At 35.9% G+C, this 267,811-nt stretch overlaps 11 protein-coding genes and 1 long non-coding RNA gene across 18 annotated transcripts in view; 8 read left to right on the top strand and 4 right to left on the bottom strand.

Annotated features, from left to right (window-relative positions):
- The window catches only part of lmo4a (LIM domain only 4a), a 12,928-nt gene extending 4,275 nt beyond the window's left edge, over positions 1-8,653 (top strand). For both annotated transcript variants that reach the window (XM_058057123.2, XM_058057124.2), the window contains exons 2-5: positions 324-570; positions 3,166-3,262; positions 5,425-5,583; positions 8,024-8,653. In XM_058057123.2, coding sequence (XP_057913106.2) covers positions 329-570; positions 3,166-3,262; positions 5,425-5,583; positions 8,024-8,032 — 507 coding nt within the window. In that variant the 5' untranslated portion in view covers positions 324-328 and the 3' untranslated portion in view covers positions 8,033-8,653. The remainder of the gene's footprint in view (positions 1-323; positions 571-3,165; positions 3,263-5,424; positions 5,584-8,023) is intronic.
- Positions 8,654-26,243: 17,590 nt separating this feature from the next.
- Positions 26,244-34,479, bottom strand: nsmce1 (NSE1 component of SMC5/6 complex). Of its 5 annotated transcripts, none has more exons than XM_058057170.2 (8): positions 34,392-34,479; positions 32,320-32,447; positions 32,122-32,243; positions 31,968-32,045; positions 31,757-31,900; positions 29,185-29,301; positions 28,941-29,067; positions 26,244-27,779 (listed from the first exon to the last, which is right to left on the bottom strand). In XM_058057170.2, the coding sequence occupies exons 2-8, from the start codon at positions 32,435-32,437 to the stop codon at positions 27,718-27,720; spliced, it is 768 nt and encodes a 255-aa protein (XP_057913153.2). In that variant the 5' UTR covers positions 32,438-32,447; positions 34,392-34,479; the 3' UTR covers positions 26,244-27,717. The 5 variants fall into 5 exon arrangements, with proteins under 5 accessions (XP_057913153.2, XP_078655266.1, XP_057913152.2 ...); XM_078799140.1 differs by having other exon boundaries at positions 26,244-28,855; positions 34,378-34,459; XM_058057169.2 differs by having other exon boundaries at positions 34,378-34,459.
- Positions 34,480-35,219: 740 nt separating this feature from the next.
- Positions 35,220-68,196, top strand: dennd1a (DENN/MADD domain containing 1A). Its single transcript, XM_078799016.1, has 22 exons — positions 35,220-35,386; positions 37,044-37,108; positions 40,152-40,195; positions 41,234-41,283; positions 43,696-43,815; positions 43,949-44,018; positions 45,396-45,476; positions 45,589-45,642; positions 47,872-47,982; positions 50,124-50,224; positions 50,358-50,403; positions 51,284-51,385; positions 53,317-53,442; positions 55,337-55,438; positions 57,701-57,788; positions 59,011-59,051; positions 60,062-60,133; positions 60,212-60,268; positions 60,351-60,455; positions 61,462-61,526; positions 62,864-63,092; positions 65,193-68,196. Exons 1-22 carry the CDS (start codon positions 35,370-35,372, stop codon positions 66,075-66,077), a joined length of 2,631 nt encoding a protein of 876 aa, XP_078655142.1. The 5' UTR covers positions 35,220-35,369; the 3' UTR covers positions 66,078-68,196.
- Positions 68,197-72,863: 4,667 nt separating this feature from the next.
- On the bottom strand, positions 72,864-99,860 carry crb2a (crumbs cell polarity complex component 2a). Its single transcript, XM_058056472.2, has 13 exons — positions 99,744-99,860; positions 89,555-90,214; positions 86,866-87,061; positions 86,541-86,680; positions 85,694-85,864; positions 85,485-85,598; positions 82,586-83,518; positions 80,394-80,956; positions 78,702-78,867; positions 77,617-78,487; positions 75,797-75,913; positions 75,499-75,625; positions 72,864-74,500 (listed from the first exon to the last, which is right to left on the bottom strand). The coding sequence occupies exons 1-13, from the start codon at positions 99,808-99,810 to the stop codon at positions 74,279-74,281; spliced, it is 4,347 nt and encodes a 1,448-aa protein (XP_057912455.2). The 5' UTR covers positions 99,811-99,860; the 3' UTR covers positions 72,864-74,278.
- Positions 85,320-87,183, top strand: LOC131106926 (uncharacterized). The gene is made up of 3 exons (XR_013630405.1): positions 85,320-85,358; positions 86,887-86,959; positions 87,055-87,183. It is a non-coding gene; the product is annotated as an uncharacterized LOC131106926 (long non-coding RNA).
- Positions 99,861-102,894: 3,034 nt separating the features above from the next.
- fbxw2 (F-box and WD repeat domain containing 2) lies at positions 102,895-120,311 on the bottom strand. Its single transcript, XM_058056473.2, has 8 exons — positions 119,942-120,311; positions 117,412-117,704; positions 116,696-116,918; positions 114,756-114,950; positions 110,476-110,609; positions 107,995-108,081; positions 106,566-106,735; positions 102,895-103,587 (listed from the first exon to the last, which is right to left on the bottom strand). Exons 2-8 carry the CDS (start codon positions 117,676-117,678, stop codon positions 103,290-103,292), a joined length of 1,374 nt encoding a protein of 457 aa, XP_057912456.1. The 5' UTR covers positions 117,679-117,704; positions 119,942-120,311; the 3' UTR covers positions 102,895-103,289.
- Positions 120,312-122,548: 2,237 nt separating this feature from the next.
- Positions 122,549-134,269, top strand: LOC131106925 (SWI/SNF-related matrix-associated actin-dependent regulator of chromatin subfamily B member 1-like). Its single transcript, XM_058056474.2, has 9 exons — positions 122,549-122,778; positions 124,337-124,448; positions 124,551-124,659; positions 127,031-127,168; positions 128,479-128,606; positions 128,679-128,845; positions 130,522-130,712; positions 132,232-132,363; positions 132,538-134,269. The coding sequence occupies exons 1-9, from the start codon at positions 122,689-122,691 to the stop codon at positions 132,575-132,577; spliced, it is 1,107 nt and encodes a 368-aa protein (XP_057912457.1). The 5' UTR covers positions 122,549-122,688; the 3' UTR covers positions 132,578-134,269.
- A 1,670-nt stretch (positions 134,270-135,939) lies between these two features.
- Positions 135,940-159,062, top strand: sptlc1 (serine palmitoyltransferase, long chain base subunit 1). The gene is made up of 15 exons (XM_058057624.2): positions 135,940-136,110; positions 137,172-137,279; positions 138,860-138,954; positions 140,798-140,891; positions 140,999-141,071; positions 143,173-143,305; positions 143,509-143,638; positions 146,006-146,095; positions 147,550-147,657; positions 150,929-151,024; positions 152,636-152,732; positions 152,844-152,898; positions 156,870-156,987; positions 157,091-157,164; positions 158,817-159,062. The coding sequence occupies exons 1-15, from the start codon at positions 136,057-136,059 to the stop codon at positions 158,908-158,910; spliced, it is 1,419 nt and encodes a 472-aa protein (XP_057913607.2). The 5' UTR covers positions 135,940-136,056; the 3' UTR covers positions 158,911-159,062.
- A 2,389-nt stretch (positions 159,063-161,451) lies between these two features.
- ror2 (receptor tyrosine kinase-like orphan receptor 2) lies at positions 161,452-213,340 on the top strand. The gene is made up of 9 exons (XM_078798994.1): positions 161,452-161,674; positions 200,378-200,449; positions 203,000-203,287; positions 204,038-204,068; positions 206,517-206,638; positions 207,565-207,879; positions 209,014-209,268; positions 210,691-210,896; positions 211,888-213,340. Exons 1-9 carry the CDS (start codon positions 161,593-161,595, stop codon positions 213,325-213,327), a joined length of 2,811 nt encoding a protein of 936 aa, XP_078655120.1. The 5' UTR covers positions 161,452-161,592; the 3' UTR covers positions 213,328-213,340.
- A 5,204-nt stretch (positions 213,341-218,544) lies between these two features.
- nfil3 (nuclear factor, interleukin 3 regulated) lies at positions 218,545-226,351 on the top strand. Of its 2 annotated transcripts, XM_058056611.2 has the most exons (3): positions 218,545-218,592; positions 218,920-218,955; positions 222,622-226,351. In XM_058056611.2, exon 3 carries the CDS (start codon positions 222,718-222,720, stop codon positions 223,867-223,869), a length of 1,152 nt encoding a protein of 383 aa, XP_057912594.2. In that variant the 5' UTR covers positions 218,545-218,592; positions 218,920-218,955; positions 222,622-222,717; the 3' UTR covers positions 223,870-226,351. The 2 variants fall into 2 exon arrangements, with proteins under 2 accessions (XP_057912594.2, XP_057912595.2); XM_058056612.2 differs by lacking the exon at positions 218,920-218,955.
- Positions 226,352-231,593: 5,242 nt separating this feature from the next.
- On the top strand, positions 231,594-248,199 carry auh (AU RNA binding protein/enoyl-CoA hydratase). The gene is made up of 10 exons (XM_058056613.2): positions 231,594-231,873; positions 232,021-232,088; positions 233,059-233,146; positions 238,271-238,357; positions 240,838-240,930; positions 242,162-242,218; positions 244,247-244,434; positions 245,768-245,818; positions 247,417-247,464; positions 247,588-248,199. The coding sequence occupies exons 1-10, from the start codon at positions 231,642-231,644 to the stop codon at positions 247,663-247,665; spliced, it is 990 nt and encodes a 329-aa protein (XP_057912596.2). The 5' UTR covers positions 231,594-231,641; the 3' UTR covers positions 247,666-248,199.
- Positions 248,200-262,397: 14,198 nt separating this feature from the next.
- plppr3a (phospholipid phosphatase related 3a) overlaps positions 262,398-267,811 on the bottom strand; it is a 16,051-nt gene continuing 10,637 nt past the window's right edge. The window contains exons 7-9 of the mRNA XM_058057637.2: positions 267,029-267,202; positions 265,230-266,054; positions 262,398-265,167 (exon numbers count right to left, since the gene is read on the bottom strand). Of these exons, the coding sequence (XP_057913620.2) occupies positions 264,388-265,167; positions 265,230-266,054; positions 267,029-267,202 (1,779 nt within the window). The 3' untranslated portion in view covers positions 262,398-264,387. The remainder of the gene's footprint in view (positions 265,168-265,229; positions 266,055-267,028; positions 267,203-267,811) is intronic.

Below are 267,811 nucleotides of genomic sequence, written 5' to 3'. Positions count from 1 at the left end.
TATCTATCTATCTATCTCGTATCTATCTATCTATCTATCTATCTATCTATCTATCTATCTATCTATCAAATAATATCCTATAATAATAATAATAATGATACTAGAAGTGTTTTGGAGAGGCGCTGACCTGATGTAGTCGTTCTTGCAGAGGATCATGCCGTGCATGAAGTCGTACAGGAAGGAGACTCGTCTCTTGGCAGTCCGACTATAAGGGACATCATTATTGCACTTTTATTTGTTTTAAAAATACGGCAAAACTCTTAATGCAGAGATAAAATCCATAAAAGTAATACCATCTTGTCTCCCCTCCTGTCTCGCTTTAGTTGTGATGGTGAACAGCAGGGTGGAGGCGCCCACAGTGGCCGTGATGGGCAGCGGAGGGTCCACAGCGGGAAGGTCGTGCGCAGGATGTGGAGGTCGAATCGTGGAGCGTTTCCTCCTCTTCTCCATGGAGAGGTACTGGCACACGCGCTGCCTCAAGTGCTCCTGCTGCCACGCCCAGCTGGGCCAATACAGCAGCACCTGCTACAGCAAAGGTGGCATGATCCTCTGCAAGAACGACTACATCAGGTCAGCGCCTCTCCGAAACACTTCTAGTATCATTATTATTATTATTGTTATAGGATATTATTTGACACTCTGTATTATATGATAGATAGATAGATAGATACTAGATATATAGTAGATACTAGATCAGGGGTGGGCAAACTTTTTGACTCGCGGGCCGCATTGATATGTCCACCTGGTATTATTGTATCTGTAAAATTGTCATGCAAACTGCTATTATTATTTATTATTTTATATTTATATTTAAATATTTTTAAAATAATAAAATATTATAATAATTACAATAAAATTAAAATAATAATTATTATATTATTATTATGTAAAATATACAAATATAACAACAATATTATATATAATTAATATAATAATTAGCATTAGTATAATAATTATAATAATCATAATAGTTCTAATAATTATTATAATAATCTAATCTATTATGTGCTTGTGTCCCTTTTTTCAGGAGCACTTTGTAAACAACAGACCATGTCAAAAAAGGAAATTGATAAAACCATCAAAAGGTTGGCTCAGGCCATGATGCCAGGTTGTATGTTGAGTTTAAATGAAATACTTTGGAAAGATTGGGCGGGCCGTATTCAAACACTTGGTGGGCCGGATGTGTCCCCGGGCCGTAGTTTGCCCACCCCTCTACTAGATATATAGATACTAGATATATAGATACTAGATATATAGATAATAGATATATAGATAATAGATATATAGATAATAGATATATAGATACTAGATATATAGATACTAGATATATAGATACTAGATACATAGATACTAGATAGATAGATACTAGATAGATAGATAGATACTAGATAGATAGATAGATAGATAGATACTAGATACGAGATACATAGATAGATACTAGATAGATAGATAGCTACTAGATAGATAGATAGATAGATAGATACGAGATACATAGATAGATACTAGATAGATAGATAGATACTAGATACGAGATACAAGATACATAGATAGATACTAGATACATAGATAGATAGATAGATACTAGATACATAGATAGATAGATAGATACTAGATAGATAGATAGATAGATAGATAGATACTAGATAGATAGATAGATACTAGATACGAGATACATAGATAGATACTAGATACATAGATAGATAGATAGATACTAGATAGATAGATACTAGATAGATAGATAGATAGATACTAGATAGATAGATAGATAGATACTAGATACGAGATACATAGATAGATACTAGATAGATAGATAGATAGATAGATAGATAGATAGATAGATACTAGATAGATAGATAGATACTAGATAGATAGATAGATAGATATTCGATACATAGATAGATACTAGATACATTGATAGATAGATAGATAGATATATACTATATACGAGATACATAGATACTAGATTCGAGATACATAGATAGATCGATAGATAGATCTTCACTCGCTAAATGTACTGCAAAAAAGGTCAGTAAGGATAATTCATAATGCCGCCTACAGAGAACATACTAACTCCTTATTTCTAAAATCACAAATACTTCAACTTGCTGATATAGTTCATCTTCAAACAGCTAAAATAATGCATAAGGCTAAAAATAACCAATTAGCTAAAAATGTCATCCAATACTTCTCTACAAGAGAGGAGAAATATGATCTCAGGGAAGAAGTACATTTGAAACACTTCTATGCTAGGACTACGTTATGCTAGCCATAGCATTTCAGTATGTGGAATCAAACTATGGAATGGATTGAGTAAGGAAATCAAACAATGCACAACGATGAGCCAATTCAAGAAACAATACAAGCAGTTGATGTTTGCTAAATACAAGGATGAAGAGTCTTGAACCAGTCATGATGTGCTATATATATCACTATATTGACACTTACTATGGTACCCATTATGGCATTGGATGCTCATATCACCTCCTACTTTGGTACAGGACAAAAAATAAAAATATTTAAATTAAATTAAATTAAATTAAATTAAATTAAATTAAATTAAATTAAATTAAATTAAATTAAATTAAATTAAATTAAATTAAATTAAATTAAATTAAATTAAATTAAATTAAATTAAAAATAAGAATTAATAAAAAAAATTAAACTGTATTATGGAAAGCAGGAAGTGAACAAATGTAACAGTTACTGATTGTAAAAGTACCAGATGGAGGGGTAGGATTTAATAAGCTTTGCTTCTTCCTACTCCTTTTGGACATGTGGAACTGGGAACTGATTATGGGATGCACTCAATTGTAATCTGATGCATGTTCAAATGAAATAAAACCATTACCATTACCATGAATGAACACGTGGAATTGTGTACTTGACAAAAAAAGTGTGAAACAACTCTAAATATGTATTATATCTTATATTTTTTGATGGCACTGCATTGGTGTTCTCTCCATGAGCTTCATGAGGTGAAGTTAAGAACCTGAAATGGTTTTCACTTCTGAGGTGTGCCTTGTCAGGGTTAATTTGTGGAATTTCTAGCCTTATTGATGGGGTTGGGACCGTGGGGTTGTGTTGTAAGCGTCCAACATTTTGGCCTCTTTTTATGCTGTGGGTTTGCAGTACAGTGGTTGTCATGTGTGTACTGTATCCCTGCAGGCTGTTTGGGCACAGTGGAGCGTGCTGCGCATGTGAACAATCTATCCCTGCTAGTGAAATGGTGATGCGGGTCCAAGGAAACGTCTACCACCTGAAGGTGAGCGTTATGATACATCTGCACATCTCAGAATAAGATAAGATAAGATAAGATATGCCTTTATTCGTCCCTCCGTGCGGAAATTTGCATTGCACAGCAGCAAGAGTACAGAATCAGTTAAGCCAGGGGTGGGCAAACTTTTTGACTCGTGGGCCGCATTGATATGACAAAATTTACGGGGGGGGGCAGACTATATATTTTACACGTAACAGTCCACCTGGTATTATTGTATCTGTAAAATTGTCATGCAATCTGCTTTTATTGTTTATTATTTTATATTTATATTTAAATATTTTTAAAATATTATAATAATTACAATAAAATTAAAATAATAATTATTATATTATTATTATGTAAAATATGCAAATACAACAATAATATTATATATAATTAATATAATAATTAGCATTAATATAATAATTATAATAATATAATGATTATAATAATCTAATAATAATAATAATTATTATTATTATGTGCTTGTGTCCCTTTTTTCAGGAGCACTTTGTAAACAACAGACCATGTCAAAAAACGAAATTGATAAAACCATCAAAAGGTTGGCTCAGGCCATGATGCCAGGTTGTATGTTGAGTTTAAATGAAATACTTTGGAAATATTGGGCGGGCCGTATTCAAACACTTGGCGGGCCGGATGTGGCCCCCGGGCCGTAGTTTGCCCACCGCTGAGTTAAGCAGTACAAAATACACAATATAACACAATATTAACAAAAGATATAATACAAATAATACAAATATTAACAAATTAACAGTTGTATATTGTATATTTTAGTTATATACAGTCTATACCAGGGGTCTCAAACACGCGGCCCGCGGGCCAAATGTGACCCGCAGGACACTAGTTTGAGGCCCGCGCCTTGATATGAAAGTTTAATGCTAGTGCGGCCCGCGCAAGTTTGATATGGATGCTGTATGGTATCATGTACCCAGAAAAAATTATTACGTTTGATTAATGTTCATGTTAAAGGTTAAATAACTGTTAATAGTTATCCTCCCTATCAGTGTGGAAGTGGTAAGTTTTTGGCTATTTAAGTTGAAAGGAAAAAGATGCTTGGAAGAGGCATCGCATTACAACATACTATCATCACCAGTCTTAGAGCAGGGGTCTCAAACACCAAATGTGGCCCGCAGGACACTAGTTTGAGGCCCCCGCCTTGATATGAAAGTTTAATGCTAGTGCGGCCCGCGCAAGTTTGATATGGATGCTGTATGGTATCATGTACCCAGAAAAAATTATTACGTTTGATTAATGTTCATGTTAAAGGTTAAATAACTGTTAATAGTTATCCTCCCTATCTGTGTGGAAGTGGTAAGTTTTTGGCTATTTAAGTTGAAAGGAAATAACTTGAAGGCTACCGTTTAGGTCGCTAGCTCTCTAGTTTGCAAGTTAGCATGTGTCTCAAGACCCTGCAGTTGCGCAATATGTTGTAAATAAAAAGAGTATAAATGTGACTATAGTCGTGTTTTGTCATGTCTACAGGGCTCTAATAATGCTTTGTTCATTTTAATCTGAAAAAAAAATAATTTGTCTACCCACTAACTATATGTGGTTTCTTAAGTTTTTATTATTATTATTATTATTATTATATTTATTTATTATTTTTGATTGATTGATTTTCTTTATTCTTGATTTGTTTATTTATTTTTCATCTTATTTTGTGAAGAAAAATAAAAAGTAAGATATTTGAGAACAGTGGAATGTTTTATCAGAGCTTTTATTGTAGAAAATTGGAACCAAAGCGAAGTTTAAAAAAAAAAAATTGTTTTTAATAAATGCGTTTTTTTTGTTTTTTTTTTTTGAAAAACTGATGCGGCCTAGTCTCACCCAGATCCTAGCTCCAGTGACCCCCAAGTAAATTGAGTTTGAGACCCCTGGTCTATACACTATGAGATCTTGCTAGCGAGTTAATGAGGCATTATAGAAGTACTTCACATAGAACTTAATATATTGTATTTTGAGTCTTAATATTGCACATGGAGGTTGATCGGATATTACACAGTGAATGGAGTCTGGAGTAACTATACTGAGTATAAAAACAAAGTATTGCACAGATGTACATAGTGGTGTAGAAGTAGTAAGTATAAATGTAGTAGAGTTTAATAAATATGTGCAAAAATGTCTTAAAAAGTATTTTTATGCATTAGTGTTTTATCTGTGCAACGTGTCGGAACCGCCTGGTCCCCGGTGATCGCTTTCACTACGTCAACGGAACTATCTTCTGTGAGCACGATCGGCCAGGAGATGGGCTCCTCAGTGGACATTCGACTCAACTCCAGACCAACAGTTTGATGTCCGACCAAAAGGTAAATGGCATTCAAAAGCAAACACACACGCATATTTGGTCCTCGCCTGTTTGGGGTACTACACATGCACGAAAACTAGCAATTAGCATACGCATGCGCATCATGACCCAAAAAAAATGTCATACTTTGGTGCTCCCGAACATGCGCCATATTCACTCTTTGCTGGATTTGCCCTTGCAACCTGCCACCATTTTCACACATTGACATGGAATCTGACTTGTCATAACGGGACAAACAACACACAGGAAGCTAGCTGTTTTGGATACAACCCAAGATAAATAAAACTGTATTTGTATGACCAAGTGGAAGAGTGAGGTTACAGGGGGAAGAGATACACAAGGTGGAGAATGTGAAGTACTTGGTGTCAACCATGTTGCTTGGCCTAGAGACAGTGGAACTGAGGAAAACACAGGGAGCAGAGATACGGATGCTGAGGTTCTCATTGGGAGTGACCAGGATGGATAGGATCAGGAACAAGTACATCAGACGGACATTACATGTTAGAGACCTTGGAGATAAAGTCCTTTAGGCCAGACTGAGATGGTTGGGACATGTCCAATTTACCTGGGGGCTAGGAGTCTGGGCAAGGGTGGGCTTCAGGTTTTCCAAAAAATAAATAAATAAAATCAATCAATCAGTAATAAATAAATATAATAATAATAATAAAAACTTAAGAAACCACATATAGTTGGTGGGTAGACAATTTTTTTTTTTTTAGCTTAAAATGAACAAAGCATTATTAGAGCCCTGTAGACATGACAAAACACGACTATAGTCACATTTATACTCTTTTTATTTACAACATATTGCGCAACTGCAGGGTCTTGAGACGCATGCTAACTTGCAAACTAGAGAGCTAGCCACCTAAACGGTAGCCTTCAAGTTATTTCCTTTCAACTTAGATAGCCAAAAACTTACCACTTCCACACGGATAGGGAGGATAACTATTAACAGTTATTTAACCTTTAACATGAACATTAATCAAACGTAATAATTTTTTCTGGGTACATGATACCATACAGCATCCATATCAAACTTGCGCGGGCCGCACTAACATTAAACTTTCATATCAAGGCGGGGGCCTCAAACTAGTGTCCTGCGGGCTACATTTGGCCCACGGGCCGCATGTTTGAGACCCCTGGTTTAGAGCAAAGAGGAGGTTTATGGATGTAGTGAAGTGAGGACATGCAATCCTCGTGAGGATAAGCGGTAGAAAATGAATGAATATTATCTACAGTATTATATATACTATTATAAACAAATACTATGGGGAATATAATGTAATTTTAGTGGCACAGAGTTTAATTTTTTAACTCTATAGCTGGGATAGGCTCCAGCTAGCAACCCTCATGAGGATAAGCAGTAGAAAATGAATGAATATTATCTACAGTATTATATATACTATTATAAACAAATACTATGGGGGAATATAATGTAATTTTAGTGGCACAGAGTTAACATTTTTTCAAACTCTATAGCTGGGATAGGCTCCAGCATGCTAGCAACCCTCGTGAGGATAAGCGGTAGAAAATGAATGAATATTATCTACAGTATTATATATACTATTATAAACAAATACTATGGGGAATATAATGTAATTGTAGTGGCACAGAGTTGAATTTTTTTTAACTCTATAGCTGGGATAGGCTCCAGCATGCTTGCAACCCTCGTGAGGATAAGCCGTAGAAAATTTGTACTATTATAAACAAATACTATGGGGAATATCGTGTAATTTTAGTGGCACAGAGTAAATTTTTTTTAAACTCTATAGCTGGGATAGGCTCCAGCATGCTCGCGATCCTCGTGAGGATAAGCGGTACAGAAAATGGGTAGATGGTTCAAATGGTTACATTAAACAGTAGTGGCTGTGATTGTTTGTTGCATTTAAATGTGCCCCACTCTGAAAAACGGTGAGGTTTTGATGACGTGTGTGCGCCTGTCAGCCAATTTAGCACTGCGCCGGGTGCCCTTCGCCTGCCCCAAGAATAGACCGGGTTGCAGCTAGCATGCTGTTTTGTCATAAAACGTTCACTGTGCCAATCTGAAAATGCGGACACCTCCCCGTTGGTGCGCCGCCACGTCCAACTCGGCGCTGCATAGTCTACCATGTTGCCAAATTGGTTGAGCACAGTAGTGTACTGGAACAAATTATCCCCGGAACAGGGTGCGCCACACATTGCCATCCTGCGCCACCTTGAGGTGCGCCACGAAAATAACAGTAACAGTAAAATCTTCAATTAAAGTAACATTAATGATTAGAGTGAACACAAACTGAGGCAAAATTACGGCGTAAATATTCTACGTTAACTGAAAACATGCTAACCTGGGCGGATGCTAACTGAGGGTCCAGTATATATTTAACAGTATAGGTACAGTATGAACTATATGATTCATCATGTCAAGTAAATAAATCCGCATCTCCATGTCCATTTATTTCCAGGTTTGCTGAAGAAGAGGATGAAGAAACAAATGTGTGCCTTCTCGTCTGAGAGAGCTCATCGCTTCATTCAGGACGTTTGGACAACATGGCCGCCCGCCATCGGGAAACAGAAAAAACGTAACACGTCATTGCAGGGATTGCATTGGAATTGGAAATGAACTGTTTCCAAAATGGTGGCAATGCGAGGAGCATTTGTTGGTTTGAAGAAAAACCAAAGTGGTTTGTTATGGAACCATTCAAGCCGTATTTGGAATTGCATCATCCATTCAAGTCCACCGCTTATATCCATAATAGAACATTTCAACTGTAAAAACACAACATTTGTTCTGATGCTGGCAGCTGGAATGTCCGTGTATCCAATATGCGGCGTGATAGGCGTGTCCAAATATTTCCCACCGAGGGCTACGTCCTGAAATACGAAAGGATGCACTTTGATGTTTAGTAAGAGCTAAGCTAAGCTAAGCTAAGACGCTTTTCAGAAGTCATTATTTATTTTATTCAGTTATTTAATACTTATTTGGTATTTATTATTGTTCTATTTTCTTATTTTTGTTTTCTCTCCTCTCTTGCCTTGTTTTGTTTATTTTATTTTTAAGTGTTTAGGTTTATTATGACATTTTGACATATGAATTTCCCTCAATAAAGTCTATATCTATATATAATATCTATCCATGTATCTTTCAAGGAAAAGCTCAGTTTTGTGATTAAAAAAAAAATTCTTTATGTAATATTATAACTTTATTTCTTTACTATTACAAGTTTTCTCCAACCTAAAATAAAAATTTTGTTTTTTTTCCTACAATATTATGATGATAAAAATGCATGTTTTCATTAATATTTCAACTGTATGCTAAAATGACATTTTTCCTCACAATGCTATAACTGTAAATATAAAAAGAAATAATAATAATAATAAATAATATAAATAAATAATAATAATAATAAATAATATAAATATAAATATAAATATAAATATAAATATAAATATAAATATAAATATAAATATAAATATAAATATAAATATAAATATAAATATAAATAATACAAATAAATAATAATGATGAATTAATTATTAATTAAAAATATAAATAATAAATAATAAATAATAAATAATAAATAATATAGCTTTGGGACTCCAGCAAACCACAGTGAGAGCCATTATCAACAAATGGTGAAACCAAGGAACAGTACTGAAACTTCCCAGGAATGACTGGCCAACCAAAATGACCGCATGTGACTGTCACAGACTCAACCAGGAGGTCACAAAAGACCCCACAACAACATCCAAAGGCCTCACTTGCCTCAGTTAAAGTCAGTGTTCTTGACTCCGCCGTAAGAAAGAAAGACACTGGGCAAAAACGGCCCGCATAGCAGAGATCCAAGACCAAATCCACTGCTGAACAAACAGAACATTAAGACTGGTCTCAATTTGACCGGAAAAAATCTTAATGATCCCCAAGACCTTTTGGAAAATACTTTTATGAAACCTTTTGGAATGGATTAATGATGCTAACCAAGGTTCTACCATACCGTACCGTACCATACCGTACCGTACGACCGATACCGAAATCCACGCAATTAGCATGTTAGCATTTCAGCTAATTTACTCATGTCTACAGGCAAATACACACATGGCATATGTAGGGAGGTTATAGGACAACCTTGGCAATTTCTAAACTTGAGGCCCTCTTGCTAGGTGCTAGCATGATGACTGTTAGCATGTTAGCATTTAAGCTAATTTACTCATGTCTACAGGCAAATACACACATGGCATGATGTAGGGAGGTTATAGGACAACCTTGGCACTTTCTAAACTTGAGGCTCTCTTGCTAGGTGCTAGCATGGTAGCTGTTAGCATGTTAGCATTTAAGCTAATTTACTCATGTCTAAAGGCAAATACACACATGGCATGATGCAGGGAGGTTATAGGACAACCTTGGCACTTTCTAAACTTGAGGCTCTCTTGCTAGGTGCTAGCATGATGACTGTTAGCATGTTAGCATTTAAGCTAATTTACTCATGTCTAAAGGCAAATACACACATGGCATGATGTAGGGAGGTTATAGGACAACCTTGGCACTTTCTAAACTTGAGGCTCTCTTACTAGGTGCTAGCATGATGACTGTTAGCATGTTAGCATTTAAGCTAATTTACTCATGTCTAAAGGCAAATACACACATGGCATGATGCAGGGAGGTTATAGGACAACCTTGGCAGTTTCTAAACTTGAGGGCCTCTTGCTAGCTGCTAGCATGGTAGCTGTTAGCATGTTAGCATTTAAGCTAATTTACTCATGTCTAAAGGCAAATACACACATGGCATGATGCAGGGAGGTTATAGGACAACCTTGGCACTTTCTAAACTTGAGGCTCTCTTGCTAGGTGCTAGCATGATGACTGTTAGCATGTTAGCATTTAAGCTAATTTACTCATGTCTAAAGGCAAATACACACATGGCATGATGCAGGGAGGTTATAGGACAACCTTGGCAGTTTCTAAACTTGAGGGCCTCTTGCTAGCTGCTAGCATGGTAGCTGTTAGCATGTTAGCATTTAAGCTAATTTACTCATGTCTACAGGCAAATACACACATGGCATGATGTAGGGATGTTATAGGACAACCTTGGCAATTTCTAAACTTGAGGCCCTCTAGCTAGGTGCTAGCATGGTAGCCATTAGCATGTTAGCATTTAAGCTAATTTACTCATGTCTAAAGGCAAATACACACATGGCATGATGTAGGGAGGTTATAGGACAACCTTGGCAGTTTCTAAACTTGAGGCTCTCTTGCTAGGTGCTAGCATGGTAGGCGTTAGCATGTTAGCATTTTAGCTAATTTACTCATGTCTAAAGGCAAATACACACATGGCATAATGTAGGGAGGTTATAGGACAACCTTGGCAATTTCTAAACTTGAGGCCCTCTTGCTAGGTGCTAGCATGATGACTGTTAGCATGTTAGCATTTAAGCTAATTTACTCATGTCTAAAGGCAAATACACACATGGCATGATGCAGGGAGGTTATAGGACAACCTTGGCAGTTTCTAAACTTGAGGCTCTCTTGCTAGGTGCTAGCATGGTAGCTGTTAGCATGTTAGCATTTAAGCTAATTTACTCATGTCTACAGGCAAATACACACATGGCATGATGTAGGGATGTTACAGGACAACCTTGGCACTTTCTAAAGTTGAGGTTCTCTTGCTAGGTGCTAGCATTACAACTGTTAGCATGCTCACATTTTAGCTAATTTACTCATGTCTAAAGGCAAATACACACATGGCATGATGTAGGGAGGTTATAGGACAACCTTGGCACTTTCTAAACTTGAGGCCCTCTTGCTAGGTGCTAGCATGGTAGCTGTTAGCATGTTAGCATTTAAGCTAATTTACTCATGTCTAAAGGCAAATACACACATGGCATGATGCATGGAGGTTATAGGACAACCTTGGCACTTTCTAAATTTGAGACTCTCTTGCTAGGTGCTAGCATGATGACCGTTAGCATGTTAGCATTTAAGCTAATTTACTCATGTCTACAGGCAAATACACACATGGCATGATGTAGGGATGTTACAGGACAACCTTGGCAATTTCTAACCTTGAGGCCCTCTTGCTAGGTGCTAGCATGGTAGCCATTAGCATGTTAGCATTTAAGCTAATTTACTCATGTCTAAAGGCAAATACACACATGGCATGATGTAGGGAGGTTGTTGGACAACCTTGGCACTTTCTAAACTTGAGGCTGTCTTGCTAGGTGCTAGCATGATGACTGTTAGCATGTTAGCATTTAAGCTAAATTACTCATGTCTAAAGGCAAACAGACACATGGCATGATGTGGGGACACTATGGTAAAAGTACCTTTTCGGTACTTCGGCGTTCTTGCTAGGTGCTAGCACGGTAGCCGTTGGCACACCGGGCCCGGGGTTCACAGCACAGGTGGCAAGTCTATCAAAATTTCCGTGGGAATTTTCTAGTTGTAGAATGAAATCACGGAATTCGATGCACGATGTGTTGAGGGACGACCGTATTTCATTGATGTGTTTGAGTGGCAGGTCAAATGAAAAGCTTTGATGGACCTGATGTGGCCTGCTTGCCAACTATTGAGGACCACTAGCAGAGCCCATTGTCCTACCCCCCTCCTCAGTTTTCCATTGGTTTGACTTCCAGTTCTATGGTTATCAACGTGTGTAGTAGCATTACAAAAGGTGGAATAAAGCCAAAGAAAAAGCACTGACATCAAAGGCAAGCAGTGATCGTCACCAATCATAAAGATCTGCGATCAGTAATCATATTCAATGTTGGAATTTATTGCATTTCCAGACATTAAGTATGGAATTGAAAAAATTATGTATGAAAACACGAGCCAGTTATGCGGTCATGTGACTCAGGATCACATGACTGTATGAATATGATACGTGGTCGATATTTCACCCAATCAGAGTACTCGGAATAATGAAAGCGATCATCTTAATTAGCTTGATTACGTGGATTTGACGACACATCGCCGCCATATGGCGCAACAAAACCAAAAGAGAGGGGAACTAATTAAAAGTACAATAATGAGGATTTTAATTACCTGCTTCCCCGAGACAACAGCAAATAGGGATGCGGAGTTGTAATTAAAAAGCCCCGTTGTGCTGGAAACACCCCCCCCTGCCCCCCCCTCCGTTTTAATAACGACTCCATCCATCTCATTAAATCTGTAAATGAATTAGTACAACTGAGTGTTTTTGGAACTTTTTGGAACGGAACCTTTGGTTCGGTACAAAGGCGTGTTTTCCCACACGGTACATATTAAGTGAGAGACAGGAAGTGTGCGTGTCATAAACTACGGGTGTCCAAAATGCAGCCTGGGGGCCATGTGCGGCCCACCGCACATTCGAGATGTATATTTTAACTAACAAAAAGGTAAATCAGGAATTTTAGAAGAATGAAGTGTAAATATAAAGAGTAAAAAGTTGGAATCTAAAGTAAAATGTTGGAATTTTATGAGAATAATGACGTAATATTATATTATGTTGTCTGAGTAGCATAATGTTGAAATATTAAAAAGATTTATTTAGTATATACTATAGTATATACCATATAATATATAAATAGGGTCAGGGTTATAATATATATATATAAAATATATAATATATATACATATATAATATTATATATATTTAATATTATAATATAAATTATTATTATAAAATTAAAAACAAATATTATTTTCCTTTATATGTATTATATATAAATACTATATATATAATATAATATATATTATATTATATGTGTATATATAAATTTATATATAAATATATATTATATTATAATATATTATAATGTAATATAATATAATATTAGATTTTATTTTATACATATAATATAATATATATTATGTTATATGTGTATACATATTTATATATATTATATATAAATATTATAATATAATATTTTATTATATATATATATATAAAGATTTCTTTAGTATATACACTATTGTATATACTATATAAATATATGAATATTATATTTTAATATTATATATTTATTTATATTTATATATATGATATATAAAATATATAAATATTATAATATATGTTATTATTATTATTATATATGATGGCCGAGGGTGGAATTGAACTCGGGTCTCCTGGCTGTGAGGTCTGCATGCTAACCACTAGTCCGCAGCTCTGCAATTATAGTAATATATATATAATTATTATTATTATATATATTATTATTATTATTATATATAATACATATATATACATATATATATATATATATATATATATATATATATATATATAACAATATATACAATATATGTATATTTAATATGACATCCTCGTCAATCTCTCAATAGCCACGTTTACATGAGGAGTTTTTCCTCTTTCCGAATGGAATCTTTCAGAATAACTTTTCCGAAATGGGGAAAGGAATATTCCGAATGCTGCTTCCCAACTGCCAATAAACAACAGAAGAAGAAGAACACAGTCTGACAACTTTCCGTTTGAGCGGGTACAAGATACCTCAATCGGATTGGGGAAAGGAATATTCCACACCTGGGAATCCTGGGAATCCTGGGAATGTTCATTTATTGGGATTGGCACTTTTCTTTGGGAATGAGGTGTATACAAAGGTTACATTCTTTTCCGTTTGAGCAAATAAACCGAATGAAATTGGAATATTTGGGTCCATGTATACGTGGCTTACGTCAGGGCAGATTATGCTTTTCCCAGCATGCTTTGCTGTAAGTTAAACAATAACTTTTGACTGTATTATACCTCTTTAAGATGTTATTTCGTACAGACAGTGTAATGGTAATGGTCATTTTTTGTTTGGCTGTACTTTTTAGAATGTGCTGTGACCCAATAAAGAAAAGAGTTGCAGGCAGCTGGCCCGCGAGCTGTATTTTGGACACCCCTACATTTCTCATTTATTGCCGTAATTATTCCAGACCTGAAAGGTGATAAGCGATTTCATGCGAAATAGAATTCCTTATTTATAAATGGAATATCTTTTAGGGTTGGAGCATAGAAATCTGTGATATTATTAGAGCCCTCTAGACATGAAATAACACCCCCATAGTCACCCTTAAACTCCTATGACCCATTTTTGTAGACATAATAAAGGAGGGGTGTCCAAATCTGATACTGTATATGATATGAAGTTGTATATATTTCATGACATAACTGCATATCAGCTTTGTGATATAGGTGAAAAAAAGCATATTACTAGTATGACCTTTGCTTATTTGCGCTTGGATTTTTTTTTCACTTTCCAAATATTTCAACTTTTTCTAGTATATTTTCTTTTTGTAATTCTGATTTCATTCCCATAATATTCATAATTCCCATAATACTAGAATGTTTCCCCCAACCTAATTCTTGGTAATGGTAATGGTTTTATTTCATTTGAACATGCATCAGATTACAATTGAGTGCATCCCATAATCAGTTCCCAGTTCCACATGTCCAAAAGGAGTAGGAAGAAGCAAAGCTTATTAAATCCTACCCCTCCATCTGGTACTTTTACAATGAGTAGCTGTTACATTTGTTCACTTCCTGCTTTCCTGAAATGTAATTAAATTTAATTAAATTTAATTAAGAAAGAAATTTATTTTTCTTCACCCTTTCAATGTCCACACCATCTATTTGTATTTGCTGGTGCGTGTCCTTTCTATTTTCCAAAAATTTTTTTTATTAAAAACAGAAAAATGAATAAACTTTGCTTTGGTTCTGATTTTCTACAATAAAAGCTCTGATAAAACATTCCACTGTTCTCAAATATCTTAATTTTTATTTTTCTTCACAAAATAAGATGAAAAATAAATAAACAAATCAAGAATAAAGAAAATCAATCAATCAGTAATAACTAAATATAATATTAATAATAATAAAAACTTAAGAAACCACATATAGTTGGTGGGTAGACAAATGATTTTTTTCAGATTAAAATGAACAAAGCATTATTAGAGCCCTGTAGACATGACAAAACACGACTATAGTCACATTTATACTCTTTTTATTTACAACATATTGCGCAACTGCAGGGTCTTGAGACACATGCTAACTCGCAAACTAGAGAGCTAGCGACCTAAACGGTAGCCTTCAAGTTATTTCCTTTCAACTTAAATAGCCAAAAAATTACCACTTCCACACAGATAGGGAGGATAACTATTAACAGTTATTTAACCTTTAACATGAACATTAATAAAATGTAATAATTTTTTCTGGGTACATGATACCATACAGCATCCATATCAAACTTGCGCGGGCCGCACTAACATTAAACTTTCATATCAAGGCAGGGGGCCTCAAAGTAGTGTCCTGCGGGCCGCGTGTTTGAGACCCCTGTTTTAGACGGTCAAACAAATTTCAAGTTTGTTACCAAACAGCATGATTTTAGTTTTATTTAGGTTCAAGGACAATAGTTAAAGTACAGTAAATTATTTGGACGTTTGGTTTGAATCTGGCTTAAAATATTTATTTCTAATCAAAATGTCAGAGGTCACAAGGTTGTTTATACCGGAGGAATCGCTTACTTATTTTCACTTTTAAGATTAATCCTTGTTGTGTGTACACAACACCCTAAAAAACACAGAATGGACTTCAACTGGTATTTTGACACACTTTTTTTTTGTAACGTTGGAAGAAAATCCAAATTCTGTAAAGAGAGTGTTTCAAATAAAATCAATGTTTGCCTATTTTTCTTGCCCCACGTGAACCGGGATTGGCTCCAGCTCCGATTCACGGCCAGAAACAGGTGCAGTATGGAGACAAGAAGTGAATATGACTCCCGATTTCACACCCTGCTGATCATCATCATGAAAACAGCAACGCTCTTCCTGCACTGCTCATCTGGTCAAGCATCTGCTTGCTCCTGCAATGCTTCAATAGCTTGCTGCGGCATGCCATGACAATGACGTTAAGTTCAATCAAACTGTATTACCATACTCCCACTCATAATGAAGGCTTTATCCTTCTCAAATGGGAAATTTGCCTCTTTGAGATCCAAAAATTGGTCCCACACAAGCTTGATGATGGGGGTTGGTGCAACGTTAAAGCAGGAGGACGGAGACCTTCATGCAGGAAGGAACAACAACTTCATGTGTGAAAGGAGAACTTTACTTTTTTTGAAATTTTGCCCATCATTCCCAACCCATTCCCAAAAGCGCTTCTCTGTGTAGCATTATAGAGTGTGCATACCAAAAGTTTTTTAAACACTGGTAGTCCCGCAAAACACATTAAACATTACCGATGCTAAAATGCTAAAGCTACTTACCATTGAGAGATGTCTTGAAGTAACCGATTTGCCTGAGAAGCCTCGAACTGTCCAGTCTCTACTTCGGATCGGATTCGGGATCCAACACATGAATGTGAGTTTGAATGGTTGTTTGTCTATACGTGCTCTGTGATTGGCTGGCCACCAGTCCAGGGTGTACCCCGCCTCTCGCCAGAAGACAGCTGGGATAGGCTCCAGCATACTCCCGCAATTTTTGTGAGGATAAGCGGCATAGAAAATGGATATATGGATCTTTTTACAACATTCATAAAAGCAACATAAAATGGCATCCGTGGCCCACAATGCATTGTGCGATCACATGCAAGTATCGCAAGATGCCGGCATAAATAAACCGGACGGTATTTTGGAAGCTAAACAAAGCAAAAATTTGGGTTGTTATTCAAAAAAACACTAACTGGGGTGGACTTTAACCAAGGTACAACTGTACTATGGGGACACGTTTAACTCAACACATTTGATGAAAATCTCAAGTATTATTCAGATCATTAGAGTAAAGTTCGAGTCGTTTCCACTTTTCCGACCAATAAACGTCGTTAGAATGTTGTATTTTTGTGTTAAACGATGCCAGAGTTTCAGATCATTTGGAAGTGAGCCCTGAAAAAAGTTTGGGATGGCTCAAAACGCTCAATTTCAGAGGGCATTGCCAAACTGTTCCTTTGTGATGTCACAGAGCGACGGACTTCCTTATATGGGCGTGGCTGTAAGCCAGATAAGCACTCTGCTTCTGTGTTTACTTGCTAGCAAAGGCTTGTAAGGGAACAGCACATTTGTTTACAATTCGTAAAGACGCAACCATCAGTCACAAGTGGTTGGAGTTCCTGATTCCTTACCAGCAAAAAAAATACATTTTAAGTTGTCAACGATCAAGTATCGCAAGATTTTGTTTTGGTCGAGTGATCCCAGATGCCGGCGTAAATAAACCGGACGATATTTTGAAAGCTAAACAAAGCAAAAATTTGGGTTGTTATTCAAAAAAACACTAACTGGGGTGGACTTTAACCAAGGTACAACTGTACTATGGGGACACGTTTAACTCAACACATTTGATGAAAATCTCAAGTATTATTCAGATCTTGACTTCAGAGTAAAGTCCGAGTCGCTTCCACTTTTCCGACCAATAAACGTCGTTAGAATGTTGTATTTTTGTGTTAAACGATGCCAGAGTTTCAGATCATTTGGAAGTGAGCCCTGAAAAAAGTTTGGGATGGCTCAAAACGCTCCATTTCAGAGGGCGTTGCCAAACTGTTCCTTTGTGATGTCACAAAGCATTACAGAGTCTGTGTAGCATTACAGAGTGTGCATACATCGAGAGGGGCTCTACCAAATGTTTTTTAAACACCGGTAGTCCCGCAAAACACATTCGACATTACCGATGCTAAAATGCTAAAGCTACTTACCATTGAGAGATGTCTTGAAGTAACCTCTTTGCCTGAGAAGCCTCAAACTGTCCAGTCTCTACTTCGGATCGGATTCTGGATCCAACACATATGTTAATAACGGACATTTTAAAAGGATAAGCGGCATAAACTGGAAGTCCTTTTTCGGCACTCTGGAGTGTGAACAACCATGGCGGAGTGGGCGTGCCTGGAAATCCCAAAAAATACAGCTGGAATAGGTGCAGATTCTGGAAGAACTAGAAAGCTTTCTGTGCTGGTTATAGTATGTGCACTTTAACAAGGTAAGGATGCTAACTAGGACGTTGTGTCCAATCCTTATGTGAAACATGAACACATATTTCTTTCATATTTCATATTCATATTTCTTTTCTGTGCATTCTAACACAAGAACACAAGATTACAAAATGGCACCAGCTGGGGCCGACCATGGCGTCAGATCGTTGCCAAAATCAGCACTCATAAATGCCACTCTCCTCACACTCACTCTCTGAATAATCTCCGACTGCCGGTGCCTTCGACATCCTCCGGGATCTGGGACTCCGGAACTCACCCCCAATCCTCCCCCCTCTTTGGTCACTATAAACGCCGACTGTCTCCAGGTCAGTACCAAAGTACCAATCCGAGGCAGATTAGGGCAGGTCATCAAAATTTGGTAGAAAATTTAGATCAAGCTGTCAGAGGAAAAAGAGGAATTTATTTAATTTTTATTAAATAATTATTTAATTTAAATATTTTCAAAATATTCAAATATTATTTAATTTATTATTTTTAATTTAATTAATTTTTTTTAATTATTATTTAATAATTACATTTATTTAATTTTTAACTTGGGTAATTATGATGGCTCCCTGACTTCCTATGAAGGAGAAAAGAGGTCCTATTCTGCCTGGAGACAGTCTGCATTTCAAGCGACCAATCAGAAAGAACGGTAAATGAGAAGAGTGCCAAAACTCAGAAATGGCGAGTTCGCCCAAGACTCAGAAGATGCCAGAGAGCGGTTTTCATTATTGTGGTTTTTATGCACACGGCTATTGGCGCTGGTTTGATTCGATTGTAAAGTGAGCTCTCTGATTCGCCGAAAGCTTGTCACTCAACATACACGCAGGTTGCCGTGGCAACTCCGAACTGACAACACAAAAGCGTTCCCTGAGAGCACTGTAACACCACAGTATGTAATAATATAATACATTTTCTCATCATCAAAGCATATATGTGCAATTAGTACCGAAAATGCCTACATGTTGGCAGGTCTGCAAACGTTGAAGTTCATCCTCCTGTGTTTCCCTTTTGTGGCTTCATTCTCTGTTCCATTGGGGAACATGTTAAAGGCTAGATTGCTAGATTTCCAAATGGTGGCCACAAAAGCCACCATTGCAAGCAAGGAAAGGCCAGTTGTCCTGTTGGCAAACCCGGCAGGCCCCCAGGAGGGGACGCTTTTCTGGCTTGGCTGATAGAAATCTGACTGACATTTCCAGTTTCTTTTTAGCTGAAAAAGTCCATCAGTGGCATTACGTGGGAGTATTTGGAAAGGTCCGGTCACATTCCTCTTCTTGATATGCAAGACAAACTCTTTGGGGAACTTTTGGTTTTGGGGATCATGGTAATGGTAATGGTTTGATTTCATTGCAATTGAGTGCATCCCATAATCAGTTCCCAGTTCCACATGTCCAAAAGGAGTAGTAAGAAGCAAAGCTTATTAAATCCTACCCCTCCATCTGGTACTTTTACAATCAGTAACTGTTACATTTGTTCACCTCCTGCTTTCCATAATACAGTTATTTTCAGTGAATTAAATTAAATTAAATTAAATTAAATTAAATTAAATTAAATTAAATTAAATTAAATTAAATTAAATTAAATTAAATTAAATTAAATTAAATTAAATTAAATTAAATTAAATTAAATTAAATTAAATTAAATTAAATTAAATTAAATTAAATTAAATTAAATTCCACCCTTGGCCATCTCTGTGTGGAGTTTGCATGTTCTCCCCGTGCATGCGTGGGTTTTCTCCAGGTACTCTTCCACATTCCAAAAACATGCTAGGTTAATTAGCGACTCCAGATTTAATTTAATTTAATTTAATTTAATTTAATTTAATTTAATTTAATTTAATTTAATTTAATTTAATTTAATTTAATTTAATTTAATTTAATTTAATTTAATTTAATTTAATTTAATTTAATTTAATTTATTTTATTTTATTTTATTTTATTTTAATTTAATTTAATTTAATTTAATTTAACTTAACTTAACTTAACTTAACTTAACTTAACTTAACTTAACTTAACTTAATTTAATTTAATTTAATTTAATTTAATTTAATTTAATTTAATTTAATTTAATTTAATTTAATTTAATTTAATTTCATTTCATTTAATTTCATTTAATTTCATTTAATTTCATTTCATTTAATTTAATTTAATGGGTCCACATTAAAAGCCACTCACTCACACCCATGGGATTATTTAATTGGGACACAGTGAAAATTAAAAAAAAATTAAATTAAATTAAACTAAATTTAATCTTAATTTTTTAACTTAATTTTATTTAATTTTATTTAATTTAATTTACCGTACCGAAGTAGGAGGTGATATGACCATCCAATGACATAATGGGTACCATAGTAAGTGTCAAGTTGAAGTATTTGTGATTTTAGAAATAAGGAGTTAGTATGTTCTCTGTAGGCGGCATTATGAATTATCCTTACTGGCCTTTTTTGCAGTACATTTAGCGAGTGAAGATTGCTTTTGTAGTTATTAGCCCATATTTCCACACAATAAGTAAGATATGGTAGAACCAGAGAGCAATAAATGAAATACTGCATTTATTTCAATCAATCACAGATGAATGTACAAGCTTGATTGAATTAATTTTTATTATAGACTGAATGAATGCCACAGTTTTAATTTTAGTGGGCAGATTCTTCTCTAAATAATACCTTGCACGTCGTCTAATAGAGAGCGGAAAGCGCCCCGTGACTCCGACAGCTCCTGTGTGTGCGCCATTTGATGGATGAACCCCACCGCAAACGGGTTTTTTGTGCAAGTCAGTGGGAGTTAAAGCGCCTTGTGCATGTTAATACCAAAGAAAACATTAGCAGGAGTGATCCCACTGCTAGCTCCCTCTTGGATGATTTCATCAGTCATCTCTCTGAGGCTCGGCATGACTCCAGCCCACTGAGGAGAGGAAATGGAAGACGACGACGATGTAGTCACGCTGCTATGGGATTTCACAATTCCTGCGGTGACTGTCATTTACGTCTTTGACTTTGTGAAACAAAAAACTAGATGAATCCATAATCCACTCATTCAAAAGATGGTAAATGTGGGGTACTAACCGCTTATGTACAATACATGGCAGTAAAACTATGATCCAAATATTTGTGTTAATAGTAGCATCAGCATCAGAGAGATATTAGCATGTTGAGATTGATATTTCTACTATCTCCTATCTTTCATTTCACAAATCTCAATGGTTTTTCTTGTTTTGTTTAGTTTGCTGATATTGTCACTGAGTGTGTCCCGATAAAATAAGCACATGGACGTGAGTGGCTTTTAATGTGGACCCATTAATCCAACAATGAAATGAAATGAAATGAAATGAAATGAAATGAAATTTTTACAATAATTTTTACAAATTAAATTAAATTAAATTAATTTTTTTAAATTCATAGTAAAATTTATTATATTAAATTAAATTTTGTTTAATTTTTAAAATTCATTGTAAAATTTATTATTTAATTTAATTTAATTTAATTTAATAAATTTTACAATAATTTTTACAAATTAAATTAAATTAAATTAATTTTTAAAAATTCATTGTAAAATGTATTATATTAAATTAAATTAAATTAAAATTTTAAAATTCATTGTAAAATTTATTATTTAATTTATTATTATTTATTAAATTAAATTAAATTAAATTAAATTAAATTAAATTAAATTAAATTAAATTAAATTAAATTAAAAAATACTTAAACTGTATTATGGAAATTAAATTAAATAATAAATTTTACAATGAATTTTTAAAATTTAATTTAATTTAATTTGTAAAAATTATTGTAAAATGTATTAATTTAATGTAAATTAAATTAAATTAAATTAAATTAAATTAAATTAAATTAAATTAAATTAAATTAAATTAGTAGGAAGTGAACAAATGTAACAGTTACTGATTGTAAAAGTACCAATTGGAGGGGTAGGATTCAATAAGCTTTGCTTCTTCCTACTCCTTTTGGACATGTGGAACTGGGAACTGATTATGGGATGTACTCAATTGTAATCTGATGCATGTTCAAATGAAATAAAACCATTACCTATACTTTTCTGACCTATAAATGTAGTTAGAATGTTTTATTCTCGTGTTAAACCATGTCAAGGTTTCAGATAATGAGGTTTGCGCATTTGGAAGTGAGCCCTGAAAGAAGTTTGGGATGGCTCAAAACGCTAGGTTTCCTAAGGCGTGGCAAAACCGTTCCTTTGTGATGTCACAGGGGGACAGACTTCCTTATATAGAAACTCTTTGCCCTCCCCCAATGCCTCAAAAGAGAAAACCACATTTGTGTACAATTCCTAAAGACGCCACCATCAGGTACAAGTGGTTGGAGTTCCTGATTCCCTACCAGCAAATAAATGCATTTTAATCTGTCAACGGTATTTCACACTGGACTGTTTTGTGAACATGGGCCAGTAGGCAGCTGGACTAGCCCAAAAACTTGCTGAAGCCCTACGCCTTTCCAACGTTAATTGGTCGTGTGGAAGAGTTAGAAGGACAGTAACATTTTATCGGTGTCTTAACTGTGTTTATTTTGTGTAAGTCACAGAGAAAAAACGCTTGTCTGTGTAGCATTATAGCATTGCTAAAGGGCTGCTAATAGCTCTACCTGACTTCACTGGTAGTCCCGCAAAACATATTACACGTTACAGATGTCGCTAAAATGCTAAAGCTCCTCATCATTGAGAGACGTCGGACTGTACAATCTCCATATTGGATCGTATTCGAGATCCAACACATATGACTGTATGTTAAACACGGACATTTAAAAAAGATAAATGGCCCGTTTTAAGTTGGCGGCACAAACCGGAAGTCTTTCTATGCACTCAGAGTACCTTAGTAGGCGTGCATGGAGGTGAGCCGTGGTTGGAATACATTAAGACAGACCGTTTTGCCCGGAACCACAAAATCCAAAGAAATACAGCTGAATAGGTGCAGATTCTGGAAGACCTAGAACGCTTTTTGTGCTGGTTATTGTGTGTGACTGCTCTGTAGGAGTCCACAAAAAATAAAATTTTCTTGGCCTTTCCTGCAAGTGGGGCCTTGATAAGGAAAATATTTATTAATATTAAGATAATATTAAGTGCTTTTCTAGTTCATATTAGGGAAGCTGCTGATTCTAATACCGAACTGAAATTGGCCAATACTGATCATATGGATAAAATATACATTTTTCAATTATTCATTCATTAATCTTCTACCGCTTGTCCTCACAAGGGTTGCGGGCTTGCTGGGGCCTATCCCAGCTGTCTTCGGGCAAATTGCGGGGTACACCCTGGACTGGTGGCCAACCAATCACAGGGCACAAAGGTCCATTTATTCCTTTCAGTCATCATTTATACGCATTTGGTTCTAAAACAATTAAGGCAAAACAGAACAAAAAAAATTTTTATGTGAACATTTTTTTGACTTTTTCATTAGCAAAAACAACAACAGACTTCCACGTCCTGTTTTCAAGTATTAGCAAGCTGCTAATACAGCTGCAAACAGGCTGCTTACAAGGATATTTTTGATGACATTTTTGGTGTACATTTTTCAGTTAGTACAAAAGTACAAAATCTTGTTGTGATATTGATACATAATGTATTTTCATCATAAATATCCTCGTTAGCAGCCTGTTAGCTTGCTAATACTCTGTTAGCATACAAACAAAAGCTACATTTTGGTGTACATTTCCCAGTGAAAGTACAAAATCTTGTTGTGATATTGATACATAATGTATTTTCATTATAAATATCCTTGTTAGCTTGCTAATACTCTGTTAGCATACAAACAAAAGCTACATTTTGGTGTACATTTTCCAGTGAAAGTACAAAATCTTGTTGTGATATTGATACATAATGTATTTTCATTATAAATATCCTTGTTAGCAGCCTGTTAGCTTGCTAATACTCCGTTAATATACAAACAAAAGCTACATTTTTGTGTACATTTTCCAGTGAAAGTACAAAATCTTGTCGTGATATTGATACATAATGTATTTTTATTATAAATATCCTTGTTAGCTTGCTAATACTCCGTTAGCATACAAACAAAAGCTACATTTCGGTGTACATTTTCCAGTGAAAGTACAAAATCTTGTCGTGATATTGATAAATATCCTTGTTAGCAGCCATTTAGCTTGCTAATACACCGTTAGCATACAAACAAAAGCTACATTTTGGTGTACATTTTCCAGTGAAAGTACAAAATCTTGTCGTGATATTGATAAATATCCTTGTTAGCAGCCATTTAGCTTGCTAATACACTGTTAGCATACAGACAAAAGCTACATTTTGGTGTACATTTTCCAGTGAAAGTACAAAATCTTGTCGCGATATTGATAAATATCCTTGTCAGCAGCCTGTTAGATTGCTAATACTCCGTTAGCATACAAACAAAAGCTACATTTTGGTGTACATTTTCTAGTGAAAGTACAAAATCTTGTCGTGATATTGATACATAATGTATTTTCATGATAAATATCCTTGTTAGCTTGCTAATACTCTGTTAGCATACAAACAAAAGCTACATTTTGGTGTACATTTTCCAGTGAAAGTACAAAATCTTGTCGTGATATTGATAAATATCCTTGTTAGCAGCCATTTAGCTTGCTAATACACCGTTAGCATACAGACAAAAGCTACATTTTGGTGTACATTTTCCAGTGAAAGTACAAAATCTTGTCGTGATATTGATGAATATCCTTGTTAGCAGCCTGTTAGCTTGCTAATACTCCATTAGCATACAAACAAAAGCTACATTTTGGTGTACATTTTCCAGTGAAAGTATAAAAGCTTGTCGTGATATTGATAAATATCCTTGTTAGCAGCCTGTTAGCTTGCTAATACTCTGTTAGCATACAAACAAAAGCTACATTTTGGTGTAAATTTTCAACGCTATGCTAACAGAGTATGCTAACAGAAGTTCCACAGTATTAACACAATGCTTAACAGGTTTCATGAAATGCTAATGGTGCTAATGCTTCTGGTGTTTTTGGATGAACTAGAAGCTGTCATAATCTCGCCGCATCTAAAAAGTGCCTCAGGAGCGAAACGGAGGACTCGAGTGCTCCTCATGACTTAATGTGGCCCCCCACTGTGTTCATTTCAGAGCAAGCCAAGCTCATCTTCTCCCCACTGGGCGGCTAATGCAATTACACCCTGGCATGTGCAGGGGGCTCCCTGCTCAACCCACTGCCACGCTTGCTGTGTGTGTGAGTGCCTGCGGTGTGAAGGAGGAGGTAGAAACAGAGACTGGTAGGTCTCACGGTCACGATACGGTTAATCAATCATCGCGCCGACTTAATGACACCGTGCTGGTTCCCTAATGTCTTCTGGCGGAGGCGGCCTGCTGCTGGCACAGATCTCACGCCGGCACACATATGGTCGTCTCCGATTGAGTGACAGGGCGGCTTTCATTTGAGCTGCCCCACACGCCGGATGCCATCAGCCGCGTAGGAGCGCCGCTGGCTGGCACCGAGAGGACCGGCGGAGGAGGGAGACGAGCAATAGAGAAGAATGACGGGAGTGATGGAGCGAGGAAAAGAGTGATATTTTTCACCTGACTGGCTCGGCCTGCACAGCTCCCAAAAGTCCAAAACAAAGTAACGGGAAGAGAGTTACAGTACACAAGGTTGCCATGCTGACGGATCTGACAGTAATGGAGGGAAATTCATGCAAAGGTTGAACTTGAGGAACATCTGGTGCAGGGGTGTCCTAACTTTCTCTACCAGGGGCCACATACGCAAAAGTAAAATGCTCAGAAGTTAAATGGTAATGGTTTTATTTCATTTGAACATGCATCAGATTACAATTGAATGCATCCCATAATCACTTCACAGTTCCACATGTCCAAAAGGAGTAGGAAGAATTTATTTATCAAAATTTAAATTAAGTAAATATAAAATATATATAAAATATATATAATAAGTATATATAAAATATAAAATAAATATAAATATTTTAAATTATTTTAAAATAAAATAAAAAAACGCTTATTAAATCCTACCCCTCCATCTGGTACTTTTACAATCAGTAACTGTTACATTTGTTCACTTCCTGCTTTCCATAATACAGTTTAAGGTTTTTATTTTTTATTTTTTGTCCCGTACCGAAGTACGAGGTGATATGCCCGTTTTTTTTAAATAATGTACCTCGTACCGAAGTACAATTACAATTGAGTGCATCCCATAATCAGTTCATAGTTCCACGTGTCCAAAAGGAGTAGGAAGAAGTTATTTATAAAAAAAATTCAATTAAATAAATATTAAATATATATAAAATATAATATATAAAATATATTATATATAAAAAATATAAAATACAAAATATGAAGTAAATATAAATATGATTTTAAATTTTATTTTTAAATTTTAAACGCTTATTAAATCCTACCCCTCCATCTGGTACTTTTACAATCAGTAACTGTTACATTTGTTCACTTCCATAATACAGCTTTTTAAGTTTTTTTAATAATGTACCTCGTACTGAAGTACAATTACAATGGAGTGCATCCCATAATCAGTTCCACATGTCCAAAAGGAGTAGGAAGAAGTTATTTATTTTTAAGTTTTTTTAATTAAATAAATATAAAATATATATAAAATATAATATCTAAAATATATTATATATAATACATATATATAAAATATAAATACATTATTTTAAAATGTATTTAAAAATTTTAAACGCTTACAATCAGTAACTGTTACATTTGTTCACTTCCTGCTTTCCATAATGTACCTGGTACCGAAGTAGGAGGTGATATGAGCATCCAATGCCATAATGTGTACCATAGTAAGTGTCAATATAGTGATATATATAGCACATCATGACTGGTTCAAGACTCTTCATCCTTGTATTTAGCAAACATCAACTGCTTGTATTGTTTCTTGAATTGGCTCATCGTTGTGCATTGTTTGAGGTCCTTACTCAATCCATTCTATAGTTTGATTCCACATACTGAAACTCAATGCAAAGTGCCGAAAAGGAGCATAATCGGTCCCCTTTTTTAAAACTGCTGGTTTGTTACGCTACTGTGCGCAATGCTTCATGGGTAATGAAGTGTGAAGCAAGTCAAGTACTTCTTGTTGTGTGGCCCGCTAGTAAAATGTAGGAGTGCAAATGTTCTTTATTTACAAATACGTTGCATTCAGTTCAAAGTTCTTAGAAAAATGAAAATGTTGAATGAACGCCTTCTTTTGAACTCGCTCAAGCGCAACACAGCCACAAAATAAATGCTGCTCTTTAATACACTTGATAAGGCAGCATTTCAAGAAATGCTGCAAACGTCAGACAGTAGGAATTGCCTGTGAGAAAATACATACAAACATAAATTCCACAACTTTACAGAGTGAAAGATGACATATTCAAGAAAATGTTGCACTATTATTATTATTATTATATGTATTATTGCATATCATTATTATTTATTTGGTCTCAAAAAATTTAAATTTTTTTCAAAACGTACCTGCATTTTTTTGTGACATGGTTTGTTTGTTTGTTTTTCATTGGATTTTTCTCAAAATTAATATTAGAATCTCATCTCATGGACCCAAGTTCACCCTATTATTTGACCACAAGCTAGACCAGCGGTCTGAAACATGCGGCCCGCGGGCCAAATGTGGCCCGCAGGACACTAGTTTGAGGCCCCCGCCTTGATATGAAAGTTTAATGTTTGATATGGATGCTGTATGGTATCATGTACCCAGAAAAAATTATTACGTTTAATTAATGTTCATGTTAAAGGTTAAATAACTGTTAATAGTTATCCTCCCTATCCGTGTGGAAGTGGTAAGTTTTTGGCTATTTAAGTTGAAAGGAAATAACTTGAAGGCTACCGTTTAGGTCGCTAGCTCTCTAGTTTGCGAGTTAGCATGTGTCTCAAGACCCTGCAGTTGCGCAATATGTTGTAAATAAAAAGAGTATAAATGTGACTATAGTCGTGTTTTGTCATGTCTACAGGGCTCTAATAATGCTTTGTTCATTTTAATCTGAAAAAAATCATTTGTCTACCCACCAACTATATGTGGTTTCTTAAGTTTTTATTATTATTATATTTATTTATTTATTACTGATTGATTGATTTTCTTTATTCTTGATTTGTTTATTTATTTTTTATCTTATTTTGTGTAGAAAAAAAGTAAGATATTTGAGAACAGTGGAATGTTTTATCAAAGCTTTTTTTGTACAAAATCGGAACCAAAGCAAAGTTTATTCATTTTTCTGTTTTTAATAAATGCGTTTTTTTGTTTTTTTTTTTGAAAACCTGATGCGGCCCAGCCTCGCCCAGACCCTAGCTCCAGTGACCCCCAAGTAAAATGAATTTGAGACCCCTGATCTAGACGTCTTCATTCGCTGAACGAAGATCGATGTCCCTCAATTTCTGTAATCGACAAACCAATGAGCTTGGTTTTAATGCAACAAAATCATGTGCTATGTAGTTTAAGCCCGAATCAATGGACACTCACCAGGTATCGAATGCGGCCAAAAATCCTCACACGCAGGGCACCTTGGATCTGTTGCTCCTCTGAAGAATCTGGCCACACATGGGTTGTGTATTTTGATCCCACACATTGGATTCTCACAGATTTGACTCTAAGAATGAGATCCAACGTTGTTGTTAACGTGTACTATGTATGACTAATTCCAAATGACTTGCTGATATGATATAATTATTTTTAATTACAACACCCAAACATTGGAGAGGTTCACCTGGAAGGCGACGTTGCGACAGATCCGACACTCTTTGACCTGATCCTGATACATGGTGCGAATGTATGACTCCATTTCAATGATACACCTGGTGGACAAGCAGTACTCCCCCTGTTTCTAAGGACAACAATCACAATAAACACGTTTATCTGATCTAATGGTTCATCATATTAAACATACTGGTGAGCAACAGTCAAGAATTTTTAAATATAGACAATATAGACAAACAACCATTCACACTCACATTCATACCTATGGACAATTTGGAGTCACTAATTATGTTTTATACATAATTATGTTTTTGGAATGTGGGAGGAAACCGGAGTACCCGAAGAAAACCCGCGCATGCACGGGGAGAACATGCAAACTCCACACAGAGATGGCCGAGGGTGGAATTGAACTCGGGTCCAGAGTGGGCCTAACCATACCAAGGCAGGGTCACAGAGTGGAGACAAACTACAGTAGGGCAGGGTTCCAGAGTGGAGACAAGCCATGCTAGGGTAGGGTTCCAGAGTGGGCCTAACTATATCAAGGTAAGGTTCTAGAGTGGAGACTAACTACACTAGGTCAGGGTTCCAGAGTGGAGACAAACCATGCTAGGGTAGGGTTCCAGAGTGGGCCTAACCATACCAAGACAGGGTTCCAGAGTGGAGACTAACTACACTAGGGCAGGGTTCCAGAGTGGAGCCAAACCATGCTTGGGTAGTGTTCCAGAGTGGGCCTAACCATACCAAGGTAAGGTTCCAGAGTGGACACTAACTACACTAGGGCAGGGTTCCAGAGTGGAGACTAACTACACTAGGGCAGGGTTCCAGAGTGGACACTAACTACACTAGGGCAGGGTTCCAGAGTGGAGACTAACTACACTAGGGCAAGGGTTCCAGAGTGGAGACAAGCCAAGCTAGGGCAGGGTTCCAGTGTGGGCCTAACTACACTAGGGCTGGGTTCCAGAGTGGACACAAACCATACTATGGTAGGGTTCCAGAGTGGGCCTAACCATACCAAGACAGGGTTCCAGAGTGGAGACTAACTACACTAGGGCAGGGTTCCAGAGTGGAGCCAAACCATGCTTGGGTAGGGTTCCAGAGTGGGCCTAACCATACCAAGGTAAGGTTCCAGAGTGGACACTAACTACACTAGGGCAGGGTTCCAGAGTGGAGACTAACTACACTAAAGCAGGGTTCCAGAGTGGAGACTAACTACACTAAAACAGGGTTCCAGAGTGGAGACTAACTACACTAGGGCAAGGGTTCCAGAGTGGAGACAAGCCAAGCTAGGGCAGGGTTCCAGTGTGGGCCTAACTACACTAGGGCTGGGTTCCAGAGTGGACACAAACCATACTATGGTAGGGTTCCAGAGTGGGCCTAACCATACCAAGACAGGGTTCCAGAGTGGAGACTAACTACACTAGGGCAGGGTTCCAGAGTGGAGACAAACCATGCTTGGGTAGGGTTCCAGAGTGGGCCTAACCATACCAAGGTAAGGTTCCAGAGTGGACACTAACTACACTAGGGCAGGGTTCCAGAGTGGAGACTAACTACACTAAAGCAGGGTTCCAGAGTGGAGACTAACTACACTAAAGCAGGGTTCCAGAGTGGAGACTAACTACACTAGGGCAAGGGTTCCAGAGTGGAGACAAGCCAAGCTAGGGCAGGGTTCCAGTGTGGGCCTAACTATACTAGGGCTGGGTTCCAGAGTGGACACAAACCATACTATGGTAGGGTTCCAGAGTGGGCCTAACCATACCAAGGCAGGGTTCCAGAGTGGAGACTAACTACACTAGGGCAGGGTTCCAGAGTGGAGACAAGCCAAGCTAGGGCAGGGTTCCAGAGTGGAGACTAACTACACTCGGGCAGGGTTCCAGAGTGGACACAAGCCATGCTAGGGTATGGTTCCAGAGTGGGCCTAACCATACCAAGACAGGGTTCCAGAGTGGAGACTAACTAGACGAGAGCAGGGTTCCAGAGTGGAGACCAACTACACTCGGGCAGGGTTCCAGAGTGGAGACTAACTATACTAGGGCAGGGTTCCAGAGTGGACACAAACCATGCTAGGGTATGGTTCCAGGGTGGGCCTAACCATACCAAGACAGACAAACCATGCTGGGGTAGGGTTCCAGAGTGGGCCTAACCATACCAAGATAAGGTTCCAGAGTGGAGACTAACTACATTAGGGCAGGGTTCCAGAGTGGAGACTAACTATACCAGGGTATGGTTCCATAGTGGAGACTAACTACACTAGGGCAGGGTTCCAGAGTGAAGACTAACTATACTAAGGCGGGGTTCCAGAGTGGACACAAGCCATGCTAGGGTATGGTTCCAGAGTGGGCCTAACTATACCAAGTCAGGGTTCCAGAGTGGAGACTAACTAGACTAGGGCAGGGTTCCAGAGTGGAGACTAACCACACTAGGTCAGGGTTCCAGAGTGGAGACTGACTACACTAGGGCTGGGTTCCAGAGTGGACACAAACCATGCTAGGGCAGGGTTCCAGAGTGGGCCTAACCATACCAAGACAGGTTTCCAGAGTGAAGACTAACTAGACTAGGGCAGGGTCCCACAGACCAATTTTTACCTCACTGAGCCAACCGTCATGCACCAGTCGATTCAACAGTTGTTCCGTGTCTTTCTTCTTTGTTTTTTTGTTCAGTGTGAGGGCACAGTTCAGAATTTTGGTGGAGGAGGCCGTTCCAGAGTCAGCGTCCACAATCAGGTCCATCTTAAGAGGAACAGTGTACAGTTACGACACTTTAGGTAAGATGGACAACACATTCGATTGAACGCACAATTTTCCTGAAGAGCTCCAGCTCATGTTCGGCGTAGTCAGACGTCATTCTGGTGATGCTCGTCTCTGTCATGTTAACCTGGACAGGATCAACACCGACATTTTTATGTCGTCCTTCCTGTTCAACATTTATGAATGAATGCTCGAACCCTAACCAAAGCATAGTGCTGCACCCCGCGGTCTTCACACCTCCCCTTTCTGATCTGCATGAACAACGGCTGCAGATTAGAGTTGATGGTGTCAATATAGTCATCTAGTTGGTCAGGGCGGTGATGTGCTGCAAATAAACAAGAACAGCAGTCACTAGTCTCAACTGTGTCGGTTGTATAGCAACAATTGATGCAGTGACTCACTATGATGTACTCTGCAGCAATGCTGATGGAGTTTCTTTGCAGCTCGCTCGTCAACAATACCACTTCTCATTAACGTCTGCAGGAATCGTCTGTGACTGTCATCCATCTGTCGTGCCATGGCTCTGGAACTTCTAGAAACCGGGGAAGAATATCGGCATTGATTAATACATTTCCTCTAATAGCAATTTATGGTAATGATTTTATTTCATTTGAACATGCATCAGATTACAATTGAGTGCATCCCATAATCAGTTCCCAGTTCCACATGTCCAAAAGGAGTAGGAAGAAGCAAAGCTTATTAAATCCTACCCCTCCATCTGGTACTTTTACAATCAGTAACTGTTACATTTGTTCACTTCCTGCTTTCGATAATACAGTTTAAGGTTTTTTTTTAGTTTTTTTTTTTAGTTTTTGTCCCGTACCAAAGTACGAGGTGATATGACCATACAATGACATAATGGGTACCATAGTAACTGTCAATATAGTCATATATATAGCATAAGACTTTACAAAACACCATAGAATCATACAATATATATATTAGTACACACATATATTAGTTACCACCAGTCATAAAACAATGAAAACAAACAGCTGGTTCCCTTCTTGCCATCCATCCACAAATACCAGTCATTAGCCAGTCATCACCACACCATGAGTGATGCCCCCTGCAACATCTCCACATAGCCATCTGCCGTTTGACGCCCCTGCACAACCTGAAGCTCCATTGTTCCTCTAAAGGAAAAAGCAGCCCAGATCATGATGGCGCCCCCTCCATCAACATCTCAGGCGGGATCTCCTTGTCATGCCAGTAGTTGGTAATGGTAATGGTTTTATTTCATTTGAACATGCATCAGATTACAATTGAGTGCATCCCATAATCAGTTCCCAGTTCCACATGTCCAAAAGGAGTAGGAAGAAGCAAAGCTTATTAAATCCTACCCCTCCATCTGGTACTTTTACAATCAGTAACTGTTACATTTGTTCACTTCCTGCTTTCCATAATACAGTTTAAGTATGTTTTTATTAATAATGTACCTCGTACCGAAGTAGGAGGTGATATGAGCATCCAATTACATAATGTGTACCATAGTAAGTGTCAATATAGTGATATATATACACCCACAGTATGGGTCCGTTGAAAACTTTCAGAAGCAATGGTAAATACACGTTTTTCAATCTTTCCGGGGTGAATTATGTACCAGCAACCTAGCACTGCATTGGTTTGTACTTCTCTCCCTCACTCTTTTTCTTTCCAAAAATCAATTCATGAATGACCTCTGTTAGCATAAATATGTTCTAAATAAACCAAAATAACATAAGATTTATAATTATTTATCTCACAACAGGCACAATAACAACATAAGTCATCATAATAAACACCCAGCCAAAGTTCAACGCTAAATCCCGGACGTCACTTCCTGTCCATACGGCCGGAAGACATTTGTTGAAACACACACCACAACGATAGTTATTAATGTCTTGAATTGCTTGTTTTTTGTGATTAGATCTACTATATTTGGTAATATAATTGTAAACGTGTTACTATAGAAGGCTCTAATATCGGTAAAAATCATATTTACAAAGTCATAAACAGGTTTTCTTTACTAAACCGGAATAAATGAGGCGTTACTGTACCTTTGTCAAGTGATTCCACAAATAGACTATAAATATGTTTTTCTTTATCTTTGTTGTTTACAAAATGCTGAAGCCGTGTGAATACATAAAAGTGAGCTTTGATGATTTTATGTCTGTGTGAGTAAATAACCTAAAGTTATTTGAGCGTCCTTCTTTCATGTTAAGCGTACACAACTTCAGTAGTCAACTAAAATAAGCGTAGTCATTCATTACATTGCATTGCATTATTCTTAGACCGCGAACCGGTGCCTGGACTCAAAAAAAAAGAATGGGGGGGCATTGGTTTAGAACGCAGCAGCATTAACCAGATCGAGGTAACACGCTCCCAAATGTCGGATTCCAAAATACGTATTCCCGTGAGTTATACTACAGGACATAATTTTATAAATAGCCCACAACTTTATAAAAAAAATCATTTACCAGCTTCAACACACCTCGACTTGGGCGCTTCCGTCTTCTTCTTCGTCCTCGGAGCCAGCTACCGTTTCAATTGCGCCACCTGCTGCTCTGGAAGCTCACATATACAATTAACTGAGGACTGCTGTACTGATTCGTCACAAAATGTCAACACTGCCGCTTCGTGGGCACAATGGAGTACAGCATGTGATTCACTTTCTGTAATAAAGTATTTTCCACCTGACTGGTCACCAGGCATATGTACTGTAGACATATTTAAAAATGAAAATAAGATTCTCGTTTTATTGAGTCAGATCAAATCTTGTCGATTTGTCAACTCTGGTCATGTGACTGAGAAGGCGCGGTGACGTCATCGTTTTCAGGAAGCTGGCATTTTTTGATTTTCCCATTCTGAAAGTTTTGAAAAAATACCCTTTCAGGACACACATAATTATCTTTCATGAGAGGTTGAAACAATAAAATGCATTTTTTTCCCTGAAAACGTTAGTCTTCAACATTACTGACACATCCTGACCAGTGTAGAATACTATATATCATTCACAGCGTCTTTGAATGCCTTTTTTGTATGTTTGTCACACTTAAATGTTTCAGATCATCAAATTTAAATATTAGTCAATGACGACAAAACTGAACACAAAATTAAACTTTTTATTATTAAGGGAGAAAAAAGCCAAACCGAATCACTTCTATCTGCATTCGAAGAAACCATACATCATTATTGAAATTAAAGCAAATAATAAAATGTCACGCGACCCTCGCGTGCCCCTTACTAAGAAATGTGGGAGTTGTAGTTTATTTCAGGAAACGCTTGTGTATTGTACTCCTACCTGCAGTAGTGGCAGTACTACAACCCCCATAATGCCATGGGGGCTAGCTGTGTTTAGTGTAGAAACGTTGGTAATTTGTACATGTCTATGACATGTTGGAAATAAAAAAGCCACTCTTGACACCTCTCTAATCTTTCTACTGCGAGACAAAGTGTTAAGGAGATCAAGATGGAATCGAGAATCAAGTAAGAACAACTTGATACTTTCCGCTCTGCTGTCTTTAGCATGTGTGCTACCGTTAGCTCGTTCAAAGTGACAAAATAGCCACATTCCGTACACTTCCTGACTTGTTGACACACTCAAATGTGGAGACCACCTTCAATAATGGTGGAAAAACAACAACATCGTCAACAAGATTAGCTATTTTACTTCGTTTCAGGATCTTCGGTGCAGGAAGGATGCTGATGGATACATCAACATTTACCTTCTCACCAGATATATCGTATATAGATATGATGTCATATAATACCATATTTACAAAAACACAACTGTCATGTATATTTCATGTGTGGCACATAAATATAATAGTATTTAATATTAAATACATATTTAAACACGGTACCCATACATACGTATGTCATGGTTTGAAAAATATTAATCTATATATATTTATTATTAAATTATTTATATTGTCATGTAAATAATTTTTTAAAAACACCATGAATTTATGAATGGTGTAAATAAATAAAAAAAAACAACTGTAATATATATTCATGCATATACACGTGTTATATATGTCACATAAAACACAACTTTAACATCTAGCTAATGTTGTGTGTGGAGTTTGTATGAGTTTAGTGCTTGTTGATGTAGCCTGGCGTTTTAGGATGATGGCCGACTTCATGCAAGTTGTGTGTGAAATAGGGACGACAGCCACGACTGCAAGACGCACTCGGATAGCTAGCTCACTCAGCGGTAGTAAAAAAAACACATTTCCACACACATAAAAATTTCGGCCTTCAAAATAAACGCACGCAATAAACCCATATTGTCTAATTTTGGTAATAAAATAAGGGTGTCAAAAAATAAATAAGTGACGGCATGCAGCCCACCATCACAGCTTCAAAACATCTGAGGGGAAATCCTGCAGTCTATGCCAATATGTTTGTCTTTAATATCGTGCTTAAAAGTAATATCGATAATAACTCATTTAATACCAAAGACGTATCTATACATTATTATAAACCCAAACTCCCAATCCCAATGACGTATTTATACATTTTGTTGTTTGAGAGGCAAAAAGATTGCACACTACTTTTCGAGCATTTGAATAAGAAAAACACATGACAGCAAGGAGGAAGTGCAAGAACGTGGACGACTGCAGCCCGCAGAAGGTTACGCAATGTCGGGAAATGCACACATAGTTCAGTTCCAAATGTGAAAATTGTAAAAAATTTAATGGCTGAAAGGATTGTCTTTTGAGTTACTGTAATAATATTGATATATTGCCCAGCAATATACTTATACTTTTCATACACAAACACAATATACTGTACTTTACACTGGTCAGTGTGTTGCCTGGAGCTTATTGTCTTTACTGGTCTTTAGACATAGACTTTCTTTATTGTCATTGCACAATATCACAGCAGTGAAATAGCCAATGAAATGTCGTTGCCTGGCTCCCGTTTAATAATAAATAATAATAACAATGTGGAGAATAAATAGAGGACATCAAATATGAACAACAATGTGCAGCGTAAACAGTAATTTGTACAAATAATTTAGAATAAATAATAATTTACTTTACTTCACTTTGTAGCGCACAGCTAAGCTAGCTTGTGGCTAGACGCGCTTAGCTCGTTAGCTTCCGTGTGAAGCTGAATTTATTTCTTCTTTTTCTAGCGAGAGGCCAGAATCTGCTTTTGAAGTTTACATGGAGGTAGTCCATCCAGGCACTCCCAGCTCGGGTAAGTTTCATAACTCATCATTACACTTTGATACTGGCTTTAACAGTGTCCTACCGTTGCTATTTCAAAGGATAAACTTGGGTTGGTAATGTGTAATAAAGCAAATTTCAAAACTTGTGCTTCAAATAACTGTAGAAATCCTCCCCCTGAGGACTAAGTGGGTTTCGATTAGAGGATAAGGGAATCTTAAAGAACCAAATTATAGAATAAGAACCAGGTTTATTCCTGACAACGATACCTAATACAGACGCCCGGGATTATCTGCAGTCCCTGTATGCCTACAAGTAAGTGGGTCTTATTAGACACAGACATAGACTTTCTTTATTGTCATTGCACAATAACACAGCAGTGAAATTGCCAACGAAATGTCGTTGCCTGGCTCCCGTGTAATAATAAATAATAAATAGATTACATCAAATATGAACGACAATGTACAGCGTAAAGAGTAATTTGTACAAATAATTTCTCTAATTTTTGTTATAAATTTTTGTTATAAATTTTTGTTATAAATAACAATAATTTAAAGTTTTGGTTGTGCATGTGGGCAGGTAGAGGGGCTTATTTGGCATTGAGCAGTCTGAAGGTGTTTGCTAAATGTTGCTAGCTAAAGATAAAAGCAAGTCTTACAAATACAAAGGATACTTATACACGCACCCTCACAAAAAAAAGAGGACTAACTGGCAGTAAAGGTGGAAACATGGAGTACACATATGACAGCTTGCTTTGCAACAAAGGAAAAGTAGAATGCTCAAGATGCCTTGATGCCCCAGCGAAGGGGGCGAGGAGAAACAAACAAAAGGATAAACACCATGGAAGCGGTTCAAGCAAGGGCATTGGCGAAAGCTGATTGGTCCAGGACTCCAGCCTCAGGACTCCAGCCTCAAGTGTATAAAAGGCCGGGCAGGGAAAGGAAGGGTGCTTTTTTGCAGCTGCGCTGTAATAAGACCTGCTTACTTGTAGGCATACAGGGACTGCAGATGAGCCTGGACGTCTGTATTAGGTATTGTGGTCAAAGACTCCAGCCTCAGGACTCCAGCCTCGAGTGTATAAAAGGCCGGGCAGGGAAAGGAAGGGTGCTTTTTTGCAGCTGCGCTGTAATAAGACATGCTTACTTGTAGGCATACAGGGACTGCAGATGAGCCTGGACGTCTGTATTAGGTATTGTGGTCAAGGACTCCAGCCTCAGGACTCCAGCCTCGAGTGTATAAAAGGCCGGGCAGGGAAAGGAAGGGTGCTTTTTTGCAGCTGCGCTGTAATAAGACCTGCTTACTTGTAGGCATACAGGGACTGCATATAAGCCTCGACGTCTGTATTAGGTATTGTTGTCAGGAATAAACAATCTGTTTCTCATTCTATAATTTGGTTCTTTAAGATTCCCTTATCCTCTATTCGAAACCCACTTAGAGTCCTCAGGGGGAGGATTTCTACAATACGGACAGAAGCCGTGAGGCACATACAACTACTAGTAAAACAGCATGAACGTTCGCACGCAAGCAGTAGCGAGGAAGTTATCTATAAGTACGACACACTTACGACACCCTGACTACCCTACGTACTCGACAGCATGCTGACATTTGTGAGTTGATATCGTAAATGGGGGACTTACTGTAACTGACTAATGGTTCCGGTTGCCATTGTTTTAGCTGCTAAGTTATGCTGTAATGATACTAACAAGGACATTTTGGTTCAAAGATATATTACTATTGTATTATTCACTAGTAATTATTATTGTTTTGTTATAGGACAACTGTGGCACTTTCTAAACTTGAGGCTCTCTTGCTAGGTGATAGCAAGATGACTGTTAGCATTTTAGCATTTAAGCTAATTTACTAATGTCTTAAGGCAAATACACACATGGTATGATGTGGGGGCAGTATAAGACTGCCCCAAAGTTTTTGGGACCTGAGGCGACCTTGCGAGGTGCTATCATGGTAGCCGTTAGCATGTTAGCATTTAAGCTAATTTACTCATGTCTAAAGGCAAATACACACATGGCATGATGCAGGGAGGTTATAGGACAACCTTGGCACTTTCTAAACTTGAGGCTCTCTTGCTAGGTGCTAGCATGGTAGGCGTTAGCATTTTAGCTAATTTACTCATGTCTAAAGGCAAATACACACATGACATGATGCAGGGAGGTTATAGGACAACCTTGGCACTTTCTAAACTTGAGGCTCTCTTGCTAGGTGCTAGCATGGTAGGCGTTAGCATGTTAGCATTTTAGCTAATTTACTCATGTCTAAAGGCAAATACACACATGACATGATGCAGGGAGGTTATAGGACAACCTTGGCACTTTCTAAACTTGAGGCTCTCTTGCTAGGTGCTAGCATGGTAGGCGTTAGCATGTTAGCATTTAAGCTAATATACTTATGTCTAAAGGCAAATACACACATGGCATGATGTAGGGAGGTTATAGGACAACCTTGGCACTTTCTAAGCTTGAGGCTCTCTTGCTGGATGCTAGCATGGTAGCCGTTAGTATGTTAGCATTTTAGCTAATTTACTCATGTCTAAAGGCAAATACACACATGACATGATGCAGGGAGGTTATAGGACAACCTTGGCACTTTCTAAACTTGAGGCTCTCTTGCTAGGTTCTAGCATGGTAGGCGTTAGCATGTTAGCATTTAAGCTAATATACTTATGTCTCAAGGCAAATACACACATGGCATGATGTAGGGATGTTATAGGACAACTTTGGTTCGTTCTAAACTTGAGGCCCTCTTGCTAGGTGCTAGCATGATGACTGTGAGCATGTTAGCATTTTAGCTAATTTACTCATGTCTAAAGGCAAATACACACATGGCATGATGTAGGGAGGTTATGCGACAACCTTGGCACTTTCTAAACTTGAGGCTCTCTTGCTAGGTGCTAGCATGATGACTGTTAGCATGTTAGCATTTTAGCTAATTTACTCATGTCTAAAGGCAAATACAGGCAAAGGCATTGTATAACATATACAACAAATAAATGATGTGTGTTCATGGAGTGGTGCGTGTTGAAATGGATAACAATCATGTAATTTGTGCTTTTCTAACAGCGCCTGATATCCGAAGGAAATTCCCAGAAGACTTCAACGACGGGGTTTGAGACAAATTCTTTTTTTCTTTGCATTTCGTTACATTATTCCGTAATTTGGATTGACAATGCTAGATTGACAAGAATGTTTTATTTGGTGCCGCTGAATTCCTACTCAGTTATTTGCTTCAAATTTAAGCATGCAGTGGATCCCTGCACATTCGTTATTCAGCATTCATGATCCCGTGAATTTTTGGATATTTCTCTGAAAAAAAAATTCCAGATAAAACATATCTCCCAAGTTGTTACTTTATGAATATGTGATAATACAAAAAGTACAGCATACATGTGACACAAAGGGACGCGGGGGGTGCTGGAGCCTATCCCAGCTGTCTTCGGGTGAGAGGCGGGATACACCCTGGACTGGTGGCCAACCAATCACAGGGCACATATAGACAAACAACCATTCACACTCACATTCATACCTATGGACAATTTGGAGTCGCTAATTAACCTAGCATGTTTTGGAATGTGGGAGGAAACCGGAGTACCCGGAGAAAACCCACACATGCACGGGGAGAACATGCAAACTCCACACAGAGATGGCCGAGGGTGGAATTGAACCCTGGTCTCCTAGCTGTGCGGAGAGCTGCGAGCTGTGCTAACCACTCGACTACCGTGCAGCCCTATGCTTCACTAATGTGAACTCTTTCTATTTTTTCCTGACACCAGTATTCACCCTTGGGAGTTAATCCTTGCTGAAAAGTTATAGTTAACAAATAACTTGGTCCTCGTGTTATATTATTTATTATTGCTGTTAGTATCTTTTAATAACGATGCATATGACATTATTCCAGGGCGGCACGGCAGTCGAGCGGTTAGCACGCAAACCTCACAGCTAGGAGACCAGGGTTCAATTCCACCCTCGGTTTACATGTTCTCCACACAGAGTTTACTGGCCACCAGTCCAGGGTGTACCCCGCCTCTCGTCCCAAGACAGCTGGGATAGGCTCCAGCACCCCCGCGACCCTCGTGAGGAAAAAGCAGTAGAAAATGAATGAATGAATGAGACATTATTCCCAATGAATTTCATCTGTTCCACAGGAAACCATCCAGACTGTGCCAAAGTTCTGCTTTCCGTTCTCCTTGGATAGGTACGCTATCACAAACAAAATATGAAACATGTGTCTGTCTTTCTTGCCTACCATCCCACCCGTCAACCCACCATCAGCAAGAAAAGCATTAGTAAGACTCGGATTAAGATCCTGCAGTACCTGTAAGGTCCCATTGCCCAAGAAGATACGTGTACAGACTAAGGATCGACCGATATATCGGGCCAATACTTGCGTTTTTTTCCTTGTATCAGTATCGGCCGATACGCACGTGGGATTGCCGATATATTTTCCGCCGCATGATTTACAGTCAGGCATCCGCCGGGGCAGCTTTGTGTTGAGCGGAAGAGAAACGTTTTATATATCGTACTAAATTGTGTCAGTGTGATGTGTTTGTTTGTGTGGAGGCGGGGGGTGCGCGTCACGCTGCGGAGTAGCCGTCATCACATCGATGCTAGATAAATTTAAACTACGCCAGAAATGTTTTGCACATGGTTGAATATTTCTTTTAAAGTTTAAATGCCGTTTAAATGTGTGTTTAAGAAGCTGAATCCTACTGTGTTCAGTGTTTACATTTCAATAAATATTTGTTTAAACATGAGACCAGGAATATTTGTTATCATGGTCATTTTTTCATGTAAATTGAGCGAGCAAAAGCAGTATCGGCTACAAATATCGGCCCAAGCAAAATCGACCATCGGCTAAGGGTGATGGAAAAAAATCGGCATCGGCCCCCAAAAAAACATATCGGTCGATCTCTAGTACAGACCCGTCTGAACGGTTGTCATTGGGAGTATTTGAACCATGGTCGGAAGCTTTTTGCATGCTTTTAGACACAAATAAATACTACTATACTACTGACAAGTATGGAGGTAGAAACACTCCACACATATTTGTTATATATATTATATATATATATATATATATATATATATATATATATATATATATATATATATATATATATATATATATATATATATATATATATATAATATGTAAAATATATTTATATATAATAAATATATATAAAATATTAAATATAAAATAAATATAAATATTATTTTAAATTATTTAAAAATTTATTTTAAATATTTAAACGCTTATTAAATCCTACCCCTCCATCTGGTACTTTTACAATCAGTAACTGTTACATTTGTTCACTTCCTGCTTTCCATAATACAGTTTAAGGTTTTGGGTTTTTTTTTTTTTTTGTCCGGTACCGAAGTACGAGGTGATATGACCGTTTTTTTTTTTAATAATGTACCTCGTACAATTACAATTGAATACATCCCATAATCAGTTCACAGTTCCACATGTCCAAAAGGAGTAGGAAGAAGTTATTTATTACATTTTTTAAAATTATATAAATATATATATATAATATAATATGTAAAATATATTTATATATAATAAATATATATTAAATATTAAATATAAAATAAATTATTATTATTTTAAATTATTTTAAAATTTATTTTAAAATTTTAAATGCTTATTAAATCCTACCCCTCCATCTGGTACTTTTACAATCATTTGTTCACTTCCTGCTTTCCTAATTTTATTTTTACTTTTATTTTGATTTATTTTTAATTTTTTTGTCCCGTACCGAAGTAGGAGGTGATATGAGCATCCAATGCCATAATGGGTACCATACTAAGTGTCAATATAGTGATATATATAGCACATCAAGACTGGTTCAAGACTCTTCATCCTTGTATTTAGCAAACATCAACTGCTTGTATTGTTTCTTGAATTGGCTCATCGTTGTGCATTGTTTGATTTCCTTACTCAATCCATTCCATAGTTACAAAGTGTCATGTCACAGTGTCACATGGAAAACATCTCAGGCGGCATCTCCTTATACAGTAACGTTGGAAGCCATCAGGACCGTCGAGGTTACTTTTATTTTATTTATATTTTTATTTTATTTTTCTCATCCCCAACATGGTCGGAAAGAAACCAAAGTACGGGGTAATATGGAGCATATTAAATAAAAAATATATTCATAATATTTCCTGGTTGCATTGTAAATTTGTGTTGCTTTTAAAGATAATGTAACACGTCAATGTGTATCTTATATCTCATGATAAGGGGGAGTTGTCGCTGTGGTACCCAGCATGCCTTGCGGGCACTTTGTAACTAATAGTTATGTGTTGAGGTTGAGTTTGAGGACTTGATGGAAAATATCCTTGTGCCAATAGATTGTAATTACATGAGGTGTGGGAACTTTATCTCAGCCATGGGATTTGTTGACGCTATTTACATTTTGGGAAACAGTACCTTTGAATCAGTGGGTGTTTTCGGCCTTTCGACACTAGATACCCTTATCATAGGCGGCAAGCTACAAGGTGATCAAGCCTGAAACAAATAAAATGTCATATGGGAAACGTTGGAAGATCATTTTTGAAAAAAAAACATTGTCTCTGCTCTAAAATATGTTTCTATCTGCAGTGTCACGGTCAATCAGATGGACCAAAATTTCACATTTGTGTTGACTGACATCAACAGTAAACACAGATTTGGATTTTGTCGCCTCTCCTCAAGCGCACACACCTGCTATTGCGTCCTGAGGTGAGTTTTTCCCATCAATTTCCCATCAATCCTCATCTAATTGTACTGCAAACACAGCAAGTCGGAATGTTTTTGGAAGTCTGGGAAAGGTTGCTCTCATGTTACAGAATGTACTTCTCTTTTTATTCCTCAGCTACCTGCCTTGGTTTGATGTATTTTATAAACTGCTAAGTATCATCGCAGACTACACTGTAAATGGCCAGGTAAGAACAATACACTATTTTCATTTTGTGTTATTATTGGTTGAAAAAATGTATTCACAATGGGTGTGTGACAGATGTCAATGTCAGTGATCAACTCCCCTTTTAGTAACTCATTAATTCATTTTCTACCGCTTAACCTCACAAGGGTGGCAGGGGCGCTGGAGCCTATCCCAGCTGTCTTCGGGCGAGAGGTGGGGTACACCCTGGACTGGTGGCCAGCCAATCACAGGGCACATATAGACAAACAACCATTCACACTCACATTCATACCTATGGACAATTTGGAGTCGCTAATTAACCTAGCACAGGGGTCTCAAACACGCGGCATTTGGCCCGCAGGACACTACTTTGAGGCCCTAGTGCGGCCCGCGCAAGTTTGATATGGATGCTGTATGGTATCATGTACCCAGAAAAAATTATTACGTTTGATTAATGTTCATGTTAAAGGTTAAATAACTGTTAATAGTTATCCTCCCTATCCGTGTGGAAGTGGTAAGTTTTTGGCTATTTAAGTTGAAAGGAAATAACTCGAAGGCTACCGTTTAGGTCGCTAGCTTGCTAGTTTGCGAGTTAGCATGTGTCTCAAGACCCTGCAGTTGCGCAATATGTTGTAAATAAAAAGAGTATAAATGTGACTATAGTCGTGTTTTGTCATGTCTACAGGGCTCTAATAATGCTTTGTTCATTTTAATCTGAAAATAATCATTTGTCTACCCACCAACTATATGTGGTTTCTTAAGTTTTTATTATTATTATATTTATTTATTACTGATTGATTGATTTTCTTTATTCTTGATTTGTTTATTTATTTTTCATCTTATTTTGTGTAGAAAAATAAAAATTAAGATATTTGAGAACAGTGGAATGTTTTATCAGAGCTTTTATTGTAGAAAATCAGAACCAAAGCACTGAAAAAGTTTGTATATTTTTCTGTTTTTAATAAATGCGTTTTTTTTTTTTTTGAAAACCTGATGCGGCCCAGCCTTGCCCAGAACCTAGCTCCAGTGGCCCCCAGGTAAATTGAGTTTGAGACCCCTGACCTAGCATGTTTTTGGAATGTGGGAGGAAACCGGAGTACCCGGAGAAAACCCACGCATGCATGGGGAGAACATGCAAACTAGGTTAATTAGCGACTCCAAATTGTCCATAGGTATGAATGTGAGTGTGAATGGTTGTTTGTCTATATGTGCCCTGTGATTGGCTGGCGACCAGTCCAGGGTGTACCCCGCCTCTCTCCCGAAGACAGCTGGGATAGGCTCCAGCACCCCCGCGACCCTTGTGAAAATAAGCGGTAGAAAATGAATGAATGAATGAATGAGTATTTATTATGGGATATTTATTACATTTCTTTGAATGTGAATGTTGTTATTGCTTTAGGATAGTCATTTCCAAGAGTTACTGGTGTCCCTGCATAAGCTTCCCATTCCTGATCCGGGTGTCCCTGTTCATCTTGCTATGGTGAGTCACGCAGCACATTAACCTGATTAACCTGCACAAGTTGACATGTTAAATACACGTTAATGTATGTGAAATAAGTACAAGTATTCTTTGTCTTTTCTTTGGATTCCAGCATTTCTACTTCACTGTACCCGACGTAAAAGAACTCCCCAGGATACCAGAAAACGTGAGTGTTCTCATTTTCATCATTTTAAGGATGACAACATGTTTTTGATATCATGCCATTCACATTTTTAACGTATCTTTTATACATTTTAAGAAATTTTAGTTTTTGTGTTACGACCCCAACCTTCCATAAGTGGGTCAAAAATGACCCGGTCAGGTTGTTTTCTTGAAATATCTTTGTAATGAAAAAAATTTATGATTTCATATTCCAGGTATTTCTAAAAAAAAACATGTTTTTGATATCATGCCGTTCACATTTTTAACTTATCTTTTATACATTTTAAGACATTTTAGTTTTTGTGTTACTACCCCAACCTTCCATAAGTGGGTCAAAAATGACCCGGTCAGGTTGTTTTCTTGAAATATCTTAATGAAAATTTTTTATTATTTCATATTCCAGGTATTCCTCAAAAAACATTTTTGATATCATGCCATTCACATTTTTAACTTATCTTTTATACATTTTAAGACATTTTTGTTTTTGTGTTACTCCAACCTTCCATAAGTGAGTCAAAAATGACCCGGTCAGGTTGTTTTCTTGAAATATCTTCATAATGAAAAATATTTATCATTTCATATTCCAGGTATTCCTCAAAAAACATATTTTTGATATCATGCCATTCACATTTTTAACTTATCTTTATGCAACACACAATGGATCCTCACATTTTCTATTGTTGTACTTGGGGTCATTTTCTTTTTTAAAGATGTAAAAAAGTGAAAAATGAAGATGTTTCTAACATGAAATGATTCTTGTGTGGTCCTAAATATAATACTAAATATCATACAAGTGATTATTCCTAACTAAAATGGCAAAATTGTCATAAAAAGGCATTGATTCTAGTATGGGTGATTTTTGAGCCACTTATGGAAGAGTGTAGGGTCCAGTCACTCGTGCATCTAAGGGTTAAACCAGATCAGAATTTGGACATTGTTGTCCTCAAAGGACTGTTACTTCTTCTAAAAATGCAAATAAACTGCTGACTCGGGGCCCAATGGAACTGCTGTTGTACGTGTGCCATGCATTTTAATCAGGTCTCTCCAATGTAGAGGTCAGACTGAACGCCTCACTAAATAAATAAACATTTTCTCTGGATTTTGTCTTTGGGGTGAACCTGCTTTTGTCTGAAGGAAAAAGCATAACATACCAATGCATTTATCTGAAATGCACCAGTATGTGATGTTTGGAGAAAATCCTGTTCAGTTTCTCTGACGGACAAACATGAAGAGTCCATTTGCCTAGATTTAACCTTTGCTGATATTACCAGAGTAGTTTTATGTATCTGACAGCAGGACTGACAGCAGGAGATGTGGTTTTTGTTCAGTATGTAACTGTCAAATGCATGCATAGCACAGGGTGTCCAAACTGCGGCCCAGGTCCGTTTTTATTGGACGCTATTTTCCAAAAATGTAAATTCATTCATTCATACACCCTGGACTGGTCGCCAGCCAATCACAGGGCACATATAGACAAACAACCATTCACACTCACATTCATACCTATGGACAATTTGGAGTCGCTAATTAACCTAGCATGTTTTTTTGGAATGTGGGAGTAAACCGGAGTACCTGGAGAAAACCCACGTATGCACGGGGAGAACATGCAAACTCCACACAGAGATGGCCGAGGGTGGAATTGAACCCTGGTCTCCTAGCTGTGAGGTCTGTGTGCTAACCACTTGACCGCCGTGCCGCCCTCCCATAATTTTCGAAGTATAATGTTGTAACAGAAAAATATCATTTTAGTTACATAATGTTGAAATATTAGAGTAGTTAGCGTAGGCCACACAGCAAGGAGACCTGAGTTTGATTCCACTCTCGGCCATCTCTGTGTGGAGTTTGCATGTTCTCCACGTGCATGCGTGGGTTTTCTCCGGGTACTCCGGTTTCCTCCCACATTCCAAAAACATGCTAGGTTAATTAGCGACTCCAAATTGTCCATAGGTATGAATGTGAGTGTGAATGGTTGTTTGTCTATATATACCCTGTGATTGGCTGGCCACTGTTTTAGAGTGTCAAAATAACATTTTTATGGGCATGTAAATTGGGATCTACTCTAGTCATAATGTCATAATGTGTGTATATTTTACCTGAATATGAATTGTATGTTTTGACTTTTTCCATTCATACAAGTAGAAATGAAAGACCTGATTGTGTTTAACAGCTTGTGTCTCAAGAGGAGGGTTAACAACTAACTCATGTTTTTTTTTTGTTTGTTTGTCTCTTGCAGAGGAATCTTACAGAGTACTCTGTAGCAGTAGATGTCAATAACATGCTCCATCTCTACGCTAGTATGCTTCATGAACGTCGAATCCTCATCTGTTGTAGCACACTAAGCACTGTAAGTAGTCCACTTCATTGAAGCTTTTCAAATGACGATCTTTCATGTCAATTGTATTTCTTGATTATGGTTTCTTTTTAATGCACATCCTTTACATCAAACCTTCTGTACCATTGGTTTCGCTTTTGCAGATTGTTCAATAACTGATTGCACTGGTTATACTCAGCCGTACTACATCCTGGTGATTTCATTATTGGCTGTTGTGGTTTAATATTGCCCCACTCTGATGGTAGCGATTCCAATTATTCAACTCCAAGTGCATCTTTCTGCTCATGAAAGATTCCAGAATGACTTGAACTTTGTCATATTTGATGGAATTTGAAGACAGCAGCTGCAGCACCAAAGCAATGAGTGAACTGGGCTGAAATGATTCGGGACACTGCCCGAGGCTGATGCCTAACTTGGCCTCATGATTGCTGTACGTTCTGATTTCTTTATATGCAGTGAAGCAGCTTCTTATTTGCAGCCTTCTCACCCCCCACAAACCAGAGGCTGATCAACCCATTCGTTTACTTCACTCACGGTGCAACCAAAGTAACACATGGAACACACACTGTAACTGTACTACACAGACTATGCAGGTATTGAGATTATAAATAAATATATTTTTTAAAAAAGTTTATTGTGGTCAATTGGTATATCATCACAAACTATTTATATTTGTTTATGTCCTGAAAATGCTTCATTTAGGCAAAAAATATGCAAATGTTATATTATGCCATATTCAACATTGCAGCAACAATGATTCATTAATATATTTTTGTGTCAAGTGGCACGGAATTACATGCAATACTATTTTATACAAACTCGTAACACACAAAGTGTGCTGGGAACCTTGTGGGTTATACATGAGTATACAAATATCATTGTTTTGCCAGCATAGTCCATGTGGTGCTGCTTCAGTGTGTGTTCCACATACTGTATGGTACCTGTTGTTATTTCTGGTTGCACCGTGAGTGAGTGAGTGAGTGTTATTTCTGGTTGCACAGTGAGTGAGTGAGTAAGTGAGTGAGTGTTATTTCTGGTTGCACCGCGAGTGAGTGAGTGTTATTTCTGGTTGCACCGCGAGTGAGTGAGTGTTATTTCTGGTTGCACCGTGAGTGAGTGAGTGACTTAGTGAGTGAGTTGTTATTTCTGGTTGCACCGTGAGTGAGTGAGTGTTATTTCTGGTTGCACTGTGAGTGAGTGAGTTATTTCTGGTTGCACCGTGAGTGAGTGAGTGAGTGTTATTTCTGGTTGCACCGTGAGTGAGTGAGTGTTATTTCTGGTTGCACCGTGAGTGAGTGAGTGAGTGTTATTTCTGGTTGCACCGTGAGTGAGTGAGTGTTATTTCTGGTTGCACCGTGAGTGAGTGAGTGTTATTTCTGGTTGCACCGTGAGTGAGTGAGTGTTATTTCTGGTTGCACCGTGAGTGAGTGAGTGTTATTTCTGGTTGCACCGTGAGTGAGTGAGTGAATGAATGAGTGAGTGTTATTTCTGGTTGCACCGTGAGTGAGTGAGTGTTATTTTTGGTTGCACCGTGAGTGAGTATTATTTCTGGTTGCACCGTGAGTGAGTGAGTGACTTAGTGAGTGAGTGTTATTTCTGGTTGCACCGTGAGTGAGTGAGTGTTGTTTCTGGTTGCACTGTGAGTGAGTGAGTGTTATTTCTGGTTGCACCGTGAGTGAGTGTTATTTCTGGTTGCACCGTGAGTGAGTGAGTGTTATTTCTGGTTGCACCGTGAGTGAGTGAGTGAGTGTTATTTCTGGTTGCACCGTGAGTGAGTGTTATTTCTGGTTGCACCGTGAGTGAGTGTTATTTCTGGTTGCACCGTGAGTGAGTGTTATTTCTGGTTGCACTGTGAGTGAGTGAGTGAGTGAGTGAATGAATGAGTGAGTGAGTGTTATTTCTGGTTGCACTGTGAGTGAGTGAGTGAGTGAGTATTATTTCTAGTTGCACCGTGAGTGAGTTAGTTTGATGATCTGTTGTGTAGGTGGTGTTTTAGAGTGTCAAAATAACATTTTTATGGGCATGTAAATTGGGATCTACTCTAGTCATAATGTCATAATGTGTGTGTATATTACTTGAATATGAATTGTATGTTTTGACTTTTTCCATTCATACAAGTAGAAATGAAAGACCTGATTGTGTTTGGTGAACAGTTAACAGCTTGTGTCCACGGGTCTGCTGCCATCTTATATCCAATGCACTGGCAACATGTTTACATTCCAGTTCTGCCTCAACATCTATTAGACTACTGCTGGTGAGTTTGCTGGCTTTTACTCAGATACTTCCAACGTCATTCTGTTGGCAATTAAGACTAAATCGTGCACGTAAACATTTCTTAAGCATGAACATTGGGTTAAAGAAATGCTCTAACATGGATTTCTTTTTAGTGCCCCAATGCCGTACCTCATTGGAGTGCATTCCAGCTTAATGGAGGTAAGTACCACAGACACACTGGTGTAACTTCTGAAGGATCCAAAAAAGGACACTTAGTGTCCGTAAATTTCCACAAAATAGGATTCCTAATCTATAAGTGGAATATTTACTCAGAGCATAGAAAACAGTTTGTGACTTTTCTAAATCTATATATTTTTTAGCATTTTTACTGTGAATGTGAATCATTTACACAGGGGCTGCTGTCGGCCACAACTCGTGCCAGTCACCACACTGACACACCAGACATCATCTTAGCTCCACTGCTGCTATCACTCAGCGAAACACAACCGACGCTAGCTATCTGACGTCACACACTACTCGACCCACTTCTTAAAGGAGTAGTCACCGATATTACACTACATATCACGTCTTGAATTCCTTATATTTGTATTAGTATTTTTGTTCATTCAGCCATTAGTCAGTCTACAGGACTCTATATGGTACAACCTGCATTTAAAAATGGATGTTTTACAAATAACACATTTGAAAGTAATATTTATTTCAATACAGAAATAACCTTGTGTCCTTCATACTTTAATATGTGGGAAAGATGGATCCCAAGCTCTTATGAAACACACTTTTTCCACCATGTGGCATAAAATTGCACTGAACATGATCTCTTCTATTGTGTACTTGCATCATCAACTCTTTTTGCCTGAACTGAAAATAAATACAGTACTTTGAGATTTGGGCGTTCTGTTGGGCCTGCAACCATTTATCCTTGATAAACGAGGGACGACTGTACATACAATTACTTTGATGCATTTTTTTTTACTAATAGCATCTTAGAACTGGTTTGAATGCATGCACAGTTGTTAGCATGTGTCATAGCACACATATGTCGGTATCCAATGCTGAGATCTTTGTGTTTTTCTTTTAGAAAGTTCGGAGACTGGCAATGGACGATGTGGTGGTACTGAATGTAGACACTAACACACTAGAAACCCCGTTTAATGATCTCCAAAGTCTACCCCAGGATGTGGTAAGGAACATGAGTACATGCATGCTGTATTATTTTACTGTACACTAGGGTGCATCAAAAAACACAATTATTGAATTTTCATATGGCTGGGTACTAAAAATGTTCCAATATATGTAGAAACAACACACAGAAAATATTTTTCCAATACATGATTATTTAGGGGTGCCACCATACATCTGTTTTCGTGGAATAAAGTAGTGAACACTTCAATGGTCGCCATGGAGATTTGAGGTCAGCAAAGACTGCAGCTCAAGAACTCTCAGGTGATCTTTATGTTTTTGTTGGTATTTATACTCCTATTACATATTACTAGCAAATTTGTGGTTTTGTCTTTGTAATTTGAATGATTTGTAGTCATATTTATAGATATTTAGTGCTTATTGCCTCTACTGTAACTAACATTAGCTAGCTACAGTTTGCTAATGACAGTTAGCTAATAGCTGCAAGCCCAACAAGCCCAAGTTTCTAGTGAGTTTGCCAGTAGAGAGAGTTTGTTACTTAAATGTGTTACTATTGCCCCTTGTGTTTACAATAACATACAAATAAAATAAAAAACAAAAAGGTGTTTAAACTGTATGTCAAATATCCATCACTGATACATAAAATTCAGAGTAAGGCCATGTGAACATGTCCCATTTACCGCCATTCATTTTGTCAATAGGACAAATGAATGGAGAATCTTGAAAGTTGATTTGTCTTAGGAATACCCAATCCAAAGAGAAAACAAATAGTGAGTGAGTGAGTGTTATTTCTGGTTGCACCGTGAGTGAGTGAGTGAGTGAATGAGTGAATGAGTGAGTGAGTGAGTGTTATTTATGGTTGCACCGTGAGTGAGTGAGTGAGTGAGTGAGTGAATGAGTGAGTGAGTGTTATTTAACTGGTTGCACCGTGAGTGAGTGAGTGTTATTTCTGGTTGCACCGTGAGTGAGTGACTGTGTTTTTTTCTGTTTGCACCGTGAGTGAGTGAGTGTTATTTCTGGTTGCACCATGAGTGAGTGAGTGAGTGAGTGAGTGAGTGAGTGTTATGTCTGGTTGCACCGTGAGTGAGTGAGTGTTTTTCTGGTTGCACCGTGAGTGAGTGAGTGTTATTTTTGGTTGCACCGTGAGTGAGTGAGTGAGTGTTATTTCTGGTTGCACCGTGAGTGAGTGTTATTTCTGGTTGCACCGTGAGTGAGTGAGTGAGTGTTATGTCTGGTTGCACCGTGAGTGAGTGTTATTTCTGGTTGCACCGTGAGTGAGTGAGTGAGTGTTATTTCTGGTTGCACCGTGAGTGAGTGAGTGTTATTTTTGGTTGCACCGTGAGTGAGTGAGTGAGTGTTATTTCTGGTTGCACCGTGAGTGAGTGAGTGAGTGAGTGAGTGAGTGAGTGTTATTTCTGGTTGCACTGTGAGTGAGTGAGTTTGATGATCTGTTGTGTAGGTGGTGTTTTAGAGTGTCAAAATAAATTTTTATGGGCATTTAAATTGGAGAATCTTGAAAGTTGATTTGTCTTAGGAATACCCAATCGAAAGAGAAAACAAATATATTTACTTTGATAACCCTATAGAAAATGATGCTGTATAGTAGTTCATTGTACTCAACATTTACAGGTCAACTTTTTGGCAATGAGACTAGAAATTGCACATTTTCTAAAATTTTACAAAAGTTTATGTGTGAGGTGGCACCCCTAAATCTCAATGGATTTCCTCAAAACTTTGCAAAAGACATTTTTATGTTCATTAGAAAAAAATGGAATGCCAGCCAAATTGATATTATGAAATTAAAATGTCCCATTCAAAAGTGCTTTACTTAGAACTAACGCTTACAGGTAGATTCAATCAAAACAATTAAGATGTCATGGAAGAGGATACCATTGACAATATGTAAAAAAAAAAAAAGTTGAGGATCTCTGTTAAATTGTTTTTTTTTCCCTTTTTTTGTTCTGTGATCAGGTCTCGTCTCTGAAAAGTCGTTTGAAGAAGTTTTCGACAACTCCTGGGGACGGCATGGCTCGAGCTTTCCTCAAGAGTCAGGCGTCTTTGTTTGGCAGCTACAGAAATGCTCTGCGGATTGAGTCGGTTAGTAGATTTTACTTGACACATTTAACATTGACTTGACAAACGCTTTGTGCCGTTGCGAAGAACAGTGCTTGGAAGGCCTTTGCAAACTTTAATGACTTGTGACCTCCGTGCCACGTTACATGTTACATGTTTTCACAGGCAAGAAGATTGGAAATTGCTAACAATTATGTTAAGTAGCCAACAATGATGTCTAAATCAGGGGTCTCAAACATGCGGCCCGCAGGCCAAATGTGGCCCGCAGGACACTACTTTGAGGCCCCCGCCTTGATATGAAAGTTTAATGTTAGTGCGGCTCGTGCAAATTTGATATGGATGCCGTATGGTATCATGTACCCAGAAAAAATTACTACGTTTGATTAATGTTCATGTTAAAGGTTAAATAACTGTTAATAGTTATCCTCCCTATCCGTGTGGAAGTGGTAAGTTTTTGGCTATTTAAGTTGAAAGGAAATAACTCGAAGGCTACCGTTTAGGTCGCTAGCTCTCTAGTTTGCGAGTTAGCATGTGTCTCAAGACCCTGCAGTTGCGCAATATGTTGTAAATAAAAAGAGTATAAATGTGACTATAGTCGTGTTTTGTCATGTCTACAGGGCTCTAATAATGCTTTGTTCTTTTTAATCTGAAAAAAATCATTTGTCTACCCAGCAACTATATGTGGTTTCTTAAGTTTTTATTATTATTATTATTATTATTATATTTATTTATTACTGATTGATTTTCTTTATTCTTGATTTGTTTATTTATTTTTTATCTTATTTGTCCAAATGTCCAATTGCGTCCAATTATTTTTTAATTAATCTGATGGATAATAACCACCTGATTTAGACCTTCAAACCTTGGTCATAAGACAAGCAAAATGTGTCCATTATTGTTGATTATGAACTGAAAACATTACATAATAAGCACAAGCTTGACAACAGTTTTAGTCTTATGAATATGCATGGTGTTTATGAAGATCGATATGGAAGATTGTTTAGATATTATGGGCTCTAATTTAGTAGACCAGGCGCAGGCATTGCGCATCTGCCCTGCGCCGACGATGCAATTTTCGCAGCACTGCGCACCCACGCCTCCTCCCACAGGTGCAAATGGCAAAGAGGGAGAAGAAGAAGAGTTTAACACAGCCGAGTGTAATCTTAACCAATCAAATGAACGCCTCTGATTGCCTTCAAATGCGCAGGACTGGAATGCGCATCAGAGGCCACCATGCACGGCATGCACCACCAACACGTCCATTAAAACACACCATCAGGCTAATCCAGGCATCTTGCGTTATTATTAATTGTTGTTTTTAGTTGTTGTTAATTATTAGTTGTCTAATGAGTCACTTTTTATTGGATGTGATTGGATGGTTACTGAGGGGGGGGGGGGGGTAATCTGGGCTATGAAGAAGCATCCAGCACAGCCACGGACATGAGCGATGAGTGGATCTGTTTGTGCTTTTTGTGGTGGAGCTTTCATTTCTAAAATGTTGATTTCGGGGGGGGGCAAGCCGTTTATTAACACAACCCCCCCAACCCCTACCCTCCCCAGTGGATGCTGTCATTATTTTTTCCCTTTGAGAAACCTGCCTGTGAGGTTTTGGTGATGTGTGTACATTGTACGCCCGTTAGCTAATTTACCACTACGCAGGGTGCGCTTTGCCTGCGCCAAGATTAGACCAGTCGGAGCCGGTGAACTTTGTCACAAAATTATTACTGAAAATGTGCCCACTGGTGCGCCGCCACGCCCATTTTGGTATAATACAGTTTACCAAATTACCAAATTGGCTGCTCACAGTGGTGCGCTGGACAAAATTACCACTGCGTGGGCTGCGCCTCCACATTAGAGCCTTATATGTTAACTGTAGGTCCTGGTGTTCAACTCCTGACGTGTCTTTCTCCATGGTTAGGGTGAGCCAATAACATTCAGTGAAGAAGCCTTTGTCAATCATCGATTGAGTGCCATGAGAGAGTTTCTTCAGAATGCCATCCATCTGCAACTTTTCAAACAGGTAAACATCTGCACACAATAGTATCAGGCTTTGCTTGTTCAACCGGTGCGTGGCCATTGACTTGAAGATAGAAGCCTCCTAAAATTTAGCCACATTCTGTGAGGCACACTTCCTGTCCCTTGCTTGTAATGTGTACTATGTGGGAAATGGTAATGGTTTGATTTCATTTGAACATGCATCAGATTACAATTGAGTGCATCCCATAATCAGTTCCCAGTTCCACATGTCCAAAAGGAGTAGGAAGAAGCAAAGCTTATTAAATCCTACCCCTCCATCTGGTACTTTTACAATCAGTAACTGTTACATTTGTTCACTTCCTGCTTTCCATTATACAGTTTAAGGTTTTTTTTACATTAATTCTTATTTTTCATTTAATTAAATTTTTTGTCCCATACCGAAGTACAAGGTGATATGACCATCTGGTACTTTTACAATCAGTAACTGTTACATTTGTTCACTTCCTGCTTTCCTAATATAGTTGAAGGTTTTTTTTTAAATTAATTCTTATTTTTTATTTAATTAAATTTTTTTGTCCCATACCAAAGTACAAGGTGACATGACCATCTGGTACTTTTACAATCAGTAAATGTTACATTTGTTCACTTCCTGCTTTCCTAATATAGTATTAATTCTTATTTTTTATTTAATTTAATTTAATTTAATTTTATGTCCCATCCTGAAGTACGAGGTGATATGACCATCTGGTACTTTTACAATCAGTATCTGTTACATTTGTTCACTTCCTGCTTTCCTAATATAGTTGAAGTTTTTTTTTATTAATTCTTATTTTTAATTTAATTACATTTTTTGTCTCGTACCAAAGTACAAGGTGATATGACCATCTGGTACTTTTACAATCAGTAACTGTTACATTTGTTCACTTCCTGCTTTCCTAATGTAGTTTTTTTTAGTTGTTAGTTCCTGTTAGTTTTAGGTTTTTTTTTTTTTTATTAATTCTTATTTTTAATTTAATTTAATTTTTTGTCCTGTACTGAAGTAGGAGGTGATACGAGCATCCAATGCCATAATGTGTACCATAGTAAGTGTCAATATAGTGATATATATAGCACATCATGACTGGTTCAAGACTCTTCATCCTTGTATTTAGCAAACATCAACTGCTTGTATTGTTTCTTGAATTGGCTCATCGTTGTGCATTGTTTGATTTCCTTACTCAATCCATTCCATAGTTTGATTCCACATACTGAAATGCTATGGCTAGCATAACGTAGTCCTAGCATAGAAGTGTTTCAAATGTACTTATTTTAGCTGTTTGAAGATGAACTATATCAGCAAGTTGAAGTATTTGTCATTTTAGAAATAAGGAGTTAGTATGTTCTCTGTAGGCGGCATTATGAATTATCCTTACTGACCTTTTTTGCAGTACATTTAGCGAGTGAAGATTGCGAGAAATATTAGCCCATATTTCCACACAATAAGTAAGATATGGTAGAACCAGAGAGCAATAAAGAGTGTGGAGTGATTTCTGATTGAGAACAAATTTTGCTTAAATTAATATGTACCCAACCAAAGGCTACAAATGAACCAGTTATACACACATTTTGGTTAATTTGATGTATCATTAACTATTGGGAATTCAAAGGTGATTGGGAAAAGATCAGATAAAATAGAATTTTGTGGAAATGAAGGAAATGAGTCTGATCTACTACCATGCACGTACTTACAATGGAGCCTCGATTAGCGCCATGAACCTGTTCCAGATGGTGCAATGCCAACTGAAACATACTCTAAGCAAATCCATTTTTCCCATAAGAAATAATGTCAGTCCGAGTAATCCGTTCCAGAGAGACGAAAATGTTAACACAAAACCTGTTTTTGTAGTTGTCTATATAAACTTAAACTGTATTATGGAAAGCAGGAAGTGAACAAATGTAACAGTTACTGATTGTAAAAGTACCAGATGGAGGGGTAGGATTTAATAAGCTTTGCTTCTTCCTACTCCTTTTGGACATGTGGAACTGGGAACTGATTATGGGATGCACTCAATTGTATTCTGATGCATGTTCAAATGAAATAAAACCATTACCATAATAACACAAGAAAACACTAACAGGAAAATGTATGCTAACTGAGGCAAAATATTGACATAAAATGTAAACACTAACCAAGGTTCCATTGTGCAAAAGAGATTTGCCTTGTAAGACATAATAAAGGTTAACGTTAAGAACAAAAGTGACAATATTATATTATGACATGTTACAAACGCTAAGCTATTGTTATATTTATTGTTTCAAACTGCAGTTCATTGATGGCCGTTTGGACCGGTTAAACTCTGGAGAAGGTTTCAGTGACATCTTTGAGGAGGAAATCAACAAAGGCGAATATGCGGGTGAGTTTCCATTTCAGTCCTTCTGTGTTGGGTGGGAAAAAAATGTTCTTTGGGATTGATACAGTTGTGAAAAACAAAGTACACTTTCTTTCAATTGTAGCTTTTCAAGCATCACAACACAGAAAAATAGTCATTTTGCATTGCTTTCATTGCTTTCAACGTGTCATTCATGAACAAAATGCTTTTTGAAGTGAATGACGGGATCCGGATCTTTGAAGTGAATGATCCTCTGTTTTCAAAACCGGCAAACACTGTTGCCTGGATGCTGCTCTGAGAGAGTACATGACATGTACTCTAAAGGACAGGTGCAACACTGACTTGTTTTGGAAGTACTGGATATAAGAACACTTTTGCACGTAAGGCTCTATTTTCGTCGTCCATGCAGCCTAAGCAAAGATACTTATGTGATTATTATGACTTTAACATTGAAAAGAGAGTATACAGTAAAGTCTCGTTATATCGATATCGGTTAAAACGAATTACTACTTATTACGATACTATTTTCATTTCCCGGCAAATTTCTAGTCTTTTATGATATAATTAGTTCCGTTAGTACGATACCCGGTTATTATGATAATCCGGTTACTACGATGCCCTTTTCATCTCCCGCCAGCCAATTTGGTCTGCTTATATCGATACAAAAGCAGCTTAAATCAATCTTTGGATTTCAATACCAAAAAAGAACACGGCGAACGGCTGCTTCCAGTCAACTTTATTTTTCACACTTCCACCACCAGAGTGCAGCACACACAGCGGAAAACACCCGTCCCTCGCGCCTACCCCTCCGGGTGGCAACACCTTCCCTATCGATAGTTCCGGGGTGAATTATGTCCCGGTAACCAGTAATCACTACAGCGTAAGTTTATTTTATTTATTGTCGTACAAAATTTATTGTAGTACAAAAGCATGCTAGATACGCAATCCATGAACTCAAGGAGAAAATGACATGCCATATCAAAGATCCGCCCACTTTTAATGCAGTTCGGCGCAGGATCGGATATATGGATAGTCCGGTTATATCGGTATTTTTTCCGACTCCCGAGAATATCAATATAACGAGACTTTACTGTACTTTGTTTTTCACATGACAGCAGGTTTGGTATATTATATTAACTTATAACTTATATATAATAATATGCTGTACTAGAAAGTCGATATATGATCATTTTTCCTGTTATCGTTCAGCATACAAGACTTTTTCTTATTGCAATTCTCTCCACAGGAAGTGACAAATCCTACCACCAGTGGCTAAACACCGTGAAGGTTAGTTAAATGTTTTATCATTTTACCACACAGAAATAGCCCTGTCTGCAAACAGAAAGTTATTACGTGACATTTACATATTTTAGTATGTGACCTTGATCAATCTTCATTGAAGTACTTTCTTGGTCATGTTGTTAACACAACTACGTTTCATAGACAGTACTACTATCAACTTTGCTCTTTTTTCCCCCCTCAAATATTTCAACTTTCTTCATAAGAAATCTTTCTGAATTTTCCCTCTAATATATCTAATATTTGCTCTAATATTAATATTGTGACTTTTATTTGCTCAGTGTAATTTTCTAAAACTTTTATTTTATTTATTTTATTTATTTTATTTATTTTATTTATTTTATTTAGTTTTTATTTTATACAAAACTGTTTTATTTTATTATTATTATTATTAATATTATATAATATTTCAACTCTGTGCTACTAAAATTACATTATTTTTCTCTTAACATTCCGAGTTCATTCTTGTAAAATTGTGACTCTTTTGTCTTAATATTTTGGCTTTATTCAGATAAAATATATATTTTTTTCCCCATATTCCAACTATTTCAACTTTCTTCTTGTAAATGTTATATTTATTTGTTTATTTGTTCTATTTATCTATTTTATAATTATGACTTTATTTCCCCAATATTTAGACTTTTTTCTCGAAATACTTCTCGTAAAACTTTGTCCCTGACAAATTTTCCAAAATACTACTTTATTTGTTTTTCATAATAGTACACATTAAAAAAAAAAATCATATTTCAACTTTATGCAAATAAAATGCTATTTTTCCTCATAATATTATGAGGTTATTTATGTAAATTTATGGTTAAAATGTGTCATATTTTAACTTTATGCAAATAAAATGCTATTTTTTCCTCAGAATATTATGAGGTTATTTTTGTAAAATTATGGCTTTCTCGTTAGATTCCCACTTTGTCTCCTAATATTTTGACTTTATTCTTATAAAATTGACCGTATTCTATTTGTGTGTTGTAATTATTCCCTGACAGAAAGGAAGCGGGGCTATCTTGAACTCTGTGAAGACCAAGGCAAACCCAGCCATGAAGACTGTTTACAAATTTGTGAGTACAACCAAGAAAAAAAAACTATGCTTGCTATGACTTGGACGGGAACTTATGCTTCATCTGCTTCATCGGCAGGCCAAGGACCATGCCAAAATGGGTATCAAGGAAGTCAAGAGCCGGCTAAAGCAGAAGGTCAGTGACTGATCAAACTAAATGAGCAAGTGGCATTTAGTGTTTTTCACAATTAGTCCATGTCCTTGCTTCTCTACCGCAGGAGCACCCAGATATCGGACCGGGAATGGTTGTTGGTGACAATGACAAGAGTGAGGGAGCACCACCGACATGGGATGAGCATAGACTCAATTGGCATTTTGGACTGGTGAGCATTTTCACATTGACACTTCAAATCATAGAAAAGACTTCCTTAAAATGTTGGTCTTCTGCAGCATCAAATATCCAACAGCGTATTTTAGAGGTGCAACAAACGGGAAAATGTATGGTTTGATATTTTTTCAATACAAAATCTAGACATTTGGAAACTTTTCTAAGTGGTATGTTATTAAAGATTCAAAAGTAGTGTTTGTAAATGCAATATATATGTTGTGGGTTTAAATGCTAACTGTAAGCTACACCCGCTAGCCACACTAGTGTATAAGCTCCATGTGTCCACGTCATAAAATGTCATACAAAATTGCAGGAGGTCATTATTCAATATGACAGTCTGACTCAGTGTCATCTTACAATCAATGCTAAACTCATAATACAGCAACTTAATACTCAAAAGGTAGACCTAATAAATATACTAATATGAATTATATACGTCAAAATAAAAAATGACCACAATCTATTGTGTGAGCAAAGCATTTCATTGTAGGACAAGCAGCATAGAAAATGGGTGAATGGTGCTGCAGTGTTGCTTCTGTTCACCAGAGAAACCCAGAGGGAGGCTGATGTCAATGCAGCGCTGCAGCGATGAATGCATTGTATCATGATGGAAAAACTTTAGAAAATCACAGGTTTTTATTAAATTAAATTAAATTAAATTAAATTAAATTAAATTAAATTAAATTAAATTAAATTAAATTAAATTAAATTAAATTAAATTAAATTAAATTTAAAAAACAACTTAAATTATATTAGGAAAGCAGGAAGTGAACAAATGTAAGAGTCTGTCTGTAAATCATGCGACGGAAAAATATATCAGTGAACCCACGCGCGTATCGGCCGTTACTGATTCAAGTAAAGAACGCAAATATCGCCCCGATATATCGGCCGATCCTTACATAACACCCGCTACATAAGCAGTCTATTTTCATTCCTGTTCTTTTCCCACTGAATGTACTATTCAACTTATTGACAGATGTTTTTTTTATTCACTTTTACAGACACAGTCACCCATCCTGTTGAAGAGACACGCCAGTAACGACAGTCTGGAAAGTTCGGATGACCAGTAAGCCTACTTCAGTTCCGTATAGAGCCGCTATAGAAAACCACAACCTAAATTGCAGAATATCTTATACTTAATGAAAAGCCTTTGAAGTGCAGTTTGAATTTGTGCTTGTGCAAAATAAGACCATGTGCTAGCATAAAACAAGTTTCCGGACCATTTAAGGACAAAAACCATAGCAGGTTCTCAATAGTAACTCCAGCTGAGTTCAATTTCAGACTTTACTTTGGAGCTTGTTAAACCGAACCCACAGAAATAAGACTTATCAGTACCCACGTTTACATGAGATTTTCTCTTTACGAATGGAATTGAAATTAGTTTGGATCAAAAACAAACTCATGAATAAAGTATAGATGGGTTTAGATTCTGTTCCAAGGAAATACAGTTGGATTCGGTGCAGATTCTGGAAGACCTAGAAAGCATTGCGTGTGGGTTATTATGTGTAGCTGCTCTATAGGAGTCCATAAAATGAGCATGATAGGAATCCTTCATCCACAATCCTTATGATGAACACATTTATTTGACCTTTTTCACAAGAGAAAACAAGTTAGCATGAGCTAGCCAACAATGCACCCCATTGGGAGGTACCTTTTTGACTACGAAACTCTAACAATAGCCACGTTTACATGAGGAGTTTTTTTCTTTTCAAATGGAATCTTTCCGAAAACACGATATACATGGAAATGAATATTCCAATCTCTTGTCTACATGCGCCGCTATAATCAAACAGAATAGTCAATAGGGCATGCCCAGTAAAACGTAAACATCAACATTACGTGATACCGACTTTTCAGAGTTTTTTTTCCGTATTGCCGGTTTTTTGTTGGTCCAGTCTTGAAATTTAGTTTGGATCAAAAACAAACTTTCCTTAGCAATCCAGTGCCGATTGCTCGCCTCCATTTTTGAAAGCGAAGAACGTCTGGAGCTGCGTGTTCAAATTCAATCTTCCTAATATTTTATAATGAAACTGGGGACATGTTTTATATAGATATATATTTTCTTTTTATGAATAAAGTATAGAAGGGTTTAGATTCTGTTCCAAGGAAATACAGTTGGATTCGGTGCAGATTCTGGAAGACCTAGAAAGCATTGTGTGTGGGTTATTATGTGTAGCTGCTCTATAGGAGTCCACAAAATGAGCATGATAGGAATCCTTCATCCACAATCCTTATGAGGAACACATTTATTTGACCTTTTTCACAAGAGAAAACGAGTTAGCATGAGCTAGCTAACAATGCACACAACAACAACAACAATGCACAGTAGGATGCTGCCTCCCAACACATCCACTCATCTTGGCGTCAAAGAGCTCCAGTTTGATGATGCTTCGTATCCTGCAGGTCGCAGCCATACCACTCACTCAGAGAGGCGGAGTGGATGGAAGAAAGGGATTGTCAGACGGCCCCTCCCAGCCCGCTGAAGGAGAACATCTCCAACGTCAGCTTACTGGCCAATATCTTCAGCTGCCTGGATGAGCACGAGAGCCCAGGATTTCCTCTGGCTAAAAGTCTAGAGGACCTGAGGATTCTGCAAGACTCTGACGCACTTCAAGCCAAGCTCACCTGTGAGGTCAGAGATGTTTTTTTTTTAGATTTCATCAATTTGTCTTTTTCTAATACAGTATTACCGTATACTGTATATACTAGGTGCCTGCTATTGCCAATATCACTTTCATAATGTTATATAGTAATGAATAATGAATAACTATTAGATGCTGTCGTTTATTCTCAAAGAAAATTAATGTGAAAAAAAGAACAAATGTAAACATTAAATATTTAATTTATTTAATATTTTTCATTTTTCAATAAATCAAAATGATGATTAAAAATATGAATGATATATATTTTATATACGTATATTTATATAATTTAGTTTTTTTTGTTAAACCTAAATTTTAAAAATTATGAAAAAAATAAAATGGACTACTTTCATCTATATTTTTCTTTTTCAAAATATGTTTTATATTAATATATTATGTTTTTAATAATATATTCCTTATAATATTATTTATATATTTATTTAATATATTTATATACAATAAAAATTGTGACAGAAAATACAGTAAATATTAACCATTAATATTTAGTATTTATATTTTAAATCATTTTTACTTTTTCTAATAAAAATAAAATAACAAATAATTGTAAAATATAAAAAAATGAAATATATATTTCATATATATTTGAGCATATTTTTATTTAAATATGAACGGTTATAGTTCATATATTTTTTTATCATTTTAGGTTTTTATTTAAATAACAATGCTGATTTTAAATAAAATATTAATTATAATAAAAATACTTTACATTTTATAATTGTTAGTATTTTTTAAAATGCAAATAAAAATGCTGATAATAGGAAATACTTGATATTTCAACATTATTGATATTTCATAATGTTTTATCATCATTTTAGGTTTTAAAATAAATACAACTGGTGATAAAAATCCTATTATTTGTTCATTTTTATTTTTAGCTTTTTATTTCACCAAAATTAAAATCCTGATTATGAAAAAAATAATAACTTAAAAAAAAATTGTCACAGAATATACGGTAAATATGAACTATTAATATTTAGTATCTATATTTTAAATCATTTTTACTTTTTCTAATGAAAATAAAATAAAAAATAATTGTCAAATATAAAAAAAATTAAATATATATTTCATATATATTTTAGCATATTTTTATTTAAATAAGAACTGTTATAGTTCATTTTCTTTATCCTTTTAGGTTTTTATTCAAACAACAATGCTGATTTAAAATAAAATACTAATTATAATAAAAATACTTTACATTTTATAATTGTTTGTATTTTTTAAAGAATTAAAAATAATAACAAAATAAAAAGTAAAATTTATAATGATAATAATAATTTTAAAATATTTTTTTACAAATAAAAATGCTAATAATAGAAAATACTAGATATTTCAACATAATTTGTACAGTTTTATTTAAATATGAAAATGATAAAGATTAGAATAATTTAAATATGAAGTATTGACATTTCATAATGTTTCATCATCATTGTAGTTTTGAAAATAAATAAAACTGGTGATAAAAATCCTATTATTTGTTTGTTATTATTATTAGTTTTTTATTTCACCAAATTTAAAATCTTTATTATTAAAAAAGAAACTAAAACTTAACATTTTTTAGGTTTTTATTTAAATAACAATGCTGATTTTAAATAAAATATTAATTATAATAAAAATACTTTACATTTTATAATTGTTTGTATTTTTTAAATAATAATAAAAAATAATAATAAAATTAAAATAAATAATAATAATTAAAAAATTAAAAATATTTTTTACAAATAAAAATGCTGATAATGGGAAATACTTGATATTTTTATCATTTTGAAATTTGTATTTAAATATGAAAATGATAAAGATCAGAATAATTAAAATATGAAGTATTGACATTTCATAATGTTTCATCATTATTTTAGGTTTTAAAATAAATAAAACTGGTGATAAAATTCCTATTATTTGTTTATTATTTTATTTATTTAAAATAAAAATCCTGATTATTAAAAATAATAATAACTTAGCATTATTATAACTATTGTGAATTTAATTTACTGGATAAATAATTGCCTTGTGAGTTTAATGAGGAAGAGAAAACTCGTTAAAGCTGTGTCATGTGTTGCATTTCCTGTCTGCAGCGAAAGGAGCTGAGTTTCACTGAATATTCCCAAATGTTTCCGGGCCTGAAGCCATCCAACCCTTATAACAAGCTATTGAGTCCCGGACAGGATCAAGTAGACTTTTCCCCTTGCGAGCCTCCTTCCTGCCAAAGACCCCCATCTTCCCAACCCCGCAGCCAGAACAAATACCACAGCAGTAAGAATTCCGACTCCTGCAGCCAAGACATCATCACAATACCTCGTCCTCACGGCAAGAGAAGAGCTGATCTGGGACCTGTGCGTGCACCAATTCTCGGGCAGGCGCCGTGTACACAATTCCATAATGACGCGACAAAAACAGGTGGCATGGAATTTCGAAAAGCCCTAACAAAGACCTCAGATGACGTCCAAATGAAGTCTGGGCAGGATGGTGTGGATTTGATAAGCCTTCTGGACCCCCTCAACGACTCGGCACGCAGTAGTTTCATGTCAGGAAGGGGTGACGTGGATATTGAGGTGTTTTCTTGCAAAGCAACCCCTTTCGCACAGAACCTGCCTCCGTTTCAGCCACTTGATGACATATCACCTAATCTCTTCACCCAAGCTACCTGGAGCAAAACGCCGGAACCGCGCCGGCCGCAGCCGTTCCACGCCCTCTCCGGCAGTGCCACCCTCATACCCGGGTACCCGACCTCATACATTTCCTTGCCTCACTCGTCCACCGCGAATTATGCACTTTCGAGTGCGCTTACGAACTCATCGTCCGTGCCGAGCGCGGCACCCAACCCGCTCGCCAGGCCGCGTCATGCCGAAGGGGAAAACCACCACACTCAGGATCTGTTTGGCGACCTGCTGACAATGATTAAACCAGCCGCCCCCCCCCAGAAGACCGTGGAGCAGAAGAGGTGGGAAACATTTGACTGAAGCCTGCACATAAATAATCTCATCCTCTGCTGATTTTGGCACGTTACCCCGTTACCCCGTGTACATTCGGAGTACTCAAGCACTTTTACCCAAGGGTTTGCCCAAGGACACTTCAACATTGTCATTAAACCCGCAACCTTCAGGTTTGAAAGTGGACACCGCTAAGTAATAGAATTACACCAACGACTAAACCGCCTCTGATAGTGGCATCAAACACATCTGAGTCAATTACAAATTCATTGATACAGTAAAGTCTCGTTATATCGATATCGGTTAAAACGAATTACTACTTATTACGATACTATTTTCATTTCCCGGCAAATTTCTAGTCTTTTATGATATAATTAGCTCCGTTAGTACGATACCCGATTATTATGATAATCCGGTTACTACGATGCCCTTTTCATCTCCCGCCAGCCAATTTGGTCTGCTTATATCGATACAAAAGCAGCTTAAATCAATCTTTGCTTAAGGATTTCAATACCAAAAAAGAACACGGCGAACGGCTGCTTCCAGTCAACTTTATTTTTCACACTTCCACCACCAGAGTGCAGCACACACAGCGGAAAACACCCGTCCCTCGCGCCTACCCCTCCGGGTGGCAACACCTTCCCTATCAATAGTTCCAGGGTGAATTATGTCCCGGTAACCAGTAATCACTACAGCGTAAGTTTATTTTTATTTACTGTAGTACAAAATTTATTATAGTACAAAAGCATGCTAGATACGCAATCCATGAACTCAAGGAGAAAATTACATGCCATATCAAAGATCCGCCCACTTTTAATGCAGTTCGGCACAGGATCGGATATATGGATAGTCCGGTTATATCGGTATTTTTTCCGACTCCCGAGAATATCGATATAACGAGACTTTACTGTATCTGCCATACAAAGCAGGTACCGTTCACATGTTAGTGAGGGTACCCTGCAAAAGTCAGCAGGGGTTCAAATCCCACCATGTTTTGTCTGAATGTTGCCTTATGATTTCATGACTGCACGGGAGCCATTTTTGAAATATTACAAAACATATCAAATGTTCCTCAAATTCAAACCCAAACTGCAATGAAATGCATGATTGTCTTTCATGAAACGTCTTACAACAAACGACTCCAAGCCCCCCGCCCCCCCCACGCACGGAAAATCCATGTGAAATGTGAAAACGTACATTGGAACCTTGGATAGCGTCATTATTCCATCTTTAGCCAAATCCAAATTTCTCATAAGGAATAATAATAAGGCCAAAAATATTAACACAAAACCGTCAAATGATTCAAAACTGGAATCAAATTAATCACAGTTTTCAAATTAATTAATCATGATTCATCATTATTTGAAACTGTGTAAAATTTGCCAATTTTTTATGTGTTTTATGCACAGAAAGATACATGACAGGACACAATTTATTATAACTTATAATAAATAATTTAATTTTATTACAGCTGTCAAATGATTACAAAATTAATCATGATTAATTTAGCATTAGCAACTGCAGTCATGGAAAAAAAATGATGCTAGCGTCAACTGCTGACGTCATCGTAGACGGGCGACGTAACTTCCAGCAGCGTTTGCCATTTAGCTAATAGCTAACAAAGAAGGACGTTTATGATAAATACATTAAAAAGACTTTTAACACAAGCTTTGCATTAATAACATGACGAGAGAATGTACACTTGTGGTGTGTACATTTTCAATGTTAACCAAAAAACACGCTAAGCAAGGTTCCTTGTACTCCAATAGGGTTTCTGTTATTTTGGTTCACTTTTTGTCAACACACACTTGCTATCTTATTGACACTCAATAAAGACATTCCTCTGAATTCATACCGCATATTGGTCATTTTCAAACCTGTGTAGGCTAAGAACCTACTGCAAAAAAATCTAGTCAAAGATCCTTTATCAGACAAGAAGGCTTGGCTGTTTTTAAGGTCCTACTGCCAAAATATCAGTCAAAGATCCTCGACATGAAAAGAACACTTGGCTGTTTGTAAGGGCTTAATGTAAAAAAAGCTAGTCCAAGATCCTCAATATAAGACAAGCACTTAGTTGTTTTTAAGGACATACTACAGAAAATATGCTGGTCAAAGATCCTTACAGAAGTGTTTGCTGTTTTTAAGAACCTACTGCAAAAAATCTAGTCAAAGATCCTCGACATGAAAGGAACACTTGGCTGTTTGTAAGGGCTTAATGTCAAAAAGATAGTCCAAGACGTACTACAGAAAATATGCTGGTCAAAGATCCTCTTTATTACAGAAGTGTTTGCTGTTTTTAAGAACCTACTGCAAAAAAATCTAGTCAAAGATCCTTTATCAGACAAGAGTGCTTGGCTGTCTTTAAGGTCCTACTGCCAAACTATCAGTCAAAGATCCTCGAAAGGAACACTTTGCTGTTTGTAAGGGCTTAATGTAAAAAAGCTAGTCCAAGATGCTCAATATAAGACAAGCACTTAGTTGTTTTTAAGGACGTACTACAGAAAATATGCTGGTCAAAGATCCTTACAGAAGTGTTTGCTGTTTAAAAAGCTAGTCCAAGATCCTCAATAAAAAAGACAAAAAAAGACAAGCACTTAGTTGTTTTTAAGGACGTACTACAGAAAATATACTGGTCAAAGATCCTCTGTATTACAGAAGTGTTTGCTGTTTTTAAGAACCTACTGCAAAAAAATCTAGTCAAAGATCCTTTATCAGACAAGAGTGCTTGGCTGTTTTTAAGGTCCTACTGCCAAAATATCAGTCAAAGATCCTCGACATGAAAAGAACACTTGGCTGCTGTTTTTAAGAACCTACTGCAAAAAAATCTAGTCAAAGATCCTCGACATGAAAGGAACACTTGGCTGTTTGTAAGGGCTTAATGTCAAAAAGCTAGTCCAAGATCCTTAATAAAAAAAAGACAAGCACTTAGTTGTTTTTAAGGATGTACTACAGACAATATGCTGGTCAAAGATCCTTACAGAAGTGTTTGCTGTTTTTAAGAACCTACTGCAAAAAAATCTAATCAAAGATCCTTTATCAGACAAGAGTGCTTGGCTGTCTTTAAGGTCTTACTGCCAAACTATCAGTCAAAGATCCTCGAAAGGAACACTTTGCTGTTTGTAAGGGCTTAATGTAAAAAAAGCTAGTCCAAGATCCTCAATATAAGACAAGCACTTAGTTGTTTTTAAGGACGTACTACAGAAAATATGCTGGTCAAAGATCCTTACAGAAGTGTTTGCTGTTTAAAAAGCTAGTCCAAGATCCTCAATAAAAAAAGACAAGCACTTAGTTGTTTTTAAGGACGCACTACAGAAAATATGCTGGTCAAAGATCCTTACAGAAGTGTTTGCTGTTTTTAAGAGCCTACTGCAAAAAAATCTAGTCAAAGATCCTTTATCAGACAAGAGTGCTTGGCTGTCTTTAAGGTGCTACTGCCAAACTATCAGTCAAAGATCCTCGAAAGGAACACTTTGCTGTTTGTAAGGGCTTAATGTAAAAAAGCTAGTCCAAGATGCTCAATATAAGACAAGCACTTAGTTGTTTTTAAGGACGTACTACAGAAAATATGCTGGTCAAAGATCCTTACAGAAGTGTTTGCTGTTTAAAAAGCTAGTCCAAGATCCTCAATAAAAAAAGACAAAAAAAGACAAGCACTTAGTTGTTTTTAAGGACGTACTACAGAAAATATACTGGTCAAAGATCCTCTGTATTACAGAAGTGTTTGCTGTTTTTAAGGACCTACTGCAAAAAAATCTAGTCAAAGATCCTTTATCAGACAAGAGTGCTTGTCTGTTTTTAAGGTCCTACTGCCAAAATATCAGTCAAAGATCCTCGACATGAAAAGAACACTTGGCTGTTTGTAAGGGCTTAATGTAAAAAAGCTAGTCCAAGATCCTCAATATAAGACAAGCACTTAGTTGTTTTTAAGGATGTACTACAGACAATATGCTGGTCAAAGATCCTTACAGAAGTGTTTGCTGTTTTTAAGAACCTACTGAAAAAAATCTAGTCAAAGATCCTCGACATGAAAGGAACACTTGACTGTTTGTAAGGGCTTAATGTCAAAAAGCTAGTCCAAGATCCTTAATAAAAAAAAGACAAGCACTTAGTTGTTTTTAAGGACGTACTACAGAAAATATGCTGGTCAAAGATCCTCTTTATTACAGAAGTGTTTGCTGTTTTCAAGAACCTACTGCAAAAAAATCTAGTCAAAGATCCTTTATCAGACAAGAGTGCTTGGCTGTTTTTAAGGTCCTACTGCCAAAATATCAGTCAAAGATCCTCGACATGAAAAGAACACTTGGCTGTTTGTAAGGGCTTAATGTCAAAAAGCTAGTCTAAGATCCTCAATATAAGACAAGCACTTAGTTGTTTTTAAGGACATACTACAGAAAATATGCTGGTCAAAGATCCTTACAGAAGTGTTTGCTGTTTTTAAGAACCTACTGCAAAAAAATCTAGTCAAAGATCCTCTATCAGACAAGAGTGCTTGGCTGTCATTAAGGTCCTCCTGCCAAAATATCAGTCAAAGATCCTCGACATGAAAGGAACACTTGGCTGTTTGTAAGGGCTTAATGTCAAAAAGCTAGTCCAAGATCCTTAATAAAAAAAAAAGACAAGCACTTAGTTGTTTTTAAGGACATACTACAGAAAATATGCTGGTCAAAGATCCTCTTTATTACAGAAGTGTTTGCTGTTTTTAAGAACCTACTGCAAAAAAATCTAGTCAAAGATCCTCTATCAGACAAGAGTGCTTGGCTGTCATTAAGGTCCTCCTGCCAAAATATCAGTCAAAGATCCTCAACATGAAAGGAACACTTGGCTGTTTGTAAGGGCTTAATGTAAAAAAAAAGCTAGTCCAAGATCCTCAATATAAGACAAGCACTTAGTTGTTTTTAAGGACATACTACAGAAAATACGCTGGTCAAAGATCCTTACAGAAGTGTTTGCTGTTTTTAAGAACCTACTGCAAAAAATTTAGTCAAAGATCCTCGACATGAAAGGAACACTTGGCTGTTTGTAAGGGCTTAATGTCAAAAAGCTAGTCCAAGATCCTTAATAAAAAAAAAGACAAGCACTTAGTTGTTTTTAAGGACATACTACAGAAAATATGCTGGTCAAAGATCCTCTGTATTACAGAAGTGTTTGCTGTTTTTAAGACCCTACTACAAAAAAATCAGGTCAAAGATCCTTTATCAGACAAGAGTGTTTGGCTATCTTTAAGGTCCTGCTGCCAAAATATCAAAGATCCTCGACATGAAAGGAACACTTGGCTGTTTGTAAGGGCTTAATGTAAAAAAGCTAGTCCAAGATCCTCAATATAAGACAAGCACTTAGTTGTTTTTAAGGACGTACTACAGAAAATATGCTGGTCAAAGATCCTCTTTATTACAGAAGTCTTTGCTGTTTTTAAGAACCTACTGCAAAAAAATCTAGTCAAAGATCCTTCATCAGACAAGAGTGCTTGGTTGTCTTCAAGATCCTACTGCCAAAATATCAGTCAAAGATCCTCGACATTAAAAGAACACTTGGCTGTTTGAATGCATGATGACTGTTTTTAAGGCCCTATTGTGAAAATGCCAGTCAAAGATCCTCAATATAACAGAAGCACATTTTTAAAGACTTACTTCAAAAAAGCCAGTCAAAGATCCTCTGTAAAGACAGGAGCGCTTTGCTGTTTTTAAGGTCCGACTGCAAGAATGCTTGTCAAAGATCCTCCATAGTCCATACGACGAATACATGACTGTTTTTAAGGCCCTATTGTGAAAATGCCAGTCAAAGATCCTCAATATAACAGAAGCACATTTTTAAAGACTTGCTTCAAAAAAAGCCAGTCAAAGATTCTCTGTAAAGACAGGAGCGCTTTGCTGTTTTTAAGGTCCGACTGCAAGAATGCTTGTCAAAGATCCTCCATAGTCCATATGACGAATACATGACTGTTTTTAAGGCCCTATTGCGAAAATGCCAGTCAAAGATCCTCAAAATAACAGTAGACCTACTGCAAATTCCCCAATCAAAGATCCTTAATGTGACTGTTTTTAAGGACCTATTGCCAAAAAGCCAGTGAAAGATCCTCTGTGAGAAAGGAGCGCTGTTTTTAGGCGTGTATTGCAAAAAATATGCTGGTCAAAGATCCACTACATGACAAGACTGCTCAGGTGTTTTTAGGAATCTGCCGCATAAATGTTAGACTCAAGTTTTGAAATGAAGTCGCAGGCCGGTCTGATGTGGCCGAAGGGCCAACTTTCTGGGAGCAGTGACGATCAGGTCTACCTCAACACCAGGAAGACCAAAGATATCTTGGATTTTCTGGAGGTGGAGGACCACACCGACGGCACGCTTGACCATCAACAGGGAAGTGGAGGGCTGGACTGTAAACACCACCCATATTGTAAAAAAAAAAAAGGGTGCTTTTTTGCAGCTGCACTGTAATAAGACCCGCTTACTTGTAGGCATACAGGGACTGCAGATATTAGGTATTGTTGTCAGGAATAAACAATCTGGTTCTCATTCTACAATTTGGTTCTTTAAGACTCCCTTTTCCTCTATTCGAAACCCACTTAGAGTCCTCAGTGGGAGGATTTCTACACGGTGCCCACGCTTGGGACCCGTAACACGGACACCCTTTGTTAATAAACATGTTTTTTTCCATTTTGTTTTTTGTTTTTGTTTTTGTTTTCTTGACGCTACAGCTTCCAAATTTGCAGCCTGTCCTTGGCATGTCCACCTAGATATGTCTACTGAATGTTTGGCTCAAAAGAGAACGTCACAAATCCCAAAACGCCACTAAACCCCGAGGTACCAAATGAACAGGGTTGTATCAGGTTATCATTTTGCATATGAAAACAAGTTTATTTCTACAGCACAATTCACCCCCAAGGTCATTCAAAGTGCTTCACAGAAAAGAAAGGTGAAATCACTTCATAAAATGATTCCATAAAAACAAAATCAGTCTAAAATCATTACAGAAAATTCCATAAATCATTTCATAGAATAAAAAAAGAAAAATGAACAGCGCAGATGAAATACTTTCAGTTGTTATGCAGAGTTAAATAGAAGTGTTGGAGCGTTCAAGTGTTTTCGGCTTAGATTTTAGTTAAAAATGCACTTTATTATTTATTTTCTAAATGTGTGAATTTATTATTATTTAATAATTGCCTGAATTTTATCTCAATGAGTTATTTATTTTTCTTATTTTGTTTACTCTATTTTCATCGCTTTCCTTGTATGTGCTTAATTTTGTACTTTCACTTTTGCTCCTCCCGGGCTTCCGTAGTTGCCCCCATCTTTGGTAGCACTCCCTCTCTTTACCACACAACATGGCTGGCATTGATGAGGGTAAGTTCAGTTAAGGAGCTGCAGACAAAATGTGTTGTTTAGTTTAAGATTCGGTCATGTGTGTTGTGTATATTGTTTTTATGTCGATATATTTGTCATTTCAAGTGCTTTTATGTTATTTTGATGGTGGGTTTTAGTAAAAAGGGCCTCGTTTCATTTACACTTCTGGCGGGATTTGCGTTACACTAGCAAATGCCCGTCGTGGTTTTTGTTACATTGTGTAATTTATGTTCCGTCTCTGTAGGGTGTAGAAGTGGAGAGCAAAATAACTTTTTTCCATTCTTTTGTTCTTCAGGTATGTGTTTTTAATTTTTTGTAATAATACTTTTTGTGCGTCACGTGTCATTAATCACTTCTTCCGCTTCTCTCTCCTACTCTGTTACTTATATTGGCCACTAGTCGGCAGTGTTGTGCAACATTGTAAATATAAAATCTGTGTTTATTACCATTAAAACAAGTACTTCCTCTCTTTGCCACACAACGTGGTTGGCATTGATGAGGGGTGCAGAAATGGAGAGGAAAATAACTTTATTTCCATTCTTTTGTTCTTCATGTATTTTCATTTTTTGTAAACATAATACTTTTTGTGTCAGTCAGTGAAGTTACAGATTGGGGTCTACTTGAACGCCAGGACCTGGACACACACACACAGGAACAGTATTGTACATTAAGTTCTGTATGGATGCTGTGTCTGTAGACTTAAGCATCCGGGTTTTCCCTAACCGGAAACCCTGGATGACCAGCCAGCCACCTCGCCAGCAGTCGATCCTGGGGTTTCTGATGTCAATGTGACAAAAACTTTTGTTTTTTCATTTTTGGTTCTAATAATATCTACTGTACTGTGGCGTGTACTTGTGCATAATGTTGACGGTACGATTGATTGTCAGTGTGGGTCAGATCAGTCTTTCCTCAGGTGGAACTTTGAGCATTCTATCCATGGCCAAGCGAGCCCCTGCCAGTTCCTCTGCGCTGGGACTGTACGCCCCCTCCGACTGGCGCTTGTTTCTCGTCGTTCGTATCATGAAGGCCAAAGCGGGGATGAAAACGAGGACGCAGAAGGACAACAGGGGGAGCGCCACTGCCAGCCAGGAGACCTCTTCTGCACGTGCTTGTTGCTGGGAAGTAAAGACAAGCCACAAAAGGAGACGTGAGTAAGGAATCAAATGTGGCGTGTTGGGTGAGTATGCTGGTCATGCCTGTGTTCACCCTACCAAAACCATTCCAGGAAAGTGTTAAATAACTTTCTAAAAACGGCATTCACTGTATATAATGCAATAATTCATATATATGTTTTTTTGTTACAGTTCGATTATCGCTATCTTGCTATATCGCTTTTTTTCCCCTGACATTAATTACATTTTTAATGATCGCTATTACTAGGTAATTTATTGGTGAAAAAAATGTATTGCAATACAGGGCTGCACGGTGAACGAGTGGTTACTGCGGAGGCCTCACAGCTAGGAGACCCGAGTTCAATTCCTCCCTCGGCCATCGGCATGTTCTCCTCGTGCATATGTGTTTTCTCTCTTCCAAAAACACGCTCGGTTAATTAGCGACTCCAAATTGTCCATAGGTATGAATGTGAGTGTGAATGGTTGTTTGTCTATATGTGCCCTGTGATTGGCTGGCCACCAGTCCATGGTGTACCCTCGCCCGAAGACAGCTGGGATAGGCTCCAGCACCCCTCGTGAGGAAAAAGCGGTAGAAAATGAATGAATGAATTTACACATTAGCTTACATTACATTACCTTAACACTACATGTCAGCCATGGCATGTCCAACATGAGTGGAAAAAAAAGATCTCCCATTCAGTGTGGAAGTGGTATGTTTTTGGCTTCTTAAATTTACAGAAAATACATTTGAGGCTGAGTGTTTCACACGCCAACTCACTAGCTTGTTAGCTTGTTAGCTTACTAGCTAGCGGCCATCTCGAGTCCAAAGAATGTTGTAAATAATGACTAATATAAGTGTAAAGGTGACTATAGGGGTGGTTTCATGTCTGCAGGAATGTAATAATGTTATAAAAAATATATTTAGAAAGTCATAAAAGGTTTTCTAAGCTGGCCTGGAGGAGTTTCCACAGCCAGGATAACAGGAAGTATGCAGTACTTACATTGACGTCACACACAGAACCGCTGTAGCCAGGCGGGCACTGACACACAAACATGTTGAACCGATCCAAACAAGAACCGCCATGCCGACAGGGATTGGAGTTGCACTCATTGATCTCCATTTCACAGCTGGAACACACAACGTGTATGATGTCAAGGGAGTTGGGAGCACAAACGACAAGAAAAGCATTAGTAAGACACTTAGCTGTCATGGATTAAGGTCCAATTGCAGACCCATGTGACACAAATATGGCCTCTGGTGACAGCATCCCTACTGTGATTGAAGATATTTAAACGTACCTTTTGCCTTCAAAACCCGGCATGCATGTACAGTTAGCACCCCAGAGCCCGTCGTTGCAGATCCCATCATTTGCACAAAGCACATCTTTACCACACTTTAGCGGCGGATAGTCCCACCTATTGGAAAAGTTAGCATCATTACTATTTAAAAAGCCACAGCATTTCAGTATATGGAATCAAACTATGGGATGGATTGCGTAAGGACCTCAAACAATGCACAACGATGAGCCAATTCAAGAAACAATACAAGCAGTTGATGTTTGCTAAATACAAGGATGAAGAGTCTTGAACCAGTCATTCATTCATTCATTTTCTACCGCTTTTCCTCATAAGGGTTGCGGGGGTGCTGGAGCCTATCCCAGCTGTCTTTGGGCGAGAGGCGGGGCACACCCTGGACCCCTGGACTGGTCACAACCATTCACACTCACATTCATACCTATGGAGAATTTGGAGTCGCTAATTAACCTAGCATGTTTTTGGAATGTGGGAGGAAACCGGAGTACCCGGAGAAAACCCACGCATGCACGGGGAGAACATGCAAACTCCACACAGAGATGGCCGAGGGTGGGATCATTTAATTTTAATTTTTTAATTTTATTTTTTTAATTTTACTTAATTAATATTTTATTTATTAATATTTTAATTGTATTTAATTAATATTTTAATTTTAATTGTATTTAATTATTTTAATAATTATTATTTTAAATTTAAATTTGCTGTGTGGCCTGCGCTCTAACCAGTCCACCGTGCAGCCATTTGTAATAAAAAATTTAAATTAAAATTAGTGATGGTAAATTAAAATTCATTCATTCATTTTCTACCGCTTACGAGGGTCGCGGGGAATGCTGGAGCCTATCCCAGCTGTCTTCAGGCGAGAGGCGGGGTACACCCTGGACTGGTGGCCAGCCAATCACAGGGCACATATAGACAAACAACCATTCACACTCACATTCATACCTATGGACAATTTGGAGTCGCTAATTAACCTAGCATGTTTTTGGAATGTGGGAGGAAACCGGAGTACGCGGAGAAAACCCAATGCATGCACGGGGAGAACATGCAATTGGTAGAATTGAACTCCGGTCTCCTAACTGCGAGGCCTGCATGCTAACCACTCGCTCACCGTGCAGGCTCACATTATTATTATTCATTCATTCATTTTCTACCACTTATCCTCACGAGGGTTGCGGGGGGTGCTGGAGCCTATCCCAGCTGTATTGGGGCGAGAGGCGGAGTCCACCCTGGACTGATGGCCAGCCAATCACAGGGCACATATAGACAAACAACCATTCACACTCACATTCATACCTATGGACAATTTGGAGTCGCCAATTAACCTAGCATGTTTTTGGAATGTGGGAGGAAACCGGAGTACCGGGAGAAAACCCATGCACCCACGCATGCACGGGGAGAACATGCAAACTCCACACAGAGATGGCCGAGGGTGGAATTGAACCCTGGTCTCCTAGCTGTGAGGAGAGGCCACCGTGCCTAACACCCCTATAGTCATCTTTATGCCTGCATTACCCAATACAGTACAGATAAGGCAAAACAAGACATAAATTACATGAAATATCAACATTGCATTGTTCTTTATATACGTACTTCCTGTTGAGTACAGTACTTCCTGTGGAGGCTACTGTCATCAAGGTAACATCTTTGAATGAGTCTTCTGAGTGTGAGATATATTTGTATTTTTGACGAATAATAGGTCATATTCAACCACCACCGACCACCGCTTCATTGAATATACGTACGTAAATAAAACGTGATAGAGGCTAGCTACGAAACTTGTGGCGAGGGATCAAACGCGTACTCACTGGCATCGTGGGCCGCTGTAACCATTGGGGCATATACAGGTGTACATGTTGGGTCCGTCTTGACAGATGGCGCCATGTTGGCAAGCGTGATGCTCGCACTCGTCCACATCCACGTCGCAGAGTGCGCCTGCATATCCCGGGTGGCAGCGGCACTCGAACCCAGCCAAGTAGTCCTTACACCGGCCATTAAAACAAGGCCCAGACGCACAATCATCCGCGTCGACATCACATAGTTCCCCCTCCCAACCCACGTCACACTCACAGAAAACCTTATTAAAGACGTCGTTACAAGTTGCTCCGTTTAGGCAAGGGTTGGCGTTACAAACGGGGGCACTGCGACAACCCAGGCTGATTCTTTGCGTTCCCAAAAAGCGGAACTGAGCCACCTGTGGGGGGTCGTAGTCGTCCACAAAAGGAAGATACACCCCTCCGACCCTGACTGCACCCAAGCATCCGGTGAAGCTCTCGGCTAAGGTTAGCACCGCCCCTCTATCATTGAGGAAGTGTAAACTTCCTGTTCCGTGCGGCAGGCTACTAGCATCGATGATTCCGTCCACGGTGATCGTCCAGGGGGAGGATTTTTGGTCTCTCTTCGCCATCGTCACGTTTACTCGATGCCACCTCCCATCAGCCACTTTACGCTCGCCTGTAAAAGTCACCGTCTCGGCTCCGTCGGCGATGTGGATCTCAACCCAAACAGACGAGTCCAGCAGACCCACCGTCAGCTGGTCGGAACCCCGGGTGGCCCTCAGGAGAACCGCATTCTCAGAACGGGTCCTTAACTCCACGTATATTAAAGACACGGGTTCAACCAGGGAACCTCCAGCACTGAATTGTGCAGGACTGTTGTCAAACGTTGCGTTGTGCAGACCTAGGAACAAGGAACAGTCGTTACGGGGGACGCCATTGGTGGATAAAGCAGCCGTTTGATTAGGGACCCACCCTTCATCCTTCACCCATACCGTGTGAAAAACGGTGGAAGGTTGTTTTGCCACAAGGCAGGCGAATGACCAAGTGGTACGCAGGATGGTCATTCACCAGGATGATCATGTGACCCCCCCAGGAAACAACACTGTGATACTTACATTCATAGCCGTCAGAAAGATCCATGCAATGGCCGCCATTCAAGCAAGGATCACTGACACACCAAACTCGAGTTTGACAAGTGAGTCCGGTGTAGTCGTTCGGACAAGAACACGTGAAATCGTTGAACGTCACCGTGCATTCGCCTCCATTCTGACACGGGCTCCCCTGTTGAGGACAGCAAGTGACAAAGAAATTAGCGGCGGTCTAGTGGTGAGCGCGCAGACCTCACAGCTACGAAACTAGGGTTCAATTCCACCCTCGGCCATCTTTGCGTGGAGTTTGCATGTTTGCAAGCGTGTTTTGTTTCGGGTACTCCGGTTTCCTTCCACATTCCAAAAACATGCTAGGTTAATTAGCGACTCCAAATTGTCCATAGGTATGAATGTGAGTGTGAATGGTTGTTTGTCTATATATGCCCTGTGATTGGCTGGCCACCAGTCCAGGGTGTAACCCGCCTCTCGCCCAAAGACAGCTGGGATAGGTGAACATTTCTGTTAGATATTATTAGATTATTGCATTTACAGTCTAATAGCTTCTCATAGACACATAGCACAAACAAATCAGCATCAAAAGAGACCTATTGGTTAGCGCACAGGCCTCACAGCTCGGAGACCCGAGTTCAATTCCACCCTCGGCCATCTCTGTGTGGAGTTTGCATGTTCTCCCCGTGCATGCGTGGGTTTTCTCCGGGTACTCCGGTTTCCTCCCACATTCCAAAAACATGCTAGGTTAATTGGCCACTCCAAATTGTCCATAGTTTACCTGTGTTCACCTTACCTTTAAAAACCATTCCAGGAAAGTGTTAAATAACTTTTCAAAAGCGGCATTCACTGAATGTAATGCAATAATTCATGTTTTTTTGTTGCAGTTCGATTATCGCTACCTTGCTATATATTGCTTTTTTCCCCTGACATTAACCCTTAGATGCACGAGTGACTGGACCCTACACTCTTCCATAAGTGGGTCAAAAATGACCCATACTAGAATCAATGCCTTTTTATGCCAATTTTGAAAAAAATAAAATAAAAAAATTGATATTATGAAATTAAAATGTCCTATTCAAATTTGATGCACCCTAATATATATACAGTAAACCTCGGATATATCGGATTCAATTGTTCCCACTGGTTTTGTCAGATATAAGCGAAATCCGTTATATGCGTGTACCGGAAAATGTTCGTTTTGCGCATATATCGGATTTATATCCGGTATATGCGTAAATCGGATTTTATCCGTTATAAAAAGGCACTTCCTTGACTATGTTTCCAATGTACCTGGACGCGCAGGCAACGCTGTCACGATTCGGCCATCCGATATATGCGAGGGAAATTTAATGGAAATGCATTGGAACGGGACTGGAGATTTTGTCCGAAATAGGCAAAATCCGTTATAAAAAATCCGATATATGCAATGAATTTTTATTGGAAATGCATTACAGAAAAATTGGTTCCTTTTTATCTGTCCGTTGTGAGCGAATTACCGATATATCCGAGTCCGATATATCCGAGGTTTACTGTATATATATGATGCATATTGTTATATATATTGATGATGTATTGTGTAAAATGCAAGGACTGTCAAAGTAATCATCATCACGGACATGAAGCTTTGACAAGGTCTGAACCTGATGTGAAAGACAACTATTGCTACTGAGGTACGCCGTGAAAGAAGATGAAATATCTCTTTCCCACCTTGCAAGTGTCGTCACTGATGCATCCTCTCTTGACCTTTTCAGCACCACTGGATACATAGATTTCCTCCTCATCGGCGTTGTTCCAGGCGTCCACCTCCAGATGGACTAAATCCAAACGAAAGTCCTGCAGGCAGCCTTTGTAATGCCCTCCCCAAGGCCGAGAGTCCCACTCTTCTGGAAGTCCTCCGAGGTAAGCCTCGTCTCCTGCGTTAATGACCACCTCAGGTATAGTCCCGATTCCATAACGAAGACTTCCGTGATCAAAGATGACTTGTCTCGGCTGGATCTCCACCAGAAGGAAGTGCTTCTCGCCGGTTGTCAGAAAAATGGGAGCAGTAAGAGGGGCGCCGTCGGCCAGAGAGCTGATCAAAAGTCTTCCCATTTTTAGGTACATGGAAAAGTACACTTCTCCTGCGGGTGTTCTCAATTGAAAGATCAACCCTTCCAGCTTTAATGACCTCAAAAAAAAGGAGACTTGAAAGTTCCTGCCGTGGCTCTTGGCGATACGATAAACGCTAAAACTCCTGCTGTCCTCATGGCTGTATGTCCACGACTGCAATTCTGCCAAAAAGTAGATGCACTTTTAAAATAGCAACACTAATATTAAGGTAATATTTATGTACAGTATATCATCAAAGTTCCAGGTATACCAACCAATATTTTAGTTAAGACTATTTTTATTACTCATATGGTATATTCATTCTGCAATTTATAAGGAAATGTGCCGCTTCTCTGATTTTTACCTCAGAAAATGTTAAAAACCTTTGGATTTAAAAATACAATTATAACAGAGTTGAATGGACAAATAGTCATTCATTCATTCATTTTCTACCGCTTATCCTCACGAGGGTCGCATGGGTGCTGGAGTCTATCCCAGTTGTGTTCAGGTGAGAGGCGGGGTACACCCTGGACTGGTCGCCAGCCATTTACAGGGCGACAAATAGTGTTTTTATTTTTTTAACGTTATTATTTCTTTGCTTATTTGGTAACCAGGTAGTCAGAACCTAACCTATCATTGCACACCACGACTAAGAACACACCATTATTATATAGAACTAGTCTATAGACTATTATATACTATTATATATATATATATATATTATATAGACTATTATATAGACTATTATCATAGTCTTGATTCAACAAATGACCAAGTATAACTACACCAAAGCCATCAATCGTTTTACCTTTACGGTCTTTTCACATCATAACAGAGGGGACCTTATTTTAAATATGCATATTTGAGCAAAATTTTGCCAAAAACCAATATACCAATTTTGTCCAACAATGTGTCTAACAAAAAAAAAACAAAAAAACCTTAAACTATATTATGGAAAGCAGGAAGTGAACAAATGTAACAGTTACTGATTGTAAAAGTACCAGATGGAGGGGTAGGATTTAATTAGCTTTGCTTCTTCCTACTCCTTTTGGACATGTGGAACTGGGAACTGATTATGGGATGCACTCAATTGTAATCTGGTGCATGTTCAAATGAAATTAAACCATTACCATTACTTATATGTTTCTTGAGTAAAACTTTTGTAAAGTAACAATACTCTTCAAGGAGTAAACTTGTTTTGTTGGCTACTCCACCCATCTCCGAGTAGATAAGAAACTAATGTAGCGTGGCTAACTTTTCTAATGGGATAGACAAACAACCATTCACACTCACATTCATACCTATGGACAATTTGGAGTCGCTAATTAACCTAGCATGTTTTTGGAATGTGGGAGGAAACCGGAGTACCCGGAGAAAACCCACGCATGCACGGGGAGAACATGCAAACTCCATACAGAGATGGCCGAGGGTGGAATTGAACCCTGGTCTCCTAGCTGTGAGGTATGCACGCTAACCACTCGACCATCGTGCAGCCCTCCAATTACATTATTCATGGAAAAATAGTTTATATGACACTCTTATTTTGTTTACACAATTAGACAGCATGTGGCAAAAAGGGCTCTTATTTTGAAGTGTGTCGAGAATGTATGAAGACTAGCTGGGAACGGGAATGAATGTGCTTATTTTACTCAGAAAGGGCATCGGTAAACGATGGGGATGGGGCGGACTTTGTGATGAGATTCCACCACATCCGAGCTGTCCGTCAGGGAAATACTTCCACACTCAAACGCCACTTCCGCGTATTTTTCGATTCGAGTCATGGGTCCCTATTAGTGTACAGGCATGCTTACCTTCCTCGCAGCTTCCACTGTAGAAAGGACGGTGGCAGTCACAGTGGTAGCTGGTCCAAAGGTCCACACAGCGTCCACGCCCATGGCAGGGGTCAGGCTCACACCACTCAGTTTTACTACATCCCAGATGTTGGTCCTCTTGGAATGTTTGGGGAAGAACAGGTCCAGAGTCAATGATCAGGTCTTCCATGCATCCAATGAAGCTCGCATAGCTGACGGAGTTCTGTAACAATTCCTCTGGAGCCCCGCCCACATACACATGGAAAAGGCTGTCCAAGTTCTGGAAAGGTGATTCAATTTGAGCTCGGCACCCGTCTCCGTTGCAGCCAGGTCCTTTCAGAAGCAAATGTAGACCTTTGCTGTTCTCAAACACATGAACATCTCTCCAATCTCCATCGTTGACAAAGGCAGGAGAGGTCAGTTTCAGTTCAGAGCCATCAGAGAAGGCTTTCACCTGAAGGGAACCATTCACAATCTCAAGTAGGAGGTACGTTTCCACATCTCCTCTGTAGAACACTAACATGTCGGGTAAAGTTGTCCGAAAGCGCAACTGTATTGCCAAACCATAATCGTCACCATGTTCAACCCCCATCTGGATCTTCTCTTGGGGAACCTCGATGGGAATAAATCCGGGTGAGGAGAACGAGAAGGTTGTTTGCGTCAAGCACTGCTCGTCATAAAAGCCCGGAGCGCACAAGCACGTGTGGCCGTGTCCTATGCCATCAAACCACGGCGAGCACGTGGCTCCGTTTTGGCATTCATGGTGGAAACAACCGAAGAGCTTGACGTTGCACTCACTGCCTCCCCACGGAAGATTCCCCACCTTTGCCTCAGGACAGTGGCAGATGTAGGAAGCGGTCCCGTCTTCACACCAGCCACCATTCTGACACGGCTGGCTTTCACATTCATCGATATTCACTTCACAAAGAAAACCTGCAGGAAAACAACATGTGATCAGAGACATTTTGTTCTGGAGGGAGTACAGACAAAATCATTAGAAATGTCAGAGAAGAAATGGTCACACTAAAAAGATGCTTTCATGATAATAGATTGTCCTTGAACCTAAATAAAACTAAAGTAAAAATCATGCTGTTTGGTAACAGCAGAAAGGACGCACCAGCAAATACAAATAGACGATGTGGACATTGAAAGGGTGAACGAAAATAAATTTCTGGGGATCACAATAGATGAAAATATGAGCTGGAAACCTCATATTACAAATATACAACATAAGGTGGCCAGAAATATTTCAGTATTGAACAAAGCAAAATTTATTCTCAATCAGAAATCACTCCACACTCTTTATTGCTCTCTGGTTCTACCATATCTTACTTATTGTGTGGAAATATGGCCTAATAAGCAATCTATATTAAAATTATTTTTTATTAAAATTAAAATTTTGAAATTAAAATAGAAAAATTAAAAAATGTGAAATTTAAATAAATTCAATTAAAATAACACAAAATAAAACAAATATAAAAAATGAATAAGCAATCTTCACTCGCTAAATGTACTGCAAAAAAGGTCAGTAAGGATAATTCATAATGCCGCCTACAGAGAACATACTAACTCCTTATTTCTAAAATCACAAATACTTCAACTTGCTGATATAGTTCATCTTCAAACAGCTAAAATAATGCATAAGGCTAAAAACAACCAATTAGCTAAAAATGTTTAATTTTAAAGGAATTAATAGTAATGATTTTTATAATAATTTTTTTATATATTTTTAATTAATTTTTTTTAAATAAAAATTAAAAACTTAAACTATATTAGGAAAGCAGGAAGTGAACAAATGTAACAGTTACTGATTGTAAAAGTACCAGATGGAGGGGTAGGATTTAATAAGCTTTGCTTCTTCCTACTCCTTATTCCGATGGTCAGGGTCTAAGGAACGCTTCCGGTGGCAAGCATTCCGTATGGTGCAAATATCTTCAGACAATGATTGGCAGATTGATACGAATAATGGTGTGTGACGCTGAAATGATTTGCTCCAGTTGTGTGAGTGTGCATGGTGTGTTGCATAAAGACATAGAATGGTTGAAAATGTAAGGTACATAAAAGATAAGGTAACATGGTTTTAAACTCTTTAAAATGCATAAATATGTTTAGAGCATTTAAGAGTAGTACTAGTTCATGTCATACATATAAAATTCAGTTGTAAAAGAAAAAAAGACACCCTACTATTTTTTTTATATGTTTGTTTCTAAAATAACCAAATCTCCATTGTTGGCGTTTGGGTGTAATACCGTAAGGTCCACTAGGGGGTGCTAGCAGCGATGGTGGTATAGAGTAGGTGACAAAACGACAGAGGAAGAATAAATCCTGAGAGTGAATATACGTCAAGTCATCGTGGATTGTTTTCCTTATTCTGTACTACAGGTTTGTACAAAGTAGAGATAATTTATATTTTAACGGCTGTAAAGAGTTTAGAAAGTTGCTAGAATAAACAGCTGACTGCTAAATGTTTGTTACAAAATGTATTGTAGAGCATTTGAACATTAGCGAAATGGCTAATGCTAGCCAGTTTTAATGTACACTTAATAGCATGAAGCAGGCTAATTGAAAAATGTTGAATGTGTCTGGACACAAATTGATAATTGTTGATGTAATCATTTTAATATATCTGAAGTTTTGTTATTTTTCAGAGGAAGAATAAATCCTGAGGGTGAATATAAGTCAAGTCATCGTGGATTGTCTTCCTTATTCTGTACCACAGGATTTTCAAGGCATACAACCCCTCCAAGTGGTGGAGGGGCAACAAAAGAGACAGGTTAGTTTTACCCTACTGATGATGTGTCGTTGCAACATGGGCGGTACATTTACATATATAACATATATTTGCACCACTTTTTTGTTAATTAACTCACATTCCAAATTTGAAACGAAAATGTCCTACCTGAAAATCCAACAGGACATGTGCATGCATAGCCATTGTCTTGATCCTGACAAGTGCCTCCGTTCTGGCAGGGTCCAGACTCACACTCATCGATGTTAACAGTGCAGTTCTCGCCTGAAATTGAAAACAAAGCTGATGTCTGATGATTGACAAGTGGTAAAAAGGGAGAATTTGTAAGCTGATTATCTTTTCATTCATGTTTAGTCGACCTGCAAACCCTGGCGAGCAATGGCAAATATATCCAGCTACGCTTGCGTAGCTTAGTTCCCAGTCCAGACCCCAGTGGGTCAGTTTGGAACGCTCGTAACATTCGCCACCGTTGTCGCAGGGATGTTCAGCACACTCGTCAATGTCCATCTCGCAGTGTGTGCCTTCATAACCTGGAGGGAACAGAAAAATGATCAGATTTATGCGTGGCAGAAAAAGTTGCAGTCATTAATGGCTAAGGTTGCATGTGACGTCACGTCCTGTTACAGTTGTCTCCGGATCAAACTTTGCCAACTTTGCAACTTCATGCAACCCCATTATCCCATTATGTCATTGTATGGTCATATCACCTTGTACTTCGGTACAAGGTGCATTATTTAAAAAAACAACCCTAAACTGTATTATTGAAAGCAGGAAGTGAACAAATGTAACAGTTTCTGATTGTAAAAGTACCAAATGCAGGAGTATGATTTAATAAGCTTTGCTTCTTCCTACTCCTTTTGGACATGTGGAACTGGGAACTGATTATGGCAGGGGTGGGCAAACTACGGCCCGGGGGCCACATCCGGCCCGCCAAGTGTTTGAATACGGCCCGCCCAATCTTTCCAAAGTATTTCATTTAAACTCAACATACAACCTGGCATCATGGCCTGAGCCAACCTTTTGATGGTTTTATCAATTTTGTTTTTTGACATGGTCTGTTGTTTACAAAGTGCTCCTGAAAAAAGGGACACAAGCACATAGATTATTATAATTATTATTAGAACTATTATGATTATTATAATTATTATATTAATGCTAATGCGAGTCAAAAAGTTTGCCCACCCCTGGATTATTTGGTTGAGGTACCTGGCCAGCAGAGACAGGTGTATTGTTTGACTCCCTCCAGACATGTGGCGCCATGTTGGCAGGGATGAGAGACACACTCAGCGACGTCCACTTCACAGTGGTCTCCCTCAAATCCAGTGTCACTGCAGTCACACTCGTAGCTGCAACAAATAGTCATTTAAGAAAAGAAATAGTACAAAACAGATCCAGAAACAGTATCTCATCAAAGAAAACTTCATTCATTTTCTGCCGCTTATCCTCACGAGGGTCGCGGGAGTGCTGGAGCCTATCCCAGCTGTCTCTAAAATTCTAAATAATTAAGTGAAGGAAAAGTTGATTTCCTGACCTGTTGACCATGTCGCGGCAGGCAGCTCCGTTGAGGCATGGCTGACTTCCGCACTCGTCGACATCCGCTTCACAGTGGACGCCTTGAAACCCAGGTGGGCATTCGCACGAGTAGGAGCCCATCAGGTCGTGGCACGTGGCTCCGTTGTGGCAGGGATCCGACTCACACTCGTCTATTTCACTTTCACAGTTGATTCCTGACATGGAAGAGGAAACACACGTTTATGGTGACGTCATAACGATGCAAGTCGTGCTGGTCGTGCTGGTATGTTATCATGCTCTACTTTGGTGGCCTTTTTTACTGCATGGTTTGTAGTCTTGGGGAAAATTCTGAAATTTCAAATAAAATATTTCAGTATTGAACAAAGCAAAATTTGTTCTCAATCAAAATCAAAATCAAACTTTTTATTGCTCTATTGAAATATCGGCTAATAACTATAAAATGACCCCTGTCCTCCAAAACCTCCAACACATTTACTTCAAAATTCTTCTCATCACCTACAAAGCTCTCCCCTATCTGACCCCCCCATATCTCACAGACCTCCTCCATCCACATAATCCCCCGCGTCCCCTTCGCTCCTCAGACTCAAACCTCCTGCCACTCCCCTGTAAGACCAAGCTCCGAACCTGGGGAGACAGAGCCTTCTCCATCGCTGCCCCCACCCTCTGGAACTCTTTGCCCCATTCACTCCGTGCTTGCCCTGACCTTCCCACCTTCAAAAAACAACTAAAAACCCACCTCTTTAAATCTGCTTTTAATGTCTAACTTTTTTATATATCTGACTGCTGTGCCCCGCCCTGCTTTTACTCATGTTTTAACTGTGTATTAACCAATCAATGTTGTATTTTGGTGTCTCTTCTATTCGCTTTACTTGCTTTATTCAACTTCACTCTTCTGTAAAGTGTCTTTGAGTATTTTGAAAAGCGCCATACAAATAAAATGTATTACAGTAAAGTCTCGTTATATCGATATCGGTTATAACAAATTACTACTTATTACGATACTATTTTCATTTCCCGGCAAATTTCTAGTCTTTTATGATATAATTAGTTCCGTTCCGAGTACGATACCCGGTTATTATGATAATCCGGTTACTACGATGCCCTTTTCATCTCCCGCCAGCCAATTTGGTCTGCTTATATCGATACAAAAGCAGCTTAAATCAATCTTTGCTGGCCAAACACATGCCTGCAACAGAAGAACCAACTGCGTTCGTGGTTTCTCTCGTGTGTATAGATTCTATACAGGCATGTGTTTGGCCAGCTATGTGGGGCGGGTTGAGCATGACCTGTGAACCAGGAAGTGCGGGAATCGGTGTGTGTGCTGTGCTCTGGTGGTGGAAGTGTGAAAAATAAAGTTGACTGGAAGCAGCCGTTCGCCGTGTTCTTTTTTGGTATTGAAATCCTTAAGCAAAGATTGATTTAAGCTGCTCGACATTGTTCTATACCAGGGGTCAGCAACCTGCGGCTCCAGAGCCGCATGTGGCTCTTCAGCTTCTTTGTTGTGGCTCCCTTTGCAATGTTTGAATATTTTTTAACACCCGAGTGGGGAAAATGCATGTGTTTGTAATGAGTTTAAAAAAATCCAACTTTGTGTGAGACCATGAATGCATCCTGACTGAGTTCTGACAGCAGACAGGATGCTATTCAGTTCTCTCTCACACAAGTAAACATGAAGGAAAATAAGTAATACTTTACCATGGGCTGCACGGCGTACGAGTGGTTAGCACGCAGGCCTCACAACTAGAAGACCCGAGTTCAATTCCACCCTGAGTTTGCATGTTCTCCCCGTGCATGTGTGGGTTTTTTTCCGGGTACTCCGGTTTCCTCCCATATTCCAAAAACATGCTAGGTTAATTAGCGACTCCAAATTGTCCATAGGTATGAATGTGAGTGTGAATGGTTGTTTGTCTATATGTGCCCTGTGATTGGCTGGGCACCACAGAATGGTGAAGTAATACTTTCCCAGAACTACTTGATAATTCCAAAAAATATATTAGAGATCATTTTTAAAAAAAACTGGTGCATGGGAACTTGTTTGCGCCAGAGTAAACAAATCAGGTAAGTTTACTGTACTTTACACATATATTTATGTAAGTTTATCTCCAATACTAGCAAGAGTACTCCAACTCGTCTTTTGTTATCTGAACTACTTTGATACCCCCTAATTGTTTTAAACATACTATGTTTGGCGGCTCCAGGTTATTTTTCTTTAGTGTGCAAGGGGGTAAAATGGCTCTTTTCATAGTAAAGGTTGCCGACCCCTGTTCTATACTATAGAACAATGTCGATTGCATTATTGCCCACTTTTAATGCAGTTCAGTGCAGGATCGGATATATGGATAGTCCGGTTATATCGGTATTTCCCGAGTATATCGATATAACGAGACTTTACTGTATTATTATTATTATTATTATTATTATTATTATAAAAGCAATCTTCACTCGCTAAATGTACTGCAAAAAAGGTCAGTAAGGATAATTCATAATGCCGCCTACAGAGAACATACTAACTCCTTATGTCTAAAATCACAAATAGATTATCTCCACTAGAATCTCCACTAGTAAGCATCATCGGTATTCATCAGGAAGAGCATCCGGAATATAAAGGACTCAAAAATCAACAAAATGGCGACTCCGTGATCAGTAAAAAGCCGAAATCTTAGTAGTCCCGTGTGTCGATGTCTTACCTGTAAAGCCCACCAGGCACTCACACGCGTAGTGGTCCTTCTCATTGATGCATGTAGCAGAGTTAGCACAGGGCCTGGATGCACATTCATTAATGTCAATTTCACACTTGTGGCCCTGGAAACCAGGCACGCAGAAGCAATGGAACTCTGCCACCCCGTCGATGCAGATAGCGCCATTTTGACACGGCTCTGACGAGCATTCGTTGATATCATCCTCACAGATCTTTCCCTCGTATCCGGGTACACATTGACATTCAGAGCCTTGCGGGCGTAGAACGCAAGTCCCGTTATTCATGCAGGGTTGCCGAACGCAGTCATTCACGCGCCGATGGCATTGCGGGCCTCCATAACCTGCGGGACACCTGCAGAAGTACCCGTTCAGCTGATCTACACACAGGGAATGCGGCTCCGAGCAGGGGTTGCTCTGGCACTCGTCCACTTCCTCCATGCAGCGGTATTCCGGCATACCCGGAGTGCTGATGCAGTCTTTACACGGAGCAAAAGAACAAGCATCATAAAGCTTATCGCAGTTTTTGCCCACGTATCTAAGCCCTTCAGTGGCACAAATGCAGGCGTAATCATCCTTTGTGTCCACGCAGGTAGCTCCATTTTGGCAGGGGGTCGACAAGCATTTGTCAGGCGTGGCTGTGCACAAGATTCCTGAAAAATAAAGCCGACAAGTGTTTGATATCATTTATACTCAATTCATTGAACAATTGAATGAAAACCAGTGTCTGATATGCTATATCCTAAATTTAATCTATTTGTATTTAATTTCATGTATTTTTATTTAATAAATACCAGTGTATTATGTCATTTATCGTGAATTCTTTATTTAATGAAACCCACAGTGTCAGATATCACGTTATCAGTGTCAATTAATTATTAATATTTCATGAAACCCAGTGTATTAAATATGATTTATCCTGAATTCATGTATTGTTTACGAAAACCAACCAGTGTCTGATATGCTATACCCTTATTTAGGATAAATGATATCAGACACTGGTTTTCATTAAATAAAACTAATTCAGGATAAATGATATCAGACACTGGTTTTCATTAAATAAAACTAATTCAAGAAAAATGATATCAGACACTGGTTTTCATTAAATAAAACAAATTCAGGATAAATGATATCAGACACTGGTTTTCATTAAATAAAACTAATTCAAGAAAAATGATATCAGACACTGTTTTTCATTAAATAAAACAAATTCAGGATAAATGATATCAACTGGTTTTCATTAAATAAAACTAATTCAAGAAAAATTATATCAGACACTGGTTTTCATTAAATAAAACTTATTCGGGATAAATGATATCAGACACTGGTTTTCATTCAATAAAACTAATTCAGGATAAATTATGTCAAACACTGGTTTCATCAGGATAAAGGACACTGGTTTTCATTAAATAAAAATAATTTGGGATAAATTATATCTGACACTGGTTTTTATTAAATACAAATAAATTAATAACTTAGATTAAATGACATCAGGCACTGTGGTTTTAATCAATAAATGAATCCAGGATAAATCATATCTGAAATATATAGTATTTGATTTCATTAAATCAAAATGAATATAAAAATAAAAAATGTATAAAATGTATTAAAAAATTAATAAGTGAGAATAAATGATATCAGTCACTGTGGTTTTCATTAAATAAAAATAAATGAATGAATTCATGGTATAGAATATTAGTATATCAATATCAATACATGAATTCAGGATAAATCATATCTGATATCTTGTTTTCATTAAAAATAAAATGAAGAACTTAGGGTATAGCATATCAGACACTGCTTGGTTTTCATAAACAATACATGAAATCAGGATAAATCATATCTAATACAATGGTTTTCATGAAATATTAATGAATTAATTGACACTAATAACGTGATATCTGACATTGAGGGTTTCATTAAATAAAGAATTCACGATAAATGACATAATACACTGGTATTTATGAAGTAAAAATAAATACAAATGAATTAAATTTAGGATATAGCATATCAGACACTGGTTTTCATTCAATTGTTCAATGAATTCAGTATAAATGATATCAAACACTTTTAATTTTTTATGAAATAATAATATAAAATGTATTATTATTATCATTATTATGACATTGTTTAATTTTGTATATTTACTATTGTCCTGAAAAAGAATGAGGCTGCTGGACTGGACCCCCTGCTGAGTAGGGGTGTTACGAGATTAAACCATGATGAGATTTTTTTTTGTTCATAAAAAAGTATTGCAATTAATGAATTAATCAAACAATAAAAGAAGATTAACTCAATAATTTTGCCATGTCAAACAGGCAGTAAGTGGGTTCACTCTGTGCATGTTTACAGCCTGTGGGTGAATGAGCCCCCGTCAAGCGCTGTGTGGGGAGGCGGGTCCGCTAGCATTCACACAGCAGAAAAATGTTGCTAACCCAGCTGACTTTGGGCGAGAAGCCGGGTATACTTTCGACAGCCAGCCAATCGCAGGGCACATTAAGCTCTGGACGAATTTTGATTCGCGATTTATGCAGCTATTGCGGCTATCTACAAGAAGAAGAGCAATCGATCTGGTTGCGGGAATCAGAGGGGAATCTCCTTGTCGGCGAGTCCTGGCATGGCACTTGCTCAGATCATGAATAATCGCTTAACACCATTGGATGAGAAAATCCTACCAGAGACTCAAGCAGGCTTTAGACTAACAACATGATCTTCAACATGCAACCACAAAACAACCAATTAGCTAAAAATGTCATCCAGTTCTTCTCTACAAGAGAGGAGAAATATGATCTCAGGGAAGAAGTACATTTGAAACACTTCTATGCTAGGACTACGTTATGCTAGCCATAGCATTTCAGTATGTGGAATCAAACTATGGAATGGATTGAGTAAGGACCTCAAACAATGCACAACGATGAGCCAATTCAAGAAACAATACAAGCAGTTGAAGAGTCTTGAACCAGTCATGATGTGCTAAAATTAAATTAAATTAAATGAAAAAAATTAATCAAGTTTAAAATATTAACAACAAAGTGACAGATAATGGGAAGGGGGAAAAACAACTGCAAAATATTAAGAAAGTAATAATAAAAAATTCATTCATTCATTCATTTTCTATCGCTTATCCTCACGAGGGTCGTGGAGGGGATGCTGGAGCCTATCCCAGCTGTCTTCGGGCGGCAGGCAGGGTACACCCTGGACTGGTCAGCAGTCAATCACAGGGCACATATAAAAATTTAATCAAATTAAAATAAAAAATGTAAAATGTAATTTAATTTAATCATGTTTTTAAATTAATAAATTAAATTAATTAAAATTAACAATAATTTATAATTAGAAATTAAATTAAATCAAATTAAAATTTAATTTAATTTAATTTAAAAATTACTTAAATCATATTAGGAAAGCAGGAAGTGAACAAATGTAACAGTTACTGATTGTAAAAGTACCAGATGGAGGGGTAGGATTTAATAAGCTTTGCTTCTTCCTACTCCTTTTGGACATGTGGAACTGGGAACTGATTATGGGATGCACTCAATGTAATCTGATGCATGTTCAAATGAAATAAAACCATTACCATTACCAACATGCGTCAACTTCAATAAAAATGCTTGCAAACGGCACAGACTATTAAGATGGCCTTCAATGCATCACGACCGTCTTGCATATAATCAAAGGAGAGATTCGATCAGGAATTCACATAACAAATATTCAACCTAGGGCCAAAACAAAGACATGCTCCATGCTCCTGTTTGTGTTTAAATACACACATGACAACACCGTTGTGTCTCTCTTTGCAAAGGATCTCCAACAGATCCTTAGTGTTTTACAGCTCCCTTGGTCTCAAAGTCAAAATCCTTCAAATCAGCTGGGAGGACAGACCAAACATCTCAAGGGATGCTGAAATTACAAGAACTGAGGGTGAGTGAGTTGAAGATCATAGCCTGATGAAGCCAGCAGGACCATACCATCTGCAAAAAGCACAGATCCAAGCCTGCAGCCACCGAACCGGATCCCCTCAACCTAGAAATTCTGTCCGTAAAAGTAACAAACCGAGTCCATGATTCTCGCCCAGAGAACATGCCATTTCTGGGTCAAGGATGAGATTCTACCCCAAGTGGAGGAGTTTAAAGAGGACCTATGATGCTTTTTCCACTTTTCTGACCTATAAATGTAGTTAGAATGCGGTATTTTCGTGTTAAATCAGGGGTCTCAAACTCAATTTACTTGGGGGCCACTGGAGCTAGGGTCTGGGCGAGACTGGGTCGCATCAGGTTTTCCAAAAAAAAAAAAACAACAATTGTTAAAAACAGAAAAATGAATAAACTTTGCTTTGGTTTAGATTTTCTACAATAAAAGCTCTGATAAAACATTCTGTTGGTTCTCAAATATCTTAATTTTTATTTTTCTACACAAAATAAGATGAATAATAAATAAACAAATCAAGAGTAAAGAAAATCAATCAGTCAGTAATAAATAAATATGATAATAATAATAAAAACTTAAGAAACCACATATAGTTGGTGGGTAGACAAATAATTATTTTCAGATTAAAATGAACAAAGCATTATTAGAGCCCTGTAGACATGACAAAACACGACTATAGTCACATTTATACCCTTTTTATTTACAACATATTGCGCAACTGCAGGGTCTTGAGACACATGCTAACTCGCAAACTAGAGAGCTAGCGACCTAAACGGTAGCCATCAAGTTATTTCCTTTAAACTTAAATAGGCAAAAAATTACCACTTCCACACGGATAGGGAGGATAACTATTAACAGTTATTTAACCTTTAACATGAACATTAATCAAACTTAATAATTTTTTCTGGGTACATGATACCATACAGCATCCATATCAAACTTGCATGGGCCGCACTAGCATTAAACTTTCATATCAAGGCGAGGGCCTCAAACTAGTATCCTGCGGGCCACATTTGGCCCGCGGGCCGCGTGTTTGTGTTAAATGATCCCAAAGTTTCAGATAATGAGTTTTGCGCATTTGGAAGTGAACCCTGAAAGAAGTTTGGGATGGTTCAAAATGCTCGGTTTCAGAGGGTGTTGCAAAACTGTTCCTTTGTGATGTCACAGAGGAGCGTGCTTCCTTATATGGGCGTGGCTGCTTTTCAATAGTTAATTCATTTATTATCTACTCCTCTACCCGTTCAATTAAAAAAGTGTTGTTCGCAGTAGTCAGGAAATAGTTTGGGACTGTGACCAATCATAGCAGAGCAGTGATGGGAATAACAGCGTTTAAAATTTTACTTTTTTCAGTTACAGGTAATCGAACTCCTTCACATTGAGAGGAGTCAGTTGAGGTGGCTCGGGCATCTAGTCCGGATGCCTCCCTGGTGAGGTTTTCCGAGCATACCCAGCCGGGAAAAGGCCGACTTAGGACACACTGGAGGGATTATATCTCACAGCTGGCCCGGGAACGCCTTGGTGTTCTCCCGGTGGAGCTGGAGGAGGTGGCCAGGGACCGGGAAGTCTGGGCTTCCCAACTGAGACTGCTGCCCCCGCGACCCGGATAAGCAGTGGAAAAAGGATGGATGGATGGATGGATGTTAATCAAACTAATTACTTTTACTGTTACCATTTTCGACACCGAGAACTTGGGTGGGCGGGTGTTTAGAGCATATAAGCAATGAGGATTGGCTAAGGTTTAGTAAGATTGCGTTTTCAGCTCATCAGAGAACTTGGGTGGGTGTAGTAGACTACTTTTTTCGAGAAGTAACTATAACTAATTCCTTTTTTAAAGTAACGTGCCCGACACTGCAGCAGAGTGAGTGTGCCCAGGGGAAATCGAACAATCAGTTCTGGCCAGAAGCACAAATCCAAGGAAATACAGCTGCAATAGGTGCAGGTTCTGGAAGATCTAGAAAGTTTTCTGTGTTGGTTATTGTGTGTAGCTGCTCTATAGGAGTTTGAAATGAGTTTTCTCGATAGGGCGGCGGTCTCTATGTTACAGATAAGGTGAGAGGCGCTATTCGTAATATTTCTATTTTCTCGATATGTGGTACGGTCACCCAAAGTGACCCTAGTTTAGTTAATTAGTTTGCCTCACTGATGCTAATTTGTCTTGATTCTGCTGTGGGTTAACTCTGTCAATTTGTATTAACACTTAGTGTTATCGTATCTGTGTTGTGGAGCACAATAATCCGGGCAGTACAACTGACTAGCTATAAATCCAGGGTGGGCCCCACTTCTCACCCAGAGTAATCTGGGATAATCCATTACCGACTTTTATCATTTATTCTGCCCTTCCAAGCGCTTTCATTCCCAGACGTTAGCATTTCAGCATATGCGATCAAACTATGGAATGGATTGAGTAAGGAAATCAAACAATGCACAACGATGAGCCAATTCAAGAAACAATACAAGCAGTTGATGTTTGCTAAATACAAGGATGAAGAGTCTTGAACCAGTCATGATGTGCTATATATATCACTATATTGACACTTACTATGGTACCCATTATGGCATTGGATGCTCATATCACCTCCTACTTTGGTACGGGACAAAAAATTAAATTAAATTAAATTAGATCAGTGAAGGCCATCTTAATAGTCTGTGCTGTTTGCAGGCATTTTTATTGAAGTTGACGCATGTTGGTAATGGTAATGGTTTGATTTCATTTGAACATGCATCAGATTACAATTGAATGCATCCCATAATCAGTTCCCAGTTCCACATGTCCAAAAGGAGTAGGAAGAAGCAAAGCTTATTAAATCCTACCCCTCCATCTGGTACTTTTATAATCAGTAACTGTTACATTTGTTCACTTCCTGCTTTCCTAATATGATTTAAGTAATTTTGTAATTAAATTAAATTTAAATTTAATTTAATTAATTAAATTTATAATGATAAATTATTGTTAATTTTAATTAATTTAATTTATTAATTTAAAAATATGATTAAATTAAATTACATTTTAAATTTTTTAATTTAATTTGATTTAATTTTTGTGCCCTGTGATTGACTGCTGACCAGTCCAGGGTCTACCCTGCCTGCCGCCCGAAGACAGCTGGGATAGGCTCCAGTTTTAAAATTTAAATTATTTAAATTAATAAAATGTAAAATTTAAATAATGTAATAAATGTAATAAATTTAATTAAATAATTATAATAATAATAATTTCATTTATTTAATTTAAATAAACTTAATTTAATTTTTATTTTGTCACATACTGAAGTACAAGAAGATATGTGTATCCAATGCCATAATGTGTACCATAGTAAGTGTCAATATAGTGATATATATAGCACATCATGACTGGTTCAAGACTCCTCATGCTTGTATTTAGCAAACATCAACTGTTACATTTGTTCACTTCCTGCTTTCCTAATATGATTTAAGTAATTTTTTTATTAAATTAAATTAAACTATATCAGGAAAGCAGGAAGTGAACAAATGTAACAGTTACTGATTGTAAAAGTACCAGATGGAGGGGTAGGATTTAATAAGCTTTGCTTCTTCCTACTCCTTTTGGACATGTGGAACTGGGAACTGATTATAGGATGCACTCAATTGTAATCTGATGCATGTTCAAATGAAATAAAACCATTACCATTACCATTACGTTTGATAGCCTCACTGACCTATGCAGCCTTTGCATGTTGTAATCCCTACGGCCTCTTCCGGTCAATCCCCTTGCTGCTCTAATCTTGGAGTGACAGAATGGCCAGCAGATAACACCTTCGGGTTTTAAACTCAAGGCTCAGTCTTCCATCTCCTTTCACAATCGCACTGACAATTATTCAACTCTCCTTGTTCATTTCTGCGTGCAAAGTTCCTAAACATACAGTAGTCTGAAATAAACCAGCAAAACAACATTGGAAGGATGATTCATGTTAATTAATGAAACAGACAAATGAACATTTAATGTTACTTATACCTTCACTGAAGACATGATTCATGAAGTGACTGCTCCCAAACACACAAAATCGGCCGATACTGATTACATAGTAGATCACATAATGGCCAACATTATTGACTACCGTAATTTCTGGACTATAAGTCGCTCCGGAGTATCATATATCATATTATATTATATGATATATATATATATATATATATATATATATATATATATATATATATATATATATATATATATATATATATATATATATATATATATATATATCATTTATCCTGAATTCATTATTATTATTATTATATACTGAAATACAGTGTCTGATATCATTTATCCTGAATTCATTCATTATTATTATATACTGAAACAGTGTCTGATATCATTTATCCTGAATTCATTCATTATTATTATATACTGAAACACAGTGTCTGATATCATTTATCCTGAATTCATTGATTATTATATAATGAAACAGTGTCTGATATCATTTATCCTGAATTCATTGATTATTATATAATGAAACACAGTGATTGATATCATTTATCCTGAATTCATTCATTATTATTATATACTGAAACACAGTGTCTGATATCATTTATCCTGAATTCATTCATTGTTATTATATACTGAAACACAGTGTCTGATATCATTTATCATGAATTCATTTATTATTATATACTGAAACAGTGTCTGATATCATTTATCCTGAATTCATTCATTATTATATACTGAAACAGTGTCTGATATCATTTATCCTGAATTTAATTCATTATTATTATTATATTCTGAAACAGTGTCTGATATCATTTATCATGAATTCATTCATTATTATTATATGCTGAAACACAGTGTCTGATATCATTTATCCTGAATTCATCCATTATTATATACTGAAACAGTGTCTGATATCATTTATCATGAATTCATTCATTATTATTATATTCTGAAACAGTATCTGATATCATTTATCATGAATTCATTCATATTATATATTGAAACACAGTGTCTGATATAATTAATCCTGAATTAATCCTTTATAATATACTGAAACACAGTGTCTGATATCATTTATCATGAATTCATTCATTATTATTATATTCTGAAACAGTATCTGACATCATTTATCATGAATTCATTCATATTATATATTGAAACACAGCGTCTGATATCATTTATCCCGAATTCATCCATTATTATATACTGAAACAGTGTCTGATATCATTTATCATGAATTCATTCATTATTATTATATTCTGAAACAGTATCTGACATCATTTATCATGAATTCATTCATATTATATATTGAAACACAGTGTCTGATATCATTAATCCTGAATTAATCCATTATAATATACTGAAACAGTGTCTGGTATCATTTATCCTGAATTCATTCATTTTTATATACTGAAACACAGTGTCTGATATCATTTATCCTGAATTCATTCATTGTTATTATATACTGAAACACAGTGTCTGATATCATTTATCATGAATTCATTTATTATAATTTACTGAAACAGTGTCTGATATCATTTATCCTGAATTCAGTCATTGTTATTATATACTGAAACACAGTGTCTGATATCATTTATCATGAATTCATTCATTATTATATACTGAAACACAGTGTCTGATATCATTTATCCTGAATTCATTCATTATTATATACTGAAACACAGTGTCTGATATCATTTATCCTGAATTTAATTCATTATTATTATATTCTGAAACACAGTGTCTGATATCATTTATCCTGAATTCATTCATTATTATTATATACTGAAACAGTGTCTGATATCATTTATCCTGAATTCATTCATTTTTATATACTGAAACACAGTGTCTGATATCATTTATCCTGAATTCATTCATTTTTATATACTGAAACACAGTGTCTGATATCATTTATCCTGAATTTCTATTTTTTTATATACTGAAACAGTGTCTGATATTATTTATCCTGAATTAATTCATTATTATATTCTGAAACACAGTGTCTGATATCATTAATCCTAATTTCAGTCATTTATTATGAGATGTTATTATATAATTTATCCTGATATCATTCATTCCTATGATGAAACCCCCATTGTCTATCATTTATTCTGAATTCACGTCTAGATTACAGCCTACTGTTATTTATATTTACATACGTAGTTATTCATAATCTACATTATACAATATCTATTTTTATTTATGGTGTAAACGTGTGATATCACTTTCGAACATGCATAAGATGCATATTGATATTTATCATAAGCTGTCATAAGTCAACCACAAACAACCAATGAGTGTGGACTCACCCCATTTGAACATCATCATGGTCAGCAAGAGAGTCTTTAGATCCAAATAAATGCTCTCCAACTCCATGATGAGGACCTCCACGGTGCATTAAGGCGACTGGGAAAAGCAAACACTGGGGATACTCTTTGCTTGCTGTGTGTCAGGAGGCGGGATAAAAACACATGGCAGCCAATCAGCACGGGCCAGGAATGAACATGTAAGCTAATTAGACACGATAGCAGTGAGACACCTGGAGAACACCAGCTGCTCATACTGCTGCTGTCTTTCCATCCAGTCCCCTTTAGAATATATACAATATATACAATATATTTATACACACTTTCCAAAGTGCTGCACAGACTAGTCAAATACAAAGTACAATCAAATACAATAAATAAAAGGTACAAATTGAATTTAATACAAAACTAAAAGATCAAATAAGAAATAAGAAGCAAATAAAAGTATAAAATAAATAAATAAAACCAATTAAAATAAAAAGAAAGAGCTAAAAGACACTGGACCATACGAAGCCAGAGAATAAAAGTGGCTTATTATAATTATTATAATATAATAAATAATAATTATTATTATATTATATATAATAATATTATATTATAATAACATATTATATTATATATTATTGTATTACAAACAGGTTTTGCTGTAAATACCACTCTGTTATAATAATAATGATTATTAGTAGTAGTATTATTATTATATATAATAATTAATATAATATATATTATTATTATAACATAATAATTATTAGTATTATTATATTATTATAATATAATATATTGTATTATTATATTATATATTGTATTACAACCAGATTTTGCTGTAAATACCACTCTGTTATAATAATAATGATTATTAGTAGTAGTATTATTATTATATATAATAATTAATATAATATATATTATTATTATAACATAATAATTATTAGTATTATTATATTATTATAATATAATATATTGTATTATAATATTATATATTGTATTACAACCAGATTTTGCTGTAAATACCACTCTGTTATAATAATAATGATTATTAGTAGTAGTATTATTATATATAATAATTAATATAATATATAATTATTATTATAACATAATAATTATTAGTATTATTATATTATTATATATTGTATTACAACCAGATTTTGCTGTAAATACCACTCTGTTATAATAATAATAATTAGTAGTATTATTATTATATATAATAATTAATATAATATATAATAATTACTATTATAATATAATAATTATTATTATTACTATTATTATATTATAATAATATATTATATTATTATAATATATATTGTATTACAACCAGGTTTTACTGTAAATACTATTATATTATATTATTATAATATATTATATTATATATTATTGTATTACAACCAGATTTTGCTGTAAATACCACTGTTATAATAATAATTATTATTATATATAATAATAGAATATAATATATAATTATTATTATTATAACATAATAATTTATTATATTTATTATATTATTATATTATATAATTTATTATATTATTACTTATTACTTTTATTATATTATATTATGATAATATATTATATATTATTGTATTATAACCAGGTTTTGCCATAAATACCACTCTTATAATAATAATTATTATTATATATAATAATTAATATAATATATAATAATTACTATTATAACATACTACTAATTATTATTATTATGTTATGTTAAAATAATAATAATTATTATTATGTTAGAATAATGTTACAATAATCATAATTATTCTTATTCTTATTATTACTATGATAACATAGAGTGGTATTTACATGAAAACCTGGTTGTAATACAGAGAAGCGAGTGTTTGCCATGACTGTGTAGACGACAGGAGTAGAAGTGTTTAATCCAGAGAATTAGCGTGCTCACACTTGGCTAAGAGATTAGCCGTCCATCTCCTGGCTCCCTGCTGGCCTGCATTCAAGACCGATCAGTCATCTTACCGCCCTTTCATTTTGCAACACGTTTGCTGACTTTGTGGACTTTGTTCTCTGTCTTATTTGTAATACAGTATTTTACTCAAGATGGTGAATCATTAACTTACTTAATTACTTCGGTATGAGGTACATCATTAAAAACAAAAAAAAGCAGGAAGTGAACAAATGTAACAGTTAGTGATTGTAAAAGTACCAGATGGAGGGGTAAGATTTAATAAGCTTTGCTTCTTCCTACTCCTTTTGGACATGTGGAACTGGGAACTGATTATGGGTTTTCTCCGGGTACTCCGGTTTCCTCCCCCATTCCAAAAACATGCTAGGTTAATTGGCCACTCCAAATTGGAATCTCATCACAAACACGAGTCCACCTGATGCCCTTTCTGAGTGAAATAAGCATGAGAGGCACATTTATTCTCGCTCCCATACATTCTCGACACACTTCAAAATAAGAGCGCTTTTTTTTGCCACATCCTGTCTAATTGTGTAAACAAAACAAAGTATTTTCCATGAATAATGTAATTGGAGGGCTGCACGGTGGTCAAGTGGTTAACAGCTAGGAGACTCGAGTTCAATTCCACCCTCGGCCATCTCTGTGTGGAGTTTGCATGTTCTCTCCGTGCATGCGTGTTTTTTTTTCCGGGTATTCCGGTTTCCTCCCACATTCCAAAAACATGCTAGGTTAATTTGCGACTCCAAATTGTCCATAGGTATGAATGTGAGTGTGAATGGTTGTTAGTCTATATGTGCCCTGTGATTGGCTGGCCGGCCCTCGTGAGGATGTGGAAGTGGTAGAAAATGAATGAACGAATATAAGACATTTAAGCAAAGTTAAGGGAGTTTTTTTTTTAAATAAAACAAGACATAAGAATCAAGCAAAGCAGGGAAGATACGGGATAGGGAGGAGATGGGAACGATGCGACCGCCTTCGTTGAGAACCAAAGAGATTTTACCATCACATTTCTCACCCGGAAGCTAAAATCGGGTTGAATTCTTCAAGTCCATTTTCCAACACAAAAAAAAAATCAGCTGTCTTTGGACCTTTATCAGATGTTATGGATATTTTGCAGCCTTCCTGGTGTGGAAGAACTGTACAGTGTTACGGGGGGGGGGGGGGGGGGGAATGGCACAAATTCAATAATAATAATAATATTGTCCAGATTGAGTATTTCTAACGTAGTATTTCTGATATTGTAGTATTGCAGTATTAGTGAGGCACGGGCTTATTATCAAGTCACTTGGATTTCACCATTAGAAACTTTTGTTGGTAAAATAAAAGTAAAATAAAGTAAAAATGTTGTCTTTGTTGGCTATTAGGCTAGTAACTCTTACTTATTTTGGACATGGATTGTATTCACAATAAAAAAAATGACAAGCTATATAATAAAGGTCAGCAATATGATTATTATTTTAATGTTCTGAGCCAACCAATAAGAACACAAAAGCATTATGACTTGCCTTTACATTACACACATTTAATACAAAAGTGGTTTATGTGGAACCTTAATATTCCAGTCCAAGAAATCTCCAGTCTTTTCTGATCGGACCAAAAAATTTAAAATAAAATTGTCCCGTCCCGTCCCGGCGTCAGGTTTGATGCATGTTTTCCTTCCATAGTACTAAGTGGATGCTGTGGTCCGGCATGCTCGTGGCAAACACAAGTCCAGAATCATTGTCTCCATCCAGGCCATTGAGCCAAGACGTAACACCGGCCAGGAAACTGGACCCGCGTTTAGATTTCCTATAAGGTGGCAGGGGCCAGCGACCCGAAATGGACTCTGTCCTGAGATCCATCACGTAGAGGAAATGGTTGTCAAAAAGGAGGGCAAAGACCTCGCCGAAGCTGAGCAAAGACAGGTTGGCCGGGTCCTGGGATTTGATCACCCTGGGGAAATAAAACAACGGCGATTTAAGAGTGATGGCGTTACGTTACTTCAGTCCAGCAATTCCAGGAAGTCTCCAGCAGAATCGGGGACACTTGGAAGCTTCAGACACTTAGTGGTCACTTAAGTGGCTGAAGCGAACGCAGTGTTTTTCAACCATTTTTGCCATTTTTTACGTTGGAAAAATTTTGCGGTACAACAATAACCAAAATTTTTTCCTGATGACGGACTCCTTCGCAAAATAATTGAACCAACAATGTTACAAAATGTCGCCACTACCTCTCACGTGCATCGCTAAGTCTATTAGAGTAGTGATTTTCAAGCACTGTGCCGCGGAACACTAGTGTACCTTGAAAAAAACGTCAGGTGTCCCGTGAGGAATTATCCAAATTTTAACATTTATTAATCATCATTTGCAAATATTATGTCAATAGCCATTATGTCAATAGTATACATGGACGCAAATATTCCAATTGCATTTGGTTTATTTGCTCAAACGGAAAGAATTGAACAGGGATGGAATATTCCTTTAACCTCGAGGTCTCAAACTCAATTTGCCTGGGGGCCACTGGAGCTAGGGTCTGGGCAAGGCTGGGCCTCATCAGGTTTTCCAAAAAAAAAAAACATTTATTAAAAACTGAAAAATATACAATTTTTTTCAGTGCTTTGGTTCCGATTTTCTACAATAAAAGCTCTGATAAAACATTCCACTGTTCTAAAATATCTTAATTTTTATTTTTCTGCACAAAATAAGATGAAAAATAAATAAACAAATCAAGAATAGGGAAAATCAATCAAAATATAATATTAATAATAATAAAAACTTAAGAAAGCACATATCGTTGGTGGGTAGACAAATTATTTTTTTTCAGATTAAAATGAACAAAGCATTATTAGAGCCCTGTAGACATGACAAAACACGACTATAGTCACATTTATACTCTTTTTATTTACAACATATTGCGCAACTGCAGGGTCTTGAGACATATGCTAACTCGCAAACTAGAGAGCTAGCGACCTAAACGGTAGCCTTCGAGTTATTTCCTTTCAACTTAAATCGCCAAAAACTTACCACTTCCACACGGATAGGGAGGATAACTATTAACAGTTATTTAACCTTTAACATGAACATTAATCAAATGTAATAATTTTTTCTGGGTACATGATACCATACAGCATCCATATCAAACTTGCGCGGGCCTCAAACTAGTGTCCTGCGGGACACATTTGGCCCGCGGACCATATGTTTGAGACCCCTGATTCAACCAATCCGATTGAGGTATCTTGTGCCCGCTCAAACAGAAAGTTGTCAGATTGCGTTCTTCTTTGCGGTGTTTTTCTTCTTCTGTTGTTTATTGGCGGTTGGCAAGCAGCTTCCGTGTGCATTAGCGCCATCTGTGGAACGGTCCCGCGGGCCAAATGTGTTCATTTGAGATATTTGGGAACACTGGAATGTTTTATCAGAGCTTTTATTGTAGAAAATCGAAACCAAAGCAAAGTTTATTCAAATATTTTTCTGTTTTTAAATGATGCGGCCCAGCCTTGCCCAGACCTTAGCTCCAGTGGCCCCCAAGTAAATTGAGTTTGAGACCCCTGATCTAAACCCTTCTATACTTTATTCATAAAAATAAAATATATATCTATATAAAACATGTCCTGAGTTTAATTATAAAATATTAGCAAGATTGAATTTGATCCTTTTCTGTTTAAATTGATCTTTCAGCGCATGTTCAGATATGACGTAACACGCAGATCCAAACGGTCTTCAGTTTCAAAAATGGAGGCCAGCAATCGGCACTGGACTAAGCAAAGTTTGTTTTTGATTCAAACTAAATTTCAAGACTGAACAGACGAAAAACTGTAAATACGGAGTTATTCCAACAAGTGAAAGAAAAACTCGGGGAAGCCGGTATCACGTGATGTTGATGTTTACGTTTTACTGGGCATGCCCTATTGACTATTCTGTTTGATTTTCACAGCGCATGTAGACAAGAGATTGGAATATTCCTTTCTATGGATACCATAGTTTCCCGAAAGGTCTTTGGGAAAGAGAAAAACTGGTCATGTAGAAACGTGGCTACTGTGGAGTGTCTTAATACATGATTTAATGTATAATGTATGATATAATGTGACTTAATACATGGGTCAAAACCCACCCGGTAACATAAGACATGATACCAGAAAGCTAACACAACATAAATATATACAGTAAAGTCTCGTTATATCGATATTCTCGCAAGTCGGAAAAAATATCGATATAACCGGACTATCCATATATCCGATCCTGCGCCGAACTGCATTAAAAGTGGGCGGATCTTTGATATGGCATGTAATTTTCTCCTTGAATTCATGGATTGCGTATCTAGCATGCTTTTGTACTACAATACATTTTGTACTACAGTAAATAAAAATAAACTTACGCTGTAGTGATTACCGGTTACCGGGACATAATTCACCCCGGAACTATCGATAGGGAAGGTGTTGCCACCCGGAGGAGTAGGCGCGAGGGACGGGTGTTTTCCGCTGTGTGTGCTGCACTCTGGTGGTGGAAGTGTGAAAAATAAAGTTGACTGGAAGCAGCCGTTGGCCGTGTTCTTTTTTGGTATTGAAATCCTTAAGCAAAGATTGATTTAAGCTGCTTTTGTATCGATATAAGCAGACCAAATTGGCTGGCGGGAGATGAAAAGGGCATCGTAGTAACCGGATTATCATAATAACCGGGTATCGTACTAACGGAACTAATTATATCATAAAAGACTAGAAATTTGCCGGGAAATGAAAATAGTATCGTAATAAGTAGTAATTCGTTTTAACCGATATCGATATAACGAGACTTTACTGTATCTGACAATGTTTCATAATGACATCAGTCTGATCCTAGAACTAAATCTAGATCAGTATATCAGTATATGGACTGTGTTATATTACATTATCAACAGAACAGGCTTCAGTTCCCAGATGTTGTAAAGATTGTGTTTACCTGAGAATCTCAAAACTGGCAAAGTCCCACTGATAAACTCCGAGGTCTGAACTACAGACGATGTAGCGGCCGTCAAACTGCAAACGAGGTTGAAGGCTGATGCTGCGGTTCTCCGACACGGACAGGGTCTTTAAGCACTTACAGTTGATTTCTTTTCCTAAAGGCCAGACCTGAAAACGAACAAAAACCCATAACATCATCCCCTCCATATGGCCCTCTTTAGGTCACTGAAAAATGGCTGATACTAGCATGCAAACTACGAAAAAAATATCATGATTCCGATTTTTTTCCCCAGAATCATCAAGTTTCTGTGAAATGGTGATTCCCAACCAGTGTGCTACAGCAAAAGCACCATCACGTGATTCATTAAATTAACCCATTTGACACCAATGGTCCAAATATTTACAAGAACTCATTCATCCTTGCTCATCTATCTACAGCAACCACAGAACAGTTTAATGCTCTTCCACTAGATGGCAGAAGTCACAAAAATTAATTAAATAAAAAAAAAATTAAAAATGTAATTGAAATTAAAAAATTTAAAATTAAAAATTTTAAATTAACAATTTTTTAAATTATTTTTTTAATTAAAAAATGTAAAATCATTAATAAATTAAATTAAAATAACATAAAATAAATATAAACAATAAATAATAAAGCCAAAAAGCCATCTTCACTAGCTAAATGCACTGCAAAAAAGGTCAGTAAGGATAATTCATAATGCCGCCTACAGAGAACATACTAACTCCTTATTTCTAAAATCACAAATACTTCAACTTGCTGATATAGTTCATCTTCAAACAGCTAAAATAATGCATAAGGCTAAAAATAACCAATTAGCTAAAAATGTCATCCAATACTTCTCTACAAGAGAGGAGAAATATGATGGGACAAAAAATTAAAATTAAAATATTTAAAAAAATTGTGTTGTATTTTTAATTGTGTTTTTGTTTTTTTAATGTTTTTAATTAATTAAAAAAACTTAAATTATATTTGGAAGGCAGGAAGTGAACAAATGTAACAGTTACAAAAATAAAATATAAATTTGTAATAATGTAAAAACTTAAAAAAAAACTATTATGAAAAGCAGGAAGTGAACAAATGTAAGTTACTGATTGTAAAAGTACCAGATGGATTAAATTAAATTAAAATAAATTAGAAAGGCAGGAAGTGAACAAATGTAACAGTTACAAAAATAAAATATAAAAAAAATTAAAATGTAAAAAAACTGTATTATGAAAAGCAGGAAGTGAACAAATGTAACAGTTACTGATTGTAAAAGTACCAGATGGAGGGGTAGGATTTAATAAGCTTTGCTTCTTCCTACTCCTTTTGGACATGTGGAACTGGGAACTGATTATGGGATGCACTCAATTGTACACACATTATAAAAAACCGGCATGATGAAAATAAATAAAATAAACATTACCTTAATTTCATACTTGTCAGCACTTAGGAGGATATAATCACCAGGACTGTGCACCATCGACTCCACTTCACTTTTCTGTAGTATCACCTAAGTCAACAGTATAATAATCATAATCATAATAATAAAGTATGCTAACACTTAACTCATGTTTGAAACAACAAAGCAAAAATGGGAATTACTTCTCGTACAGGGGTGTCCAAAGTGCAGTCCAAGGGCCGATTTAGCCCATTCTTTCAATTTTATTATTATTTTTTTAACAAAACGTCAACATTAATACAAAAAACTGAAAACTAAAGTAGTATACTATAATTTAGTTATTATTATTATTATTATTATTTCCTTGGTTTATGTTCGTGAACAGTATCCATTTCGGCCATTTTTCTCCACATATGTCTTCTTCAGTGCTCAATCTATGTGTTAATAGTTCCATATCGTGTAATGGATTCATCACATAAAGCCAGTCCTCCAGGGGGGCCAAGACCAAGACCGGGGTCTTGGATTAAGCCATTTTTTGGTAATGACTTTTTTACATGCTACCAACATGATGAACACACTTTAGTAGCAGCTGTTTTAGATGACGTGACCGATTTTTCAAGGCACACAGATTATTGTTTTGTGTGGATATACATATATGTACAGTAAACATGGTAGGTTAGACCGTGTGCGCACACGCTTACATGCAAAAGCTCCATCCTGTGCTTTTATCAAATGCACTTCTGCCACCTGGTGGCCGTTTTTATGTTTTACAAGTGCTTGAAAAGTGACTTCTTTTATTCTGCAGTTGCGTCATCGCCACTTTTTACCTCTCGGGCAAAAAAAAAAAAAGTGTATAAATACGTCTTTGGTATTGAGTAAGTTAAAAATAGAATTTCACAAGAAAACCAAATGAAAAAAAACAACAACAAACAGAAGCTGCAAAAATTAATCAGGTTTAAAATATTAAGAACAAAGTGACAGATAATGGGAAAGGGGAAAAACAGCTGCAAAATATTAAGAAAGTAATAATCAAAAGTTCATTCATTCATTCATTCATTCTCTACCACTTCAATTCTTCTACCACACGAGGGTCGTGGGGGCGGTGCTGGAGCCTATCCCAGCTGTCTTCGGGCGACAGGCAGGGTACACCCTTGACTGGTCGGCAGTCAATCACAGGGCCCATATAAAAGTTAAAAATAAAATTGAAATAAAAAATTGAAGTATGGAGAAACAAACAACAAAAATAATTTTGGGGGGAAAATTAGGTCAAATAAAGTCAAAATAATAAGGGAATAAATTATTTTAAATTATAAAAAGGTTTTTTTTTTAAGTAAAAAAAATTATAAATCTTTTTTTAAAAAAACCACCAGACTAGAGTAACTTTAGGGCAACAGCATTCATTTATACGTATCAGAGTTGTTGGGGGGATGCTGGAGCCTATCCCAGCTGTCTTCGGGCGACAGGCAGGGTACACCCTTGACTGGTCGGCAGTCAATCACAGGGCACATATAAAAGTTAAAAATAAAATTAAATTAATAATTTCACTAGCATAGAGTTATAATATTAGTCAATCACAGGCAAATAAAGTCAAAATAATAAGGGAATAAATTATTTTAAATTATAAAAAGTATTTTTTTCAAGTAAAAAAAAATTATAAATCTTTTTTAAAAACCCACCAGACTAGAGTAACAACATTCGTTTATACATGTCAGAGTTGGTGGGGGGGTGCTGGAGCCTATCCCAGCTGTCTTCGGGCGACAGGCAGGGTACACCCTGGACTGGTCGGCAGTCAATCACAGGGCACATATAAAAGTTAAAAATTAAATTAAATTAATAATTTCAGTAGCATAGAGTTATAATATTAAAGTAAAATATGTTTTTTGAAGTATGGAGAAACAAACAACAAAAATAATTTTGGGGGGAAAATTAGGTCAAATAAAGTCAAAATAATAAGGGAATAAATTATTTTAAATTATCAAAAGTTTTTTTTTTTTTAAGTAAAAAAAAAATTATAAATCTTTTTTAAAAAAAACACCAGACTAGAGTAACAACATTCGTTTATACATGTCAGAGTTGGTGGGGGGGGGTGCTGGAGCCTATCCCAGCTGTCTTCGGGCAACAGGCAGGGTACACCCTTGACTGGTCGGCAGTCAATCACAGGGCACATATAAAAGTTAAAAAAACTAAACTAAACTAAAAAAAATAATAATTTCAGTAGTTAACATTTTTGAGTGTTTGGAACAGATTCATGACGTCAACCATATGTTTTTTTTCACCAATATCACAAAGCTGAGATGCGGTATTTTCTAGACATATACATATATATCGCTTCATAGCATATATGAAACAAAATATCTACATATTTGAATCTATATCCTTTCATTTGTCAATATGTGGCCCTCGCTGGAAAAACTTTGGACATCCCTGGTGAAGATAAAATAATGGCCCACCAATTACAGATAATATATGTAAATACGTAAAGAATAATTACAACAGTTAGCAGACCTTGGTAACCCATTCGGTGTGTCCAGTCAGAGTGTTGAGACAGGCGCCGGCTGCCAACGCCCAGACCTTCACGGTGAAGTCCGCGGAGCCGCTGACCAGCATGTCCAGTTCATCATTGTAGTCCACGCTGAAAACTGAGCAGACAGACAAATGTTAGTTATGCAAATGAGCAAATGACACGGTTGCACATCGCTACGCTGAGGAAGACAACTTGTTCAAATGACAGGAAAGTGAAAAGTAAAATTGCCGTGAATGCCGAACTGAAATGTACCATGAATCGTGAAATAGCAGCAGCAACCAACAGGTTAGGAGATGTCCACTCCACAACCTGAGACATGTAACATTCTGTCATCATGGATCATCATGTTACATGGAAAATTAACTTCCACCAATAGGGGGCACTATTCAACACTGAAATTGTCCATTCATTTTCAATGGGGAAAATTGGCACGGAATTCCATTTAATTTCCATTTAATTTGTCCACCATTCCTAGCAGACTGCTAGGAATAGGACTGTCTGCACTAACATCGAAAGTACCCCCTGCCTCCCTGACCCCCAAATGACCCCTTCAGCGGGACCCCCAACTGCAGTAATGGAAAATTATTTTCCAATCAGTAGGGGTCACCCCATATGATTTTCAATGGGTAAATTCTCACAGAAAATAATAAATAAATAAATATTTTTATTATTATTTTTTTTTTAATATGTCCTGAACTCAACTTTTTGACAGACAGAAATATGGCAGGAATTAGGAGACAAAAAAAATATTATTAGAAGTACAGGAATAAATAGATGAATAATGACTCTCACTGCACCGCAGCATTCACACAAATAGACATGGTAGGCTACGTCCGTCAACAAGGTGAGACGCGCCTCCTTCCCAAAGGAAGAGAATAATGTTGTTACTTACAACATGGCAGCTTTAAGCCACTCATCAGTGATTGTTTGCATGCTATCCTCATTAAAATATGAAATCCTACAAATGTTTGGGTGGTCTTAGTTAAAGCAGACACTGTTTTTTCATCTGTGTGAAGATGCAAACGGGCATCTTGTTGAGTTTGTGTAGCGAAATGGAGAGGTAGGTATCTCAGCATTCACACTATTAGACATGGTAGGCTACGTCCGTCAACAAGGTGAGACGCGCCTCCTTCCCAAAGGAAGAGAATAATGTTGTTACTTACAACATGGCAGCTTTAAGCCACTCATCAGTGATTGTTTGCATGCTATCCTCATTAAAATATGAAATCCTACAAATGTTTGGGTGGTCTTAGTTAAAGCAGACACTGTTTTTTCGTCTGTGTGAAGATGCAAACGGGCATCTTGTTGAGTTTGTGTAGCGAAATGGAGAGGTAGGTATCTCAGCATTCACACAATTAGACATGGTAGGCTACGTCCGTCAACAAGGTGAGACGCGCCTCCTTCCCCCGGGAAGAGAATAATGTTGTTACTTACAAAATGGCAGCTTTAAGCCACTCAGCCAATCAGTGATTGTTTGCATGCTATCCTCATTAAAATATGAAATCCTACAAATGTTTGGGTGGTCTTAGTTAAAGCAGACACTGTTTTTTTTGTCTGTGTGAAGATGCAAACGGGCATCTTGTTGAGTTTGTGTAGCGAAATGGAGAGGTAGGTATCTCAGCATTCACACAATTAGACATGGTAGGCTACGTCCGTCAACACGGTGAGACGCGCCTCCTTCCTCCAGGAAAAGAATAATGTTACTTACAACATGGCAGCTTTAAGCCACTCATCAGTGATTGGGCACACACCTGACTTAAATTGTTTGGTAAAAATTGGTTTCAATTGCTCCTTAAGTCTCCTTAGGGCACAGGGTTCAGTTACTTATTCCTCCCCCTTCTGTCATTTTTGGCATGCTATCCTCATTAAAATATGAAAACCTACAAATGTTTGGGTGGTTTTAGTTAAAGCAGACACTGTTTTTTTGTCTGTGTGATTTTGACAAAGTTCAGATCACATTTGATGGTGATTTTGGGTAGCGAAATGGAGAGGTAGGTACCTCAGCAGTGCAGTCACACAATTAGACATGGTAGGCTACGTCCGTCAACACGGTGAGACGCGCCTCCTTCCCCCGGGAAGAGAATAATGTTGTTACTTACAAAATGGCAGCTTTAAGCCACTCATCAGTGATTGGGCACACACCTGACTTAAATTGTTAGGTAAAAATTGGTTTCAATTGCTCTTTAAGTCTCCTTCGGCACAGGGTTCAGTCATTGTTTGCATGCTATCCTCATTAAAATATGAAATCCTACAAATGTTTGGGTGGTTTTAGTTAAAGCAGACACTGTTTTTTTTATCTGTGTGATTTTGACAGTTCAGATCACATTTGATGGTGATTTTGGGTAGCAAAATGGAGAGGTAGGTATCTCAGCACTCACACAATTAGACATGGTAGGCTACGTCCGTCAACAAGGTGAGACGCGCCTCCTTCCCCCAGGAAGAGAATAATGTTGTTATTTACAATCTGGGCCATTGATGGGGGGACAAACGGGTATCTTGTCTCGGGCCCAAGTTTTTTTGTTTCGACAAAAGTAGCTGTGTCCCTAAGACGTGCATTTTAAGCTAGCTCATATTAACTAGTATTCTTACATTATAATGCACAGAAAAGGGAAATAAATATATGTTCATGTTTCACATAGGGATTGTGAAATATGTGCAAAATTGAGCAAAAAGTGAACTTGTCATGTGACTCCACCCTTCCAGTCTGAACAAGAAAGTAAACAAATGATGAGTAGAGACATACAGTAAACCTCGGATATATCGGACTCGGATATATCAGAAATTCGCTCACAACAGACCAATACCAAAAAAGAACCAATTTTTCTGTAATGCATTTCCAATAAAAATTCATTGCATATATCGGATTTTTTTATAACAAATTTCGCCTATTTCGGACCAAATCTCCAGTCCCGTTCCAATTTCCCTCAAACCATGATTTTTCCTCCACCAAACTTGACTGTTTTCTGGGTGAATCTTGGGTCCATGCGGGTTCCAACAGGTCTTCTGCAGTATAACCCGCATGGACCCAAGATTCACCCAGAAAACAGTCAAGTTTGGTGGAGGAAAAATCATGGTTTGGGGATACATCCAGTATGGGGGTGTGCGACAGATCTGCAGAGTGGATGGCAACATCAACAGCCTGAAATATCAAGAAATTCTCGCTGGCCATTACATTCCAAACCACAAGAAAGGGCAAATTCTGCAGCAGGATGGCGCTCCTTCTCATACTTCAGCCTCCACATCCAAGTTCCTGAAAGCCAAGAAGGTCAAGGTGCTCCAGGATTGGCCGGCCCAGTCGCCAGACATGAACATTATTGAACATGGGGTAAGATGAAGGAGGAGGCTTGGAAGATGAAGCCGAAAAATCCTGATGAACTCTGGGAGTCCTGCAAGACTGCTTTCTTGGCCATTCCAGATGACTTCATCAATAAGTTATTTGAGTCATTGCCAAGACGTATGGATGCAGTCCTCCAAGCTCATGGGAGCCATACACAATATTAATTCTTTTTTCCAAGGTACAATGACTTTATGTTCTGATGTTATTGTAGCATATTTGTGTATTCAAAATTAAGTATATGTATTATTTCTACATTTTTTTTGTATGCGACAAGACTTTTGTCCAAGCAAAATCTGACCTTTATGTCCTAATTAAATGATAAAACTCAATGAATGGTACAAAACTTTATTTTGATATAAAAAGCATAATCTAGAGGGCTTTGCCTTTCATATAAGTCATTTCTGATTCCAATTGAGCAACTACAAGTCAAGTTATTATTTGTTGTTCCTACAACTTGGATAAGCGACAAGACTTTTGTCAGGGACTGTATAACGGATTTCGCTTATATCGGACAAAACCAGTGGGAACAATTGAATCCGATTGATTGATATCCGAGGTTTACTGTATAAACGACTGTGTTGTGCTTGTTCCGAAAAAAAAAAATCCACATCTGTCATTTGGAAATATTTTGGGTTCCACAAAGATAATGTTGAGCAAAACAACACAAAATGCAAAGAGTTGTCATTTTTATACTTCTATATTTCATTGAAAAGCAATGTATACCTGTTGGTCAACAAATCAATGGAAGGCAAATCATTTGCATTTCCTGCCATTATTTTCAGATGGCAGAAACTGCCCAATTCATCCTGGCATTGATTTGAGGTCATATCACTCAGCCCTAACATGAACATTTAGCGATATTCAGTGGTAGCACGTATTCGGATCACATTCCCAAACACATAGCTGCTCTGCGTTTCAACCAACCTGCTCCGGTGTGGCCACGGAACTGCTGGATTTTGGCCCCTGTGCTCCACTCCCAGCATGCAACAGTGTTGTCAAAGGACCCAGTAACCAGCTTCTGTTCGTCAAACTTCACTGTGGCACAGGTGTGAGTCTGAATCCCGTAAATGCACTGCCCAGTGCGAACATCCCATAATTTGGCAGAGAGATCATCGGATCCTGAAAGGACAAATATTATAATATTATTATTAAAGCTAGCATGTCTTAATGTCATTGTGAAGCAGAGGTTGGAAAATAAAAGCTAACTGTGTCATGTTTACAAAAACTGCCCATGTAATAAGTTGGCATTCCGGTCTTGTGCAGGTCTACAGTCCTGCTGATGGTCTCGTAACCCATTTGGATCTTGTGCGGGTCTAAAATATTGCATAAGTTCTCCATTCTGGTCTTGTACAGGTGTAAAGTCTTCCTGAAAGCCCTATAGAACATTTCAGTCTTGTGTAGGTCTACAGTCTTGCTAATGTTATCGTAGCCCATGGTAGTCTTGTGCAGGTCTACAATCTTGCTCATGGTCTTGTGGCCCATTCCCGTCTTGTGTGGGTCGACAATTTTACTGATGGTCTTTTAACCCATTCCGGTGTTGTACCAGTCTACAATCTTTCTACTTGTCTTGTAGTCCATTCTGAACTTGTCGGGGTCTAGAGTCTTGCTAATGGTCTCAGAGCCCTTTCCGATCTTGTGCAGGTCTACAGTCCTGCTGATGGTCTCGTAACCCATTTGGATCTTGTGCGGGTCTAAAATATTGCATAAGTTCTCCATTCTGGTCTTGTACAGGTGTAAAGTCTTCCTGAAAGCCCTATAGAACATTTCAGTCTTGTGTAGGTCTACAGTCTTGCTAATGTTATCGTAGCCCATGGTAGTCTTGTGCAGGTCTACAATCTTGCTCATGGTCTTGTGGCCCATTCCCGTCTTGTGTGGGTCGACAATTTTACTGATGGTCTTTTAACCCATTCCGGTGTTGTACCAGTCTACAATCTTTCTGATGGTCTAGTAGCTAGTAGCGGTGTTGTGCAGGTCTAGAATCTTTCTGATGGTCTTGTAGTCCATTCTGAACTTGTCGGGGTCGACAATCCTGCTGATGGTCTAGTAGCTCCTTTCGGTGTTGTGCGGGTCTAGAATCTTGCTTATGGTCTCAGAGCCCTTTCCGATCTTGTGCAGGTCTACAGTCCTGCTGATGGTCTCGTAACCCATTTGGATCTTGTGCGGGTCTAAAATATTGCATAAGTTCTCCATTCTGGTCTTGTACAGGTGTAAAGTCTTCCTGAAAGCCCTATAGAACATTTCAGTCTTGTGTAGGTCTACAGTCTTGCTAACGTTATCGTAGCCCATGGTAGTCTTGTGCAGGTCTACAATCTTGCTCATGGTCTTGTAGCCCATTCCCGTCTTGTGTGGGTCGACAATTTTACTGATGGTCTTTTAGCCCATTCCGGTGTTGTACCAGTCTACAATCTTTCTGATGGTCTTGTAGTCCATTCTGAACTTGTCAGGGTCAACAATCCTGCTGATGGTCTAGTAGCTCCTTTCGGTGTTGTGCAGGTCTAGAATCTTTCTGATGGTCTTGTAGTACATTCTGAACTTGTCGTGGTCTAGAATCTTGCTAATAGTCTCAGAGCCCTTTCCGATCTTGTGCAGGTCTACAGTCTTGCTAATGTTATCGTAGCCCATGGTAGTCTTGTGCAGGTCTACAATGTTGCTCGTGGTCTTGTATCCACATTCAGATCTTCTGCGAGTCTTGCAAAACATTCGATCTTGTGCAGAACTACAGTCGCTAACGTCCTTTACGGCTCTTTGGTCTTGCCCATGGTGGTGGGTATAAGGTATAAGTGTGAATGTTTTTATGAATGGTTGGCTCAGTTTATACAAAAGCATCCAATAAAAGGCCAGCTTTTAGAAAAGCAACAGCATACCTGTACAGAGCAGACCATCCTTATAGTAGAGCGCATAGACTCGAGCGCTGTGGCCAATCAGGGAAGACGTCTCAAAGGCCTTCTGGTCCTTCAGCTGCATCATTCGCAGCTTGGCCTTGATGTAGACACCCTTCCAATGGGACGCATCCTGAATGGACTCATCAATCCTCCAGCCGAGCTCATGACAAGCATTTTGCCACACCTCCATGCACGAGTTTATCACCTAAAAGAGAAATGGATGGATACTTACTTTGAAAAGAAGATAGTATTCAAAGTAATAATGATAATAATTCAAATGCAGTCTGTGATTATGTTTCTTTCAGGTATTTCCAAATATTTATTTTATTTAAATTTATCATTCAGTTGCCCCTTTGTTCACGCATAGAACATGGATTATGCCCATTGCTATTACCCATAATGGAATTGCAGGAAGTAGGATCACCAATCCCACCTGCTACGTCTTCTTATTCTCAGTGTTAAGAAGCGGAATTTCGATGCTTACAATGTGGAATAATAACTACGCTTAGTCTAAACATGTACAAACCGAGTACCGCAAAGCATACGGGAATGCTGGAAGCACTCCCAGCATGCCTTGTGGTACCAATTACATACAAATGATTATGACAGTATTTTAAATGTTGCCTCGGAGATTTCAGCACACACAGAAACATTTCCCACAGCAGACCGCAAGGAGAAGCAGTAATGATCCCATTTACTTTATTCCATTGCTTGCACACGAGGCAGCAGGTGAGTAAAGTCTGCGGATCTAACCAGCGCAGCAAGTAGAAGGCCAGCTCCAGAGGCAGAAGTCGCAGGAAGTCTCGTTTGAGCAGGGCCTCCAATCCATTGGACAAGTGGCGGAGCTGGGCGGCGCCGCTGAGGGATATGAGGTGGTCCAAAGACTGGTTCCGCTGCTGGTCGTTCAGCGTAAGAAAAGTGGCTGAGATTGACTCCAGCCACCCCTCGAAATCTGTTCTCTCCATGAGATCATTAGAGCAACCTGCAAAACCTGCGAGAACAAGACAGCACTTTAGCACCAGGCCAGCGTTTCTACGATGTAAACAATCATTCTTATTGTTCTTATCAGAACAAGGCCCCAATTAGTATTAGTACTAGTACTAAGTTGGTATTATTTGCGGATGATACCACTGCTTTTTGTTCTGGAGGGAGTACAGACGAATTCATTAGAAAGCTCAGAAAAGAAATGGTCACACTAAAAAGATGCTTTCATGATAATAGATTGTCCTTGAACCTAAATAAAACTAAAGTAAAAATCATGCTGTTTGGTAACAGCAGAAAGGACACACCAGCAAATACAAATAGACGGTGTGGACATTGAAAGGGTGACGGAAAATACATTTCTGGGGATCACAATAGATGAAAATATGAGCTGGAAACCTCATATTACAAATATACAACATAAGGTGGACTGGTATTCTGCAACCACACATCCTAAATAACTTCACTTAGAGTCAAACACGCTAGGCATGAGGCCCAATCCCCACAAGCGGTGGTATGCTGGAGCCTAACCCAGCTGTCTTTGGACAAGAAGCGGGGTATTTTCATCGTCTCAGGGTCTGCTATGTGTTATTTAAAAGGCTCCCTTAACTTTGCTTAAATGTGTTATAGTCATTCATTCATTTTCTACCACTTCCACATCCTCACGAGGGCCACAGGGGGTGCTGGAAAGAGCCTGGGTACCCTGGACTGGTGGCCAGCCAATCACAGTGCACATATAGACAAACAACCATTCACACTCACATTCATACCTATGGACAATTTGGAGTCGCTAATTAACCTAGCATGTTTTTTTGGAATGTGGGAGGAAACCGGAGTACCCGGAGAAAACCCACGCATGCACAGGGAGAACATGCAAACTCCACACAGAGATGGCCGAGGGTGGGGAAAGACAAATCAAGAAGCCAAAAAGTTACCACTTCCACACAAAATAGGAGGAGAACTCATTCATTCATTCATTTTCTACCGCTTATCCTCACAAGGGTCGGGGGGGTGCTGGAGCCTATCCCAGCTGTCTTCGGGTGAGAGGCGGGGTACACCCTGGACTGGTGGCCAGCCAATCACAGGGCACATATAGACAAACAACCATTCACACTCACATTCATACCTATGGACAATTTGGAGTCGCTAATTAACCTAGCATGTTTTTTTGGAATGTGGGAGGAAACCGGAGTACCCGGAGAAAACCCACGCATGCACAGGGAGAACATGCAAACTCCACACAGAGATGGCCGGGGGTGGGGAAAGACAAATCAAGAAGCCAAAAAGTTACCACTTCCACACAAAATAGGAGGAGAACTCATTCATTCATTAATTTTCTACCGCTTATCCTCACAAGGGTCGCGGGGGTGCTGGAGCCTATCCCAGCTGTCTTCGGGTGAGAGGCGGGGTACACCCTGGACTGGTGGCCAGCCAATCACAGGGCACATATAGACAAACAACCATTCACACTCACATTCATACCTATGGACAATCTGGAGTCGCTAATTAACCTAGCATGTTTTTGGAATGTGGGAGGAAACCGGAGTACCCACGCATGAACAGGGAGAACATGCAAACTCCACACAGAGATGGCCGAGGATGGAATTGAACCCTGGTCTCCTAGCTGTGAGGTCTGTGTGCTAACCACTCATCCACCGTGCAACCCCATCGTATATTGTGTATTGCGTCAAGGACAGTTATGCAAATTGGAACCAGCCACTGCAATTCCTTTGGTAAACACCGGAATGGTTCTCAGCCCATAAATGGCCCCAGGGTGGGATGTTGGACACCCCAGGTGTAAACAAAACATTGTAGGATGTATACAAATTTTACAAATAATCCAAAAGTATTATTATGAAGACGGCCAAGTGCCATGTATGTACAGTACTACAGTACAGTTATATGTAGTAAATACACAGTATGTCATTCCAAGTATCCTATCGATATATACTCATGTACCATATGTTGTACATGAAATCACCTGGTTACCGCATGAAAATACAATTTTACTGTCAAAACAAACATGCAAATGAATACACGAAAGCTTCGGTTAGGGTGTGTAGAATTCCATAACAGAGTACAGTGCTTTCAAGTACAAGTAGTACTTTTAATAACAGTTTATGATGCAAACGGAGCGGCTGGATGTTGCATTTGGGAACGTGAAAAGAGCTTGAAGGGCTGCGTTGCTAACAGAATGCCGGACCGTGGAATGACAAAGTATTATTTAGACATAAAATGCGTACTAACCAGATGGTTGTGGAAAGCTTCATTATCGACACCATGCTTGGTCGGAGTCGAGTTTCACAGCAGGGGAAAGCGAGCGGAAAGACTCGCTAAGCTAAGCTAAGCTAAGCTAGCTCGTGTGCTAAGTTAGCCGTCCGCCATGATGGAAGCTCCTCTGACAAGATGTTACATCATGACGCAGCGTATCCGACTTTCTCCGCTAAAAAGCATCATCGGGTTCCGTTTCTTCAACAGCTGACAAGTCTTGTCAACTCGGCTTCTTATAAATCTTGTCATCGGATCGACAATCCTTTCGTCCGGACGAGTAGATCGATATTAGGGAGCAGCAGGATTTAGGACATGTGTCTCCGTGCAGGACCATAACAGTAATGTCGTTAAAAAGACATGCTTTTATTTAACTACACAACTATTGCACGCTTTATGCATAAAGTTTGTTAACTGGAACATTTGCTTTTGTGCAATGTGCATAAAGTTGCAGTTTTATACACAATACAATATTGTATCCACACAGAAATATGACTATGAACCACATGACACCTCATGATACATATCATATGTCATTGACAATTAAGAATGAAAACATCTTCAAAACATATATTTGAATTTGATGTATTATTAAATTGTTTTGGCTAATTTGTAATGTTTATGACGTTAATATATGTTATGGCATGTTTAGCCCACAAGATGGCGCCATATATAACAGTAGAGTTAAATTGAGACTACGGAAGCAGGAAGTGTTTCGATTCAAAATGGATGCAGGAGCGGAAATGTAAACAATGGTAACTGAGGTTTCGAAGTTCACTCAAGAGACGAAAAATAAGATAAGATAATCAGAATCAGAAATCACTCCACACTATTTATTGTGCTCTGGTTCTACCATATCTTACTTATTGTGTGGAAATATGGGCTAATAACTATAAAAACAATCTTCACTCGCTAAATGTACTGCAAAAAAGGTCAGTAAGGATAATTCATAATGCCGCCTACAGAGAACATACTAACTCCTTATTTCTAAAATCACAAATACTTCAACTTGCTGATATAGTTCATCTTCAAACAGCTAAAATAATGCATACGGCTAAAAATAAACAATTAGCTAAAAATGTCATCCAATACTTCTCTACAAGAGAGGAGAAATATGATCTCAGAGAAGAACTAAATTTGAAACACTTATATACTAGGACTACGTTAAAAAGAAATAGCATTTCAGTATGTGGAATCAAACTATGGAATGGATTGAGTAGGACAAAAATAAATAAATAAAAATTAAATTAAATTAAATTAAATTAAATTAAATTAAATTAAATTAAATTAAATTAAATTAAATTAAATTAAATTAAATTAAATTAAATTAGGAAAGCAGGAAGTGAACAAATGTAACAGTTACTGATTGTAAAAGTACCAGATGAATGGGTAGGATTTAATAAGTTTTGCTTCTTCCTACTCCTTTTGGACATGTGGAACTGGGAACTGATTATGGGATGCACTCAATTGTAATCTGATGCATGTTCAAATGAAATAAAACCATTACCATAATATAAGAAGAACTTTATTAATCTTGTGCCAGAGTACACTATATTTATAATACACTATAAATTACAGCGGCAAAAATACAAAATACAACTTTGAATAAAAATATACAGTATACAGTGCTTAGTGTTTAGCAAATTGCGGACGAAGCATGACCATAAATACTAAGTACTATGATGTCTGACCTGATGTTGCCTTGTGGTCTCACATATGGTAAGTACTGGTAATGGTTTAATTTCATTTGAACATGCATCAGATTACAATTGAGTGCATCCCATAATCAGTTCCCAGTTCCACATGTCCAAAAGGAGTAGGAAGAAGCAAAACTTATTAAATCCTACCCCTCCATCTGGTACTTTTACAAGCAGTAACTGTTACATTTGTTCACTTCCTGCTTTCCATAATACAATTTAATTTAATTTAATTTAATTTTATTTTATTTTATTTTATTTTATTTTATTTTATTTTATTTTATTTTATTTTATTTTATTTTATTTTATTTTATTTTATTTTATTTTATTTTATTTTATTTTATTTTATTTTATTTTATTTTATTTTAAAATAAGGAGTTAGTATGTCCTCTGGAGGCGGCATTATGAATTATCCTTACTGACCTTTTTTGCAGTACATTTAGTGAAGTTTAATGAGTGAAGATTGCTTTTATAGTTATAAGCCTGCACTTTCCTATTTTTCACCGCTCCTGAATGCAGCCTTCTAAAAGCTACTTTGCTAGGTCAGAGTTTCATTCCAGAACTTTACATAATTCGTTATTAATTGTCCGAAAATCTCTATCTCTATGAAAACCAAGACGAACATTAAAACTCGCTAATCATAAACTGAAGAACGGGGCTCGCCTCTTCTCTCATCCAGTTGGTGGCGGTAGTGCACCAACTACCACCCCCCTAATAACAGCGAATAAGAACGAAAACCATAGAAGAAGTCAAAAGGCGAAGCTAGCAGTCGCAAAATAGCACAATTCAAAAAGGGGATAGTTTTATTTGATTGGATAAAAATACACAAATGCATCTCAGACGAACATTAAAACTCGCTAATAATAAACGGAAGAAGAGGGTTCGCCTCTTCTCCCGTCCAATTGGTGGCGGTAGTGCGCCAACTACTATCCCCCAATAACAGCGAATAAGAACGAAAACCATAGAAGAAGTCAAAAGGCGAAGCCTGCAGACGCAAAAATAGCACAATTGAAATAGATCAAAACAGAGATGCAGTTAGCTTTAAGTAAAACGTTTGGTCAGAAGCCAGTTAAATTCCAACTGGAGCAAGATGGCGACTTTTACATGGTTGGTTCGGAGGTATGTGCTGGTGTTCATACGTTGCATTGACATGGCACGATGCTATGTTCTTTGTTGTTGGATTGTATATCATTCTGCTACATGTTGTGGATTCACTATATCAGACAAATTGCAGATTTTTAATAATAATAATAATAAAATTGAGTTGAATAAAAACAATTAAACAGAGTAAAAGATACGTTAAAATACGAAATTCATTCGTTTATACACAGTTAAAACATGAGTAAAAGCTATAATGCTAACCATGTATCACTATTGTGTTTTTTAACGTTATTTATCGCTGAGTCATCTCGCAGTGTGTTGTGGGATCTTTACCAAAATAACAGCGTTATTATACTAAATGTCATACAATATACTGTATAGAATTCACAATACATATTGATAAATGTGTAAATAGTTATTGACTTGTTGAAGAATGGAGCCTAGCACCATCACCAAATTCAAAATGTCCATCCAAGAGATGCTGGGCCAGATCTGCAAACACATGGACTAGACTGGACTAGGTCGGGAAGTTCTATCTTAAGTGGTCTAGGATCTGACGGTTTTGTTATGCGTTGTTGACCAGGGTTGTGTTCCACGTATGAGCTTCAACAAACACTTAGTACTCACCGTATATATATATCATTACATTCATGAAAAAAATGATCGTCACGCAATAATTGGTAATGGTAATGGTTTAATTTCATTTGAACATGCATCAGATTACAATTGAATACATCCCATAATCAGTTCCCAGTTCCACATGTCCAAAAGGAGTAGGAAGAAGCAAAGCTTATTAAATCCTACCCCTCCATCTGGTACTTTTACAATCAGTAACTGTTACATTTGTTCACGTCCTGCTTTCCTAATATAATTTTTAAAAATAAAAAATAATTTGTTTTTTATTTGATAAATTTTTATTAATTTTATTTAAATTTTTTTATTTTTTTTATTTACAATGCCATAATGTGTACCATAGTAAGTGTCAATATAGTGATATATATAGCACATCATGACTGGTTCAAGACTCTTCATCCTTGTATTTAGCAAACATCAACTGCTTGTATTGTTTTTTGAATTGGCTCATCGTTGTGCATTGTTTGATTTCCTTACTCAATCCATTCCATAGTTTGATTCCACACACTGAAATGCTATGGCTAGCATAAAGTAGTCCTAGCATAGAAGTGTTTCTAATGTACTTCTTCCCTGAGATCATATTTCTCCTCTCTTATAGAGAAGTATTGGATGACATTTTTAGCTAATTGGTTATTTTTAGCCTTATGCATTATTTTAGCTGTTTGAAGATGAACTATATCAGCAAGTTGAAGTATTTGTGATTTTAGAAATAAGGAGTTAGTATGGTCTCTGTAGGCGGCATTATGAATTATCCTTACTGACCTTTTTTGCAGTACATTTAGCGATTGCTTTTTGGCCTTTGGCATTTTTATTTTTATTTTTATTTTTATTTTTATTTTTATTTTTATTTTTATTTTTATTTTTATTTTTATTTTTATTTTTAGTTCTAGTGCTTTTTTTTATTCAAAGAGACATTTTGGTTAATGACTGCCTTGTTTTTCAGGTGGGAAACTATCTGCGTATGTTCCGAGGCTCTTTATACAAAAGATATCCATCTTTATGGAGGAGGCTGGCCTCAGTGGAGGAGAGGAAGAAAATCGTAGCGTCATCACACGGTGAGTGTCGCCTGGCAAGGATTTACGCCAGAGCGGATGACACCAAAAAGCAGCCCAACGACTGTAAACCCTGACAACTTATTTGTTGGTGTTTTATTATAGCCACCAGTGTTACTCTGCTGAAGGCGTCAGAGTGTGAGGAGATCTTTGAGGGCAACGATGAGAAGTACAAGGCGGTGTCCATCAGCACGGAGCCCCCTGTGTACCTGAGGTATTGCTGACCTTCAATGACAATGCACTTCTTTATTATTTTTTTTAATGTTAAGTGTCTTATTTTATTGGACTGTAAGTAATTTCTGTCTCTGTATGATTGTGGATGATATGAATATACAGAAATATACTGTATAATCAATACTATCCAGCATATAGTATGTTTATAATTATATAACTATAATTATGTTTATAATTACTTTTTTTTTCTGGAAGCGGTAGTCAAAAATAAAAGCAAGGTAGTTTCCTCTTAATATTTTGACTTTATATATTTTTAAAAAGCTATTTCAGCTATTTCAACTATCTTGTAAATTTTGTTCTTGTAATGATGACTTTTTCCCTCATACCATTTTGGCCTTATTTCCATAATAATATATATATTTTTTGCAAGTTAATATTCAAAAACAGGGGTCCTAAACTCAATTTACTTGGGGGCCACTGGAGCTAGGGTCTGGGCGAGACTGGGCCGCATCAGTGATAAAACATTCCACTGTTCTCAAATATCTTTTTATTTTTCTGCACAAAAGATGAAAAATAAATAAACAAATGAAGAATAACAATAAAACGGCAAATAATAAAAACTTAAGAAACCACATATAGTTGGTGGGTAGACAAATGATTTTTTTCAGATTAAAATAAACAAAGCATTATTAGAGCCCTGTAGACATGACAAAACACGACTATAGTCACATTTATACTCTTTTTATTTACAACATATTGCGCAACTGCAGGGTCTTGAGACACATGCTAACTCGCAAACTAGAGAGCTAGCGACCTAAACGGTAGCCTTCAAGTTCTTTCCTTTAAACTTAAATAGCCAAAAACTTACCACTTCCACACAGATGGGGAGGATAACTATTAACAGTTATTTAACCTTTAACATGAACATTAATCAAACGTAATAATTTTTTCTGGGTACATGATACCATACAGCATCCATATCAAACTTACGCGGGCCGCACTAACATTAAACTTTCATATCAAGGCGGGGGCCTCAAACTAGTGTCCTGCGGGCCACATTTGGCCCGCGGGCCGCGTGTTTGAGACCCGTGTTCTAAAACTTACAACTTTATTATTATTATTATTCTCATAGCACTACTTTTAAAAAGCTACATTTTTTTCTTGACCATTTCTACTTTATGCTACTAAAATGATGTTATTTTCTCATAATATTACATTGTTATTCAACTACAATGTAATCTTGTTTGTTGGATTAAACTTTTCTTCATATTTTGACTTTATATATTAAAAAAATATCCTGTTATTTTTTTCACAGCTATTTCAACTATCTTGTAAATTTTGGTTTTGTAATGATGACTTTTTTCCTCATACCATTTTGGCCTTATTACCATAATAATATATATATATTTTGCAAGTTAATATTCTAAAACTTTCAACTTTATTATTATTTTTCTCATAGCACTACTTTTAAAAAGCTACATTTTTTTCTTGAATATTTATACTTTATGCTATTAAAATTATGTTATTTTCTCATAATATTACAGTGTTATTCAACTACAATGTAATCTTGTTTGTTGGATTAAACCTTTCTTCATATTTTGACTTTATATATTAAAAAAAATATCCTGTTATTTTTTTCACAGCTATTTCAACTATATTATAAATTTTGTTCTTGTAATGATGACTTTTTTCCTCATACCATTTTGGCCTTATTTCCATAATAATATATATATTTTTTTGCAAGTTAATATTCTAAAACTTACAACTTTATTATTATTTTTCTCATATCACTACTTAACTTGTTTGTTGGATTAAACTTTTCTTCATATTTTGACTTTATTCTAGTAAAATTACTGCAGATTTTAAATTATTTTCTTGTTTTTATATATATATATATATATATTTAATTATACTTGGGTTCAATTCCACCCTTGGCCATCTCTGGTTTTCTCCGGGTACTCCGGTTTCCTCCCACATTCCAAAAACATGCTAGGTTAATTAGCGACTCCAAATTGTCCATAGGTATGAATGTGAGTGTGAATGGTTGTTTGTCTATATGTGCCCTGTGATTGGCTGGCCACCAGTCCAGGGGTGTACCCTGCCTCTTGCTCAAAGACAGCTGGGATAGGCTCCAGCACCCCCGCGACCCTTGTGAGGATAAGCGGTAGAAAATGAATGAATGAATATTTAATTATTATATTTTTAAATTTGCCACAGGCCAATGAAAAAAAACAGCAGAGGCTTGCAAATGGCCCCCAGGCTGCATTTTAGACACCCCGGTAATTCCAATAATTGTAAAAGCCCACCTGGTTTAGATGTTGTTGTTTAATTTGCATAATACAAATGTAATAAAGGCTAAAATAATATAAAAAAAAAAACTTTAATTTGTTTCACTCCCCCCGTTTGTGAAGGGAACAGAAAGCGAAGAGAAGCAGTCAGTGGGTGCCGACGCTGCCCAACAGCTCCCACCATCTTGACGCCGTGCCTTGCTCCACCACCATCAACCGCAACCGCATGGGTCGAGACAAGAGGAGGACCTTCCCACTGTGGTATGAAAACCCGACAAAAGGATTTCTGACAGGGATGAGTACGGTTCAGATATTAGCCGATACCGGTGCCAAACGGTTCTTAGGAAATGGTGCTTAAATGAAAACATACAATATTTGTCTAAAAACATTATAATACAGTAAAGTCTCGTTATATCGATATTCTTGGGAGTCGGAAAAAATACTGATAACCGGACTATCCATATATCCGATCCTGCGCCGAACTGCATTAAAAGTGGGCGGATCTTTGATATGGCATGTAATTTTCTCCTTGAGTTCATGGATTGCGTATCTAGCATGCTTTTGTACTACAATACATTTTGTACTACAGTAAATAAAAATAAACTTACGCTGTAGTGATTACCGGTTACCGGGACATAATTCACCCCAGAACTATCGATAGGGAAGGTGTTGCCACCCGGAGGGGTAGGCGCGAGGGACGGGTGTTTTCCGCTGTGTGCTGCACTCTGGTGGTGGAAGTGTGAAAAATAAAGTTGACTGGAAGCAGCCGTTCGCCGTGTTCTTTTTTGGTATTGAAATCCTTAAGCAAAGATTGATTTAAGCTGCTTTTGTATCGATATAAGCAGACCAAATTGGCTGGCGGGAGATGAAAAGGGCATCGTAGTAACCGGATTATCATAATAACCGGGTATCGTACTAACGGAGCTAATTATATCATAAAAGACTAGAAATTTGCCGGGAAATGAAAATAGTATCGTAATAAGTAGTAATTCGTTTTAATCGACATCAATATAACGAGACTTTACTGTATGTAGTAATATATAACTAAATATTATTCTACAAAATAGAAATCTAATGTATACTAGTATAGTTAGCTAATATAAATCCTGTTTCCAACCTTAAATAATTTTTAAGGCATGAAATAACACCTTTATAGTCACCTTGACACTCGGAGGGGTGGGGTGCGCGAACAGGAAATGACATCAGGTGTTCAAAGTTGAGTTTTTTTTTGTTGCTTGGCGCAGGTTAGAGCGGCCCGTGTCGGGGTTTGTGATGCCTGCCGTGAGATCCATTCAAAGCCGCAAGAAACGGCTGTTGTTTTGGCAATCGAGTCTGGTGCTTGTGCATCTCACCAAAAAACATTAAAGTAACATTAATGACACCCGGTGATGCGTGTGGAATACAACATACCATCATTACGCATTTGAATGCGTCTTCTCAATGCTTTGTACTTGTATTTTACTTCATTGAGTCATTTTTATGCTTGAATAAATATACAATAAATATATAAAGTTTATTAAATAAGCTGACATGATGTTACGAATGAATGCTAAAATGCAGTCTGTCCTTAGCTTCGATGATCATGATCCTGCAGTGATCCATGAGAACGCGGCCCAGGTGGAGGTCTTGGTTCCCATTCGCCTCGACATGGAGATAGATGGGCAGAAGCTCAGAGATGCCTTCACGTGGAACATGAATGGTAGAATTCACCGGCAGCAAACAACAGTGCTGGTTTTTATTGACTATTGACTTTCCCGACATTCCCTAACAGAGAAACTGATGACACCGGAGATGTTTGCAGAGATTTTGTGCGATGACCTGGACCTGAATCCTCTGGCTTTTGTCCCTGCCATCACATCAGCCATACGTCAACAGATTGAGTCATACCCGACTGACAGCATTTTAGAGGAGCAGGCAGACCAGAGAGTCATAATCAAGGTGGGTCCTGAAGCGAAACAGCCTTGTTGAGTACGGCAGGAGATATCGATTGTATTTACACACATTCGGTTTGTGGATATCTCCTTAAAAAATATCAGGACATAACTAGTATTAAGAAATGCCGCGGCTCAACGCTACACATGATGTGGTTTCCTGGCCAACCGGGGCCGGTGTCTTCGGCGATGATGGAAGGAATGGAATCTCTGATGACGTCATAGCAATACTGGCTGCTGGCGTATAGTGTAGGGATGCAGGATTTTTTTTCAAGCCGATACAATAACGTTTTGCTGAGTAAGACCAATATCGATAACTGGTATATAGCTAGCATTTGTTAGTTGGATTTTTTATTTTTATGATATCCATTCATTCATTCATTTTCTACCACTTATCCTCACAAGGGTTGCGGGGGTGCTGGAGCCTATCCCAGCTGTCTTCGGGCGAGAGGCGGGGTACACCCTGGACTGGTGGCCAGCCAATCACAGGGCACATATAGACAAACAAGCATTCACACTCACATTCATACCTATGGACAATTTGGAGTCGCTAATTAACCTAGCATGTTTTTGGAATGTGGGAGGAAACCGGAGTACCCGGAGAAAACCCACGCATGCACGGGGAGAACATGCACACTCCACACAGACATGGCCGAGGGTGGAATTGAACTTTGGTGTTCTAGCTGTGAGGCAGGTGTGCTAACCACTCGTTCACAGTGCAGCCCGGCTAACGACCATTCATTCATTTATTCATTAATTTACTACCACTTATTGGCGAGAGGCGGGGTACACCCCGGACTGGTGGCCAGCCAATCACTGGGCACATATAGACAAACAACCATTCACACTCACATTCATACCTATGGACAATTTGGAGTCGCCAATTAACCTAGCATGTTTTTGGAATGTGAGAGGAAACCGGAAACGTCTTAACGGCCTTGCACCTTCTTATTTATGTGATCTGATTTTACCTCCGCGGACCCTGCGGCATTTAGCCACTATGGCCCCCACCTGTGGAACAGCCTGCCGGAGACTCAGGACTGCGGAGACTGTTGATATTTAAAAAAAAAAAAATAAGATTAAAGACACACCTTTGTAATCAGGCTTGTAACTCATATTTTTAAACTTTTCTTATGTTTTTATCTTTTTAGTCCTATTTTATGCTCTTAGTCTTCAGCTTTTAACTCCAGTATTTCCTCGGGCAGGAGGGGGGGGGGGGGTCCCTCCACACTGGGGGCTGTGTCGGGTCTGCTGAGGGGGTGCTGTCCTTGGGTCCCTTCGACCCGGCCGACTGGGGGTTCCTCCCTTTAATGTGGGGGTCCGCCCGTCTGTCGGAGTCGGGGGGACCCGGGTGCTGGTCCCCCGATGGCACGGCCTGCGGCTCCTCCCAGTGTGGACGGCCCCAAAGGTGGCGTTTCCTTGATCCTCAGTGCCATGCCATGTCTCCCTACTGTGTGTGATTGATTGTGTGTGGGTGGGGGTGTGTGTCTACTATGGAGGGTGGGAAGGAGGGGCTTTCTTATGTTTCTTTGTTTTTTCCTTTTAATTGTGGAAATTGTTTTAATTCTGTAAAGCACTTTGTGTTGCATGTCTTTGCAGGAAAAGTGCTATACAAATAAAGTTGATTTGATTTGTAATCCGGTTTAATGCAGGGATATATGTGTGGTTTTCTCTTTCATGCAGCTCAACATTCACGTCGGAAACATTTCTCTGGTGGACCAGTTTGAATGGGACATGTCGGAACGTGAGAACTCCCCCGAGTCGTTTGCATTGAAGCTTTGCTCCGAGCTGGGTCTTGGAGGGGAATTTGTTACCACCATCGCCTACAGCATTCGAGGACAGCTAAGCTGGCACCAGAGAACATATGCCTTCAGGTAAGTCGTTTGACATTTGAACGGATCTTCTTTTCTCCAAAACTCACTAAAAACAAAATTATTAGCCTAGCATAAGTGGAGCGGGAGCGGCGTTGGGGTTGAGATGCAGGTGTCTGAAGCCTGGGACTTGCTGGGCATGGATGAGAAAGACGGGCACACATTCATATACAGCACCCTCCATAATTATTGGCACCTCGGCTTAAGACTGTCGGAGGAACCATGAACAAGTTCAATCACGCCATCTACATACTAGAACTTCAATCGCTGTGCTTTGGTCAGGTGAGACCAGGATGGAGCTTGTAACGCAAATGATGAGTATGCAGAAAAACTTTTCACTTCCTGGTTGTGTCTTACAAGGCAAGGATGCATGCTGAGGTCTTATAAAATGCACTTCTGCCACCTTAGAACTGCACCAAACATGCTCTCTTCTATTGTGGAGTTGCATCATCACCTCTTTGTGCCTCTCCTGCAAAAATCTAAATAAGCAAATGAGTATTTTTTTGGTGAATTTACCGTTGGCTTTGAAAAATGTAGAACGGAATTACAAACAGGATAGCGCGCAAGCCACACAGCTAGGAGACACAAGTTCGATTCCACCCTCGGCCATCTCTGTGTGGAGTTGAACTGTTTCCTCTTCTTGCCGTGTACACAAGACCGATGTGACTTACATTTTGGAGCAATTATAGTCCATAAACACGGTACTAGAATAAGAGTGGAAGTGTGCCGAGTGGTTAGCACACTGGCCTCACAGCTAGGAGACTCAAGTTCGATTCCACCCTCGGCCATCTCTGTGTGGAGTTGAACAGTTTCCACTTCTTGGCGTGTATACAAGACTGATGTGACTTACATTTTGGAGCAATTATAGTCCAGAAACACGATGGATATCAGTGCAAGGTGCAAAGTGGTTAGCACACAGGCCTCACACCTTGGAGACTCGAGTTCGATTCCACCCTCGGTTTGCATGTTCTCGCCCGAAGACAGCTGGGATAGACTCCAGCACCCCCCGCGACCCTCGTGAGGAAAAGTGGTAGAAAATGAATGAATGAATTCTCCTCCTATTTTGTGTGGAAGTGGTAACTTTTTGGCTTCTTGATTTGTCTTTCCCCACCCTCGGCCATCTCTGTGTGGAGTTTGCATGTTCTCCCTGTGCATGCGTGGGTTTTCTCCAGATACTCCGGTTTCCGCCCACATTCTAAAAACATGCTAGGTTAATTAGCGACTCCAAATTGTCCATAGGTATGAATGTGAGTGTGAATGGTTGTTTGTCTATATGTGCCCTGTGATTGGCTGGCCACCAGTCCAGGGTACCCAGCCTCTTTCCAGCACCCCCTGTTGCCCTCGTGAGGATGTGGAAGTGGTATAAAAATGAATGAATGACTATAACACATTAAAGCAAAATCAAGGGAGCCTTTTAAATAAAACATACCAGACCCTGAGATGACGAAAATGAACAAGGCATTCATGTTCATGAGCGTATGCGTCCATGTCATTTATGGCATTGCTGTATTTATTCCGTCAGTGAGAACCCGCTCCCCACTGTGGAGATTGCCATCCGTAACACAGGCGACGCAGACCAGTGGTGCCCCCTTCTGGAGACACTCACAGATGCCGAAATGGAGAAAAAGATCAGAGACCAAGACAGGAACACACGGTATGTATACGACACGGACACCTCAGTAGATCCCCAATTATTTCAGGGGGTTAAATTCTCGCACCAAGAGCAAATGGTGAAAAATCCCGTTTCCGGTTCAAAGTTAGACTGTTGGAATTACTCGATTTCATTCCATTTCCGAACCCCGGATATTAACATCACCTTTCCTTTTAGACGAATGAGACGACTGGCCAACACCGCTCCATCCTGGTAAAGCAAGATGTCTCCACACTCTGATGATGACCAGACCACTTCCACATGATTGAGGACCCTCACCTATGAATATCCTGGAAGTATTTTTTTTTTAAATGAACATTCACACGCATTCAATGACTGCAAAGTATGTTTTTGTATGCATTTTTAGAAACTGCTAATCACATTTCACAATTCAGTGCTCGCTATCAACGACGCCATTTACTAAAAAAAATAACACACCCCATGAAATATTGACTTTTTCAATAATAGAAGCATCAATATTATATCTACAGATAATGTCATTGCATCACCTGTGTGAAAATGACGTTCAATAATTTCAGATATAAACACCCGATGCAGGGCGGCACGGCGGTCGAGAGACCAGGGTTCAATTCCACCCTCGGCCATCTCTGTGTGGCGTTTGCATGTTCTCCCCGTGGACGCGTGGGTTTTCTCCGGGTACTCCGGTTTCCTCCCACATTCCAAAAACATGCTAGGTTAATTAGCGACGCCAAATTGTCCATAGGTATGAATGTGAGTGTGAATGGTTGTTTGTCTATATGTGCCCTGTGATTGGCTGGCCACCAGTCCAGGGGGTACCCCGCCTCTCACCCAAAAACAGCTGGGATAGGCTCCAGCACCCCCACGACCCTCGTGAGGATAAGAGGTAGAAAATGAATGAGTTCTCCTCCTATTTTGTGTGGAAGTGGTAACTTTTTGGCTTCTTATTTTGTCTTTCCCCACCCTCGGCCATCTCTGTGTGGAGTTTGCATGTTCTCCCTGTGCCTGCGTGGGTTTTCTCCGGGTACTCCGGTTTGCTCCCACATTCCAAAAACATGCTAGGTTAATTAGCGACGCCAAATTGTCCATAGGTATGAATGTGAATGTGAATGGTTGTTTGTCTATATGTGCCCTGTGATTGGCTGGCCACCAGTCCAGGGGGTACCCCGCCTCTCACCCAAAAACAGCTGGGATAGGCTCCAGCACCCCCACGACCCTCGTGAGGATAAGAGGTAGAAAATGAATGAGTTCTCCTCCTATTTTGTGTGGAAGTGGTAACTTTTTGGCTTCTTATTTTGTCTTTCCCCACCCTCGGCCATCTCTGTGGGGAGTTTGCATGTTCTCCCTGTGCCTGCGTGGGTTTTCTCCGGGTACTCCGGTTTGCTCCCACATTCCAAAAACATGCTAGGTTAATTAGCGACTCCAAATTGTCCATAGGTATGAATGTGAGTGTGAATGGTTGTTTGTCTATATGTGCGCTGTGATTGGCTGGCCACCAGTCCAGGGTGTACACCGCCTCTCGCCCGAAGACAGCTGGAATAGGCTCCAGCACCCCCGCGACCCTCGTGAGGATAAGCGGTAGAAAATGAATGAATGAATGCGTTCTCCTCCTATTTTGTGTGGAAGTGGTAACTTTTTGGCTTCTTATTTTGTCTTTCCCCACCCTCGGTTATGCAATTACACTTCATACACAGAAACACTCAATAAAACCATCGTATTCATGTCAGGGTGTTTTTTCCCTAAAAATTCATTTTAAATTTCAAATTAATTTTATGGTCACTATACTTCTATAATGACCTACCACTAACTTTCTATAAGCATTGATAACCATTGTCCCTGTGCACCCCTGACCAGTCGCAATACAGTAGTCATGGTCAGGGGAGCAGATGAAGAGAAGAGACATCATTTATGGAATATATTATTATTATTATTAAAATAATCCAATATGAATTTAAAGCTCCTGAAATGAGTGGGGTAGGACCTCTTAAAGTTATTTTCTTTACTTCTATTAACTTTTAATCGACAAAGATGATCAAAATAAAGATCAAACATCCATGTGTTTGTTAAAAAAAATCAATACTTTCATGGGGTGTCACAGCTAAGTCAAAATGATTTTTTTTCATGTGTAGCATCCAGTTAGCTAGACCACTGAATGTAGGCGAGGCCGTGCATGCATACCTAGATGTCGTCTTGATTTTGGGTTATGAATTCAATAAAACACTGACCTTCAATGTGGACGAGTGTGTACATGCATGCTGAACTGGGGTGCCCTCACCTTTTGGAGCTCTTTTCCATAGGATGTATTAAAATGACATGAAGGAAATGTTGGACCCCAACCATCTTGGTGATTTTCTGATGTGGCCGTCTTTATTATTTCATTTTTGGAGAAAATGCAGTATGCCAGTAAAAAAAAATTAAATATTGAGCGACTGTCCGCAAAAGCCCCCCGACACTATGGACACTCATGCTGTCTGCTAGTCATATAAAAATAGTTGTACTGTAATTCTTCTTACATTTCATCACTTGGGGTCTCCATCATAGCATGCTCTTATTTGGGCGGGTTACTTTTTAGTTTTTTATGGAACCATAACAATAAAGCAACTTTAATTTATTTCTCTCCTTTTGTTTCAGAGTGTATGTGTGTGTATATATATATATATATATATATGTGTGTGTGTGTGTATATATATATACAGTAAAGTCTCGTTATATCGATATACTCGGGAGTCGGAAAAAATACCGATATAACCGGACTATCCATATATCCGATCCTGCGCCGAACTGCATTAAAAGTGGGCGGATCTTTGATATGGCATGTAATTTTCTCCTTGAGTTCATGGATTGCGTATCTAGCATGCTTTTGTCCTACAATAAATTTTGTACTACAGTAAATAAAAAATAAACTTACGCTGTAGTGATTACCGGTTACCGGGACATAATTCACCCCGGAACTATCGATAGGGAAGGTGTTGCCACCCGGAGGGGTAGGCGCGAGGGACGGGTGTTTTCCGCTGTGTGTGCTGCGCTCTGGTGGTGGAAGTGTGAAAAATAAAGTTGACTGGAAGCAGCCGTTCGCCGTGTTCTTTTTTGGTATTGAAATCCTTAAGCAAAGATTGATTTAAGCTGCTTTTGTATCGATATAAGCAGACCAAATTGGCTGGCGGGAGATGAAAAGGGCATCCTAACCGGATTATCATAATAACCGTGTATCGTACTAACGGAGCTAATTATATCATAAAAGACTAGAAATTTGCCGGGAAATGAAAATAGTATCGTAATAAGTAGTAATTCGTTTTAACCGATATCGATATAACGAGACTTTACTGCATATATTGTGTGTGTGTGTATGTATGTATCAGTATGCGGATCAAAAAGATCCGCTGTGGCAATTATAACGATCGATAGGGGAGTGGTTGCCACCCGGAGGGTTGAACGCGAGGGACAGGGGTTTTCTCTCTTCCTGTTTTGTGGTTGCGAGACGGCGTTCAGGTCTCACGTAGCAAAGAGTGCAAATTAATGTTTCCTAAGAGAATAAAGTTTTTTCCCAAATTCGACACCACGCCTCAGACTCCAGTTCTTCGGCGCTTCAATGTCAAATATTGACAATGGAAATCCAATATTGAACATCAACACCAGTATAGGAATTATTGGTATAGGTAGATCGGTATCGTAATACTCTGGTATCGCCTTCCCGGTGACGTCACAGGGGAAACAAACATGGCGTCTGGACAGCAGTGGGTGTTGGTTGAAATGGTGCAAGCCTTGTACGAGGTATTTCTTCCACTTTCTCCGACACATTATAGACACTATTCGTGTGTTTGACTGTATGTTATTAATGTGTCTTCTTGATAGTCGTCAGGAAGTATGTAGTCCTGCTACTGGTGCCAGTGGCGTCTTTTTGTGCCTTGTAACAAATAAGTTGTGCAGATACGTAAAAGTGCAGATAAGGTACACAAAAGTCTATCCCGCTTTTTATCCTGCTGTTATTTGAAGCAGTGATAAATGCGCTTTAATATGGAACGCCGACAAATGTGTGTTTAATAACTTGCAAGGAAGCGCCGCTTCTGTTTGAACAATTCCTTCTCGGCTTCCGTCAGTCTTGTACTTCCGTATTTACACTAGTGTATTCAAAAAGCTTTATTGAAAGAAAACTCTCTAAGTGGGTTAATGCTGTAAAATTATGAACAAAGACAACGAAAGCCCTAAAATTACTCTATGTTTTTATCTAATATATTTGATGTAATTTAGACAAGCCCTTTTTGATGTTTACATCTGTCTTACGATTTAATTTATCCTTATCACTGCAGTGATTTTCAACAACTGTGCCGCGGCACACAAATGTGCCGTGAGAAATCGTCAGGTGTGCCCTGAGGAATTATTCAATATCACTTTTTTTAAATTAACATGTAGTAATAATTTTCTGCAGATATTGTGTCATTGTCATTGGTGTAAAGACTGGCAGAGCAATGTAATATTCGTCCGTGTGGCAACACGTAGCTGATTGCCTCGTTCCTCTAATAGACTTAGTGATGCACGTGAGAGGTAGTGGTGACATTTTGTAACATTGTTGCTTAAATTAGTATGCGGATCAAAAGGATCTGCTGTGGTGAGTCCGTAATCAGGAAAAAAAACCTGAAAGAAGCAAATAATCTTGGTTATTGGTGTGCCGCAAATTTTTGCCAACGTAAAAAACTTGCCGTGGCTCAAAAAAGGTTGAAAAACGCTGATCTACTATGTAGCAAACACGTGTGAATACAGTCTGTAGTCTTATTGACAATCACTTTTTTTATATTAATAATTATAAATAATTATAAAATGCCTGTCTTCTTTAGGCCCCGTCATATCACCTCATTTTGGAAGGGATCCTCATTTTATGGATCATCAGACTTCTCTTCTCTAAAACCTACAGACTACACGAGACAAATAAACTCACGGAGAAGGTAACAATGCTTTATGTGTGTGTGTGTGTGTGTGTGAGTGTTTCCCTACTATTCATTCATTCATTCATTTTCTACCGCTTATCCTCACAATTTGGAGTGGCCCATTAACCTTAACATGCATGTTTTTGGAATGTGGGAGGAAACCGGAGTACCCGGAGAAAACCACGCACGGGGAGAACATGCAAACACATAGAGATGTCCGAGGGTGGAATCAAACGCGGTGTGGTTTGCAGCCCCCGACTATTCAGTGTTTATCAAATGACTGCAACCTATTTAAGTCGGTTGCGGCAGGGCCTATTTTACACTTTTTCTATTTTACGCTTATAATTCTAACAGTCCACCTTGAATTATTTGTCTAATTCAGGGTTGGGCAAACTACGGCCCGGGGGCCACATCCGGCCCGCCAAGTGTTTGAATACGGCCCGCCCAATCTTTCCAAAGTATTTCATTTAAACTCAACATACAACCTGGCATCATGGCCTGAGCCAACCTTTTGATGGTTTTATCAATTTCGTTTTTTGACATGGTCTGTTGTTTACAAAGTGCTCCTGAAAAAAGGGACACAATCACATAATAATAATAATAATTATTATTATTATTAGATTATTATAACTATTATTAGAACTATTATGATTATTATAATTATTATATTAATGCTAATTATTATATTAATTATATATAATATCATTGTTATATGTGCATATTTTACATAATAATATAATAATTATTATTTTTATTTTATTGTAATTATTATAATATTTTATTATTTTTAAAATATTTAAATATAAATATAAAATAATAAATAATAATAGCAGATTGCATGACAATTTTACAGATACAATAATACCAGGTGGACTGTTACGTGTAAAATATATAGTCTGCCCCCCCCCAGACCACATCAAACTACAAAGTTGAATTTTACAGTTTTTTGTTGTTTTTTGTTGTTTTTTACTGATTAAGACATCTGACTTATGTTAGTCATGTTGCATATGTTAAAAGTGGAACTACTTAGAAAGCACCTGGCGGGCCGGATTCAAAGGCTTGGTGTGCTGCATGTGGCCCCCGGGCCGTAGTTTGCCCACCCCTGGTTTAGCCAAAAGTCAAAGCCAAAAATGCCTGCAAAGTTTTATTAAAATGTAAACAATGTTATAGAACAATAGCCGCTGAAATAAAATAGTATATTGTCTTTAAAGAAATATAGAAAAAAAAATATTGCCGGGTTATTAGCGCCGTTAGCTCTTCTATCTCACGTAAACGTGGTTAATACCGTCTTTATACAGAAACCTTTCTACAGTCTTTTTCGCTGTTCACTCCCGCTATGCAGCCTCTCCTCCTCCGTATCGCCAAAGGGGTCTCCAATCGCTCGGCGTAGCAAAGGGGTGCTCCAAGCTAACAGCTGCTCCCGAGTGTAAACAATGGAATAAGAGGCAAGCTACAATGTAACTGCGGAAGTCTGGCATAAAAATGAGATGTCTGTTCATATCGTATAGCTGTAGCCTACGTTGGTATCAGTAATGAAGTACTGAACAATATTACTGTATCAGATATCGGTAAGATATTTGGATATTGTACTCTTCCAGGAAAAGGAGGATCTTATTGAGGAATGGCAGCCAGAACCTCTCGCTCCAACCCTTTCCGGAGATTCTACGTCCATGCCCTATGATGTCATCACAGGGTAAACACACTTTGTGATCTCACACTGAGAAATTATTACATTTTTAATATGTTCAATTTAAAAACCATATATATTAAAACAATAATTTCATTAAAAAAATACATAAAAAATAAAATGAAGTGTACAAATCTGCCCACACGCACAACCAAAACTTTAAATTATTATTATTTATTCTAAATTATTTAAATTATTTGTACAAATTACTGTTTACACTGTACATTGTTCATATTTGATGTCATCTATTTATTATTATTATTATTATTATTATTTATTATGGGGAGCCAGGCAATGACATTTTGTTTCAATTTCACTGCTGTGATATTATATCTATCTATCTAGCTAGCTAGCTGTCTAGCTAGCTAGCTATCTAGCTAGCTAGCTATCTATCTAGTTAGCTATCTAGCTAGCTAGCTCTCTAGCTGGCTCTCTATCTAGCTAGCTACCCAGCTGGCTCTCTATCTAGCTGGCTGTCTATCTGGCTATCCAGCTAGAGAGCTAGCTAGCTAGCTAGCTAGCTAGATAGATAGCTATCTAGCTGGCTCTCTATCTAGCTAGTTATCTAGCTGGCTCTTGATCTAGCTAGCTATCTAGCCGGCTGTCTATCTAGCTATCTAGCTGGCTTTGTAGCTGGCTCTCTGGTTTGCTATCTAGCTTGCTATCTAGCTATCTATCTAGCTATCTAGCTATCTCACTGGCTCTTTAGCTAGCTAGCTCTCTAGCTGGCTCTCTATCTAGCTAGCTCTCTAGCTGGCTCTCTAGGTAGCTCTCTAGCTGGCTCTCTATCTAGCTAGCTAGCTGGCTAAGTAGCTGGCTCTCTGGCCCCTTGTCTCGCTATCTATCTATCTATATAGCTATCTAGCTCGCTCGCTATCTAGCTCGCTATCTAGCTAGCTAGCTATCTAGCTATCTATCTAGCTATCTAGCTGGCTCTCTAGCTAGCTAGTTCTCTAGCTGGCTCTCTATCTAGCTAGCTCTCTAGCTGGCTCTCTATCTAGCTAGCTTTCTATCTAGCTAGCTCTCTAGCTGGCTCTCTAGCTAGCTCTCTAGCTGGCTCTCTATCTAGCTATGTAGCTGGCTCTCTATCTAGCTAGCTCTCTAGCTGGCTCTCTATCTAGCTATCTAGCTGGCTCTCTATCTAGCTAGCTCTCTAGCTGGCTCTCCAGCTATCTAGCTGGCTCTCTATCTGGCTAGCTCTCTATCTAGCTAGCTCTCTAGCTGGCTCTCTAGCTAGCTCTCTATCTAGCTATCTAGCTGGCTCGCTATCTAGCTAGCTCTCTAGCTGGCTCTCTAGCTATCTAGCTGGCTCTCTATCTAGCTAGCTCTCTATCTAGCTAGCGCTCTAGCTGGCTCTCTAGCTATCTAGCTGGCTCTCTATCTAGCTAGCTCTCTAGCTGGCTCTCTAGCTATCTAGCTGGCTCTCTATCTAGCTAGCTCTCTATCTAGCTAGCTCTCTATCTAGCTAGCTCTCTATCTAGCTAGCTCTCTATCTAGCTAGCTCTCTAGCTGGCTCTCTATCTAGCTATCTAGCTGGCTCTTTAGCTGGCTCTGTAGCTGGCTCTGTAGCTGGCTATGTAGCTGGCTATGTAGCTGGCTATGTAGCTACATGGCTCTCCGGCTCTCCGGCTCTCCGGCTCTCCGGCTCGAAATGATATTTAAACTATGAACACAACTATTGATTAATTTTTTTTGCCATGTTGATTTGAATTGTGAATGATTTATTTGATTCTCTATGTATTTCTTGTATTATTTTTCGAAGCTGCTGTTTGTTTTTTGTTTGATACGGTTCTACCTTGTAGCTTTGCACGCCAGGAAATTTTGGTTTGATGTCTGCTTTCAATTCCAGACCTCTCAGCCACAAAATGATAATCAATGGAAAAGAGTGCATTAACTTTGCATCGTTTAACTTCCTGGGTCTCCTGGGTAATGAGCGAGTAAAGGTCAGTATTTGAAATACTGTACGTTCACACGTTCTGATATAGTTCCTGTTTATAAAAACAATGTTCACATTGTCAAAGTAATGATACAGTATTTTTCCTTACTGCAGCAAAAGGCTCTGTCGTCACTGAAGAAATATGGTGTTGGAACATGTGGTCCGCGGGGCTTCTATGGAACTTTTGGTAGGAGATATTTGGGCACTTCAAGCACAATCGCTAACACATGCTAATAATAACGCTAATAAATTCCCTCGCGAGCCTTTACTACCATCTCATTGAGCGCGGTGTTTGTGTAGTCACTCATTTCCGCCTTTGTCACATTGACACAAGGCCGCCAAACAGCTGTCCTCGGCTATGCCTGCAGGTAAATCACTTGGGTCTTGTTGACAGAGCCATCTGCCAGGACTTGGAAGCTAAACTTACCATTCAAAATACCCTTTTCTTCCACCATTTGATTTAAATTCAAGTCTTCCTTAAATTTAATTATGAAATAAAATAAAAAAAATAATCAATCAAATTATAAATAAATTAATTACAAATGAATTAAATGATATAAGCTATTTTAAGAATGGTATAATATTGCATTTAAATTTATAAATTCTCTATATATGAAAATCAATTAAATATTTAAATATATTTTGTTTATAATATGCAATTAAATTTTAACTATTCATTCATTCCTTCATTTTCTACCGCTTATCCTCACGAGGGTCGCGGGGGATGCTGGAGCCTATCCCAGCTGTCTTTGGGCGGGAGGCGGGGTACACCCTGGACTGGTCATAAAAAATATTTAATTAAATGTAATATATATTTGATTTAAATTAAAATTTTACTTAAAGTAAATTATAAAATAAAAAATAATCAATCAAATTATAAATAAATTAATTACAAATTAATTAAATGATATAAACTATTTTAAGAATTGTATAATATTGCATTCAAATTTATAAATTCTTTATATAAGAAAATTAGTTAAATATTTAAATGTATTTTGTTATAATATGCAATTTAATTTTAATTATTCATTCATTCATTCATTTTCTACCGCTTATCCTCACGAGGGTCACGGGGGGTGCTGGAGCCTATCCCAGCTGTCTTCGGGCGAGAGGCAGACTGGTCATAAAAAATATTTAATTAAATATAATATATATTTGATTTAAATTAAAGTTTTACTTAAATTATAAAATAAAAAAATCTATCAAATTATGAATAAATAAATTACACATTAATTAAATGATATAAACTTTTAAGAATTGTATAATATTGCATTTAAATTTATAAATTAACTATATATGAAAATCAATTAAATATTTAAATATATTTTGTGTATAATATGCAATTTAATTTTAATTATTCTTTCATTCATTCATTTTCTACCGCTTATCCTCACAATGGTCGTGGGGGTGCTGGAGCCTATCCCAGCTGTCTTCGGGCGAGAGGCAGACTGGCCATAAAAAATATTTAATTAAATGTAATATATATTTGATTTAAATTAAAGTTTTCCTTAAATTATAAAATAAAAAAATCAATCAAATTATAAATAAATTAATTACAAATTAATTAAATGACATAAACTATTTTAAAAATTGTATAATATTGCATTAAAATTTATAAATTCTTTATATATGAAAATCAATTAAATATTTAAGTATATTTTGTGTATAATTTGCAATTTAATTTTACTTAATTTAATTTAATTACATTTAAGTAAATGCTTTATTAAATGTACTGTAAATGTAAAAGTACTCCATGTATATTCATTCATTCAATGAATTAAATGATATAAGCTATTTTAAGAATGGTATAATATTGCATTTAAATTTATAAATTCTCTATATATGAACATCAATTAAATATTTTAAAAAAGCATTAAAGAAGTATAAATATTTAAAGTTTTTTAAAGTTTATATATATAATATATTTTTTTATAGTAGAGAGCGAGGGAGAGAGGGAGAGAGAGAGAGAGAATTTTTAAAATCAATTAATAAATCATAAACACACATCTCGTGCGAGAGGCGGGGTGTGGCCAACCAATCACAAGGCACATATAGACAAACAACCATTCACACTCACATTCATACCTATGGACAATTTGGAGTCGCTAATTAACCTAGCATGTTTTTGGAATGTGGGAGGAAACCGGAGTACCCGGAGAAAACCCACGCATGCACGGGGAGAACATGCAAACTCCATGAATTAATATTAAATATAATAATATTATTTAATCAATATTAAATAGCAACTTAACACAAAGAACACCTTCATTTCTCTGAATTGTTTCCAGATGTTCACCTGGAGCTGGAGAGCAGGCTGGCTGCTTTCATGAAAACCGAAGAAGCCATCATCTACTCTTATGGCTTTGCCACCATTGCGAGTGCAATCCCCGCTTACTCGAAGAGGGGAGACATCATCTTTGTGTAAGACCTATGTGCGGTGCAGAGTATGTGCAGCAGTGGCCTGTTGACAAGTATCCTATCTCCATGGCAACGCTTCCATGTCTCCATGTGTTGCAGTGAAACTTACCAAACACACTCTATGCACTTGCTGGAGCCTATCCCAGTTGTCTTATCTGTAAAAGTGTCATACTATCTCTATGCACTTGTGTGTGATTTGTACTCAGGGACGAGTCTGCGTGTTTTTCCATCCAAAAAGGCCTTCAAGCATCCCGAAGCTTCATCAAGTACTTCAAGCACAATGACATGGAGGACTTGGAGAAGCTTCTCAAGGAACAAGAGTTGGAAGATCAGAAGGTTGCCATGCATGAGTAACACAGTAATTCAAGTAAAACTGCGTGTGCGTGTGCGTGTGCATGTACATGCCTAAAGCAACAAGATGTAGATCTGTGACCAAACTGTCAAAAAATGAAAGGATGCAATTGAATTTTATAAATTCTCTATATATGAAAATCAATTAAATATTTAAATATATTTTCTGTATAATATGCAATTTAATTGTAATTAATTAAATTTTATTTAATTACATTTAATTAAATACTTTATTAAAATAAATAAATATAAATATATTTTTTGTATAATATGCAATTTAATTTTAATTAATTTAATTACATTTAATTAAATACTTTATTAAATGTACTGTAAATGTAAAAGTACTCCATGTATGTATGTGTATATATCATTCATTCATTCATTCATTCATTTTCTACCGCTTATCCTCACGAGGGCCACGGGGGTGCTGGAGCCTATCCTAGCTGTCTCCGGGCGAGAGACAGGGTACACCCTGGACTGGTCATAAAAAATATTTAATTAAATGTAATATATATTTGGTTTAAATTAAAGTTTTACTTAAATTATAAAATAAAAAAATAATCAATCAAATTATAAATAAATTAATTACAAATGAATTAAATGATATAAGCTATTTTAAGAGTGGTATAATTTTGCATTTAAATTTATACATTCTCTGAATGAAAATGAAAATCAATTAAATATTTAAATATATTTTGTTTATAATATGCAATTTAATTTGAATTAATTTAATTTGATTACATTTAATTAAATACTTTATTAAATGTACTGTAAATTTAAAAGTACTCCATGTACATATGTATATATATCATTCATTCATTCATTCATTTTCTACCGCTTATCCTCACGAGGGTCGCGGGTATGCTGGAGCCTATCCCAGCTGTCTTCGGGCGAGAGACAGGGTACACCCTGGACTGGTCATAAAAAATATTTAATTAAATGTAATATATATTTGATTTAAATTAAAGTTTTACTTAAATTAAATTATAAAATAAAATAAAAAATAATCACTCAAATTATAAATAAATTAATTACAAATGAATTAAATGATATAAACTATTTTAAGAGTGGTATAATATTGCATTTAAATTTATAAATTCTCTATATATGAAAATCAATTAAATATTTAAATATATTTTGTTTAGAATATGCAATTTAATTTTTATTAATTTAATTTAATTACATTTAATTAAATACTTAATTAAATGTACTGTAAATGTAAAAGTACTCCATGTATATATGTGTATATATCATTCATTCATTCATTTTCTACCGCTTTTTCCTCACGAGGGTCGCGGGGGATGCTGGAGCCTATCCCAGCTGTCTCCGGGCGAGAGGCGGGGTACACCCTGGACTGGTCATAAAAAATATTTAATTAAATGTAATATATATTTGGTTTAAATTAAAATTTTACTTAAATTAAATTATAAAATAAAAAATAATCAAATTATAAATAAATTAATTACAAATGAATTAAATGATATAAGCTATTTTAAGAGTGGTATAATATTGCATTTAAATTTATAAATTCTCTATATATGAAAATCAATTAAATATTTAAATATATTTTGTTTATAATATGCAATTTAATTTTAATTAATTTAATTACAGAGACACGGTACACCCTGGACTGGTCATAAAAAATATTTAATTAAATGTAATATATATTTGATTTAAATTAAAGTTTTACTTAAATTATAAAATAAAATAAAAAAATAATCAATCAAATTATAAATAAATTAATTACAAATTAATTAAATGATATAAACTATTTTAAACTATATGCTAAGAAGTATGTATACGTTTCAAGAAAAAAAAATAGCCTGCATCTCTGCTTTATGATTTACTTGTTTATAGACCTGACTAGAACTGACCACGTTAAATGAATTTCTGCAATATACTGTAGGATTCAATGTTGTTAAATGATTTGTTTTCATAGTTTGAGCATAGAAGACCTGATTATGACTTTCTTAATGCTGTTTTTACCATTATTATTATTACACAAATTTACCACTTCCACATGGAATGAGAGGAGTTACTTTACGTTACTTTTTAGTCGTCAATTAACCTACTATGCATGTTTTTGGAACGTGTGAGGAAACTTTCGACTTTTTTCTTTGAATATTTTGAATTCTTGTGAAATTACTGCTGATTTTATGTTCACTTTTTGCTGTTGTTTTTTTCTTTATTCTTATTATTTTTCTTTTTACAATGTGCTTTGGGCCAATAAGAAACAACAACCATGAACTGCAAATGGAACCCGGGCTGCATTTTGGTAGAAAATGGAGTGAATGATGTATGTACTACTGCATGTACATAAAAGGTACTAATACTGTCCTGTTTATGTTGCAGAACCCTCGTAAAGCTCGAGTGACTCGCAAGTTCATCGTAGTAGAAGGACTGTACATCAACACTGCTGACATTTGTCCTCTTCCTGAATTGGTAAACACAACATTCATTCATTCATTTTCTACTGCTTGAGTGCTGGAGCCTATCCCAGCTGTCTTCGGGCGAGAGGCGGGGTACACCCTGGACCGGTCGCCAGCCAATCACAGGGCACATATAGACAAACAACCATTCACACTCACATTCATACCTATGGACAATTTGGAGTCGCTAATTAACCTAGCATGTTTTTTTGGGATGTGGGAGGAAACTGGAGAACCCGGGAGAAAACCCACGCATGCACGGGGAGAACATGCAAACTCCACACAGAGATTGCCGAGGGTGGGGAAAGACAAAATAAGAAGCCAAAAAGTTACCACTTCCACACAAAATAGGAGGAGAACTGATTCATTTTCTACCGCTTATCCTCTCACGAGGGTCGCGGGGATGCTGGAGCCTATCCCAGCTGTCTTCGGGCGAGAGGCGGGGTACACCCTGGACTGGTGGCCAGCCAATCACAGGGCACATATAGACAAACAACCATTCACACTCACATTCATACCTATGGACAATTTGGAGTCGCTAATTAACCTAGCATGTTTTTGGAATGTGGGAGGAAACCGGAGTACCCGGAAAAAAAACATGCATGCACGGGGAGAACATGCAAACTCCACACAGAGAATGGCCGAGGGTGGGATTGAACCCTGGTCTCCTAGCTGCGAGGTCTGCGTGCTAACCACTAGATCACCATGCAGCCCTAAAACACAACATTAATTCATTTTCTACCGCTTTTTCCTCACGATGGTCGCGGGGGGTGCTGGAGCCTATCCCAGCTGGGTACACCCTGGACCGGTCGCCAGCCAATCACAGGGCACATATAGACAAACAACCATTCACACTCACATTCATACCTTAATTAACCTAGCATGTTTTTGGAATGTGGAAGGAAACCGGAGTACCCGGAAAAAAAACATGCATGCACGGGGAGAACATGCAAACTCCACACAGAGAATGGCCGAGGGTGGGATTGAACCCTGGTCTCCTAGCTGCGAGGTCTGCGTGCTAACCACTAGACCACCATGCAGCCCTAAACACAACATGAAAACCTTAAAAACAGCTCTGATACCCAAACCGATCAACAGCTGGAGGTGTGTTAGGGCGTGAAAATCAAGCGCTCCTTTTCTTCCTGTTAGTGATGCACTTCCCCTGAGCTCACTTGCAATGAAAAAAAAAACATGATTATTTGCACTATGACCCATTTATCATTGCACTAAAATTAATATATCTGCAATATGTCTTCTCCTGTGCATTACTATGTGTATATTTTGGATATCTTGTATATATTTTGTTAAATTGTCATTTTTACTCTACTTTTGTATACTTTTTTTAACTTGACTACTGCACTGAAAGGAGAAGCTCTCCAATCTCGTTGTACATCTTGTATAACGACAATAAAGGCCATTCCATTCCATTAATGTTATCGTTAAAACATCTGCCTTTTTTGTCTCCAGGTGAAACTAAAGTACAAGTACAAGGTGCGGATTTTCCTGGAGGAGAGCATGTCTTTTGGCGTCTTGGGAGAGCATGGCCGTGGAGTCACAGAGCACTTTGGAGTGAATGTGAGTAAGCTGGATTGGTCTTTTTGTCGTTATGTTTATGGACTAGCATAAGGAACCATATGATTGATGTGAGGTCTAATTGTTCACCAATGATGAATATTAGATATGACCATTTCTGAGCCTGGTGACATCATCAAATGCAAACTGGATGAGTGAATGTACTCCCATCACAAACCCAATATGCCTTTATCTCGAACCGTTGCTACATTTGCTACGTTCAAGTATGCTGGAAATTACACTAAAGTAACACCGTTTAAAGCAGGGGTCTCAAACTCAATTTACCTGGGGGGCCACTGGAGCTAGGGTCTGGGTGAGGCTGGGCCGCATTGGGTTAAAAAAATCCAAAACGCATTTATTAAAAACAGAAAAATAAATATGCCTTTGCTTCCGCTACACCCTACACTTTTTCAGTGCTTTGGTTCCGGTTTTCCATGTTTTCCATAAAACATTCCACTGTTCTTAAATACCTTAATTTTTATTTACTACACAAAATAAGATGAACAATAAATAAACAAATCAAAATATTCATAAAATATAATATAAATAAATAAATTAGTATATAATATAATATAAATAAATTAGTAATAAATTAGTAATAACATTAAAAAATTATTTATAAAACACAAAATAAAATGAAAAATAAATAAACAAATCAAAATATTCATAAAATATAATATAAATAAATAAATTAGTATATAATATTTTATTTTTATAAAATTATTAATAAATAAATAAAATAATAAAGCAGCAAATAAGAACAACTTAAGAAACCACATATAGTTGGTGGGTGGAGAAATGATTTTTTTTCAGATTCAAATGAACAGTATTATGTCAGGAATGTCAGGAATTTGGTACAGTAATCTCTCGTTTATCACAGTTAATTGGTACCAGGCCTGATCGTGATAAGTGAATTTCCACTAAGTAGAATTCCTAATTTATAAATGGCATATTTTTGTACAAAAAAAACCTGTTTACAAACTTACAAATAATTTTTTTTTCCAACATGAAATAACCCCCATAGTCACCTTTCCACTCGTAATGGAATATTTTTGCCTAAAAACCTGTTTATAACCTTCTAAATCAGGGGTCTCAAACTCAATTTACCTGGGGGGCCACTGGACCTAGGGTCTGGGTGAGGCTGGGCCGCATTGGGTTAAAAAAAAAAAAAAACGCATTTATTAAAAACAGAAAAATAAATATGCCTTTGCTTCTGCTACACCCTACACTTTTTCAGTGCTTTGGTTCAGGTTTTCCATGTTTTCCATAAAACATTCCACTGTTCTTAAATACCTTAATTTTTATTTACTACACAAAATAAGATGAACAATAAATAAACAAATCAAAATATTCATAAAATATAATATAAATAAATAAATTAGTATATAATATAATATAAATAAATTGGTAATAAATTAGTAATAACATTAAACATTTTTTATAAAACACAAAATAAAATGAAAAATAAATAAACAAATCAAAATATTCATAAAATATAATATAAATAAATAAATTACTATATAATATTTTATTTGTATAAAATTATTAATAAATAAATAAAATAATAAAGCAGCAAATAAGAAAAACTTAAGAAACCACATATAGCTGGTGAGTGGAGAATTTTTTTTTTTCCAGATTCAAATGAACAGTATTATGTCAGGAATGTCAGGAATTTGGTACAGTAATCTCTCGTTTATCACAGTTAATTGGTACCAGGCCTGATTGTGATAAGTGAATTTCCACTAAGTAGAATTCCTAATTTATAAATGGCATATTTTTGTTCAAAAAAACCTGTTTACAAACTTACAAATATATATTTTTTTCAACCTGAAATAACCCCCATAGTCACCTTTCCACTCGTAATGGAATATTTTTGCCTAAAAACCTGTTTATAACCTTCTAAGTCAGGGGTCTCAAACTCAATTTACCTGGGGGGCCACTGGACCTAGGGTCTGGGCCGCATCAGGTTTTCCCAAAAAAAACAAAAAACGCATTTATTAAAAACAGAAAAATGAACAAACTTAAATATAACTAAAGCTCTGATAAAACATTCCACTGTTCTCAAAAATCTTACTTTTTATTTTTCTACACAAAATAAGATGAAAAATAAATAAACAAATCAAGAATAAAGAAAATCAATCAGTAATAAATAAATATAATATTAATAATAATAAAAACTTAAGAAACCACATATAGTTGGTGGGTATACAAATGTTTTTTTTCAGATTAAAATGAACAAAGCATTATTAGAGCCCTGTAGACATGACAAAACACAACTATAGTCACATTTATACTCTTTTTATTTACAACATATTGCGCAACTGCAGGGTCTTGAGACACATGCTAACTCGCAAACTAGAGAGCTAGCGACCTAAACGGTAGCCTTCAAGTTATTTCCTTTAAACTTAAATAGCCAAAAACTTACCACTTCCACACGGATAGGGAGGATAACTATTAACAGTTATTTAACCTTTAACATGAACATTAATCAAACGTAATAATTTTTTCTATATCAAACTTGCATGGGCCGCACTAACATTAAACTTTCATATCAAGGCCGGGGCCTCAAACTAGTGTCCTGCGGACCACATTTGGCCCGCGGGCCGCGTGTTTGAGACCCTTGTTCTAAATAATTTATTTAACATTATTAGAGCCCTTTAGACATGAAATAACACCGCTATAGTCGTTACAGTTATGATGTCAAATATAGAAGACAAAATATATGCAAATGAGACATCAGACTCCTGTAAATTCCAGTGTATAAAGCGCTACTTTTTCTTTTCTAACTTTGACCCCTGCGGCTAATGTAAAGTAAAGTATAAGTCATTCAAAAAATTCTAGGCTTTTCTGCTTCAGAAAATAATTAAGAAGCACTGCTCTAAAGGTATACCTCAGAAATATACAAACATGTACCAATACAAGTTTAAAATGAAAAACAAACCCAACATTTTTACATTTTCCTATAAGGCATCACACCTGAGAAACATTCATTGGGGCGTTGCAATGACATCAGCCTCCCTCTGGGTTTTGGGCTCCAGATGCTCTGGCTCCCTTTGGTGGCACAATCTACCATTTCCGATGCTTTTTGTGTTTTCTGCCAATGACATTTTGATTTATTAATTTTTATATTTTAGAAAAATAGAGTGCAGCCGCAAAATATGACACATGCAGGACTTAGAAACTATTTTTACATAAGGCATCGTCTCATGATGATTAAACTTAATATTGTATATTCCATGTATGCTAGCATGTCTTTCATGTGCTTTTGGTGCAGATAGAAGACATTGACCTGATCAGTGCCAACATGGAGAACGCTGTGGCTTCCATTGGAGGCTTCTGCTGCGGACGGTCTTTTGTGATAGACCACCAGGTAAGTACGTAATAACGTGTAATATGTATAGAATGTATATAATCATTACTAGTCATTACAGCAGCGGTGTCCAAAGTGCAGCCCGTAGGCCAATTCTGGCCTGTGGCTGTTTTGTTATTGGTTCACAGCACATTCTAAAAAATATAAGTTAACAACAAAACAATAAAAACCCGGAAAAAAAAGTCATAATGTTAATAAAGTTGGAATTTTGCTAAATTTGATTGCGGAAAAAGTCAAAGTATAAGGGCAATAAAGTCATCATGATGAGAAGAAAACTTACAAGAAAAAAGTCAAAATACAGTAAAGTCTCGTTATATCGATATTCTCGGGAGTCGGAAAAAATACCGATATAAGCGGACTATCCATATATCCGATCCTGCGCCAAACTGCATTAAAAGTGGGCGGATCTTTGATCATGTAATTTTCTCCTTGAGTTCATGGATTGCGTATCTAGCATGCTTTTGTACTACAATACATTTTGTACTACAGTAAATAAAAATAAACTTACGCTGTAGTGATTACCGGTTACCGGGACATAATTCACCCGGAACTATCGATAGGGAAGGTGTTGCCACCCAGAGGGGTAGGCGCGAGGGACTGTGTGTGCTGCACTCTGGTGGTGGAAGTGTGAAAAATAAAGTTGACTGGAAGCAGCCGTTCGTCGTGTTCTTTTTTGGTATTGAAATCCTTAAGCAAAGATTGATTTAAGCTGCTTTTGTATCGATATAAGCAGACCAAATTGGCTGGCGGGAGATGAAAAGGGCATCGTAGTAACCGGATTATCATAATAACCGGGTATCGTACTAACGGAGCTAATTATATCATAAAAGACTAGAAATTTGCCGGGAAATGAAAATAGTATCGTAATAAGTAGTAATTCGTTTTAACCGATATCGATATAACGAGACTTTACTGTAGTTGGAAAAAAAAAACAGCAGAATTGGTGTAAACTGATGTCATTTTACAGAGTTGAGAAAAAACGTTGTTGAGGAAAATAATATTATTTTATTAGCATATGGTGTAGTTTAGTAGCACGTAGTTGAAATATTACCTTTTTTTAAAAAAAATGTATTATGAGAAACAAAACTTGTTCCTTATTCCTTACTCCTTATTTCTAAAATCACAAATACTTCAACTTGCTGATATAGTTCATCTTCAAACAGCTGAAATAATGCATAAGGCTAAAAATAACCAATTATCTAAAAATGTCATCCAATACTTCTCTACAAGAGAGGAGAAATATGATCTCAGGGAAGAAGTACATTTGAAACACTTCTATGCTAGGACTACGTTATGCTAGCCATAGCATTTCAGTATGTGGAATCAAACTATGGAATGGATTGAGTAAGGAAATCAAACAATGCACAACGATGAGCCAATTCAAGAAACAATACAAGCAGTTGATGTTTGCTAAATACAAGGATGAAGAGTCTTGAACCAGTCATGATGTGCTATATATATCACTATATTGACACTTACTATGGTACACATTGTGTCATTGTAAATAAAAAAAAAACAAATAAAATTAATAAAACTGTAACTTGTGGACTTCCAAAGTCGTTGCTGAATATTTGTTGTTCCTAACCCGAAATGTGATGATTTATAATTCAGCGGCTGTCCGGCCAAGGCTATTGTTTCTCTGCGTCGCTGCCTCCCATGCTAGCTGCCGCAGCCATAGAGGCCCTTAACATCATGCAAGAGAATCCTGGTATGATTTTTTTTTTATTTCTGCCATCTTTACCTTTTACAGTCTCTATAAAGCTGTCTCGTCTTTTCCTCTGATTTTTGACTGAAAGTCCATTTTGTTTTCTTTTTCCAGACATTTTTGTTGTTTTGAGGGACAAATGCAAACGTGTTTACAAAGCATTAAACGGGTAAGTTTTCTTCCCTGACTTGGTTTCCTAGTAGAAGATGGTCAAAAAGCTACTTTGTTGATTAGCAACTTTGTGTGGAATTCGCTATTAAAAAATAAAAATTACTTAAATAAAACTAAAATAATAATTACATATGAATAAATAGGACTTAATAAAAGGGTAAAAAATAATTACAAATAAATAAGAATAAAATTGACATAAAGGGGACCTCTTATGCTAATTTTTCGATCTTTTTTATTGAGTTGTCTCCTATGGAGCAGCTACACACAATAACCCACACAGAAAACATTTTAGATCTTAGTTCTTGTAGAACATGGTCAAAAAGCTACTTTCTTCATTAGCAACTTTGTGTGGAATTCGCTGTTAAAAAATAAAAATGACTTAAATAAAACTAAAATAATAATTACAAATAAATAAAAATGACTTAATAAAAAGTAAAAAAATTACAAATAAATATGAATAAAATTGACTTAAAGGGGACCTCTTATGCTCATTTTTTCGACATTTTGTATTGAGTTGTTGTGGAATTCGCGGTTAAAAAATAAAAATGACTTAAATAAAACTAAAAAAATACAAATACATTCAAATGATTTAATAAAACAGTAAAATAATATTTCAAATAAATATGAATACAATTTACTTAAAATGAGCATAAGAGGTCCCTTATGCAAATTTTTCAACTTTTTGTATCGCGTTGTTGTCTCCTATAGAGCAGCTACACACAATAACCCGCGCATAAAACATTTTAGCTTTTTGTTCTTGTAGAACATGGTCAAAAAGCTACTTTCTTGATTCTCAACTTTGTATGGAATTTGCTGTTAAAAAATAAAAATGACTTAAATAAAACTAAAAAAATATTACAAATAAATACAAATGACTTAATAAAAGTTAAAGAAATTACAAATAAATATGAATAAAATTGACTTAAAGGGGACCTCTTATGCTCATTTTTTTGACCTTTTGTATTGAGTCGTTGTGGAATTCGCAGTTAAAAAATAAAGAGGACTTAAAACTAAAAAATATTTCAAATAAATATGAATAAAATTTACTTAAAATGAGCATAAGAGGTCCCTTATGCAAATTTTTCAACTTTTTGTATCGCGTTGTTTCCTGTAGAGCAGCTACACACAATAACCCGCACATAAAACATTTTAGATGTTTGTTCTTGTAGAACATGGTCAAACAGAACATGGTCAAAAAGCTACTTTTTTGATTAGCAACTTTGTGTGGAATTCGCTGTTAAAAAATAAAAATGACTTAAATAAAACTAAAAAAAATAAAAATAATTACAAACAAATACAAATGACTTAATAAAACAGGAAAAAAATATTACAAACAAATATGAATAAAATGTACTTAAAATGCGCATACGAGGTCCCTTATGCTCATTTTTCAACTTTTTGTATCGCGTTGTTGTCTCCTATAGCGCAGCTACACACAATAACCCGCACATAAAACATTTTAGATGTTTGTTCTTGTAGAACATGGTCAAAAAGCTACTTTCTTGATTAGCAACTTTTTGTGGAATTTGCTGTTAAAAAATAAAAATGACTGAAATAAAACAAAAAAAAAATAATAATTACAAATACAAATGACTTAATAAAACAGTAAAAAATTATTACAAATATGAATAAAATGTACTTAAAATGCGCATACGAGGTCCCTTATGCTCATTGAAAAATAAAAATGACTTAAATAAAACTAAAAAAATAAATACAAATGACTTAAAACGCTAAAAAATTATTACAAATAAATATGAATAAAAATTACTTTCAACTTTTTGTATTGCGTTGTTGTCTCCTATAGAGCAGCTACACACAATAACCCGCACATAAAACCTTTTAGATGTTTGTTCTTGTAGAATATGGTCAAAAAGCTACTTTCTTGATTAGCAACTTTGTGTGGAATTCGCTGTTAAAAAAATAAAAATGACTTAAATAAAACTAAAAAAAATACAAACAAATACAAATGACTTAATAAAACGGTAAAAAAAATTATTACAAATAAATATGATTAAAATTTACTTAAAATGAGCATAAATGAGCAACTTTCTTGATTAGCAACTTTGTGTGGAATTCGCTGTTAAAAAATAAAAATGACTTAAATAAAACTAAAAAAATTACAAATAGATGTTTGTTCTTGTAGAACATGGTCAAATAGCTACTTTCTTGATTAGCAACTTTGTGTGGAATTCGCTGTTAAAAAAATAAAAATGACTTAAATAAAACTAAAAAAAAATACAAATAAATACAAATGACTTAATAAAACGGTAAAAAATTATTACAAATAAATATGATTAAAATTTACTTAAAATGAGCATAAATGAGCAACTTTCTTGATTAGCAACTTTGTGTGAAATTTGCTGTTAAAAAATAAAAATGACTTAAATAAAACTAAAAAAATTACAAATAGATGTTTGTTCTTGTAGAACATGGTCAAAAAGCTACTTTCTTGATTAGCAACTTTGTGTGGAATTTGCTGTTAAAAAATAAAAATGACTTAAATAAAACTTTAAAAAATTACAAATAAATACAAATGACTTAATAAAACGGTAAAAAAAATTATTACAAATAAATATGAATAAAATTTACTTAAAATGAGCATAAATGAGCAACTTTCTTGATTAGCAACTTTGTGTGGAATTTGCTGTTAAAAAATAAAAATGACTTAAATAAAACTAAAAAAATTACAAATAAATACAAATGACTTAATAAAACGGTAAAAAAAATTATTACAAATAAATATGAATAAAATTTACTTAAAATGAGCATAAATGAGCAACTTTCTTGATTAGCAACTTTGTGTGAAATTCGCTGTTAAAAAATAAAAATGACTTAAATAAAACTAAAAAAATTACAAATAGATGTTTGTTCTTGTAGAACATGGTCAAAAAGCTACTTTCTTGATTAGCAACTTTGTGTGGAATTTGCTGTTAAAAAATAAAAATGACTTAAATAAAACTAAAAAAAATTACAAATAAATACAAATGACTTAATAAAACGGTAAAAAAAATTATTACAAATAAATATGAATAAAATTTACTTAAAATGAGCATAAATGAGCAACTTTCTTGATTAGCAACTTTGTGTGGAATTCGCTGTTAAAAAATAAAAATGACTTAAATAAAACTAAAAAAATTAATAATAAATACAAATGACTTAATAAAACGGTAAAAAAATTATTACAAATAAATATGAATAAAATTTACTTAAAATGAGCATAAATGAGCAACTTTCTTGATTAGCAACTTTGTGTGGAATTCGCTGTTAAAAAAATAAAAATGACTTAAATAAAACAAAAAAAATTACAAATAAATACAAATGACTGAATAAAACGGTAAAAAATTATTACAAATAAATATGAATAAAATTTACTTAAAATGAGCATAAATGAGCAACTTTCTTGATTAGCAACTTTGTGTGGAATTTGCGGTTAAAAAAATAAAAATGACTTAAATAAAACTAAAAAAAATTACAAATAAATTCAAATGACTTAATAAAACGGTAAAAAATTATTACAAATAAATATGAATAAAATTTACTTAAAATGAGCATAAATGAGCAACTTTCTTGATTAGCAACTTTGTGTGGAATTCGCTGTAAAAAATAAAAATGACTTAAATAAAACTAAAAAAAATTACAAATAAATACAAATGTCTTAATAAAACGGTAAAAAATTATTACAAATAAATATGAATAAAATTTATTTAAAATAAGAGGTCCCTTATGCTCATTTTTCAACTTTTTGTATCGCGTTGCTGTCTCCTATAGAGCAGCTACACACAATAACCTGCACAGAAAACATTTTAGATATTTTTTTTGTTGCATCTTCACAGTAAAATAAAGTTAGATGAATAAAAGAAGGATAAAAAGATATTCTTTTAGCTTTTCCTCACACAGCAGCAATCACTCCATCAAATAGAAGGAGGTTCCTGTGATGCTGAAAAGCTGTCGTATTTTGTCGTGCTGCAGAATTCCGGGGTTGAAGTTAATGGGAGTGCAGTTTGCTCCAGCTCTTCACTTGCAGCTGGAGAGGAGTTCCGGCTCTCGAGAGTCAGACATGCAGCTTCTGCGCTCCATTGTCGACTATGTGAGTTCAATGCATCGCACAATGAAAACATATCCAAAATGTACACGCATGAAGTACACATTGAGTGTTCAGTGTCTCATAGTTTCTATGTGTTGGGTGTTAGTGTATGGAAAGGCAGGTGGCGGTGACCCTCGCTCGCTACCTTGAAAAAGAAGAGCGATATCTTCCTCCACCCAGGTAAGATCCATCTTTACACGGTACTGCTGTAGTATTCTCACTACACTCCTATTTTGTGTTGCAGTTGTGTATTTTGTTAAAGTACATAACACAATCAAATAGGGCAATTTTTGTATAGTAACGTTGGACACATTCTTCCATGATGCAGTACACAGTCGGTACCCATCGCATTCACTTTTAGCAACTTTGTGTGGAATTCACCATTAAAAAATAGAAATGACTTAAATAAAACTTAAATAAAAAATATTTACAAATAAATAAAAACTAGTTAATAATAGACTGTTAAAAATATTTACAAATAAATATGAATAAAATTTACTTAAATTGGACCTATTCTGCTCATTTTTTTACCTTTTGTATCGAGTTGACTCCTATAGAGCAGCTACACACAATAACCCGCACATAAAACATTTTAGATCTTAGTTCTTGTAGACCATGGTCAAAAAGCTACTTTCTTGATGAGCAACTTTGTGTGGAATTTGCTGTTAAAAATAACTTCAAAATGAAAATGAAATAAAAATGATTGAAATAAAATGACCATTGTAAAATGTGGGTCCCAGGTTGACACCAGTTGCAAACCACTGCTGGTAGAAGACCACAAGTTCCCTTATTTTTTCGGAAAATTACCTTTTCTGTATATAAAAGTATATATATATATATATTATATATATATGTATATAAAAGTATATACATTAAAAATGAATGAAAAAATAACGTTTTTTTTTTAGTTTATATATATATATATTATTAGGTTTATATATATATATATATATATATAATTTTTTTTCTTAGTTTTTTGGAAAAGGACTTTTATTTCAAATGCAAATGTTGACAGGTATGGTTGTGTGATATACTTTTATATATGTATATAAAAGTATATATATATATTATATTTACATATATATGTATATAAAAGTATATACATTAAAAAAGTATAAATATTTAAAGGTTTTTAAAGTTTATATATATTTTATATATTTTTTTTTGAGTTTTTTTTTTTTGGGGGGGGTGACCTTTATTTTAAATGCAAATGTTGACAGGTATGGTTGTGTGATATAATTTTATATATGTATATAAAAGTATCGTATAGTACTTTTATATATGTTTATAAAAGTATATATATATTATTTACATATATATAAAGTATAAATAAATAAAAGTATAAATATTTAAAGATTTTTAAAGTTTATATATATATTTTTAGGTTTATATATATATATATAGTTTTTTCAAAGTATATATATATAGAGAGAGAGAGAAAAAAAACTTAAAAAATATATATATGAACTTTAAAAACTTTAAATATAATTTTTTTATACATAATATATATTAATATAATTTAATATATGTAATATAATACATATCTTTTTATTTAAATAGAAATGTATTTTTTATATTTTATTTATATATATATTATATCAATGCATAGTATATATTTTTTCATTATTTCATTGTATTTTGGATTCATATTTGGTATGAATGAATGTTCAAAGTACGCGTGGTACCAGTTTTGCCAATGGAAAAGCATGAGTAGTAAATAGAGCCAAGTGGGTACTGTGCAGTGGAAAAGGTAGCCACACACACACACACACACACACACACACACACACACACTGTCCACTGTGAGTAAGTGTGATGTCTTGTGTCGTCAGCATCCGTGTGGTGGTGACCGTTGAGCACACAGAGGAGGACATCCACAAGGCCGTGTCGTGCATCCAGGAGGCAGCTGTGGCGCTTCTTCAATGAACGCATGAAGGTGTCGTTCTTTGGAGGTGTGGAACGTGTGGAAGCGCCATCGTGAGCACTGCTCATTCTTATTTTTTCTTCCATTTAAGTGTCCTTAAATGTTACACACATCAAACTGTTGACTGTCAGTAATAAAATCCAACATTCCTTAAGTGGTGCTGATGTTTATTTGACATGAATGAGTACATTCATTATTAGAACACCCCGTGACAACATTGTTTTTCAAGATCTACAAATGTATTTGAAATAAAAATTCAGGTGGTATATCTAATGTGAAATGTAAGATTTCCACCAATGGGAAAAATGGCACAGAAAATATGGACAATTATGGAATATGTGACATTTTTAGAAAAGTCCTGACAGACTACTTGTCCTAGATCAGTCTTTCCCAAAGTGAGAGCTGCTGCCCCCTGGTGGGCTGTAATGGTACTGCAGGTGGGCCATGAGCGGTCATTAAAAATATAATTCATATTTTTATAAAAATTTATTTATATTTCACACAAAAAATATTAGTTTTAAAATTATTTTTATTGTAAAATATTTATTACACATATAAAATAAAAAATAATATAATAAATAATATTTATAGGCCTAAGTAATAACCTATTGAGTGTTATTGACCTGTCACAATATTTTAGGAACCCTCGGCCATCTCTGTGTGGAGTTTGCATGTTCTTCCCGTGCATGCGTGGGTTTTTTCCAGGTACTCCGGTTTCCTCCCACATTCCAAAAACATGCTAGGCTAATTAGCGACTCCAAATTGTCCATAGGTATGAATGTGAGTGTGAATGGTTGTTTGTCTATATGTGCCCTGTGATTGGCTGGCCACCAGTCCAGGGTGTACCTCGCCTCTCGCCCAAAGACAGCTGGGATAGGCTCCAGCACCCCCCGCAACCCTCGTGAGTTATTAGCCCATATTTCCACACAATAAGTAAGATATGGTAGAACCATAGAGCAATAAAGTGTGTGGAGTGATTTCTGATTGAGAACAAATTTTGCTTTGACGAAGGTAAAATGTGCTGCAGGTGGAGGTGGGACTGCATCAGGGATCAGCGCTGAGCCCCTTCTTGTTTGCTATGGTGATGGACAGGCTGACAGATGGACTATGTGGTGAGACCAGCCATGTTGTTTGTTGTTTGGACAGGAGGTAGCAGAGATGAGGATGTTGAGGTTCTCATTGGGAGTGACCAGGATGGATAGGATCAGGAACGAGTACATCAGAAGGAGATTACATGTTAGAGGCCTTGGAGATAAAGTCAGTTATCGGCCAGACTGAGATGTTTTGGACATGTCCAGAGGAGAGATAGTGGATATATTGGTAGAAGGTAGGAGGCATAGAGGAAAACCAAAGAGGAGGTTTATGGATGTAGTGGAGGAGGACATGATGGTTGTCGGTGTGAGAGACAGGGTTGGATGGAGGAGATTGATTTTGCTGAAGGGAAAAGAAGAAGGAATCAAGGATTGGAAATCAGTTTGGGAATCACCCCCCGCTCTGTCGTCCATGTTTATTTTCACAAATGTGTGTGTTTTGTTATTGTTGCTATTGTCGGTGGGGCAAGTATACAAGTGCATGAGTACACAGGCGCTATAACCACATAAGTATGCAAGTGTAACGGCCTTGTTGGGTCTCTGAAGAACAAAAGAATGAAAATAAAGTTCCTCTCCACTTCTGTACCCCTCATCAATGCCAACCACGTTGTGTGGCAAAAAGAGGAAGTACTTGTTTTAATGGTAATAAACACAGATTTTATATTTATGTTTCTCAACACTGCCAACTAGTGGCCAATATAAGTAACAGAGTCGGGGAGAGAAGCGGAAGGAGTGATTAATGACACGTGATGCACAAAAAGTATTATGATTGCAAAAAATGAAAATATCTGAACACCAAAAGAATGGAAATAAAGTTATTTTCCTCTCCACTTCTACACCCTACACAGACGGAACATAAATTACACAATGTAACAAAAACCACGACGGGCATTTGCTAGTGTAACGCAAATCCCGCCAGAAGTGTAAATGAAACGAGGCCCTTTTTACTAAAACCAACCATCAAAATAACATAAAACCACTTGAAATGACAAATATATCGACATAAAAACAATATACACAACACACATGACCAAATCTTAAACAACACATTTTGTCAGCTGCTCTTTAACCGGATTTACTCTCATCAATGCCAGCTGGGGGCAACTACGGAAGCCCGGGAGGAGGAGCGGAAGTGAAAGGATAAAATAAAGCACATACAAGGAAAGCCATGAAAATAGAGTAAACAAAAATAAGAAAAATAAATAAGTAATTGAAATAAAATTCTCACAATTACTAAATAATAATAAATTCACATATTTAGAAAATAAATAATAAAATGCATTTTTAACTCCGTTACACAAGCACCTAAGTGCGCAAGCGTACAAGTACCACGAGCTCCACAAGACAAAGTACACGTATTTCGCCAGTAGATGTCGCCATTTTGCTTCTGCGGTATCGGGGACCCTTTGGGAGGGAGTTGTTGTTCGCGGGCTCTGGTGCGGTTCCGCTGGGTTCTGGTAGTCGCTTCGTCCCGCAGGATCCAGCAGACATGACTCCTCCTCACAAGCCGACAGGACTCCTTCCGTCCCGGACTGCCTGTTGACTCGGAAGGCAGAGAAGAAGACGAGAAGCTCCTGAAAAAAAGAGGGCAAGATGAACTTTTCTTTTCCTGCCAGAAACTCCGTGAGGAATTTGCTGTGGGTGTTTTTCCTCGGTGTCGCCATGAGATGCTACGGTAAGATCTTTTTTTCATAATTCATATTCGTATATGAATCTTTGCCTTTTGTGTTTTGTTTTCTTTCGCTTTTATTTACCTTGTTTTCAACTTTTACAACTTTGCTACAAAAGTTTGTCGTGCATACGCAGTGGTGGTCAAAGTGTGGCCCGAGGGCTCATTCATTGCAATCGAGCAAAAAAAAAAAAAACAGCAACAATTTTTATTTTATCTTGAAATCTATGTATCATAAAAACAAAATGGCGTACCAATGAGATATTATTATTATTATACATGGGCTACAACATTAGCTAGCTTGCTAGTTTTTAGCATCCTGAATGCACTACAATGTGTTTTCTTTTTGTGAAATTGTACTTCTTGACAAAATGAGTGTAGTTTGTGGTTATCATGTGTTTAAAATGAATATTTAGTTATTAAAAAGAAGATTAGGAGTACTTTTATTTTGGTGTGGATGCTACATGTTGCTGATTGTTTCAGTATGCGTCCGCTTTGGTTGATTTCTTCAAGCGAGAAGGAGTCATCGAGGTGGGAGGGGTGATCTTATTGGGGGGGGGGGTCCTTGAAAGTGCTTTTGCCACTTGAAGTCTCATTGTGGTTTGGATGCGGTCTTCACAAGGCCTTCAAGGAGGCTCGTGTCGTTGTCATGTTAATTGTCCCCCCGCTGAGCCGAGTCTTTGTCCCTCATCTTCATTCATTTACCTTCCCCGTGGGGCGGGGGACGGGGGGCCGGGGCGGGGGAGCGGAGGTTTCCTGCTTTCAGCTCTCACCATTTGCTATGAAGGGTGGCCGCCCCTCCCCCTTTCACCCCCCACCCAGCCTTTTTTTTTCAGTGGGGCAAGAAGCAGTTCTTTTCATTCTTATCTCAACGACATGGACTCAACGGTAATAGACTTTACATTCAAAGGCCATGGACATACAGTATAATATACAGTATAATATACAGTATACACATATAATGGTAATGGTTTTATTTCATTTGAACATGCATCAGATTACAATTGAGTGCATCCCATAATCAGTTCACAGTTCCACATGTCCAAAAGGAGTAGGAAGAAGCAAAGCTTATTAAATTCTACCCCTCCATCTGGTACTTTTACAATCACTAACTGTTACATTTGTTCACTTCCTGCTTTCCATTATACCAGGGGTGGGCAAACTTTTTGACTCGCATTGATATGACAAAATTTACGGGGGGGGGGGGGGGGCAGACTATATATTTTACACGTAACAGTCCACCTGGTATTATTGTATCTGTAAAATTGTCATGCAATCTGCTATTATTATTTATTATTTTATATTTATATTTAAATATATAAAAAATAATAAAATATTATACTAATTACAATAACATTAAAATAATAATTATTATATTATTATTATGTAAAATATGCAAATATAACAATAATATTATATATAATTAATATAATAATTAGCATTAATATAATAATTATAATAATCTAATAATCTAATAATCTAATAATCTAATAATAATAATAATAATTATTATTATTATTATTATGTGCTTGTGTCCCTTTTTTCAGGAGCACTTTGTAAACAACAGACCATGTCAAAAAACGAAATTGATAAAACCATCAAAAGGTTGGCTCAGGCCATGATGCCAGGTTGTATGTTGAGTTTAAATGAAATACTTTGGAAAGATTGGGCGGGCCGTATTCAAACACTTAGCGGGCCGGATGTGGCCCCCGGGCCGTAGTTTGCCTACCCCTGCCATAATCAGTTCCCAGTTCCACATGTCCAAAAGGAGTAGGAAGAAGCACAGCTTATTAAATCCTACCCCTCCATCTGGTACTTTTACAATCAGTAACTGTTACATTTGTTCACTTCCTGCTTTCCATTAGACAGTTTAAGGTTTTCTTTGTGTTTTTTTTAAATAATGTACCTCGTACCGTAGTACAATTATAATTGAGTGCATCCCATAATCAGTTCCCAGTTCCATATGTCCAAAAGGAGTAGGAAGAAGCACAGCTTATTAAATCCTACCCCTCCATCTGGTACTTTTACAATCAGTAACTGTTACATTTGTTCACTTCCTGCTTTCCATAATACAGTTTAAGGTTTTTTTTGTTTTTTTATTGTTTTTTTAAATAATGTACCTCATACCAAAGTACACGGTGATATGAGCAATATAGTGATAAATATAGCACATCTTAATGTACAGTACACATAAAATACTGCACAACTATACACTAACATTTCCTTTGTAATTTTTTCATATTTTACCAATAAAGTTTTACTTAAATTAAGTAAAATATAAAATAAAACAAAAAAATAATAAATCAAATTGTAAATAAATTACGAATTAATTAAATGATATAAACTATTATAAGAATTGTATAATATTGCATTAAAATTTATAAATCCTCAAAAATCTATTAAATATTTAAATATATTTTGTGTATAATATGCAATTTAATTTTAATCAATTTAATTTAATTACATTTAATTAAATACTTTATTAAATGTACTGTAAATATAAAAGTACTCCATGTATACATGTATATATATCAGTCATTCATTCATTTTCTACCGCTTATCCTCACGAGGGACGCGGATAAACAAAAGTTTTACTTAAATTAAATCATAAAATTAACAAAAAAAAATCTATCAAATTATAAATAAATTAATTACTAATGAATGATATAAATGATATAAACTATTTTAAGAATTGTATAATATTGCATTTAAATATTTAAATATATTTTGTGTATAATATGCAATTTAATTTTAATTAATTTAATTTAATTACATTTAATTAAATACTTTATTAAATGTACTGCAAATGTAAAAGAGAATTTTTAAAAATAAATTAATAAATCATAAACACACATACATATCTGTAAAATGATACTCACTATTATTTCTATTAATTCAAACAAATTCAACAATAGAAAAGTCCAAATGCAAAATACACGATGTAATACGGTTCATCTAAATAAAAATATAAAATTGATTAATAAAATATGACATGTGATGTCATTTTAGCATTACTAAAAAAGTAATGGTGGATTAATTTTATCAGTATGAGATTTACGTTGTATTTAAAAGACGGACATCAAATCCCGTTTCTATTGTTGATTATTGATATTTTTATTATTGATATTTACATTTCCATACAGTATTAACGTTGACATTTGTGCCAGATGAAGACATGCATTGTCGATGCGTTGTGTGCCTGTGAGATGGATGTGTGCATGGAAGAAAAACTGTCCGGTCATACTAATGTGCATGTAAACGTTGTCATAAATCTATGAAATGACACCAAAGCTGGAATGAGTAGAAAGTCACAGCATGACTCACACATGTGCACTTAAATGCTGCTTTCAATGCCCCCGCCGCCGCCGCTTCTGCTGCTGCTGTTGCGGCTTCAAATGAGACCAGAGGCCTTCCTCTGCTGTGGGGGGGTGTTTAAGTAGCGCACGGCTATCCCTGTAATCAAACAGAACCAAAGCCCTTAGGGATCCTTCAAACCATCCCCCAAGCGCAGTACTTGTTGACTGCTTGGTCGACTCCCGAGGTCTTCATGTGTGACTCCTTCGACCAACAATCATTGCATGCTGTTGCACATAAACAAAAAAAAACTGAAAAAAAAAACAAAAAAAATGTCAAGAAGAAATAATGTCTTATGAAATAAATTCAAACAGATCATTCTGCAACATCTAAAATGTTTCCTGTGCGGGTTATTGTGTGTAGCTGCTCTATAGGAGACAACGACTTGATACAAAATGAGCACAATAGGTCCCCTTTAAGTCAATGTATTCCTCTTTATTTGTAATTATTTTTTTTACCGTTTTATTAAGTCATTATTTATGTATTTGTAATTTTTTTTACCGTTTTATTAAGTAATTATTTATTTATTTGTAATTATTTTTTACCGTTTTATTAGGTCATTATTTATTTATTTGTAATTATTTTTTAGCGTTTTATTAAGTCATTATTTATTTATTTGTAATTATCATTATTTATTTATTTGTAATTATTTTTTACCGTTTTATTAGGTCATTATTTATTCATTTGTAATTATTTTTTACCGTTTTATTAGGTCATTATTTATTCATTTGTAATTATTTTTTACCGTTTTATTAAGTCATTATTTATGTATTTGTAATTATTTTTTTACCGTTTTATTAAGTCATTATTTATTTATTTGTAATTATTTTTTACCGTTTTATTAGGTCATTATTTATTTATTTGTGATTATTTTTACCGTTTTATGAAGTCATTATTTATTTATATGTAATTATCATTATTTATTTATTTGTAATTATTTTTTAGCGTTTTATTAGGTCGTTATTTATTTATTTGTAATTATTTTTTTTACCATTTTATTAAGTCATTATTTATTTATTTGTAATTATTTTTTACCGTTTTATTAGGTCATTATTTATTTATTTGTAATTACCATTATTTATTTATTTGTAATTATTTTTTACCGTTTTATTAGGTCATTATTTATTTATTTGTAATTATTTGTTTTACAGTTTTATTAAGTCATTATTTATGTATTTGTAATTATCATTATTTATTTATTTGTAATTATTTTTTAGCGTTTTATTAGGTCATTATTTATTTATTTGTAATTATTTTTTTACCGTTTTATTAAGTCATTATTTATTTATTTGTAATTATTTTTTACCGTTTTATTAGGTCATTATTTATATATTTGTAATTATTTTTTTTACCGTTTTATTAAGTCATTATTTATTTATTTGTAATTATTTTTTACCGTTTTATTAAGTTATTATTTATTGATTTGTAATTATCATTATTTATTTATTTGTAATTATTTTTACCGTTTTATTAGGTCATTATTTATTTATTTGTAATTATTTGTTTTACAGTTTTATTAAGTCATTATTTATGTATTTGTAATTATCATTATTTATTTATTTGTAATTATTTGTTTTACCATTTTATTAAGTCATTATTTATTTATTTGTAATTATTTTTTAGCGTTTTATTAAGTCATTATTTATTTATTTGTAACTATCATTATTTATTTATTTGTAATTATATTTTTACCCTTTTATTAAGTCATTATTTATTTATTTGTATTTTTTTTTTTACCGTTTTATTAAGTCATTGTTTATTTCTTTGTAATTATTTTTTTTACCGTTTTATTAAGTCATTATTTATTTAATTGTAATTATATTTTACCGTTTTATTAAGTCATTATTCATTTATTTGTAATTATTTTTTACCGTTTCATTAAGTCATTATTCATTTATTTGTAATTATTTTTTATGATCTCAGGGAAGAACAATTAAATTAAATTAAATTAAATTAAATTAAATTAAATTAAATTAAATTAAATTAAATTAAATTAAATTAAATTAAATTAAATTAAATTAAATTAAATTAAATTAAATTAAATTAAATTAAATTAAATTAAATTAAATTAAATTAAATTAAATTAAATTAAATTAAATTAAATTAAATTAAATTAAATTAAATTAAATTAAATTAAATTAAATCAAATCAAATCAAATTATGGAAGCAGGAAGTGAACAAATGTAACAGTTACTGATTGTGAGAGTACCAGATGGAGGGGTAGGATTTAATAAGCTTTGCTTCTTCCTACTCCTTTTGGACATGTGGAACTGTGAACTGATTATGGGATGCACTCAATTGTAATCTGATGCATGTTCAAATGAAATAAAACCATTACCATTACATCTCATGCCCTTATATGGACATGTATGCTATAAAAGCACCAGGCACCACCTGCGTTTATCAGGAAAAAGGAAGTTAAATATTGAATATTTCATTTCATTAACGCAAACAGCAGACTTGAGCTTGTTGTGCCAAAGCTTTAAAGAACTGAACTCGACACATTTTTCTACACCACAAATCCTACCAGTCAATATTTTCATTGAAAATAAAGCGTTAGGGTTTATTGAGGTGTTGGAAAATAAGTATAAATTTGACACCATGAATGCCACATTGTTCTTAAATGCCAATCCGGTAGTGCGAGCATGATGGAGGTGAAGAAAGGTTTCCATGTGAAGCTTCAGCAGCAGCAGCAGCAGCAGACTGAGGTTGTGTGTCCGTAACAGTCACAAGGATTGAGTTGTAGCGCCAATGAATGAGTCAAACATGTTGAACATGTGCTTATTGACGCGCTAAACACTAGCGTCTTCTCAGGAAAGTGCTGCCGTGGTTCTGTGCGAGTGTGTGTGTGTGTGTGTGTGTGTGTGGGGGGGGGGTGACGCTTTAAGTGCTTTGCATGAATGAAGGCCACAGTCGGACATGCTGTCATTTATCCTTTATGCGCCCGATGCTCGTGTTTACACTGAAGCACCCTTTTTTTTTTCAACGGTCGGATCTCGTGTTTATTTTTAAGGCACAAGTAAACACGAATGACGGCACGACAAAGTCAAGAACATTTTGTTTCTACACCGAGTCCCTAAAAGTCTGGGCCCATTGGCGAAAATATCATAGATAAAAAAGGAACATATCATATACAGTTTCATGTCAATAAATAATCATTTTAATTCATACATCTTATCATTTTTAAATATTTCTATCTATTTTTTAATCATATTTATCTTATATCTTTATCGTCATCAATTAGTTGAATTTATACATTTTAATATTCTATTTATATTTATTTAATATTGTATTTAATATTCTATATATAGATAAATATATAATTTATATAAATTATAATGTTGAAAAGGAAAACTACATGTTTTTATGTAGTTTTTTGTAAAAAAAACATAAAAACATGTTTTTATCAATTAGTTGAATTTATACATTTTAATATTCTATATATATTTATTTAATATTGTATTTAATATTCTATATATAGATAAATATATAATTTATATAAATTATAATGTTGAAAAGTAAAACTACATGTTTTATGTAGTTTTTTACTTTTCTAAAATAAATAATAAAATAATAAAATAATTACAAATAAATAAATAATGACTTAATAAAATGGTAAAAATTAAAAAATAATTACAAATAAATAAATAATTTTATTTATTTTTATAAATAATAATAAAAAGAATAAAATAATAACAATAATTACAAATAAATAAATAATGACTTAATAAATGGTAAAAAATAATTACAAATAAATACATAATTTTATTTATTTACTTTTTTGTTATTTATATATATATATATTACAAAAAACTACATGTTTTTATGTATTTTTTTACTTTTCAACATTATAATTTCATATGTATAAAAAAAGAAATAATACATTATAAATATTCACATATTTTTGCTAAATGGATTGTAATATAATATTATTTCTATTATGTTTGCTGTACAAATAGCAATATTTTGTTTGTTATTATTTTTAAATAAGTAATGTTTTCATTAGATATGAAATTATTGTTAACATAAAATTTTATTTAATTTAAATGTAATTAAATTTCAATAATGTGAGCAAATTATATAGATTAATTCGATTTATTAATAAAAATATTTTGCTTGTATCATAAATAACATTATTTTTACAGTTTAATAATTATTTTTGGAAATGATTGTATTGTTTAAAATATTTTTGAATGTTTATTATTAATTTAACAAATCAATTTAATATATATATTATGAGACTAAAGAAGGCAATTGTATCATTTTAATATATTTTTATTTTAATTTTTAATTTTTTATTTCCTTTATTTTGATAATTGTATTTTTGTAACATTACATATTTTTTAAAATAAAAAACAATTCACTTTTTTGGGTCTATTTTGTATTGTACGTATATCTTAAACTCGAGGAACATCTCAGGCCACTTTCCACATGGATCAGGTCCATGACCACGCTCCTCACGTGAACTAAAACCAACTGAAAGCCACATGAGGAAGCACTTTGGCAGCGGCGGTTTCTTCCCTGTAAGGAAGAAACTCGAACAGAAGACTCAGTCAGTGTGATGGAGCAGAGAGAGCGAGAAAAGACTGAGCGAGGGGTCTCTTACGTACTCGCTCTACCTCCTGCACGTTTTTAGTGAGATAGAACGGCTGGAAATATGAGCTGGAAACCTCATATTACAAATATACAACATAAGGTGGCCAGAAATATTTCAGTATTGAACAAAGCAAAATTTGTTCTCAATCAGAAATCACTCCACACTCTTTATTGCTCTCTGGTTCTACCATATCTTACTTATTGTGTGGAAATATGGGCTAATAAAAAAATAAAAATAAAAATAAAAATAAAAATAAAAATAAAAATAAAAATAAAAATAAAAATAAAAATAAAAATAAAAATAAAAATAAAAATAAAAATAAAAATAAAAATAAAAAGCAATCTTCACTCGCTAAATGTACTGCAAAAAAGGTCAGTAAGGATAATTCATAATGCCGCCTACAGAGAACATACTTACTCCTTATTTCTAAAATCATTAGATTATTATGTCATTATGTCATTGTATGGTCATATCACCTCGTAATTAAATTAAATAAAATTAAATAAAATTAAATAAAATTAAATAAAATTAAATAAAATTAAATAAAATTAAATAAAATTAAATAAAATTAAATAAAATTAAATAAAATTAAATTAAATTAAATTAAATTAAATTAAATTAAATTAAATTAAATTAAATTAAATTAAATTAAATTAAATTAAATTAAATTACAAAAAATATTTAAATCATATTAGGAAAGCAGGAAGTGAACAAATGTAACAGTTACTGATTGTAAAATTAAATTAAATTAAATTAAATTAAATTAAATTAAATTAAATTAAATTAAATTAAATTAAATTAAATTAAATTAAATTAAATTAAATTAAATTAAATTAAATTAAATTAAATTAAATTAAATTAAATTAAATTATTAATTTAGGAAAGCAGGAAGTGAACAAATGTAACAGTTACTGATTGCAAAAGTACCAAATGGAGGGGTAGAATTTAATAATGATTAAATTAAATTAAATTAAATTAAATTAAATTAAATTAAATTAAATTAAATTAAATTAAATTAAATTAAATTAAATTAAATTAAATTAAATTAAATTAAATTAAATTAAATTAAATTAAATTAAATTAAATTATACTTAAATCATATTAGGAAAGCAGGAAGTGAACAAATGTAACAGTTACTGATTGTAAAAGTACCAAATGGAGGGGTAGGATTTAATAAGCTTTGCTTCTTCCTACTCCTTTTGGACATGTGGAACTAGGAACTGATTATGGGATGCACTCAATTGTAATCTGATGCACGTTCAAATGAAATAAAACCATTACCATGACATTCTTGCAAATATTTTATGACAGCTTTTCAACACAAAGGAAACAACACGTTGATGCAATGTAAAGTAAATGTAAAGTGAGTAAGTATGATAAAAACAGTAACGATGATGTGTTCGCTGGAGGGCCTGACGTGTAATGGACGTGACAGAACGTTCCTACTAAACCATGCAAACGTTGACTTTTTTGTTGTGAACATGCCTTTTGCCTTGAGGGGTTTGTAAAACACATTCTAGCATGTGTGTCTGAGCGCACACCCTGTCATTATCACCTTTATTCAGAGCGGAGTTCATGCCGTCTCTGTGCTGCCCTCCTCGGAGTGTGGTTGTCACGTCATACACGCTATTCAACATCGGCACCCACACATGGAGTTCAGCTTTTATTGTCAAAGCAAGCCGCATGTACTCCAGATACATACCATAAAGTTACATTTTATTCATAAATACAAGAAATACCAATCCCATTTATCGAGTTAAATATTTATCAGGTGTCCAAACTGATGACAGCCTGTCCCAAATCGATAGATTGGTAGATATGGTAATGGTTTAATTTCATTTGAACATGCATCAGATTACAATTGAGTGCATCCCATAATCAGTTCCCAGTTCCACATGTCCAAAAGGAGTAGGAAGAAGCAAAGCTTATTAAATCCTACCCCTCCATCTGGTACTTTTACAATCAGTAACTGTTACATTTGTTCTAATATAATTTGAGTATTTTTAATTTAATTTAATTTAATTTAATTTAATTTAATTTAATTTAATTTAATTTAATTTAATTTAATTTAATTTAATTTAATTTAATTTAATTTAATTTAATTTAATTTAATTTAATTTAACAATCAGTAACTGTTGCATTTGTTCACTCCCTGCTTTCCTAATATGATTTAACTATTTTTTAATTTCATTTTAAATTTAATTTAATTTAATTTAATTTAATTTAATTTAATTTAATTTAATTTAATTTAATTTAATTTAATTTAATTTAATTTTTACAATCAGTAACTGTTACATTTGTTCACTTCCTGCTTTCCTAATATGATTTAACTATTTTTTTATGTCATTTTTAATTTAATTTAATTTAATTTAATTTAATTTAATTTAATTTAATTTAATTTAATTTAATTTAATTTAATTTAATTTAATTTAATTTAATTTATCAGTAACTGTTACTTTTGTTCACTTCCTGCTTTCCTAATATAATTTAATTTTATTTAATTTTATTTAATTTTTTTTAATTTAATTTAATATAATTTTATTTTATTTTATTTTATTTTATTTTATTTTATTTTATTTTATTTTATTTTATTTTATTTTATTTTATTTTATTTTATTTTATTTTATTTTATTTTATTTTATTTTATTTCATTTTATTTCATTTTATTTCTCAAAGGTCCTTACTCAATCCATCCAGACAGATATTTCATTCATCTCCAAGAAAAAATCCACACGGACGTCAACAGCAGTAGCATCCTCCGAAGCCCACAATAGCCACGTTTACATGAGGAATTTTTCCTCTTTCCGAATGGAATCTTTCCGAAAAAACTTTTCCGAAAACAATGGTATACATGGAAAGGAATATTCCAATCTCTTGTCTACATGCGGCGCTATAATAAAACAGAATAGTCAATGGGGCATGCCCAGTAAAACGTAAACATCAACATTACGTGATACCGACTTTTGTGAGTTTTTCTTCCGTATTGCCAGTTTTTCGTTGGTCCAGTCTTGAAATTTAGTTTGGATCAAAAAACAAACTTTCCTTAGCAATCCAGTGCCGATTGCTGGCCTCCATTTTTAAAAGCGAAGAACATCTGGAGCTGAGTGTTACGTCATATCTGAGCATGCGCTGAAAGATCAATTTAAACAGGAAAAGATCAAATTCTTGCTAATATTTTATCATGAAACTGGGGACATATTTTATATAGATATATATTTTATATATTTTATGAATAAAGCATAGAAGGGTTTAGATTCTGTTCCACAGATGGCGCTAATGCACACCGAAAGCTGCTTGCCAACCGCCAATAAACAACAGAAGAAGAAGAAGAACACAGTCTGACAACTTTCTGTTTGAGCGGGTACAAGATACCTCAATCGGATTGGACGTTGCACACATTGAATTATTTTTATAATAATGTTGCAATAACGACACATAATTACATGACCACATGCAGCTTGGTGCCAAAGAGGAAAGATCCAACATTCCTCAGCTGTCAGCAGTCAGCCTATAAGTACATGGAAAGGGCAATCGGCCCCAGGTGCGTTCAGTAGCTCCGCCTCCAGGCAGGAGCAGGGGATCAGAAACAGAAAGTAAACAAGGAAATGTGGAATTTCACTGGAATTTCATGGCAAAACTTTTCTATATTTTCAGTTTTTCTTCGTATATTTTCTCGTTGATAACGAGCGAATATCCTCTGTTTGATTTGGTTTGTTCAGAGCCTAACTAACATTACTCGATTAATCGAAACAACAAGCTTCAGATTAATTGACTGAGAAAATAATTAGTCGCAGTCCTACATTACATTATATTATACAGTATTTAGGGCAGGGCTGCACGGCTGACGAGTGGTTAAAATTTAAAATTTAAAATTTAAAATTTAAAATTTAAAATTTAAAATTTAAAATTTAAAATTTAAAATTTAAAATTTAAAATTTAAAATTTAAAATTTAAAATTTAAAATTTAAAATTTAAAATTTAAAATTTAAAATAAATTTTGATTTTTTTTGTCTTTTCATGATAGACGTCTCCAGCAAATGTTGTGTTGGTCCATGAAACTGGGGTCACCGAGTCAATTTGGGGGTTTGTATTTGGAACTACTGTATTTTCCGGACTATAAGTCACAACCTTTTTTCCATAGGTTGGCTGTTCCTGCGACTTATACTCCAGAGCGACTTATAAACAAAACAACTGTTTGTGTTACATAAACACTGGACACCTTTTCTGTTCATGTTTATTTTTTGTGTAGCTAAATAAGCATTGTGTTAGCATTGCTAACACCTATTCAGCCTGTTCTCTATTCTTTTATTGTTACAACTTGCCTTCCAAGAGGACGTAAAATAAAAATAAAAATAAAAATAAAAATAAAAATAAAAATAAAAATAAAAATAAAAATAAAAATAAAAATAAAAATAAAAATAAAAATAAAAATAAAAATAAAAATAAAAATAAAAATAAAAATAAAAATAAAAATAAAAATAAAAATAGCAAGTGTTTGATTTGGTTTGTTCAGAGCCTAACTAACATTACTCGATTAATCGAAACAACAAGCTTCAGATTAATTGACTGAGAAAATAATTAGTCGCAGTCTTACATTACATTATATTATACAGTATTTAGGGCAGGGCTGCACGGCTGACGAGTGGTTAGCGCGCAGGCCACACAGCTAGGAGACCCGAGTTCGATTCCACCCTGTGTGGCGTTTGCATGTTCCCTCCCACGTTCTAAAAACATGCTAGGTTAATTAGCGACTCCAAATTGTCCTTAGGTATGAATGTGAGTGTGAATGGTTGTTTGTCTATATGTGCCCTGTGATTTGCTGGCCACCAGTCCCGGTTGTACCCCGCCTGTCGTCTGAAGTCAGCTGGGATAGGCTCCAGCACCGCTGTGAGCCTTGTGAGAATAAGCAATACAAAATGAATGAATGAGTATTTAGGGCTGTCAGAATTGAAGTGTTAAAGCAGATTAATCCATTGTCATTTTTAATCTGATTAAACATTTCAATACGATTAAATCCCTGAAATGTCCATGACAATGAATTTTGGGTAGTTTATTCAAGTAGTGTTACATCTTGCCATAGTGACATATGAGAATAGAGATTACTAATTAATTACTTTTAATCGTAATTAATCAAAAATGAATGCACAGCAACTTTGTAACTAATGTGACTAAAACTTTTAGTGATTTAATACGACTAATTTAATTACATTTTATATTCATTTGTATAATTTCAAATACTATGCTAACTGAATGCTAAGACAAACTACGAGTGGCGAGAAACAAAGCAGTTCTGTTCTGGTAGGACACTCACACAGGCCGTCTGTCTTCTGGTTCATTCAAACCGAGCGTGTCCATGGGAATGTCATGCATTGCTCTAATTAGTCCCAGAGCAGGGCCCATAATGAGTACCAGACCCACGACACGCTAACAACATTCAGCAGCATGTCGTTTGTCACCATACCGACACCTCGCGTCAGGAAAGCTAGGGAAATAACACATTTTTGCATTTTTTTTGTATTATTTGATAAAAGTTATTATTTAATATGTATTTATAGCTGCGGATTAGCATTAGCATGTTAGCAGCATGTCCCCTGAGAAGCACAGCTGCATGGTAAAAATGAGTATTAAACTAGGCTGGGTTGTAAAAGGAAATATTAATGATTTTTTTTTAGTTCCTACTGTACGCAAAGAGAAGGAATTAGGAGCGACCTTGTTTTGTTTCAAGTTTTGAAAAAAATTCCCGCATTCCAGTGGACGACACGGCACACGTGCATGTGAGAACAATGAAATTGGGAGGATTTTTTTGGGAGGAAGAAGTGTCTAAAGGATCACTTACACACATACACGGTACACATACGTATATAATGTACACATTTCCAGTTAAACCATTTCCTGTTTTCCATAGTTCATAATTTCCATAGTTTTTCCAAAATTGCCATATTTGCATGTATCACCAATTTCACACAGCTCATTAAAAATTATGAAATAATAAAGTCTCAAGGATCACTTACATACATGGTACACGTATAGCTGAATAGTTGTCAATTATTTGGATAATGTTGTTGTGGGGTCTTTTGTGACCTCTTGGATAAGTTGTAGTTGTGCTCTTGGGGTCATTTAGTTTGACCGGCCACTCGTGAGAAGATTGTGGATTTGCTCTCGCTGTGGTTTACTAGAGTCCCAGAGCTTTAGAAATGGCTTTATGTATAACCTTTTCGCCTTTTCCAGACTGAAAGATCTCTATTCATCTCAGTGGTTGTGTTGTGTCACACCACTGTTTATGCACCATCTTTGACCTAAATTACCGTATTTTCCGGACTATAAGTGGCACTTTTTTCATAGGTTGGCTGTTCCTGTGACTTATACTCCAGAGCGAAAAGTGATCATAAACACTGGACACCTTTTCTGTTCATGTTTATTTTTTTATTTTGTGTAGCTGAATAACCATTGTGTTACCCGCAATAACCCGCAAAAAATGCCACTTTCACTCCAGTGCGACTTATGTATGTTTTTTTCTACCTAAGGATGCATTTTTGGCCTTGTGCGACTTATACTCCAGTGCGACTTATGTATGTTTTTTTTCTACCTAATGATGCATTTTTGGCCTTGTGCGACTTATACTCCAGTGCGACTTATGTATGTTGTTTTTCTACCTAATGATGCATTTTTGGCCTTGTGCGACTTATACTCCAGTGCGACTTATGTATGTTGTTTTTCTACCTAATGATGCATTTTTGGCCTTGTGCGACTTATACTCCAGTGCGACTTATGTATGTTGTTTTTCTACCTAATGATGCATTTTTGGCCTTGTGCGACTTATACTCTGGAGCGACTTATGTATGTTTTTTTCTACCTAATGATGCATTTTTGCCCTTGTATGACTTATACTCCAGTGCGACTTATGTATGTTTTTTTTCTACCTAATGATGCATCTTTGGCCTTGTGCGACTTATACTCCAGTGCGACTTATGTATGTTGTTTTTCTACCTAATGATGCATTTTTGGCCTTGTGCGACTTATACTCTGGAGCGACTTATGTATGTTTTTTTTACCTAATGATGCATTTTTGGCCTTGTATGACTTATACTCCAGTGCGACTTATGTATGTTGTTTTTCTACCTAATGATGCATCTTTGGCCTTGTGCGACTTATATTCCGGAGCAACTTATGCATGTTTTTTCTACCTAATGATGCATTTTTGGCCTTGTGTGACTTATACTCCAGTGCCACTTATTTCTACCTAATGATGCATTTTTGGCCTTGTGCGACGTATACTCTAGAGCGACTTATAGTCCAGAAAATACGGTAATTATGTGGGGGAGAGTGTGGCACTATCATATACAGTTGTGGCCAAAAGTTGGAAATTGAAAAACTAGATACCGTATTTTCCGGACTATAAGTTGCACTTTTTTTAATAGGTTGTCTGTTCCTGCGACTTATACTCCAGAGCGACTTATAAATGAAAAAAAGTGTTTATGTTAAATAAAAACTGGACACCTTTTCTGTTCATGTTTATTTTTGTGTAGCTGAATAAGCATTGTGTTAGCATATCTTACACCTATTCAGCCTGTTCTCTATTCTTTTATTGTTACAACTTGCCTTCCAAGAGGACGTAAAATAAAAATAAAAATAAAAATAAAAATAAAAATAAAAATAAAAATAAAAATAAAAATAAAAATAAAAATAAAAATAAAAATAAAAATAAAAATAAAAATAAAAATAAAAATAAAAATAAAAATAAAAATAAAAATAAAAATAAAAATAAAAATAAAAATAAAAATAAAAATAGCAAGTGTTTGATTTGGTTTGTTCAGAGCCTAACTAACATTACTCGATTAATCGAAACAACAAGCTTCAGATTAATTGACTGAGAAAAGAATTAGTCTCAGTCCTACATTACATTATATTATACAGTATTTACAACAGGGCTGCATGTTTGACGAGTGGTTAGCGCGCAGGCCACACAGCTACGAGTTTGATTCCACCCTGTGTGGAGTTTGCATGTTCCCTCCCACATTACAAAACATGCTATGCTAATTAGCGTATGAATGTGAGTGTGAATGGTTGTTTGTCTATATGTGCCCTGTGATTGGCTGGCCACCAGTCCAGGGTGTACCCCACAGCTCGCCTGAAGTCAGCTGGGATAGGCTCCAGCACCCCCGTTACCCTTGTGAGAATAAGAATAAGCGGTAGAAAATGAATGAATGAGTATTTAGGGCTGTCAAAATTGAAGTGTTAAAGCAGATTAATCCATTGTCATTTTTAATCAGATTAAACATTTCAATATGATTAAATCCCTGAAATGTCCATGACAATGAATTTTGGGTAGTTTTTTCAAGTAGTGTTACCATCTTGCCATAGTGACAAGTGAGAACAGAGATTAGTAATTAATTACTTTTAATCGTGATTAATCAAAATGAATCCACAGCAACCTTGTAACTAATGTGACTAAACCTTTTAATCATTAAATATGACTAATTTAATTACATTTTATATTCATTTGTATTATTTAAAATAAAAAAAATTACAAAAAATGCGATTTATACTCCAGTATACTTACAATACTTGCCTTCCAAGGGGACGTAATGTCTGTTTTGGTCAAGTAGTTTGGAAAATAAATTACTCCAGTGCAACTTATATATGTTTTTTTCCGCATAACTATGCATTTTGGAATTGTGCGCCTTATACTCTGGAGCGACTTATAGTCCAGAAAATACGGTAGTAGTATTTTAGTAGCAGCCATCTTTTCACTTGAAATGCACGTTATACGTTTAGTTGTTTGCCTTGTGGTACAATACGCATACAAGGATGTTAATGTTGTTTAACTCTGACGTTATTGCGTGATCTAAGGAGTTGTGTCACATAAATTGCATCATCTGTGAGCTGAGCGACCCGGGGTCTGTTCCTCTGGTGCTCGGTCAATGTCGAGTCAAAGCCCGTGTGAAACCGCCAGCGTTTGTTTAAGCTTACATTTCCTCATGTTGCTGAGCATTTCCACCTCACGTGTTTGTCAGAGGAAGAGTTAGTGAGTTGACTAAACATGTGGCTGGCCATCATCGTGCCTGCATCAAAAGTTCTTTGGAGCCTCAGGGCGCTGCTGTTGAGTCTCCTCATAATGATCCTGTTTAAGTGTTTTATGGCGCATACTTCCCTGCATGTGGAACTGCTCACAAACGCTCTTGCATTGGGGATATTTGATTATAGCTTTTAACTCTGGCTTTGTGCACACCAACAACAGTACTTTCAAATGCATGTTTTTTTCTATATTGTTTATCCGCATGCTGGAGCCTATCCCAGCTGTCTTGGGGCGAGAGAAGCGGGGTACACCCTGGACTGGTGGCCAGCCAATCACAGGGCACATATAGACAAACAACCATTCACACTCACATTCATACCTATGGACAATTTGGAGTCGCTAATTAACCTAGCATGTTTTTGGAATGTGGGAGGAAACCGGAGTACCCGGAGAAAACCCACACATGCACGGGGAGAACATGCAGAAATACAAAGATGCCCACTTGGAGGATCAAACCCAGGTCTTCCAACGGGCCAACATGCTAACCACTCCTCCACCGTGCGGCCCTACTTCTTGTCAAATCAAAACACTATCACTGCATCAGACTTCAGAATCTGATATTAGCATCCTCTTCACTCCAAGCATCATGGAGAATTTAATTAAATTAAATGTAATTAAATTTAACAATAAAATATAACAATTTAATTTAATTTAATTTAATTTAATTTAATTTAATTTAATTTAATTTAATTTAATTTAATTTAATTTAATTTAATTTAATTTAATTTAATTTAATTTAATTTAATTTAATTTATTTGTCCTGTACCAAAGTAGGAGGTGATATGAGCATCCAATGCCATAATGTGTACCATAGTAAGTGTCAATATAGTGATATATATAGCACATCATGACTGGTTCAAGACTCTTCATCCTTGTATTTAGCAAACATCAACTGCTTGTATTGTTTCTTGAATTGGCTCATCGTTGTGCATTGTTTGATTTCCTTACTCAATCCATTCCATAGTTTGATTCCACATACTGAAATGCTATGGCTAGCATAATGTAGTCCTAGCATAGAAGTGTTTCAAATGTAGTTCTTCCCTGAGATCATATTTCTCCTCTCTTGTAGAGAAGTATTGGATGACATTTTTAGCTAATTGGTTATTTTTAGCCGTATGCATTATTTTAGCTGTTTGAAGATGAACTATATCAGCAAGTTGAAGTATTTGTGATTTTAGAAATAAGGAGTTAGTATGGTCTCTGTAGGCGGCATTATGAATTATCCTTACTGACCTTTTTTGCCGTACATTTAGCCAGTGAAGATTGCTTTTTGGCCTTTGGCTTTATTATTTTATTTTAGTTTAGTTTATTTTTGTTTATTTTAGTTTATTTTAGTTTAGTTTAGTTTATGTTTATATAGATTGCTTATTAGCCCATATTTCCACCCAATAAGTAAGATATGGTAGAAGAGAGCAATAAAGAGTGTGGAGTGATTTCTGATTGAGAACAAATTTTGCTTTGTTCAATTCTGAAATATTTCTGGCCACCTTTCACCTTTGGGATCATTTTTTATCAGAGCTTTTCTTGTAGAAAATCAGAACCAAAGCAAAGTTTATTCATTTTTCTGTTTTTAATAAATGCGTTTTTTGGGGGGGGAAACCTGATGGGGCCCAGTCTCACCCAGACCCTAGCTCCAGTGGCCCCCAGGTAAATTGAGTTTGAGACCCCTGGTCTGGATTTTTATCTTTTTGCACAATTGTGCAGCGTTTTTCTGTCCTTGTTAGACCCAGTTTGTGCTGCCGTCTGAAGTGAGTAGTTAACAACATAGTAAGAGATTTTTTAGGTGGGTTTTCTAATATTTAGTTGTTGATAGTAGGCCTGTATGCAAAAATGTACATCCTTTTTTGAAAATCATCTGATTTTTTGGATAAAAAAATTTTGTGAAATGGAAAAACATTGTTCATGAAATGCATGAAAATGTGTTTTTCTTTGCAAAACAAAGAAATTTGCAAGTGATCCCAAACTTTTCAGCGGTAGTGTACATGTATGAGAATTAAAATGTGCATTATTTGGAAATAAATCTTGGTTCCTGCGGTCATGGCCTTAATTCATAGACAGGAAGTATTGGAAAAACTGTACTATTCTGTGCATTTTTTTGTTTCCTAGGATTTGTAAGGAAAAAAATCTTCATTTCATGTTTTGTGTGAAATTTTATGCTCTCTTGAGGGCACAATCGATGGCCGACTTAGAAGGAGATGTTTTATAAACAGTAAGTCAGCGACAGCCAGCCTTCTTTAGAAACGTATAAACACGTCCAACGTGTGTTTATGCAGGAGAGTTTTTAAAAGCATATTCCTATGTTGAAGAACAAACGGATGTGCTTTGAATTGTTGAACAAACCACTCATCCAACAGGCTCCATTAGTTGTGTGCAGCGGTGGAAAAAGTCACGACATCACTTCCTGCATGCTTGAACATCAACACCGCACCGTGGAAAGTTGTCAGGCTGCAAACTTCAGTTCAGAATCAGGCTTAACTAGCTTGTTGCCTGAAGAAGAAAAATAATAATAATAATAATTAAAATAAAATAATAACTACTCATGGACTGGTTCTACCATATCTTACTTATTGTGTGGAAATATGGGCTAATAACTATAAAAGCAATCTTCACTGGCTAAATGTACTGCAAAAAAGGTCAGTAAGGATAATTCATAATGCCGCCTACAGAGAACATACTAACTCCTTATTTCTAAAATCACAAATACTTCAACTTGCTTATATGGTAATGGTTTAATGTCATTTGAACATGCATCAGATTACAATTGAGTGCATCCCATAATCAGTTCCCAGTTCCACATGTCCAAAAGGAGTAGGAAGAAGCAAAGCTTATTAAATCCTACCCCTCCATCTGGTACTTTTACAATCACTAACTGTTACATTTGTTCACTTCCTGCTTTCCTAATATGATTTAAGTAATTTTTTAATTTAATTTAATTTAATTTAGTAGTTCTTCCCTAAGATCATAAAAAATAATTATAAATAAATAAATAATGACTTAATAAAATTGTAAAAAAATAATTACAAATAAATAAATAATGACTTAACAAAACGGTAAAAAAATAATTACAAATAAATAAATAATGACTTAATAAAACAGTAAAAAAAATAATTACAAATAAATAAATAATGACTTAATAAAACAGTAAAAAATAATTACAAATAAATAAATAATGACTTAACAAAATGGTAAAAAAAAATTTACAAATAAATAATGACTTAACAAAACGGTAAAAAAATAATTACAAATAAATAAATCATGATAATTACAAATAAATAATGACTTAATAAAACAGTAAAAAAATAATTACAAATAAATAAATAATGACTTAACAAAATGGTAAAAAAATTTTTACAAATAAATAAATAATGACTTCACAAAACGGTAAAAAAAAAATAATTATAAATAAATAAATAATGATAATTACAAATAAATAATGACTTAATAAAACAGTAAAAAATAATTACAAATAAATAAATAATGACTTAACAAAACGGTAAAAAAATTATTAGAAATAAATAAATAATGACTTAACAAAACGGTAAAAAAAATAATTACAAATAAATAATTTAATTTCAGCAAAGCTTATTAAATCCTACCCCTCCATCTGGTACTTTTACAATCAGTAACTGTTACATTTGTTCACTTCCTGCTTTCCTAATATGATATAATATATAATATAATATAAGTAATTTTTTAATTTAATTTAATTTAGTAGTAGTTCTTCCCTGAGATCATAAAAAATAATTATAAATAAATAAATAATGACTTAATAAAACAGTAAAAAAATAATTACAAATAAATAATGACTTAACAAAATGGTAAAAAAATAATTACAAATAAATAAATAATGACTTAATAAAACAGTAAAAAAATAATTACAAATAAATAAATAATGACTTAACAAAATGGTAAAAAAAAATTTTACAAATAAATAATGACTTAACAAAACGGTAAAAAAATAATTACAAATAAATAAATCATGATAATTACAAATAAATAATGACTTAATAAAACAGTAAAAAATAATTACAAATAAATAAATAATGACTTAACAAAACGGTAAAAAAAATTATTAGAAATAAATAAATAATGACTTAACAAAACGGTAAAAAAAATAATTACAAATAAATAATTTAATTTCAGCAAAGCTTATTAAATCCTACCCCTCCATCTGGTACTTTTACAATCAGTAACTGTTACATTTGTTCACTTCCTGCTTTCCTAATATGATATAATATATAATATAATATAAGTAATTTTTTAATTTAATTTAATTTAGTAGTAGTTCTTCCCTGAGATCATAAAAAATAATTATAAATAAATAAATAATGACTTAATAAAACAGTAAAAAAATAATTACAAATAAATAATGACTTAACAAAATGGTAAAAAAATAATTACAAATAAATAAATAATGACTTAATAAAACAGTAAAAAAATAATTACAAATAAATAAATAATGACTTAACAAAATGGTAAAAAAAATTTTTACAAATAAATAATGACTTAACAAAACGGTAAAAAAATAATTACAAATAAATAAATCATGATAATTACAAATAAATAATGACTTAATAAAACAGTAAAAAAAAATTACAAATAAATAAATAATGACTTAACAAAATGGTAAAAAAAATTGTACAAATAAATAAATAATGACTTAACAAAACAGTAAAAAAATAATTACAAATAAATAAATTATGATAATTACAAATAAATAATGACTTAATAAAACAATAAAAAAAATTACAAATAAATAAATAATGACTTAACAAAACGCAAAAAAATAGTTACAAATATTTAATTTATTTCATTTATTTTGCGGTCTAAGATGAACTATATCCTATATAGAAAGGTCAGTAAGGATAATTCATAATGCATTCAATAACCCTAACCCTATTAATTTAATTTAATTGAATTTAAAAACTTAAACTATATTAGGAAAGCAGGAAGTGAACAAATGTAACAGTTACTGATTGTTAAAGTACCAGATGGAGGGGTAGGATTTAATAAGCTTTGCTTCTTCCTACTCCTTTTGGACATGTGGAACTGGGAACTGATTATGGGATGCATTCAATTGTAATCTGATGCATATTCAAATGAAATAAAACCATTACCATTAATTACGAATGTTCTGAACTCTTGTTTTGATATCAGCGTCATGCCGAGAACATGTATTGGAGGTCTTGCCTGGATGTCGTTCAACTTCCATATTTTTTTTGTGCTGCTCATGTTGCATTCTCGTCAGTGTTTCCCACAGGCCTGCAATTTAAGTGATGGTGGGTAACCGCGGGGGTAGATGACATCATTGTCTTATTTGCATAATGGCAAAATTTACCAATAAGTCTCTCGGTCTGTTTGTAGATGGATAAAACAGAGGTTTTAGTTTGTGTCATACTCATGTTTTCACCAAAACACAGACCGTAAACTGGTTTCACATTTCATAAATCCCATTCTTTGTACAAACCATTGCATTTGCATATGGTCTTCTTGATATTTTGTGCATTCTAATAGTAAATACATATATTCATCATATTTATAAAGGCAAAATACGCCAAAGGATAAGTCGTATATTTTAGACCAGGCAACAAGCTGCTTCGTACTACGTGTTTTTATTCTCTGGCAGACCAGAGGCCCCATTTATAAAGGTTGTTGTCTTCCCCACACATGCAGAAATTTGAGTTATTTGGGTTACCGTGTGTCATTATCGGGTTATGGTGGATATATGGCTAGCATTTTTTGCTTCCTAAAAATATTTCCAGTATATACATGGCTGCTTTTAAGGAATGTTAGTCAAAGATCTCGTAAACAACAGAAATGTTCTGCAGTTTTTAAGGATCTACTGCAAAACAGCAATCAAAAGATCCTCACAAAGCTGTTGCTCACTGCTGTTTTAGAGAATCTACTGTGGAGGAGCCTCCATATGCTAAGAGAGCGCTGCTGTTTTTAAGGATCTAGGAATCTACTGAAACAACAGCAGTCAAAGATCCTGAGAAAACCACTGCTGTTTTTAGGAATTTACCGCCCAAAAAAAACTTGTGAATGATCCTCCATTTGACAAGAACGTTGTGCTGTTTTTGAGGATCTAGAGCAAAACTGCTAGTCAAAATCTTCTACTTCTTTTAGGAATCTACTGCAAAAAAGGCTTGAGTAAGATCCTCTATGTGGCAAGAGGGCTCTGCTGTTTTTTTAACAATCCCGACCTTTTAACTGTTAGTCAAAGATCTCGTAAACAACAGAAATGTTCTGCAGTTTTTAAGGATCTACTGCAAAACAGCAATCAAGAGATCCTCACAAAGCCACTGCTGTTTTAGAGAATCTACTGTGGAGGAGCCTCCATATGCTAAGAGAGCGCTGCTGTTTTTAAGGATCTACTGCAAAACCGCTGGTCTAAGATCTTCTGGACAGCAGGAATGTTCAGCAGTTTTTAGGAATCTACTGAAACAACAGCAGGCAAAGAGCCTGAGAAAACCACTGCTGTTTTTAGGAATCTACCGCAAAAAAACTTGTGAACTATCCTCCATTTGACAAGAACGTTGTGCTGTTTTTGAGGATCTAGAGCAAAACTGCTAGTCAGAGATGTTCTACTTTTTTTAGGAATCTACCGCAAAAAAACTTGTGAACTATCCTCCATTTGACAAGAACGTTGTGCTGTTTTTGAGGATCTATAGCAAAACTGCTTGTAAGAGATCTACTTTTTTAGGAATCTATACCAAAAAAACTTGTGAATGATCCTCCATTTGACAAGAACGTTGTGCTGTTTTTGAGGATCTAGAGCAAAACTGCAAGTCAGAGATCTTCTACTTTTTTTAGGAATTTACTGCCAAAATAACATGTGAATGGTCCTCCATTTGACAAGAATGTTGTGCTGTTTTTGAGGATCTAGAGCAAAACTGCTTGTCAGAGATCTACTTTTTTAGGAATCTATACCTAAAAAACTTGTGAATGATCCTCTATTTGACAAGAACGTTGTGCTGTTTTTGAGGATCGAGAGCAAAACTGCTAGTCAAAGATCTTCTACTTCTTTTAGGAATCTACTGCAAATACAAAAGGGGGGGAGGGCATACTAAAAGTCCCAGATTATTTTTGTATTATTTATTTTTTCCCAAGGCAAAAGACCATGGAACCACTTTTGGGTCACGACCCATTACAGGAACATGTCTCTTGTTAAGGAATGTCAAAGATCCTCTATATGAGTGATACTCAACTGATGACTTTTTGCCTGGACAAGACAACACAAGAAGTCAACACAAATGGAATACACAACAAAGCTGCACCACATGGGCTAACACATGCTAACATACACACAAAAGTATACCCACGTTTGCAACTCACAATGCATGCTGGGTAACCCACATGGGAGCTACTCTTCCCCCACACATGCAGACATTTGAGTTATTTGGGTTACCGTGTGTCATTATTGGGTTATGGTGGATGCCACAGGCAAACCAGCTGAGAACCACTATGACTAGCATTTTTGCTAGCATATTTGCTAACATTTTTGCTAGCATTTTTGCTTCCTAAAAATATTTCCAGTATATACATGTACTGGATTTACATTTAAGTTGAGAACCACTATGACTAGCATTTTTGCTAGCATCTTTGCTAGCATCTTTGCTAGCATTTTTGCGAGCATTTTTGCTTCCTAAAAATATTTCCAGTATATACATGTACTGGATTTACATTTAAGTTGAGAACCACTATGACTAGCATATATGACTAGCATTTTTGCTAGCATATTTGCTAACATTTTTGCTTCCTAAAAATATTTCCAGTATATACATGTACTGGATTTACATTTAAGTTGAGAACCACTATGACTAGCATATATGACTAGCATTTTTGCTAGCATCTTCGCTAGCATCTTTGCTAGCATCTTTGCTAGCATCTTTGCTAGCATTTTTGCTTCCTAAAAATATTTCCAGTATATACATGTACTGGATTTACATTTAAGTTGAGAACCACTATGACTAGCATATATGACTAGCATTTTTGCTAGCATCTTTGCTAGCATTTTTGCTTCCTAAAACATTTCCAGTATATACATGTACTGGATTTACATTTAAGTTGAGAACCACTCTGACTAGCATATATGACTAGCATTTTTGCTAGCATATTTGCTAACATTTTTGCTAGCATTTTTGCTAGCATTTTTGCTTCCTAAAAATATTTCCAGTATATACATGTACTGGATTTACATTTAAGGAATGCAAAAACAAAAGTCAAGAGATCTTCTACATAAGTCCCAGATTATTTTTGTATTATTATTGTGCCATTTAACCACTTTTGGGTCACGACCCACCAGTTCAAATCCCAATGCATTACAGGAACACGGCTCTTGTTAAGGAATGTCAAAGATCCTCTATATGAGTGATAGTCAACTGATGATTTTTTGCCTGGACAAGTCAACACAAATGGAATACACAACAAACCTGCACCATGTGGGCTAACACATGCTAACATACACACAAAAGTATACCCACAATGCATGCTGGGAGCTACTCTTCTCCACACATGCAGCTATGCACAACCTTATCAGACAATAAAACGCAAACAGTCTCATTTATTGTCTTGTCTCTGAGCCCACAAATGGCCGCGTACTTCAAGGGAAGTGGCTGCATTTTTTACGAGATGGCTATTGTTGTTTTAACTCAGTCACAGGGATGGAGTTACCCCGCGTAAGCTGTCTGCACATGAAAACTCACTAAGTGGGAAGATAGCATCAGAGCCAGTGAAGGGGAAATTCCGATGCAATGCCTGCAAGTGAAACCATCTGACGATCCGGAGAGTGGAATAATGCAGACATGATGTCAGAAAGACCGGAGAGCTTTTTCAACAACACGTAATAACACTCGTGGCAAGAAAATGGTACCATCTGCTCACACTTGATGTCAAAGAGGAACTTTTTAACGCGCCTTCGTGCTACATTTTCTTCACGGTCTTCTTTATTAAATATAGTGTGATAACTTGACAACCTTTTCATGCAACGTTTGTGTACAGTGTGTACTGTCGTGAAATTGAAGATTTTTTGTCAAAACAATATTATCATTTTTTTCCAACCCTGTCATCCAAAAATAGACAGTTTTTCCCCCACGTTTCATTCACCCTAAACTGGTAATAGTTTATAAATATGCGATAATACAGTACATAATACATATCAAACCAATGATTAATTGATTATACTGTTAATTTACCATTATTTTAGTATTCCGTTATTTTTGTAATAGTTGCTTAATTTAAGCCCACGGCTAAAAGTAGAAAATAGAATTGAACAACAAAATTGAAGTATTTATTTATAGCACAAAGTTGTAATCTAAAAAGGAAAAAACTTCCTAATGTTATGAGGATTTTTTTTAAATTGTCATTTTTGAAAAATTACCATAAGTCGAAAAAATGTTTGACCATTATTTAAAAGGAAAGTTGAAATAGTTGGAAAAAACAGCAACAAAGTAAGTAAAATGTACTCAAAACAAGAATAACATTATAATATTAGGTTCAATTATTATTTCAGTAGCATAAAGCTGAAATATTGAAGAAAAAAAATGACAATTTAAAAAAAATTAAAAAATTAAAAAATTAAAAAATTAAAAAATTAAAAAATTAAAAAATTAAAAAATTAAAAAATTAAAAAATAAAAAAAATTAAAAAATTAAAAAATTAAAAAATTAAAAAATTAAAAAATTAAAAAATTAAAAAATTAAAAATTTAAAAAATTAAAAAATTAAAAATTTAAAAAATTTAAAAAAAATTTTAAAATTTGAAATTTAAATTTTTTGTCGAAACAATATTATAATTTTTTTTAATTTAAATTTTCAAATTTTCAAATTTTCAAATTTTCAAATTTTCAAATTTTCAAATTTTAAAAATTTTAAAATTTTTAAATTTTTAAATTTTTAAATTTTAAAATTTTAAAATTTTAAAATTTTAAAATTTTAAAATTTTAAAATTTTAAAATTTTAAAATTTTAAAATTTTAAAATTTTAAAATTTTAAAATTTTAAAATGGTCAAAGGTGGGAACACGACAAACACAGAGTTGAGTACAAAAGACGTGACAGTCAGCAAGCATGTCGACATCACCAAGTCAAAAATACACAACACTTTTGCTCATGGCCTTCCTTACCACAAGAAAAGTAAACAATGGCAGAAACTGACAGATTCAGTGCCATGTTTGGAAGACACTAAATGCATCTAAAGTATTGCAGTTTGTTACCAATAAAAAAATTATTGTTAATTATAGTTAATTAAGGTTTGTTGATTTTTATACTTAATTTAATTATTTAATTATTTAATTAACTGAATTAAATTAATTTAAATTAAATTAAATTTAAATTTAAAATTAATTTAAATTTAAATTAAATAGGATAGGCTCCAGCATATCATCGTGAGGACAAGCGTCAGACTAACCATGAAGAAAAAAATAGTTATTTGTCAAGAATGCCAAATAGTTCATTCAATTTAAATGTTAATTAATTAAAAATGAAAATTAAAATTTTGTCCTGCACTCTAACAACCAGTCCACTGTGCAGCCATTTGTAATAAAAAATTAAAATTAAAATTAAAATTAAAATTAAAATTAAAATTAAAATTAAAATTAAAATTAAAATTAAAATTAAAATTAAAAGCTGGGAGGTCTGTGCGCTAACCACTAGACCATTGTGCCGCCAAATCAATGTTTTAATTATTAATTTTTTTTTTAATTGTTTTTTTTTCTTCAATATTTCAGCTTTATGCTACTGAAATAATAATTTAACCTAATATTATAATGTTATTCTTGTTTGATTACATTTTACTGACTACTCGCCCAATTAACCTAGCATGTTTTTGGAATGTGGGAGGAAACCGGAGTACCCGGAGAAAACCCACGCATGCACGGGGAGAACATGCAAACTCCACACAGAGATGACCGAGGGTGGAATTGAACTAGCTGTGAGGTCTGTGCGCTAACCACTCGTCCACCGTGCAGCCCATGCTAATATTTATATTCCCCAAACGTTTATAATAGAAATCAACAGAGAGACTCTAATGACTAATGAATGCGATCGCTCCTCCACACTGGTGTAGCTGTGAAACTGAAGGGTGTTTCAAGGTCAGTCTGTGGTACCAACAGGAAAGACGTTTTCTTGTAATTACAGAGAGGTCTTGTGCGTCACCCATCAAAACAAGAGGATCATTCCACCGTAGACGAGAGCTTAAGGTTTTGCCTTCAAGCTGAATTTTGGAGATTCTACAAGCAGCAACAATATGTACTGTTGCAGTATTTCATGATTAGCCTTCCTCTTTTGTTAGCTTTCTGGTATCAACGCTTATGTTTTGACCCTTGTATTAAATCAGCTATAAAATACACTAAAAACAATAAGTTACCATCAAATTTGCTTCTCATGTCTTGGTTACCTTCTTAGGCTTCCTCATCCATGAAAATGTTGCTTTTAATACTTTTGGTGTGGGCATGGAGGCCTTTTTTTGTCACTATACCCCTCCATTTCTATTTACAAAAATGAACCTCAAAAGAATCATATTCATAAATTGAAGGTTCTTTTGTTACCTGGCTATTACTGAGGGCTATAGAACATATCTCTTAAATTAATTAGTTTTATTTATTTTCTCATTTTAGTATGAATCACTAAAGAAACGTCTATGGTGTTGGGGTGAATTTCGACCCATATATATTAAAGTCGGGCTGCACGGCGGTCTAGTGGTTAGCACGTAGACGTCACAGCTAGGAGACCAGGGTTCAATCCCATCCTCGGCCATCTCTGTGTGGAGTTTGCATGTTCTCCCCGTGCATGCGTGGGTTTTCTCCGGGTACTCCGGTTTCCTCCCACATTCCAAAAACATGCTAGGTTAATTAGTCGTGTTTTGTGATGTCTACAGGGCTCTAATAATGCTTTGTTCATTTTAATATGAAAAAAATAATTTGCCGTGTTATTGTTATTATTATATTTATTTATTTATTACTGATTGATTATTTTTCTTTTTTCTTGATTTGTTTATTTATTAAGTAAGATATTTGAGAACAGTGGAATGTTTTATCAGAGCTTTTCTTGTAGAAAATTGGAACCAAAGCGAAGTTTTTTTACATTTTTTTGTTTTTAATAAATGCGTTTTTTTTGTTTTTTTTAAAAAACCTGATGCGGCCCAGTCTCACCCAGACCCTAGCTCCAGTGGCCCCCAAGTAAATTGAGTTTGAGACCCCTACCCTAAATCGATCGAGGGCACAACCATTCATACTCAGATTGGACCATATGGACCATAGCATGTATTGCAATATTTTTGGGATGTATCACGATATGATGATATAATTAAATTCAAAGTCTTTTTTTTTTTTTTTTTACAATAACTATGGGACCTGGTGTTGCCATCAGAGAATTGATGAAAAGCGGTCCACTAAGCTAAAGTTAATTTCCATTTAAGGACCGAAATAATACTAATTATTTTAAGTCTAATAAAATTAAAATAGCAACTAAATGCTGATTAATATTTTTCTTGGAGGATCTTGTTGTCCTCAAACTAGCAAACACCGGGGGATGATCGAACCAATTTCCAACGATGGCTTGAAGAAGAAATGTCTGTAAAATATGCAGAGAGTAGCAACATCTCTTCTAAGCTCCAAGGGGTAAATACCAGCATTGATTGGGTCTTCAATGTTCAGAAGACGCAAGGCCTTCCGCTGAAGTCTGCATAGAATACTGAGAGCAGTATTGCCAGCTCCACTCCAAATGGGTGATGCATACTCCATGAGGGGTCGAATGTAGGCCTTGTAGATGGTAACTCTGGCCTTGAAGGGGAGAAGATCCCTTGACCGACTTAGGATGTAGAGCCGCTTTGTCCGCTATGGACCATAGCATGTATCGCAATATTTTTGGGATGTATCACGTTATGATGATATAATTAAATTAATTTTAAATTAATTTTAAATTAATTATTTATTTAATCAATTTAATTAAATTAATTAAATAAAAAATAATTCATTAATTATAATTAATTAAACAAAAAAATTAATTTAAATTAATTTAATTCAATTAATTAAGTAATTAAATAATTAAATTAAGTATAAAAATCAACAAACCTTAATTAACTATAACTAAATATAATTTTTTTATTGGTAACAAACTGCAATACAGTAGGTGCATTTAGTGTCTTCCAAACATGGCACTGAATCTGTCAGTTTCTGCCATTGTTTACTTTTCTTGTGGTAAGGAAGGCCATGAGCAAAAGCGTTGTGTATTTTTGACTTGGTGATGTCGACATGCTTGCTGACTGTCACGTCTTTTGTACTCAACTCTGTGTTTGTCGTGTTCCCACCTTTGACCATTTTTAAATGTTTAAATGTTTAATTTTTTTTTAATTTTTAAATTTTTTAAATTTTTAATTTTTTACATTTTTTAAATTTTTTAAATTTTTAAATTTTTTAAAATTTTTAAAATTTCTGATTTTTAAGTTTTAAATTTTTGTTATTTTTAAAATTTTTATTTAAAAAATTTTAAAATGTTAAAATTTTTTAATTTTTTAATTTTTAATTGTTTTTATTTTTTTATTTTTTTATTTTTTATTTTTTTATTTTTTTTTTTTTATTTTTTTTTTAAATTGTCATTTTTTTCTTCAATATTTCAGCTTTATGCTACTGAAATAATAATTTAACTTAATATTCTAATGTTATTCTTGTTTGATTACATTTTACTTACTACTCGCCCAATTAACCTAGCATGTTTTCGTAATGTGGGAGGAAATCGGAGTACCCGGAGATTCGGACCCAGGTTTTCCTGATCTCCTGACTGTGTGGCTAACAAGCTAGCCGACTTTTATTCATGAAATCTCCGATTTTTAAAAAAAATTTCACAAGCATAGACGAGAAGTGAAAAATGTCAACGTGATCACGCTAATATCAACGTAAACATGTGCCGGTTACCGGTTTTAAGGAATACCACGGAATTACACGACCACATGTCAAATACTTTGTCATGTCGTACGGTGGTTGAGTGGTTAGGCTGTCGGCCCCACAGTCAGGACATCAGAAATTCCTGAGTCCGTTTTCATGTGTACGGATGTGTTTTTGAAAATATGTGGTACGGAAAAAAAATCAGCATTGGTGTGTCCGTGGTGTTCCGAGTTGAACTAATTTTCTCCAGATGGGATCATGCAAGAGTATCCTGCTATTCCGACAATGTGCTAATGTTTAAAAGATTTCCTTGATGGTTTGGGTCCCGATGATAAAAAGTCAGGAATGTTAAGCGTTAATGAAATCCTAATATGTTTTCTTTTGTTATTCCTTAACTATGACTCACCTAAGTCATAGTTTTCCGTGTGTGCGTCGTCGGAATGTTGCCTCCGGCTAGCTTGGATTCTTTTCACCTCGGGGTCATCAGATACGTGACCTTTGGTTTTACGGCAGGGGTCATAAATGTTTGACGCAGGAGGTGTGATTGGAAAGTATACAAGTACAAGTAGTAGTACACACGTGAAGTACTCCAATCCCGATGGAAGCGGTCTTGGCAGACATTCATTTGTCCTCGTTTTTCCCTGCAAGTTCCATCAGGCCAGACCAAACGTTACAGCTTAATAGCTTCCCCGCTAATTAACCTGCAATTGACTTTACGATGGGAGTGTTCCTCACCTTCTTCTTCTTCTTCTTCTTCTTCTTCTTCTTCTTCTTCTTCTTCTTCTTCTTCTTCTTCTGCCGACTCTCATTTTGTAGCCACCAAGTGTCAACAGTGGATCTATGCACTTTGGCTAAGTTGCCGATTTTTTGTCATTTTAATTCACCCAAAGCGAGACGTTTATAAGTATAAATCCAGTAATCTATTGTTAATGGTTTTTAATTGGTTCCATTTATATTATACTATTTCATTATAAATGGGATACAATAATGATAATAAAAGAAAATAAGAGATATAAGACATAAATAAGGCTAATGCTTGTGTGTGTTGCTGTAAATGTGTTTTGGTGCTTGGGGAGCTGATTGGAGGTGGACAGGAAGTGACATACTGGAAATTATACAAAATATACATACAGTATGAAAAAAATAAAACAATATTTATATAATAATAATTATAATATAATAATAATAATATGTTTCCTTGTCATATTACTTTATTCCCATGATATTTTTATATTCCCATAGTGTTTTAACATATTTTCCAATGTATTTTTCCATGTTTCTCAGAATAAAAAGACTTTAAAATAACCTATATTTATATTATATATTTATCTTTAATATTTAACCTCTACGCTGCTAAAATGACATTATGTTCCCTCATAATATCATGATTTTATTTTCGTAACACTGTGAATATTTTCTCATTGTATTACAATTTTTCTCAAATCTTTTGCCTTTATAAATTTTGAAATTCTTGTTGTAAATTGTATTTTAATTTCTGTTCTTTTTAACTTTACAGTTCTTTGAACTTTTGTAAAATTATTTATTCTTAGAATAGTTTGACTTTTGTGTTTGTTTCTCATTATACCGTCCATTCATCTCGTCATCTCCTCACTAGGGTGGAGCCTTCATAATATTATTACGTTAAAAAAAATTCTGATTAATATTTTATGTTGCTTAAATTATGTTTTTCCCCCATAATTTTACAACACTATTCTTGTAGAATTACATCTTTATTATTTGAATTATTTGTGATGTGATGTCACAGTGAGACAACTTTCTTATATGGCATGCCCGGTTACAAGCTGAGTGGGACCAATCACAGAGCAGTGGGTGTGCCCTAATTAAATCAGATGTTTAGAAATCCAAGGAAATACAGTTGGAATAGGTGCAGATTCTGTAAGATCTAGAAAGTTTACTGTGTGGTTTATTGTGTGTAGCTGCTCTACATGAGTCCATTTTTACATTTGTATGATGGATTTTTTTAAAATTAATTTTTAATTTTACTTTTGATTTTTAAATTAATTAATTCATTCATTTTATTTATGTATTTAAAATTTAAAATTTAAAATTTAAAATTTAAAATTTAAAATTTAAAATTTAAAATTTAAAATTTAAAATTTAAAATTAATTTATTCTAAATGATTTTTTAAAAGAGTTTAAATCAGAACAAATATTTATTTTCTCACTAGTTTATATTTGTTGTATTTGTTTTTGTTTTGTTTGGTTCATGAAATGACATTGAGCATTTTTAATTTTACTTTTAATTTTTTAATCAATTAATTGATAAATGTTATTTATTTATTCCTAATGATTAATTTTTAATTTTTAAAGTAATTAATTTTATTTATTTATTTATTCTTTTTAAAGAGTTTAAATCAGAACAAATTATTTTCGCACTAGTTTATATATTATATTTGTTTTTGTTTTGTTTGGTACAAGAAAGGACATTGAGCCAAAAAAAACTTAAGTCAGGGGTCTCCAACCAGGAGATCATGAGCTGCTAGTAGCTCGTAAACACTTTTCAATTAGGCTCTCCATTTGTATGATGGATTTTTTTTTTAATTAATTTTTAATTTGAATTAATTGAACGGCATCATGCCATGTCTATCAAGTGAACAACATCTGGTAACTACATTGATAATTGATAATCAAAACATTGATCAATTAAGTCTACTAATAAACTCCTAATAAATCCACAAAGCCAAACTAAAGAGACTCGTTGTTGTTGAAATACTGTAGTACAAATGTACATATGGAGTACACAAAGAACCATTGTTCATTGAGAATGTTGGACGCTGCACCCAAAAAGCAGCCTTTTTAGCTCGGCACTTAAGAGTGAAACTGAGGAGCCCCCCGAATAAAAAGCCACTTGGTCGAAAAAAGAAGGACACAATGTGTGGTCTCAACTGGAAGTGGGAGCTTGACCAGGATCGGGTTTATTTAGACAGGTTAGATCGTGTTTACGTTCTCCACACGAAGACCAATGACGGCAATGGCGGCACAGGAGGAACCATTACTCCTACAAGGGATGGAGATCCATGCCCTTAAAAACAAAAAAAAACCTCATTATCATATTATAATAAGCACTAATAATGAATTATGTTCTGTTTATGTTTTTGTATTGTATTGTAAACTTAAATCAGGGGTCTCCAACCAGGAGATCATGAGCTGCTTGTTGCTCGTAAACACTTTTCAATTTGGCTCTCCAAAGACTTCATTCATTTATGATCAACTCTTATACCCACTCTATTAGAAAGGGGGGTTCGTTTGTAGATAGGAAGCACCAATCACAGCAGAGTAGGGTGGAATAGATTAAAACAGACCACAAAAAATACAAAAAAAAGCTGGAATAGGTGCAGATTCTGTAAGACCTAGAAAGTTTACTATGTGGGTTATTGTGTGTAGCTGCTCTACATGAGTCCATTTTTACATTTGTATGATGGATTTTTTTTTTTATAAATTTTTAATGTTACTTTTAATTTTTAAATTAATTAATTTAACATTTTTATTTTTTTTTAATTAATTAATTTTATTTATTTATTCTTAATTTTTTTGTTTTTTAAAGAGTTTAAATCATAACAAATATTTTTTTAATTTTTAATTTTTAATTTTTAATTTTTAATTTTTAATTTTTAATTTTTAATTTTTAATTTTTAATTTTTAATTTTTAATTTTTAATTTTTAATTTTTAATTTTTAATTTTTAATTTTTAATTTTTAATTTTTAATTTTTAATTAACTCACTCGTTTATATTTGTTATATTTGTTTTTGTTTTGTTTGGTTCATGAAATGACATTGAGCATGGATTTTGAACAAAAAAAAACTCAAGTCAGGGGTCTCCAACCAGGAGATCATGAGCTGCTTGTTGCTCGTAAACACTTTTCAATTTGGCTCTCCAAAGACTTCATTCATTTATTATCAACTCTTATACCCACTCTATTAGAAAGGGGGGTTCGTTTGTAGATAGGAAGCACCAATCACAGCAGAGTAGGGTGGAATAGATTAAAACAGACCACAAAACAATACAAAAAAAAAGCTCGAATAGGTGCAGATTCTGTAAGATCTAGAAAGTTTACTGTGTGGGTTATTGTGTGTAGCTGCTCTACATGAGTCCAATTTTACATTTGTATGATGGATTTTTTGAAATTAATTTTTAATTTTACTTTTAATTTTTAAATTAATTAATTCAACATTTTTATTTTTTTACATTAATTAATTAATTTATTTATTCTTAATTATTTTTGTTTTTTTAAAAGAGTTTAAATCATGACAAATTTTTAATTTTTAATTTTTAATTTTTAATTTTTAATTTTTAATTTTTAATTTTTAATTTTTAATTTTTAATTTTTAATTTTTAATTTTTAATTTTTAATTTTTAATTTTTAATTTTTAATTTTTAATTTTTAATTTTTAATTAACTCACTCGTTTATATTTGTTATATTTGTTTTTGTTTTGTTTGGTTCATGAAATGACATTGAGCATGGATTTTGAACAAAAAAAACTTTAGTCAGGGGTCTCCAACCTGGAGATCATGAGCTGCTAGTAGCTCGTAAACACTTTTCAATTTGGCTCTCCAAAGACTTCATTCGTTTATGATCAACTCTTATACCCACTCTATTAGAAAGGGGGGTTCGTTTGTAGATAGGAAGCACCAATCACAGAAGAGTAGGGTGGAATAGATTAAAACAGACCACAAAAAATACAGGAAAGCTGGAATAGGTGCAGATTCTGTAAGATCTAAAAAGGTTACTGTGTGGGTTATTGTGTGTAGCTGCTCTACATGAGTTCATTTTTACATTTGTATGATGGATTTTTTTTTAATTAATTTTTAATTTTACTTTTAATTTTTAAATTAATTATTTGATCAATTGTATTTTTTTATTTTTTATTTTATTTTATTTTATTTTTTTTTATTAATTGATTAATTGTATTTAGTTATTTTTTATTTTTTATTTGTAAATTAATTAATTTTATTTATTTATTCTTAAGGATTTTTTGAAGAGTTTAAATCAGAACAAATATATATTTTCTCACTAGTTGATATTTGTTGTATTTGTTTTTGTTTTGTTTGGTTCATGAAATGACATCGAGCATGGATTTTGAACAAAAAAACCTTTTAAAATCAAAATTAAAAAAATGTGTTAAATTAAAATAAAAAAAAAATTGTGCATATTATTAAAAAATTGCATGTGTGCAAATTAAAATTAAAATTAAAATTTTATTAATTTAATTAATGAATTAGCACACATGCAATTTAATTAAAATTAACATTAACATTAAAATCGCATTAATTAAATTAATTAATTTACACACACACAATTTAATTCAAATTAAAATTTAAAACAAATATTACTATTAATTTTATATATTAATTAAAATTGCATGTGTTAAAGCAAAATTAAATTCATGTGTTAAATTAAAATAATTAAAATTACATGTGCGCAAATTTATTTTTATTTTTATTTTTATTTTTATTTTTATTTTTATTTTTATATTTATTTATTTTTTTATTTTTTTATTTTTTTATTTTTATGATTAAAATTGATCCCACCCTCGGCCATCTCTGTGTGGAGTTTGCATGTTCTCCCCGTGCATGCGTGGGTTTTCTCCGGGTACTCCGGTTTCCTCCCACATTCCAAAAACATGCTAGGTCAATTAGCCACTCCAAATTGTCCAATAGGTATGAATGTGAGTGTGAATGGTTGTTTGTCTATATGTATAGGCCTTCAATTTTCACTGCAATGGTCGTACAATGTGAATCCACATAGCAGTTATGGCGACGTAAAAACTTCTGTCGAGTGTAATTATTCTGTCCTGTCGTTATTTCTGGTTGTTTCGGGAACAAATGTGTTTCTTTGTTTGTGTTGGTTGTGTTGTTAATGACCTCAAGCAGTAGATGTACAACAGATGTACAACATCTGAGCTTTATTTCTGCTTATACGGCGTTTAGTTGATATGGCGAGAAGTGTGGAACAAGAAGTAAGAACAATCACACGGTGTATATTTGGATTAAAATTAAAATTAAAATTAAAATTAAAATTAAAATTAAAATTAAAATTAAAATTAAAATTAAAATTAAAATTAAAATTAAAATTAAAATTAAAATTAAAATTAATTTGCACACATGCAATTTTAATTATTTTTAATTTAACACATTAATTTATTTTTGCTTTAACACATGCAAATAAAAATAAAAATAAAAATAAAAATAAAAATAAAAATAAAAATAAAAATAAAAATAAAAATAAAAATAAAAATAAAAATAAAAATAAAAATAAAAATAATAAAAATTATTTTTATTAAAATTAAGATTTTATTAATTTAATTAATGAATTAGCACACATGCAATTTAATTAAAATTAACATTAACATTAACATTAAAATTGCATTAATGGTGGTAAAGACTTGCCATTGAGTTGGCATCTGGAGACGTTGTTTTGCACCAACTTCCTCCAGCAGCAACATCTGTCCAGCACATGATGTCTATCATCAGGAAGTAAGGAACCAAAGTCCACTTAATAACCCGAGCATACGTTGCATCCACGCACATGGACCTGGACCTGATTAGGTCTGTGGGCGAGCCAGAGATGATTACGCTCAGCATTCAGGGAATCCATTTGGCATACCTCATACGCTACCATCATCATCATGACAAACACGTGCCGGTTGTGCATATCAAAGCAAGAACGCAGCACTGGCAGACTTTAGAAAGTAAACAATGTCATAGCATCTTGTCATCTTGGCCATATTCCCTTAAAATGAGAAAATAAACTTCATCATTTTGACTGAATAGCTCAGCATGATTTGACATTTTTCCATTCAAGTCATCTTCTTGCAGGACAAATGAGCTTTATGCTCTGCTATATTAAAATTAAAATTAAAATTAAAATTAAAATTAAAATTAAAATTAAAATTAAAATTAAAATTAAAATTAAAATTAAAATTAAAAATTTTTACTTGTACTTTTACTTTCAATTTCAATTTTTTATTACAAATGGCTGCACGGTGGACTGGTTGTTAGAGCGCAGGCCACACAGCGAGGCGACCTGAGTTCAATTCCACCATCAGGCGTCTTTTTTTCAATTTTAATTTAATTGCATGAGTGCAAATTAAAATTAAAATTAAAATTAAAATTAAAATTAAAATTAAAATTAAAATTAAAATTAAAATTAAAATTAAAATTAAAATTAAAATTATTAAAAATAAATTTTATATATTGATTAAAATTGCATGTGTTAAAGTAAAATTAAATTAATGTGTTAAATTAAAATTAATTGAAATTGCATGTGTGCAAATTAATTAATTAATTTTTAAATTTTAATTTTAATTTTAATTTTAATTTTAATTTTAATTTTAATTTTAATTTTAATTTTAATTTTAATTTTAATTTTAATTTTAATTTTAATTTTAATTTTAATTTTAATTTTAATTGAATGATTCCACCCTCAGCCATCTCTGTGTGGAGTTTGCATGTTTTCTCCGGGTACTCCGGTTTCCTCCCACATTCCAAAAACATGCTAGGTTAATTGGCCACTCCAAATTGTCCAAAGGTATGAATGTGAGTGTGAATGGTTGTTTGTCTATATGTGCCCTGTGATTGGCTGGCCACCAGTTTGTGTACACAGACTGCGTGTACAGTATATATACTGTACATACTGTATATTTTGTGATAAAGTCTAGAATTCTGCAGCTCTACTCTTTACAATCTATCCAATTCAAAATGTCTTTAGATTCCAACTTACTACCTATTATATAGATTAGTAGGAATAATAATGTTAATAATTCATGATCATAAATTTGGCAGGTGACCCTGGACTCTCGGTGGACGTAGATGGTCTGGCTGAATCTCAGAGTGGAGCTGCACCAACACCAGAAGGTAAGAATGCTAAATGATAATGCTAAATAATCTATTTCATCTAGCAATGTGCTTTTATCGGTTTAGCGGTTTTAGGAATTGTAAACAAATGTGGCTTTCCCGCGCACGCCGTTGCTAGCAACGTGAGCAGAGAGCCTATCTGGCTTGCAGCCATGCCCATATAAGGAAGTCCGTCCCACTGTGACATCACAAAGGAACAGTTTTACCACACCTTTTGAAACCCAGTGTTTTGAGCGTTTTGAGTCTTTCAGTGTGTCAGTCATATTTCAATGCAACCAGCAACCACGGTTTAATGTATTTAATGTAAGTGTTGTTGTCACATCTGGTGTCAGATCAAAGACGTCACTTAACCTGACGGCAGCTGAAAGTATGATGCCAACCGGGGGCCGGTTCAAGGGGGGTCGCAACGCCCCCTTGAATAAATGGCTTGCTACCCCCAACCATCCAATCACTGTTAGTATGCAAACGAGCCAACACTCTTTCCGCAGACTTTGTGGAAACTGAGACCCAAGTGACCCATTAGACAACGAATAATTAACAACTAAAAAGGATTAAAATAAAGTTGGTTGTTAAAATCTGGGAGGGAGTGGCCACACCCCTTTGGCGCGGCCTGCACTGCGCCTTATCTACGAAATTAAAGCAGCGAGAACTACATGGACACAACCTTCCTGTTTTGTCATGAGTTATTTTTTCAATTCATTATAATGAATTCTATTATTAAAAAAAGGATATTCACCTTCTTTCTGAAAAAAACTTTATTTGGCTTATTTTTCCAGAAAAAAAGAAGTGAAAAAAAAAAAGTGTCTGTGTGCTGTCTGAACGACACAAGCGAACACATCCCGCGACCGCCAGTGTGAAAGAGGCGATTATGAGAGGAAGACAAGTGTTGTTGTATGCAACACAACGTGGACTCAATTCTCCAGGATGCACGGCAATTCAATCACCCTGCAGTGTTCCACCCTACCATTATCTTAGGGGGTTAGCACCACCCCCAACAACACGCCACACAACCCCCCAGGAAGTTGATTTTATTTTATTTTCTATGTAGCACAAGTGTGTCTACATTTTTTCCAGCTTGATCCACATACTGAAACATGAAAGTATAATAAATACATTTGTTTTGTTTTGTTTTGTTTTGTTTTGTTTTGTTTTGTTTTGTTTTGTTTTGTTTTGTTTTGTTTTGTTTTGTTTTGTTTTGTTTTGTTTTGTTAAATCAGAGGATGTAATTCAAAATTAAAAAGTAAAAATTTTAAATAAAAAATTTACAATTAAAAAAACAAATAAATGAATAAATAAATAAAAGTAAAATAAATAAAATGAATGAAAAATAAAATGACCCACAAAAAATGCGATTTATTCTCCAGCATGACTTATAAAATAAAAAAAATAAAGTTACATACAATAAATAATAATTAATAAAAGTATCTTACACCTATTCAGCCTGTTCTCTATTCTATTATTGTTAGAACTTGCCTTCCAAGAGGACGTAATGTAAAATTTAAAATTTAAAATTTAAAATTTAAAATTTAAAATTTAAAATTTAAAATTTAAAATTTAAAATTTAAAATTTAAAATTTAAAATTTTTTAAAAATTTAAAATTTTTTAAAAATTTAAAATTTTTTAAAAATTTAAAATTTATTAAAAATTTAAAATACATACATAAAAAATCAAAAAAATAATAAATGAAAAATAAAATGACCCACAAAAAATGTGATTTATACTCCAGTGCGACTTATAAATGAAAAAAATAAAGTTACGTACAATAAATAATAAATAAAAGTTACATAAACACTGGACACCTTAAAAATTAAAAATTAAAAAATTAAAAATTAAAAATTAAAAATTAAAAATTAAAAAATTAAAAATTAAAAAAATAAAAAATAAAAAAATAAAATAAATGAAAAATAAAATGACCCGCCAAAAAATGCGATTTATACTCCAGTGCGACTGATAAATGAAAAAAATAAAGTTACATACAATAAATAATAAATAAAAGTTACATAAACACTGGACAAATTAAAAATTAAAAATTAAAAATTAAAAATTAAAAATTAAAAATTAAAAATTAAAAATTAAAAATTAAAAATTAAAAATTAAAAATTAAAAATTAAAAATTAAAAATTAAAAATTAAAAATTAAAAATTAAATGACCTGCAAAAAATGCGACTTATACTCCAGTGCGACTTATGTATGTTTTTTTCAACCTAATTATACATTTTTGGTCTATGAACACCACTGTGTCTGTCTCCTCTCTAAACAGCTGAGGCATTCAACGCAACGGTAACCGGTAACTAATCCCTCTGCCTTAATTGGGCTGACAGTCCGAGCTTCTAGCTTAGCGTTCGGTGCCCTTGACTCCCATATGAATGTCCGATGTTCGAGTTTCGGTTCAGGTTGGTGCAAAGCCAGCGGGTTACAGCAACCTCATGTTTATAGTTTTAAATGGCAAGCAAGAATCTGAATCTGATTTTTTGTTGATTTATTATTGCTGTCCTTCTTGGTACGACCGTTTTTTTTAAACTTCATCTGATTTTAATTCCTCTGCCAAGGTTATTTCCTGGAGGTGTTGGAGCCGGTCAACAACATCACGCACTTCCAGGGCCAGACAGCCACGCTGCACTGCAAAGTGGCCGGGAACCCACGCCCGACCATACGCTGGCTTAAAAACGACGCCCCGGTCGTTCAGGAGCAAGGACGCATCACTATTCGCAAAACCGAAGCGGGATCCAAGCTTCGCATTCAGGATCTGGACACGACGGATACCGGCTATTATCAGTGTGTTGCCTCCAACTCGCTCAAAGTCATCTCTGCCACGGGGGTGCTATACGTCAAACTAGGTACATATGTGTATATACAGTAAAGTCTCGTTATATCGATATCGGTTATAACGAATTACTACTTATTACGATACTATTTTCATTTCCCGGCAAATTTCTAGTCTTTTATGATATAATTAGTTCCGTTAGTACGATACCCGGTTATTATGATAATCCGGTTACTACGATGCCCTTTTCATCTCCCGCCAGCCAATTTGGTCTGCTTATATCGATACAAAAGCAGCTTAAATCAATCTTTGCTTAAGGATTTCAATACCAAAAAAGAACACGGCGAACGGCTGCTTCCAGTCAACTTTATTTTTCACACTTCCACCACCAGAGCACAGCACACACACCGATTCCCGCACTTCCTGGTTCACAGGTCATGCTCAACCCGCCCCACATAGCTGGCCAAACACATGCCTGCAAGATTGATTTAAGCTGCTCGTGCATTATTGCCCACTTTTAATGCAGTTCGGCGCAGGATCGGATATATGGATAGTCCGGTTATATTGATATATTGATATATATATATATATACTGTATATATATGTATTCATTTTGTAAAAGTAGTTGATGACCCCAAATATAGCCAGTAGTACATTTAAACATTTACACTGCATGTATGTGATCGGTATCGGTTTCGGTATCGGCTAATTTCACTCATGGATTATCGGTACATTAGAACATTATGTTGTCTGTAAAGAATGAATCAAGTTCATTATGCCTTATTGATATATGTTTTATGTTTTTATCATTGTGAATAAACAGGACAGATGCCTACGCATGGGCCGGATGATACGTAAGTGAACCTTTTTTTTTATGTGTGCAATATGTCTATCTGTTATTAATACACCTTTGCCTCCTAATGTCTTCCTAATTTTGAATGAGGTTTAAGCATTTGCTGACAATTGCTGACTTGTGTTTAACATGAAATTATATCAGACATTGAATTGCATTTAAAAAATACATTATTTTTTTAGGTTAGGTTTTTAGGTTTTTCAGAGTGTCAGTCACATTTCAATGCAACCAGCAATCACTTTTTTTAATGTATTTAATGTAAGTGTTGTTGTCCTATCAAATCTGGTGTCAAATCAAAGACACAAATCTTCTGGAAGTAGAGACTAGACCAGGAGTGGGCAAACTACGGCCCGGGGGCCACATCCGGCCCGCCAAGTGTTTGAATACGGCCCGCCCAATCTTTCCAAAGTATTTCATTTAAACTCAACATACAACCTGGCATCATGGCCTGAGCCAACCTTTTGATGGTTTTATCAATTTCGTTTTTTGACATGGTCTGTTGTTTACAAAGTGCTCCTGAAAAAAGGGACACAAGCACATAATAATAATAATAATAATAATTATTATTATTATTAGATTATTAGATTATTAGATTATTAGATTATTAGATTATTAGATTATTAGATTATTAGATTATTAGATTATTAGATTATTAGATTATTAGATTATTAGATTATTAGATTATTATTACAACTATTATGATTATTATAATTATTATATTAATGCTAATTATTATATTAATTATATATAATATTATTGTTATATTTGCATATTTTACATAATAATAATATAATAATTATTATTTTAATTTTATTGTAATTATTATAATATTTTATTATTTTTAAAATATTTAAATATAAATATAAAATAATAAATAATAATAGCAGATTGCATGACAATTTTACAGATACAATAATACCAGGTGGACTGTTACGTGTAAAATATATAGTCTGCCCCCCCCCCTCATCAGTAACATCTAATGTGGCCACTAGTTGTGGCGGGAAACGTCTATTAGCAACCCGGCTCCCTGTATGCACACTCTATAATGCTACACAGACAAGTGCTTTTGCTCCACAAGCAGGTTTTTCAGAGTGTCGGTCACATTTCAATGCAACCAGCAATCACTATATAATTTATTTAATGTAAGTGTTGTTGTCCTATCAAATCTGGTGTCAAAACAAAGACACAAATCTTCCAAATCTGGAAGTAGAGACTGGACAGTTTGAAGTTTTGAAAGAAAAGCAGTTACTACAAGACGTCTTGCAATGATAACTAGCTAGTACAGAGTGTCGGTCACATTTCAATGCAACCAGCAATCACTATTTAATGTATTTAATGTAAGTGTTGTTGTCCTATCAAATCTGGTGTCATATCAAAGACGTCACTTAACCTGACGGCAGCTGAAAGTATGATGCCAACTGGGACCGGTTCTACCCCGGGGGGGGGGGGGGGGGGGTGGAAGGTTGCAACGCCCCATGATAAACGGCCATGATAAATGATATCAAACACTGTGGGTTGCATTAAAGGTGACCTAATATTCAAATTTTTTGGCCCTTTGTATTGAGTTGTGGACTTCTATAGAGTAGCTACACACAATAACCAGCACATTTTGCGACATTGAGTGCCAAAGGTGCGCTGAAAGCTCGCTAGCTCTGACCTGGGCTATTCTTGGCGCAGGTAAAGATCACCCCGCATAGTGGCAAATTGACAGGCGCGCAGTGCAGACACGTCACCGAAACCTCACAAGCAGGTTTTTCAGAGTGTCAGGCACATTTCAATGCAACCAGCAATCACTGTTTAATATTATTTATTTAATGTAAGTGTTGTTGTCCTATCAAATCTGGTGTCAGATCAAAGATGTCACTCAACCTGACGGCAGGTAAAAGTATGATGCTAACCGGGGCCGGTTCTACACTGGGGGGGGGGGGGGGGTAAATTATATCACACACTAGGGGATTCATGATAAATGATATCAAACACTGTGGGTTGCATTAAAGGTGACCTATTATGCTAATTTTTCGGCCCTTTGTATTGATTTGTGGACTCCTATAGAGCAGCTACACACAATAACCAGCGCATAAAGCTTTCTGGTTCTTCCAGAATCTGCACCTATTTAGCTGTATTTCTTTGGATGTCGTGCTTCCAGTGTATTCCACCCACGGCCCGCCTCCAGGCTGTGGTTGGTCACAATCGCAAGTGCTTAAAAGGACTTCCGGTTTGTGTTGCTAGCTGCGAACGGTTATGCTAGGTTAATTAGCGACTCCAAATTGTCCATAGGTATGAATGTGAGTGTGAATGGTTGTTTGTCTATATGTGCCCTGTGCCCCAAGACAGCTGGGATAGGCTCCAGCACCCTCTGCGACCCTCGTGAGGATAAGCGGTCAAAAATGAATGAATGAATGAATATTTTGTATAATTGTACTGAAAGTGAGTTTTCTCCTACTATTAGGTCACATGAAAAAGGATTCTGCCAGCCGTATCGTGGCATTGCCTGTGCACGCTTCATTGGCAACCAGAGCATTTATGTGGAGTCTCTGCAGATGCAAGGGGAAAGTGAAAATCGTATCACTGGTAGGACAAATTATTTTTTATTATTACTACTTAACCCTCCTCTTGTGTTAGGGTCGACACCGACCCGTTTTACTTTATTTTAATGCATAAAAAGAATCACATAACATTTGTTTATTACATCAAGGCTTTTTGAAATTTTTTTTTTATTAAAAACAGAAAAATATACAAACTTTTTCAGTGCTTTGGTTCCGATTTTTTACAATAAAAGCTCTGATAAAAAATTCCACTGTTCTCAAATATCTTATTTTTCTGCACAAAATAAGATGAAAAATAAATAAACAAATCAAGAATAAAGAAAATCAATCAATCAGTAATAAATAAATATAATAATAATAATAAAAACTTAAGAAACCACATATAGTTGCCGGGCAGACAAATGATTATTTTCAGATTAAAATGAACAAAGCATTATTAGAGCCCTGTAGACATGACAAAACACGACTATAGTCACATTTATACTCTTTTTATTTACAACATATTGCGCAACTGCAGGGTCTTGAGACACATGCTAACTCGCAAACTAGAGAGCTAGCCACCTAAACGGTAGCCTTCGAGTTATTTCCTTTCAACTTAAATAGCCAAAAACTTACCACTTCCACACGGATAGGGAGGATAACTATTAACAGTTATTTAACCTTTAACATGAACATTAATCAAACGTAATAATTTTTTCTGGGTACATGATACCATACAGCATCCATAGCAAACTAACGTTACACTTTCATATCAAGGGCCGCGTGTTTGAGACCCCTGCCATAGATGTTTCTTTAGTGATTAATACTAAAATGAGAAAACCGACACGATAACATAAGAGATGATACCAGAAAGCTAACACAAGAGGAAGGCTAATCATGAAAAAGCCGAAATAAACAAATAAAATGATGACAGTTTCCTCTTTACAATGTAACCACATTCCTCCATCCCAGCTGCCCTCACAATGATTGGCACCTCCACTCATCTGTCGGATCAGTGCTCCAAATTTGCCATCCCATCCTTCTGCCACTACGTTTTCCCACTTTGTGACGAGGGATCAAGGGCTCCCAGGCGACGTGAGCTCTGTCGGGACGAGTGCGAAGCCCTGGAGAATGACCTGTGCCATGCCGAGTACACGGTTGCCCGATCCAATCCCATGATCCTGATGCAGCTCGAGCTTCCGAGCTGTCACCTGCTGCCCCGCCCCGGCACACGTGACGCTGCTTCCTGCATGAGAATCGGCGTTCCATCGGAAAAACTACATACAGGTAAGCAGAAGCATGGATACGCTACACTTATACAATCAGTAACTGTTACATTTGTTCACTTCCTGCTTTCCTAATAAAATTTTAGTTGTTTTTTTAACTTTATTTTATTAATTCATATTTTATTTTATTAGGGTGTTATTTTAATTGGAAATTCACTTCAGGTCAGGTGTGAAACCAATGAACTGCGACAAATGATGGATTACTAAATTATTTTTATTTTTATTTTTATTTTTATTTTTATTTTTATTTTTATTTTTATTTTTATTTTTATTTTTATTTTTATTTTTATTTTTACTTTTATTTTTATTTTTATTTTTATTTTATTTTTATTTTTATTTTTATTTTTATTTTTATTTTTATTTTTATTTTTATTTGCATGTGTTAAAGCAAAATTAAATTGATGTGTTAAATTAAAATTAATTAAAATTGCATGTGTGCAAATAAATTTTAATTTTAATTTTAATTTTAATTTTAATTTTAATTTTAATTTTAATTTTAATTTTAATTTTAATTTTAATTTTAATTTTAATTTTAATTTTAATTTTTTATTACAAATGTCTGCACGGTGGACTGGTTGTTAGAGTGCAGGCCACACAGCAAATTAAAATTAAAATTAATTTGCACACGTGCAATTTAATTAAAATTAAAATTGCATGTGTTAAAGGAAAATTAAATTAATGTGTTAAATTAAAATTAATTAAAATTGCATTAATTTTAATTTTAATTTTAATTTTAATTTTAATTTTAATTTTAATTTTAATTTTAATTTTAATTTTAATTTTAATTTTAATTTTAATTTTAATTTTAATTTTTTATTACAAATGTCTGCACGGTGGACTGGTTGTTAGAGTGCAGGCCACACAGTAAATTAAAATTGAAATTAATTTGCAGGAAAAAAAATTAAAGGAAAATTAAATTAATGTGTTAAATTAAAATTAATTAAAATTGCATTAATTTTAATTTTAATTTTAATTTTAATTTTAATTTTAATTTTAATTTTAATTTTAATTTTAATTTTAATTTTAATTTTAATTTTAATTTTAATTTTAATTTTAATTTTAATTTTAATTTTAATTTTAATTTTAATTTTAATTTTAAGGGTCGGTCTTATCTTGTTTCCAATCCCCTTTCCAGACTCCCCTACGGACCAGAGCTGCTACAACGGAAGTGGCGCTGACTACAGGGGCACGGTCAGCATCACGGCATCGGGACATCACTGCCAGCCGTGGAACACTCAGTACCCTCACAGTCACCATCTGTCCCAAGAGTACCCTGAACTTTGGGGGAGCCACAACTACTGCCGGAACCCGGGAGGCCAGATGCAGGCTCCTTGGTGCTTCACCTTGAACCCTCGGGTCAGGGTGGACCTTTGCGACATTCAGCCTTGCAGTAAGTACAGCGCTATGTCAAAACCGTGAAGATTGAAACTGACATGATAATGGGGCTATTTTAATTAAAAATGAAAATTTAAAAAATGAAAATTTAAAAAATGAAAATTTAAAAAATGAAAATTTAAAAAATTAAAATTTAAATTTTCATTTTTTAATTTTCATTTTAATTTAAAAATGTATTAATTAAAAAATGAAAATTTTAAAATGAAAATTTTAATTAAATTTTTTTTCCTCATTTTTTAAATTTTATTTTAATTTTCATTTTTTAATTTGAATAAAAAAAATAATAATTAATTTTTAAATTATTAATTAATTAAAAAATACTTTTTTTACTTTTTGATTTTCATTTTTTTCATTTTTTTCATTTTAATTTTAATTTTCATTTTCATTTTTTTCATTTTAATTTAAATTTAAATACATAAAAAAACTAATAAAATAAAATAAATGAATTAATAAAATAAAATAAAAAAAACTTACATTTTATTAGGAAAGCAGGAAGTGAACAAATGTAACAGTTACCGATTGTAAAAGTACCAGATGGAGGGGTATGATTTAATAAGCTTTGCTTCTTCCTACTCCTTTTGGACATGTGGAACTGGGAACTGATTATGGGATGCACTCAATTGTAATCTGATGCAAGTTCAAATGAAATAAAACCATTACCATTACTATGCTATTGTAAGTAGCAAGTGGCAACGGATGAGTTAATAATACTCTACAACAGGGATTTTCTTAGTAACTTAAATAAGTCATTTAAATTTAAGTTTAAATTTAAATTACTTAAGTTACTTGGAAAGATTTAAATTTACTGTGCTACTTGCCTTAATTTTTATTTTTATTTTTATTTTTATTTTTATTTTTATTTTTATTTTTATTTTTATTTTTATTTTTATTTTTATTTTTATTTTTATTTTTATTTTTATTTTTATTTTTATTTTTATTTTTATTTTTATTTTTATTTTTATTTTTATTTTTATTTTTATTTTTATTTTTATTTTTATTTTTATTTTTATTTTTATTTTTATTTTTATTTTTATTTTTATTTTTATTTTTATTTTTATTTTTATTTTTATTTTTATTAATAAAGTTAAAAAAACACATCACCTGACATTGTTTGTTAGTACTTCTGAGTTAGTAATACTCTAGAAGAGGGATTTTCTAAGTCTAACATTGCCAACATGCCTCCAAGGAGCTGCTCATTTGATGCCCTTTGTTGCCATCTGGTGGCCTTAAGGCGTAATGCATTAAAAAAACAAATGTCTATAAACTATTTTCTACATCCCATTTGCCAAATATCTTAACAATTAGCTTAGGCAAGACTTTTTGCCTTTAAAAAAAGAGGCCCAAGAGTATAAGCGGCATAGAAAACAAATGGATATATACAAAATATGTATTTCATATGCTGTCTTTCTATTCACAGAGGCGCCAGAGAACCCCAGGAAGGAGATTCTGTTTATTCTTATCCCTGCAATCGCCGTGCCTTTGGTCATCGCTTGCCTCTTCTTTCTGGTTTGCATGTGTCGAAATAAGCAAAAGACATCGAGCGACACGCCTCCTCGTTGTCAGCTCAGCAGCTCATCCAACCAAGACATGGAAATGTCTCTCCTGAACCAGCAAAAACCTCAGGTAGGACACTCAGAGTTCCAGAACTGTTCCTCTCTGTGGAACATCTCCATGGTTGGAATAGAATCAAAACAAATTTGAATAAAAATGTAAATTATCAGGGCGGCACGGTGGTCGAGTGGTTAGCGCGCAGGCCTCACAGCTAGGAGACCAGGGTTCAATTCGATGGAGTTTGCATGTTCTCCCCGTGCATGCGTAGGATTTCTCCGGGTACTCCGGTTTCCTCCCACATTCCAAAAACATGCTAGGTTAATTAGCGACTCCAAATTGTCCATAGGTATGAATGTGAGTGTGAATGGTTGTTTGTCTATATGTGCCCTGTGATTGGCTGGCCACCAGTCCGGGGTGTACACCGCCTCTTGCTCGAAGACGGCTGGGATAGGCTCCAGCATCCCTGCGACCCTCGTGAGGATAAGCGGTAGAAAATGAATGAATGAATGAATGAGTTCTCCTCCTATTTTGTGTGGAAGTGGTAACTTTTTGGCTTTTTATTTTGTCTTTCCCTGTGTGGGTTAGGTTTAGGTTTAGGGTTAGGGTTAGGGTTAGGGTTAGGGTTAGGGTTAGTGTTAGGGTTAAGGTTAGGGTTAGGGTTAGGGTTAGGGTTAGGGTTAGTGTTAGGGTTAAGGTTAGGGTTAGGGTTAGGGTTAGGGTTAGGGTTAGGGTTAGGGTTAGGGTTAGGGTTAGTGTTAGGGTTAAGGTTAGGGTTAGGGTTAGGGTTAGGGTTAGGGTTAGGGTTAGGGTTAGTGTTAGGGTTAAGGTTAGGGTTAGGGTTAGGGTTAGGGTTAGGGTTAGGGTTAAGGTTAGGGTTAGGGTTAGTGTTAGGGTTAAGGTTAGGGTTAGGGTTAGGGTTAGGGTTAGGGTTAGGGTTAAGGTTAGGGTTAGGGTTAGGGTTATGCACCCCCCTCGTGACGAAAAATAAAATTGTAATAAATAGGATATAATACAAGACAAATGTTCATGTTAGTTATTATTGTTGGTTCTTTTCCGGCTGCAGGCAAAGCTGAGGGAGATCAACATGTCCGCCGTTCGATTCATGGAGGAGCTCGGCGAGGATCGCTTCGGCAAAGTGTACAAGGGTCACCTGTATGGAACGGCGCCCGGCGAGCAAACCCAACTGGTGGCCATCAAGACGCTTAAGGACAAGATCGATCCCGTTGTCAGTGAGGAGTTCCGCCATGAAGCCATGCTACGTTCTCATCTTCAGCATCAGAACATCGTTTGTCTGGTGGGCGCTGTAACCAAGGAGCAACCGATGAGCATGATCTTCGCTTACTCAAGCCTCGGCGATCTGCACGAGTATCTCGTCATGCGCTCCCCCAATTCGGATGTCGGTAGTTCCGATGACGACAGGACAGTGAAGTCCACGTTGGATCAAACAGATTTCCTTCATGTTATTACCCAGATTGCTTCCGGAATGGAGTACCTTTCCAGTCAACAAATCGTCCATAAGGATCTTGCCGCTCGGAATATTCTGGTGTTTGATAAACTCGGCGTCAAGATCCTGGATCTCGGCCTCTTAAGGGATGTCTACTCGGCTGATTACTATAATCTAATGGGAACTAGTTCTTTCCCGATTCGCTGGATGTCACCTGAAGCTATTATGTATGGAAAGTTTTCCACAGATTCCGACATCTGGTCTTATGGTGTTTTGTTGTGGGAAACGTTCAGTTACGGTCTCCAGCCGTATTGCGGCTACTCCAACCAGGACGTGATCGAGATGCTACGTAGCCACCAGGTACTTCAGTGTCCTGACGACTGCCCGGCTTGGATTTACACCCTCATGCTCGAGTGCTGGAGCGAATTCCCAACAAGGAGGCCTCGTTTCAAGGACATTCAGACGCGTCTCCGTTCCTGGGAAAGTCTATCAAACTACAACAGTTCTGCTCAAACGTCAGGGACCAGCAACACGACTCAGACCAGTTCACTCAGCACCAGTCCTGTGAGCACAGCGAACGCATCGCGTTACCCGAGCCCCAAAAAGAGCTCACCCTTCCATCAAGCGCAGTTCATACCAATGAAGGGTCAAATGCATCGACCTTTGGTCCCGCCGCAGCTCTACATCCCTGTCAACGGGTACCACCCCATGCCAGCTTACCCGTATATGCAGAACTTTTACCCCATGCAGATCCCGATCCCGATGCCTCACCAGCAAGTTCACCACCCCCAGCACATGGTCCCCAAAGCTGGTTCCCACCACAGTGGTAGTGGTTCCACATCAACTGGATACGTCACCACCGCCCCTTCTAGTAATTCCGTGGCAGAGCGAGCGGCTTTACTTCATGACGACTCCAAGACCAACGAAGAAGTCTTGGTTGATGCCGCTGCCCAAGTCGAGGTTGGGCAAAAAGAGAACTTGGTACCTGAGACCGAATTACTGGGTGATACCGACCTTCGACAAACTGATGAGCTGGCAACCCAACTGTCAGACACATAAGCAAGGTTCTCTGTGAAGGAAGCAAGGGTGGGGGAGGGGGGTATTGGGGGGGGTTAAATTTGAAATATTCTGTGAACTTGCTTTGGAAGAGCAGCATGAAGTGAATTAGCGGTGACAGTGACTGAATGTTGACAACGACTCCTTTAAGAATCGAGATGTTATACCTTGAAGATAACTGACCCAATCATCACGATTGTCCATCATCATCAGTTGAATCCAGCCGACTGGACCATTGTTTCTTGAAGATGTTTCCATTTTTTGTTCAAAAGGTTTCTTCAGTTCTAAACTTTAGGTGAGTGATTTGTTGTGTGCTTGTTATTGTTGTTGTTGTTGTTGTTGTTGTTGTTGTTGCCCATTGTAGACGCGTACAGCTTTTCTCCATTGTTTAAACACATTTTCCGAAAAGATGCATCATATTCTCAGAACGCAAAATATTTTAGAAGTTTTTTTTGTATTTTTTTTTACTCAGAACACAAAATTACACATAAATATATATATTTTTTCACAGAAAAACAATGTATTCTTACAGTTTTTCTAGATTGTTTAAACACATTTTCTGAAAGGATGCCTCATATTCTCAGAACTCAAAATATTTTAGAATTTTTTGGGGGTTTTTTTGTATTTTTTTGACTCAGAACACAAAATTACACATAAATATTTCTTTTATTTTTCACAGAAAAACAATGTATTGTAATGTAATATAATGTTACAGTTTTTCTCGATTGTTTAAACACATTTTCCGAAAGGATGCCTCATATAGTTAGAACTCAAAATAGTTTTGATTTTTTTGTGTGTTTTTTTGTATTTTTTTGACTCAGAACACAAAATTACACGTAAATATTTTTTTTATTTTTCACAGAAAAACAATGTATTGTAATGTAATATAATGTTACAGTTTTTCTCGATTGTTTAAACACATTTTCTGAAAGGATGCCTCATATTCTCAGAACTCAAAATATTTTAGATTTTTTTTTTTTGTTTTTTTTTGTATTTTTTTTTACTCGGAACACAAAATTACACCTAAATATATATATTTTTTTCACAGAAAAACAATGTAATGTAATATAATGTTACAGTTTTTCTCGATTGTTTAAACACATTTTCTGAAAGGATGCCTCATATTCTTAGAACTCAAAATATTTTTGAATTTTTTTTTTGTTTTTTTTTACTCAGAACACAAAATTACACATAAATATTTTTTTTATTTTTCACAGAAAAACAATGTATTGTAATGTAATATAATGTTACAGTTTTTCTCGATTGTTCTCACACATTTTCTGAAAGGATGCTTCAAAATATTTTAGATTTTTTGGGGGGTTTTTTTGTATTTTTTTGACTCAGAACACAAAATTACACATAAATATTTTTTTTATTTTTTACAGAAAAACAATGTACTGTATTGTTACAGTTTTTCTCGATTGTTTAAACACACTTTCCAAAAGGATGCCTCATATTCTCAGAACTCAAAATATTTTAGACTTTTTTTCAACACAAAATTACACATAAATATTTTTTTTTTTTTCACACAAAAACAATGTATTGTTACAGTTTTTCTCGATTGTTTAAACACATTTTCTGAAAGGATGCCTCATATTCTCAGAACTCAAAATATTTTAGAATTTTTAAAATTTTTTTTTGTATTTTCTTTTTACTCAGAACACAAAATACTTTTTTTTCCACATAAAAACAATGTAATGTTACAGTTTTTCTCGATTGTTTAAACACATTTTCTGAAAGGATGCCTCATATTCTCAGAACTCAAAATATTTTAGAATTTTGTGGGGGGGGGTTGTATTTTTTTGACTCAGAACACAAAATTACACATAAATATATTTTGTTATTTTTCACAGAAAAACAATGTATTGTAATATAATGTTACAGTTTTTCTTGATTGTTTAAACACATTTTCTGAACGGATGCCTCATATTCTCAGAACTCAAAATATTTTAGAATTTTTTTAATTTTTTTTTTTTTTTTTTTTACTCAGAACACAAAATACTTTTTTTCCACATAAAAACAATGTAATGTTACAGTTTTTCTCGATTGTTTAAACACATTTTCTGAAAGGATGCCTCATATTCTCAGAACTCAAAATATTTTAGAATTTTGTGGGGGGGGGTTGTATTTTTTTGACTCAGAACACAAAATTACACATAAATATATTTTGTTATTTTTCACAGATGTATTTTTCACAGTTTTTCTTGATTGTTTAAACACATTTTCCGAACGGATGCCTCATATTCTCAGAACTCAAAATATTTTAGAATTTTTTTAATTTTTTTTTTTTTTTTTTTTTTCTCAGAACACAAAATACTTTTTTTCCACATAAAAACAATGTAATGTTACAGTTTTTCTCGATTGTTTAAACACATTTTCTGAAAGGATGCCTCATATTCTCAGAACTCAAAATATTTTAGAATTTTGTGGGGGGGGGTTGTATTTTTTTGACTCAGAACACAAAATTACACATAATTTTTTTTTCACAGAAAAACAATGTACTGTAATGTTACAGTTTTTCTCGATTGTTTAAACAAATTTTCCGAAAAGATGCCTCATATTCTCAGAACTCAAAATATTTTAGACTTTTTTTCAACACAAAATTACACATAATTTTTTTTTTCACAGGAAAACAATGTATTGTTACAGTTTTTCTCGATTGTTTAAGCACATTTTCCGAAAGGATGCCTCATATTCTTAGAACTCAAAATATTTTAGATTTTTTTTTGTGGTTTTTTTGTATTTTTTTGACTCAGAACACAAAATTACACGTAAATATTTTTTTTATTTTTCACAGAAAAACAATGTATTGTAATGTAATATAATGTTACAGTTTTTCTTGAGTGTTTAAACACATTTTCTGGAAGGATGCCTCAAAATATTTTAGAATTTTTTGGGGGTTTTTTTTGTACTTTTTTGACTCAGAACACAAAATTACACATAAATATTTTTTTATTTTTCACATAAAAACAATGTATTGTAATGTAATATAATGTTACAGTTTTTCTTGATTGTTTAAACACATTTTCTGAAAGGATGCCTCATATTCTCAGAACTCAAAATATTTTAGACTTTTTTTCCGGGGACATAAATCGGGAGAATCCCACATAAAGTTTAGAACTGAAGAAGCCTTTAGGACGACAAGGTAAAACATCTTCAACAGTTGTCCAGTTGCCTCCATTCAGCCTTTGCAGACTCAAACTCTCTTTATCAGCCTGCAAACACGACAGACGTTTTGTTTACTATTCCAATGTTGCTGTACAAATACTAGGTGTCCGTCCCAATTTCATGACTTTCCAGTTGGAGTGAACACATCTTTGTCCCCAGCCTGGATGCCATGTTCCTGTCTATGTAAGCCCACCATGACCTTCAAGAGAGAACAACATGTCCCTGTTGAATATCGAATGGCTCCAAAAGGTCTGCAGTTCTTCCAGAATCAGAAGTACCAGAACTGAACCGATGTTTTACCATGGTGAGAATGCATTTGTGTCTCTTGATAGCTATGTGATGATTCACATCCGTGGAACAATGGGAAGTGGCGGTTCTGGAAATCCACAAGAGTCCCGTCTAGGAATGTTTTCCCGGAACTGATTGCAACTGGGGTGGCACGGCGGTCGAGTGGTTAGCGCGCAGACGTCACAGCTAGCAGACCAGGGTTCAATTCCTGTGTGGAGTTTGCATGTTAACATGCTAGGTTAATTAGCGACTCCAAATTGTCCATAGGTATGAATGTGAGTGTGAATGGTTGTTTGTCTATATGTGTCCTGTGATTGGCTGGCCACCAGTCCAGTGTGAACCCCGCCTCTCGCCTGAAGACGGCTGGGATAGGCTCCAGCATCTCCGTGACCCTCGTGAGGATAAGCAATAGAAAATGAATGAATAAGTTCTCCTATTTTGTGTGGAAGTGGTAACTTTTTGGCTTCTTACTTTGTCTTTCCTCACCCTCGGCCATCTCTGTGTGGAGTTTGCATGTTCTCCCCGTGCATGCGTGGGTTTTCTCCGGGTACTCCGGTTTCCTCCCACATTCCAAAAACATGCTAGGTTAATTAGCGACTCCAAATTGTCCATAGGTATGAATGTGAGTGTGAATGGTTGTTTGTCTATATGTGCCCTGTGATTGGCTGGCCACCAGTCCTTGGTGAACGCCGCCTCTCGCCCCAAGACAGCTGGGATAGGCTCCAGCGACCCTCGTAAGGAAAAAGCGATAGAGAATGAATGAATGAATGAACTCATCAGTTCTTGCTCCAAGACTAGATAGGACAGTTCACCGCCTTCAAAGACAACTGATTCAATGCAATTTCAATTGATGACAAAGCAAATTAGTGTAATATCTAATAATATATCAAATTCATAATAAATGTAATAATTTTTTACAATATGCCGAGGGCCAATAAATATGACCCGTGGACCGAAAATGGACCCTGAGCCTCACTTTGGACACCCCTGGTTTTATGGTTTAGAGTCTGCACAGCTGATAATTGTAACATCATTTGACTTTAATAGTTGCACAGATTTGTAATTTATGTTCTTGAGTGTGAACATTTTTTGTTTATATTTTTCTTTATTGAGCATTGCTAAACATAGTGATTAAATGTTTGTCACCATGATTTTTTATAAGTCGTTGTATTGTTTCTTTTTTTTACTGTTTTGTACATGTTCAATAAAGTCTTGTTAAAATAATCTGTCTTTGTTTGCCAAACTATCAAATTTTACTGAATTTAATTCACCATAAATTGGTAATAATTTATGAATACGTGATGATACGGGTAAAGTATAACATGTACCCAAAAAATAGATTTATAGATTATTTTTTAAATTAATTAATTAATTTATTTTTAGATAGATATATTTATAGTTAATTATTTGATTGTATAGATCACTGCTGTAAAGTGACAAATAACACAAACGAAAACCGACAAAAGTCCAAATCAGTGTAAAATGCGCATGAAGGTGTGTCGCATTGTGAATTACGTCATATCCTTTCGGAGCCCGCAAAACCCCGCCATTGGCCAGATTTTGTAAAATGCAGCCATGCGATTGGCTGAGACTGCTGTCAATCAATCTCACTGTCACAACGCACTTCACTACTGACCTACTAACACACTTCCAAGAGTCAGGAGCCATAGTGGAAGCCAAAAAATAAAGAGGAAATGATTTTCCTTTCGAAAAAAAATTAATCGACTCAAATATTTCCTGATATTTTGTGGCGATGAATGCATAACTTCCTGCTATTTCGTCGTCCATGAAACGAGAAGACAAAGTGGAAATGTGAGTACTGTCTTAGCTAATCATCATTCCATCCATTCCAGGTCGCATACGAAAAGGCTATTTACCTTTAGCATATTGTTTCTGTCATAATATAAAGTTTGACATAACCCAAGTACTGCTATTTTTTGTGCAAACATATACAAGAGAAGCTGTAGAAGATATATGAAGTCACGTAGGCCTTGTCAGCAGAGATTGGGTAGTTTGTTGATTGCGACACAACAACTGACTGTGTCACAATCTCACAAGATGTCGCCGGAAGTTCTTTACCACCGGCAAACGTTTTATTTCCACGTATTCCACATTAAAACAAACAAATTGACTTTTTAGGGCATAGATGAAGAATCAGCGCCAGTGTCACAACAAGTAAGTAAAGGCAATGCTGTGTTGTAACAATGCTCACATTGTATTCATACAGTCTGCTAACATGGCGGCGGTGGTCTTGCTAGTGATAGCGACGTGTTTAAACACTGAACTAATGTGGTTGTTGTTGTGTTGTTGTGTTGTTGTTGGTGAATTCACACTGCTGTATACTTCCTTCGTGTTGTGTTCCGGTCAAATTAGCCCATGTGTGAAAGTTTTGAGTCCCGAAAAATGCACTTAAATTCGACCAGAGACGCCTAAGATTCAATGCCTTAATCAACAAATAGGATTGCAACACACAAAGCAAACTATTCATTGTCATATTTTTTAAATTTTTTATTTAACTTCTGTACAGTCGATTCCACCCTCTACGTGGATTTTCTCCGGGTACTCCAGTTTCCTCCCACATTCCAAAAACATGCTAGGTTAATTAGCGACTCCAAATTGTCCATAGGTATGAATGTGAGTGTGAATGGTTGTTTGTCTATATGTGCCCTGTGATTGGCTGGCCACCAGTCCAGTGTGAACCCCGCCTCTCGCCTGAAGACGGCTGGGATAGGCTCCAGCATCTCCGTGACCCTCGTGAGGATAAGCAATAGAAAATGAATGAATAAGTTATCCTCCTATTTTGTGTGGAAGTGGTAACTTTTTGGCTTCTTATTTTGTCTTTACCCACCCTCGGACATCTCTGTGTGGAGTTTGCATGTTCTCCCCGTGCATGCGTGGGTTTTCTCCGGGTACTCCGGTTTCCTCCCACATTCCAAAAACATGCTAGGTTAATTAGCGACTCCAAATTGTCCATAGGTATGAATGTGAGTGTGAATGGTTGTTTGTCTATATGTGCCCTGTGATTGGCTGGCCACCAGTCCAGTGTGAACCCCGCCTCTCGTCTGAAGACGGCTGGGATAGGCTCCAGCATCTCCGTGACCCTCGTGAGGATAAGCAATAGAAAATGAATGAATAAGTTCTCCTCTTATTTTGTGTGGAAGTGGTAACTTTTTGGCTTCTTACTTTGTCTTTCCCCACCCTCGGCCATCTCTGTGTGGAGTTTGCATGTTCTCCCCGTGCATGCGTGGGTTTTCTCCGGGTACTCCGGTTTCCTCCCACATTCCAAAAACATGCTAGGTTAATTAGCGACTCCAAATTGTCCATAGGTATGAATGTGAGTGTGAATGGTTGTTTGTCTATATGTGCCCTGTGATTGGCTGGCCTATGGAGGAAACTAATTTCGGCCACTTGTATCTGCGACCTTGCTATTTTGGTCAAATCTCATGACCCTAGGTGAGGTCAGGAGTGCAGATGGTTCTCTTGCAGCGACAGTATCAGTATCGGCTGATGGATCGGCACAGAGTTCCCTAACCCAGACCCTAATCCGATTAGGCATGAGCTAGTTACTAGTTTCAAGTTAAACCACAGTATGAAATGTCACAGTTTCATTCATTCATTCATTTTCTACCGCTTTTTCCTCACGAGGGTCGCGGGGGTGCTGGAGCCTATTCCAGCTGTCTTCGGGCGAGAGGCGGGGTACACCCTGGACTGGTGGCCAGCCAATCACAGGGCACACATGTAGACAAACAACCATTCACACTCACATTCATACCTATGGACAATTTGGAGTCGCTAATTAACCTAGCATGTTTTTGGAATGTGGGAGGAAACCGGAGTACCCGGAGAAAACCCACACATGCACGGGGAGAACATGCAAACTCCACACAGAAATGGCTGAGGGTGGGGAAAGACAAAATAAGAAGCCAAAAAGTTACCACTTCCACACAAAATAGAAGAACTCATTCTTTCATTCATTTTCTACCGCTTATCCTCACGAGGATTGCGGGGATGCTGGAGCCTATCCCAGCTGTCTTCGGGCGAGAGGTACAAGTACACCCTGGACTGGTGGCCAGCCAATCACAGGGCACATATAGACAAACAACCATTCACACTCACATTCATACCTATGGACAATTTGGAGTCGCTAATTAACCTAGCATGTTTTTTTGGAATGTGGGAGGAAACCGGAGTACCCGGAGATAACCCACGCATGCACAGGGCGAACATGCAAACTCCACATCGGATGGCCGAGGGTGGGATTGAACTCAGGTCTCCCAGCTGTGAGGTCTGTGTGCTAACCACTCGTGCGCCGTGCAGCCCCCGTACGACCTCATAACTTGAAATAACTGAAAATGTGAGTGAAAGAGTGTGAACTCATTTTACTTTAAATCAGGGGTCTCAAACTCAATTTACCTGGGGGCCACTGGAGCTAGGGTCTGGGCAAGGCTGGGCCGCATCAGGTTTTCCAACAAAAAAAAACGCATTTATTAAAAACAGAAAAATATACAAACTTTTTCAGTGCTTTGGTTCCGATTTTCTACAATAAAAGCTCTGATAAAACATTCCACTGTTCTCAAATATCTTAATTTTTATTTTTCTTCACAAAATAGGATGAAAAATAAATAAACAAATCAAGAATAAAGAAAATCAATCAATCAGTAATAAATAAGTTTTTATTATTATTATTATTATATTTAAGAAACCACATATAGTTGGTGGGTAGACTAATTATTTTTTTTCAGATTAAAATGAACAAAGCATTATTAGAGCCCTGTAGACATGACAAAACACGACTATAGTCACATTTATACTCTTTATTTACAACATATTGCGCAACTGCAGGGTCTTGAGACTCATGCTAACTCGCAAACTAGAGAGCTAGCGACCTAAACGGTAGCCTTCAAGTTATTTCCTTTAAACTTAAATAGCCAAAAACTTACCACTTCCACACGGATAGGTAATAATTTTTTCTGGGTACATGATACCATACAGCATCCATATCAAACATTAAACTTTCATATCAAGTCGGGGGCCTCAAACTAGTGTCCCGCGGGCCACATTTGGGCCGTGTGTTTGAGACCCCTGGTCTAGAGACAGTGCCACTGACGAGGCAAAGACAGGAAACAGAACTGGAGGTAGCAGAGATGAGGATGCTGAGGTTCTCATTGGGAGTGACCAGGATGGATAGGATCAGGAACGAGCACATCAGAGGGACATTACATGTTTGGAGGCCTTGAAGATACAGTCAGTTATCGGTCAGATTGAGATGTTTGGGACATGTCCAGAGGAGAGATAGTGAATATATCGTTTAGAGCTGCCAGGTAGGATGCATAGAGGAGGCTTATGGATGTTAATTAGCTATTTCTTCTCGTCGGCATTCTTGAAAACTTGCAATGGAAATAAACACCTCGAGGCTTGATGACCAACCCTACTCAAATGTGACCGAAACGGTAGCCTTCAAGTTATTTCCTTTAAACTTAAATAGCCAAAAACTTACCACTTCCACACGGATAGGGAGGATAACTATTAAGTTATTTAACCTTTAACATGAACATTAATCAAATGTAATAATTTTTTCTGGGTACATGATACCATACAGCATTCATATCAAACTTGTGCGGGCCGCACTAACATTAAACTTTCATATCAAGGCGGGGGCCTCAAACTAGTGTCCTGCGGGCCACATTTGGCCCGCGGGCCGCGTGTTTGAGACCCCTGCTTTAAATGATTCTGGATTCTTATGGGTTGAAGCTGCTCGTTCGGGTTTAAATGTCCAGAATTATTAATGCCATTAAGGAGATAAACCTGACAATTCACGCTCTCCTTTTGGTTATTCCACAGGTTTTGTGAAGAGCAGTCGATAATCCATCATGGAAGACGTCTTTAGTAAACATCAGCAATATGTGAACATTTAAAAAGATCTGCGGAAACTTAAATATGCAATCAGTCAAGCAAGAAGTGGACTGCAGCGAGCCCTATCGTGGAGGCCATTCACTGCTGCTGGATCTGGCCTTGGAAGGGGCTCACAGAGACCCGACGAGCAACCATGTCTCCGGTATGCCATTCAAAGCTAAGACCGCCTGTCGCAGGAAAAGGGAGTTCATCCCAGAGGAGAAGAAGGACACCGTTTATTGGGAGCGGCGTCGCAAAAACAACGAGGCGGCCAAACGGTCGAGGGAGAAGCGGCGTATCAACGACATGGTGCTGGAAAACAAGCTCATGGCGCTGGGGGAGGAGAACGCCTCCCTCAAAGCCGAGCTCCTGTCACTCAAACTCAAGTTCGGCCTCTTGAGTTCGGCGGCGTACGTGCAAGAATTCCAAAAGTTATCCACCGCCACAAGCGGCGACCGTTATCAGGAATTTGTCGCGACCGGTGCTAACCGACGTTCCTTCGGCACGGATTCAGAGCATCAGCGCCTGCGGAGCAGCTGCATCTCGGTCATCAAACATTCACCGGGAATATCCAAAGCATGCACTGCGGCCCAGGGTAGCACGGCGGTGAAACAGGAAACCGCGGAGAATTCCGGATTCACACAAGACCGAAGCAGTCCCTATGAACTGCTGAAGAAGTACATAGCCAGCCCTTTGTCCGGCGTTTACGCCCAACCTCCATCCTTTCTTCAGATCACCAGATCATCCAGTAACTCTCCCAGAAGCTCGGATGATGGAGCCGTGAGCAAATCCTCGGACGGTGAGGATGAGCAGCAGGTCCCCAAAGGGTCGGTGACGCTTCTTGGGTCTGTCGCCACGCACAAAGTACCAGAATCCTGGTCATCAGCTCTCCCCCACAAACTGCGACTCAAAGCCAAGACCGTCCAAATTAAAGTAGAAGCCATCGATCCAGAGTACGAGTCCTCAGCCAAATTCTCTACCGTCAACATTTCTGAGGATGGATGCTATCAGGCCTCTCGGGAAGACTCCCAGTCCTCGCTGTGTCCTTTGTCAGAACAGGTCACCAACATGCAAGACTGGACCCAGCGGTCTGAACAGTGGCAGCATGGAAGCAGCACAGAACCACTTCAGGAGCACAGCTCTAGTAGCAGGAGAATGCAGGGGTTTTTTGACAAACCGCCCGGAGACCACGTGTAGAGGGTTCTGCAACCATGTAGGACCAGGATCTGCAGTGAAGTCTACGGAAAAACCCCCATATGTCACAAGGAGTCAGATAACCACTCCACCATTTGCATGTTCACTCATTTGCTTACTCAGCACCACTGTGCATTTTCAAAGAACTCATATCCATACTTTCAAAACCCTAAAACCAACTGCTAATTTCACCTCCCACCCATATAAGGAAAAGTCAAATGTACATATTTTTATGACTGAATAAGAATTCAGTGAGTTTCCGCGGTAGAAAGGAATGATATTTGTAGTGTTGGAAGGGCTAAGTGTTAGCTTTTAGTTTCTCACGAGTGATTTCTGAAATAATTCCCGACATATGCTGCTCTCTGCTTGCCGGCTTCCCCACATTTGTCCATTTAAAGCTGCTTTATGTCACAGAGATAAGAATCCCAGTATGTTACCAATAGTGGTTCTAAACTGGTTTACATTGTGGGAATGTTTCAATGCAAATTTCCATTCATTCATTTTCTACCATTTTTTCTCATGAGGGTCACGGTCGCTGGAGCCTATCCCAGCTGTCTTGGGGGTACATATAGACAAACAACCATTCACACTCACATTCATACCTATGGACAATTTGGAGTCGCTAATTAACCTAGCATGTTTTTTGGAATGTGGGAGGAAACCTGAGTACCCGGAGAAAACCCACACATACACGGGGAGAACATGCAAACTCCACACAGAGATGGCAGAGGGTGGGGAAAGACAAAATAAGAAGCCAAAAAGTTACCACTTCCACACAAAATAGGAGGAGAACTCATTCATTTTCTACTGCTTATTCTCACGAGGGTTGCGGGGATGCTGGAGCCTATCCCAGCTGTTTTGGGGGCACATATAGACAAACAACCATTCACACTCACATTCACACATATGTAAAATTTGGAGTCGCTAATTAACCTAGCATGTTTTTGGAATGTGGGAGGAAACCGAAGTACCCGGAGAAAACCCACGCATACACGGGGAGAACATGCAAACTCCACACAGAAATGCATGAGGGAGGGGAAAGACAAAATAAGAAGCCAAAAAGTTACCACTTCCACACAAAATAGGAGGAGAACTCATTCATTCATTTATTTTCTACCGCTTATCCTCACGAGGGTTGCAGGGATGCTGGAGCCTATCCCAGCCGTCTTCGGGCGGGGTACACCCTGGACTGGTGGCCAGCCAATCACAGGGCACATATAGACAAACAACCATTCACACTCACATTCATACCTATGGACAATTTGGAGTCACTAATTAACCTAGCATGTTTTTGGAATGTGGGAGGAATGTGGTGCGTTCGCTGGCACTGATCATCTTCCCCCTTTCTGCTCAAGTTTGACAAAGTCGCCCACACACACGGAAAGAAAACACCAGGGACAAAGTATGTAAGGTGCATTCACTGACATTGTGTCAAAACCTGCTTTTATTTCGTTGCCCAGCTTGACTGACCTCTCTTAAGTGGAACTCATCTTCTGCATGCACAAAATCGCTCTTATTTTGAAGGCGCATGTGTGTTGACGTTTGATACGAGCTCTCTTGCACGACGTCAGTTAGCAGTAAACCACATCATTGTGTAAACACACATAACAAACTGAGTAGCATTCTCTGCTAAACTAAGCTAACCTGGCTAGCTTCCATTCACCTTCACATCCTTCATCCTTCAGTGTTTCAGGTCGTCATCTCATTTAGTTTAGTTCAGGACGGGGCAGGCTGCTGTTTCTGATGCGATTGAACCGTATTGGTCTTTCTGTTTGTAGCTAAACTTTGCCAAATTGCTATCATGAGCTAACGACAAACATGACGTTTGTGTGTGTGCAGGATGCCCGCTGGCACAGCATCTACGTTGGTAAACCTAATTTCCTGACTCCTTAAGAAGACACACCAGACACCAAGTTGGCAGCTTGGGTTTTTAGCTCCATTCCTAGCATTCTCAACTCTCATTGGCTGGACTGTGGTCGGACCATTTCGTTATGTACACAAAGTGGGAAGAGTGCTTTTGACATACAGCAGCTTTAAGGTTTCATGGAATTGGTTTGGTTGGTTAAGGTTAACCCTTCGATGCACGAGTGACTGGACCCTACACTCTTCCATAAGGGGCTCAAAAATCACCCATACTAGAATCAATGCCTTTTTATGCCAATGTTGCCATTTTGGTTAGGAATAATCACTTGTATGATATTTAGTATTATATTTAGGACCACACAAGAATCATTTCATGTTAGAAACATCTTCATTTTTCACTTTTTTACATCTTTGAAAAAGAAAATTACCCCGTACAACAATAGAAAATGTCAGGATCCATTGTGTGTTGCATAAAGATAAGTTAAAAATGCGAATGACATATCAAAAAATTTTTTTTGAGGAATACCTGGAATATGAAATGATAAATATTTTTCCATTATGAAGATATTTCAAGAAAACAACCTGATTTTTGGGTCATTTTTGACCCACTTATCTAAGGTTGGAATAGTAACACAAAAACAAAAAAATCTTAAAATGTATAAAAGATAAGTTAAAAATGTGAACGGCATGATATCAAAAACATGTTTTTTGAGGAATACCTGGAATATGAAATGATAACAATTTTTTATTATGAAGATATTTCAAGAAAACAACCTGACCGGGTCATTTTTGACCCACTTATGGAAGGTTGGGGTAGTAACACAAAAACTAAAATTTCTTAAAATGTATAAAAGATAATTTAAAAATGTGAACGGCATGATATCAAAAACATGTTTTTTGAGGAATACCCGGAATATGAAATAACAATTTCAATATATTTCAAGAAAACAACCTGACCGGGTCATTTTTAACCCACTTATGCATCTAAGGGTTAAGCAGTTACCATAGCAACACATAATCGCTTTGGTAAGGTTAAATGACAGTTAAGTCTATTTCTATAATCGAATGTACAATTCCACAATACTAATTGAACCCTTGCGGTGTACTTTTGTTTACTGTGACAAATCAACTATCAGATTAAATGTGCCTTTTTCATGAGTGGTGAAATGTTGTACAACAACAACTTTATTTGAAAGCTACAAACAAACACCAACATGCAGAGCTAGAAACTAAATCATTATAAATCTCAGTGTCCTAAAGAACATATACATTAGCTTAAAGCTGCACAAATTCAAAATTATAAGATATTTTTTACGAGATTAAAAAGTCGACTTTTTATCTCATAATCATTACTTTTTTTCGTAATTTTACTTATCTCATAATTTCCTAATTTTAATAATTTTAATCTCGTAATTATGACTTTTTGTCTCATAATCATGACTTTTTTTTCATAATTTTACTTATCATAATTTTGTAATTTTCATCATTTAAAATCTTGTAATTATGACTTTTATCTCATATTTTTGACTTTCCCATCTCATAATTTCAACTTTTTAACTGCTAAACTATGGAAGCCCGTTTTCGCCACTGGGAAAAAAGGGCTATCCCAATTATAAGTCATAACTATGAGATAAAAATTCAAAATTATGGAATATTTTTTATGAGATTAAAAAGTCCGCCAAAAAAGTCGACTTTTTATCTCATAATCATGACTTTTTAAAATAATTTTACTTATCTCAAAATTTCCTAATTTTCATAATTTTAAATCTCGTAATTATGACTTTTTGTCTCATAATTATGACTTTTATCTCATATTTTTGACTTCTCTATCTCATAATTTCGACTTTTTAACTGAATCATGACTTTTTTTCTTAATTTTACTTCTCATAATTTTGTAATTTTAAATCTTGTAATTATGACTTTTTATCTCATAATTATGACTTTTATCTCATAATTTTGACTTTTTAACTGCTAAAGTATGGAAGACCGTTTTTGCCACTGGGAAAAAAGGGCTATCCCAATTATAAGTCATAACTATGAGATAAAAATTCAAAATTATGAGATTTTTTATGAGATTAAAAAGTCCGCCAAAAAAGTCGACTTTTTATCGTGACTTTTTTTTCATAATTTTACTTCGCTTAAAGCTGGCAAAACAACACTTTATCGGAACAAGGCAGTGTGGACAATTGAGTAGACGCTGACAAAACAACCTGCAAAGCAGAGAAGAATAATAAAAGGCATGACTGTCAAGCAAAACAAGCTAATACACATTTGATCTTTTGAGAACTGACACGTTGCATTCAATGACTTGTTCCTGTTACTCCTGCCGGTCATTGTTCACCTGCTTTTACGCCATTTTTGTGCTTTAATTTCAAATTTCCCCTCCGCCATCAAACTTTGTGAACCATTTTGCCTTAAAGCTGGAATCCACCATGTACATTTTTTTTTTACGCTGTTTGGTTATTTGTGCAAGAATGTTGTGACAGCTTTACATTTTGTGGAGACACTCACTGTATTACACTTCTGCTTTGTAAGAACATTAATTTATGCTTTTTTTCCGAATCATTTCAAGCGACATCGTGAACAAGATAGCAGTATTCGCCACTTGTGTTGGTACTCACGTTACACCATTTGCTCCAATGCATGAAATACTATTCCTGTTATTGCACTTTGTTCAAAATTGCACTAATTTGTGTAAGTGCTAGCTTGACGGAAAATAAACATTTTGGATTCAATCATTGAAGAAAGTTTGATTTCGCGCAAATTCCAAAGTTATGTTGCGTTTGATATTAAAATCTATCAAGCTCACACGACCAGGAAAACACAAGTTTAACAACAACTCCCGGCTAACGAGCTAACACGGCTACTTACAGTATGGCAGCATGTCTCATGAGATAGTGTTGACGTTCACGAACGAACCGGTTCTTTTGAACGGCTCATTAACATGAACGATGGGAACCGAGTGCGTCACGTGACTGCGACAGTAAAAAATAAAAAAATCCAACAACACAGAAACACGTGAATGCCCCTTGCCTTGGATAGTAGTAGCAACGGTAATAATAATATAAAAAATTCATAATCGGTATTTCAGAACAGTTCAAACTCATTTTGGTGGGATATCTAAATTCATTCCTCGCAGTGATTATTATTATTATTATTATTATTATTATTACCAAGATAAAACGAGTTAAGGCCAGGCTTTTTATGAGATTAAAAACTCCACCAAAAAAGTTGACTTTTTATCTGATAGATATGACTTTTTTTTCATAATTTTACTTATCTCATAATTTTGTAATTTTCATAATTTTAAATCTCATAATTATGACTTTTTGTCTCATAATTGTGACTTTTATTTCATATTTCGGACTTTCCTATCTCATAATTTCGACTTTTTAACTGCTAAACTATGGAAACCCGTTTTCTCCACTGAAAAAAAAGGCTATCTCAATTATGAGTCATAACTATGATATAAAAATTCAAAATTATGGGATATTTTTTAAGAGATTAAAAAGTCCACCAAAAAAAGTCAACTTTTTTATCTCATAATAAAAATGACTTTTTTTTCATAATTTTACTTATCTCATAATTTCCTAATTTTCAAAATTTTAAATCTCGTAATTATGACTTTTTGTCTCATAATTATGACTTTTATTTCATATTTTTGACTTTCCTATCTCATAATTTCAACTTTTTAAACTGCTAAACTATGGAAGCCCGTTTTCGCCACTGGGAAAAAAGGGCTATCCCAATTATAAGTCATAACTATGAGATAAAAATTCAAAATTATGAGATTTTTTATGAGATTAAAAAGTCAGCCAAAAAGTCGACTTTTTATCTCATAATCATGAATTTTTTTCATAATTTTACTTATCTCATAATTTCGTAATTTTCATAATTTTAAATCTTGTATTTATGACTTTTTGTCTCATAATGGTGATTTTTATCTCATATTTTTCTAGTTCCCTATCTCATAATTTCGATTTTTTAACTGCTAAACTATGGAAGCCCGTTTTCGCCATTGGTAAAAAAGGGCTATCTCAATTATAAGTCATAACTATGAGATAAAAATAAAAAATTATGAGATTTTTTTATGAGATTAAAAAGTCCGCCAAAAAGTTGACTTTTTATCTCATAATCATTATTTTTTCATAATATTACTTATCTCATAATTTCGTAATTTTCATTATTTTAAATCTCATAATTAAGACTTTCTGTCTCATAATTATGACTTTTATCTCATAATTATGACTTTTATCTCATAATTTCGACCTTTTAACTGCTAAACTATGGAAGCTCGTTTTCGCCACTGGGAAAAAAAGGGCTATCCCAATTATAAATCATAACTATGAGATAAAAATTCAAAATTATGAGATATATTTTATGAGATTAAAAAGTCCGCCAAAAAAGTCGACTTTTTATCTCATAATCATTACTTTTTTCATAATTTTACTTATCTCATAATTTTCATAATTTTAAATCTTGTAATAATGACTTTTTGTCTCATAATTATGACTTTTATCTCATATTTTTTTACTTCCTTATCTCATAATTTCGATTTTTTAACTGCTAAACTATGGAAGCCCGTTTTCGCCACTGAGAAAAAAGGGCTATCTCAATTATCAGTCATAACTATGAGATAAGAATTCAAAATTATTTGAGATTTTTTATGAGATTAAAAAAGTCCGCCAAAAAAGTTGACTTTTTATCTCATAATCATTACTTTTTTCATAATTTTATTTATTGCATAATTTTGTAATTTTCATAATTTTAAATCTCATAATTATGACTTTTTGTCTCATAATGGTGACTTTTATCTCATATTTTTTTACTTCCCTATCTCATAATTTCGACTTTTTAACTGCTAAACTATGGAAGCTCGTTTTCACCACTGGGGAAAAAAGGGCTATCCCAATTATAAGTCATAAGTATGAGATAAAAATTCTAAATTATGAAATATTTTTTATGAGATTAAAAAGTCAGTCAAAAAAGTCGACTTTTTATCTCATAATCATGACTTTTTTTCATAATTTTACTTATCTCATAATTTCGTAATTTTCATTATTTTAAATCTCATAATTAAGACTTTCTGTCTCATAATTATGACTTTTATCTCGTAATTATGACTTTCCTATCTCATAATTTTGACTTTATAACTGCTAAACTATGGAAGCCCGTTTTCACCACTGGGAAAAAAGGGCTATCCCAATTATAAGTATGAGATAAAAATTCTAAGTTATGAGATATTTTTTATGAGATTAAAAAAAATCGACTTTTTATCTCATAATCATAACTTATTTTTCATAATTTTTTTATCTCATAATTTTGTAATTTTCATAATTTGAAATCTGGTAATTATGACTTTTTGTCTCATAATTATGACTTTTATCTCATATTTTTGACTTTCCTATCTCCTAATTTTGACTTTTTATCTCACAGTTCTGACTTTTTATCTCATATTTTCTATTTTTAATCTCATAATTATGATTTACCATTGAGAACTTTTGTGCCAGTAGCGGAAACGGGTTTCCATAAAACTCGGTATAAAAGCACTGTTTAGAAAAAAAATGCCACTCGCACAACAGCGCCCCCACCTGGCTGTCAAGAGACACGTGAGAAAATGCACACAACACCAGACGCGGTGTAAAATTAATCCTGTTTGTTTTTAACTATTGATTGAACAGAAGGTAAGATTACTGTCATGTATAGAATCAGAATCATATAGAATACATTTTTTCATTTTTTTACATTTTTTCTTTATTTAAAAAAATGTATGTATTATTTTTTTACGATTGTCATGTGATGTATTTTCTGCACTATATCCCATTCCAATAGGTGGCGGTAGTGAATTTCTAGCTGTGTTTCCCGCCGTGTATGAATACCAAAGAAGAAGAGCAAGGTTTACTCGGTCAAATATGGCGGCACAGTTTGGCTGTAGATCTCTACTGCGGCCCTTCCGCTTACATTTCACCGACAGCGCCTCCCGGGGCACAATTTTGCCGTCCTGCGTAACTTTAAGACAATACGTCTGCTCCGCCAAATGGAGGTCGTCTTCACGTCCGTTCGGCCTCCTCTCAGTGGCGCGAACATACAGCTCGGAAGCAAAGGACGACCTGGTGGTGAAGTACCTTGACGGACAGGACTATGGTACGTTCACACGACCCTAACTGTGTCCAAAATGCGGCTCTGGTGACATTGGTAGTACACAGCTAGTTTTTAAATCCCCCTTTCTTCGCTATTATGTACACAACATAAAATGTTTAGTGTTTTGTTATTGTTTACTTTGTCTTACAGGTATTGTGGTTGTTGGGATTAACCGACCAAAAGCCAAAAATGCTATTAGCAAGAATCTGGTAAAAATGGTACGTACTGATTCATACATACAAATGCATTAATCATTGAAAAAAGAGAAAAAAATTCCATGTTTAAGTTTAATATACTATCAGTATTACTATGAATAGTGTGTGTATTTGTATTGATTTATTTATTTGTACTTTATGTTCGTTTTAGATGATTTGCTCCAGACCCGATCGTGGCAATTGATTGTAGTAATTTAAAGGAAGTGATGTCGTGGGGTTTTAGAGTTGAGCTCTACGTTGGTGTGGGTTAGGTGTTAGGGATTATTGTGGCGATCAAGTCTGGTGCTTGTGCGTCTCAACTCGTGGTGGGCAAAACCGTTCATTCAGTAAAAAGATCCGTTCGTTTCGGTCAATTGGTCTTTAGCCTATGATGTCCCCCTGTGCATATACCCGGTGATCCATGTCGAGTCAGTTTGTTCACTCATGTTCACGTTCGTTCGGACTCCAATTGTCGGTCATAAATGAACTGTCAATCTCTCGGTCTTTCAGTCGGGTCAGTCTTTCAAGACAGGCAAGAACTCAGATAGTCCCGTCCTGCAAAAGGACCGGTGAACCGACTCTCCAGCCAATCAAAAAAAAAGCATTTGCAACTGAACGAACACCAAAAAGAACCAGTTGTTTTGACCCGTTCGTTCATGACCGAAACTACTAGTCTCAGCTCACATTACGGTAACATCACTGACACCTAGTGTCCAGTGTAGAATGCTGCATATCATCAGAACGTATTTGAGTGCATCTTCTGAATGCCTTATGCTTATATGTTCATTTTGCCATTTTATGCTTGAAAATGCCGAATTTAGGCCCAAAAAAAACCCATAAAATTTGCTTAAATATATTTTTTTTTGCTAGTAACAGGCCGTATTCGACTATGAAACATTTATTCATGAATATATTTTTGGAAAACCGTGCGGCTAACTGAGTACATATTGGTGTACTTATGCTTATTTATATGATATTGTTATTTGCATTTCAGATGTCCGAAGCTGTGGAAAATATCAAAAAGAATAACAAAGTACGCAGCGTCATTTTGTGCAGCTTAGTACCGGGGATCTTCTGTGCTGGTAAGACGTGGATGTGATGTACAGTAAATGATTCTTATTCTTATGAGATTGGAGGCGAGCAATCGGCACTGGACTGCTAAGTAGAAAAACTCGGAAAAATCAGTATCACGTAATGTTGATGTTTACGTTTTACTGGGCATGCCCTATTGACTATTCTGTTTGATTATTGCGCCGCATGTAGACGAGATTGGAATATTCCTTTCCATGTATACCGTGTTTTTGGGAAGATCATTCGAGGTGTTGATCGTTAAAGGTCTGCTTTAGTGACTAGTTGGAATATACCAATACAGTAGTGTTCTGGTTAGCGGAAGATTTGACCTTAAACCAAAACAAATTTTCCCATAGAAATTAATGTAAATCCAATTAATCCGTTCCAGACACCCGAAATTTTTACATAAAACACATTTTATAGACAGCAATTATATTTTCACATGCATAAAATAATACAAAAACACATTTAATATCACTTTTACCAAGTTTTTTTTAACCTTCCTCTTTTGTTAGCTTTCTGGTATCATCTCTTTCTTTCTTTGTTATGGGTGGAGTCAAGAAAACTGACCTTAACTAAGGCAAGTGGATGTTTTTGCGGGGTCTTTTGTGACCTCTTAGATGAGTCGTGGCTGAGCTAATGGCTCTCACTGTGGTTTGCTGGAGTCCCAAAGTTTCAGAAACAGCTTTGTAACGTTTTTCCCCTGCTCATTGATCCCAATTAATCTCAGTTACAGTGAAGAAAATAAGTATTTGAACACCCTGCTATTTTGCTATTTCTCCCACTTAGAAATCATGGAGGGGTCTGAAATTTTCATCGTAGGTGCATGTCCACTGTGAGAGAGATAAACTAAAAAGAAAAATCCAGAAATCACAATGCATGATTTTTTAACAATTTATTTGTGTGATACAGCTGCTAATAAGTATTTGAACACCTGAGAAAATGAATGTTAATATTTGGTACAGTAGCCTTTGTTTGCTATTACAGAGGTCAAACGTTTCCTGTAGTTTTTCACCAGGTTTGCACACACTGCAGGAGGGATCTTGGCCCACTCCTCCACACAGATCTTCTCTAGATCAGTCAGGTTTCTGGGCTGTCGCTGAGAAACACGGAGTTTGAGCTCCCTCCAAAGATTTTCGATTGGGTTCAGGTCTGGAGACTGGCTGGGCCATGCTAGAACCTTGATATGCTTCTTACGGAGCCACTCCTTGGTTTTCCTGGCTGTGTGCTTCGGGTCGTTGTCGTGTTGGAAGACCCAGCCACGACCCATCTTCAATGCTCTGACAGAGGGATGGAGGTTGTTCCCCAAAATCTCACAATACACGGCCCCAGTCATCCTCTCTTTAATGCAGTGCACTCGTCCTGTCCCATGTGCAGAAAAACACCCCCAAAGCATGATGCTACCACCCCCATGCTTCACAGTAGGGATGGTGTTCTTCGGATTGTACTCTTCATTCTTCTTCCTCCAAACACGCTTATTGGAATTATGACCAAAAAGTTCTATTTTGGTCTCATCTGACCATAAAACTTTCTCCCATGACTCCTCTGTATCATCCAAATGGTCATATGCAAACTTAAGACGGGCCTTGACATGTGCTGGTTTAAGCAGGGGAACCTTTCGTGCCATGCATGATTTCACATCATGACGTCTTAGTGTATTACCTACAGTAACCTTGGAAACGGTGGTCCCAGCTCTTTTCAGGTCATTGACCAAGTCCTGTCGTGTAGTTCTGGGCTGATTCCTCACCTTTCTTAGAATCATTGAGACCCCACGAGGTGATATCTTGCATGGGGCTCCACTCCGATTGAGATTGACCGTCATGTTTAGCTTCTTCCATTTTCTAATGATAGCTCCAACAGTGGACCTTTTTTCACCAAGCTGCTTGGTAATTGCTCCGTAGCCCTTTCCAGCCTTGTGGAGGTGTACAATTTTGTCTCTGGTGTCTTTGGACAGCTCTTTGGTCTTCGCCATGTTACAAGTTAAAGTCTTACTGATTGTATGGGGTGGACAGGTGTCTTTATGCAGCTAACGACCTCAAACAGGTGCATCTGATTCAGGATGATACATGGAGTGCAGGTGGACTTCTAATGGGCAGACTAACAGGTCTTTCAGGGTCAGAATTCTAGATGATACACAGGTGTTCAAATACTTATTTGCAGCTGTATCACACAAATAAATTGTTAAAAAATCATGCATTGTGATTTCTGGATTTTTCTTTTTAGTTTATCTCTCTCACAGTGGACATGCACCTACGATGAAAATTTCAGACCCCTCCATGATTTCTAAGTGGGAGAAATAGCAAAATAGCAGGGTGTTCAAATACTTATTTTCTTCACTGTAAGTTATTTTTTCACAGGGGGACAATCACTTTTTTTTCACGCAGGGACATGTCGGGTTTGGATTTTATTCTTTAATAATAAAAAGTTTCATTTATAAATTGCTTTCTAAGTTCAGTTGTGTTGTCGTTGACTAATATTCAAATTTTTATTACGATCTGAAACATTGAAGTGTGACAAATATACAAAAACACGAGAAATCAGCAAAAAAAAGCAAACATTTTTTCCCATCTTAACAAAATGCTGACAACTTTTTCTTTAGCTCCATTTTGTGTTATTGTGCAGTCATGGTCAAAACTAAAGCAGACTTGAGGGGAGAAATACTTCAGGAAATAACCAAACAGGAAGGTGGTATTGATCTTGTCTTCGGCAACAATCATGCCTTCAATGAAAGTAAAAGTGACTTTAAATGTTCATTTGTCATTTTTATGCAATTAGAATAGTTTTCTGCATTTTATAAACATGTTTTGTCTTAGCCTTCTTGTGTTAGCTGTCTGGTATCAACGCTTATGTTTTGACCCATGTATTAAATCAGGTATAAAATACACTAAAAACAATAAGTTACCATCAAATTTGCTTCTCATGTCTTGGTCACCTTCTTAGGCTTCCTCATCCATGAAAATGTTGCTTTTAATACTTTTGGTGTGGGCATGGAGGCCTTTTTTTGTCACTATACCCCTCCATTTCTATTTACAAAAATGAACCTCAAAAGAATCATATTCATAAATTGAAGGTTCTTTTGTTACCTGGCTATTACTGAGGGCTATAGAACATATCTCTTAAATTAATTGGTTGGATTTATGTCACGACCTGTGTGGGTTCCCACAGTTTGAGTTTGAGTTACCTTCTTGGGCTTTGGTTTCCGTTTTGAACGCTCTTATTTTGTATATGACTTCCTGTTTTCTTGTGTCTGCCTTGGTTGCCCTAATCACCCACACCTGTCCCTAATTTTTAATTTAGTTCAGGTGTGTGCTTCTCCCTTTTTCTATACCATAGAACAATGTCGAGCAGCTTAAATCAATCTTTGCTTAAGGATTTCAATACCAAAAAAGAACACGGCGAACGGCTGCTTCCAGTCAACTTTATTTTTCACACTTCCACCACCAGAGCGCAGCACACACACCGATTCCCACACTTCCTGGTTCACAGGTCATGCTCAACCCGCCCCACATAGCTGGCCAAACACATGCCTGCGACAGAAGAACCAACGAACGCCAGCATGTACATATGAAAAACAGTGATTATTGCAAGCGATAAAAAGAAGGAAGGATAAAAACCAGGAAGTGCGGGAATCTGTGTGTGTGCTGCGCTCTGGTGGTGGAAGTGTGAAAAATAAAGTTGACTGGAAGCAGCCGTTCGCCGTGTTCTTTTTTGGTATTGAAATCCTTAAGCAAAGATTGATTTAAGCTGCTTTTGTATCGATATAAGCAGACCAAATTGGCTGGCGGGAGATGAAAAGGGCATCGTAGTAACCGGATTATCATAATAACCGGGTATCGTACTAACTGAACTAATTATATCATAAAAGACTAGAAATTTGCCGGGAAATGAAAATAGTATTGTAATAAGTAGTAATTCGTTATAACCGATATCGATATAACGAGACTTTACTGTATATTAATGTCAAGAAAAGGTATAAAAAGTTATTGTTTTCAGCAACAGAACTTTAGTATAAAGTGAAATGAAAAAGCAGAACAGGTCCAGATCTTGGTTCACTGTACTTCTTGCCATTCTTTCCATGATCCAAATTGTAAATGTGAAATGAGCCAATCAAATGAGTGAATTCACGTCACATGTCTGGACCTTGTTTTTCTGCTGGTATACTGGAAAACCAGTCAAAAAGAGAAGAGGAGCTGGTTGTCATTGTGTTGGCTAATTGGACACTTAGGATTTCAAAATATTGCTTTATAGTCATATTATTATAACCGGGTCCAAACCCACCCTAACAATACAGTGGTCCATAAGTAAAAAAATATATTTTTTGTTGAAATAGAGTTTCCTGACAAAGTCAAAAAGCCTTGATGCAATAAACCAGAGGTAGGGAACCTATGGCTCGGGAGCCAGGTAGGGCTCTTTTGATGACTGTATCTGGCTCTCAAGCATTTCTTACCACAATAAAAATGTATTTTTTGCTAACATTTTAAAGTAAACATCACAGAAATGACTGTTAAAAATAATATTAAAAATCAGCAACTTTCTTATGCATTTTAATTTGTCCATCTATATTCTACTGCAATACGGCCAACCATATCTATCTTTCCTGATGATATTTTCCAGGTCAAACACCAAAACTTGATTAATACTGGGTAATGCGGTAGTCTACCTCGGTCATTGAGATGTCAACATGTAAATATAAACTTTTCTCCTTTAGTCAAATAGTCACCTAGCTAAAGCTGCAGAACCAAGCCTTCTGGCAAAGATGGCCAAAAGAATGAAATATACTGAGTATGGTGCAAAATTATGCAGCAGCAGAAGTTGTATTAATGGCAGCAAGTATTTGATTTATTATTAGACACTGCGCTGCTCACGAAAGTGTGCTGGCCACACCCCATTAGCGTGGGGTAGTGTGCCTGGTCTACGTAATTACAGCCCATTATATCTAAAACTGTTGGTCTTACATAAAAATGCACACATTTTATTGCATTCAATGTTTAAAAAAATGTATATGGCTCTCACAGATACACATTTTAAAATATCTGGCCTTCATGGCTCTCTTAGCCAAAAAGGTTCCCGACCCCTGCAATAAACAAATGTTATGTGTTCCAGTCTTTATTCATGTTTGTTTGTTTTGTGTGCAGGAGCGGACCTGAAAGAGAGAGCCAAAATGCATCAAAGTGAAGTCGGACCATTTGTGTCTAAAGCCAGGGCACTAATCACAGAACTGGGTAAATACAGTACAATTATGTATTATTTAGTTGATTCATTCGTCATTGTTATCATTGAGCACTTTTTGAATTTTGATGGTCTGTCCAAATTATATTCATTTATTTAATAATAAAAAAAAATTATGTGCAGGACATATTGCAACTGTTGAATGTTTGTAAATGTATTTTTAAAAGGATTATTTCAATCTTGTACAGTAAAGTCTCATTATATCGATATTCTCGGGAGTCGGAAAAAATACCAATATAACCGGACTATCCATATATCCGATCCTGCGCCGAACTGCATTAAAAGTGGGCGGATCTTTGATATGGCATGTAATTTTTTCCTTGAGTTCATGGATTGCGTATCTAGCATGCTTTTGTACTACAATAAATTTTGTACTACAGTAAATAAAAATAAACTTACGCTGTAGTGATTACCGGTTACCGGGACATAATTCACCCCGGAAATATCGATAGGGAAGGTGTTGCCACCCGGAGGGGTAGGCGCGAGGGACGGGTGTTTTCCGCTGTGTGCTGCACTCTGGTGGTGGAAGTGTGAAAAATAAAGTTGACTGGAAGCAGCCGTTCGCCGTGTTCTTTTTTGGTATTGAAATCCTTAAGCAAAGATTGATTTAAGCTGCTTTTGTATCGATATAAGCAGACCAAATTGGCTGGCGGGAGATGAAAAGGGCATCCTAATAACCGGATTATCATAATAACCGTGTATCGTACTAACGGAGCTAATTATATCATAAAAGACTAGAAATTTGCCAGGAAATAAAAATAGTATCGTAATAAGTAGTAATTCATTTTAACCGATATCGATATAACAAGACTTTACTGTATATCCATTTTGGTGCTTAATTAGAGATTCAAAATGAATTTCATGAACTACAGTAGATTCTAGCTATTCTCTATTTCGTGCTCAGAACACTCACCATTGGACAAAACTGGCCAGTAATTGATATATCCAAAAAAATATTTTCATCACTTTATGTTACATCAACTTGCTTGAGAAAGTGTCAACGTTAGCCACGTATACATGGACCCAAATATTCCAATTGCATTCGGTTTATTTGTTCAGACGGAAAGAATGTAACCTTTGTATACACCTCATTCCCAATCCGAGTGAACATATAATGGGATTCCCAGGAATGTATGGAATATTCCTTTCCCCATTCCGATTGAGGTATCTTGTACCCGCTCAAACGGAAAGTTGTCAGGCTGCGTTCTTCTTCTTCTTTTGTTGTTTATTGGCAGTTGGCAAGCAGCTTTCGGTGTGCATTAGCGCCATCTGTGGATCAGAATCTAAACCCTTCTATACTTTGTTCATAAAAAGAAAATATATATCTATATAATCCAACGAAAAACTGGCAATACGGAAGAAAAAGTCGGTATCACGTAATGTTGATGTTCATCATAAGGATTGTGGATGAAGGATTCCTATCATGTTCATTTTGTGGACTCCTATAGAGCAGCTACACGTAATAACCCACACACAATGCTTTCTAGGTCTTCCAGAATCTGCACCGATTCCAACTGTATTTCCTTGGAACAGAATCTAAACCCTTCTATACTTTATTCATAAAAAGAAAATATATATCTAGTATATAATCCAACGAAAAACTGGCAATACGGAAGAAAAACTCGGAAAAGTCGGTATCACGTAATGTTGATGTTTACGTTTTACTGGGCATGCCCTATTGACTATTCTGTTTCATTATAGCGCCGCATGTAGGCAAGAGATTGGAATATTCCTTTCCGTGTATACCGTGTTTTCGGAAAGGTCATTCGGAAAGAGAAAAACTCCTCATGTAAACGTGGCTATTGTTATTGTCAAAAAGGTACCTCCCATTGTTAGCTAGCTCATGCTAACTTGTTTTCTCTTGTGAAAAAGGTCAAATACATGTGTTCATCATAAGGATTGTGGATGAAGGATTCCTATAGAGCAGCTACACGTAATAACCCACACACAATGCTTTCCAGGTCTTTCAGAATCTGCACCGATTCCAACTATTTCCTTAGAACAGAATCTAAACCCTTTTATACTTGGCAATACGGAAGAAAAACTCGGAAAAGTCGGTATCACGTAATGTTGATGTTTACGTTTTACTGGGCATGCCCCATTGACTATTCTGTTTGATTATTGCGCCGCATGTAGACAAGATATTGGAATATTCCATTCCATTTATACCATTGTTTTCGGAAAAGTCATAGGGAAAGAGGAAAAACTCATGTAAACGTCGCTAGTGTCTTTATGGGAAAAACAAGGATTGAAGGATCTGCTCCTATGAAAGCGACAGTGAGAACAATAACACAACATATAAACGCACCAGATTTTTGTACGGGATATAAGACTATAACATTAAAACACATTTTTTTACTAACATATAACCCGCAAGGTATGCTGGTTATTTTCCTGTTTTTCCTTCCCCCTAAACAAATCATATTTGGATCCATTAGCATCTCGTCATGCCGACATGTATTTCTGCTTCCAGGTAACCTGCCAATGCCAACAATAGCGGCCATTGATGGAGCTGCATTGGGGGGCGGTTTGGAAATGGCCCTGGCCTGTGACATCAGAGTTGCCTGTAAGAGTCATCCATTCATACGTTCATGCATTTTCCTCTTCCTGTCCAGGTCCGCTATCTCACTTTCTGTCTGAAATGCTCAGAAGATTACACGCAGTTTCTAAAAACACATCACACATTTTGAGGTCAGTTTGAGTAACTGAAATTATTCTTTCCTGGGGGGCTCCTGTTTAGGTCCCTGTATCTTTGCTGTATGTTAATTGTCTTGGGGAAAAACACTTCTCCAGCACTATCCTGGTCTCCATTGGCCAGTAGTCGTCAACAGCAGGCAGCTCAGTAGTGAGTAATCGAGTGGGCACTTTCCGAGGCTTGATTCATTCGGGGGAGGGGCCGGAATTGATGACGTCCAAAGCCTCGCGGTCCGGCTGTACCACGTGACGGCTTCGGAGAAAAGGTTCAGAATTTGCCACGATGTTCGCCTGTCACTCAGCGATATAAACCCCTCAGGCTTAACCCTTAGATGCATAAGTGGGTCAAAAATGACCCGGTCAGGTTGTTTTCTTGAAATATCTTCGTTATGAAAATTTTTTATCATTTCATATTCCAGGTATTCCTCAAAAAACATGTTTTTGATATCATGCCGTTCACATTTTTAACTTACCTTTTATACATTTTAAGAAATTTTAGTTTTTGTGTTACTACCCCAACCTTCCATAAGTGGGTCAAAAATGACCCGGTCAGGTTGTTTTCTTGAAATATCTTCATAATGAAAAATTGTTATCATTTCATATTCCAGTTATTTCCTCAAAAATCATATTTTTGATATCATGCCATTCACATTTTTAACTTATTTTTTACACATTTTAAGAAATGTTAGTTTTTGTGTTACTACCCCAACCTTCCATAAGTGGGTCAAAAAAAGTATCTTTGCAATGAAAAATTGTTATCATTTCATATTCCAGGTATTCCTCAAAAATCATATTTTTGATATCATGCTGTTCACATTTTTAACTTATCTTTTATACATTTTAAGAAATTTTAGTTTTTGTGTTGTTCTTCTTTATCAAATTGCTGGCATTTTGGCCCCATGGCGGGTTACTCAGCAGTCACACTCGATTTAAAAAAAGAAAAAAAAAAAGTAAAAGTGCAAGGACAATATAACAGAATGACACGTTACAGGCAAACGGACTAGGTGAATGTAATCATCTACTTCCTGTATAACATTACATAACATAATAATGCTTGAGCCAATAGAAGATGAACTGATTGTGTTCCTCTCTCTTCCCCCCAGCTGATGCTGCTAAGATGGGTCTGGTTGAGACCAAACTTGCTATTATTCCTGGAGCAGGTAAGAGTTTTTTTTTTCCCCGGGGGCCACTTCATGTTTCATGTTCAGTTTTTCCCAAGTCTTCTACACACACTTGACTGCAGTAGAACTCCTAAGTAGAACCTGTTAGAACCAGGCGGTTGGCCAGCTCAGTCGTTCTCTAATGGGGCACTCGATTTCCAAAATATACATAATGTACATTATTCTGCTAATTTATCACGGTTAAGTGGTTCCAGATCCTATCTTGATCAGTCAATTTCCGTGAAATAGGATTTTTTTTAATTTTTTATTTTATTTTTATTTTTATATTATTTTATTTTTTTACTCTTTTTTTATTTAAAAATTTAAATTAAATTAAAAATAATTTTAAAATTAAAATAATTTTTTTTATTAAAAATAATTTTTAATTAAATTTTAAATTTAAAAAATTATTTTTAATTAAAAAATAATTTTAATTTAATTTTAATTTAATTATAATTAAAATAATTAAAAAAAATATAAAAAAAATTAAATAAAATTAAATTAAACATTTAAATTAATTTTTTTAATTAAATTAAAAATAATTTTAATTTTTAAAATTTAAATTAAACATAATTTTAATTTTTAAAATTTAAATAAAATTTAAAATAATTTTAATTTTAAACATTTAAATACAATTAAAAATAATTTTAATTTTAAACATTTAAATAAAATTTAAAATAATTGTAATTTTAAACATTTAAATAAAATTTTAAATAATTTTAATTTTAAAATTTTAAATAAAATTTAAAATAATTTTAAAATTTTAAATAAAATTTAAAATAATTTTAACTTTAATTTGGGCAAATATATGAAACATTACAGTGCATTTCTTACATCAATGAAAGTATAACTTTCCATTATTTACATTTGTATTTATTTGTATCTGATCACAAGCCCAAAAGGAGTAGGCTGAAGCAAAAGCTAATAAATGCCTACCCCTTTTTGCAAGATATAATCATGTTCATGCCACAGTCTTGTTTTCCCTTCTTATTATTATCATTGTAATATTATTATTCATATTATCATTATTATCATTATTGTTATAATCTTTATCATTATTACATTATTATCACCATTATTATAATCATCATTAATTAATTAATACCATTTTCATCATTATTATTATAGTTGTAACAATTTTTGGGTTTTTTAAAATTATTATTTAATTTTACAGAGTGCTGTATCATTCCATCTGTTGTTTTCTGAAATCCGCAGTATTTGTGCTTTTATTGTCAATTTATTAGCCCACCCCCCCCCCCCCCCCCCCAGTGTAACATTTACATATCATTTTCTGGATTTTTAATGTGTCTAATTTTGTTCATTATTGTGCATTTCTTATTTATAGTTGGAATATTTGGAGAATAGACAACCTGTTAACTATTTTCTAAATACATTTTTTATTATTAAAGTACTCTAGAGATGAAATAATACCACTGTAGCACCTTGTAAACTCATATTACCCAATAAAGTTGACTAAATAAGACACAATTAGACATAAAAAATAAGATACAATTAGACTATAGAGTCATTGAGAGAGTTCCTGTTTACTTCCTGTTCTGTACAGCACTTCCTGCAGTGGCTATTGTCTCATCAATGTAACATTACTGACCCCTACTGACCAGTGTGAAATACTACACATCATCACAGTATTTTCTGAATGCCGTAAATTTCTACATTACTTCATTTATTCACTTTTCTGCTTTAAAATGCTTAAATTTAGTCCAATTAGTTGAAACATCAACATTTTTATATTTTTATTTTATTTTATTATTTTTATTTTATTTATTATTTATTTTTACTTTACTTTTTTATATTTAATTTTTTTTATATTTTATTTTAATATTTTTATTTTATCTTATTTTTAGTTTAGTTTTATTTTATTTTTACTTTTTACTTTACTTTTATTTTTTATATTTATATTTTCTTTTTATTTTTCTTGTTTTTACTTTACTTTTTCATATTTTATTTTATTTTAATATTTTATTGTATTATTTTTATTTTATTTGATGTTGCTTGACTCCCGTGCAGGTGGTACTCAGCGTCTCCCCAGGGTGATTGGCGTGTCTCTGGCTAAGGAGCTCATCTACACGGCCCGAGTGGTGGACGGCACGGAGGCCTGCCGCCTCGGCCTCGTCAGTCATTCTGTGGACCAGAACAAAGCTGGAGATGCCGCCTATCTGCGAGCTTTGGCGCTCGCTCGCGAGATTAACCCTCAGGTGGGACGGATTTCAGTGCTGACCTCCTCCCATCCAATCAGAATGGCGTTCTGGTTAGCGGCAGTAATTATTTCCAGAAGATTTGACTCAAACCAAAACAAATTTTCCCATAGAAATTAATGTAAATCCAATTAATCCGTTCCAGACACCCGAAATGTTTACATGGAACACATTTTATAGACAGCAATTATATATTCACATGCATAAAATAATACAAAAACACATTTAATATCACTTTTACAAAGTTTTTGATATCATGCCGTTCACATTTTTAACTTATCTTTTATAGATTTTAAGAAATTTTAGTTTTTGTGTTACTACCCCAACCTTCCATAAGTGGGTCAAAAATGACCCGGTCAGGTTGTTTTCTTGAAATATCTTCGTAATTAAAAATTTTTATTATTTCATATTCCAGGTATTCCTCAAAAAACATGTTTTTGATATCATGCCGTTCACATTTTTAACTTATCTTTTATACATTTTAAGAAATTGTAGTTTTTGTGTTACTACCCCAACCTTCCATAAGTGGGTCAAAAATGACCCGGTCAGGTTGTTTTCTTGAAATATCTTTGTAATGAAAAATTGTTATTTCATATTCCAGGTATTTCCTCAAAAAACATGTTTTTAAAAATTTCCTAAATTTTTTTTGTTAATCTTAAAATGTATAAAAGGTAAGTTAAAAATGTGACCGGCATGATATCAAAAATATGATTTTTGGGGAATACCTGGAATATGAAATGATAACAATTTTTCATTACGAAGATATTTCAAGAAAACAACCTGACCGGGTCATTTTTGACCCACTTATGGAAGGTTGGGGTAGTAACACAAAAACTAAAATTTCTTAAAATGTATAAAAGATAAGTTAAAAATGTCAACGGCATGATGTCAAAAACATGTTTTTTGAGGAATACCTGGAATATGAAATAACAATTTCAAGATATTTCAAGAAAACAACCTGACCAGGTCATTTTTGACCCACTTATGGAAGGTTGGGGTAGTAACACAAAAAAAAATTCTTAAAATGTATAAAAGATAAGTTAAAATGTGAATGTCATGATGTCAAAAACATGTTTTTGAGGAAATACCTGGAATATGAAATGATAACAATTTTTCATTACAAAGATATTTCAAGAAAACAACCTGACCGGGTCATTTTTGACCCACTTATGGAAGGTTGGGATAGTAACACAAAAACTACAATTTCTTAAAATGTATAAAAGATAAGTTAAAAATGTGAATGGCATGATATCAAAAACAAGCAAAAAGTGTCGCTATTTAAGATGGCATTTCTCGGTGCTTCTTTTCTCACCTTGGGTTTTTGTTTCCACAGGGTCCGATCGCAGTCAGAATGGCAAAACTAGCCATTAATCAGGGTATCGAGGTAAGACTGCAGGAAACAAGTACTGTTGTGTCTTGTCATGAAACGATGAACTTGGCATGAAAAGTCCTGCCTTAAATAAAAACAGTAATGGTAATGGCATCCCATAATCAGTTCCCAGTTCCACATGTCCAAAAGGAGTAGGAAGAAGCAAAGCTTATTAAATCCTACCCCTCCATCTGGTACTTTTACAATCAGTAACTGTTACATTTGTTCACTTCCTGCTTTCCTAATATATTTTTTTTTATTAATTATTGTCAATTTAATTAAATGTAATTGAATTCAATTCAATTTAATTTAATTGTTTTGTCCCGTACCGAAGTACGAGGTCATATGACCATCTGGTACTTTTACAATCAGTAACTGTTACATTTGTTCACTTCCTGCTTTCCTAATATAGTTTGTTTTTTTTATTAATTCTTATTTTTAATTTAATTTAATTGTATTTAATTTTTTTGTCCATGTGGTACTTTTACAATCAGTAACTGTTACATTTGTTCACTTCCTGCTCTCCTAATATAGTTTGTTTTTTTTATTAATTCTTATTTTTAATTTAATTGTATTTAATTTAATTTTTTTGTCCATGTGGTACTTTTACAATCAGTAACTGTTACATTTGTTCACTTCCTGCTTTCCTAATATAGTTTGTTTTTTTTATTAATTCTTATTTTTAATTTAATTTAATTGTATTTAATTTAATTTTTTTGTCCATGTGGTACTTTTACAATCAGTAACTGTTACATTTGTTCACTTCCTGCTTTCCTAATATATATATATTTTTTATTAATTCTTATTTTTAATTTAATTGTATTTAATTACATTTTTTTGTCCATCTGGTACTTTTACAATCAGTAACTGTTACATTTGTTCACTTCCTGCTTTCCTAATATTTTTTTTTATTAATTCTTATTTTTAATTTAATTTAATTGTATTTAATTTAATTATTTTGTCCATCTGGTACTTTTACAATCAGTAACTGTTACATTTGTTCACTTCCTGCTTTCCTAATAGTTTTTTTTTATTAATTCTTATTTTTAATTTAATTTTTTTGTCCATCTGGTACTTTTACAATCAGTAACTGTTACATTTGTTCACTTCCTGCTTTCCTAATATATATATATTTTTTATTAATTCTTATTTTTAATTTAATTGTATTTAATTACATTTTTTTGTCCATCTGGTACTTTTACAATCAGTGACTGTTACATTTGTTCACTTCCTGCTTTCCTAATATTTTTTTTTTTTATTAATTCTTATTTTTAATTTAATTTAATTGTATTTAATTTAATTATTTTGTCCATCTGGTACTTTTACAATCAGTAACTGTTACATTTGTTCACTCAATATAGTGATATATATAGCTGTTACCAAACAGCATGATTTTAGTTTTATTTAGGTTCAAGGACAATCTATTATCATCAAACTAGAGCAGCAGCAGGAGAAGAATGGATATACAACGTTTTTTTTTTTCCAAAAAGTAAGTAAGTAAGCTTTCCTAATATAGTTTAGTAAGGAGTTAGTGGAAGTTGAATACTTCTTTGGGTTTTGTTTTTACGGAATTGTGTGCTGCTTTGTAACGGTGATTATTTCATCCGATTCAGGTGGATCTGTCGACAGGCTTGGCGATCGAAGAGGCTTGCTACGCACAAGTTAGTACTTACAACACACACCCAGGAGATCTGGGTTCTCTTGCCCAAAGTCAGCTGGGATAGGCTCCAGCATATTCCAGAGAGATATGGATATTAAGATGACTACGTGTTTTTTGTCCTAAGGTGATCCCAACTAAAGATCGACTGGAGGGTCTCGCTGCCTTCAAGGAGAAGCGGATTCCCAACTACAAGGGCGAGTGAGAGCCCCCAGAAGACTTCCAACATGTCGAGAAAGCAACACGGGCATCCGCTGGACAGGCCTCAGTTGGCGGGGGGGAGGGGCGGGAAATGTTGAGCGTACCGCCAACTCCAATCGCTAACAATGTATTCATCATAATTGCAGTCTCGGCATCGCCAATCCTGAAGCCATCCAATCAGAATTAACTTGTTTTTTTGTTTTTTTAAATTTGTCAACTATTTCTGTCCGCTATTAAAATCACACACTGTGACCTGAACATTGATGATGACATTTGTCACGTTCACACAGCGCACACCTACTGTAGTCTGTGTACTCATTTGTCTAATAATTTTATATATTTTTTAAAATATTTTTAACAGAAATCTAAAATCTAGTTCAAATAAATTTCACATTACCTGTTCAAGAAGCAAACAAGGGCCTTCATTCATGAGTGACGCCCCCTGCAACATTTCCACATAGCCGTTCCATCTGCCGTTTGACACCCCTGCACAACCTGAAGCTCCACTGTTCCAATGAAGTAAAAAAAAGATCTCCACAGTTGGTTTTATTTATGGTTTAATTTCATTTGAACATGCATCAGATTACAATTGAATGCATCCCATAATCAGTTCCCAGTTCCACATGTCCAAAAGGAGTAGGAAGAAGCAAAGCTTATTAAATCCTACCCCTCCATCTGGTACTTTTACAATCATTAACTGTTACATTTGTTCACTTCCTGCTTTCCTAATATAGTTTAAGTTTTTTTTATTAATTCTTTTTATTTTTAATTTAATTGTATTTAATTTTTTTGTCCATCTGGTACTTTTACAATCAGTAACTGTTACATTTGTTCACTTCCTGCTTTCCTAATATAGTTTTTTAATTAATTCTTATATTTATTTTTAATTTATTTTAAAATTTAATTTATTTTTAAATTTTCCAAATATAGTTTAAGTTTTTTTATTAATTCTTATTTTTATTTTTAATTTAATTGTATTTTATTTTTTTGTCCATCTGGTACTTTTACAATCACTAACTGTTACATTTGTTCACTTCCTGCTTTCCTAATATAGTTTTTTTTAATTAATTCTTATTTTTATTTTTTATTTAATTTGAAATTTAATTTATTTTTAAATTTTCCTAATATAGTTTAAGTTTTTTTTATTAATTCTTATTTTTATTTTTAATTTAATTGTATTTAATTTAATTTTTTTGTCCATCTGGTACTTTTACAATCAGTAACTTACATTTGTTCACTTCCTACTTTCCATAATACAGTTTGGGTTTTTTTTGTGTTTTTTTTTAATAATATACCTCGTACCGAAGTACAAGGTGATATGAGCATCCAATGACATAATGGGTACCATAGTAAGTGTCAATATAGTGATATATATAGCTGTTACCAAACAGCATGATTTTAGTTTTATTTAGGCTAGAGCAGCAGTAGAAGAATGGATATACAAAGTTTTTTTTTTTCCAAAAAGTAAGTATTCATCACTGCTGGTAGCAATTAGTTAGCTCCAGCTCACAGTTAACATCAGATGGAACCATGAACCAAGCATTTCCCGTTGTACAAAAAAAGAACAAATATAAATAAATTAAATGAAAGACTTACTATATAGACTACGGTAAATTTATATGCACTACTTGGTTTGGCCAGTAGAGGGTAATGGTGTTCACGGAATGAATGACAAAACTGAAAAAAATCGACTACGGTAAATTTATGTGCACTACTTGTTTTGGCCAGTAGAGGGTACTGGTGTTCACGGAATGAATGCCAATAAAGCTGCACGTGTGTTAACTTATACTGTATGGAGGTCAGTGGTTGAGGTCGTTTGAGGCACTTTGTCAGTTGAAACCTCGACTAATCGTAAAGGAAGCCATATGGGAATTATCAATAATGTTTTTATATGGTTTGATTATTTTACTTTGTTTTAAATTACATCTTTTTCTCCTGTAGGATATTAGCTTTTTACAATGTAAACCATCCCGCTACCGTCATATACATCAGGGTTTAAAATAATTATTATTTTAAGGAATTCATTACATTTCATTTTATTTATTAAACTTAAACATACACGCCTGATCAAAATTTAAGACCAGTTGAAAAATTGCTACAATATGCATTTTGCAAATTTGGACATTAATGTGGTTTTAAGTAGAGCTACAATATGCAAAAAAATAAGATAGGGGAGTGAAATAATAAATAATAAAGTGAAATAGGTTGTTGTTTAAGACCACAGACTATAAAAGCTAAAAATCTGCTCAAAATTCCAAATTGGCTATGGTGGCCACGACCTCCATATTTTGTTTTGTTTTGATCCAAGTTTAAGATTTATCATATTAATAAAATATCTACTGTTTTCCAGAAAGATTTATTACATGATAAGTTGGACTTTGTAGCACTACAGCTGGCCCTTTAAGGCTGGAGCTTTAAGGATGGCTTTTTACGGATTGCCCTTTAAGGATGGCCCTTTAAGGCTGGCCCTTTAAGGCTGGCCCTTTAAGGCTGGCCCTTTGAGGCTGGCCCTTTGAGGCTGGCCCTTTGAGGCTGGCCCTTTGAGGATGGAGCTTTAAGGATGGCCCTTTAAGGCTGGCCCTTTAAGGCTGGCCCTTTAAGGCTGGCCCTTTGAGGCTGGCCCTTTGAGGATGGCTTTTTACGGATTGCCCTTTAAGGCTGGCCCTTTAAGGCTGGAGCTTTAAGGCTGGAGCTTTAAGGCTGGCCCTTTAAGGATGGCCCTTTAAGGCTGGCCCTTTAAGGCTGGCCCTTTAAGGCTGGCCCTTTAAGGCTGGCCCTTTAAGGCTGGAGCTTTAAGGCTGGCTTTTTACGGATTGCCCTTTAAGGCTGGCCCTTTAAGGCTGGCCCTTTAAGGATGGCCCTTTAAGGCTGGCCCTTTAAGGCTGGCCCTTTAAGGCTGGCCCTTTAAGGCTGGCTTTTTACGGATTGCCCTTTAAGGCTGGCCCTTTAAGGCTGGCCCTTTAAGGCTGGCCCTTTAAGGATGGAGCTTTAAGGATGGAGCTTTAAGGATGGCCCTTTTAGGCTGGCCCTTATTACTTATTACTTACTTTGTTCTCATAAAATTACAGCTGTTCTCCATTTTTTATTTTTGTTTTCCTTTGCTTAATGGAATGATTTATGGATTTTTTCTTCATGATTTTTGAATGATGAATGTTTATTTGCATTTCTGATGTTTTTTATATTTTCCGACTATTTCGACTTTCTCGTCCATTTTTTTCTCAGAATGAGGACTTTTTTTTTGTAGTTTTTCTGCAAGCTAGTTTTCCCTAAATCATGTTATTTGTTGTTTCTTATAATATTATTCATTAGACGACAACATTTTTCTCAAAGTACTTTGACTGATTCTTGTAAAATTACTGTTGATTTTGTTGTTTCTCATAATATATATAATATATATATAATAATATACGATATATGTTTCTCTTCAAAATTCCAATTTTATGCTACTATAGTGACATTATTTTTCCTCATAATATTACGTGTTTATTGTTTTAAATTGCAACTTTTTCTCATTAATATTGTCACTTTGTTCTCATAAAATTACAGCTGTTCTCCATTTTTTATTTTTGTTTTCCTTTGCTTAAAGGAATGATTTATGGATTTTTCTTCAAGATTTTAGAATGATGAATGACTGATCTTGTGTACCAATGGTGAGCTATAAATAAACTTGCCTTTTGTAAATTATTTCCTCAGAATTATGACTTCAATGTTTTACACTTTTTCTGCAACCCAATTTACCCAAAATTTTTTTACCAATTTTTTGTTTTTTTTGTCCTACAATAATTAAATTTCATGCTGCTAAAATTATGTTATTTTTTTTCATAATATTACAAGTATATTCTTGTAAAATTAGGAATTTTCTTAAATTTCCGCTGTTTTTTTTTATTTTCCAACTTTCTTTTAACTTTTTTCTGACATTATTTTTTTACACCTTTTTCTGCAACCTAATTTAAAAAAAATCAAGTTTTTTTCTTGTTTCGTTGTTACTCATAATATTACAGCTTTTTTCTCTTAATATGTTGACTTTGTTGTTGTAAAATTACTGCATTTTTTTTTTTTTTACTTTTTTTTGCTAAGCATGTCAAACAATTAAGTAGCCGTGGGCCGCATTTTGGACACCCCTGCAGTACACAACCCAGTAATGGCCGACCATACGTATTTTTATCAGCTTTTTAGCAGTTGTGTCGCCAACTAGTGGCTCGTCTTGCACATTACAGCATTTTAAAAGGCGATTTCTAGTAGTTGCTGCATACTCGCAGGAAGGGACAAAATGACAACATGAATTGCAAAAGCTTGTTTCCTATCATAGCACCATCTTCTTTTGGGACGTTCCTTTCCTTCCATCTAATCCTCCCCTTCTTTTTATCCCGTCCTTAATCCCTTCCTTCCTTACATTCCCTGTCTACCATCTTTTCTCTGCTTTTGTCCCTCGGAGCATCCTCACCCTTCATTTGCATCCATCATATCTTCCCTCCTGTTTTTTGTTGTTTTTTTTATCCCAATGAGTCAGTGCAAACATGGAGTCATTCAAAATGGCCTTGATTTACTTTTGAACAAAAACGTCTTGTTTTGATAAGCGTTCCCCATGCGCCTTCTGCGTTGGTGTTGTTCCTGCATCAGATGTTACCGCGACATTTTCCCTGCCGGGAAAGTGGGTCAGATGGTTTTTAGGGAGAGAGAGCGTGAACCTCCGCCAGGAGCTTCCATGGAGACGTCTGCTCTATCTGGCAGGAGAAGACATTTACCAGGAGGCGAGTTTTTTTTTTTTTTTTTTTTTAAATGACTAGGTGTGGCTGGGTTAGCAAGGCATGAAAGAGGTCAAAAACGTTGCAAATCAGTGGTAGACCCATTTGGTTTGGTCCGATAACTGTGTCAGCGTATTAGTACGCGTAGCAAAGCCTTCAGGGTATTGAAGCCATGCGCTGTACAGTCTTAGTCATGCATGTAAGGCCGCCATCACATCAGCCGAATCCAGCTGAAATAATGTACAGTACAACCCCACCCCCCCGACCCCATATTCTACCACCTGAACCTGGGAATAATAGACATTGGTGGCACCCCTAATGAGATGTGCTCCAAATGTACAGAAGATAAAAAAAACCACCAATATAAAATACAAGATAAACGTTAATAAATATATAAATATATTAAAGATATTTATTTTTGCATGAATTTTTCTCAATTTGACACACTTGTGCTTATCGGTCCCCAAAAGATGTGTGCCAAATTTTGTGGCGATTGGACAAAACGCCTTTAACTTACAGCTGATTCTTCTGTTGAGTGCTTTGAGGTGTGTGAGAATAACAGCGCCATCATGTGGTGTCACACAATAACAGCATATCGTGTATTTGAAGAGCTTGCAACCAAAAGGCGCTAAATCCAATTTTCACTAAGTTGCATGTTTTTCACGAGTTTAATAGACCTCTGTCATGTGTATCCAAATCACATATTTTGGTCTTGAAATCATTTTTAAAAATATGAAAAAAAGTGATATGAAATTTATGCTTTCAACCAAAAGGCGCTATTTCCATTTCAGATTTCAACCAAAAGGAGCTAAATCCCTTTCTTTATTCTGATTGGCCCAAGTTTCCCATCTATTGATAATCTGACCAATCAGAGAGAAGAATACAATTGGCACTGCACATACAGAAAGCCAGTATCAGTGTGCATCCTGTTTTGTTTGTGTACATTAAGTACACGTATGATAGTTACAGTATGTTATGCAATTCAGGAGAACGCAAATTGTGTTTTTACAGCATTCTGTAACATGGAAGTTTTTTTTACGCCACCTTGACACCTCCAACTTTCATGAGAAACATTATTTTACTTGTACTAAAAAACATACGATGTAAAGAGTTTGTAATGAGATGATTTTTGTCACTGTCACCTTCATGGTGCAGTCAAATATGAGCACTGCTTTTAATAAAATTTTATTATTTTTCATGTGTCGCTCTACTGCAGCCTACAGGTTGAATGCACCTGCAATGTATGACATGTCTTGTACCATTGTCTTGTATAATTGGGTATGTTGAGTTGTGTTAAAGCCGATCATCATAGAATGTGGATGATGTTAATGTGTACTATAATAGCTTAACAAAATTTTATCATTTTATTTAAATTTTATTTATATTAGCATAGCACATTAAAGCACCTTACATTATTTTACAACAATGCCATTGAAGAAGTTAAAGGTGACTTCAAATTTATTTCAGCCAAAAGGCGCTAAATCCGTCATTTCAGCCAAAAGGCGCTAAATCCGAAGAAAAAATTAATTAAAAATATATATATAAAATACATGGTGTGTGCAGGATTTTCATAGCATGCATTTTTATGACCTATATTGATAGCTCTTTCATTTGCAATATAGACTTGATGACCAAATAGATTGATATGTGCGTAATTAAAAATCATTGATTTTCTCGAAATCAAGTCAAAATGGATTTAGCGCCTTTTGCTTGCAAGCTCTTCATTTGTTCGGTTACATTTAAATTGTATTCATTATTATTAAATATATCACTTTGTTGCTAGTGAATAGAAAGACTGTAGTTACATCTTATACTATTATATATAGTACGATAGTTCAAGCAATGCTATCATAAAATGTCACTTTGAATACAAAAAATATTTACTGTAACTTTATATATTTTACATATTATTTTAATTGAATGTTTATTAAAATAATTTAACATTTACACCACCTCCTCCCCAGAAAAAAATCCCATTTTGGCAAGTGTACAAGAAAAGATAGATGGTAGCATGCTAATGTGCTAATTTAAATGGCTAATCCGTTAGCCTTTTTGGTAGGCACTTAGCGGTATGATGCTAGGTGCTAGTATGTTAATGATAGCATTCTATCAGCCATTCAAAGCCTTCAATTGTATGTTTTCATGGCCAAAGAATGTACATATATAGATAAAATAAAAGTAGGACTAATATTTATGGTGTAAATCCCAATACGGGGGCGAACTAGCGAAACCAATGTAATCTGATACCAAAGTTAGCTAAGAGGCTAATGTTAAGCTAGCGGAGTAGCTTTCCGCGTCATTCTCTCTGACCTTTCCCGGAAGCTAGCATGATAACGTCTTTATTTCAAAGCCTTCACGCTATTAGCTTGGAAAATGTTTCCTACCGGGTGAAGAACAAAGGAGCAAGATGCCTCATGGAGTGACGCCCGCCTCGTAAAGGAAGCTCCCGGATGGGCTGTAAACCTTGGAAGTACTCACCGCCATGACGTTCATCACCTGCACGGCATCTCGCTCAACAACGAAGATGGCTTTTTGGGTTGTTGTTTTTTTTACACCAAATGTGAGCAATTTATGGCTACTGCAAGGAAAACAATTGAATAATTGAGTTTTGTGTTCTTAATAAATGATAAAATCACTTGCTGTGTTAAAAAGTGCATAGTAAGTTGATGCAACGCGACGTGACGTCACTGCGAAAAAAAACACTGAGCAGCCGGATAGACCAAATGGCGGCGTCAAGCAGGATATAATATCGCCAGTTGGTTCGCTTTTTGTTTTCAAAGTAAAAGCACTGATTTATCACTGTGTTTTTTTTGTATGAGAAAAGTAAAGGGCGTGTTTTATTTTTGTGAAAATAACCGAAAGTACGTTGCTCACTTCGCCTAGCTTAAATTTTGCCGACTTGTAATGTTAAAATATTATGGGAATAAGGTAAAAAAAAAAAAATGATGACAGGAAGTTGTAATAGCTGGAAAATAATTCAAATAATCAACAGCACAGAGTTGAAATATTAAACAAAAAAAATTTGTAATATGAAAATAAAATGTGTCCTTTTAGTTTGGACATAAAGTAATAATATTATGGAAATAAAATTATACGTGTTGAAATATAAAAAAGATAAAAATGTGGAAAAAAGAGCTTGAAGTGGTTATTAATAACAGCCAAGTCAACTTTATTTTTTAATATTTATATAGCACATTTGAAAAGTGTGGGTGTCCAGTTTCATGTTAAAAACTGGATCTAGAAGGTTTTCTATACTGTAAGTATGTAATAATATTTCATCTATGAAATAAGAAATCTAACTTTGTAGAAATTCATTTATCACAGTCAGGAACTACAATGTATTTTTAAAAAAAGAGCAAAAATCTGCACCCTTTGAGTATTTTAGAAGTATTTACTGTTGCATTACTGCACAGTACATCTGCAATAGTAGTATCGTGTATTTGTCAATATGTTTCCTACAATGTGTATCATATTATATACTGTATCAGATTAAATACAGCATCAATATCTTGGATCCGGCATGCTAAAAATAAACACATGAAAGGAAACAAAAAGGAAAATGGACTCCTTGTATTGACTTGAGTGGACGGGAAAAACAAAAATGATCCCTTTTCGTATGGCGCTTCCCAGCTGCAGTCGGGAATGACGAGCGGGAAGCAAAATGAGACATAAGCTCTGCATCTTCTTCTTCATCACCAGGAGCTAAAAGGACAGCCATGGTGACAAAGTCGGGGAGATAAAAATGGAGCTCGGCTGTCTCTCACACACACTAATACACACTAATACACACTGATACAATGAATACACACACAAGCCTGCTCGGAGTGAGTCATGGAGAGGGAGTCTGACCTCATCCTAAGGCCTCCATCCCTACGCCATCTGCATGGTTGGCACTTGCTCACTAACACACAAACGCTCCAATAGTGGGAAAGAAGCTCAGACCAGGATTTCGCTTGTGTGCACCATCCAAAACGTCCCCGCAAACAAAACACCCCCCCCCCCCCCCCCACAGCACCAAACGGGGGTGGTACCTCACAAAGGTAGAAAGACAAGAACCTCCACTCACACGCTCCATGTGCTCCCATGCAGGAAAATCACTGACAAGCCAAACCATGACACGCATCTGGCGCAGCCACAGCTGGAGCACACGCGTGCACACGCACCCCCACGTGCACACGCGCAGACACACACACACAAATTGGCATTTCTTCAGATTACAGTGAAAAAATAAATACATAGCCTACTTCCAAAAAAAATATATAAAAACATATTATATCATTTGAATTTTCATTTTAAATACAATTTTAAATTTGTAGATTAAAATTTTTAATCGCGATTAATCACATTTCAGTTAACTCCCAATTAATCACATTTAATCATTGATGAAAAAGGGTTAGAATAAGAAGCGATGTAAATTTGATTAGATACGCAACTCCAACAATAACATTATATAACATGATAAACAGGGCGGCACGGCGGTCTAGTGGTTAGCGCGCAGACCTCACAGCTAGGAGACCAGGGTTCAATTCTGTGTAGAGTTTGCATGTTCTCCCCGTGCATGCGTGGGTTTTCTCCGGGTACTCCGGTTTCCTCCCACATTCCAAAAACATGCTAGGTTAATTGGTGACTCCAAATTGTCCATAGGTATGAATGTAAGTGTGAATGGTTGTTTGTCTATATGTGCCCTGTGATTGGCTGGCGACCAGTCCAGGGTGTACCCCGCCTCTTGCCCGAAGACAGCTGGGATAGGCTCCAGCACCCCCCGCTTTTTCCTCGTGAGGAAAAAGCGGTAGAAAATGAATGAATGAACATAATATACGTACATAAAATTGCATTTCAAGGGATGTCAAATTTTGGAAATATGGGCCATTATTTGATTACAAAAATAATGTACAATTTCACAGTTTTGGTATGTTTAATGCCAGCAGCGCAGCATTTTGTCCCACTATGTTTGACAGTACTTGAATGCATCGTCTAACATTGTCCCATGCTGCACAGTACTACTACTACTAGTACTACTACTGTAGTGTATTTTAACGTTGTTCTTCCACCTCACATTTGGTTCCAAATGCTGCTACTATGTGGGAATGCATAAATGACCTTATGGTGCTAATGTCCATATTTGTTTGGTACACAATATCTCTGAAAAGGAAAGTCCAGGCACGTAATGGTGGATGGTGGCTTCAAAATAAACACTTTGAACTCCATAGTTTTGGAATGCTTAATTTGAGCACCCTAACCCTAACCGATGTATCCCTAACCCTAACCGATGTATCCCTTACCCTAGCCCTAACACTTACCCTAGCCATAACCGATGTATCCCTAACCCTAACCCTAACCAATGTATCCCTAACCCTTACCCTTAACCCTTACCCTAACCGATGTATCCCTAATCCTAACCAATGTATCCCTAACCCTTACCCTAACCATAATCGATGTATCCCTAACCCTAACCAATGTATCCCTAACCCTTACCCTAACCCTTACCGATGTATCCCTTACCCTTAACCCTTCCCCACTACCCTTACCCTAACCCTAACCGATGTATCCCTAACCCTAACCGATGTATCCCTAACCCTTACCCTAACCCTAACCGATGTATCCCTAACCCTAACCTTAACCCTAACCGATGTATCCCTAACCCTAACCCTAACCGATGTATCCCTAACCCTAACCGATGTATCCCTAACCCTTACCCTAACCCTAACTGATGTATCCCTAACCCTAACCGATGTATCCCTAACCCTTACCCTAACCCTAACCGATGTATCCCTAACGCTAACCCTAACCAATGTATCCCTAACCCTAACCGATGTATCCCTTACCCTAACCCTAACCAATGTATCCCTAACGCTAACCTTAACTGATGTATCCCTAACCCTAACCGATGTATCCCTAACCCTAACCGATGTATCCCTAACCCTAACCGATGTATCCCTAACCCTTACCCTAACCGATGTATCCCTAACCCTAACCGATGTATCCCTAACCCTTACCCTAACCGATGTACCCCTAACCCTTACCCTAACCGATGTATCCCTAACCCTAACCGATGTATCCCTTACCCTAACCGATGTATCCCTAACCCTTACCCTAACCCTAACCGATGTATCCCTTACCCTAACCGATGTATCCCTAACCCTAACCGATGTATCTCTAACCCTTACCCTAAACGATGTATCCCTAACCCTAACCGATGTATCCCTAACCCTAACCGATGTATCCCTAACCCTAACCGATGTATCCCTAACCCTAACCGATGTATCCCTAACCCTAACCGATGTATCCCTTACCCTAACCGATGTATCCCTAACCCTTACCCTAACCCTAACCGATGTATCCCTTACCCTAACCGATGTATCCCTTACCCTAACCGATGTATCCCTAACCCTAACCGATGTATCTCTAACCCTTACCCTAACCGATGTATCCCTAACCCTAACCGATGTATCTTTAACCCTAACCCTAACCGATGTATCTTTAACCCTAACCAATGTATCCCTAACCCTAACCCTAACCGATGTATCCCTAACCCTAACCCACTACATAGTCACTACACAATCCGTACCGGAAACCCAATCGTTGCTGAGCATGTGCAGAAGGCGTGAAGATGGCTTCATGGAGGTGTCGGAAAAGCCAGTCACAAATGATGGATTCCCCCTGCAACATCTCCGAAAAACATATCTGGCTGCCGTTTGACACCCCTGCACAAACTGAGGCTCCATTGTTCCATTGACGGCTCATTATGAAAATTTGAATTTAGTGGCGCTGAAGGACACCATTTCTCTGAAGATGTTTTTCTTCTTAAAGGTCGTCTCTGGAAGATGCTGTCTGATGGTTATTGAACTGCACAAGGCACCAGTAACAACCTTCATTTGGGCCGATTAATGGGATTAATTGGAATTGTTTCATGAATTAATTTCACATCCCACATGCGATATAAGTCAGACAAGGCGGGACACGAGTTAAGAAGTTTTCTTTTATTAACAATAAGCTTGTAATTATGGTAACACGTCAACACAGATAGAAAACTTAGCCCGTATAAAAAGGACTGAAGAGAAATAACAGTAATAATAATAATAATAAGGTTGTTGTTTTTTTTGTTTGTTTTTTTTACACTGGAAAACGTGGAATGAAACTCACCAGCACTAAAAAATGCAGCATGTTTTGTCAAATAAGGTAACGGTGAACACCTGAAGCAAAACACACACAAACACACACACACACACACACACACATCACCAAGTGACTTGTTCTCATAGGGATTTAAATGGGAATCATACTAAATGTTTGTCAAGCAGTATATATATATATATTATATATACAGTAAAGTCTCGTTATATCGATATCGGTTAAAACGAATTACTACTTATTACGATACTATTTTCATTTCCCGGCAAATTTCTAGTCTTTTATGATATAATTAGCTCCGTTAGTACGATACCCGGTTATTATGATAATCCGGTTACTAGGATGCCCTTTTCATCTCCCGCCAGCCAATTTGGTCTGCTTATATCGATACAAAAGCAGCTTAAATCAATCTTTGCTTAAGGATTTCAATACCAAAAAAGAACACGGCGAACGGCTGCTTCCAGTCAACTTTATTTTTCACACTTCCACCACCAGAGCGCAGCACACACAGCGGAAAACACCCGTCCGTCGCGCTTACCCCTGCGGGTGGCAACATTTTCCCTATCGATAGTTCCGGGGTGAATTATGTCCCGGTAACCGGTAATCACTACAGTGTAAGTTTATTTTTATTTACTGTAGTACAAAATTTATTGTAGTACAAAAGCATGCTAGAAACGCAATCCATGAACTCAAGGAGAAAATTACATGCCATATCAAAGATCCGCCCACTTTTAATGCAGTTCGGCGCAGGATCGGATATATGGATAGTTCGGTTATATCGATATTTTTTCCGACTCCCGAGAATATCGATATAACGAGACTTTACTGTATATATATATGTACTATATATATATATTTATGGTATGAAATCCCAGCAAAGATCCCTGCGAGAACAGACTGCCTTGCCCACGAGCTCCTCAACGCAGCACGTTTGATACAAAATACAATCCATTCGTTCCTAATTGTATAAAATGGCTTCAGGTATTATTGGAAAAAAAATGAATTTCATCAAAATATACAAAATAAAGCACTTTCAATGGAGAAGTAAGCTAAGGAATTAACTTTATAAACTTTATACAACCAAGTTTCAACACAGAGAGTTATCATTATCATTATTTTCTAAAGCTAAGATAATATAAATTGGCCTTATTTTTAATGGTTATTACTATTATTATTATTAGTAGTATTTGCTTATTTTTGCACTAATTGAAATTGTGCTCAAGCTCATTTAGCTTAGCGTTCGGTTCAGTTCATTAAAAAGGAGGTCAAACCGTTGTTCCGCACCACGATCTCGACCCAAAGCAGCCGTGGTTGATATTTCATAAAACAGATATAATAATATCAGCTTCTATTACTTTTTATCTGTACTGCTTTGGCCTTTTGTCGTTGTGATAAAAACTAAACCTTGTTTACATGTTTTTGGCGTGATGTTTTTTGTACAGATGGAGAACTACGCTATGAACCGGACTAATCCGGACGCTTTGTCGAAAATGACACAAAACACTCAAAAGTGCCCCCACCACCCAAATCCGAGGACCTGAATGTTGCTTGTTAAATATTTCTAATTAGGGGATATTCTTACTGTTTTGCCAGATTGGCAGGAAACCGTGCCGTGCCAAACTGGTTCTGGTTCGGGACCAGTGGGGGCGCCGTCGGTTTGTTTATTTCGGGTCGATTCTCGTATTAGCTTTTTAACAAAGGCAAAGTCTGTGGCGGGGTTGGGGGTGGGGGTGGGGGTGAGAGGCAGGGAGTAGTTTTTCAATGTTAGAGCAGACCTGCCAACATGTACACATTTATAGTACTCAGCTTGTATGCTTTCCATGTTGTTTCAGTTTCAATCTCAGTCTGTACCGTACAGACAAGTGAATCGATATCAGTTTCGCTAGTATTTAAAATGGGGGCGGAGTGAAAACATTTCTGTCCCTTTTGGGGGGGGGGGCATGACAGAAAATAATTGCGAACCACGACTGTACTGAAACATTACAATCCGACCAAAAGTTGACTGAATGGACTTTGTTTGTTATGTAATTCATTCAGAAATGTGTTAGTCGTTGACAAAAAAAAAACAGTTTCCGCTTTGTGGTTCAGTTTTTGATCGGGACTCATTTTAGTTTCCTTTGCTACATGACAGAATGCGGTTTAAAATGTAACAACTGAACCAAATGGGTTTAATTGGTGTTTACATTTGTAGTTTAGTTTGGTACCACGGTAGTAAACAAAACAAACCGATACATTGTATGTCAATTGGGTCCAGTTCGCTCAACATTCCAAAAGTGGACCAGTCAAAAATAACGGGTAAGGTAAAACCCGATTGGACCGCGTTTGTGACGTCATTTGTGATAATATTACAAGAAAAATCCTGTTCTGTTAAATCCTCCTGATTTGTTATTTTAACATCGGCCCGTGTCTTTGGTCCGTACCGTGATGAAGCGAACCAAGATGTACCAGAGTTCACTTGGAGGCGCATCCAAACCACTTCTTTGTTGTTGGGACGTTGGCGTCCAAGAAATGATGGCAGCAATGGCAACCAGCGTGTTTAACCCTTAGATGCATAAGTGGGTCAAAAATGACCCGGTCAGGTTGTTTTCTTGAAATATCTTTGTAGTGAACATTTTTTATCATTTCATATTCCAGGTATTCCTCAAAAAACATGTTTTTGATATCATACCATTCACATTTTTAACTTTTTAAAAATTTTAAGAAATTTTAGTTTTTGTGTTACTACCCCAACCTTCCATAAGTGGGTCAAAAATGACCCGGTCAGGTTGTTTTCTTGAAATATCTTTGTAATGAAAATTTTTTCATCATTTCATATTCCAGTTATTCCTCAAAAAACATGTTTTTGCGATGATACCATTCACATTTTTAACTTACCTTTTATACATTTTAAGAAATTTTAGTTTTTGTGTTACTACCCCAACCTTCCATAAGTGGGTCAAAAATGACCCGGTCAGGTTGTTTTCTTGAAATATCTTCGTAATGAAATTTTTTTATCATTTCATATTTCAGGTATTCCTCAAAAAACATGTTTTTGATATCATACCATTCACATTTTTAACTTATCTTTTATACATTTTAAGAAATTTTAAGAAATCTTCCATAAGTGGGTCAAAAATGACCCGGTCAGGTTGTTTTCTTGAAATATCTTTGTAATGAAAAATTGCTATCATTTCATATTCCAGGTATTCCTCAAAAACATGTTTTTGATATCATGCCATTCACATTTTTAACTTTTTATAAATTTTAAGAAATTTCATTTTTTGTGTTACTACCCCAACCTTCCATAAGTGGGTCAAAAATGACCCGGTCAGGTTGTTTTCTTGAAATATCTTTGTAATGAAACATTTTTATCATTTCATATTCCAGGTATTCCTCAAAAAACATGTTTTTGATATCATGCCATTCACATTTTTAACTTATCTTTTATACATTTTAAGAAAGTTTAGTTTTTGTGTTACTACCCCAACCTTCCATAAGTGGGTCAAAAATGACCCGGTCAGGTTGTTTTCTTGAAATATCTTCGTAATGAAAATTTTTTCATCATTTCATATTCCAGGTATTCCTCAAAAAACATGTTTTTGCGATCATACCATTCACATTTTTAACTTACCTTTTATACATTTTAAGAAATTTTAGTTTTTGTGTTACTACCCCAACCTTCCATAAGTGGGTCAAAAATGACCCGGTCAGGTTGTTTTCTTGAAATATCTTCGTAATGAAATTTTTTTATCATTTCATATTTCAGGTATTCCTCAAAAAACATGTTTTTGATATCATACCATTCACATTTTTAACTTATCTTTTATACATTTTAAGAAATTTTAAGAAATCTTCCATAAGTGGGTCAAAAATGACCCGGTCAGGTTGTTTTCTTGAAATATCTTCGTAATGAAATTTTTTTATCATTTCATATTCCAGGTATTCCTCAAAAAACATGTTTTTGATATCATGCCATTCACATTTTTAACTTTTTATAAATTTTAAGAAATTTTAGTTTTTGTGTTACTACCCCAACCTTCCATAAGTGGGTCAAAAATGACCCGGTCAGGTTGTTTTCTTGAAATATCTTCATAATGAAAAATTGTTATCATTTCATATTCCAGGTATTCCTAAAAAAAATTCACATTTTTAACTTACCTTTATAAAGTTCTAAATGTGTTCTAAATATGATACAAGTGATTATTCCTAACCAAAATGGCAACATTGTCATAAAAAGGCATTGATTCTAGTATGGGGGATTTGTGAGCCCCTTATGGAAGAGTGTAGGGTCCAGTCACTCGTGCATCGAAGGGTTAACGCCAAGCTAATGTGACGGTTTGGTTTTGCGGTCACGAGGCATTCCGTGACGCCTGGATCGGGATGCCCAGCTGCTCACGTTTGTTTGGATCAGGCTTCACATTCCTTGTTTACATACCACACAGAAGGTTTCAGGCTGATAGGCGAGGATCCTCTTCATGATCCTTTGGAGGCTCCTCGAGACGCGACGAGGAAACAAAAGTTGGCAGCGGTTGAAGGATCCGAGCCCGAGGTTGTTTTGTTTTCCTCGTCTTTCTTCGCCCTCTCAAAGGGGAACAGATTGAGCAAATCCGAAGTCTGAGCGGTATCTCCTCCTCGGCTGCAGCTGCTTTGCCACTTAGCGTGGAGAAGTACGAGCTCGTGGCAACCAACCTCGGACAGCCGGCGCTACGGGAACGCCAAGCGTCCCCTTGGTGCTCAACCTTGACCCCAGCTGCCATTCGGAATTCCAAGTTATTCAAATAAAAAGTCGTGATGCTGTAGAAACTATACAAGCTATATAAGCTACCCTGGCTGTGTTCATCCGGCCCCCCGGGCCCCCGGCCCCCCGCCCACTATAACATGCGCTCGTTCTGCAGGGCCTTGTAGTACTGCTCCTGCTCGGCATGGCTGCGGGCCGACACGGAGGGACGGCGGGGCAGCGTGGAGGAGCGGGACAGCAGGTGGCTGTCCATGAGCAGGTCAGGGTGAGGGGGGGGCGGGAGCACGGACGAGCACGAGGGGTGCGGGGGCGGCGGCGGGGGCATGGAGGAGGAAGGGAGCGGGGGCGGCGGCAAGGGCTGAGGGGACGAAGGGTGAGGCGGGAGGGTCATGTGAGAAGGGTGAGGGGGCGGGGGCAGCGGGGAGGAAGACGAGTGAGGAGGGGGCGGCGGGAGATGGGGCGAGGACAGCTGAGGAGGGGGAGGAAGAGGGGAAGAGGCGGCGGGAAGAGGCGGGGGCGGCAGCTCCGTTTCGACGGCCAGTGACTCCTTTTTAACAGGAAGTGTCCGGTAATCGCGGTAAAGCGGGGCGTTGTCCTGCCGCTGCAGGATGCCGCGGTGTTTATCCGCCGACGCGTCGCCGCCCATCAGGTTGCCGCTGATGGTGTTCCTCCATTCCCACGGCTTCCCGTTGGCGGCCGTCACGCGTACCACCGGGTGGTGCGGCGCGTGGGCGTCGATGGTGACGATGCTGCCGCTGCCGCCGATGCTGCCGGGGTTGCTGCCCGTGCAGCTGTCCCGGTCCGACGGGATGCGGTAGTACGGAGACTCGGAGCAATTGGAGCCGCCCCCGGAGGAGGAGCCACCCTCGGAGGTGACGCCGCCGTGGCTCTGCTGCTTGGACATCGCCATCACCTGCAGGGGGGACAGGAGTGAGTGGCGTCCGGTCGCCCGTCATACAAATCGTTTGTGCTCACCTGAGTGACTCTCTGAGGTGGGGCCTGGGTGGTGGGCACCCGAGGGGTTGACACAGCAATGGGCCCCGCGCCGGGCTCCTTAACCCCGCCCCCTTCTGTGAGCGACAGCCACTTGGCACGGGTCTTGGCGCTCTTCGGGGACACCGGCGGGGGACGGGTGGCCTCCTCTGGGATGTGAACCAGGGGCGGCGCCACCGCCATCCTCGCCGCGGTGGGCGTGGCCATGCCCTTGTTTGCCTGCACTTTCGGGTAAAGAGAGGACGGCACGCCCTGGTCCCCGGCGGCGGCCCCGTTTTCCTCGTCCCCGGCATCCGCCCCTTCTGCTCCGTCCCCGCCCTCGTCTTCATCTCTGGAGCTCTGACTGCGAAGCTCCAGCGAGCGCTGCTTCCACTCCGACACCAGTTGCCGGGATCTTTGGGGGTCAAAGGGCACGTGGAAGGTCATGTGACGCTGCGACGGGGTCTGCTCCTCGGCGGGCGAGATGGGGCTGCCGCCGTTGGCCACCCTGGGCAAGGTGTTGCTGAAGGTCACCATGGTTTCCTTGCCCATGGGCCCGCGGGTGGCCAGGAGCTCCACGTCGGCGCTGGCTCGCTTCAGGGACGCCAGAGACGCTTTCTCCCGCCTCACCTTGCTGCGCGCCCCCGAACCCATGGCCACACCCAGCTCCTCCCTGCTCTCCGACGCGCGGGGGGGTTTCCTGTAGAGGGAGTCATGGCCGCGCTGACTCAGCACCCTCAGGGTGTCCTTCTGCTGCGCCGACAGGATTTTGGGATGAGGTGACGCGTCTTCTTCCGACGCCTTGAAGTTGGCCACTGCGTAGACGGCCTGCGGGGGGGGGGGGATGTCGGGGGGTATAAATAGCACATCCATCTATTTTCTATTCAATGCAGAGCAGTCATTGTATTGCTAGTTTGCTATGGAACAGCCGAGCGGGTTGGCTTGCCTCAGCATCCAGCCCCATGAAATCTGCCTAGCAACAAGCAAAAGCATGCACATGTGTATTCTTATTTTGATTTACAGCCATGTAGAGCATACATAATTATATATAATATACTCATCTCCATGTTTGTAGGCATACCCTAAGGCAGGGGTCTCAAACACGCGGCCCACGGGCCTTGATATGAAAGTTTAATGTTTTGATATGGATGCTGTATGGTATCATGTACCCAGAAAAAATGATTACGTTTGATTCATGTTCATGTTAAAGGTTAAATAACTGTTAATAGTTATCCTCCCTATCCGTGTGGAAGTGGTAAGTTTTTGGCTATTTAAGTTGAAAGGAAATAACTCGAAGGCTACCGTTTAGTTCGCTAGCTCTCTAGTTTGCGAGACCCTGCAGTTGCGCAATATGTTGTAAATCAGGGGTCTCAAACATGCGGCCCGCAGGACACTAGTCTGAGCCCCCCGCCTTGATATGAAAGTTTAATGTTTGATATGGATGCTGTATGGTATCATGTACCCAGAAAAAATTATTACGTTTGATTAATGTTCATGTTAAAGGTTAAATAACTGTTAATAGTTATCCTCCCTATCCGTGTGGAAGTGGTAAGTTTTTGGCTATTTAAGTTTAAAGGAAATAACTCGAAGGCTACCGTTTAGTTCGCTAGCTCTCTAGTTTGCGAGACCCTGGAGTTGCGCAATATGTTGTAAATCAGAGGTCTCAAACATGCGGCCCGCAGGACACTTTTCTTCCCCTTAAAATCTAGTGTGAAATTGCTCCAGCAAACTTTTATCCGATTCGCGCCTCCGTCTCACATCCTTTCCGTCATAAGGAAAGGAAAGTAGCCAAGCCTACTGACCAGGTAGACGCCGATGCCGGCCCCGATGAGGTACCCCACGTAGACGTCCATGGGGTGACTGCGGTGCTGCGTGATCTGCGTGAGGCCGGCCAGGCCCGCCGCCATGCAGAAGGCGAAAACCAGCAAGGGTTTGAGCAGCTTGGTGGTGGCGCTGATGCTGGCGTTGAAGTACATCTGTGGATATGAAGTACATATATAGATATTATATATATATATTTATATATATTTATATATATATATACATATATAATATAAAACAGTTAGTTATTTTGCTGGATGATAATCAATATTCTTGATTATTATCAATAATATAATATTATAATAATATAAATAATTAATATAATATAAATATATAATATTAATATATATATATATATTTATTAACAAATATATGAATAATAATATAAAATAAAATACTATAATATATAATATTATTTTGTATAATTAATTATATGGCATTATAATGAGCATACATGCTATCAAAAGCAATAAACTTAAATTTTTGGATTGAAAAAATATATAAATAATAATATAAAATAAAATACTATAAATATATAATATTATTTTTTTATAATTAATTATGTGGCATTATAATGAGCATACATGGTATCAAAAGCAATAAACTTACATTTTTTGATATTATTATTATAATATACATAATAATAATAATATAACAATAATATTAAAAAAATACTATAAATGTATAATATTATTTTTTTTTATTAAAAAATATAAATAATAAATTAAAATATAATACCATAAACATATAATATTATTTTTTAT

Source organism: Doryrhamphus excisus, linkage group LG19 (assembly GCF_037039965.1).
Source record: "Doryrhamphus excisus strain RoL-2023G ecotype Guam linkage group LG19, RoL_Dexc_Guam_v1.1, whole genome shotgun sequence".
Classification (NCBI taxonomy): Eukaryota; Metazoa; Chordata; class Actinopteri; order Syngnathiformes; family Syngnathidae; genus Doryrhamphus; species Doryrhamphus excisus.
This window is presented reverse-complemented; position numbering and strand designations above follow the sequence as displayed.

Coding starts and splice junctions, on each gene's coding strand:
- nsmce1 (XM_058057170.2), bottom strand. CDS start 32,437: ATGGCACGACAGATGGATGACAGTCACAGACGATTCCTGCAGACGTTA. Junction 32,046..32,121: donor GGGTGCAGCACTATGCTTTG/GTTAGGGTTCGA, acceptor GATCCTGTCCAG/GTTAACATGACAGAGACGAG. Junction 29,302..31,756: donor ATGACGGTTGGCTCAGTGAG/GTAAAAATTGGT, acceptor TGTTGTCCTTAG/AAACAGGGGGAGTACTGCTT.
- dennd1a (XM_078799016.1), top strand. Junction 45,643..47,871: donor TCCCCAGGATACCAGAAAAC/GTGAGTGTTCTC, acceptor TGTCTCTTGCAG/AGGAATCTTACAGAGTACTC. Junction 50,225..50,357: donor CATCTATTAGACTACTGCTG/GTGAGTTTGCTG, acceptor ATTTCTTTTTAG/TGCCCCAATGCCGTACCTCA.
- crb2a (XM_058056472.2), bottom strand. CDS start 99,810: ATGGAGTTGGAGAGCATTTATTTGGATCTAAAGACTCTCTTGCTGACC. Junction 85,865..86,540: donor CACCTGTCTCTGCTGGCCAG/GTACCTCAACCA, acceptor TGTTCCCTCCAG/GTTATGAAGGCACACACTGC. Junction 75,626..75,796: donor CCGGGTTTTGAAGGCAAAAG/GTACGTTTAAAT, acceptor TGTGTGTTCCAG/CTGTGAAATGGAGATCAATG.
- fbxw2 (XM_058056473.2), bottom strand. CDS start 117,678: ATGGAGAGAACAGATTTCGAGGGGTGGCTGGAGTCAATCTCAGCCACT. Junction 116,919..117,411: donor TGTGCAAGCAATGGAATAAA/GTAAATGGGATC, acceptor TTTCTCTTTTAG/GTGATAAACTCGTGCATGGA. Junction 106,736..107,994: donor CTGACAAGTATGAAATTAAG/GTAATGTTTATT, acceptor GTTCGTTTTCAG/GTCTGGCCTTTAGGAAAAGA.
- LOC131106925 (XM_058056474.2), top strand. CDS start 122,689: ATGCAGTTAGCTTTAAGTAAAACGTTTGGTCAGAAGCCAGTTAAATTC. Junction 124,449..124,550: donor AATCGTAGCGTCATCACACG/GTGAGTGTCGCC, acceptor GTTTTATTATAG/CCACCAGTGTTACTCTGCTG. Junction 128,607..128,678: donor CTTCACGTGGAACATGAATG/GTAGAATTCACC, acceptor ATTCCCTAACAG/AGAAACTGATGACACCGGAG.
- sptlc1 (XM_058057624.2), top strand. CDS start 136,057: ATGGCGTCTGGACAGCAGTGGGTGTTGGTTGAAATGGTGCAAGCCTTG. Junction 137,280..138,859: donor CAAATAAACTCACGGAGAAG/GTAACAATGCTT, acceptor GTACTCTTCCAG/GAAAAGGAGGATCTTATTGA. Junction 151,025..152,635: donor CTTTTGTGATAGACCACCAG/GTAAGTACGTAA, acceptor TTTATAATTCAG/CGGCTGTCCGGCCAAGGCTA.
- ror2 (XM_078798994.1), top strand. CDS start 161,593: ATGAACTTTTCTTTTCCTGCCAGAAACTCCGTGAGGAATTTGCTGTGG. Junction 200,450..202,999: donor AGCTGCACCAACACCAGAAG/GTAAGAATGCTA, acceptor TCCTCTGCCAAG/GTTATTTCCTGGAGGTGTTG. Junction 203,288..204,037: donor GGTGCTATACGTCAAACTAG/GTACATATGTGT, acceptor GTGAATAAACAG/GACAGATGCCTACGCATGGG.
- nfil3 (XM_058056612.2), top strand. CDS start 222,718: ATGCAATCAGTCAAGCAAGAAGTGGACTGCAGCGAGCCCTATCGTGGA.
- auh (XM_058056613.2), top strand. CDS start 231,642: ATGGCGGCACAGTTTGGCTGTAGATCTCTACTGCGGCCCTTCCGCTTA. Junction 238,358..240,837: donor GGCACTAATCACAGAACTGG/GTAAATACAGTA, acceptor TTCTGCTTCCAG/GTAACCTGCCAATGCCAACA. Junction 240,931..242,161: donor CTGTGACATCAGAGTTGCCT/GTAAGAGTCATC, acceptor TCTTCCCCCCAG/CTGATGCTGCTAAGATGGGT.